This window comes from Lonchura striata, chromosome 3, assembly GCF_050655825.1.
Source record: "Lonchura striata isolate lonStrDom1 chromosome 3, ASM5065582v1, whole genome shotgun sequence".
Taxonomy (NCBI): domain Eukaryota; kingdom Metazoa; phylum Chordata; class Aves; order Passeriformes; family Estrildidae; genus Lonchura; species Lonchura striata.
In genome coordinates, this window is record NC_140705.1 from 105937631 (window position 1) to 106163239 (window position 225609).

Genomic DNA, 225609 nt, shown 5'->3' on the forward strand with positions numbered 1-225609 from the left:
CACACCTGTGTGTCACCTGAAAAAAAATCAGGTTTGTGTTATATTTTAAAAAGTATCTGTGTCTAGCTATACCACAGGCTCTTGTTATTGCCCTTTCTCATTGTTTTGTTACTCGGAGATCTAGGTTTGTGTGAGTTTATTGAGCCCTCTGTGGTTTGCAGTTTAGATTAAAAAGGAAAAAAAAAAAAGAAGTACCATCATGATTGGTAAGATCTATACTGTTTTTGAAAGAATCATTCTTTGGGCCCTGTTCCTGTAGAAACTTATTTTTGCCAAGAGTTTTCGTTTGGCCTGCAAAACCACATTTTAAATTAAAAGATGAGGATACTTGACTTCTCCATGACTATTTAAAAGTTGTAAATAATGATTGTGATATAAAGAAAAACTTGTATCCCTTATTTTAATGGTGGATGATTCATCTCTCTGTCAGTTTGATAAATTAACTCAGAGTATGAATATCTATTCTTATGTAATTGTAATGCTTTTTTTATTTCTCCCCCCTCTGCCCCATTTTCTACTCCCCAATTTCAGTAATTTTTTTAGCATGACAAGCTATTCAGCCTTCTGCCAAAGCCAATAGATCCAAGTCTCTTGCTTAATCCTCTCCTTTTCCCGTTTTTGAGGAGTGGATCTGGGACACTGTTGTTTGCTCTGTCACAGCAGATTGCTGCCAGTACTGACTATGACTCCAGAAATATCAGCCAGCTCCCAGGGACTAAGTTTTATTCAAATCCTCATGCCCTGAGACCTCAGCCAGCTTTTACCTATCTTGAAGAGTAAGCAAGGGGAAAAAAATGTCACTGTTCAAGTACAAGGCATGTAATTGGCAGTAGCAAGTAACAACTTCCTGCTGCTAAAAATATTTTGCTGTATTTCATTTTCCTAGCATTAGCAAGTCAGCAGTCTGTGCTGAAAAACAGCATTTTAAATGGCACATGAAAACTCAGCTATTTGAAACACTGAGTGAACAGCAGTTTTTCCTGGTGCCCTAGGCTTCCTAATTACTGCAAATTAAATTGAAACAGGTGTGTTCAGAGGCAGCTGAGCTAACATTGCCTTGGCCCAACTCTTAATTGCAATCCCTGACAAGTGAAGTAGTGGCATTTTAGGGATAATGCATCACATTTGCCCCATTTTCTGTTCTTCCTGAGCTCCTATCAGGAGGCTCTTTGAACCTCTAATGCAAGGTGGCAATTAATTTTGGTGACAAGTGCATTCACATGGGAAAGTGGCAGGTTTCTGGCAAGGTAGCTTGTAACAGGGTCAGAGAATAGCATAAAACAGTTGAAGGAATATCATGGAGGGAATAGAAAATACTACCTAGCCAAACCCAGCTCTTTTGATTGTTTTTGCAATGCCAATAATTGCAAATACAGGATACAGGGTTTGGCTTAGTTCCCTTTCTATAGGTAGAGAAGCAATTTACAAATGTCATGACATCCTTAGAAAACAGTAAGCCCCCAGTTTGCATCTATTTTCTTCCATCTTCTTGGCTTGGGAGTGAAATGTCAACTAATCTAGAGATGCATCCTGACATAACACTGGAAATCCATCAGGTATATATGCTGTAACAGAGTCCCAAATCTCAGAGATTTGGAGGATGTTGGAGAACTCAATAGTTTTCCTTCAGTCTGCAGGAAGTGAGGACAGTGGGACTCGCCTTGTCCCTTCAGCTGAGAATGGTGTGGCTCTGTGTCCTAGATGGTGCCAAGCTTCTCCTGGACAAACAGATTGAAGTGCAGCCCAGAAAAATTTGGGTTGCTGGTTGGTATTGAGAAGAAGCCAGAGGCAATATTTGTCCTTGAAGACAGTGGGCCTGCTGTTAGATCTCTAGTCAAATGAAAACCTTAATAGTCAAAAATTAGCCCAGCTGCTTGACAGCATGTTTCAGAAGTAATTCAGACAACTTTTTGACTGATTAGCCTCTTTTTTAACCTGGCCCTTCCATACTACACTTTAAAAAAATCAGTGTTTAATTTAATACTGGAAATAGGGTAAGGGTTTAATAGCCAAAAGGGCATCTCTGCAATGCTTATGGCACTAGAGATCCAGGACCAGCCTGTTGATTTCTGGGTAGAGTTTAAGTGCTTCTTAGAGTCCTTAAGAATCAGAACAACTTCCTTCTTGACCAAAATGTTGCCTATTTTTCGAACAGACTTCCTGTACTAGGTGCCAGGGCATACAGAACTGATTTTAGATTCAGATGAGGAGAATGATAAAGAATGCAACCTTTCTGGTTCATCCCTAATGTTTCATTCTGGATCGTACAAAAATGTTAGGGCAAAAGATGCTCTTCACTTTTAGGAGGAATCAACTTGAGGAGCTTTCATTTTTTTTTTTTTTTTTCCTTTTGTACTTGAGCTTTTTCCTGTTTCTATCCTGTTTAAGGATACAGTCCTGAACAACATTTTGAGGAAGAGATTGCAAAATTTAAGTGCCAAGCCTGGATCTGTACCACTTGAGCTACTGAAGATATAAGAACATAAACTCCAAAAAGGGTGGCTCTGTCTTGCTCTAGAAGAGGCAGGAGCAATAAGTTGGCAATTCTAGTTTATATTCTTATTTTTTCTTTCCTTTCAAAGTTTGATAAGAGTTTGGCTTTAAAGTACAAACTTTTAATACCATTTAAAAATGTAACTGGAATAACTGACTTAAATCCTTTCTAGATATTATTTTCTTGGAGCTTGGTACTGTTTTGGTGAAATACACAATTCAGTAGGCAAAGAAAACTCGTTTAATAAAGTAGTTTAATTCTTGGGCTCAGTTAGTGTGTTCCATAGTGCTTCAGAAACAAAGTACTAGTGTTTGGACTTTTTTTCTTTCTACTTTTCTGACACTACACATTTGTATTTCAGATGTTTAAAATTTGTGAGTGGATCATTGCTGTGAATGTGGATGCCTTCTGAGTAATTCAGAATGTGCTTGTATAGATATATAAAGCCAGAGAACAAATATGAATAAGGCAGAAATTGGCTGAACAATGTGGGAAGCCAGAAGTCATTGGTAACATAATTTTGACATTAAAGCAAGAAATTCTCTACTTAAGTTAATCTCTTCTCATGTTAGATCTTTCATTGCTTTTTTAGTAAATCATCTTTAAAGCCATTTAAAAAGTCTCTACGGATGAAGTGAGCCAAGTGGGTGAAAGTAACTTGTATTTATAAAGATGAGATCCAGATGGCAAAACACGGAAATGGAAACCTAGTGGACAATGTTAGAACAAAATTTGTTAAGACATAGATGGAGGAAAGTGGCTATGAGTTTACTTTGCAGTTGACAAATGTTCTAGAACAGCTGTAAAGATTGTTTGGGAGATCATAGAAAAGAAACCTGTTCCATAAGTTTTCCGGCTTGACTCGACCTTCATTTGAGATGCAGCTGGGTAAGGGTGCTCTGGAGAAAGGAAATAACAATTAACAATTCAGTTTCCTACTTCTGTTTCTTTTCCAAATCCTCTTCCACTGTGTGAACTTGATATCACTACTCAGAAGAGAAACTAGTAGTTCTATTTTCAATACCACATCAATTAAATATTTCTCTGCACACTGCACTGGGACTTAGCAACCAGCTGTGCCTTGGGTGAGTTCTGTGATTGCTGAACAGTTAGATTAAAAAATCATAATTTAGAAAACCAGTGGCGTGAATGTGGGAAGGCCTCTTACGGCCCATGGCACAGCGTTGACCCTGAGTGCCAGACCAAACCTGCTGTCACAAGCTAAGTTTTGTGAGCTTGAAGGACAGAAATTCCACTCTTCTGTTAAGCATGTGAGAGCTGCAGGCACTGCTTTGGTGAGGAGTCACCTAAAATCTTCTGTAAGTTCAGTTTGTGAATACATAGAACTCTAAAAGTACAAGGAAAAGTTGATATCTCCTTATTAAGTGCTTAAAAAAGGTTGTGTAGTGAGTTTTAAACATTACTTTTGGACCATTAATTGCTAATGACAAGGAATTTGTCATTTGTCATGATTCCAGAGAACAAAGCCAATGAGGCTTTGTAACCTGTGTCTTAATATACAGTAGAGATTATCAAAATAGACCCAGGGAGTGTACTTAGAATTTTTCCACCACTTCATAGGACCAGTATTTCGTAGTTGGTGGATATTTTACCCTGCTTCTTAAAAGTAGTTACTGTGTTAACTTAAATGCAACATGAAACAGTAATAATCTGAGTCTGCAACTCCTAATGAAAGCATAGAAGAATTAATTGCTTGCTTGTTCTCTCTTGGTTGGTTAAAGGTGTTTGTCACCACAAACAATGTACAGTGATAGGCATCAAGTGTGTCAGATCATAGTTTGAATCAAGGAAGCCATCAAGATGTTATGTCATGTATACAGTAGAAAATTTATAAAAATATTACTTCTGCTGCTTCTTAACTTTTAAAATATGCAGAAATTAATCAGACTGCAAGCATTACCTGCTGTCATAGTCAATCTTAGTAGAAAAAAATGCTTTCTGGGGCACGTTTCAGCCAAATACTGATATTCGAGCATGTGAACAACCTCTGCTTCCTTAGAGCCTATGGTTCCCACTGATGGATCTATGTAGAAAGCCTGGCTTCAAAGGTGGAGTTTGTTATGTTTGAGTTTGGAGGGTTTGGGGTGAAGTTCTTAATGTAGCCAAGGTGTTGTGAGGAGCAGCCAAAATAATTATGAATCTTAGTCACACTAATATGCCAGAATTGCAAGGCAGTGATTTAATGCTTCCAGGGTAATAAGAATGATTAAGTGCTAACCATGTTCCCCTTCCATAGCTTCCATTGCTAATCTTTAGTCCACATAAAGTATGTTTATGTATGAGAGGAGAGTCTCTATATTGTGTTAGTCTTTTTATGAATTGGAAGTGGAATAACTTGGAATAACATGTGATACATGATATATAACTTCACCTACTCTTAAAACAGTTTCCCTTCATTGTCTTTGCACTGCAGAAATAGTAGTGGCTGACTGTTGACCTTCTGGGCAGGAGCTATGGCATTTTCATCACTAGGATTTTTCCAAATACACAATTTAAGTCAGGTTTACCCATAGACCCACTTTGACTTAAGCCTTGAGCCTGCTTTTTTCAGAGAAATTAATGTTTTTCAGTGTTTCCACTGAAGAGATTACACTCTAAATTGGCTAAATAAATGCTCAATGAGACACTCAGGGTTCAGAAATGGAATTAAACTTTTTGATTTGCAAAAAAGTGTTTTTCAGTTAGGACTTACAGGTGCCTCTCCAACTGTGCCTTTTCCTTCCCCACTGGTTTGGGAAGGGGGAGAGAGCTTGTTTAGAAGTAGGTTCCCTGCCCTTTCAGGCAGCCAGCCTGTGGAGAAACATTTCATTTTGTGACACATCAAATCAGATTTGCACTTGGAACCATACACATTTTTGTACTGTGGCCACCTCCAGCATGTATAGAGATGTTGTGGAGTCCCACGTGCTAATTTAACATAATTTCCTGAGAAGTGAAATTAATGGCAAATAGTGCTGACAGTATTTAGAATAATATATTAATATGTTTTTTTGAAAACAATGTGGCTCCTGCTTCTGTTTGTATTTATAATTTAGCATGAATCATAACCAGAAGTCAGAACTTTGCTAGTTAAAAGAATGGATATTAATACTGGAAGTGCCAGGGCAGATTTTGTATATTGAAAGCTGACAAAAAAGACATTTTGCAGAGGTTTCAGTAAGTGCATCATTAAATCATCCTTGGCTCCTTCTCAGTTGTTTTCTTTTTAAATGATGCTTCTCTAAGCAAAATATAAAAATGTGAAGCACTGAAGGTGACTTTCTTGGAAGAATTAGATTTTTTCCTCACTAAGGAAATATATTTTTTCTGAAGATGTCCAACTGATTAATGCCAGACCGCATGGAATTACTGAGTGAAATCCTCAAGATGTTTTAGTGCTTTTATAGCACAACTTGGTTGTCAATGTTTTTGTGTATATGAAAATATTTGGCAGATATTGTTGACCAGATAGGCGATGGTATGTGAATTTCACATTTTATATAAAGGCCCTTGGTTTCATATCTGCAATTAGGGGTTTAGCATTCAGTTGAAACAGCGGTCAAATGCTTGCCTTCATGATTTCTGTAATGTCACAAGAAGGGAGAACCTTGTGTCATGCTCCACTCCACCAGCTCTGAATATTTGGTTTTTGTGAAGTCATTTTTGGATCCAGCAGGCTGTCAAGCCTGAAATTGCCTGTTGTCCTGCTGGCCTCAGCAGCTCTCCCCATGGCCTGTGAGGGGACTTAGCTCAGCTCACCTGGTGATGAAAGTAAGTTCCATCCTCACCGTGGAACCCCGTTACTATGTTTGGCATGAGCAGCACTGAGAAACGTACATATTGTATAAATTCCCTTCTTGAAGTACTACCAGTACTTTGGTTAAGCCACTGTAAAACTACTGGTATGCATTTGTTCATAGTTTGGAAAATACTGTTTTCATTACAGTAAACCAATATAAACATCAGCAATATTGCTATCAAACAAATTAGTTCTCATATGAAATGTATGGTAAGTAAAATTTGTTGTGTAGCTGAATACAGTGGTATTTAATGGAACTTGGTTTGGTGCCAAGCAAACATATGGATCTTTAAATGCATTTCCCTCGGGGCTGTGTTGAAATCATCCACCAATAACATGGGCCGAATTCCCTTCCAGATTTGCAGGCTGGCTGCCCTTATTATATGAGGTTTGAAATGAAGCTAATGGTGCAACAATTTCTGTTTTGTCAGTTTTGTTGTTTTTTGGGTTTTTTTTAATTTGCTTCACTAAAGTTTTTCTTCTCTCAATCCCTCCCAGCAGCCTTCCTTTTACCCTAGAAAAGAGTTTTATTTTATCTTTAAAAGCCACAAAGGTTCTTGATTCCTCTGGGGATTCTTGTCTTCATTGCTCTTCTACTTCCTTCCTTTTACCAGGGAAAACTGATATAAGGGGAGATAAATTGAAGACAGGGTAATACAGATAAATATTCTTGTCTTTGCATCTTTACAATAACTAAAATTATTACTTTAGGATTTTGGAAAAATTATTTTTTCAGAAAGTACTGGCTTTTTTTTTTTTTTAGTTGTGATAATCTGTGTTCTTTAACAGGAAGTGGTATTGACAAAGCTTCTTCAGCCATCATATTTTTAACCACAGGACTTTAATAGGCTGCCACAGCAGGTTACATGACACTTGCAGCAGAAGTTATAGCATAGATCATAATCTATGATCTTGCTACTTGCTTTGCTTATATATGCAGTAGTATTTGAAATCAGTGTCATTCCTTTCTCATAGTGAAACTCACGTATCAAAGCTTAATACAGTGTTCCTCCATAGCAGTCACTATTAAAGCAGGTTTTAAAAATTACTGTAATTACCTCAAGTCATTTAAATTTAACTCACTGCACTTTGTTTAAAACCTTCCCTTTATATTTAATCAAGTGCTGAAGTGGTGCTAAGAAGGATGAGCTTCATTTGAATTTGTCAAATTCCCTCCAGTACTACAAACACAAGTGAGAGTGTTATAATGATTTACTTGTACATCTGCATATGCTGATGTCTCTTGTAGTCAAAATTGTGTTTTAGCTAACTGAGACAACTAAATGGCACAAGTTGTGTTCCTAGACTTGTGCCCAACATAATCTCCAGAGCTTTGAACACATTCAGCTTCTGGCTGGCTGGCCAGACCTGGTCAGGTTAGCTGATGGTGGCACAGAGAACTTTTAGGCATTCAAAAGCAGCTTAACATCCAGCTCCAGGCACTGGATGGAGACCACCTTGGAGGGACCTGGTTTTAGGAGAGCAGCAGGAAAATAAAATGTTCTTTCAGTAAATAATTAGAAGGACCTGTTAATGCTATACAGAGCAGAGCAGAGTTGTCTGTGCCAGTTCCTTATGTAAATTGGTGGAGCTCATTTAGGACCAGTTGAACTGTGCCAAAATACATCAGACAAATCCTTACATGAGTTAGTGGGGTCTTGACCCTGTGTCATCTGAGGATCTGCTTCTTCTGGATAGTACAGATGATGTCAAAAAGTTCAATAGTATGCTTTTTATTATTATTTTCTTAGAAGTCTCAAAAAAATGTAGGTGAAATGGTGGCATAATGCTGACAGCTGGAAAGGGGGCACTTGTATTCAAATTCATATAGCTACTACTGGCAAGCTGAAAGATGTTCTTACTGCCTCAAAAACAGAGTTAGGGGCTAATTATAGACCCGCTGATGTAATGAGAACATTCTGACCCACTATTATAGTCCTAATCATAGTTGTAAGTCTGGTAAATTAGAAAGTCTGTTTTTCTTGCTTTCTGCATACAAATTCCATTTCATAACACTTTGCGTTATTTCAGGGAAGTTGCAGGGCTCTGAAGGTGATTAAAGTTACTCAGTCATCAGCAGCATGACTTGTAACCCACCCAAAGGCTGGTTATAATAGTATTGCTTCATTTTGTTTTTTCTTTTGAAAATTCCTTAGCTGGAGGTGAGATGTGGTCTAGGGAATCTCAAGTGTTAGCCTGAAAAATCAGAGCTTTGTGCAGCTACTACAGCCTGCTGTCTGTTTTGTTAAAATCTTGGTGGGAAGGGGAAAATGAGGAGTGGAGGCAGCCTGGGAGCACTGAGTCCTGTCTGTACTGCAACACTGCTCAGAGCAGGACCCACAGCAGTGGAGTCTGTGACTCCACTGTGTAAATCCAAGCTCAGTCATCACGTGTTGGATGGCACATGGACCTTGTGTACTGTTTTTACCGGGTAAGTGCACCAAGCCTGGCACCTCATACTTATGGCCTTGTTTTTGCAAGAGAACATTGGTCTTGGACCAGTTGAGTGAAATGTTTCAAGGCAAACCCAAACTTTCAGTGTATTCTGTACTGTCAAAGATGACTTAAGATGAATTATTCAGCTGTTCACCCCAGGTTCCCTTTGGTCTTATCTGGGAAGAGTTATCTAGTCCCTTCCCAAAGTGTTTTCTGCTTAGAGCCTAGGTTTCTGCATGGCTGTTTGGTGTGAGCAGTGTTTGGGACTCAGAGTAGAACTGAGACTGGAAGGGCAGGAGCCAAATATTCAAGAAGTTTCTTCTGCCTGCAGGGGCAGGATTGGCACATGGATGACCAGGGTGTCACATGTGAGGTCAGCATCAGAGTAATGTCAACCTGTCAACATGCTCTAAGGTTGGGTGGCTGCAAGTACGTTGTGGTCTTGCCTATTCACTCAGAGATAAGCTGGGCTTTCCTTGCACAGCCCAGTGCAGAGACAAAACCTCTAGGTCTTGAGTGTGTTTGGATCTGGTGTTGCAACCTGAGACCAGAGGCAAACTGAGAGATGAGCTGTCATAGCATTATGCATGGATGAGAAACAGGGTCCCACAGGGTCTGACCTTCTTGGAAGACAAATGACACATACTATTGTTTTGTTTTGTGGGTTGGTTTGGGGGATTTTTGTTGGTTTGTTTTTTCATTTGTTTGTTTTATAGGATCAAAAGCAATGAATAAGGTCGGGAGTCAGAACAGTGTTTGAAGTTGGCAGTCAATACTTGGGAATCAGATATATCAGAGATACCAGGCAGGATGCAATCCAAGGAGACATGCTTGGAGGGGGTGAAGGAAGAAGCAGAGAAAGTGAATAACCTTCAGAGGAAAGGCTCTGGGGGACATAACCACTTTTCAGAGAAGATATAATACTTAAGGGGCAAGAGAGGCAGTAGAAAATGTCAGAAGCTTTTGAGAGGGCCAGAAGGTTATGATCTTCTCCCCAGCCACCACTTGGAGATAAGCTTCTCTTTAGGAAATAATTTAGAAATATTTAAAATTTATGTGATGTGCATTAAATAAAGTGCATTTTCAGCTGATCCCTCAGCCAAATTTCAAACATGGTCAGAAGCTTTTAAAAGCTTTGTAATCTTTCAAATTATAAATCAGTGTTTTTACACTGTATTAAACTTCCAGCCTTTGTGATAAGCCACCAGATAAAGGACTGGAAGCCAGCAAATATTTCTTGCTAATAATTTCAGAAGAAGTTTTTCATTTTTTCCCAAAAGACTAAAAAAATTTATTCCAAAATTCAATTCAACTGGCATGGATAACTGCTATTTTGGATATATAGAGTATAATTCTTTGGGTAAAGATTGGGAAATTGCTGGTTAAAAGACACTTGAAAGTATGTTAGTTTAGGAAAGTGAAACAAAAGACACACTGTAAAAAAAAACCAAAAAAACCTGCTCAGTTTAGTTGCTCTGTCCCAAATAAAATGTGGAAAGTAAACCAGCTGCATAATTGACTAAATGCAGAGCAAAAAACTTGTTCTATTGCAATGTAATGATTTTGTGATGTATTTCATAAAGTTGTTGCTCATTTAAGGTCATGACTCTGAGAATTTTTACTTATTGTTATTTCAAGGTTTTAGTCTGAACTGTATGAAAATTGAAAATATGCTCTAAAAACTCTAGAAATCCAAGGCAAAGAAAAGAAAAAAACCCATAAATTATGTTTAGTAAAAAGAGATAATTTGGGGATTTTTTTAAGCTGTTATAAAACCTTGGGGTATGTATCTGAGTGCTATATGTGAGTAACCTTTACTTGAGTGCTACATTTCACCACCAACTTCAAAGTGATTATCCAGCCTCAAGAGGCATATTTGCTAAGTAATATTACCAGGTCAATATGAGGGTGATTCCACTGCGTGACTTCACTGCCATGTGAATTTACTGACATACATGTAACTTAAAACTTCATTCTTGTAGATAAACCTTTCTTTTGCTACACTTTTTGAAGTGAATCTGGAAAGCATCTGATCACCATCCTCCTTACCATTTTTTCTTCAATTTTTCATATTAGGGAAATGGTTGTCACTTATTCCTTGATATTCAGTTTCTAGATGAAATCTAAATTCTTCAGCCTTGCCTTATGTCATGTTTTGTAGGTATATATAATTTTTGTTGCTCAATGTTGAACTTGGTTATAATCCTCTTGATGAGATCTTGCAATGGCAAAGTTGCACAGAATAACTACTGCCCACCTCTTAGGAATGTTGTTCACATTTTTAATGCAAACCAAAAAGAGTTTTGCCCTCTTTCAGTATGCTGAGTGTGAACTGTATGTAGTTTGTCATATGGTGTAATTCCAAATACCCCAAGATCATCTATAGTTTGTGATAGTACAAAAAATAACAAAATTTATCTTTTTTAAAGTGAGATGGCTTAAAAATAACCAAATCCAATTTAGGTCTCTGCTTAAAAAAAAAAAAAAAAAAAAAAAGGGAAAGGTTGGGGGGTAAGGGAGGAGAATTATTTTTTTGGGTGGAGAGCTTTTATTTCTAGCTTCATACCGAAGCAAATTTTTATGGCTGAGTTATAAACCCCTGAAAATTGCAGTTCATAATGGAAACATTGGCAGACGCTGAACGGCACTGCTGTAAAGTAGTATGAAGCTTTAAGTTTTTCCACTTTTAGACCTGGAATAAAACTAAATTACAACACTTTCCATACAGGCATTTGATTTTCTCCCCAGTAATTTCTGGTGGATCTGTCCAGTGTTTCCTGACTTCCTGTGTTGCCATTGGACCTTTTCCTATTGACTCTGCAATTGGTCTCATTCAATCAGTAGATTTACCAATGGGGATGCTCAAAGTGTTGTTTTCTGGGGCAGAGGGTGTTGGGGAATGTAATGCTGGCTTGAGGAAAGTTACACTGAAGATTTATGGAAGACATTTACAGCAAATGGGGTTGGAATGAGCGTTACGGGACTCACAAAACATGTGAAGTGATAAGGGTTCTTACAATATTGCTGTGCAGAATAGAAACGTTCTGTCAGACTCCATCCAAACCCATTGACCAAGTGGATGAAAAAGCCCTTCAAGATGAGAATATCAGGGTTGTTTTTCTTTCCCAAGGCAGAAGAAACAGAGCAGTAATGTGATTTTTCACAGCATTGCAATATGCTAGAGTATTCCAACAGGAGCAATTTTATCTGAAAGTGGATGTGAAAGCAAAAGGCATAATGGAAGTCAGCAAGTGGACAGGGCTTTTTTCTGGAATTATTCCTGGAGCCATTTCTCATACTGGCGCAGGCTGCAGGAAGCTGAAGATCAACATGTGGGTTATTTATAGCCTTTTGCAAATGATCTGTTTAGCTACTTCAGTCCTTAGGGCAAGACTTGCAACACCACTCGTTTGGTCCCATGGTATTCCTATTACAAATTATGGAGCCAGGGCATAGGAAAATAACGTAGCCTTGCTTTTCTGGTTTGGGTCCCTCCTTGAAGATGAAATGTTTTGTTTATTATTATTGCTTTTACTGCATTCCAATGGATTTGTGGTGCTTTCTGGCATGAACAACTCAGGGATATGGTATATTCCTAGCTGGTTTGTATTGAGCTATTTTATACAGGCAGTTTTGCCTTCAGCCCTGTAACAACTCCCCAGGCTCTTGGAGCAGTTGGGACTTCTGTAGTTCTCCTTGAGCAGCAGGTAAACTTCCTTGGACTATAATGGGAGCAATTTTAAATCAAGATACAAGAGACAGGTGCCTTAAAATTAACCTTTAGGTCATAGATAAAGACCTTTTAAAAGGATCCAGATCAGGAGAGAAACATTCCTGTCCAGACATGGCTGAAAGTTGTACCTACCTTTTGCCAGAAGTTACAGTACCTGTAGGTCTTTACTGGATGGAAATGGAGAGCTCCATAATCTGCTGCAGGAAAAGTTCTTTAGCCCTCACTGAGGAGCTGAGCTATTCCAGCTGACTTTGTAGGTGAATTCCAGTAGCTGCATCTGAAAAGCTGTGTAGTGTTGAGACCCCAGTAAGGAAAGTGATGAACTGGAGCAAGTCCAGAGGAGACCTGTTAAATGGTTAGCAGGCTAGAGCATGAGAGGCTCTAGGAATTCCTAATGGAACCTGGTTTGCTTAGTTATGGGTGGTTGAGGGGATCCAGTTGCCATCTTCCATTATCCAAGGGAGTTTTGGGAGATTTTTTCAGACTCTCTTCAATGACTCCATAGCAGACAGATAAGAAGCAATGATCACAATTTATAACAAAGGAAATAATGTTTGGATGCAAGGAATGTATTCTTCATCATGAGAGTGGCAAAGCACCATGAAAAATCAATCCCTCCTTGGGACTTTTTGAACCTCAACCAGACCAGACCCCACACTGAAGCAGGTGCTGGAGCAGGTGACCTCCTTAGGTCCCTTCCAACCTATTTCTTTTCTATGAATCTGAATTCATTTTACCAAAGGGAGCACCAGTATGGAAGAAAAAGAAGTAGCAGAATTGAAGATTTGAGAAACAGGCATTTATGTATATGACCAAACGAGAAAAACAGGTTTCCAACTATTTACTTTTAGTGGTTTAGTTTTCCTTTGGAAAATAAAATTAGGAATTGTCTGAAAGAGAGAAATACAGTTAAATCAGAAGAGTTTCATATTTTTAGGTCCTGTTTTTCAGAAGTAAACCATTATGTTAGAAGAGTATATTTCCATTGCAAAGCAGAGAATCATTGTAATGTTTCTTAATATGCAGTGAAAACTAAAAAGGCTACACTCTGCAAACTTTTGTGTAAATGTGTGTGTATTAAATATATATAAACTGATGTATGAATTTTCAGTCCATGTACATAATTTTGCATTTTAAAAATTGTGAGCATGGAGATGTCAAATAGGATGTTTTGGAAAATAGAACTCTCAAAAGATTATATAACATTATGAAAAGCTAATGTGGGTAATTTTGTTGTTTGCTTCAGCTGAAGGACAGCTGTGGAGGGCAAGAAATGTGGAGAACTGGGCTTTTGCTAATACCTCCTCACTACAGCAATCAGCCTTGTCACCTTGCATTGGTTTTACTCTAAAGCTTGCCAAAGAGATCACCTGCCCTATAAAACAGACAGACTTGACCAGATGAATAAACAGCCAGGGATACAGTAATAGTTGCTCAATGGTGCCTGTCTTATACAGGAGGCCAGGAAGCATATTTGGAAACAAAAAACAGGTTTTCTCTGGGCTGGTCCAACTCACTTTCCTCTGGCCTGCTCTGTGTATTTGTTGTTAATACAAGAGCCAAAATCAACAGAAAGCAGATAACCTTGTGTTATAGGATCCTGATTGTTTTTAAATACTGATAAGGGCACTTTGTAAGATCAGCTTTTGATTTGTAGCTGTTTACATTTGGAAGAGACCGAGAGATGCTAATGTCCCTTCTGGCATTTGTAGATATTTTGTTTTCTGAAGATTTGTGGGTTTTACATAGCATAGGATCAAGCAGTAACAGAGCTGTGGCAGGCAGGATTGCTGTTGAGGTACAGAGTGAGCCTTTAGGCTCCAAGCAAGTTGCTTACTTTGCAAGTCAGTTCTGCCCTCTCCAGTGACTTCTTTTGCATAAAGGGTCATCACTTTAGATGGAAGATTCTGTAAAGAAAAAATACACAGCAGGGTTGCATCTGTAATTGGATGAAAGAAGACTTTGAGCTAGGATTTCTTTTCTGCTCAGGTAAGGCTTCTTCTGGCACCATAGATGTCTTCACGAGACAGGTAAACATCATTTCTGTTACTGAGCCAAAAGGAGCAGATAAATCTGACAAATTTTGTTCTTCTGCTGTTTTTCTCTTCTTGGTTTATGAAAGGTCACAGTGTGAACCACTTCAGTGCCTTCTACTGTTTTCTTTTACATTTTACAGTGCTTGCATGATCTCAGTGAGGGAGCACATTTATTGTGCATGCCATTCAGTTTAGATTCAACTGCAGCACATGATTACAGCAACTTAGAAGAAAAAAACTGGAAAATAAGTCCCTGATGTAAAACTGGTAACTGAGCCAAAACAGTAGTGCCAGTTATTTCAGTGCCTCACATAGTGATTTACGAATTCGCTGCAAACACATTTAATGATTTATTGGGACAACTGTGCATATTAACCAGCTCTGTCAAAACCTTGGATGCAAACTTCTTTTGATGATCATTTTTCCTTTTAATATTTTACAGAGAGGCATTAGAAGGTGACAGTAGTGAAAGCTTATGTTTGCATCATACTTTTCAGTGCCACCCATAAGTTTATCCCGTCAGTCTCCAGTGTATTATTTTATTTGGGAAAATATATGCAATGTCTCATGCAAGAATGAATACCTACAGCACTGATCTGAACCCTATAAATATTTAGTAGGCTGATTCATAACCATTTTTTTCACACACATGTATTGCACATGGATGCACCTACTGCCTACGTGGCTCCTTTAGGCTGCTGAGGACTGTGAGAAGAAGTTTGTAGCTGGCATCCCTGGTTGTCTTTCAGCCTTTGCCTACTCTTTCCTAATTTACACAGATTAAATCCATAGGATGTACAAAACAGGCCATGGCTGAATGGAGGAGGATGGGGGGTTGCAAATAAGGAAAAATAAATTTATAGGAACTGTCTGTTACCCTCTTCACTTTATGGCAGCTCACACAGAGTTAAGTTCATTTTATTTCAGGCAGACATTCACTTAACCTTATAGTAGTTTCTATCACAAGCCTCTTGTCCAAAACATGTACTTTCAAACAGTGCTTGCCCTGATGGTACATACAGAAGCTCTGTCAACCTTTCAAACTGTGTACAAGGCACCAAATACCTTTCCACAAGAGAACATTACAGCTGTTGTCTTCCTACTAAACCTGCAAAAAGGAATGACTAAATATCACCTACAAAAAGGAATTACTAAATATCACCTGCAAAAAGTTTTAAATGTAAATTGAATTAATGAAAGCCTGAGGTTATTTATTTATTTTTAGTTTAGAGCCTGAGAGAGGCAATAGGTGATTTTTTTTATTTTTGATCCAATAAAGTCCCATCCCATGACTTTATCTATGTGCTGGCAAGGTGAAGCAGAACAAAGTGCCAGCACAAAGCAGACACTGAGAGCTGGATAAGGGCTGCAGGAGGAAGTTTGAAGTGAAGACTCATTTCTTAGACGAAGCAAATGCTTGGTCTCTTTCCTCCCTCCTGGCTGGTTATCTGCAAATAAGCCAGATACCATTATAAACATTTTAGGATATATTCTTATGTTTTTGTAAATGTTCAGTGTGGTTTGGTTGGTAACAACTCTAGAAAAGTTCCTTTTATTCTCATTACTGCATGTGTCTAGGAGTCAAGGATCTCAGTCCTGTTGCATATCTGTTTTTAAAAGCCATATTTTTTATAGCTTACATACAGAGTCTCCAATGCACATTTATGTGCTACAATGAGGTCATTTTTCTGGATAATTGGGAAAGTCAAGTAATTGCTAGCAAAAGTAAACATTTCTTTTCACGTTCATGAAGCAAGTCTTAGAGCTGTTAGATACCCACACTTTTGAAATTAAACAGTGCTTTACATCAATGTGAAATCCATCTTGAGCTATGCTATGATGTCATCTGGCAATACCAGGGCACTTCAATGCCCTTCATTCATGATGGGGATCCTCATTGTGATTTCACTTTTCCCTTAGACAGTGAAAGGTGATCTATAAAACGTGGTATTCATGTGATTTGTGTGTATTTGTAGCACGCCTGTTGTCAGCTTAAGACACCAGTGGGACAAGCCAGCAGAGTTTTCTCTCTATTTTTTATTGTATTTATGCTCTCCAAAGCATGACATTGTGGCTTGAAAGTAATTTACCTGGTGGCAGCAAGATACTTTGGAATAATCCTCTTTGTTGCCTTTATTCCAGACCAAACAGACAAACTTTGTCTGTATCTAGGTCTTCCTTATTTTATGTGGTGTCAGGCCATCATTTCCCATTTCAGCTCTGGTGGCCATTGCAGCTTCTCTGCTGATATACTCAGCTTTGTCTGGGACCCTTTAGTGCCCACTTCCATAATTTCCCACAAATTTTTTCTTAGTTCATCAGTCTTGGGATAGGATGTAACCATAAGAGCAACATTTGTCCTTCCATGTCAGAAGTGTTAATTCTGAGATTACTGCTTCTAATGCAGCACCACAATCTTAATCACTTTTCTGCTTCCACCTAGTCTCTGCAGTTTTTGCTACCTTATGTCATTCACTAAACTCTTTTTCTCAAACTCCACCAGACAAGACTTGTCTTTTTGTTATCTCACAGTCTGGTGACCCAAACTCTGACTGGAATGTCAGTTAATTATTTTAGCTGTGATTATTCCCAGTAATTAGTACAATGGATTCCAGTCACTGAGAAAGGAACAAATTTGGGTAGCCTACAGACAAATGCCATTTTGATAAGGGAAGAACAAAGTTTATGATCTAAAGAAAGGAAAAGATTTCAAATTTTTTTGTAATGAAGATTGGTGCACTACATAGGAGAAAGGGAAATAATATGGTTGTAGAGGCTGAGAACAAATAAAAATGGGGGGCTTTAACAGCGTGCAAAAAATAAGAAATACAGGATGACTTACTGAAAAGGTCAGTGAGGAAGAACCATGGGCTTGAGTTCATTCCTGACAACAGGAAGCCAAAGTCAAAAGAAAGAGGAAACAAGTTCTGCAAGTGGATCCTCAGCAGTAGGCACTGATAAACTCTCTACTCTGATGCATACTTAGATACCCTGAAATGTTTCAGAAGATGCTTAATATGTCCATTGGTTCTTTCATCTCTTTGACTAGTTCTGAGTACTTCTTAGGTTCATATTCTGTAGATTTTACTTCATACTGGGTGTGATAGACAGTTGGGATTCATATGCTTGATGAAGCTTCAATTACTTTCTCCAAAGGAAGAAAATTCTGGGAACCTCACAGAATTTTCAGTCTCTGTGGATGCCTCTACTAGTAATAGAAATCAGTCACCTTCATTTTGTTTTTCTGAAATACCAGCAATACCTTCTCTAAACTAAATAAGCTTGTGTTGCCCTGGGAACCAGCTGGTTGTACACATTGCTTTCTGACTCCTTTGAAATCCATGTGTTCCTTCAAAATCATTAATTAGGTTTGCCACTGTACCTGACCAGACTTCTGTAACTACTTGGTATGATGCAAAAAAACCTTCTAGCACATTGGTTCTGCATGTTTTTGAAACAGACTTACACATAGGTGGTGCAAGTTAAGCAAAAAAATATTGCAAATATGAATTAGAAAACATCACAATAAACACATTACATTTTTGAGGGGATCTGTAGAAAAGCAGGGATTATAAATGCCTCAGTTTTCCATATTTCCCTTTCTCCCATGTAGTGCACCAATCTGTACTAAATACTTTGTGTGTTCTCTCTAGCTACATCATTTGCTTATGCTGGAATCTCACTTTTTTAATTGCTTAGGGTCAACATGAAGCAATTTTTTGTTCTTTTTGTCATTGGTCTTACAAATGCAAGCCAAAGTCATGGTTTAAGCATAGGACTTCTCTAGCAAAGAAAGCAATTAGAATGAAATCTAATTAATTGCAATAGCCATATTACCAACCAGATGTACATAGGTGAAATATTTCACCAGCAGTAAGCACCAGTGGGGCAACTCTAAGGCTTGGATGTTTTATTTCATCTCTGCAAGTGCCCAGGGCCAGGTTGGATGTGGTTTTAAGCAATCTGGTCTAGTGGAAGGCAGGAGGGTTGGAACCAGATTATATTTAAGGTCCCTTCAAAACCAAACCATTGTATGATTCATTTCTTGACCAAAACCAATTTTGATCTATTGATTACTGGGGAGCAGTATTTTAAAACAAAAACACAATCATCTACTTATAACAACCCTTCAAAACATGAAGGTCAGTGGAACAGGATCTTGTTTGGTCAGGTTAAATAGTCACACTCCCTTCTATCATGAAGCCCTGGTGCAACACAGACCTTTAGAAGAAAGCATTGGCAGCCACAGAAGCATCACCATAGACTGTGTAACAGTGATGGTCCTCAGACTGAATTTGCATCCCCTTCTTTTCCTCTTGTTCCAGGAGTGATCAGGCCCTGTGTTTTAAAATTGGTGAAGGAAGATGTAACTTTATTTTATTTTGTCATGTGTCCTTTTACCTCATTTCACCAAGAGGCAGGCTTAGGCATGATCTTAGCCATGTTTAATATTGACTTTCATTTATCTTCCATTTTTAAACTGTGATAGCCTGTTTTGTATTAGAGTTTATGATTGAAAGTCTGTGCTTTGAGTTTTCCTTGAGGACCACAAAGGAATATTTAGCAGGTATTTCAACACTTTGGTTGAAGATTTGAAAGATTTTGGTGAAGTTTTGAAACTTATGAAAAGTTTTCTGTGTTGAAATGCCTCTCTCCAAGAAAAAAATTGAGTTATAAACAGAGAAGATGTCCATGGCTTATTGCAGTAAATTCAGAGAGAGGGGGACAAAGGGCAAGATGCTATAAAAAAAATTACAAATTATCAAGAAATAGAATTCTGAGATGGAGATTAATAAAGATGAAGATTAACCAAACCAAATGAGGATGACTTAAACCTCTTTTTCATAGTCACAACTGCAATTACAAGTCTTGCCAGTGAGTATTTTTGATTCCTACATGTGTAAAATTGTGTTCATTTTCCATTTGTTCATTGACACCTAATCAAACCTGACAAATATACTGACCAAGCAGTTTTCATAAAATCTGTGTTCACGAACACCAGAGTGATGAATAGAAAACTGGGGGGGGGGGGAGCGGGGGAGGGGGGGTGGTGAGGGGAGGTTATTTGGGTTTTTTTTGTTTCTTTTTTTTTCTTGTTACAGGTTAGGGGTGTTTTTATCACAAATCTATTAGTGGTGTGTTAACAAAGAATTATAGGACTTGAGGGTTCATATTTAACTGAGGGACCTTATGTGATTTTTTTTCCAAAAGAAATGAGAGAAAACATTGTCTTCCAGATGAGGTTCTACCTAATTTCTGTTCAGACCCCTCCAAATATTTTTAAAGTCCCAGAATGAACTAAATATTGAAAGCTTGCTAGCTCTCTCATCCACAGGGTAGATTGGCTCTCTCAATTGGCCTTTGAAGAAAAGCCATGTCCTGACTCAGAGCAGGCAGTTCAGTGAGCAGAACATGAGTTTTCCCATGTTCTCTGGGTAAAGCTGCCTTGGGGGGCTTTGGAACCACATTTGCAAACTTCTCCACCTGCAGAGATCTTCATAGAGCAGCAAAGTCAGTGCCTAAAGTCAGTGTTAGCTAGTGTATTCCATGGCTTTGAAGCTGGGTTGCATTTTCCTGCCCTCTTCCTGGGTGAGCAGCTGTATCTTTTAGACATACTTTAGGCCTTAAGGAGGACAGGAATGATTTAGAAAACATCCAAGTAGTTTGCAATGAGAAATTTTCGAGTGCAAGATTTACTTTGAGAAATCCCCATTTCTGTCACTTTTTGAAATGCAATCTATTTTTACATTCTATTTCAAATTTGTAGCCACATTTCATGGCTAACTCACCAGCAAGGATAAATTAAAATTTTATCTCAGCTTTTAGAGGAAAATATTGTCTTAAAAACTTAGCTAAAGAATAGGAACTTAGCATAAGAAGAAACACACATTGCTTCTTATGCGGAGAAAAGTTTTTCAGTTGAACTTGGATTATTTTTATAAATCTTATTTTTTATTTAATACCTTTCTTGATTTTTTAATGTTTTCTTGGAATTTATTTGCTTTTATCTCATTTTTTGTCCTTAAGTTCACCTGCTAACCTAAAAAGAGAACTGATGCAGAAGGGATTTTTGATTATTGCTATGCAACTACTTTCAGATGAATCCCTGAACTTGCTCCAAGCAATACTGCTGTTGGAGCATTGCAGAATCAGCAAGCAAAACTTACCTTCCAGCTCCTGGCCCCCTAGCTAAATGACAAGTAAAACTGAAAAATGGCATTAAATTGCCTATAATGGGAGTAGTTATTTAGATAAATTCAGGTCTGGTTAGGACTATATCCCTTTGCTATACAAAGTATTTTCAAGAAAGTAGGGATTCACAATTCTAAAATTTTCTTAGGTTGTAAGGAGCTGGGTGCTGTTGATACCCTTGTTGATAAACTTTTCTGGGAAGCTTTCAACCTCATTTGCTTCACAGGATTTCAAAAACAGGAGAAGCACCACCACCACCATGAAGGTTTCTGGTGAGTTGGCATCAATATTGCACTCCAGAGCTCTGGAAAGTTTAATTAAATTACAGCATGCATGTTGTGGGAGGGGAGGGGAGGGTAAACCCTGGTTTATCCAGCACAGAAAAATGAGAATGATGACTATCTGTTTGAGCCAGTCATGGGGATTAAGGGGAAAGGAAAGAATTACTTAGAGGATATTCTTGGCCCATGAACAAATGAGCTTGAACAATTAATGAATAAACAAAGCTTTCGGAAGAAGCTTAAGTGCAGGGTCTGGAACAGTCTTTTGGTCAGGAGAAATGGGTGAAACACTGACCTACTTTCAATGGGAACATGGTTAGTTGTGAAAGGAGCTATATAATGTAGTTATTGAGTGGCCCAAGAGCCCAGGAGGTCCCTCCCCAGCCTGTGGTCTGTATTACAGAGAGCAGAATAACAACAGCAGTGCCATAACAGGGACAGTGATGCCTCTTGCATTTTTCAATGTTCTCATTGCTTTTCATATGTATCTTTATTCTTTGATTAAACAAAAAAAAATCTAACTAACAAAACCACTGCACTTTATTATTTTACAGTCAAAATTTTTCAATAAGGGTATAATGAACAATACTATTGAGAGAAGGAAGAAAAAAGATAGGAGAGCTGTCTTTCTTTTCCCTTAAGTTTTTCTGCTTCAATATTTGTTTACTGGCCAAGAGCCTGTGTTGTTGGCCAAATGCTTTCAATTTTTAGTAAGGTGAAATTAAAAAAAAAAAGTCAAAGATACTTGCATGATCTATGGTTTTTTGCAGGGTGTGAAATGAAAATTTTCTATACTGTGATTACTAAATTTGCATTCTGAATGATGATAGTTTCCATCTAGTATTGCAGATGTGTTCTGTCTAATGATCCTAATCCACTTTCTCATTGGATAAATGGCAGGATCACCAACTCAGTTATCTGCAAAATGCTAATTTACACCCTTCAAAGCAGTTTTAGCTGAAACCAAGCATGATTTGGGCATAGGCAAGGATTAATAAGCAGCGAGTTTTGTCTGTAGCTGTCAGGTCATTCAGGGGAGATCAGAAGTACAGTAGATTAGCATCCCCATTGTGCTTCTGCCTCCATCCTGGGAAAACCTCTGGTCAGGGCAATAAAGCAGCTTCAGTCCCATGGCTGTTCTGCTGAAGGCTGTGTCAGGGCACATATATCAGCTTTCCAAAGCAGCAACAACACATTAGCTCATTAGTAGCTTCACACAAAGCAGATCTGCAGTCCCTCAGTGAATAGGACATAGCTGCCTTTGTGCAGGCGGGATTTTGACAAAGCACTGCAGAGTGTTGCTTAAGCTCCAAGGAGGAGTGAGACAGTGACAGAGACAATAAAACATGTCATAGATCCAGTTACATTATTGCCATAAACCTCTTTCCCTGATTAAATCTTTCTAAAACATCCATAACATCTCAAGACAGGCACCCATAGGTTTAATTCAATCATTTGAAGTAAAAAATTTGAAAACACCACATCTCACTTCTCTTCTTCTCTTAGGTCCTAGAGGCTGAAATCACGTAAGATTTTTGTGAGGCTGAGGTTTTTAAGTGTCACTGTCCTTTTTTTCTTTGAAACAGGATTTTTTACCCAGTCAATGTAAAATAAAGATGAAAATCTTTTTCAGCCCAAAATTTCATCCTGCTGTTCACAAAAGCTAGGAAATTTTGGTGGAGGAAGAGAACAAGATATTTTGCATTTTACAAAATATTTTGATGCATTTTATATGGAGAGAAAATTGATCCATATTTTACGGATTAAATTTTATGTTTAATCAGTAACAGAGACAGATATTGAAAACTAACTAATGAAGCTTTCTTTCAGAGAAATGATCCTATATGGCTAGACACTTTTGAAAAACCTGCTCCAACATGCCTGCATCCTTAAAAAAGCACCTAAAAACACTGGAATTTAATTCTAATATGTTCTTCTAATATATTCAAAATCTAGTTCACAGACACTATATATTTCCATGAAAATGTAGTATTGATTTTCTGTAGGATAATTGCCACCTTCCACACAGAACATGTTTTGTACCAATAGGACTGTATTTGCTGCGAGCATGTATTTAATACTGCAAATAAATCTTGGAGCTGTTAGAAAGTCTGATAAAAAAGGGAAAGCAACATCACTTTCACACAAATCTGACAGCCTTGGCAGGTGTTTAACTCTATAATGCTTGTAGTAAAAGAAAAATCCATTTAGGCGATACAGATCCTAAAACACCCACCTCATGGGGTACTCTCAAGAACTCTCAGAAAGTAAAGGCTGAAACTGTTTGGGTAATGCAGAGCAATGAATTTTCTTACAATGTAAAATGTTTAAAAAATAGCATTCATTTTCCTTGGTTTGCTCTGTCTTCTCAGCAACACCTTTTAAGGACAGTGAGTGAAAGGAAGAGTTTACTGGGAACAGGTACTATGCTGACAAATTATGGATTAATGCAAAACAAAAAATTGCATTCTTCCTACAAAAACTGCAATTTCATGTTCTTTCTGGAGACATTACAGAAACACAGAGTGACATTTGAAGATTTTCAGCCCCAACTAATGTGAATGAATTCCTAACCTCATGGGACTGGTTTAAGCATTAGAATGTATTGTAAAGGCTCTGAACCTAATTTTTTATTTATTTATTGCGTGCCATGGGGTATTTTAAAAGTGGTGAGTGCAATGGAAAACAATGTGAAATGACCACAGCCAGTCATCCAAACCCCAGAAGCTTTGCCCACTGACTTCTGTCCCTGTTGCCAGCTCCTGTGAGCAGGAATGTCCCACTTTAGTCATTTCCTGAGCGTTTGTCTGGTCTGCAAGGCAAGCGGAGTGTCTCGCTTCAGCCACTCACTGCAGACCTTTCCCTTCCTTCAGAGAGTTCACCTGAACTGCTTTTAACAAGACTTTCTCACTTTGAACTCTTCATAGTGTCCTCCATAGATTGTGAGAGGGTCTATACTAAAAACTTTAATGTGAGTCATGAAGTACTAATGATAAAACATGGTTAACACCTCCTACCTCCCATGTGGTGGCTTTTGCCTGACCTTTGCTCAAAATTGTTTTGCTTCATTTTTTATACCATCATTAATCTGCTGAGATTCAAAACATTTGCATGGGGTAGATGATAATATTAATAATTTGCAGACAAGGAAAATAAGGTACAGATGCATCTTCTCCTGGGAAATACCAGTAACTCAGCTACCAGAGCTGCTGTTATCAAGGAAGGTTTTAAAAAATTTCCTGAGAGAATAAAACTGCTGAGGTATTTGACCATGAGTCACAGAAGGAATCAAGTTTTTAAACCAGGAGCTTTGTTACAGTTCCATGTACTAACCTTAGGCAGAGCTACCACCACAATTTAATTGTTCAAATCAAATTATGATTATTTTCCAAAACAAATATCATATGGCTTATTTTTAAGTGCTGCAGTAATCATTTTACTTCTTCCTTACAGAAATGTTTAAAAAGTACACAATCACTTCTTATCTGAAGAAAGATTTCATTCAATAAACCATCTTTACTATTATTTTTTTTCCTTTTCTTTTGCAATCCAGATATTGACCTTTCAATGCAAAATAGCTAAGCTGAAGCTTTGAAATATAGTTACAGTGAGTTAGGCAATAACAAACTCTTTGGTTCTGCTGTTTTGGTTTGGGTTAAGTTATATCTGTATGCTTTTAATAGCACATAACAAATTCTGTCTGTCAGAAAATAACTGTTAAATTTTAAGTACATTTTTATATTTATGTAGAAAATATTCATTTTTTTCAGATATTGTAGATCTCAGAGCTAGTGATGAGTAATTCTCAGAGGGTTTTTTTAATATATGAATGTACAAGATTTTTGAATCTTAAAAAATATTCTCATTTTTAATCTCTTACCCCTAACCTGAAGTAGTCACTATGTCTGTCATCCTTTTAACACTCCTTTTAAGCAAGGTTCCCTTAAGCCAGGAATGGGTTTCTTAAGACTATATGTAACTGAGCTAAAAAGAAACTATATATTTTTTTTTTTGTAGTTTCCCTTGCCTAAAATACCCTTAAATTAATTTTAAATGATGTAATGGCACCTTTGGTCCTGAACCTAGACAGAAACAAATGGTGTAAAATAATTTGAGATTGCAGAAATTGTTAAAACAGGATCTAATATGCCTCCCCTTATGTATCATCAGTATTCAGAATGGAACTGGAACATAATCATCACCTTATTATCATTGTCATGCCATAATTTCCTAGAGGTGTCTCAGGTGTTTTTACAGAAGTTGTTGCCAGTTGATTCAGAGTGATGTTGGACAGTATGAGACAATGTACCCATGACTCCTTATTAAGCTGTAATTACAAAGGAAAAGCCTGATTCATCTTCTGGTGCAGACAGGAACAGTTCAGGAACAGGCAGAAATGAGGAGTGAAAATAACAGACTGGTGGGAGCTTCCAAAGGACAGAAAAAAAAAACCCAAAATTTCCCTCTTTCAAAAAAAATTTGAATGTAAGAGAAAAAGGTCCTCTCTTCCTCTCCCATTCCCCATCAAGCAAATGTTACCACTTTAAGGAAAGTACAAATGAATCCCTAAAAGCTCCTGCCTGAGTGCAGAAGTTGGAATATGTGCTGGGAGCTGTAATAAGTTCATCACAGCCCAGGTCCCTTCCATAAATCAGGATCTGCAACTGGATTATATCACCCATAAAGCCATTTGCCAGAGGTTCCAGGGTGAACATCTCTCCCCTCATCCTGAGTGGTGACCTTGCCAAGAGCACTCTGGTATTAAATAAACACAGAACATGGGTTGTTCAGCTGACTGTCTGGATTTCTGCTGAAAGGCAGGTACAAATGGCAAAGCTGGACACTCTGGAGAGAGGGAGGCCAGCACAAGAAGACAGAGGTAAGAGTTCAGTGTATTTTCACAGTAGTCAGGGAAGAGAATGAAGAAAGAAAGATTTAGAAAGCAAAAAAATCCCACATGCTGTCTTCTCTGAAAACAGAGAAACACACTCCAAATGGGCTTTTGAGGGCTCACCATGATGCTGACTGTACTGCTTGTTAGCCATACCAAGCTTCTTAAATCCTCTATATGATCATCCAAAGCTTGTGGCAATAGCAATCTGTTTCAAGCATGTCCTAAAACTGCATTTTTATTTGTCTGTCTGAGAAGCTGCTTTGCTTCTGCCTGCTCCCACTGGGGTGCAGACCAGACCTGCAGAGCAGCATGAGAAATGAGAGCTTGGGTTGAAGCCCAGGTCTCAAGCCCAAAGTCCCAGGGTCTACAAAGAGACTCCAAAGATCATCAGTCATGGCTGGCCTCTTCATTTAACCCCATAAAACAGCAACTGATATAAAATCCAGTTGATTATCATATACTGGGAAATTCAAAGTGTGTCTCCTCGGTGCTACCATGACAGGTTTTTGCTTCTGTGATCAGAATGATTCAAAAAAGGCTGATTGCTGTCCAAAGTGAGGCATTAAAAAAGCAGCTGATCATGACCTGCAGTAATGTGCAGAACTTTGGTGACAAGAGAAACCCTGAAGAGTAAAAGGTCAAGGACAAGGTGTTCAAGTCATCCAGGAAAGTGCAGACTGGCATGACCCCAGTGACACATCTCCTTTTCTCAGCAGTGACTGCAAAGATAAGCCATTCTCCTCCCAGCTGGTCAGTGTGTCTTGACCAGGGGAGTCAGAAGCCAGGAAAGCCATCCTCTGCAGGAAGAGTGTCTGTCTGGTCTCAGCAGGTCCCCTGTCACCTCTCTGAGGTGATGATTCTGTCTGAACTCTAATATGGTGGGGGGCAAGTAAACAATACTTAATTTTTCTTCTTGAACAATTTTTCACAAAATGGGTCAGGCTGGAAGGGACCACAGTGGGTCACTGGTCAAACCTCCCTGCTCAAGCAGAGTCATCCCAGAGCACATTGAAAAGGATTTTGTCCAGACAGTTACTGAATATCTCCAGTGAGGACTTGCCTATTAAATTTAATGTTTATGCATTTGTGATTTGCTTCTTCTCCGTAGCTGTATTATTTTGTTAAAATAATATTCATCATGGCAATTATTCTCATAAAGAGAATAGGAGCTTATCATTATAAAGTCCTAGATAGTGATGGTAGGTGTAGTTAGAGAGCTGGGAATGAAAAGATCACTATGTGAGAAAGTACTTATTTTTAAAAGATAGTTATGGGGTTTTTGATTTGATTAGCAGGAGTTAAATAATCTGTTTATTTGACAGTGTATTTTAAAAGACCTTTGAGAGCAGATCACTGAATGAGTTGGATGGAGGCCACCTCTTGTCTCTGAGGCAGATGGATGGATGGGAGGAAATGCATTTAAGACAAGTTTTCTGTGCCTCCATTCAGGAGGGAGGAAGGAAGCCCCCAGTGGACCCAGCTTTCAACCCCTGAAGCATAGTTTTGCCTAAGCAGGACAATGCTGAACATGACTCAGGAGGGTAATTTGAGATTCAGGTCTCTGAAACAAATGTATGAATAACTTTTCTTATTCATTGACCTCTTCTTTTTCCATTGTTTCAAATTCACTTTTTTTTCTTTTATTAAAAGGAGGTGATATTTGAAATGAAAAGTAGTTTTGCTTATCAAACAGTAAAACATTTTCATTCAAAAAAGGCAGGAAAAAAACCACATCAACTTCAGAAAAAAAATCAGCAAGATCAATTTCATAAGCCAAGACAAATTAGTGGAACACTATCATATTGAACCTCTGCTTTTATTTCTGAAAAGAGCTCTCCCATAATTTAGCATCCAATACTAGAGAAAAATTAAAGACGGCCTATTTCCCAACAGCAGCAAAGTGCACTAATTTTTAACCATCTAAAAATACAAGTAAAAACCCTTTCACTCAGTTGTGTGTTGATTCCCTCTCATCTTCTATCCCTTCAGAGAAGGGACCACAACTCCACCACAATCACTGTCTTTGCTCATCCAGAGGTGAATCCTGGTTCCTGCCTAACCTCACTTGCCATCTGCTCAGTCACTGCAGATGAGTCCATCCATTTTCTGCATTTGAGTCTTCCACTATGAACATCTGACCTCATCCAACTGTTCATTTTCCTTCTTTATAAACCAAATACTTCATTCTGTTAGTGGGGGTTTTTCCTGCTGCTTCTTGCTGCAGATAGTTGTCAACTATCTGCCTTAAAATCAGAGGCAGCCCATATCCTACCAGCTACTGCCTTGGAATTCCAAAAGAAGCATAGCCCCTTGAATGAAAGCCAGGTCACTGGAAAACTGCCTGGATTATTCACATCTGGGATTTCCTGTGCCACAGAAATCCCTCAGTCTGGTAAGGAGTCCATCCAGGAAGTCCTCACATGGTGCTGCACAAGTTGGTACTCCTCACATGTGTGGCCTTCACAAGCAGATACATTTTTTTGCTTTAAGGACAACCAATTTGGAATTTTTATTAATCGGTTATATGCCACCTACCTGGGACTGTATTTTATTAAATACAGATTATTTATTATTTTATTTGTTGGAAAAGGATTACAGGTGTCTACAAATGCAGTCTACACAGTTATCTGATAGTCATTAGCTGCTGCTAAACTTTAGGTTAGAAGAAATTAGGCTGCCTGGCACCCAGTGGGGTTTGTCTCATTCACTATGTCATGGTCCTTCTTTGCATTGCTCTTAACCAGTTTTGTGTCCATCCCTCCTTCCCTACTCCTCCAAGTAGCTGCAACTGTGAGCCTGTGAGGGACCTGTTTACATATTTCTTTTAAATGCTCCTCTTCAAAGTGTATCACAGAGTCAGTGCATTGTCTCAGTGTTTTTTGAAAATGCACATTAATGACCTGAGAAACCAAAACAACCCTCAAACAGTTGAGGAGAATTCACAGGAATTCCTTCATGCAAAGCTGGGCACCCTAAAAGAAAAATGCTTTCGAGTTCAAGCCATTGTTTATTTTGGAGCGTGTTTCTCTCTCTGCTTTCAATGGTGACCTAGGAATGAGCTCACCATTGGAAGCAAATCTGTCTTCTGTTTCCACTCCTAAAGGATTACCTACTCTCTGAAGCTCATAGGGTTATTGATGGCCTTACACCAAAATTATGATTAGGAATTCTGTGAAAAAAATAAATACACATAAATTCACGTGTGCAACACTGACAGATTTAAAGGAAAAAAACTTGTTGAAATATTACAATGAAAAAAGATTAAATTTGAATTAAATATATGGCTTCCTATATTCACAAATATTCTTCTTTGAGCCTGAGCAGGAAAATATCTGATCTAGCATGACTGTGCAGGAGAGCAGCAAAACCCTGTAGTTTTGTAATGTGCATATGAGCTGCGTAGCACTTGGCAGCATCTCAGACTGAGATGCAGTTAACAAACAGCCTCGTGCTGCCTTTGTGTGGGGTTCTTTGAAAGGCTTTTCTGCAGGCAGGTCCTGTCAGCTGATCTGTGCTTCAGCTGCAAGGCTGCTGACAAACCAAGCACCAGCTGCTCTGCCCACTGCTCTGTGCTGAACATCAAACACCAGAACACACTGATGCCACTTCTGAGGATGGTTTGGAACAGCCAGCAGGGCCAGCACATGGAAAAGGCACACGTGAAGGCACATGACAGACACCCAAGGTGTCATTGCCAAAGATGCCCTCAGTTTGATTTCATCCCAACTCCTCCTCTTCTGACCTTGTGAGTGCACACTCCTTGGAATCTCATCACACACAAGGTCAGACAGGTCCAGGATCCTCTCTTCAAATGCATCAGGAGCTTTGCCATTTCAGTCTCTGCCCGATGCCAGTGGTGTAAGGAGGAGTTCAAGAGCTGGTGAGTGACAACTGTCCCACCAACATGCAAAATAGGAATCTTTTTTCAAGTTAAAAGGAGATTTATTCTTTTACTATTTTACTTTTTCTCTAGCAGCAGTTAACCTATCAAGCTGAGTGTTGCCAGGAAGGAAGATACAGGAGTGACAGATATGGTATGACATCACAAGCAGAACAAAACAAAAAAACAAAACAAAACAAAACAAAAACCAAAACAAAACAAAAACAAAAACAAACAAACAAAAAGAGTAGGTTCTAGCATCTCTATTTGGTGAAATGTCTTAGAATCTGCTTTGAAGTCACTTGTTCTGAAATTCCTGGGGAATTACCTGACAGCTGATTCCTTAAACTTGCTTTGGTGTTTCCTCATACATACCTCTTCTTCTCCCTTTCCTGCCCTTTTGTCTGTCCTTCACACATTTTAGAGGGAAGGGTTATAAAAAAGCCACCCTAAACCCCAAATCTACAGATGCAGGAGAGACATCTCTTAAGTAATTCCTTCTCTTTTTTCACTGTTGTATTCTCTCAAGAGTGATAATCATCTTTTTTGAAATGCAGGTCTAAGACGGAAGGAATTTTTATCTGGAAGAGTAATATAAATTAGCTTTGACTGCCAGTTTCCACTGATTATTACTTTCCAGGCGGAATTCCTACAAATTCTTGAGGCATGACCTCTGATGAAAAAATAAACCCCTTTAAAACTTGTTTGAGAAATTCCAGATAACTTTCACAAGAGATTTAATTTTAGAGCATTAACACAGTCTTGGTTGGAAAGATAAAACTACAATGCAGTTATTTGGTAGGAGTCATTACTGAACAGTGAAGTCATTTGAGCTTATTTTACTGTGCTTATCTTTTTGCTCTCCTTTTTCCCCTCTCAAACTAATTTTATTATGTATTACTCACTGCACTCTGGATTCACCCTCATAAAAGGATAAAGTATCTCAGCAGATATCCAGGCTTAGGCAGTCAGTTTGAGAGTAAACTCACAAGCCTTAGTTATCTACACCAAAGAGCCAGTGCACAGGGTATCATCTATGTATTGTCAGTAAGAGTTCATTAGCTTGTAAATCTTGGGTTTGTGAGGCTTAAGCAAAGGTAAAAGCTGCCACAGATAGAAAAGAGCTGTTTGAAATACCACTGCCAAGCACTTACTAATGGCAAAAGCATCTTTGAATCAGATTTCTCCTCTCCTAAGCAAATAAATTAAAGAAAATTTGCACTGTGTATTAGAGAAATTGACTCTTCTGTGCCTCTATTTGTTCTGCAGATGCATGAAAAGGTGAAAAATATATTTTAGAAGATATTGTCTTATGCTGCAATAATTTTCATACCCATTTTTTAAGTTTTAGGGCTAGGGCCCCTAGTTCTTTATTTGCAAAGTGTGCAGACACTGCAGTGAGGTGCCTTGACTTTTGGAACTAGATGATCTTTAAGGTCCCTTCCAGCCCAAACCATTCTGTGATTCTGTGACTCTGGAGTCAAAACCACTTCTGCTCAAAGAGCTGCTGCAGTGTCTGTGTGGTCCTGCAGAAGCACCTGCCCTGCACAGAGTGGGTCCCTCTCTGAGCCCCGAGAGAGCCTTGGAGTGCTGGAGCCGTGGCACTGCCCAGCCAAGGGGGCACCTGACACTTCAACCCTGCCAACTGCATCACAGCTGGCTGAGACCTTCCATAGCAGAGCAGAGGGATCAGGCACTGCTTTCCACTCACCCTGAGCAGGAACCAGCAGCCAGCTCCAGTCCCAGGGACAAGTCCAGCTGTGCACTCACCTGTACCTGAGGCGATGCTTTTTCTTTGTTATTTTCCTACTATTTTTCTACTAATTTTTATTATTTTTCTACTCAGCTTGTGTCTCCTGAAGTGCTTCTCTTACCACACAAGCACTGAGAGCTGGTGCTCCCCAAGGCCTGCTGAGAGATCATCCTGCTGCCTGCACACAGGCACCTGCCCAGGGTCTCTGTGCTGCTCTCTCATGTCTCTCTGGGAGTAGGCACTGCCTTGTGGGAATCCAGGGCTTCCATCTGATTGCCCTGGCAGGTCTGGGACCCTGGCAGGGGTCAGAAGCCCCCCTGGACAGAGTCCCCAGAGACACTGTCTGTGATCTCTGTCCATGGAAAAGAGTTTTCAATCTTACAGGATGAATTACAAGATCTGAGTGTTTGATATTAGTCATAATTAAGTGTGGCAGGGGTGTAAAAGTAAAATTTTAGGATTTTAGATAAGGGGTCCAAAGGGAACAAGATGGAGGAAATTGGGTGTGTTTTGTCCTTTTTATCTTCTCCATGCCCTCCATGTTTCACTGTGAAGTTGGCATTTTTCTGTTGGTTCAGGCTGGGGACACACTGTCCAACGTAGGTGACAGATATTGGCACGTTATTGTAAATCCAGCCCAGGGAGTTTCTGGTATTTAATGTTTGTAACATCCCACTGAGGGCAGAGCCCCACACGCTGCCCTGCAGGACAGAGCTGTGGCAGGGCAGCAGAACACGGTAGAGATAAACAGAATAAACAACCTTGGAACCAGCACAGACCAATTATGGCTTCTGCTGTGGCAATGGGGCAGAAAGACAGAGACTTTCTACAATCTTGGAATCATCAGTACCTCAGATTCTGCCAGTGCCTGATGAGAGGGAGTTTCATAGGTCATTAAAAGCTTCTTTTATGTGTGAGGACCAACTTACAATAAAGCCTAACTTTTCCTTCCTGACAGCTGCTTACAACACTCTACTTGAAGAGTGAAAAAAAGCATGATCATTTTTTGGCTAGGAAAAGAAAAAGTTTTCTGGGCAACTTGTTTTAATTTTGAAAACCTCCCTATTCTCCTTCAGAAACATCAAATTTAGTCCCCCTTCATCTCCTGTGTTTTGTTGTCATCCAGTCCCTTCTTTTCCATTAGCTCACACTGCTCATCTCACTGACAAAAGAGAAGAACAGAGCAGGGGAGGAAGGCAGCCCAGAATCTAATAGCCAAAAAAATACTTTCTCTATTTTTATGCAAATTGTTTTATTCATCAGTCTTACAGCTTTACTTCTCTGCTTCTGTCTCTGCCAGGTCAGAAGCATTTTGCACCTTGATCTTCTCCTTTTGTTGGTGCATTCCTGTCAGCAAGTGTTGCATTATTTCTTTCCAAAAGCCCATCTATATAAAGCTTCTTTCTTCTTTTCAGCACACCCCCAGCAGAAGGAATTCAGATAGTTGAACTGGTGGCAAAGTGATTCTGGCTGAACAAGAGGGAAGTGGATTTACACTCAGTGATTACATGGAGCAGTATTTGCATCCAGCAATATCTTGACATGCACAAAGGAGGCTGTCAGGTGGTTATATTCATACACTTCTTTCCCCTTCAGGGAAGGCTCAGATGCCCTAGCTAAATTAGCTGTTTTCTCCACAACTTAGCTTTATGAACCATTTATTTACCATGTGTAGAGTACAAGTGCATGATTGATAGTGTTAAACAGGATTCATGAATCTAGCTGAAATAAATTCACTTAAAGAGCAGAAATTTCAAGGGGGGAAAGCCAAAACTTTCTCAGCCTGCTTCATGAATATCTTCATATAGCACCCATTGAAATAGGTCCACACCTTGCTTGACCAAATTCGTTAACCAAAGCTGGCCTAGAACTCACTCCTCTGAGAAATGTAGGCTTTTGTTTTTATTAAAACATGTGGGCCAAATTAGTATGTAAATAAATGAATGACTTTCAAGAATCCCAGATAACACTTGCTGAGCAATGGGTCAGGCCAGATTTAATCTAAAAATCTTTCTGCTGCGTGTAAATGGTTATGTCATAGCATTTGTCTTTAATTACTAAACTGTTTCCAAAGGCTTGACTCATGACATGTTCCTCGGTTAACCACAAAAACTTGTACTACAAGATTTGCCATATAGATCCTTTTTTTTTTTTCATACAGCATTGTTAAGCCCTGGCTCCTGAAAAAGGAATGTAACAATCTTCCAGAGATAGACACTTGATCTTTACAGTAGTGAGAGCTCTTTTTTTAAATTGAATTTTCCATATAGAGGAAACAAGGCACTTTTGACTCATAATGAATACTGCAACATCTTTAATATTGACAGGGAAAAAACCTACAAAAGTGAAAGCATTTAAAATCTAATTATTTATATATGTCTGTATAAATCCAAATAGGAAGGGTCACTTTATAAACCTGTGTATGAAGATTTCTGTAACAAATGGTACCATTTTTTCTATGCCATGATGACCAGCCTTTGGCAACAGCAGATATTTTGAGAAAGGCTGTGTCTCCTTGTTCCTAGTTGTGTAAAATTTCTTGGTATCCATGAGCCATTTCCCATGTATGACCTAAGGATGAGGTCATGAGAATGAAGTGTACCAGCTATTCTGTGAATTGAAAGTCTAATCTGGGAACCTAAAGAGTGTTTGATAAAGTAAGAAAAGTGAGATTTTGTTTTTATTATAATGAAAATGTTCCTCTAGTCACCCAGATCTAAAAAGGACATTTTAAGACTGAGCTGGTGGCTTTGTACTTCCCAGAGAAAGTCAGAGGAGAAAGGTGTAAGTAGAACCAGTTTTCATAGGTAAAATGTAAATTCAAAATACTTTTACATTCATCTCTAAGTTGAATCTGAAATAGGGGAAAAGTGTGTACTAAGTATTGCAAGCTGATGCTATTTAGAGCAGAGGAGAAATGGGCTTCTTCCATCTTTCAAATGGAAATGTAGCAGTTTGGAACCTGTTAGGAAAAAGCACATTCTGCCAGTACATTGATATAGGGCTACAAGCTGCCATCAAGGGGACTCTTAAACTCCTGCACTTTAGATTTTGGAAAAGCTACTGGTAGAAATCTACCACCTCCTCAGCACACTCAAAAGCATCTCCATCTCTTTAGTTCCTTTGACTACTGGCCTTGCCCTGCTCTCTCATGGGCAGGAATTCCCACACAACACACACAGCCCATGGCAACCAACTCCCTTGCCAGAACACACACGAGGAGACTTGCACTGAAATGCTTCAGTTCAAATCACTGAGCAGAAACTCAAGAGAGGTTGAACTGACACCAAAATAAATAACACCTTGTGGGTCGAAGGAGGTAGTTTTCCCACTCTGCTCTCCACTAGTGCAGCCTCACCTTGAGTATGAGCACAATTTTGGGCACCAGCATATAAGAAAGATATTAAACTGTTAGAGAGCATCCAAAGGTAATTCTGTTCACTTCTTAATTCTCCTGTTTCCAGAGCACCTTTGCCTTCTTTCCCTTTTCCCCAACCCAGAGGACAATTCACCATCTAGACCTTGCTGGGTGATATTCTTGCCTGGCCAGACATTTCTGATTTAACTGGTTTTCTTTATTTGAATTGCCTACCCCACATCTTCTGCTCCCAGTCAGCCTATCTGCAACTGCCTCCTCAGTGTATCAGACAATTCACTTCTGCTTGCAGGCTTAAGGTGTTTCTCTAACGTGAGTCTCAATACCATCTTCTTACCAAAGTTCTGCATTTCGAGATGTTGCTTTTGTTTGCTTTTCTTGTAGTCTTATTGTCCCACCACCTTCTCCTAGATTTTGCATTTTTTAACTCTTATTAATGAGGGTGGATTTGTTCGCCAGCAATGGTAGCTCATAGTCTGCTTGAATTTATGTTCTGTGTTTTCTTTTCAACCAGCTTCTAATAATCCTAACATGTAAATGAAAAGTTTGGCTTTTGAAAGATAAAGGCACAGCCTTTTGATATTGTAGTTTGTGTTGTAAAATATGGTTTGTGTAGAATATAAGGTAGTAATATATTTTTAATGTTAAGATCCTTGAGATGAGGGTCAAATGTAAGGTTCTGGGACCACACTTTAAATTTTTGTGAGGTGTCTGTAAATCATTTTAAGCATACAGGCTAAGAAGTAAGCCCTGCAACAGCAGAGGATTCACATAATGCTTTTCTGACTTTCTGTCCCCTAACTGCCTTCCCACTTGGCAGACCCTAGCAAGAGAAGCACTGCCCTGTTTGAAAGTATGTGTTTCTTGTTGGATTTTTAAAGATTAAGGAAACTTACAATTAGGAGCATGTCTTATGCTGTGAAAACTTTTTTGCCTTCCTAGAAGCTCAAAAAGCTCACCCCCTCCAGCTAGGAAACAGTTCCCTCTTGAAGGTTAAAGCTTTTCCTGAGAGTATTCTCTAACTTCAGTTGCAATGTCTTGCTTTGCAACTGCATGCATGCTTTAATTATCTCTTTTAGAAAAGCAAACCAGAATAATTAATTGCTTCTGTAGAAGGGGAGTTAATGTGATTTGTTTGTTTAAAATTGTTACTGAATCATATGAATTATCTTTCCCTACCTTGAACAGAATAAATAATAAAAAGGAAAGCCCAGTGAGGAGATTTTAATGCTCTCTAAAATTCATTTTAAGGCTCTCTAAAATTTGTATTTCATCAACTGTTTTAGTGAAACTGCCAAGCACTCAATTTTTGTACTACTTTCTGGAGTCTTGCACCAATGTAATCTACAGAGAACAATGACACTTCACAAACAATATTTCTGTATTTATTATCAAAAAGCAGTTTCTACCTCTGGGTAGTGATGCAACTAAGTCATGCAATACTAGGAAAGAGATGCTGTCTGCACTGAAGCTATCTCTCCAGAAAAGGGGGGTTCCTAAGGCTGTCCTTCTCTAGCAGCAGAATGCTGCTGTACCTCAGAATTTGAAGGTTGTAAGGAGCAGGTTGGAAGAAAGGTTTGGCTGGTATCAAATCTTGCCTTGGTTTTAAAGAAATGCTTTGACTAAATTGTTCTTCCTTATTCTTCATTCACTCTCAGGTGGTTTCAGAGGAGAAGGGGAATATTTTGACCCTAATCTGAGATATAAATTAAATACATTTAGGTTGCTGAGCATCTGCTGTAACTTGTGAACTGATTTTTTTTTTATCCATTGTGTATGTGAGCTGAGCAAACCTGGCTTGGGTTCAAGTGAAATTTGGCATGGGTCAGTGGCCTACTGTCCTCTAGGATTTTCACAAGAATGTGATTCCACATTTTATGTGGCTATGTACTGGTGATTGGAATGCTTAAATAAATAACAAATTGAGTCACTTAGCCCTGAATCAACAAATGCAGTGTCCCAAAAGGGATTCCCCACAATTTATAACCATATCTTGCTAAAGAATTATACTCAACTGATTTAAAGATGTTCAAAGTTGAAGAGTGGTAAGATAGCAGGAAAAGTCCTGTCCCAGCAAATTCTTAGAGCAGCACACATCACTCCCATTGCCTGAAACCTTTAGAGGGGCTTTAACCCAGGGCAGCTCCACCTGGACAGTGAGACACATTATGTGCTGGTAACAAGAACCTGAACTTGTGGCTGTGGTTTTCAGAAATTCTCTTGCTTCTCTCTTACTTTTTTCTAGTAAGAGGATCTATTTTTTACTTAAAAAAAAATAAACCCCAACAAATCAAAACAAAAAGAAAACAAAAAAAAAATCAAAAAAACCTTATCCTCTGAGTAGCACATTGGTTTATCAGTAATTAATTAGTCATATGTTAAAAAACAAAAGTGCTACAAAACATTTGTTCTGTTTAAAAATAAAAAACAGTTGGGTGGTGGAACCCAGAAAGTTTAGGGGAGAAGCATATGTAATATATAATTCTGACTATATATATTCATATATAATTCTGCTAAATACTAATAATTTTAAATATTGCTCAATCTTTGTTCTTCATGTCATAACTGATCGATTTGTACATCTTGGACAAGGATTCATAGGTTTCTTCATCTGCCTACTGACTTTTTTTAAAAAAGGACAAGCTGTTTCTGGCTGAGGTATATGAACCTTATCCCACTGGACTTTGGAAAGGTCATCTGCTTTTCTTTGAATCTTAAAAAAAAATAAAAGTCTAAAAGGTACTTTCCTTTCTGTGATTTAAGTTCACGAGCATTTATCATCATGTCGAGTCAGTTCATCTTTGAGAAGAAGTGTTCCAGAAAAAAAACAAGGATGACTTATGGATTAGGACACAATGAACTTTTCCTGCTGCCAGAGTTAGCCACAAGGCAGTTCAAATGCCATCCCCTCCATGGTGACTCTGCCCAGCTGTCAGTCAGTACTTGGATATAATTGGAATCCACCAGAAAAATACATTTTGTGGAAAAATTGAGAATTTTTATAGGAACAAACAAATTCAAATATTTAAATCCAGTGGACTAGAGCTGAAATGCTTCAGTTTCTATCCTTAGTTTGAACCTCAGGTCCCATGAAACACTGTCAAACCTAACGTAAAAACTAGATGGAAACAGGGTGTTGAATGCTGATCTCTCTCATGAAAACTGAGAATTTACATTGCAAAGCAAATATATCTACTGATTTGAAAGAAAAGTTGGTTAAAGCTTCATCAGATGTAACCTAGCTGGGTTTTTAAGGTGGCAGTAGGGCACTTTTGTGGCTGGAAGGGCAATTGAAAGGCTTTGGCCTATAATATTGTAACCTAAAGCAGTAATTGCAGTGCAGTATCTGCTGAGCAGCCAAGGTAAACCTGCCTGAACTACAATGTGAGAGAAAGGAGAAAATTCACATTTTGGTCACTTACAACCTTTTTGCTCCTGTTGCAAACCTTTCAGAGCTCCCCAGGAAAATGCATGCTATGTTTGTGACAAATCTTACCTTCACCATGGTACTACCTGTGTGTTTGAGAAACATCTGTTCTATGGGTGGAATTCCTTACCATTGTCACTGCTCTTCCCTTTCTCTTTTAAAAACTCTTTACTCCTTCTTTTTTTATATACTCTCATACAGCCTGCTATGATGCCCTTCAATTTTTCTTTCTTATACTTGTGGAGCAATCCCCTGCAGTTTCAACTGAACTTGTTACCCCTTTCTGGTTGAAAGGATTTATTAAGAATTACTCTAGATTATGTCAACCTACTTTAACAAAAATGGCTTTTGATTTCATATCAGTTCAGATGCTGACTAGTGCTTGTGGTTTTCTGGCTTTTATTGGATGTGACATAAATATCCACACTGTGATCCTTGCCAGCATTTGTTTTCCCTTTTGTACAAAATGAAGAATAGAATGATTTTGCCAGTAGATTTTGTGATCAGCAAAGTATTTGCACAGCCCAGTTTATTTTTCTAAACAAAAAAGGTGGGGCTTGAATGATTCAGGGAATGCATTCCACCCTCCTAGCTCTCCTGCAGGCCCAAGCCCAGTGAGCTGAATGGAATCAGTCTTACCTGGAGGGCCCATTGCAGAGGAGGGCAGGTCACAAACCTACACAGCAAGCTTCTTGAAAATTTATTTCAACACAGGACTTGGGGGTTCTCACTAGTGCTCAGTAAAAAATCACCAGGCCTACGAGTCCCCTCCTAGTACACAGTCATGAAATATGTCCTTTGGCAGAGACAACGCTTTCTTTTCCCACAGAAAAGGGGGGAAAAGATTTTTTTATTGCACTGCTGGGCACATATCGCTCTCCAGGGAAGCGCTCTGGAGCAAGGGGGGTGTGATGCAACGTTAATAAATGAGCACCACGCTAATAAACGACAAGCAGCAAATGCTGCGATGGAGTGAAATATCACAATTAGGCCAGAGTGCAAGTGAGGGGTCATGCTGTGCCTCTGGGCCCTGCCAGAGCTGCATAAGCAGCTTTGCATCCTTAGCACAAGCCCAGCCATCACAAAGATGGGCAGCTTCTGGAGGTGGCACCACCCCTGGGGCTCGCTATACCTTCTTTAAAGACCCACTCCTGCTGCTGGCAGGTGTGAGGAGCCACCAAGGTGGGATGTTCATCACCTCTGCCCTTCCCTTGCTCCATGTGGGCTGTGTGGATGGCTGGTCCTGACCTGGCAGTTCTCTGGTTTGTGTTCTCAAGAGTTTAATTGGGCCAAGGAAGCACTGGAGGGAAAGGAAACTGTGCCTTTCTGTCTCTTTTCTCTCTAGAAAAGCTTTTGCAAGAAAACAGGTCATCCTCCTTGCTGTCTGTCAGTGCTACATTTGGCTTTGAGGGCACCTGTGGCTTGTAGAGTAGCCAAAAAGGGAAACTCCCCCAGAAAAACAAGGCAAAGTCTTCAGGTTCACCAACGAAAACATCATGTAGCTGGCCAGGTTTGGGGCAAATTACTCACTTTCCTGAGGAGGAAGGAAATATTGGTCACTAGCCCCAAAATGGCCCAGTTTTGCTGTTTTTTTTCTAGGACATGTGGCAAAACCACAGTCTTGGCCTTGCTGGTCTTACCTAGAGTCGAGGCCAAAGGCAGCTTTTTATTATGAGGACACTTGTTCAGGCTTTTGCAGTGGAAAATTTTGCAAACCAGTGCAATGAGAAGATTGAGATCTGTCGTGCAAAGCAGTTATCACAGCTATCCTCATCTGATTGTTAAATAGCTGCAGCTTCTAAGAGTTGCATTTGAAAACATTTATTCCTAATAATTGCAGTAAGTAACCTACTGCACTTCTTGCCAGAGTCCTGCATCTGGAATGAAAAAGATTTTCTGTCCTAGCCTTTGAACCCAAGATCACAGCACATGGTAACCCAGGAGAACTGCAGTGACTCACCACCACACTGAAAGGGACCCTTTTCCACCCACCCATGAACACAGAACAAATCTATCTTGACCAAATCACATACTTTTTCCCTTCATTTACAGAAAACAGAAACTGTGATATTTTTTTTTCTCTGAAGATCATAATTGTTTTTCATTATTAAGCTCTGTGAAACAGAGATAACCATGATCCTGTATTGTATGTCTCATTATAATTTAGCATCATGATTCCCCAATTCTAGCACAATACAACTGGTGATCAGATATGAAGAATTGTCATCCTGATATATAGTCCAAAAAATGCAATGTAAAAAAACCCTCTCTTCTTCTCTTAACTTTGATCTCTGAAGTCTGGGGAAAAATGCTTTTTTACAGATGATCTTAAAAAGGTCCTTTCCTCAGCCTGTGTAAAAAATGCAGTACTGTGGTATACTATTAATTGTATACAATATATTTTTTTATGCCCTCTCAAGCTTTTTTTTTTGGGCTGGGTTCTTGCTGCAGGCCAAGTCTCAGGTCTCTTCAGCTCACCTTCTGACCCCACTTTGGAGAGCAGCACATCCTGCAGCTAGCACAGCCAGCCATCCTGCCTGGTGAGCCAAAGTTCACTGGAGTATCTGGTGCCATTTCCCTGTTTCTAGAAGAATCACTGCAAGCCCAGTTTGTGTTCAACCTCTTCGTCTGTCATCTCACAAACTCCAGCCACACGTGGAACAAGGTGGGCTGTTGTCAGCTGCTGCAGAGCCAAGCGTGGAGAGTAAGCAGTTACACATGTTTTCCTTCAGGCTTTCTCGACAAATTTCGGAGGCACTTGAAAGGGTGTCCACTTGTGTGAGTCAAGAGACAGCAGGATGGGACTGGACACTGCCCACAGGCAGCCTGGGTGCAGCTGTGTCACAGAGGGGTCACTCCTGAGCACAGCAACCACCGGAGTCACATGCTGAGAGATTTGTTTATAAAGTGAATTCCGGAGGTACAAATCATCATAAGAAGAAAAAGCCCCATGAACAATATTATATAAGCCAGGAAAACATACTAATAGGGGATTTTCCAATGGAAGAAAACTTACATCATGCCTGAGGAAGTAAAAATAAACCTGGCACTTGTATTTGTTCTAAACACAAGAGCCTTGATGAACTACTAGTTACATTTCGTTGGCTAATTATTAGTCATGCTGAGCATTGTGATGTTGGTTTTAAATTTATTCCATAGCTGCATCCTAGCCTCAATATTAAAGTACCCTAGACTTTCAAAATCAGTTTCTTTCTAAGGCTCACTGTTTCCAGAGACCAGTACACTTTCCTAATTATTGCTGATGTTTTAGCCATTATTGAACCTCCTATGACCTTATTCAGTGAAGAAAACAGCACTGGGATTTGAAAATGAACAAGTTACTTGTGAAGTAAAATAAATCAAAAAGTAAGGTTTATATAGCAACCTCCTTGAATGCCAGATACATTTAAAAAGATTTCTTATCATTGGAAAAACAATTACTTTCACTGTATTGTATATCTGAAGATCACAATTGAAAGAAGTTGTGTTTTGTTGTCAATGGCCTGTTCTATTTAAACAGTGCACTTAGAGGAAAAGTTATGCACCATGTTTATGGCAGATTAAAAAAAAATAAAAGAGGAAATGTGGAAATGGATATTAAGTGTGGCTGAAAAGACATACTATGGCCTTTAGAACAAAACAAATACATAAGATACAAAACTAGGTCTGTTATCTGTAAACAAAGCCTTTCTTTTTGGAGAAAAAAAATAGAAGAAGATCGCTATCACCATTTTGTGTTACATTCAATAAAAATGAAATATTCAAGCAGACCAGGGGATTCCAGTGATTCACAGCATGTCACTTTTTATCCATGAGATGCATGATGAGGTGTTCATGACTTTCCATTGCTGAACAGTAGAATTATCCAGGGAGGAAAGTGTGTTTGGTTTTGGCAAAGCCTCACTGGCTACTTTTTTACAGAGCATTACAATTAGGTTCATCTGAGCAGACTCAAGTTAGTGGCAGAGAGGTGTTATTTGGATGAAAATCAAAGTCTTCTCGACTTATGCAGCAGAGAGAGCCAAAACCAAGTTGGGTTCACTTTGGGTGCCAGTTACAGCCTGTGTGTGCTGATATTACACCCAAGATAAGTCACAGCAGCTTTAGACCAACTGTCCATGAGTCTCAGAGGGTGAGATAAGAATGAGGGAAGTGCAGATGTTCCTTCTCCTTCACACATCTTTTGCTGGGGGTGGACAGTGGATCATATAGAAATTGGCAGGTCTTCATTGCAGCTGTCTAAGTTTGGCCATTCCCTTTCCCTCCACCCCCACCTCCTTCTCCTTCCAAGTAGCAAATGGAGCTTCTCAAGGAAACAGCTGACCTGCAAAGTCACATCAGGTACATGGGCTTTCTACTGGGGCTGCTCATTCCTCTGCCTCCTTCACCTTTGCCAAATGAAATAATTCCTGTCACATCTGAATTCCTCTTCCAGTGCTGAGTCTTGGCATCGCTAGCCTCTTAACCACTTCTTTCAGCTGTGAGAGAATCAGCCCAGCCTCTGAAATTCTCTAACTTGCTCCAGGTTGCTTTAAAGAAGGGGCTGCTCTTGCAACTGCTATTTCCAGGCAAGCAGAGGTAGCAAATCCCATTCCCTGAGTTCACCCTGGGTCCTGGGCTAGCTCAGAAATGGAAATGGGGAATTCAATCCCATTGTGCTCATCTATTACCACTTGGCAGCAAGAAGAACTGAATGCATCTGTAGGGCTCCTCACAAACATTCCATCTCAGCAACCCTGACCAGAACCCTGGAGAAGCCACCTCAGCTGTCAGGCTTCCTCAGAGGAAGACAGCATCCATAGGCTGAGCTCGAGCCAGCCACACAGCTTTAAGGAGACTGATCTTCTGTGGAAGGAGATGGACCTGGAGGCAGCTGCCAGAAAGTCATCAATGCCCCTCTGCAGTTTCCTGGGGCACCTTTGTGCTGCTGCTCCTTTCTCAGCTGCACTTTGCAAGGGACTTCACTTCCAGGTGAGCTGCTCCACTGGAAGCAAAAAGCTGGAGGTCTCTGTACAACTCAGATTAGGCTGCTGGACAGAGAGGTCTCATCCCAGCTGGACTTCCTCTCAGTGTGAATTCTGAGCATCATTTTTCTCGCCTTTCCTAGCAAAGGTGGTTCTGTTGGTACAGGTGGAGGCAGTGGGCATGCTCTGATGTAAAGGAAGAACCATGTGGGCTGTAGCACCTGTCAGTTGACATTAAGCATAAGAAGACAAGAAGTTTTCCATCTTTTTGAAACATAGCCTCATTAGGCTACCTCTCCTCTTAGAAAAAAAAGACATTAACATGGAAGGTTTTCAAATATCAAATGGAAACACTGACATGGTAAACACTATGCCACTCACCACAGTTTTTTCCAGAGCAGAATTGGCTCTTAAAATCCCCATGCTTTGGCAGATTTTCAAAGCAAGCAGAAGAGAGAGTTAAGGGCCTTCCCTGGGACTCCTCTGACACCAAGTTCTGGACAGGTCCATTCCAAGCTGAAGGGGATCCCACTATGGGTAATAATGCAAAAGCCAAATTTTAAAAGCAGACACTTACTAGGAAATGGCTCAATGGGGACCTTTGATTTTGGAAGAGAGAACTGCAAAATTTAAAAAATAACCTTGCACTTTGGTGCTTAGAACTGACAACCAGTGTATGATATCCTACCAGCAGAATATGAAAGGAAAAATTCTTCTTTGGATGGAATGTGTGGGAAGTTTATGCCTCTGACTTTGCTTCTGAATCTTGAATATTCATTCCCCCTGACCTTTTTACATCATACATGTTCCACAATCTGGAATCTGCTTCCACATCAATCCAACTTTGAACAAAAAATAATTTGATTTTTTTTTTTTTTAAGTAAGGCTATTAACTTACAGTTTGGATTTTCTTCATAAAAGAAGAATTCACAAGTTTTGTTTTTTTTTTTTCGGGCTGACCTTTGGCTCTGGGCAACGATGCAAATAACCCTCCTGCCAACTTACTGATGTAAAAGGGGAAAAAGTGGGGGGGGCGGTGAGGGGGATGGAGTGTAATACTACTGTCCTAGGAATTGGATCCAGCTGGCCTTCACAAATACAGTCGGCCACGGGGGTAGAGTGGAATTAAGAAAAAAAAACAAAATTAAACATAAAATACTTAATTTCAGAAAGTGTTGTGCACCTACAGGTTTTTTTTTTTATTTGAACTGAGTATTCTGCACATTTGGAAATCAGTCCCAGGAGTGGGATTGTTCTGTGTCAATAATATTAGAGGACAACAATTCCTGATTCACTGAGTCATCCCCTCAAATTTTTCATGTAATTTTAAAGTTCTTTTAAGTTGGACAGTAAGGGTTGATTCCTTGAAGCTTTCTTTCTTAGGCGTTTCTTCCCTATCACCTGTGTCCGAGGAGTTTAAGGTTGGATATTAGGAAAAGGTTCTTCACCCAGAGGGCTGGGCACTGGAACAGGTTCTCCAGGGGTGCAGTCACAGCACCAAGCCTGACAGAGTCCAAGAAGTATTTGGGTAATTCTCTCAGACACATGGTGCAGCTCTTGGGGTGCTCTGTGCAGGGCCAGGAGTGGCACTTAATGATCCTTGTACATGTCTTCCAATTCAGAATACTCTGTGATTCTATAAAACCCCCTTTTTCTTTTCCCTTCTTGTTCTCCCCTTATTTGTTGCCGCTGCTGGCCTGATACTTATGGGGAAAGTAAAATCTCAAAGTCCTGATGTCTTGGATTTCACAATACATAAATGAAACTACTCTGTGGCTTCAGCTCATTTTTTTGCTATGTGGTGTGATGGTTTTTGTTGTGGCAAAGACCTGCATACCCATGGTATCAGTCCAGGCTGGGGAATGAACAGGTTGAGAGCAGCCTTGGGGAGAAGAACTTGGGAGTGCTGGTGGGTGAGAAGATGGACATCAGTGAGGAACGTGTGCTTGCAGCCCACAACAGCAATTGTATGCTGGGATGCTTTAAAAGAATCATGGCCAGCAAGTCAAGGGAGGTAATTCTGGCCTCCACAGCTCCAGTGCTGTGTCCAGCTTGGGCTCCCCAGCACAGCAAGGACACAGACCTCTTGAAGAGCTCAGAGGAGGCCAAGAAAATGATCAGAGGGATGAAGCACCCTTCCTATGAGGACAGGCTGAGAGATGTAGGATTGTCAGCCTAGGAAAGAGAAGGCTTTAGGGTCTAATTGCAGCTTTCCAGTACCTGAAGGGAGCCTACAAGAAAGATGGACAGACCATTTACAAGGGCATGTAGTGACAGGACAAGAGTGAATGGCTTCAAACTGGAAGAGACTAGATGAGGTATTAGAAAAAAAATCTTTACTGTGTGGGAAGTAAGGCACTGGAACAGTTTGGCTAGAGAAGTTTTGGATGTCCCATCCCAGCTAGGATGGATGGGGCTCTGAGCCACTGGGTATGGTGGAAGGTGTCCCTGCCCTGGTTGGAATGAGATTACTTTTAAGGTCCCTTCCAACCCAAACCATCCTATGGTTCTATGATTAGCTCAGTTGAGGGCACGTAGTTCATTGCATATGTCCTACACTAGGACAGCCATTGCTAGGAATTAAATCTCTTTTTTCTGAGCTGGTCATCTAGATGTCAAAACTTTCCTTGTCTGACATCACTTACCAGAACTTCCCTCTGAAGTATCCAGCAGCATCATTTCTGCCTTGGCATCAGGTGGCAGGCACTAAGAGACTAATCTGGGCAGAGAAAATCAAACAGCAGATGAGGCACGTTTCTGCTGACCCACATCATAGCAGCAGGCAGCTCGGGAGTTTCCAGCCCTGCTTGCACCCCTACAGCTCTGTTAGAGGTGGATTTGATGGCAAGAAGGAGCCAGGGCATGTGCTGGCTGCTCTCAAAGGGACTGGGTTTGCAGAGGGGAGAAGTGCACATGGATACTGTCAGCTTTTCAGTACAGCTGCAAGGCTGCCACCCTAAGGCCAGAGGGATGCACTAAAGCATCATTTTCCTTCTAGAGGCTCACAGAATTTTCCAGCGTGCCTTGATCTTAGCAGGATCATGGGCTTGTCCAGTTTCTGCATTCATTCCCACAGCTGCCAGCCTTGCTTTTGCATTTTAGCAAGGAGAATGTGGCAGTAGCATTTGAAGGTGATCCAATGGGTGTAGAAATATGTTCCAAGGATTTACTGACTACCCAAAGTTTGAGATCACCAATATGACCTACCCCAAGTTAAAAAAAAAAAATCTTGGATAAGTATTGGAAAGGTGATGAAGAGATTGAAATAAAGTCATCAAATGTAAAGATAACGAGTCATTTTTTTTTCATTTTATTTGGCTTCTGATATTGCCTCAGCACCGCTGATTTTGCAGGTTCTATTTCACAGCTGTGTTTTCTCATCAGCTTTTTAGGATCCTTAAGAAAGAAACATGAAAATACTGAGCAATAGGAAAAAAAATGTGGAGCCACAGACTCAAAGGACATGAGTCACATTGACCCTTGTGTCTTTAAAAAAACAAGAGCCAGGATGCTCAGCTCTTCTTCCCCCTTCCAGATGCTCAGGTCTTGGCTGAAAACAAAGGATTTGTGATGTGAAAAGCCACTGAGACCTGTGGATGAGGAGTGGATTCAGAGCCTCACGTTCAGCTCATGAGATCCATCTGCCATTGTTCACTGCCTGGTGCTGCTGAGGATGGATGAAGTGCCCAGTGGGATGTGCAGCTTGGGCAAAGCAGGGACCTGCCTCTCTGGAAGGAACCAGGGTCAGGCAAGCCATGGTAGATATTGGGATGCATGGACATGTCACCTCTTAGAGCTGGGCAAGCACAGAGTCTGTTTGGTTGGAATGCAGGAGATGTGTTTTGTCAAATCTCTGTTAAAGGAGAAAAATTTTTTTCAGAAGCTCTGATTTTAGGTCTCATTTGACATTTGCAAAGGATGATCTCCCATGGACTTTGGCCCTAAAGCCTATTTACTTCATAGCATGTTATCCACTATCTTTTATCAGTTTGCTCTAAGTAGGCATAAAAGGGTCTGTGTGAGATCCCATCATAGTCCTTTTGGTGCCATTACGTTCTGCACAAGTCTGACCAAAACTGAAATCTGAATTTTTAATGTTATATAAAGCTTTTCTTAACTAAACTACTTTTCAGGGCCCTGCTTCCTAAAACGGCCCAGGAAGAATGAAGATAAAATTATTATTTCAGGAGTGAGATGAGAGGAGAAATCCTCTCTTTCAAGTTTGGTTTCCTGGTGTTTCGGAAAACTGTACCCTCACATCTTCAAGTTTTATTTAGCATGTATTATTTTCACTGAAGGGGTCTCATCAAACCATTATTTTGAATGACTGAAGTTTTTATTTTGCTTCTTAGACCAGAGATGTAATATTCTTTCTTATTTTGTTTTCTCTCATGCCAGCCCTTTAAGCAAAACGCTGAGCAGTTGGACTTTAACTGCAATTTAAAGTAACACTTATCTGTGCTGCTGTTCACACTGTACGAGGTAATTTCCAAAGGTCAGAGCAGCTGGATTCCATTACTGAAATGCAGAGAACTCAAAATAGCCTTTGTAAATATATATATTTTTGAGGAATTCAAGCAGCTGCCTTCGACACCCCTGGGCCCTTATTGTTTCAGAATGCTTTAGTATCAGCCTGGGGTCAGAAATTACTATATTGCTTCTCCTCCTTCCCCAGATAAGAAATTTCCTTTGGATAAACTTTAAGAAATAGTCAAAAGCAGAGATATTTCTGCTTTTGCATTCTTAATCAAAAGTTTTATTGCAATAAGCAGTAAATCAAGAAAACTTTCTTCCATATGTGCTCAAGAACCATTTCCACTCTTTTTTTTTTCTACACATATGACATTTGTTTTACAATGCTGCAGTTTACAAATCAAATAGTTTCTCACAGAGATAGTATGTTTTTATTCCATTTGTCCTTTTTCAAATAGTCCAAACGTCTGTGGTTTTGTCATTAAAAGTCCAATTGGCAGATATATACGGAAACTTTATGTTTTCCAGCTGGGCAACTACCAGTTGCACATGCTCATTATTATTCATATTATCATTATAGTAACCATGGAGGATAATTCATGTGGCTTACTCAGTCAATATTCAGTGATCTACAGCAGATACTGTCCTGAAGCTGTTGGAACTGAATTCTCCTTCAGCTCTGAGAACATTTTGATATGCATCTGAGCCTCCTGACTTGACCTTTCCTTTGGAATAAAACTAGGGATACTTCTGACCCTGAATTTTGGAAGTTGCTAGTGATTTTAGATGCTTTCCTTCAGGAGGAATACCCTCAGTTTGGAATATATTCTTGTTGAGAAGGAATGCCTGGTGTTTTTTTCTCCCGTAGTAGTTTAACTCACCTGTAATTTTACTGACTCTGACCACTCTGTTGACAGACGAGGGATGTTAACCCCAGTGTGAATGTTTTAAATCATGCTGGTTTTTCAGTAGGGTTTTCAATTGCTGTGAAAAATTCTAAATCCCCAAAGCTTTATTTTCCTCTCTCTCCATAGCTGTGAATGGCCACACAAAGAGTACTTGCTCTTGGACAGAAGTGTTGTGTGCCACGCTTTAAATCACAGAATGAACGAGTCTGTCAGAGAGGATGAGCAGACTCTAAGCCATAACCATCCTGGTGGGTGGTACCATTATTATCCTGGGCTAATTTATTGTAAAGCTTCAGCTGACAGGAGCAGATTTCTGTGGTCTGACATAGAAGAGTTTATGAAGGATGCCAGAACTCTTCTATTTAGTTACTTTTGTAGTATTCATATCATGACCCCATGCTATATGAAAAACATGATCGTGCAATTTGTGAGGCATAACAACCTTAAGGCTCTGAGATTTGTGGCTATCTTTTACTTTTTTATTTACCATTGTAAAAAGAAAGGTAATTGATGAATGGACAACTAGAGAGGGTTTTATTATTGGAATAGTGAAAACAACACCAAGTGCCATGAGGCAACAAGAAAGCAAACTCTTCTGTCCCATGTGTGCAAGGCCCCATTCCCATAGGCTTTTGTGGAGATAAATACTTGGCTGTAATGAGCTGCTATGTAGGAGAAAATGGTGTGGATGCAGATGTATTTTTCCCTTGGTTGCAGTCTGGGAGGCAAGCAGATACAGCCAGCTGTTCTCCTGTCCCCCAGGAACTAGGGTTATCCAAGCTGAGAATACTGCCTTTCTAGATATCTCAGGGAAAAAAAACCCTGTGCAAACAGTGGGGAGTGAGCAGAGCCCATCTTCCATTTGCTCTGAGGTCCAGCAGCAGGGTGGCTCATGGAGCTTTCCTGGGTGATATTTGCATCCCATCTGCAGCCCACCTTGACGTTTAAGGACAACATTTTGAAGAATTCATGGGGTTAACAACAAGGCTTCCATCTCTTTAAACATTTTGCTTCCAGTTCAATGTGTTACCCTCCGTTAGGTCAATCTACTGTGGATGGTGTTCTCAACTAAGAAAAATGTAAAAGGCACGATTTTGATGGAGTTCCTGGCAAATCCTTTGATTACATTCCCTGACACTCAACAGATGTCTGCAACCCACATGGCAAACATCCATAGAGGCAGTAGCTCACTCTAGCCTTGGTATGAAGAAGTGATATATAGTATTTGAAAGAAATAATCTATTATGTAGGCAACACTCCCATTTTTTCTGGATAATTTTTTAAGCCAATAATTGAAAAACTTAATTTACATTTTATTATAAATCTTATCCAAATGCTTAAAACTGCATTACTGGGGACCCTTGGACTTTGAGCAACCAGAAAATGAATAAGACATGACTTTTAAACTAGTGTTTAAAGATAAACTTGAAAATTAAGCCATTGTTCATTGCAGTTGTGCATTCCAGTCCATGAATGTAACAGGGAAAGTAGAAAGGAAAAATAATCGGAAGCATTTAAGTGTTTTCTGAAATTTGAATTCAAAACTGCATTTGCAAGCATTTTTTGTTTCTTTTTAATGAGCATTGCCTAAAGTCCAATTTCTGTGCAGTGTCCATAAAAAACTCCAGCTGCAAACATGATTATCAGATCTGTCCTGGACGTGTGTTCTTGTTGCTGTTGTGCCTCACATGCAACCATAAGATAGCTGGCTGCTGGCAACTGCTGGCTTTTTACTGGTGCTCCAGTAATGTTCAAACCATAACTGTCACACTGCCAAGTCCTAAAATTTGGCTCCCTCTCCCAGAGGAAAGCAACATCATCAGTGAGATGCAAAAAAAAATATTTAAATATGTATTTTTAACTAATTTCTACACCTACACCATGAAGGTCTTTATATACATCTATCTGTGTTTCTATTGACTCCTGATAGTGAACAACAACCTCAGATACAGAGATTTTAGCATCTATCGTCAGAAATAAACCTTATTATGCATTAATGGCTTTGAGCTCTGTGCTAATAAATACATCTTGATCATTTTATATTATATCTGCTGCAACCAGTGAGCAGTGTTGTGGTGAAAGAAATAAGATCAAGGATGGAAACTTAGTTAATAAATATCAAATCATATTTGAAGGTATTTTTGTTGTTCTCATTCTGAGGATGTTAAACATGGTGTGCCTAGCTAGAAATACACTCTTAGGAGAGAGGTAGAGCCAAGCTGCTTGACTATGAATTATAATAATTCTTTCTTCAATGTTGTACCCATACAGTATCATGGCACTTTATTATTAGCATTATTATTGCTATTATTCAGCATATATAGTAATATTTTCCTTTCAGTGTCAGAATGAGTACCCTTATCTATGCAGTACCTGTTGATTTTTCATTTGGATTCACACAAGATTTGCCCAAACATTGTGGAAAGAGTTCACAAATGTTCTGTTTACTCTGCATAACACCCAAAACTTTGTGGTGCTTAAATTTTCATGTGTTAGGTTTAGAGAAAAAAATGTCAATTGTCTAAGCATACTTTTTGGTTTACTGTAGTTGTAAAGTATTTCTACAAAATTATCAGGGTATTTACATTCATTTCATCTAATATTTCTTGTCCATACACTATCAGAAATCCCTGATATGTTGGTTCATTACAGTTTAACAGTGAGGAGAGGAAGAGTGTTATGAGATCCCCAGTTATGGTGGTTATAGTTGTACATGAAGATCTGGGAGTCAGTAATAGAAAAACAAATGTTTGTTCCCTCTCACATCTCACAGAGTGTTGTTATAGTGCACTTTTTCTGCTGCAGAGACATGCAGAGACAACCCATCCTGATGGGCAAAGGAATAAATCCAGCTTGTCACAAGAGCTGCCTGCTTTGTGGGTAACATCTTACTGCTGATTGTATTTATTAGAACCAGGTACTATGGAAATAAATTCATCACTCTGCCTGTCCCAGCCTCATTGAAGAAAAATCTCTGCTTTACACACATCTTGCTTCTTGATGATTTTTTTTTTTTTCCCTTGGAGTTTCAAAATGTTGTGAAGGGATTAGACCAGATGTGTGAGAAGTTTGGTCACTACCAGCTGTTGCTCTTGATGAGCATTTGAAAATCACGTAGGCATTCTAATTGAGTATCTTTGCTGGAAGCCCGCAAGGAATTCTTTGTTACTCACACTGTTTTGTTCAAAATTTAACAGATCCTCATGGAATAATATTTAGGCTTTTTTGTTGTGTAATATTTGTAGTATTTGTTTTCATTCCTGGTCTTAGAAAAACTCTAGCTTGACCTTTTATCCTAGAGTTACTTGTTATACAATATTCTGCATCAGTTCAAAGTACAGTGGAATAAATTAATTTCAAGGGGGCAAATAGTTCACATGTGTTATTTGGATATGTAGCACATGTTTACACCCTATTCATTATTAACAGAGGACAGTAATTATGTGCTTGACAGCACTGGCAAAGCCTCACAGAAGCATGGATGTTGTATGTGAGAGAGACCACCATGCCCTTTTTGTGTTCCTTATTAAAAAACAGTAATGAAAACTTCCCAAAAGGGATTGTTTCATCTCTCAACAGCAGAGCTCTGCACTGGTTGTATGGTACTAAATAACTGTCCTGATCCTGCAATTCCGAAGGCAATGGCCAGTTTGATTTCAGAGGAGGAAGAATGACAGATGATGTTTTTCCATTATATTTTGGTTTAGTAAGCAATGAGTGAGATGGAATCTTAGGAAGAAATGCCCAGATCTCTGTGCAGGATTCACTCCTGGCTCTGACTCTGCAGAGAGAAGTCTGCACCAGAGCTAGAGCACAAGTCTGAGGTGGCTGGTCTTACTCTACATACAGCAATGTTACTACAATTTTCAAGAGGGAAACAGCCAGGCTCACTAGGCTCTTTTGCAGATGAATTCCTTACAGGAAAGAAAATGTATGAGGTCATTTGCTAGCAAGCACTTCCATTTCTAAAACTTCCATTTCTGCACTGCACCACAGACTTCTTGCACCAGGAGCTGTGTTTCTGGTTGAATTATTTGTGTGAATGGCTGCGATGTTTTTATTCAAACACAACCTGGTAGGTGTTATGAATTCCAGCACAGCTAATTGATAAAGCAGGTCATTGAGACTGTAATAAAGCAGGTCATTGAGACTGCACCTTACAGATCTGTGATATGGCTGGCACAATTTCGGTCATTTCTCTTTCCTGTACTCTATATCTTCCTTACCTTTTTGTATGGAACAAAGTTGCAAGTAGATTCCTGTTTTCTAAACATGAAAAACTCCAGATTTTCTCCTGGCACCTACTGGCACCTAATACTTTAGTAAATGCCTAAGACTTCTCTCTCCCCTCTTTGATTTCTCTAATTTTGAAGTTCTTCCAAGGCTGGAAGCTATTCTAATGATAATATGCAAGCATGTGACTATCCTGATAAAGACTGAGAAACAAGGATGCAGATCTCAGCCTGAATGACACTGCTGGTACACTTTTAAGCTGGGGTTTGGGCAGTTCATAATCCAATTCAAAGGTCCTGGCAAAGACCCAGCACCTTCAGCCACTTTGTCTTTGCTCAGTCCAGTGTAACAGCTGTAGTCCGCAAGACTGTCCAGTGAGTATTAACAAGGGATCCTGGGGATCCCTGACTGTGTAGTTTGTATATGCTGGGAACAGGACTGACATTTCCTTAAGGTTCCAATATAAGAAACAGTGCTGTGGGACTTCCTACTGGAGATGAGCTCTCCAAGCAAAGCTCTCTTTGAGGCAGACCAGCTGGGCCAGCATCTGTTATCCCTTTCCCTATGAGCTTCTCTAGTGGGAAAGAGTGAAGCCTGATGATGAATGAGGTGGATTGGGAATCAGGTCTCCTGAGGAGTCTTCCAACAGCAGGATGCATGTGGCATGTGAGCTGTTAACAGGTGCTCTCTGAACTGGAGATACAGATGGCTGCATCTGTGTTTATGAGGTCTCTGAGCTCTGCTTGTCTCTGTCACATGTATTTAATTTCCTGTACAGCGCTCACTTTAAGCCGTAAAGGTTGTATCTGTGTTGTTTTGGAAAAACACACTTGACAGAACCTGGCAGACCACATTCCCTCACCAACAGTGCTCTTGTGTCCTGGTAGCTCCCTATTCAGGTGCTGCAGCCATGGCTTCTTCAAAATGCTTGGGACCAAGCACCTCTTCAGCTTCCCCTAGTGCCAGGAGTGCCACAAGAAAGAACTGCCCTGAATCTCAACATGCAAGCCTGCTCCCTTGAGCTGCTGCTTCTCCAAAGGCAGAGCTTGAGCATGGAAAATGAGGCAGGCAAATAGCAGAAATCTGTCTAATATCCAGTCATGAGTGAAGCTTGGATAATGTTGTCCAATCTCAGTGTTTTTTCCCACTGTGAGTTTTGGCTGTCATTAATTATTTGAATATGGTACACTGGCTTTCACCTCCAGCTCCAGAAGAGGGGTGGAGGAGAGAGAATGTGGATTTTATATAAGAGCTGTTGTTTTTGTATATGTCATCCTGTACCCACTCATATCACTTGCCACAGTCTTTGTGTTTCTGAAGCAAAACAAAAAGTGAGATGAAAGCAACTCCACAGAAGGAGGAAAATCCTGTTCAGAACCACTCACAAGCATGTGTATTTCTGAAAATACATGGAGCTTCTTGATTTCATGTGGCTACTCCTCAAAAGAGCTGAATTCATGACAGCCATTCTGTATAGTGACTCCCAGTAGCTTGTAGGGACAAACCTACATCCCCATCACTGCTCAGTCTCTACATGCAACTTCTGCCTGACCCAGAATCTGCCTTTAACATCAGCTTTTCCCAGGACTATACTTGGTCTGCTTTGCCCTGCACACTTCAACACTGAAGAGGCTTTTCCCACCTGGTTTCTTTGTTCACAGTTATGTGGCAAACAGAGATTGTACCAAAAGAGCACCGTGGTGTCTGGTCAGAGTAACAGGCAGTGACCTGAGCTGCAGAGTCCAGATTACTTCAGTCAGATGACATTTTTTCAAGCTTTAACTTACTTCAACCTCATGGCTTCTGAAGTCAGAAATCATACTCAAGAGGCTTCTGTAAGAGTCTGACTATTGTAAATGCAGGCGAACCCAATTTCTCTCTGTGCACCTCTACGAAAAATCCTGAGAGAGGAAGAAATGTGCTGCCACAGTTTGACAGCCCTAAATGACCTTGTGATACAAGTGGAAAAACCAAAATCTTTCTCTCCAGAAAACAGTGAAAACTCAGCTCAGGATCAGAGCAGCCCACCAGGCTTGCAGTCGTTATTGGAGGGTAAAATACAGAGGCAGAGTGGCTGCATCCCTAAAGGCAGGGACTGTGCCTCTATTACTCCATGTACATCCTGTGTAGATGGAGCAGTGAAGATTTTCTAGTTCTCTAACCTGAAAAAAAGTACATTTTGATTCTGAACACAGTGATATCAGAAAGTACTTATAAAATGTTTTTCAATAATAATTTGTTATTCTCAAATTTACAATTGAGAATTGGCACATTTATCAAATTAAGTAAGTTCAGTGACATGATTCACTATGCAGAGACAATCATATCTTCCACCCAAGTATCTTCTGAACCAGTTCAACCTTTATTTTCATTGTTTGTGGAAAGACTGGAAAGTAGGTTAATTGCTTTGAAATGGAAATGGAAAAGAAACCAAACTGGATTTGTTTTGTATATTTGAGCTTAACCTTTTTCTACTTTTTCCAACATTGTCAGGAAAATCTGAAATGCCAATCTTTTAAATAATCATATCGCTGATATAAAAATCATTCAAACAGTCTTCAATTTATTTGGTTGGCTTAGCTATGCTTCAATTCAGGTATTGAAAACTGAAACTCTACAGAAAGCAATACCACATAACAAACCACAGGTCTTTAAAATTATAACTGGCTTAAAACTACAATTTTTTTAAGTACCTTGCTGTATGATGTACTAACTCAGCGCTGCTGAGATCTCCTAATGTAAAATCTTTTCCAAAATCTAATATGGAGTTACTGGGCCTGCAATTAGTTATTTGTATGTTGAAAACATTATATCTAAAGGGAATTAGAAAGAATATGACCAAGACAATACTAGAGGGGATAGAATAAGGAAAATGTGTCTTTCCTCACTGCTCAACATAAAAGGAAAAGAAAAGAAAAACTGTTACTCAACAATGCTACTGGGATTATTTTTTTTTTTGTTGTTCCAGCTGGTATGCTTTGGTAACCCCACACTGGTAATATGGCAGAGAGAAAATAAGAGAACTCTTTAAAAATACCTGGTCTATGTCCCTTAGGAAGCTAGCCCCTCTCTAACAGAACAAATGCTAGTAGGGTAACAAATTAACTAATAAAAGTACATTTTTTATTCTAGATTTTTTAAAAAATAAGACTGTATGGTGTCAAATGAGTTCATATAAGTTTATGGCAGAAGCAATGTTTAGGTCACCCTCTCTGGCTTGCACATCACACACATTGATTTCTCTTTCTTTACCAAGCCAGGAGTTTGCATCTCACTGTAGGATACCCCTTCAGGGGGCAATCAGATCTGGTACAGAGACACCAAGAGAGGGAGAAAGCAGCCTGTCCCTTCTTTGTTGTATTATTTAATCAGCCTCACTATTAACAACAACAACAACAAAAAAAAAAAACCAAGAAAAAAAAAAAAAAGAAAAAAAACTGTCTGGTGTCCAATTTGAATTTACTTAGCTCTAAGTTTCCAGCATAGGTTCTTGCTAAACTTTTCTCTATTAGGTTAACAGAACTTGCAATGCTTTCTCTACTTTTTTTTTAATTGCCTTCTCTCTCTGTGAGAGTACTTACATGCTGCAATCAAATATTTTCTCATCAGTAGGCTCCTTTTTTTTTGCAAAAGTATATTTCTCTGGTTCTTTTTGTCACCAAAATTAGCCCCATTGCCTGTAAAAGTATTTTAATATTTTTTTCACTACAACAGCCAGTTACTAAAATACACTCAGTTACAGGCCATCAAAGAGCTGTCTAATTAAAGAATATTAATTACTCACTAGTTACAATATAACATGCTCTGAATAAATCTGCTGGCGGATTTATTTATTATTTATTTATAATGTTATTAATCCTAAAAGCCCATAGGAATCCTTCCAGGTTTGGTTATATAGGGTGTGTGTAATGAAGTCATCTTAAATACACTACTGGCCTGTGAGCTGACAGTGCTCAAACTCAGCTGACGTGAGCAGATCAGTAGAGTCTTTCTCTGAAAAACTCTGGTAAGGTTCTTTATGAACATTGAGGTTTAGCTACATATTTCCCCTTGTAGAATCAGCTTTTCTGATTGATTCAGTGATGACTGAGGCTCTTCTAACCATGAGTCAAGATTTACTATTTTCTTATTAGTGATTTACTGTTTCGTTATTGGTGATATACCGGTTCCGAAGCAAAAAGCTCCTATAAAAAAGAAAACTCTTAAATATGAAAAAAACCCCACAACAAACAACCAGAACCAAATATCACCCTTCCTAAACCAAAAGCCTGTAGAAAAGTAGAGGCCTAGAGTTCTCTCATCACTTGCTCTCTTACCAGACCATTGTGGTCACCACAGCTTAAGTTTCTTTCCATATAAAAATCCCAACCTCAGCTGAACTCTGTCTTCCTCTCATACAGTGATACACAAAGTAGATTTTAGGCCCAGGTATAAATAAGGCTGATTTATTTACGATACTTTAAATCTTGAACATTTTGAAGAAGCAGCCATATAAGGGATCCTCTTGGGGTCCATTAAAGTATGGAAATATTATGACTATTTTGTAAATGGGGCTATAAAGCACTATGAGTTAAAGTGATGACAAAAGATGCTCATAGAGAAGTTAATATCTTGGCACAGATTTTTTTTAATCATAGTCTAGCACCTCAAGCAAGAGGGCACCATTCTTGACTTGCTGCTTGGTGAAAGATCCAAATTAGCCTTTTTCATAAACATGTCCACATCCTTAAAAAAAGGCATGGCAATAAAAAGTAGTTATACAATATTTATCCCTTATGCTGAGGCCAGCACATCTGAACTGATTTTAATTTGTTGAAAAATTAAAAATATAGTCTTCCTTCTATTCAGAAAAATGAAGCTTTGAAACTGAGACAGAAACTTGATCTTTTGAGCATGGCTATAATGCTTAGAAAAACATACCATACATGACTCAGTACAGTTTATCTCTGTATTCAAAGGTATGCACCAGTCAAAGTCAAATGACTCTGCTTCACATTCATGGATGATAAGTTTCTGCTTCAGTAACCATGCTAAATAAGTTTAAGAAACAAGACTGCTGAGCCTGGGTTTTAGTTTACAAAAATACCTAAGAAGTCAGTGACTGTGCTTTTCAAGAAATTTAAAATAGAGTTCACTAAGAAATAGCATTAGCATTTATCAATTAGAATTACTGGAAGATAAATTTTGTGTTAAATAAGCAATAAATAGAAAGATTTCCAGAATTACAAAGGCCAAAGTTCAATATATATTCTCTTTAGAACTAGTAACATTCATGGAAATGTGCTTTCCAAGCAAAAGTATTTTGTTCAGAGTCTTTGGCAAATTTCTTTTTCTAATCATTTCTGCGCCTACCAACAGCTGTAATCCTTTAACATGTATCCTGAGAAGCAAATTCTCAAACTGGATTTAGGCACATAAGCTTCCAGCATGTCACTCAAAATGTAGATCTGCCTATTTCAATGGATGTATTTTTCTCAGTAAATACCCCAAATGTTTAATATGGTCCAAGTACCCATCGTTTCATATAAGCCACCCTTAGGTGAAAGCAGCAACCACACTGTTTTTCTGCCTTTTTCCAGTGGCTTGCTCATGTCATCCAGTCTCACCTCCACATTAGGCAGGGGATGAACCTGATCACCCATGCCAGGTGATCACAGTGCACTGGGCACTTTGGGAAGCAGAAGACAATGGCAGGTACCACCACCTTCACTCCCTCCAGTAGCCATGTGCAGTGACAGTCTGATACACCTTGCCCTCAAATTTTAGGATTCATTTTCATAAATCCTAAGGGAGGAGAGACAGCTAAGTCCCAATGAAAAACAGAGTTTCATTCTATAATTTTGTGAACATTTATGTATTGCTAAAAATTAAGACTGTATATTACACCCTCCTTCTTGACTGCAGATGGTCTTTCCTTGCCACATTTCCCATTTCAAACCATCATCTTTGGAAAATTATCTGTATTAATATTAACCCAGCAAGAAGAGGTAAATTCTCATCTTGAAAAAGGCTTTGAAGTGGTTCATCAGGAGGTTAACTGGTTTTGTCAACAGAGGGAAGTGGTGAGGGAGGAAAGGCAAGTGTTGCAGAGGGACTTTGGGGGTCTGATTGTGCACTTGGGAGAGAAGCTTTCAATTCAGGCAGTCAGTGCGTGCAGGGAAGGGTGGCCTCAGTGACACTTCACTTCTGAACATTTGCCACTAGACAGAGGTTCCCTGGCTTTTGCAGAACTTGCGCTTACCTGTCTTAGGATACATCTGCATGAGTGAGTACAGACATTTATATGCTCATCCTGCCTAAACTCCACAAAAGCTTGTGGAAGCCAAAGAGTCATTTAATGTGATCTGAAGACTGCCCCTGCATCTCCAAAGCCTGATTTTGGTGGGGGACAACAGGGCATATTTTAATTTGGTAGTAAGGCATGAGGAATGAGGTGCTCAGAGTATGCAATAGCTGATTTAAAATGTACTGATGTTATAGAAACTTTCTTTCCCTTAGAACAAAACCTCTCATTTATTGTGACCACAGAGCTGACAGAGGCTGCAAGTCCTCTTCTACCTTGTTGTAGGTTTTGTGTGCATTCATATCCTGAGCCTCAGGGGTGGAAGTGGGCCTAGAATGCTCCTAATCCTTTTGCATCTTCCTCATAATGTCCTTGGTTGAAATCCTCTTCCATGCAGGAAGCCAGCACGGGTCTGCACACAACTTAAATCCCACTTAAATTGCTACGGCTTAGAGTGCCACTAAAATAGCTCCTGGGCCTCCTCCACTCCATATGGGCATGAATTCCACACTTATGGGATTCCTCAACATTTTCTCCCTTTAATTTTCTCCTTTCTTTTGCTTGCTAGCAGGGTAAATTAGCCTCTTCTAAGGACAATAGGATGGCTTTTAGCCAGCACTGGTACCCAAGCTTATTTCCCATTTTCACATGAAAAGCAATTGTTATTAAAATTGGTATGATTGAATGCAATAAAAACCTACCATGCTCTCGAGAGGACAAATCAGTGCTGTGATTCACTTCACTTACCATGAGATGAATTACACGTGACCATGATTACTAGGAAGAGGAACTTACCAGAAATTGAAGTGCTGCCTGTTATACTTTGGGAATAATTAATGCTGGAGGGAATTTGAGCTTGGCTGGACTCACTGGAGAAGCTAAAGCATATTATTGTCAGATTTCACAGAGTTTCAATCTTGGCCCATTACTACCCTTGCACTGCATCTTATAGCACATAGGAAACATGCATTATGAAAACCTGAATTCACATGAATATTTGTGTGAATGAGTCAACTCAATATCACTTGTTCATTATTTCTCTGTTACACAGATGGTCAATGATCATCTTATGTTGTCCTTTCTTCATGAGATGATCTCTGCAATCAGTAGACCAATTAAACTAAGAAACATCAGTAAACAAAAGGATTCGTTTTTCCATGGGTAAATTAATACAGGGTTACATTAATTTCTTTTTAAGATTTGATATTTCCTTGGCAATACTTCTTTCTGTTTGCATGGTAACTCACAAAGGTAGTTTGATTTTCTAATTCAGACACACTCATTTGAGCACCTGCATGCACAGATTTTTTTTATATACATTAGAACAGTCTTGTTTGAACCATCATTAGAAAATATTCTTCTTCTATAAAAGTATTAGTAACTCAGTCATATACTGATGTCCTGTGGCTCAGTTGACCAGTCTCAGACTACAGTTAAAAAAAGAAAAACAGTTGAAAACAGTTGCCTAAGCAGGTTCAAAAGTGTCTGGCAAAGCTCTGGAGATGGTGCCAGGGAGCTTTACATGATATAGGAAACACAGGAAGGAAGAGAAACTTCGGTGTGGGGGAGAACAGAAGAAAATCCCTCAGCTCTGCTAGTCCTGCCTGAGCTTCAGCAGCTTGTCCCTGCACAGCACTCCATCACTGGGGCAGCTCCACTTCCAAAACACCAGGGAGAGCAGCACAAATGGGATAAAAGAGAGGAAACCCAGCTGTCACCATGAAATGATCAGAGCACACCAGGCCTTTCATGCACTTGACCTTCCCCAGTGTTATTTTTAATGTTGGTTGAGGGTTTTTTTCCCTCCCCTGGCCATTGAATATGTATTAACTGTTATACAACACTTACCAAGTTTGTTATGTAAAATTCTAGAGATAAAACCTCAATCCAGGGCCCCCCTCTAAAGATTTTTGAACTTCCTGAGGGCTCTGGGAACACATCCAAGGATTTTTTATTGTTCCCAGAAGATATATAGAGATTATTTGTCATTTGGAGAATGTGTGTGAGAGTGTACTGGGGGGCTCTGCTGAGCACACTATTGTGTTGCTTTCCTGGGGAGAAGGTGGGATTCAAGGGTGACCTAAAACAGATGTTGATAAAAGAGGGAAAGTAAAAAATCAAAGAAAGAAAAAAGAAAGGGAGAAAACCCTTGAGATCAGCTAAGGATTACCAGCATCATTATCTTTTTTTATGAGGGTGCTTTCAATATTACTCATCTGCAATAAGCTCCCATAGACCTAATAGGATTTCTTTTATTTTTGTGTATTAACAATACAGCAGCAAGGCGCTGACACTTGTTTTCCATATCAAGCAAAGTTTTATAAGTCATTTTTTCTGGCTATCACCTCAGCTCACATTTTAGACTGAACAGTAATTCTATTTTTATGGACACTTTCAGATACTTTATTTTTATAGAGTTCCTCCTTTAAAAAAAAATCAGATATTTAAGTGTCTCTTGGTGACCAGTCTCATCTTGGACATTGAACTTACAGATTCACAGGTGCAGATATCTGCTGAAGCACTTAATGGCTCTGAAGAGTGAAATCTTGGCCACGCTGAAATCAGTGGGAGTTTTTGTAGTAGGACCAGCATTTCACCCTGTACATTCTATATTTACTTCATCCTCAGCTGGACCCACTAGCACTCTGTGTTGACCCAAAAGGTCCACTGGCATTCATAATCACCCCTGTCTGGTATGCCCAGAAGAGCTGGTAACTAAATAACTTATTTTTTTTCCATCTGACAAACACTAATTTTTATCTTTTTTGCTGGCTTGGATTGTGAGCAACTGAAGTGGATCCAAGGGGTGTAATTCTGAAATATCAGCATATTGTCACAACATCCTAGAGAACTCAGGCTTTCTAATCACCTCCTCAGGTCATGGAATGACTATTTTGGGGACAACATGCTGAAATAATGCTGGAGTCAGTATAATAACAGACATTCCAAGTCTTTAATAGCCACATTGGTGGCACACTGGAAATTTGTATTTGCTGTGATATATTTAGAATCTGGAAGAGTATTATGAAACAGATTCCTGTTTCAAGACAGAGCAGCCTGTTAACATAGTTTTAAATCTTTAGTGTACAGTGCCACTGTTTCCTGAACTTACTGTGATTTGTTGCTACATATTTAAACAAAAGGCATTCAGTTTTACTGCAAGTGGAATCAGATCCTGGTTGCTGGACTGAAGTCAGCCATCCCAGGGTGACTCTTGAGATGTTAGATAAGCGGCTCTTTGGAAGGCAAGAAGAAACAAAGAGAAAATACTGGAGGTCAAAAAGTTATAAATGCTCATTTGAGGATATTTACATTAGCAATGTTCCTTTTGTGTATCTGCAGGAGGGCTGCTGTGTCACATCAGGACAAACATGACAAAACCTCTAGCAGTTCAAGTCACAGCAGTATCTGGGGAGTTTTTAGGGATCTGTTTCATCTGAGGAGTGCTCTGAACAACCACTGATGACTGGGCACATGCAGAGTGATACTGCTCTCAGGACATGAACTCATCCACAATTCCTGGTTCAAATTGCATGTAGCTCTATTATCAAATGTATGTAGGACTGCAGTGGGGCTCACAGCAGCAGCCTGCCCTCCAAATGTTGAGTAAAGATGGTCTATGCTCCTCTTATCATGGAAAACTCTAGTTCTAGAGACAGCAATGAAGTCTCACTTTGAATTCTCAAAGGAATGACACTGAAACTCTACTCCTGCAAATGGCAAAAGGCAATCATAGCAACTGTGGCACTCATCTGAAGTTCCACCTTTGTCTTCTACCAGCTTCTAATACAGATAATTTTGCACTTTTTACCTAAAAGTTTTTATTTTATTTCAATCCATTTATATTTTAAATATTTCTCATGTGAGAATATATGAAATGTTCCAGAGACTCTTGCTGGAATATTCATTTTTTCTGTATTTTAAAGAACTTCCTCATCAGAGAAATGTCTTTTGATCTTTCTTCATCAGTTTTTAACTCATTACCCTTTCTCTGAGGCTTTTGGTGTACAAGTTAAAGTTATACATGCTACAATACTTATCACAAGGAAACTTTTTGTGCACTATGCTGGGGTAGCAAAACCATTAGCTTCTGGAGCTGATGATTCACATGCCAATTCTTGCAGTGCTCAGGGGAGGAGATTAGTCATCTCTCCTGATCCAAATGCACTAAGCTTTTGGAGTTGTTTTTCCTCTACCTCAGCATGATCCTTCTCTATCCCCTTGCTTCTGTTAGCCATCTGGCAGTGCTCTACCCACCTCTTCTCTGTGAGTTTCCATTTCCTGAAGTCACAAGCTCCAGAAAGTGTTGCGTTCCAGTGTGCTGAGCTTCCTCCATGCTGATATTTGGGCATTCTGAAGACCAGTTGACTTCAGGTATTGGGTATAATGTCCTGAAGTTTCTCTTCCTGAAATAAAAGAAACCTTGGTGATGAGTCTGTTTGTTTTACTTTCTGTGTAATTTAAGATGATTTAAATTGTGATCAGTTTGATCCAGGGTCATTTTCTATGACCCATGCTTTGATAATGTCACAACTGCTTGCAAAAACAGAGTGGCTTTTGTGCTCATCTTTTGACTCATGCTGTATTTGCATTAAGGCCCTTGGCTCGAGCATCAGGGATGGAACCCATGAGTTTCTCCTTTGCTGTGGTCCCTTGTAATGTATCGCTGGGGCTCCTGCAATGCTCTCTGCACGGTAGGATAGGGGAGGTTCAGCTCTCACAGCGGGCATCTGTCTGCTGCCTGGCAGGCACAGCCACAGAAAGAATGCTACTTCAGTTCTTCCCTGAAAGAGATAGCTTTCAAGTGGCAGCTAGATGCTTGTCTTGGCTACCTGATATCTAGGCTTTCACCCAACAGCTGACATCAGCTAGAGCATGGAAACTGCAGATTCAAATATCAATGCGTTCTTCCGAAAAGCTTTTTAGATCTGTCACTCACTTTTTCTCACTGGTCTGACAGAGCCTATTTGTTGACTCTGCAAGTCATAAAGAAAGGCCCACTTATTTTCTCTAACCATTATATACTGAATGCTTAATGTTGTTCAGTCGTATTCATGCAATTAAAATAAAACCACACTGGAGTGGTCCTTCATCATGCCCAGCAGAGCACATTATCACAGTAGGAGTCACCAGCCAGTGCAGTAACATAAATGTCACGTAAAGTGCCATTTTTGAATAGACTAAGCAGGAAAATTTTCCAAATTTGAAGAAAATCTGCACCTAGTTTTTTTCTGTCCTCTGCATAAATCATTATATCCAAAATTTCTGGTTGGCTATCCTTTGGCAAATAACAAGTTCCTTTTTCTTATTGGGTTTCTGTGATTGCATCTATGGCTAACAATTCAAGCAACAGAAGACAAGGTTTCCGAATGCTGCTTTCCTGTATGCAAAGGTTGTTATACTGCTCCATAGCAAGATAGAGTCATCTCTGACCTACTTTTTGGCCCAGGTTATTGAGCCATCTGCCCAAATGATATTTGGAGGGGTTCTTTTCTCCCTCCTGTTTGCCCATCAGGACTCAAATATATTTTGGAATTTGGAATATGACAGCTTTGTCCAGATTTAGTGACCAGTATGCCTTTTCAGCAACCAGTTGACAAGGATATACAGTTAGGATGCTGGGACCAGTGCTGGGAAGGAACTGGAGTGTAATCTTTAAAAACAAGGCTTAGGTATTCATTAAATCCTACAAATATTATTGAAAATGTATCATTTGTAGTAATGAAAGAGCTTAAACTATGAATATGAGCAATTCCATTACTTGAAGCATTCATACTATGAACCTGAGGACGGACCTGAAGAAAGAGGAGACCAAGATATGTTTTACATATGAAATATACTTTTTAATGAGTTTTCAACATATAAGTGATCTATTTCAATTTCACAGCACTGTAAACTGCTTTAGAACTTTGGCCTGCTATAAAATGATTTGTGAACACAGGGTAACAATGGGGATCTCTGATTGGCTTGTGGTGATGTCATGCGTGTGCCAATATTTCTCATTAAAAGCACAGGTATGACCTTTTTACCTTGGAGTTTCCATACCATAATAGCTATAAGGCACTCATGGTTAATAGATTTCTGAGGGATTATTGCACTCTTTGAGTAGCTGAAGTCACTTGGCTTTTGGCTGGTGCCTCATGCTGCACCTGAGGTGTGTGATAATCCCTCAGAAATGCACTGCTTGTGGAATCTCAGGGCTTAATTATAAACATTAACTGAAGTCAGCTACACATTAACTAGCTTACCCAGATGTTTCTGTACCTGATGGATGGATGTTATGACTGATGAAAGGCAATCATGCAAAAAAGGTTCTCTTCTGGTGGCTTCGTTTGCCATGGAAAAAGGGAAGGAGAGCAAGGCAATTGCACTGCTCACAAACAAGAAATGTGAGGCTTCTTGACTGCAGAAGGATGCACAAGAAAATTAATTCTTATTTCTCTGTCTGAGGGAGAAGGATCTCTGATTGAAATCCTGAGGGTTACCACTGAGCCCTCCTCCACACTGCACTCCATCTGGAGCTCCCCTCAGTGCAGACCATGGCCATGCAGCTGCCTTCTGTGCACTCCTAGGGCTGGGATGCTTTGGAGGCAACTTCTTGACAATGATTTTCTGTGATCCAGCACAGACAATTTTTCCCCCATCAAGGAAAATACATCCCTTCAGAACTTAACTCTCTTTTTTCTATCTTGTTTTTTCTTCCCTCAGTGTTGTTAAGTACTAAAATTGCTCTAAGAGGTCTGTGATGCATTTTTTCTTCATTGGTTTCTTTAATTCAAACAGTAATGAAGAATAATGGGAATGACCTTCCTCTTATATGTTTTGGGGGTTTTTTACAATATTTTTCTTTACAATATTTACCTAGACTGTAAGATTCAGGCTCATTTTAATTTTTCCTATAAATAAAATAGAAATTAAATCCTAGAAAAAGCATTCACAACAGGGAATATCTTGGACAGGGAAAAAACTTAGAGTATCCTTTCAGCTCCAGTCCAAACACTCAGCTGAAATTTTTTGTAAACCCACTCTAAACCCCACACTAGGTAATTGATAGCTGCCTTAATGTAATGATATCTGCAGCAGTGCAATAAGATTCATGCCCAAAAAGCACAGGCAAACATTAACCTAACATCTGCATCTCTTACCAATAACTTGCAGAAATTAGGAGTAAAGATTTTGCAGATTGCCAAGAATCCCTTGACATTAAGGAAAGCCTCAATGGCCCTGCTAGGGCAGTTTTCCAGATGTTTTGCCTGGGAAGCATTATACATCTGTGAGAGGAACTGAGGTGTAGTTATTTGGTTTCAATCAGTATTTGTTTTCATGCCTAAATGAATGTTAGTTATAGGGTTGCTATCAATGCTTCCATAATATTAATAAAGTCATAGTTAAATGGGCTGCATTTGAACATTTCTAAATAGTAAGTCTTTGTGCTTCCAAGCATAAGGCAGATTAATTTTCTGAACTTGAAAACAAATATTCCCCTATAAGCATTTCAGAGTATAATTGCCTTTACACTTTTGCAAACACACATAAAACATTTGGAGGAAGATTTTTAATTCAATGAACCACTTGCTGAATTTTATTAAATTTCATTTCTATGGGTAAACCTTAAAGGTGACTGACAAATGACAGCTTTGGAGTGATTTGCTCTGTGTCAGTCATTCCAGAAAATGCAGCATGTAAGGACAAGGTAAAGGTGTATGTTTTAGTGGAGTTGTCCTGCTGATACACTTTTACTTTTCAGTAAAAGGAGATGTGCTGTGTGACATCAAGAGAGACCATGGTGTGCAGAGAAGAAGTTGCAGAGCTGATTTCACACATGGAGAAAGGGCTGCATGTGAAGGTGGTCATGCTAGTTCCCTTTGGCAATAGCTGCAGTGAGGGGCAGGAATGGATGGCACTAACAATGAATGGAACAAAAGGCATTTTCCTGTTTCTCATTCTGCAAGCAAGCACAGTATTTCTAATCTCACCAATTGGAGAGAGATTTCATGGACTGTGTAATTATTTTATTGGCAAGACAGCATTTTTTTACTGCATATTCTTAGGTCCTTTTAGGCCACATGTCTATATGGACCCCATGGGCAGGCAAATGATTCTCCCCTTTCTGGTCTTTGTCTTTGAACTTGGGCACTGACACATACTTGAAGAAATTGCTGTGCAGCGAGTTTTGCTCCCTAACGCTGTTCATCTCCCATCAAAATCTATTAGTAGGATGACCACACTTCCTTTTCTTCTGGACTTGCAATTTTTGGGGTTTTTCTTGGTCTACTGTTCCATTGTGACCTTCCTCTGGAGATCTGGCAAAAGAGGAACTGTTAAAGGAAGGATCAGGAATGTCTCTGTGATCCCAGCCTCTCCAGGTTCCAGGCAGGACAAGAGAGGAGAGGCAGGGTACATTCCTAGGGATGTGCAGGGTCTCTGCTTTGTCACTGAAGGCCTGGCTCTCCTTTTCCAAGCAGCACTGCCTCATGTGAGCTGCAAGCTTCCTACAATGTATCCTTTCAGCAGGAAATCACACTCAAGCACTCAAGTTCTTTCTAATTGTTATGGGACATAATGATCATAATTTGAAAGAAAAACTCATGTCCTGTTTTGTTATCCATTCTGCACCCCCTTTCCTCCTGCCATAACTGCCAACATTCTGCACAGAGTAAGATGCTTTATCTGTTTCAGGGTCTGGGTGAAGAGCACTTGGCTGCAGCTGAATCCTGACAGGGATTGTGTATTGCTGGTGAGAAAAGGGGGAGGCTTTAAAATACTCCACTCAGCCTTCTCCATGTTGTTCTAAACCTCCTCGTCTCCTGGCAAGCTAGGGTATCAACAATAGTGAAAATACCTTCCTTTGTCTGTATGCAGTAGGACACCTCCTTTTCCCCTTCCAGCCAGGCACACTGACTAAAGCAAACTACTCTTCCACTTTGTTGTTTTTTGTTTTTTTTAAATATGTCAAGATCATAAGGAATGATGTGTTGGGCCAGCCCATGGGTCCAGCCAGCTCACTGTACAGTCTCCAAGAGTGATGGATAATAGGATGTTCAAGAAAAAGTCACAGAGCAGGCAGGCATAGCAGGACATACATAATTCATTGTGCCTCAGGATACTCTTGCTGAAATTTGTGGCTCAGGGACTTGCTGAGCTGTTTCTAACTTCACTGTAACTTTTTCATGAGGAGGACACAATAACCATGGTATTTACAATGAAAATGAAGCATGGATTTTTACAGTGGCATAATGATGATTAATGTTTTCTATTCTTTTCTTAATTATTCCTGGCCTTCTATTTGTTTTCCATTTTGTTCTGTTTGGGTTTTTTTTTAACATCATATGTTGAGGTAGAGGTTTGCAGATCTTTTTAAGGAATTATTTGTTCCAAGGGATACTTTTTCTATGTAATTTCCTTTACGTTTCTCTAACCTGAATTTCATCTGCTGCTTTATCTGCTGGACACTTTTATTAATGCACTTTTGAAAATGTATCTTCTATATATTTCTATAAATGTTATTGACTTAATCCTTGCAATGCTTTTGTCAGTTAAATGTGTAATGAGAAATATGTGAAGAACTAGACTGTTTTACCAAAAGTCTCCTTGAAGTCATATTTTACATGGACAAAGTAGCAGTAAGACTTTTGGCAGGCATCATTGGAATATTTTTAGAATTCAAGTGGTTATCTTACTTTTATAATTGGGAATCGGAGACAGAGCATTGGGCAGAATTTGAGCAATTGAATACTATCCTAGGAATTCATTCCATTACTTTGATGTTTGGAAAAGGTCTTTTATGAGCCAGTTAGCAAAGTGTGATATTCTTACAACAAGACACTGAAGAAATAACTATAAGGCTGTGAGCGAACCCCTCAACATACTACCACTTTATAGTCCCCAGCACCTTCTCATTAGTTGGAAAGAGCAATTAAGTAAATAAGTAAATAAATAAATCATCCAACACATCCATGAAATCATAGCAACAAAATTTTTTCAAACTAAGTCCCCTGTTTTATAATTCTGGTTTTGGCCTTCATTCATTTCCCAGCCAGCTGCGGCATTTCATCTTCTGAAGAGCACAACTGTCATCTGAGAGCTGAGTGCCATTGTGCTAATGACTCCATAAACAACCTCACCAAGTCGTGTATGATAAATTTCCCCCTGATTAGTTAAACAGAAATTGTATCATGCCAGCGGAAGGAGTTTTTGTTGACACAGCATCTCTGGAGACACTGGTATATTTTCTTTTACTCTGTGAATGCTCAGCAAGTGGAGTAGTGAGGATGACATAAAATCAGTCAGTATTATTTAGTCCTGATGATCTTTCTTACCTTTAGTTTTTGTCCTTTATATATATATATATTCTTTTTAAAAGAAAACTTCTATTACTCAGCCAGATTCTGTCTTGTAAAAATGAAATTGAGTTGAGTCTTTGAAGGGCAGAATGTGAAAATATTGTTAGATCCAATCACAATATGCTTTTTTTAGTCCATGATCCATTAGAGCTATGTCTGTGTTTCAAACAGAAAAGAAAGAGAAATTGTACTCATTTTATATGTTGAGGTTATTTTATTTTTAGTCCTTGAATTTTACAGTAAATGCACTGGTGGGTCACTTCTGTGCATTATTTTTATGCCTTTGTAGTAGTACTATTTCCATGAGCATGTTGGTTTTATAGTAGAGTTTCCACTTAGGGCTGTTAGTAAATCTTTCCACAGAAGCCAGGCCTTTATAAATGACTATTGTTAAAGAAATGTTACTGGCTATGATGGGCATGACAATAAATGTAGGAGAGACCTGGCTTGTGGTTATTACTCCTGTATCGACTTTCCCGTCATGACCGGAGGACGGGGCTAATTGTGTCTTCCCTTCCCGCAGCCTCCATGCTTCCCTTTGGCCAGAGGTTTTCAGGGAGACACAAATGACACACGGAGGGGTGTAATCAGCAGGGCCTGCTCAGACAGAAAATATGGACCCTTGGACAGACTGTCAGAATAGGATGACGTGTTCCAGATAAACAGCAATTTACGGTAACGGGAATGCGAATCCAGCGCGCGGCGTCTTGGGCTCTGAAATTGGAATGGTTTTTCCATTACATGTTTGGAACATTTCTGGTGTTAGCTAACTGCTGCAAGGAAAGCCCATGTATGTGAGCATCTGATCAACTGGATTTTACAGTCCTGTGTCATAGAGGGCTCTAATTACCGCGCTTTGAATATTAGGGAACTCAACACGATTTTAATCAATCCCACGGGCTCTGCTATTTCCATTACTTAGTCTCAATCCCTGTTTAAAAACTGGTACTGAGAATTTGCTTCACATACTCAGTGAATCCCTGAGTGCACTGCTCCTGAAAGCAGAAACTCTCACTAAATCTGGATAGTTTATATTCATTCTAAATGAAAACAGCAGAACAGTGGGATGACTGTGAGAAATTATGACATAAAGCTGATTCAAGACCTATTCAGACTCTCTCACTTCAGCTGAGGGCTAAAGGGCTTTTATTTATGTTAAAGTCTGTTACTTATGAAGGAGCAGACAGAGTCTGCACAGAACCCTCCACAAGGAGGAGTCAAGACTGAACATCTTCCAGTCCAACTCCCTTTCTGATCAATAGCCCTCTATGATCATATTAAGCTATACAGTTAAAATATGTGCAAGCAGAGCTTAAATAATTGTAACCACTGTCTAGTAAGCAAAAGGAAAGCTTTGGTAACTGACACGTAATGAAGCAATTGGAGATTAAACATTGGTAGAAGCAGAACTGTTAGAACAGTGGCTATGACTTGAGAGGAAGGAAAAAAAGGCAGGGATACAAGTAGATTTGGTATCAGTGTGAAACACCCCAACATTTTCTGAACCATATAAAATTAAATATGTTGAGATTTGTTCCCCTGTGATGATGATCCCCAGCTGCATCCAGGGACTTAGTCGTTCTGGGAAATTGCAATACTACAACAAAGTGGGTCAGCAGATTAGGGGTGGGTTCAGAAAAGCAAGTAACCTTGTGGTATGGTCTTCCTTAATACAAAGTATGATTTGAGTTTTGGAATAACTGTCCTTGGGTAATATGCTCATTATGTGGTATAACATTTTGAGGTGGCTTTTTTCTTACTCCAACAGGAACAGGAAAGTTTTATTTCATATTTTTATTTTGTGCCAATTCTTGAAGTAGTTATTCCTCAGCAACTGGGAGTAGTTCATTAATTTTGTACCGCCTCATGTAGAAAGTTCTAAGAGCATCAGTCCGTTTCTAGAACAACTCCCAAAACTCAAGATATATTAGGAGAAAAATATCCAGGCATATTCACTGCCTGCATGCTTGAACCCACATCTTAGCTGCTTAGAAGAAGGCTGTAAGGTGCTTAACTCTGAGTGAAGAGATCTTAAGGAATTATCACTAAAGGAGAAAGGAAAGGGGCATTGCATTCAAATCCACTACCTCTCTGCTAAGGGCAACAGTTCTTACTAATATATTTCCCTATATTAAAACTTATCCATTATTACCCAGGCAATTCCCACCAAACATGTTCACAGTGATAATTAGAAAAAAAAAAGCAATCAGAGGGACATTGGGTCAATCTTTCTTAGGTTTGGCAAGTGAAAAAATGCATGGTAATGGGATTGTATGGGAAGATTTGGGCTGTATACTAGCTGCTGCCTTTCAAATTCTCCCATTCCAGTGGGGGATTAGTTGACCTCTAGAATGTCAGGTTTGGTGGAGAAAATCTCGTAGGACCAGATTCAAGAAAGAAGAAACCAGAAAGAGCAGAAACCTCCCTGTGAGTGATACCATTCTTACGCAGTGGTGGTCGGTTTGGGTGGGACTCTGAGGAAGCTCCTCTGGTTGAAGATGTCCCTGCTCATTGCAGGGAGGGTGGACTAGAAGATTTTTAGCAGTCCCTTCCAATACATTTTATGATTCTGTGACCCTATGACTCTGGTTCTATGGTTGTTAGTTTGTCCCCCAAGCACAATTTATACCTATTCACCATTTCAGGCTGCAGTGGACATGTCAGTCCAAAGCAGTGACCTAAATTATCCTCATGGAATTTAAAGCCAAACTTCCATTTGACTTCTCTGAAGTATGAAGCTCAAATGAAAGTGTGGGTGTCTTATCTGGAGAAAAGTTAGAAATCGTTGATCTGTTTGCAACAGATAAAGTTTTTTGGAGTAAATTACATGGAGGGAAGTGGACATGATTCCCATTGTCAGAAGCCCTACATGTTTTGTTCTTATTCAGATGCTTTTATGTATGAAACAGAATTGATGGACACTTTTATTACTGCTGGTGTATTTTCTCTGGAATATTTTATATATGACTTGCAGAAGAGGCAAAGTACATTTAAATGCTCTCTTCCATCTTAGATCTTGCTGTCTCATTTCCTACTTTCTGAGTAAAAGCCTTAGTTGATTGACAGAAATTAAATGTGCAGAAGTTCTTATCTGAAATGAGTGTTTTGCTGTTGATAGCCATAAAATAGATAGATTATTTCTGGGAAGTATGTTATCTTGGATATCTGGGCCTATTTCCTTCTAAAGGGTAAGTCCAGTACTGATATCTGTCATTCTTGGCTCTGAAGTGCCGGCCTTTATTTATTTTATGAAGATGAATATTCTTCAGTGCACTCCATTTAGCCACATAATATTTGTGAATCCATAGCCACCAGTGGATCTATTTGCCAAAATTAAGGATAATGAAGAGTAGCAAGAGTAATTTGTAGAATTTCTGATTCAGAAATTTTCTCATTAAAAACGTCTTTGTTCATCCCTGGTTTTAATTTAAGTTCTAACTCACAGCTCATTAAAAGAAACAGAAAGGATTTCACAGAGCTTTGTGCTTGGTATTTATTGATCTTTAAGTGGGAAACAGGTCCTAAGGAAGCAAGAAGTGAAGCCAGGGAAAACATCTCTATTTATTTGTATTCGTCAGCTGATCATTTTCACTTTCTCATTGCAATGCAGCTGATATCTTTCCTATGAATATCAAGAAGTTTGCTTCTGAAAAAGCAAACACTGGAATATATTCTATAAACATCATGTAAGTTCTTGTATAAAGTTACATTTTATAGGAAATTTTACTGGCCTTATAACCATTAGCCAAAAATCTCAGGTGCTTAAGTCTGTGGAAAAATAAGCTACTGTCTGTTGAAGTTTCAATAAAACAGTCAAAAAAAGTTGATGTTAAAGAAAAACTTACAAGCAAAACTAATATTATTTTAAAGACTCAAAGGATTTTTTTTCTTTTTTTGGTTTATATTAGACACATTAGAATTCTTCAAGAGTTTATTTCTTTCAAGATCCTATATATTTTATATATTAATTCTCACTTTGAAGTTCAACAAAAACCTCAATTCAGAAATTTATCCTTTTCATATTTTTTTAAAGATTTTTTTCATTGTTTTTTTCTTTTTTTGCCTAATATTTTCTCTAGATATGTACGACATAAATGGTGACAACCCCTAGCTACCCCCAGAAAAGCCTATTGAGATGATAGATAGATAGATAGATAGATAGATAGATAGATAGATAGATAGATGATAGATAGATAGATAGATAGATAGATAGATAGATAGATAGATAGATAGATACTTTCAGGGATTAAACAGGGAAAATATAACAGGTCACTGGTCTGGTGTTTCTAGAACATGTAAGTGCTGAATGTTGATATCTGATCACTGAGAACATCTAAAACATCTCTAAATCTGCTTGTTTATTTAATTACAGTTCAACTTACTTAAACTTAAGAATAGTAACAAAAATGGATATTGATACCAGTAATTTGGGTATCATTCATGGGCTGTGGAGTCAGTTTTTAGGACGATATAAATAACCACTGTTTGCAAAAGGCAGTCTACAAAAACAACTGTAAAATGTCTAGCACTTAAGCCTTCTGTATTATCATTCAGATCTCTTACACTGAAATTAGTAGAGAAAAATAAGAATTTTGGCAAACTCTTCCCTCTTGTAACAGGAAAGCCTTGTTTTCTGCCAGTGCCCTTGGCCGAAAACAGAAATCAAACAATAACACAGGTTCTCTTCCCAAGCACATTCCTGCTGTGGAGGCTCTGAGGGAGAGGGAGGGATAAAAAACAATAAAAAAATCCATTTTTATGTCATTACTTTTCCATGATTTCACATCAGGCTGTCAGCATTCAGGGCTCAACAGCCCTTGTTGCCATTTTAAAGAGATCTCCACCCTTGCCATGTGTTGAGGGTGAATATTGGCCTTTACATGTTGTGACATGAGCTGTCTCGAGCCTTTACACCACTGCAGATCCTGTGTTCCCCAAAAACATTACTCCTAAGGCTGAGCATCTGTCCTCTTGCTTGGTGCCACAGATCGTTTGCACCAGGCTGGGATGCTGTCAGTTTTTGGTTTATTTAGGTAAAAACATCTGCCTTTGACTGCTTTCCTTAGCAAATCTTAATGAACCAATTTTTTATTAAATCATATTTATAACCTGCACCTAAAATGTGATGTTCACAATTGTATTGCTAAAAGACCATAAAAGCTAACATATGCATTTATCTTTTGTTATTTCAAATAAATGGAAGTTTTTAAAAGCTGATAGAACAAAACTTATTTATACCAGCAAACTTGGATTTTTGTCCTGGTTCCCATATCGCTACAACTCCCCTATCTTTATGTAACTTAGAATCAAATATTTTCATTGGGAATTATAAAATCTAAAATAATTTAAATTACACATGTAAAATAAAGGAAACATAATTTAATGAGTTCCATCTTTGGGACTCATAAATGTGTTTCTTCATGTAAGGCCCGATCAAAAGACCACTCAAATTAATAGAAAGAGTCCCAGAGATTTCTATAGATTTCAGATCAGTCCCTTGTTAAGATTTAATTCCACACAGTTTAACTCAAATAAATCACATGTGGAACTGGTTGAGAGTGGGTTTTATTCCCTATGAAAAATTTGAGGGAAGAAAACATATGAACAAAATGTATTTCCATTTGCAGTGAAAGCACCTACTAGCCCCAAACTTACTGTTTTGTCTGTGTCTTTGGTAACAAGAAAAATAGTTCTGGATATCTAGAATATAATGTTATATCATAAAACCATCTTAGAAAGTCCTAAAATGTTCATGATAAATTTGTTAACATACTGCGATGAAAATATTCAAATATACCATTTATTTTTAAAATTATTATTTTAATTTTAGTGCTCCTAGATGTTAATTTAAATTCAATACTTTTTTCAGGTTTTTCCTTCTTGTTTGCATGATTTCCATGCTGATATGTTCTGCGTTAATTCTCCCAGTTTTCCAGGTTAGTAGGCATGGTCCCTTATATTTCCACATGGCCCACAGTGATGAGAATTTCTTCCAGATCTCAGCTGTGTGCTTCATTTTTTATTGCAAAATCAGAATAAACCCACAAATCTCTATCTTTGAAACTTCTTGTCTCTCTGCTGATGTCAAAATTTTACAATTTTATTTTTAAGACCAAACACTCCATGTAAGTACAGGGAATTTCTGTAGGTAAGCAAGGCAGACAAGTTATGAGGTTCTTTGGTGCTTCCTGTTTTTAGAATTTAATGGTGAAAAGTCCTATCAGCCACAGGACAAGTTCAAGCAGTTCACCATTATAAAGCATTAATGTAAATGTTTTAAAAATGAGGCATAGGATGCTTCATTTACAGACACATGGGTGTTTCTTTTTATTCACAACTCTCTCAACTCAGTCAGGCCTGGATATTAAACTGAGTTCTTTCTTTGTTACTTTTCAAAACACTTATAAGTGTTTTCAGCCTAATAAAATCATGGACCTAAGAACTCCTTCAGTTATGCCATCACTGGCAGATATTCAGTGGCTGTGATGCAGATCTGACTCATAAATACAATGGTATAATAGACAAGGTACAAGGAACTGGACTGTAAAAAGGGGTAAATATTATATTATGTTATATTGCAGCACTATAACATAATTTAGCTCCTTGCTTCAGCTCTGAAAATAAGGAACATGTAGAAAATATTTCTCTGTTGGTTCTTAGTCTCAGGTCCTGATAAGATTACTGATTATAATGGAAGAAAAGGAACCATTTTCTGGTAAGCAATTATCAAGTGTTGAGAGTCATTAATAAGGAGAAATATCTGAGCTCCTGATCTTTTACTGATATCTCAGACCAGAAAAATGAAAGACATAAAATTAAAACCCAGCTTTAAGTGTAGCCACTACTAGTGCTTGCCAGTGTTTTCTTAGAGGAAATGCCTGTGCAGTAGCTAAGTGTGATACTCAGTGTTTTGGTAGTTTCCATCTTACTGATATCCCCACTACTGCACTCAAACAAACAGGACTTCTGGTGTTTGCAGGAAGAGACTCCATGATCCCAGTGACATGATTTCAAATACTCAGAGACACTGATGACTAAGTTTATGCTTAGGTTCTAGTCTACTTTTATATTACCACAAAAGTGGTTTCCCTGAAGTTGCCAGGGAGGGAAAGCTGGGAGAGCACCATGGGAGCAGCCCAGAGGCTGCCCAATTGAGAGGCTCGCCCAGCTGAGCCATTTGCAGGCTGACCAATTTGTACCAAAACGAGGGCGTTCAAAGTTTTTGCTTGCGTTTGCAAAGGGTTGTGTATGTTTCCACTGACTCATGAAGGAGTCTGACTTTGGAAAGCTATTTTAAATTAGGAACAAGTATTCCAAAATACCGAGAATATTCAAAATCAAACTCGTCTACCTTCTGTTATAGCCATATTTTCCACCTCTAGAGAAGACCTGCTTCAGTTTCAAAGAAAGAGAAATAATGACATCCAATGGCATTTTACTTCCTCAAACAGTGCACATGTTTGTTACATTCTTCAGGCACCTTTTCTTACCTGCCCAGGCACCAAAGCAGAAATTGCTCAGGGAACAGACCACCACTCAGCATGGTTCAAACTGCACACATGTTCCATTTACAAATGGTTGAATTTGCACGTAAGCCTCTCCATTTGCATAATCTGCTCACTAGGCTTGCTAACAGACAGCTAGAGATCCCAGTTTCTGATTAAGAAGGTCAGCATAGTTAATTGGGAGTTTGGTAGAAATATTGATTGGAATATTTAATCAGAATATCAATAAGAAAAGGCATTTATTTTCCAAACAGTGTAAGTGAATATTACATATACTTATAAGGCATAGCTGTGTATTTCTTTTTAAAAATGGGAAAGAAATCCTTCAAGTCCTGCATTCTGTCTATAAATGCATATCTATATGGTGTAAATGGGTATGTATTGTCAAACCCTTACTCTTATTTAAAAACATTTTTGGTTCTTGGCAGAATAGAACTAATCATAAAAAGGTTGTGATGTATATATGTTAATGAGGTTAATCTTTTAGTTCAGCCTTCAAAACCTATCTCTCTTTAACTTAGACTCTGGTTACTTTCTGTAACTCCTTATTTCAAAATCAAAGCTTTCCTTATTCATTCTTTGTCTGGCATTTTTCTGACCCAGAAATGTCAGTATTTCCATTCTGCTGTTCATACTCTTGAGAGTATTGCTGCTGTAGCAACACATGGGAACCTGAGCGAGGGACTGACTTCCATCGTGCCAGGTACCGTCCGCACACAGAACAAAAGCTGCTTCCCCCTCCAGGTCTTTAAGCTTGTTAAGTGCTTTGGGCTAAAAAGCTTTGAGTAGATATAAAATATTACAGCTCATTTACAAAATTTGTTTAAAAAGATAATCAGGTTCTAAAGGGAGCTGATTCAACAATTGTGTGTAGTAATATCTCAGATTTTACTGTGGTCCCCGGTGACTTCATAACGATATGTGCAACATTTAATCCTCACTTATACTAAAGCCAGTTTGCATTGCTTTTACAATGAAAGGCTTAAAGTAAATGCAAAAATGGGCCCAGGGGATGCATTCTTTTCTTGCTGCTATGGCCAACGATAGGGTTGAAAAGAGATGGATGCTTGGAGCAATTAGTTCTCCTCAGGCATGGGAAAGAGCCTAAAGAGACCAAAGAATCCATCTCCTGCTCATGATCCCTGCAAGTGTTGCCACCCTCTCTCTTCTCACCATCTTTTTCTGCCTGCTGTGATGTTCTCTAACTGTCCTTCTGTGCTTGCTTTAAAGTTTCCACATGGAAAGACATATTCATCTGTCTAAGCTGAACTATATAGAATTATCCAATTTATGAACATCTGGAGACTCCAGGAGATTTTCTGGAATTCTTTTCTAGCAAAGCTTTAATAGCTTTGCATGAAGTCATAGCCATCCAAGGGCCCTCAGAATGGATTGTGCTTAGCTCAGTTGTTAATATCTAGAAGATAATAATTTAATACAATTATTAACCCAGTGATTCATCTACTCTGCTCTCTTATTTCCTGCAGGATCTTGTGGTTACATAGAGAAAATGCCATGGTGCTTCTCCAGTATATCCTGCTAACTTCCATCAAATTGGGGTTTATAAATTTTTTGAGCCTGAGATTGTATGCTGGTGTTTTTCACTGTCTTCAATGGCTCTTTATCTCAATAATTTGTTTAATGTTTTTGAACTTATGTAAAATTCTGGTAGCTACATCATTCTATTGCAGAGTTTCATCACTTCATAGCCTCATGCAGCGTGAACAAATAATTGTAGCTTTTTACTTATTTCAGAACCTGCCATCTGACCAGTTCCTTGGTTTCCTTTAGTTCCTGTGCTGTGAGAGGTGAGGAACCACTGGCTCCTCCTCACTCCCACTTTGGAGATCTTCCCCATGGCCCCACTCCCATCAAACCCCTGCTGCTGCAGCCCAGCTCTCCAGCTGACAGTGAGGTCACTGAAACCAAACCATCTCACAGAGACATGACAGCTTCTGTCAGGACTGAGTCACTTTGGCAGAAGCAAGATACATGACCAAGACAACTTTTGGTAATAAAATTAAAATTTTTCATTTGTTTTAGGTTTAAAGAAAATTTTGTGTACCAAAGCTATCAATTACATTAAGTAGGTAACTGTGTCTAAAAGACCAAACCAAACCAAAACCAAACCAAACCAAACCAAACCAAACCAAACCAAACCAAACAAAAAACTCTACATAACCAATTCATTTATCAATGTTTTAAAGAGCATTTACAGCATCAGCAAGGATTTACAAGACTGCTGTTTCAAATCAAATGAAACAGCTCTGGTTAATGCCATGGCTCTCACAAGCAGGATCACAAGGCACAAAAGGAACTTAGCCACTTAGCCACCCAAAATATTATCTGCTTGGGACTCCCCACCCCTAAGTGTAGAATAGCTTGAGCATTAGGTATTTTTAATTTGTTATAACCTGTGAGCAACTGGCTACACTGGCAACTGCAAAGAGCCTGGGACTGTATCACAGCCTAATAAAATCCCCAATAAAAGTTTTAAACTAGTTCACACATCTGCAGTCTGATGGGGGGCATTACTTAATGTGTGCTGTTTCTGTTGTGCTCCCCACTATCCCCTTGGTTGTCACAGGGGCAAATTTGTTACTATGGTGTCCCCCAGGCAATTTATGGCCTTCTCTGAGCCATCACCACCATCTTCATATAAACCTCATGAGAGTTTATTAGAGGGATATAGGTAATTCTCTGAAGAGCCTATAATTCTCACTTCTCAAGGTTCTTTGAAAGTATTATAACCTACCTCCAGTCCATGGATAACATTCAAAGCAAGATAAAAATACATGTCTGGTATTTTTATATTTTGGATCAAAGTAATCAGAGCAGTCCTTTGGGTCCATCCAATGTTTTAAAATGTTTGTCCGTCCAAGTGCTATGGTTTCACCACACAATCTACAGAAATAAAGTCCATAATTAATTTCCAATATTTGAAAATGGGGACATTTAAACCTGTTGACATCCAAGAGGGTGGGGAGTTCTTAGTAGTTCTAAATATCAATATATAATGAAGTAGATTGAGCTAACAGTGTTGGCAAACCTTTTTTCTTATATGTAAAAGTGTTCTGTGTCCAGTGGGATTTATAGTGGGACTGCACAGCATTTTATGGAAAGATAAGGTGTGTCTTTAGATTTTGCCCAACAGAGGCAGATTTTCAATGGTCAAAGGCTATAGGAGGGAATTCAGAGGTGCAATTTTTTGTTTTAAATGTAGTGATGCAGCTCTTTTACTTAGCCCTTTGGCTCACACCTCAGCATCTTGCATGTGCTTCCCAGGCACCATGCTTCCAGCATGGCAAAAAGACCCTGAAAAGCTGTACTATAAAACCACCTCGATGCCCTTCATTTAAAGAGCTTCCTATAGTTAAAGACACATTTTAAAGATGTACAAGCTGCCTTCCTTTCCATTTTCTTTCCACTCAAAGGAAGTCATTACAGTAAAATGCTGAGGGGCCGGGGGGAAGCAACGTCTGGCAGGGGCTGGTCGAAATTTCCTTTGAACTCTGATGAAGAACATTTCCACTCTGTTTATTACTAAATCCACTGGCCACAGATGATCCAAGGCTCATAAACTCAGGTATGATGGAACTCTCTAGGGAACTATCAGAGAGAGAGAGGGAGAGGGAGAGAGAGAAAGAGGATCTGCATGTGCTGCACGTGTGTACGTGTATGTTTGTGTGTGTTACTTCTCTTTCATCCTGGCTGTGAGAAAAATAGTGATCAAATGGCCATAATTGTTCTGTGCTCTCAGTAAAGTAATGGTACATGGCAGATATTCTCTCAATGAGGAGAAGAATGCTCATTAAAATATCAACATCACCTCTCTCTTCCCCTAGTTTTTCTGATCTCTCTGGAAGTACCTCCTTTATACTTTAGAGCCTTTGTATGGATTACAGCAGACTTTTCAGCAAATGTATTTCAGACAAAAACTCTGTCTGGCATCACAAAGTAAACCCAACCTGCCAAATTCAGGAGAAGAGAGAAGCCCTAATGCTTTTCTTTTTTCTTTAATTTCCCTCTTCAGCTACTTTAATTCATTACCTCACATATGAATTCTGTTTATCTTCTCTTGAATTCCTGGGCCATATAAGTTTCAATCCTATATGAAAATTATTATCTTCAGTCCATCTTTATGTCAATGGGAGCTGAAAGATCCAGTTGAGCAGGACTGAAAGAGAAATGGCTGATGGGAATCCAAAACTCTGATCCTGAAAACCCCTTCTCAGTTGCCACTTCTCTGTAGAGATCTTTTAGCTTCATTAGCACAACACTTCTTATGAAATTCCTCTGACATCAGTCCAAAGAGGGAAATGTCAAGCTACCAGTTATGCCACTTCCTGTGGTAGGAGAGAAATCACAGTTCCCAAGGGGGTTTTGATGATCTTTTATCCCCTGGCTGCTAAATGCAGAGCAAACTATGAAGCAGAAATTGGCACCTGGGTCTCTTTTTCTCACTGAGTACCACAGAGAGGCAGATACAGGAGTATCTCTCCAGTCTCACAGGAGCTGGGACCCAGTGGCCCCAAGGTGCTGGTAGATGCCAACTGCAGTCACTTCAGACAAAAGTGGGAGCTGAGTCCAGCTCTCCTGTATTCCTGGGAATACTGTAGCTCCTGGATGTTATTTTAAAAACAAAGAAATACTCTACCTTGGAAAGGGCAAACAGCATTTCTTTCAGACAAGGACACAGTTAATCCCCCTTTGACACAAAAGCTTCAGAGAAAAGCTGAATTCAGTCAAGGTCCTCTCCACAGTCTCTTATTTGTACAAATAGGAAGGATATTTCCTGGTCAACATGCAGGTTGTTTTAGAGTGCTTCTCTGGAGCAGAATGGAATGGTCCCTGAAGGGCAAGGTACAACCAAAACCTCCTGGAAGTTATTCACTGACAAGGATTTGAAGCTAGTGCTCCAGGAAATGTTATTTAGATCTACTTGATAAAAACACTTAAGAAAAAAATAATAATTTAAAGGGACTTAAATACACATCTTTGCTTAAAATCTAGCTAGGGACTGCTGAACTAAAAAGCAAACTCTCTGGTCATCAGAAGTCCATACCTGGTGTGACTGAAAAATAAAAATGCCTGTCAATTATTTCATTTGTAAGCCTCAACCACTGCAGAGTTAGCATTAGCAAAAGTTTCACAAGTTTTTTGTCAGCTTTGATGTCAGTTTATAAAATAAATTTTATGAAGAAATAAAAGATAAACTCTTATCTGCCTTGTCAAGTCTTTATAATTCCCTGCTTGTGCTTACATGGTCTCTTGAAAATAGAAGACCCATTCAGAAAAGTTATTTACTCAAGAAGCTCTTTCCAAAGGTGAAGAAATGATAAATGAACACAAACCAAATAAATTTAACACTTGCAGTTGCTCTCGTCAACAGAACAGGTTACAAAGAAGCAGGGAGAGTTTATTCACACTAGTGCTTTTGCTTAGATGTGTATTTCCCTATTGTGTGCATGTTAAATCCTTTTCTTTGTTGTTTGTGGAATAAAAGAGCATATAACATGGCTGAACACAGGATTTTATTATTACTGTAATTATGTCATCTATTACCATCATCTTAGCATCCAGTTAGGATTGGGACGTGCTTGGCATGGTTCAAACATAAACTAATGAACAAGTCTCTCATTTAAACAACATATGCTGTCCACATATTGGTAAGATACAGAAGACAGGACTGGAACTCAGCTGAGATGACAGAGAGGGAAAGAGTGACGGCTGAAGGAATAGCCAAATATAATAAATACCTATTAAAATCAATAACAGCTTTTCCATCGGCTTAAGTAACTTTTGGACCAAATCCTAAGTGTACCATTTGGAGGATTTATAGGTTTCTTTTAATAGACACGAACAAAAGTCTTTTTTATTAAATTATGCCTTTGCTGCCGTGGCTTATGGAAACGGCATGCATATCTCCTAGCAGTGTGACGGACCTCAGCTCTGACAACACTTGTGCATTTGTTCAGCTCCACGTGGTGAATAGGCTTAGTGTATGAAATTAAGCATGTGTACGGGGCTGAGGCTTTTCTTAATTGTACAATAATTTTATCTGGAGATGTACCAAATTCAGACCCTCTCTGCTCTGGCATTTGTTTTTGTTTTCAATCCTGAGCCTCTCTTTCTGGTCCCTTGAATTTGCATTTGTGTGTGGAGAGCACCGTGGGCAGCTGCAGCTGGGCAGATCAGCGAGATGTGTCTCACAGAGGCAGCACAGAGCAGGGACCTCTTGCTCTGGGGCCTCACAAATGTATGGATGATGAAGGACCACCAAAAAAAGAAAGCTGAGTCTGCTGAGTGCTTTGGAAGAATGGCTATGCTCTGGAGAGTTTTCTCAACCTTGAATCTCAAGTAAGCAGACACATCCCTTGAAAAGTTTAAACTTGAGATAAAAATCATATTTCAAAACCAGTTCATTTGGGTTCTCCTGTTGGACAGGTTTAGATCACTGTGCACTCATCGCGTGGATTTTCCAACTTCCCTTCTCAGTCACCAAACAGACTCAGTGGGCTGAATGGACAACCTGTGTGCAGGGTCATGTACACAACATGCAGGTGATAAAGTACCTCAAAACAGTGTTTCATGGTACAGTGAAGTTCATCTGTCACTGCTCTCTCACAGGGGATGATGTTCCTCCAGCCCCATCATGGTCCATTGCATCATTTGCTGTAAAGTGCAATCTATTTATTCTATAAAAAATATTCTCTGAGAACTTTGCCCTTCAAAAACAAGAGATTTAGCTGAAAAGGTTCCTGAAACTGCTGAAGGAAAGACCCAGGTTTTTTTTTTTCTTGAAAAGCTGAAATCACCATATCCTACAGCTATTTTATTTCAGTTTGTCACCATAGCTCCAATATGTCTACAAGCTCCATGAAGTAATGCTTCTTCCATATTAATCTAAAAGATAAACCCAGAAGATATTGCAGACTCACTGACAATCAGAATATTCAGAAATTTTAATTTTCCCATGCATTTCTGTCCTTTGAATTCACCTGGCTCCCTCCTTTAAGTTATTCACATCTTCAAGTTTAAGGCCTGCCTGTGAAAAGCAAGGATTGTTCTAGATGAATTTAAATTAATAGAAGGAAGTAGGACAACAGAATAGAGAGGTGTAATGTATCTTGTGGGGAGAAAAACAAGCAAATAAAATAAAAAAGAAAAACAAGGGATCTGGTGTGGAGTGTCCTTGCTAACCTTTGCCAAAAAATTGAAGTCACTACAACTTAGAAGAAGACTAGAAAATAATCCACTAGTGAAATTCTTTCAGGGTTCACAAGCATGTAATTATGTCCTTATTTTTTCAAATTCCAGTATTGTACAGTTCTAAAGTCCAGCCAGGAATAAATGTAGGTGTGCCAAAATACTGTGAGGAAGATTCATTTCAAATGTTTCTGGACTTAACAGAAGCTGGAGGTGGAAAGAAACTCAAAAGAAATCCATATTGCTTGAGATTTATTGACAAATTTGTAGATCCCAGATGTTTTAATGATTTATGTAAGCTGCAAATATTTGAGGGCTTATCCAAAATCAAGTCCAAGTTTTAAAAATTTTTCTCTCACTTGTCTGAATGGACCACTGAACATGAAGTGATTAATTAAGTCTGTTTGCCTTTAAAACATAGAACAGCTGATGAGGGCAATGGGAGAGCCAAGCAGGGATGGGATGCTTGCTCAGATCTGCTCTTCAATTGCAGACCCACACAACCCATGCAGTACACAACCACAAATCTGGGTGTAGATGGGATACTTGCATCCCCAGCTTCCACTGATTTTATTCTCAAGATGGGAAGCTGTGTTGAAGATAAGCTCCAGGGTGGCAGCTGGGTCTGTAACCTTGCTGCTCTCTCATCCTTTGCACAGAGTCAGCAGCCGTGGCAGTGATCCTGCAGCCACAGGAGCTGCTCTCTGGGTGATGCTCTCAAAGTGGTAGCACAGCAGGGGAAAAAAATCAAATATGCTTTAAAAGTTACTATCAAAGTTACTCTACCTCTTTAAAATGTGGAAATCCTTATTCTTCTGGCATTAAGATGGAACAATTTAAGGAACAAAATGCATTCAATATTTTGCATGGAGTGACTTCCATCAGACCTTGAGGGAAGTTTATAAATCAACAGAAACCACTTAACTGCAGCATTTTCATGGGTCCAGAGGAATTCTAAGCAAATAGCAGGTTTGTAAGAATAAAAAGTCACTTCTGTTATACACACAACCTAATGTTCAAAGGAGTGTAAAAGATGCTTAAGTGTTAATATTTTATGCAGCCTTCGCTCTCAGTAGTAATTGCAAGCCATTAAAAAGAATGTTAAGCCAGAGCTGTTAGCACTGGCACAGCCCCAAGTAAACACTGAACCCTCACGGAAGGGGGTTAATTGGTACAAGAAGAGGTAATTTACTAAGGAACACTGAAACTCTGTATACACCCAAAGATCAGACCGAACTGAAAATGTCTTGTGTGAGTATTGAGGCTGATAATCAGATTTTTTTTCCCACACTGCACTTTAGAGTCTCAACCTCTGCAGAAAACTGAAAAAACAACATGTTTTTTTCTATGTGGCTCCAATAAACCTTTACCTGGTACCCATCAGTCTGCCCCTCCCCACCCCAATCTCCCCTGGAAAGTCTGTAGCTTCCCGGGAAGAAATGCCAACATGACACCCAAACCAAGGGTGTGGGACTCGTTACTCTTTTTCACTAAGTTGGGCACACTGCTAGAGCCTTACTAGTCTTTCATAGGTCCATTTAACTTTTTCAGGGTTGATAAGCTTGTCTTTTTATGAATCTTCTAAAAAGTCTTCTTTCTAAAAGTTTTCTGACCTTTTAAGGCACAGTAAGGCAAATGGAAGTGGGTAGCAGTCAGTTCTTCTCAACCCACTGTCTCATTAACTTATTTTTTTAAGTGGCAGCTCAAAAAAAACATAGTTTAGTTGGTTAAAGATCAGGAGTGGAGTTCTCCCTTCAGATCTCTACATGGCACTGTAATTCTGGGATGCACCCTCTTTCCAACAAGCCTGGGAAGCACTGAACACGTTACCAGTGCTCCCTTAAGAAAAGGAAAATCTGCAGACCCAGAGGCAGTTCCAGTCTCCCAGCTGACAGAAAGGGTATCAACTTCTCCTGTTTCCCTCTCCCTGGCACAACCTCTTCCTTGGTCTGCAGTGCAGATGTCTCCTGCATATCTGCTGTTCCAGTTTTATGGGAAAGGTGCACAGAGCACATGGCAGACGTGCGCTTTGGAAAGGCCAAAGTTTATTATTTAGTATTTAGAAATTTTGTACGTAAAGTCAAATTCAAAGCCCATTGAAGTCACTGGGAATTCTCCTGCTGTGCTCAGCGGGGTTTGGATCAGGACCATGAACTAGAATATCTTGAAATCAGTGTTTAAAAGCCTAGACAAAATGAAAACAGATTTGTGAAACCCTACTCCCTCCCATTCTATGTTTTGCCTCCCATGGAAAGGTAGCACAAATGCAGGAAATGAGGAATCTGATGGTGCGAGGTTTTATAGCTCTGATCCCCAAAATTTCCCCTTGATCTCTAAATGAAGCAAGTATGGTTACATCTGTTCAAGTAATTTTATTAATCTAAAATAAAAGGGAAGACATTTCTCTGATACACTAAAGCAATTTGTAATTTTATCTTTTTTGACATAGCTCATTTTGCATTATAAATGCCATTATTTGGGATGGGGCCCTTATTTCTCATATTGTTAATTATTTGCCTCTAAAATTGCATTTAAGCCTATACCTCACATTTTCATAGATTTGACTTGAAGAAGAATTAATTTCACTCAGTATAGATCTCTTCCCTGTAGCTTTTTAATGTTTTCATATACTTTTGATGACATATAAAACTACTATAAAATTGGTGTCAATAACAGAAAAAGAAAATAATACTTTAGTGATTGTGGGGAGTTCAAATTTTCTGATTTTGAATTCTCATATAATAGTTCCAGGCCAAGTCTTAGTCTCAAGAAAAAAGCTTTGGGAGTTTCTACATACTACTTTTTTCTCTTCTAATTGCTGGTTCACAGGACTTAGCAAGGATTTTGTGTGTACAACTGAACTGTTTTGAAAAACAGTTCTCATCATTTAAAATTTCTTTTGCTAATTCAACTATTCTCTTGATTTATTTTATAAGATTTCTTGTTTATTTATAATTTTTAGTGTTTAGCTATACACCCTTGAGGCTTTCAAAGCACTGTTCAAGTATTTGCCACTATTTATTTTCCATTAAAATGTCATCCACGACCATATCAACTAATTCCAGTCTTTATTTTTTCACTTCTTATATGAGCAGAGCTGCTAAATTATGAATTGGAAGCAAAAGCAAGTAGTATATTAAAAAAAAAAAAAGGCTATTAGATAGTATCTAGAGGATCCCTACACACACAGACTTCTAAGTCAGAAAGTTCCTAAGAATAGTTGTAATAACATATGTTAAAAGAATTATCCTCCCAGATAAAAACCTATCATACATTAATTCAAGATCATTAATGGAAATTCTAGAACTTGCAATGGTTCTCTGATATTTTTTTTTTTTTTACAAAATGCCAAAAGAAGAGAAATCTTGATTTCAGTGTTTAGTACAAGGCAGGACTAACAAAGATTGTTCTGTCCTGTCTAGTCCTTGCTAGGTAGGTTTTCTCCTAGGATATCTCTCATAGCATTTTATTGTGTGCAATTCTCACTCATGCTGTGTAGTTTGCTAGGTGACTAAAGAAGTGCATTGTGGAAGATGTAACTCATCCAAGGAGGAGCTCAGCCACAAAATCTTTGCCTTTTTTTCTTTTTTTAAGGTTATGCAACTCAACAGGCAGGTATGGATTAAAAAATAAGTTACACAGAAGGTTTTATTTCAGCACAACAAAATGTCAACATTCACATTAAGCACAAGGAAGTCTGAAAGGAGCCTTTCCATAAATATTATGTCATTTCTTCAAAACAATTATTTATTGGGATTAAGTCCAATTTTATACAAAACCATTTTGGACCTCTAAAATTCCCTGGTGTCAGGAAGTTCTCGTTCAAGTTGCCTGTGTCTAAAAACATCTGGGACACACATACACCAAGGTGGGACTGAGCAGGTGTATGAAACTCTAATGTAAATGCTAAAAGATTAACATTTGGTATCTGTACAGGACTGCAAGATAGCAGATACATTGCAGAGTAGTAAAACAACAAATATATAATGTACTGTACACACAAGATCTAAGGGACAGGAAAGAAGCAACTTCACACAAGGATTTGACCATGAGCTTCTGTTCAAGGAGTTGTTCAGAGCTGCATTTGGATTCAAAATACAATGAACCTCCCGTGACAGGTCATTTTTGCCTTGTACACCTGTTGCTAATAAACCTACTTAGAGCTGGAGACATCTTTAGTAATTAAAACTGAACCTCATATGCACCACCTGAAGACCGTAGATACTTTTTAGTAAGGCAAATATATTGAGGATAAACCTTAGTTTACTACTATCATTCCTAATGATATGAAGAGTTTTTGCTTAACAGCTGACAAAAATACATTTTCATCAGAACTATTCTTCAATACATTACTTAGATTTGTTTCTATTTCAGCCATTTGTAGGCTGAAGTAGAAGCAATATTTTAGCTAGGAACAGTATATCATGGTATACAATGTTATCAAGAGAAGTATATGCCTTTCAAAGCAGATATAATGCTCCATTGCATTCACCATATGAGTTCACTTTTGAAAATAAATCTTCAGATAACCCACAAACAGGGAGGCAAAGCCAGGGAGAAGCCAGAGGCAGCAGAGTTAGTGGATATAAAGCGGGCTCTGGGGAAAGTCCTTCTAATGTTACTTACATGTGCATATATCATGCACTTCTGCTGAAACATGAAGATTTATCTCTTTTATATGCACATATGGCACAAACCATACGAATGAAAATATGGTATTATTTCATACAGAAGAAATAAATAAAAAGATGATTCCTAAATTTCAAATTCAGATGTTTAAAAGGTAAGAGACCCTCCTAATGATCTAACGTGCTCTGGTTTTACTCTCTTCTGATCCTCTCCCTCCTGGAACTCTTTGTATACATCTGGGTCTTTAGTTACACGATAACATGCTATCCTACACAAAATCTTTGTTTCAGTCCATGTACATTAGAAAGAGAAATGATGGCAAAATGCTGTTGAACTACCCTCCAAATCATCTGTTTTAGATAAATCTAAGATTTTTCAAAGAAAACTAATCAAACTCAAAATCTGATCCAAACTGATCCAAAAAAAAAAAAGGATCTGCATTGACTTAAAAATTTTGCTTAAATATGTTTATCCAGCTATGCAGCATGAATGCATGAGGAGAGACAGAAGACATAAAGATTTATTGGCACTCATTTGGGATGATGTACATAATTCTCTTATGTTTTCACCACTTATAATACAGTCATCCCAAAATGATGCCACTAAAACTTGTGTTTCAGATCATATCATCATGTGCTTAGACTGTATGATTCACTCAGTAATTTACAGAAAATACAGCTTAAGAACTCCATTATACAAGATATGCTCAGATTTTACACATTTCAGACCTTTTCCTTATATATGGTCTATGCTTAAGAGACCAGGTGCTTTAGCTACTGGCTGCAGCTGACTGGGATTCAGCAAAAGACATTAAAACTTCAGATAGGAATCTCAGATCACTTTCCTAAACATAAAAATGCCATGATTTTAAGGCCTTTTCTTCCCTGACTCTTCTGAACTAAGAGCAGGTCAGGTGGGAAGCCTGGGAAAGATTGCTTTCCAAATCCTGCATTTTTAGTCTGACAAACAGCAAGATGAATATCTGAAGTACATCATTTATCTAAAATGAAATACTGTCCGTTTTGGCCATAATATTGTGACGAGAACTTCAGATTTCAAGAATATGGGAAGTGATGATATATATATATATAGGATGCTTCAGATTCCTTAATGACATATGTTAAAATAGTGTAATAGTGCAGGGTGTTTAGTATAATTTCAGTAAATACTAATTAGACGTCATTTTTTAATGGAGAAAACTGAATGTGATTTTGTTCCATAACTAACTGTCATAGATGAAGTGGAAGACTTCCACTGTTACGGTTCTGGACAGGAATTCAAGACCTGTTTTTTTTCTTGTTACCTTGCTGAAGGAAGTGTCTCAGAAGTAAATCTTGTTCCAGCTTGGATCAGTGAGAATTCTTTAGCTGGAACAGAATTTCTCCTTTAATCACTTTGTGTCATGTCTAAAGTGAGCACTTGAGGAAAATGCCCTTGTAATGTTTCTTTTTTTAAGTAACAAATGCTTTGGTGTGTTCATGCTTGCTATTTGGAAGTGAAAGAAAAGAATTTTCAACTACTAATAGGACATGGCTGCCCCACTTCCTTGGGATCCCACTTATTGACTTAGTTGCATGGACAGAATATCTCAAAGGAAATTTCTAGAATTGTAGACTACATTAAGTATATGAAGAATTAAAAGTACAACATTTGCAAGGTATCCCAATTTTCACCTGGCAGAAAAGTTTGACACACATTTGCAGGTTAGCAGTAATGTATTTTGCTTTTACTGTTTTTTTTGTTGTTGTTGCCAGAATATACTTAAATGTAGATTCATTTCTACCTCCTGATCTCTATATCCATCATTTTCCTTGACAGTCATGACAACAGTAAGGAGACATGCTCTAATAGAAAGGAAAGACAAGAGTCTTCCTAAAATGCTTTAATCTGGATGATGCTGTAAGGAGTAGAAGGCCGTGCTCTGGGATTACTTGGATTAGAATATAGCTGATGTTCTAAGGGAAAACAAAAGTGCCCTGGGATTGCATAAAACCACTTTTTCCTTCACATGCTAACATCTGACCTTCTTGTTTGGACAGCCTCTGACACCCACCATAGTGTCTTCTGGGAAGAGCTCAAGTCTATTTGGTTTTTAAATAGCAATTAAATTACAGACTCCACAACAGACATTCAAACCCATTTGCTTGAGTATCTTTAGGGTGTGTTTCAGCCCACTTGCAAGAGTTGTCTGGAAAGATTTTGCAAGAGAAGAGGTCTTGAAGGTGCAGTATTATCTCAGTCAGACCCAATGCAGCCTGCTTCTGAAAACATCTGAACACTGCCAGGTTCGTGTGCCTCTGGTGAGAAGACACATGTCTATCCCTGCCCTCTGGGACACTGAATCTGTAGATGGGAAACACACTCTGCTCACTGTAGAAACATTTTTTTCAAGGCTATTTTCCCAGCTTCTATAAGGAATAATTGAACAGTCAGGGTCAGGATGGGGTTGATAAAATTGAAAATTTCCTGTTTCAAGAATTGAGGTGCTATGTTCTTTATTTTTGGTGTCATTTTCTAAGCTAAACCAGGAAAAATAAAATATTTGATTCCTCCTTCTTCACCAGATGTGCAAAACCCAGAATTTCTGGATATAAAGGTATCATATGAGCTCCAGATCAGTGAAGTATGCCTGTGTATGAACTCAGTATTCCCAACAGTTTTCAGGAAGAGTTATTTTTCTTTCAGGGGATACCATTTGTTTCCCATTATAACCACCTTCTGTTAACATTTTTCTAAGATGAGACCTTGTATCTAATTGTATTCATCCACAGCTCAGCCCATGACTGACTTTCCTGGCACCACACGTCTGTGTTTGTCCTAAGTCCAGATACTCCAGGAACTTTGTGGCTATCTACGGTCATTTCCTTCCCACCTATCCAAAAAAAAAAATACTTATCTGGGAAGAGATAATTGAATTTCCTCCTACCGGTAAACCAGTAATAACTTTATATGGTACCACTGAATGATCTTGGGCACTTGTAGAGACAAATGTCTTCAATTTAAGTGGGTCACCTCTCAGTTGCTTGTGCAACCCTTCTTAAAATGAATTGTTTCATGTCCCTAAATTTACCTTTTCTGAGGGAAGATTGAAGATGGGAAAGGATTGTCCAGTTTAGTCCTTTCAGCTTTATCCATTTCTGCTTCATATTTTCCTGTATTGGGTGTTGGTGTAGTTTGCAAGTGTCTTTTTAAAGCAACTGCTTGAAATAATTCCCATCTCTCCTGCAGCTTCTGAATCCTTTGCTTGTTGCTCTTTTCTTACTCACTTACCATTCTGAGAATATGAAACTCAAATATTTAATAAACACTTTCGTTCCAATCACATTTCTAAGCCCTCGGTCTGTTCTTCCCTACTGGTCAGTATTGTGTGTAAAACAGCTACTGCTATAGTAGCTCCCTTCTGTTTTTGAGAGAAAACATTTTCAGGACATTTGTCAGAAAGATTTCAGCTCCCACCTTATCCAGTAGCTTTAGTAGTGTTCTGCTTTTTCTCTTCTTCTTCTTAAATATGTTCACACTTACTGGCACACAGAAAATTAATTCCTCAGGTTTTCCCAAAACCACAGCTTGGTTTGTCCAATCCAGTCCTCACAGCCACAGGAAAAAACAAAAAAAATACAACTCTTCCAGCAGTCCACAGAACATACAATGGGATTCAGAGTATACCACAGGTAATGTGTGTATAGATGTACATGTGAAAATAAATAAATAAATATATATATATATATATATATATATACTAGAACAAATACCTCTAGTAAAGGCTCAGCTGTGTTTCATAGAACATGAGCAAGAGACTAAAAAGGCACCAGGAATTACCTTGGCAATGGCAGCTTCTGGATAACCATAGCAAATATACACATCCTTGAACTAAAATACAGACACAGAATTTTTTATTCTCTGTCCTTCCAGAATGAACTAATCCCTTCTGTAGATAATGTTTTACTGTGATTTGTCTCTAAGCTTTGATTATGTGATAAAACTCTTTATCCATTTTGTTTCCTCACTCCCCTGCTCATCTCTGGTTTTTTATAAGTTGCTGTCCAGATATGTTCTTTCCCTTGTAAGAACACACAACCCTTATCTAATCCATGACATTCTGAAATATTGAAAAAGGACTGATTTGAAGAAAAATATTCACTGTTCCAGCAGGGTCAATACTAGTTCTTGACAAATTCTGTGTCTATAAATAGGATGAGCATCTGAAATTAATGGCAGTCTCCTTGCTGTGTTATCTTTCTGCATGGAGGCTGAATTAAGGAATTCATGTTTGAAAAGCTTGAAAGCTCCCATTCTGAACAAGATGCCAAAACTTTATCTGATCAAAGTAGTTTATAGGCCACTTTCCTGGGAACAGAAAGGGATGGAGGCAAATTGGAAGTTTAACTCCAGACAGTATCATCAGCAGGACTTGCAGACAGTGATGAGAGGAGAGAGCCAAAATTAATCAAACAATCCTCACTCGTTTTGAAAGAAATAGTTTTCCTCCTGGTGGACTTCAAGAACTGCTCCACTTTACCCTGCAATGTATGTACTTCTTTGCTGCCTGCCACAAGCTGGGAAACACTGTCATATCTTCTATTTTAAAGTTTTCCATTGTATCAAATGATACAATGGAAAACTTTAAAATTAGTTTTAAAGTTTTCCATTGAAAGTTTTCATGAGAGCAGGGAAATTGCTCGCCTGAGAGGCAAATCTGAAGGCTTGACTTGCTGCCTGAAAAAAATCAGGCCCATTTTCCCTCTCATGTTAAGGGTTTGAAACTCTGAAGTGCTGGGGCTGAGCAGAACCACGCCTGAGGTGCTGACCTTGGATACCTGCACTCGTGTACCTCCTTCTGCAGTGAAAAGCACTTCCAGAAGTTTGGAGTTCCTCTCCTATCTCAGACTGAAGGATCCTGGGTCCATAAATTGTAAATAGCCTGACATTCATTTTAACTTATCTGTGCACCTTAATAGCTTGAAAAGGAAATATTTTTCTTCCCAAGGAGTTTCCAGGATAATTCATCACTGTTTGCTTGGTGTTCAGATTTTGCTGTAATATGCACTACATAAATATGTAGACAGCTTAGCTTCATTACAAAGGTATCACTACCCATATGTTATTAAAAATAGATTGAAGGAGAGGTCATATTCTTTGAAATACACTGTAGCTTCATCTGTCAGTTACTGAAGAAAGGCAAATTTACCTTCTATTGATCATTTCCTACTGACTTAGTGAAAATACTGACAAAAGGGATGAGAAATATTAGAAGGATTTACCAAATTTGACCCTGGTTTGCAAAATCAATGGAAACTCGCCATGCTCTAAAAGGTAAGCAAAAAAATGTATAAAAAGAAAAGAAAAACTAAAGATGCTAAAAATAAACTGGTAAAAGAGAAAAGTTCCTGTAATTTTAGGTTTAAAATATGAGCCTGAGTAATCAAGGAAAGTATTTTTACTGCCCTGTCAATATTTTTCCTGGAAGCTCTGGTAAATAGACTTTCTTTAGATGTGTAGTGTGCGTGCCTAATGGTCTTAGGTGTCTCTTACCACAGAAAACTTTATCCTTAAGAAATACAGTAAACAGGAACTCTGTGGTTACGTAGTTCCTGAAAGAAAAAAAAAAAAAAGAAACATGCTCACTGCCATGACACACAGACAATTTATACTGATTTAAGAAGAAGCTGTTCTCTTCTATTTTGAATCTTTCATGTCAGCCTTTGTTTCCATTGCATTAAAAACTTCTGTTTTTAAAACCTATCAGTGAACTGGATCATGTTTTCTCAGTCATTTGAATTAACATCCCCACAACCCCAGGAGCCCTGCAGAAGTGCTGGAAAGCAGAAGGCAGGTTTTTGTGTTTTTTTTTTTCCCTGCCTTTCTAAAGCTCTATTTATTTACTTTGCTGGAGAAAAAGATCAGCCATCTTCTATTCTGAATCAGCAGCTTGTAGAAGCTGGGACCCATCCAAGATTGAACCAAGCTATAAAAATTGTCTCAAGACCACTTAGACACATAATTCTCCCAGGTTCTGTGTCACCTCAGTCACTTTTTTTTTTTTTTTTACTGTGTTCTTTTCTTCAAAAGCTTCCACTTAAAGTAAAGAGTTAACAATAATATCTTCTTAGCTCTGCATATCTCCTGGTCAGCTGCAGCTCAGCCCTACAACCTGGTTCCCTGAGCAATATTGACTCTACATTCACAATAAAGTTCATTTTTCCAGTCTCCCAGAAGGATGCAGAGTTCAGCTGGCTAATAAAGGTGCTGGCATTGCAAAGGGTGTGTTAGCAGGGGAATGAACCTCAGCACTCAGTGTTGCTGCTCTGACACAGAGCAGGTGCTCTGTCCTTGCTCCTCACTGCTGTGAGCTTGGGCTGTTCTTCACCAAAGAACTGATCAGGAGTAAATCTTTCACTCCTGTTAAAAGTAACTGCAATGTTAGGTAGAACCTTAAAAAATGTGACTGCAGCATTGCACAGAGATGCAGATGCATTACAGTAATACTGCCTGGAAACCAAATAAGATCAAGACAATAATCAAAAGAGCAAAATTCCATTTTGATTCTGATGTCCATTTTCTCTAATGAAAAATTCCCATTGTGTTAAACTCACTGCTTTAAAATTGAATAATCTCTTCATTTTTTTTTTTGTTTGATGATCACTCATTTTGCTATCCCTGCTGTTGGTGTAAGGTTAATCCTAGGGAGTAGGAAGCATGTGAATGCAGGGTAAGCACATCCTCAAGCCTTCCAGGCTGCATTCTGATGAAGAAGAAATTTGGACAATTTCTGTAATGCAGTAGAGGTGACTGCTGTGTTGATGGGATGGATAGGATAGGTAGGTGGGATCTATGAGATATTAAGGTTCCAGTGTAAACCATCAACCTGTCTTGCTGTTCACATCACCCCAGCTCCAGGGCTGCTTCTCCAGGAGAGGTGACCACCATGTGCCCAGACAGACTTTAGCTCAGGCTCAGGCTGCCTCTGCTCACCAGTGACATCAACACTGGCTTAGGCATTTTCTAAAAGGTGACTTTTATCTACCTGAGAAGTTGAAGAAAACCAATAAATGCTTAGTGTGAAAAGCTCTGCAAAGGCTGGACTTGTGCTGCTGCAGCCTTGTGCCATCACACTACTGGCAATGTAAAGCAAGAAATGGCTGAGAAGATACAGATAGATCAAACCAGTCCTTTGTCGTCACAATGAAAGTGGGGTTTGCTGCAGGTTTCCTGTGTTTTAATCTGTTTTATGCCAATGGTCTTTGTACTCTTATCTTGCCCAAGAGCCCTCTAGTTTTATAGCTAGTTTTCCACTTTGGCTCAAGTACTTGATTGTTGTCACTGCAATTTCTCTCTGTATCACTTATTCAGGTGATTTAAGTATTGTGCACAGTCGCTGAAGATGTTGAAGAACATCTATTACACTACTGGAGTCATATCTATGGCTTTGCATCTTCTTCTTAGTTGATCTCATTTTTCCCAAGCACAGCTCTCATTTTTCTCAACATATTTCCTTGGACACTGAAAAAACCCAATATTTCTAGTCTGTGTCATCAGTGAAAAATATCTTCAGTTGAAAATCACATATAATGTCACGGGAATTGTTTCACTAAAAAAAAAATTGCCAGGTTGCCAAAAATTGGAGTTGAAAGAAGGAGAGGAGTCAGGTTTAATGAATTTTCACTTAGGAAAAAGTAGAGGAGAAAAATCTTTTCAGTAAAACTTTTCACAATGCCCTATCATTTTCAAAATAATTTCTTTAACTGTAGTTTGAAGCAATCTAATTCAAATACCAGAACAAACACTGGGAAAAGGAAGAGAAAAAAAATTAAAAACATTAAAAAGAAACAAACCATATAAGAATTGATGAACATTTTCCAGAATTCAAAATTTTGAATATCTAGCCAGATATTGTATAAGTGGCAGATGCACAGTCTGAAACTTCTCTTCTGAATCAAAACCAAAAATACCTTCTTCCACTTCCAATCCAGTATCATAGTTAGATTATTGAGCCAGACCCCATGGCTGCTTTCAGTGATCTAAGATAAATGAGAAAAAAAACTTTTCTTGTCTCATTCATTAGATGACACAATGTAAAAATGGCAGAGCTTTTGTGGAATTTATTCCTCAGAGAGTGTTTTACAATGTGTATTGTATTTTCTGTGCTTCCTAGGGGTCCTGTAGACAATGAATTCAGATCCCTTTAAAGAAAAAAGAAGGATCCACAGATCTAGCACATTCAGGGTGTAGTGTATCAATAATTAATAGGCATCCTGTTTTCAGCACAATTCTCTAAATAATTCAAATCTGCTCAAATGTAATTAAGTCTCCTTCTGGACTGACTAGAGACCAGTCATTTTTATTATAAATGAAGATATTTTAGAGCAGTTATGAATGAAAATTTGATGTCTTAGCAGTTATTTCTGGCACAGTTAAAGGTACCACAGAATGGTTAAGGCTGGGAGGCACCACTGGGGTTCATCTAGTCCAACATCCATGCTCAAGTGGAGTCCCCTGAAACACATTACTGGGGACAGTGTCCAGGCAACTGATCTGTTACCTCCCCATGGTTCCATGGGAGCAGCTGATAGACACTGAGCTTCTCACAGAACTGAACTATAGTGCTTTAGGTATAGAATAACACCTCTGAGATCAGGAGTCACTCTTGTTTAGGTGGGGTTAAGATCAGTGACAAGATCAGCATCAGCACAGTTTTGAGGACCCTTCTTTAGGAATGGTAGGAGATCAGTTCAGATGTCTCCAGAAACTGCAACTTGTCCTGAAAATTTCCAGGGAATCTTTTAAATACCAAGTAAGATCTCAGGAGGAATATTAGAGCATCTCTTTTCAGCTTTCCTTTAAAAACTCCATGGGTGATGATGTTTATGGAAGTGAAGCTGAGGTGAAGGGATGAGAGGATGGAAACGCTCCTCTGAAATTCAAAATGAATGCCCACATGGTGTTCTTCTTCCCCCATAAGCCACCCAGGACAGGAGCCCTACAGCCTGAGGTGACCCTGCTCTGCCTTTCTGTGGTTTGCAATATGGATGGGTCCAGGTGAGCTTTCCCTGGGTTCATGGCCATCAATCCCATGGGTTCCTAAACGCTCATGGCTGCTGCACCTCCCTGAATCCCACTCCAACCTCTCCATGGATGTCTCCCTGAGAACCGGCACAGCCCCCTCAGTGATAGCTTTTTGTGCCTTTCCAGCACGTAGCAGCAGCTCTGTGATCCACCCACCAGCACGAGATCAGCTCCTCTGAGCGGGGGTTGTGCAATAAACAAAACGTTCACTGTATCCGAAAAGCTCTTCTCTGCTCAGCTTTCAGCTCTGTACTGTTTATTTTTATTCAACAACAAAAACAGATGTTTTGTGGTGTTTTTGCTTCTCCAGATGTACCACTGAAAGCGCTGTCAGCTGTTCAAAGTCGCTGCTGATTTTTGGAGAGCGGAAAGTGCTGTGGGAAGTTAGCTATCTGGCAGTCAAAACTGAATTTTCTAGGTGCACAGTCTGCTTTTTTTCCAGTGGACACACCATGATTAAGGATTCACTTAGGAGTTCTTCGAAGGGTCCCAGTGTGGCTCAGGCCCTCAGTGCAAACTGCACACATCTCAGCAAATTGGACCTTGGCACGAGCAGAACGTGTATTCGCATACAGATCACAGCTGCCAAGACACACAAATTCTCTGTGTGATCGCTTGGATTTCTGGTCTCGCTCTCATTGGGGAGGAAATGTCATGATCACATGGAGACTTAGCATGAGAGGCCACTGTAAAAAACAAATAAAATGGAACCATATTTTCTGACTGGAAACAGAAACACAGTTTACTCCCAGATTTTTACTGCAATAGTACTATTTCAAAGTATAAGTAATGTTACATTTTTCATACAAAGAAAAAAGCAAAGGTGTTTTGTTTGGTTTTTTGTTTTTCTGGTTTAGTTTTGTCCAATAAAAGCAAAGGCCAAAAGGGTCTGACTAAATTCTGCATTTAGATTTGGAGAGCAGTTTCCTCGAGTGAGAGTATGTTACTATGATTCCACAGTTAGCTCCATCTTAAATCCCACAAATGTGTTGGACTGTATATGTTCAGCAAGGTGGAGAATATTAATCATAATTTGTAGCTGGTGTGAATCCATCACATCTTAAAAATATATATTCGGCTTTTAAACTTTCAGCATAGGAGAGAGTTCTATAAGCCAGAAGATGATAGTCTTGATAACTTGAAAAAACAGAGTGTAGTTACTTCCATACTCTTGCCTGAGGATTTGAAATCAATAGTGTGGTTTTTTAATTCAATTTACTTGTATGTGTATTTAGACTCTTCCACTGAAACTCAGCAGTCTCACATGTCTTGTAAAGAACTGCTCTAGAGAGGAACCCGATGAAGGCTTAATCCTGAAATTCACATCAATTATTCAATTCATATCTACACTGAAATACAGACTGAAAACTTCCCTAATTCTAAAGCAAATAAGAACATTTCTGCTCTGGGGGGTGGATTTCTATTACATTTTCTGTATCATCATGGTCTGTAAAACCCATGTAAGTCAATATAGCCTCACAATTTCAGATGAATGTTTTCTTGGCTTCTATATTAGCTGTATCAATCATACCACTAATTTCATTACTTAAATGAATTCATTATTTTTGGCCATACTGCTTTGAGGAAAGAGAGCTACAACTTGCAGGCTCAGCCCCTGACAGGCTCCCTAGAAATCTTCCTATGTCAGGAGTTAGGAATACACAGCAGGAGTAGCCCCATACCTGACTTCAAAGAAGTTCACAGGGCAGATTGACTGGACTTCCATTAATTCTACTGAAATGTGAAAACAGTTTTGTCTTCTTCTGAATAATAATAAAACAATTCAGATGAAATGTCAAAGAAATACAAAATGGAAAAATACAACATCATGAGTTTAGAGACTGACCTAGGACTTCTTTTTAACTCTTTCTCTTTTAATGCTAAAAGGGAGCCATGGATATGACTTGATGCAGTGGGGAACTTGATTGAAAAGGAACAAATGTAAAATTAAATAAGCAAACACTTTCTTCATGAGTGTTTTCTCCCAGAAAACACTTCACTACAAATCGTCATGGAGGCCAGAAGTGCCCAGGATTGTGAAAGGCTATTTGCCTGGGTGGTGAAATCAGTCAGAGCCACATGTAGAAGTTAAGAAACTGATGGAAGAGAAACTCGCTTCCAGAAACAAGCCAGTTTCAGAGTGATGGAAGACACTTTTCTCCTCAGTAGATCAGCCTAGATGTGCCTTGCATGCTTACCTGCAGGCTCCTAATTGGCACTTGGCTGCTGTCAAACAGAACAATCTTATCAAACTGTAAACTTGTGGTTTGGTCCAAGCTTTACAGTTGTGATAGGAGAATTAAGTGTTCATAAAGAAACACTCAGGACACAGTTCAACTCTTCTTGATCTGTATCTCTTGTCACAGTGAACAAAAATAATTCTTGTGGAAGAATGTGTGTGCCACCAGAGTGAAGTCAGCTATGCTCATAATTTCTTAAAACCCTTTATCTAGACTACTTTCAAAAAGCTTCAGAAACAAGGAGTCTATCACACATCTGCTCTGCCCTCACACTGAAGAGCCTTTCCATAACATGTAAGTGAGCATTTCTGCTGCTACACACAAGCACAAAGGTACATAATGTACAAATGTACATAAGTACATTATTACTCACTTTCAGTATGTAAAAGTTTCAGTTCTTATCCTCTTTACAGGAGGCTATTCTGTATTTGAATATTGCTCCGGTGTTGTTCCTGCCTTCAACCTACCCTTACAAAATAACTATTCTGTTCAGTCTCTTCTCCTGGACTATGTAAAACAGCGCTTCTCATTATGTTCCTCATGAATCATTCCTTGTATGGCTTATTTTTACAGTGCTTGTCTCCTCATGAAGCCTCTGCAATCACTCTGAGATTTTTCAACTTTTTTTCAAAACCAAAACCTGCTTGCTTCATCTCACTAAATTTCAACATGACAATCGACTAACATGTAGATAAGATTTGGTGCAAACCTGACTCAAATCAAAGAATTTCTTTACCATCTCTTGCTTGTGAATAAAGGAAACACCATGGAAATAATTTTGTTTCGTAGCAGAAACAGCATATTTTTTTTTTAAGGAAAACCACTCCACCAGCTGTTTCCTTTACCCTCTTATTCCCCATCTCCATTCCAAACATGTTCTCAAGTTGATCATGTTGTTACTACAAAGATTTCAGTATGTTTATTTTTGTCATTTTAAGTGGTATGCTATCTACAGGTTTTAATTTACTGGAAAAGCTGAGTTCTTTTAAAACTCTTTTTTCAATTAATGATCATCTTATCAACATTGGCCCATTATAATGACATTTACGACATTTCATTACAATAAAACTTTCAAAGAGTGGAGAAAGCAAGGGTTGATGGATGCTAAGCTAAGTAAAGTTTATAACATTCCTGTATTTTATCAGAATACAGCAAACACAAACCAGTATTTTCTGTTGTTCCTTTCCTGGTGAAAGAGCCAGTGGAAAAATGAATTTCAAAATGTGATTCTCTCAACATGCAGTGAAAATATTTAAATAATGAGAAATTAAAAAAACTTAAAATCTCATTTTCCCAATGTAATTTCTTCTCTTAAGATAATTTTTACAGTGGTAGTAGTATTTAAATTATGCCTATTTTGCACCTAGGGAGAGGTGCCATCTGGATAAGATAATCATAGAATCAAAAAATCATAGGATCTTAGAGATCATCTTGTTCCAACTCCCTGCCATGAGCAGGGACACCTTTTTCTAGATCAGGTTGTTCAGAGCTCCAGCCAGCCTGGCCTTGAACACTTCCAGGCATGGGGCATCCACAACTTTTCTGAGCAACCAGTTCCAGTGCCTCTCCACCTTCACCGTCAAGAATTTCTTCCCAATATCTAATCTAAATCTCTCCTCTTTTAGTTTAAAATTGTTCCTCTCGTTCTATCGCTATCTGCCTGGGTAAAAGTTGCTCTCCTTCTTTTATATAAGCCCCCTTTATGTACTGAAAGACTGCAAAGATCAGGAATGGAGCAAGGCTTTTCTTTACAAGGCAGGTGTTAGCAAATATAATAGCAGTCATGATAACAATAAGAATAATAACTCCAAGAATAAGATATCAGACGAAGATCTTGTTTGGGATCCAATATGATATTCTGTGCAGGCAGCACACTAAGAACATCAAGTGGGCACATGCTACAGCGTGGTGTGTTGTGCTGGTCTGTGCACAGGCCAGATGTACAGGGGTGAGTGACAGCAAGAGCAGGAGGAAACTCATCAGACCTTTGGCCATTCTCATCTGCTGAACTGGCTTGGAGTCCTTTTTGCTGCTTCTTCTGATCAACAGCTCCAAACAAAAGAAAAAAAAATCCAAACAGTAAATGTACAACTATAATAATTAATGAATTAATCACTATTTGGAAAGATCTGTTTTCCCTAAAGCCCTAAAAAGCAGATAGAAACATCTACTATGAAGCCATTCTTTGATATCTTAGCTGAGTTTTTCCCCACTCCAAATTTGCCTTACTCTCTGAGAAATGGTCATTTAGTCAAGTGACAGGCCAGTTGTGAGAGACTCAGACTTGAAGTGTACTTCAGCTAAATACCTAAAGATTTAGATAATTACTCAAAGCTTGTCCAAATAATTTGAATCTATTCACTCAGCATCCCTGGCTGGACATTTCACAAGAATATAAAGGTTGTCTTGTAAGATGTCCAGTACTTCCTGTTTCTGGCTAATATTTTGGCCTTTGTCTGTTCCAGTCTTGGTATTTTGGCTTTTATCTGTTCCTGTCTAGGTATTTTGGCTTCCCTTGGTTTCTTGTTCTAGCTGGAAACCAAAAGCGCAGATGCATATTAAAATGAGAAATAGTGAATAACATAGCTAAACTGAATATTTCATATTCTAAATGTTTGACTAATGTTCAGATTTTAAAATGACGAATAATTTAGTTACCTCTTGGGTTTGGGTCTTTTTTTTCAAAACTCATATGTTTATCCCTGCCATAAAGTCTCCCAGTATGTTATTTATTACTAATTTGTGGCAGCTATCCTACCTGACTTAGCACTGTACATTTTTCAATGATTAAACCTCCCAAAAGATGACATAGAAATCAGCTAAATTTTTCTAAGAAAGCAATTGATCCATGTATTCAAGGGGGAAAAAAGGAACGGGAAAAAATGGGTCAAGAAAGTTCCTACATGAATTTTTTAGGATAATTAGTGGGCTAGAGTTTCCTTGCAAGAAGTGGGTATTTTCCAGCTGGCCATGGGCAGCAGTTATTTCAGATCCAGCATGTCTGATGAGTTTCTAATGAAATCAAAACAATGTCTGCCCTGGCTCTTTGAAAATAGAGAATTCTGTGCTTAAACCCTGGAAAGCTCTAAGGCATGAACTCTTTTGTGTCAGCTTGGAGATTAGCAAAGGTTTGCAAGAAAAGAACTTTTTAATGGGTTTAATATAATTGCCTTCAGAAGGACTTGTTGTCTCATCACACTTGGACATATATTCTCCAAAACCACCCAGTTCAGCTCAAAATGAAGCTTTGCTCATAGGCTCTCACATCAAAGATCCAAGAGTTGGTGAACTCTCCTGATTCTGGAAAAGTTCTTGGGAGCATCAAAGCACAGGCCATCTCAGATCTTGGGAGCTCCCTTCAATGAGGGGTGACCAAATAAATAAGCAAAGAGATGAGGGGCTTAGAAATGAATCGTATTCCAGTGAAAAGGCTGCAGGAGCCTGTGGAGTCACTTTTTTCTAATATTTATAATAGCATTTCCATACGTTTAAAGACCAGCTGCAAAGCTTTGGGAATGGACAAGTAAACCAATAAAATGAGCCTAAGTACTAATGCAAGGCCACCCAGGTTCATTCCCTCAGTACTTACCAAAGTAAACGTGGGATGCAGGAGACGTGCCTTCCCAGAACTGTGTCCTGTCTCAACCAAGGATTTCAGGCACCCTTCAATGCCAGCTGTATGGCTTGGAAGCTCTGGGCAGAGCATTGAGTGAGATGGAAGGAGCAGCTGTGCTTCTGAGGGCAGAAGGAGCTGCTGCCTCACAGGAGCAGGAGAGCAAGGCCAGATGCAGGCAAAGTCCAGCCTGTGGTGGCACCTTGTCTCCATGATGACAGCAGATCCCAACTCCTTCCAAATCCTTGGAGGCCATGGAAACCCCTCCTTTCATGGTGGTGCCTGGCAGGGCAGCAGCTCCCAGCCCCCAGAGTTCCCTGAGCACTGTTCTGAGTGAACATTGCTCCTCTGCTGAGTCACTCTTCAAGGGCCAACAACATCAGATGCTCAGGAAATTTGCTAAAGTCTGGAGGTAAGAGTAGCCCCAGCACAAGGCATGGTTGTTTTCCTAGAGAAAAATGTCCAGAAATTAAAAAACTCACAGTTTTTCTAACTTTTGGTTTTTTTTAGCAAGGATAAAAACCAGTGTGACAGTCAAGATGCAAGAGCTTTGCTCTGGCTATACAATAAGTAGCTACTTACCTATGAGTTGTCTAATATTCTGAAAAATAATATTAATATAGTGAAAGGCAGTCAACTACTACAAAATGGGAATTTGGCTTCCAGTGAATGGATCTGTCCTGGCTGCCAGCAAGTCAGGACACCAATGCAAAGCCTGGCAATGTAAAACTCGGTGCAGGGGGAATGTATACTGATATTTAGTTATTCTGACCCCTTTATTGGAGGACTGAGGTTTTGGCAATGGAAAATAATTTTCTGGAAGGAACGAAATCTCTCTTGGGAATTAATCTGCCCTGTACAATTATGTATGTATTCACATGCTACTGGTGTCAGTGAAGGAGAGAAATGAACTGTTCAGTGAAAGTGGTCTGGATTCTTCTTTGTAATGATTCATCATCTCCTAAGGTGACAGGTATTTGATGCCTTTTTCCATCCTTCTCCTTTAAAGGTTTTCATGTATATGAAGGAAAAAATAAGGAAGAAATAAGATAATAATTCAAGTGAAAATCTGAGTAAGCAAATGCATTTGGCTCTGACATGCATGGAAAGTTTATTCTGGAGCCAGAGGTGGTTACTGTGACCATAATTTTACACAGACAGTTACAAGCAGTTATCTTGGTGGGTTCATACCATTTTAATGTGAAGTACTTCAGTGTTTTACTTTTTAGCATTTTTCAATAAATAAAGCAGAATGAACTCCAATTGTACATGCTGCCAACTACTTTCCCAAGCACTGCTCTTTACAGAGGATAATTTATAATGATCAAAGATAAACTAAAGTATTAGGCTTGAAGAAATATGACTTCAGGTTTAAAAGTTCATTTTATGAGGTAGATAATATTTAATATTTTTTTCAGGCCTCGTAAATTTGATTGCTTTTTCCTTAGTTCTTTAATTGTTAGAAAGGCAGAAAGTTCAGAAACACAGGGGGTTTTTATTTCCAGGATTTCTGGTCATTGCTCCACTTAGTTGCAAGAGCACAGACCAGTCTTTATAGACACTGAGGATGCATGGCTGACCATTGCATTTGTATTGGGAAATACCTATTTAACACTCCTCTGCCAAGAGAGAATCTGAGCACGTGGTAACTTGTCCTCCCTTTTTAGGAAGAGCAGGGTGTCTGATTCACTTGATAATGGTTGCTAAAAACTAGAACAATGTGAAAGATTGGAACAATTACTGTTTTTACAAAGGCAAGGCCTGCCTTAAACTGGTGCCAAAGGAAGATCTTGAGTGCCAGCAGGAGGGCAAGGAGCAAAAGCCAGAGTTTGTGTTCTTACATGCAACTCCCCAGCAACTTCCCACATGGATATTTGGGATGAGATGTGCTCATGCACACACCCTCACACTTGGGTCTCCGTTCACTGCTTTGGAGTGATCATGTCAGTATATAGAAAGGTAAAATATTCCTCTCTGCCTACAAATGGTGAAGATTTCACTTATGCAGCCTATTGTGCGTGACAGATTCCTTTCAGACACATAGGTCCAAAATACGGAATTTTGAATCACTCCGTCTTTGTTTTAATTAATTAGTCATAAAATACAGTGGTATCAAAAGACATTTTCCTAACCTCTTCTTGAGTGAACTCATGTGTTTTTAATGTCCTCTTAAATGATGCATTAGTACAAGGAGGGCATGAAGAGTTCAACATTTTCTTTCTGATTAAGAATACACAGCAAAAAAAATAAAAGCTCAGATATTTCAGATTTTTGGTCCTGTTTGCATCATATTTAATACTAAAATGCAATATAAAACATACAGGCCTTATATTTTAACATAATTGAATTTCAGGGCTCAAGATGCACAGTAGGGGGACAGTGGCTGTTAAATGGAGCACATCCATGGCCTTCTGGGGACTACGGAATAAAACCTGCAAAAATCAAGTGCTTAATCTTACACATTCCTGTGCACATCACAATCGTTCTGTGGATATATAAGAAGCTATTTCCTCATAGTTAGGAACTCAAAACTGTGATGGAACTCACGGATAAAAGGAGGGAAACAAACTACCACTTCATGCCTTATGCACGAATAAAAAAGAAGTGAAATCCTGAAAAACATCAATGTAAGATAAATTCATCCCCGTTGCAATCCCTTTAGACTGTGAGTTTGAAAGCTGTGTTCACAGAAGGTATATTATAATTTTTAGCAGTCCAGATTTGCTGATTTTCGTACATCTCTGTGTTGTGCATGAGGTGACAGAATGAGTCAATCGCCTCTCCCTGCAGGAGTCTGGAGGCAGGGTGAGGCATGAAGGTGGGATTACTTCTGTCCAAGTCCTTGCCTTCTAAACACTCCAGGGGGATGCATTTTTTCTGCTGTTGTTTCAGTATAACACTTTTAATCTTTCACTTTTATTGCATAGTGTCTTTGGAATCTGCCTGCTAATTAGCAGCTCCAACTTTAGTCCTACAGCACCTTAACAGCGAGCTCATTAGTGGCCAAGTAGCTGTGAAACAGTGTCCACACCATGCAAGCTCAGAAAACATCACAGCATCCTCTGAGGCTGACTGCTTCTAAAAATTTTTCCTAAAATTGGAACCAAGACTCACACCTATGGGACATGAGGGATCTGCTATTGTACTGTGAGAGGTAACATGATCCAAAAAACTTGCTCTCTCCCCACACTGAGAGGGCAATAATTTAAAACTTCTTGTATTTCTAACTGGCTACAAAATGAGGGAAAAAAAAAAAAGTTGACATTTTTCAGATTAACATAATATAATTCTACATTGTCCCAACCTGATTCCACAAAACATTCACAACTTTGCGTTGATGATGGCATTAAGTCAATGGAGCTTCCCATTGTCATTATTCCCACCTTCTCTTTAGGCAGCTGTGGAGAATGTTGAATTGTTGAAATAGGGCTCAAAGTAAATGTAATATCTTCACTTTCCTAGGAATTTAATATGGTCTCTGTGTGTGTGTGTGTGTGCGTGTGTGTGTGTGTGTGTGCCCCCTCATATATTTGCGTGCACACAAGAGCCAGGGAGGACAGGAGGGTGGAGGTGAAAGAAAGGGAGTGAGGTTATGAGGTTAGTTAGATCAACAATTAGTGACAAGCACTCTTGTGGCACCTGTGACAACCAAGATTGATCAGGTATTTCAGAGCACAGAAATGCAAGGCATTTGGCAACCTCTGATCTCCTAATTCAATTGATTCTTTTCCAAGAGTTTTTCAAAATGATGACCTTTCCAAAACTAATTAGATGGTAGGAATCATAAAGAGGACACTGGAGAATTTTAATAAAATGAATTGAAATGTTTCTTCATCTTCACAACCTGGGATTTATGGGGGAATTGCACTGGCTTTGTAGCAATGTAAAATAAATAGACATTAGATGATGACAGGGAAAATAGAATTGCTGCCAAAGCTAAAAAGAGCTTGGCAAAAGAAGAAAGAACTACTACATAGTCAGTCATTCTTTACTGTACAAACCTTTTCATAAGGCACAGAAAAGAGATATACAGAAATAATGGACCCTTACTAAAAGATGAAAAGGACTTTCTATAGCTTACATTTTTCACCAACGAGGGCTAAGATGCATCTCGGTTGCTACAAAATCTTATTGTTCTCTTTCACCATTCAGAAAACTGATTACAGCTTTCAAGGAGCATTTGCTGCCTGAACTTTTAACATCAGAAATAAATAACTGAAACAAGAGGTCAGGAAGAGAACAGAGTTGTTATGAGCATAAATACATTAAAGATGTATCAGTCAAACTCCATTCTCATATATTTTCTTTTTAACTGTGCTTTGCTGAACTAGGCAGAGTGATTTATCATGCTGTGAACTTCTTGTAAAATTGTGTTTCCATTCATACTCAAAAAACTTTCAATATTTCAATATTGAAATAAATTGGAGTTGGAAGAAGCCCCCTTCTTCATGGTCTAAGAAATTTTAAACACTATTTTATCTTTTCTTAATCTAGATATAATATAAGAACTACCCTGTATAATTATCAGCAAAGAAGTAGAATCACTAGAAATTACTTCATCCAACCTTGTACTTATCTTCTGGCTTAAATCATAAGGCAAGATGTCCAAATGTTAGTAAGCATCACAAGAAAGACAGCCCATATACAGCTTGCCCTTCTCGCTTTAACAGGGGCCTGAGAGGTATGTTGAAAGCAGGTGGTGCATTTATCACTTTGAATCTGTTCCACACACCAGACAAAATTTGAAACGTGGTAGAAGGCTTAAAGATAACTCAAAACCTAGAGTTTTAGTGAAAACTGTCAATTTACTAGAGGAGGTACCAAGTCTGTACTGTGTCTCACTGATGGAGAGATGATCAGGCATCTGTCAGGTGCTGGATTTTCTTCCCAGACAAAGCCAGGGGAGGGTCACTGCCTGCAGACTTCAGGACAAACTTCAGTGTCCTTGTCTCATAGCCAGAGATGTATCACAGACATTCAGAGCAGTCCTTGAGTTACTGGAATTTGACACTATTTAAAGAAAATAAATACTGTAAAAAAAAATATTTCCATTTAATTTGTATTTCCCCACTGTCTCTTGTGGAAATAATTTGAGCCAGTAACATTTCAGTCATTGCCAACACTCATTGCATTTTAGCAACACATGTAAAAGACATAAAGGAAGGCTTAAGGCAGAGATGTCTTCTTTTCTGAGGTGGGAAATGGCAAGTACAACAAAAGAATATGGCCCTACAAGGTGTGGGAACACAGATCATTATATTAACTGTGTGGGTAAAATCTAGGTATACTGAAGTCATGGATTTTGCCATGAACTACAGTAAATATGGGATTTTATCTGATGTAAAGACCACAAAGCTGAAAACAAATCACAATGAACGAGAAGGGCATAGTTTTGAATATTAACCAAATTATTCTAAAGTTCTTGGAAACAACCCATTTAACCATTTTAGGATTCCCATTATCATTATCCTTTATTAAAAATTACCTTCTTCATTCCATTATTTATGTTGTAAAAGAAAAAAAGATGCTCCTGAAAACAATAAAAGCTTTTCTCACAGAAAGCCTAAGGAATATATATGACCTGGTTTTGGAAACAAGGACAAATGCCCAGAGCAGAGCCCAGCAGCTGTTAATATAGAGGAGCTGTTAAGGGGGATCTCCTGGTATTACATTGCAAGTTGTCATTTTCTGTAGTAGTGGAGGCATCCATTGATGTAATGGTCTCAGGAGACTGGGGGGCTTAAGTAGTTTTTTGAGACGTGAGGGTATTGACCTGACCTACTCACAGCAGTTGAATTGTTGGGAATGTTGATTCATGATTTTACAAAGACCTCACTATTCTTATTCTCCAGAGTGATTATACACCTGACAAATGGTAAAAGCAACATTACTGGACCTCAGAGAGTTATTTTACTTTTAATGCATGCCATTATTAAGCCTGATAGCCTCTCTTATTGCTGTTTTGATAGCTGCCTGCTGTTTAAATGAAAGCACCACGTTTCCTGACAGCTCATGCACAGGTGGCCTTAGTCTCATTCTAAACAAGTTGAGGAGAAATCAGTCTTGGTCAGGATGGGGGTAGAAGAGAGGTGTCAGTCCATGTCATCCCAAGGTTGAACAGAGAATTTCACCTGGTCACAGGAAGAATGAAGAAAAAGGGCCCAGGAGAGGCCAGGCACTTCCATGTTAATGGTGTACTTGATATGGGACCATCTCTGCTGAGCCTTATGGTGTCAAGACAACTCAGCCCTATTGTAACCCTTCTGTGATATCCTATAGGTGCAGGGATTTAATGTGAAAAGCACTGATACTGTTATTTATGATGTCTTTATGCAAGCCATGGACAGAAAAAGGGATTAAGCAATTGCCATAGCTGAGTTACTCTTCCCAACTATGTCAGAAAAGCCCATTTCATGTGTCCATGTCACTGCAAAAAATGGTGACTACAAGTGACCAGTGCTAGGGGACAGGCCCTGTTCACATGTCTGCTTCATTGCAAACATAATGAAGGTTTGGCAATGAAAAGGAAGAATTGTCCCTTGATTTGTAAATAGGTACATACATGGTTTTGAATATTTGTTTTTAAATTCCAGGTCCCTCTGGGCTCCACTAAAGAACCACAAAGCAAGCTTTGACCTTTTGAGGACTCTTTTGGGTTAGGCAGTGTTTCTAAGAGGGTTATGAGGCTTTGGCTGGAAGAGTCAGTAGGAATTGCTTCCTGCTGAAGACACTCTGCCCTCGAGAGTCTCCACTTCAATTCTGAAGAACAACCTCTCCATTGACAGGTATTTATCTCCTACCAAATTCTAATCAGTTGGAAAAATGCAGCCCAGAGCTGAGCTCCAGGGATAAAAAACACCCTCCTCTAGCAGTTCCCTCTTCTGGGAAATATTTACTCTTTGTCATTGGGATCACACTTCAGTGATACCAAGAATTCCCTGCTGAGTCTTTAGGAAGCTTGAGCCCCCACCTCTTTTACTTTGAGTTGCTGTGCTGCTCCAGCTGATTGTTTTAGTATCATGGCCTTTAAGCTAAGGATATTCCAGTGGGCAGATTGCCCCCTATGAACCTCAGAAAAAGATCTTGTGTGGGTTAGAGAGTGTTTGAATCCTCTCTTGCAGACTTATGCCCTGACAACCTGGATCTGAGATTCTGATCCCATGAGGAGAGCAGTGGTGCCATCCCCCATAAATGCAACTGGGCTCGAGTGCTTGCCTTGTTATTCCCTGCTTCCTCCAAACTGTGGGAATGAACAGGTCCATCAGGAACAGAGAAAGGTTCTTTTTCAGGTGTTTATTTGGCTTCTTCCCCAGCACTGTCCCACCACAAGCACAGCTCTGACCTTTCCTTATTTTACAAAGCAAAGTCTTACTAAGCCTTTTGCAGCAGCCTCCACACTGCAGTGAAGCTTAAGGGTGTGGCTTTGGCCACAACTCCAATTATGGCTTAGGGTTGTATTAGTTGATTATTTGCTACAACTTTCTGCTTTTCTGGCTTGGATGAGAGCAAAAGTGGCAAAAGCCACTGGAAAGATGTTCATCCTCAGGGAATTTTTGGCCCAGAGAGAAACAGTGAGTACTAGAAAGCCTGTGAGTAAACCAGGAGAGGTTTCCTACCAGCCTTTGTAACAAGTCTGTGAATATTTTTTTACCTTATTTGGAATGGTTATAAACCTTGAGAAACTTTCCTGAATTCATACACTTAACTTTGGTTTAAGGTTTTGTAAAAAGGAGAAATGTTTTTCCTGTAATATGTATTTGGTAGTTGGTAGGACCAGCTGTGTAACCTGTTTAGCCATTCCCAACTTCTCTCATAACAATGCAGTGGTACATTGATAGGTTGCCTCTGTGTATAAAACTACTTAAAAAAATAAAAAAGCAAACAGTCTCAAAAACCCTTTAACACCCTGTTAGCAAAAGGTGAGAGTTCACTCTTGAAAAGAAAAAGTAAAGTTGCATTTATAAAAAACATTTCCACAATGACTTAATTCCATTCTTGGTGAAGAGAGATATAAAATTGCTAATGCCTTCAAAGTGTGCAAAATTAGAGTATCACTTTGATAATCCTACCCCAAACATATTCCTCCTGGATAACAGCTGTTCACTCATAAGGTCCATATTAAAAACTTTGGAAAAAATAGATGGATGGAAGAGGCTTTTTACCTTAGCATTTGCACCCCTCAGCTGAAGCCAAGATGCCTCTGCAGGAGATGGAAGGAAGAATTATATTTCCTGCTCTGAGAGCTTGCATTTAAGCAGTCAAGACCAACAACTAGGAAGAAAATGGTTCACTCATGGCCATTTGGCAGGCCAGTGCTGATGCTGAATCAAAATCCAAAGCCCCTCATGTGTCTGCTCCAGAGAATTATCAGTGGCCAATGCAGAGAAGTCACCTCACTGCTCCTAACTACTGTGAGAAGAAACCTTTTCCTTTTTGCCTCAGGTTTTTCAATAAAAGTAAATGTACAGAAACTAAACAAGGACAACTATAGTTCCTTACATGATTCCATTTATAATGGAAGTTAGCCTTGCTGTAAAAGCCTTTTCCTTCATTTTTATTCCAAAAAGATAATAAAATAGGGTTTGTCACCATCCTTGAAGGCTGAATACTTTAGAAGCTGAAGAAAAACCTTTTTGCCATATCTGTCCAAAACATGAGAATCACCCTTTTTAGGGGCTTTCTATTTAGCTCAAAGTGTTCCTTTTGCCAAGACACCTTGTTGTCTTGTCAGGTACACAAGGACTCCCTGTAACTCTTGTTCAACCTGTTTATGTTGCCTCCATGGAGACCAGAGGATATTCAGGCTGTATGAAGATCTCTTCTCATGTTTCCCTTTCACTATTTGGCCTTCTGCAGAAACTGAAAGTCTTACTGCCTTTTATTTATTTTGAAACCAGGTTTAGGGACTGATTCTGATCTGTTTGACAGCGAGGCAAATCAGAAAAGCCACAAGGAAGAGAGGCAGTACTTTCATGGAGAAGGATCATAAACGAGCTCAAAATCTGATTCACCATGGACATGATATAGTGAGAAGCCATGGATTGTGTTGTGAAGTCCAAAAAAAGGCCCAGAGTGAAAATGGATTTTTTTAAGAGTTCCAGCTTTGCAGAGGAAGCTGAGTGAGGAGCACACAGAACCAGCTACACGTGCATGCATGTTGCAATAGCCTGGCCTGGGCCAGAGCTCTGCCAGGCACAAAGGGACTGACTGCTCTCCTGGGGGTGTCTGGGCAGTGCTCAGGGACTCCCAGCTCACACATAACCTCCTTGGCTATCCCCATGCCAGCAAACCCAGCAGTGCCAGCACACAGACACGGGCACTGCCCCCCAGCCCACTCTGCTGATTCACTGCTGGCATGCTGCACTGCTCAGGAAACCACGTGGTAAATACAGTCCCCTCTATATCCATATTTTTAGGGTGCTCTGGGCTAGCTAGCATTCCTGGGCACTGTTCAAGGGAGAGCATAAGGCAGGGAATGTTCCCAGGAGTCAGGATAGATGAGTCCACAATACTGAGGAGAGGTAATGAGAGTTTAGCCATATGGATGCAAGCCAGTCCCTTTGCTCTCGTTCTCACTGCCTCTGCTATGTGGTGGATGTTTTTATTATCCATGAGAAAATTTCACAGGTATAACACCTTAGATAATGTGAGGTAGTGATCCATACCAATTCTGTCATTAGGTCATTACCAGTTCTTAATAAACATTGCCTTTTATATTTTAAATAGGGTCACTTTTGTTTGATAGAAAAAGCTCTCCTTGGCTGAATGTAAACCTCATTACTAATAGCTAAGCTTCCTTTTTTTTTTCCTCCTTGAAAGTATGCAGCTGTTTCGATTGTTGTTAGGCCTGCATTTGGGGATTAGCACTTTTATTTCTGATTAAAATATCTACACAGTAATGTCATTGAAGCAATTTTTCCAAAGTAAATGCATTGGCTGTGGTTTTCATTATCAGGATAATCTTCCTCTCTCCCTCACACCCAAGCAGTGAAATCCTTCCCTCTCTAGCAATATAAAACCGTATCAATGTGCACAGCAGATTTTAAACAATTTACTGCATTAAACCACATTTCAAACAACAATGAAACAGGAAATAACAAAGCATGCCCTTTGAATTAATACTCAGGATAAAATACTCAGAGTTTCTTCGCAGTCCATAAACTGCTCCAGCTGTGTGTTCACAGTTTATGGCATTTTAAAAACCATGCTCCTCAGCAAAATTAAAACCTTGTCCACCACTGGGAACTTATTGCAGCTCCATGGGCTCTCCTGTACGGTGGAGGTGGCAGAGGTGCCCCCACTGCTGCAGAATGCCACAAGCCAAGGAACTCCCCTGCTGAAGGAAAGCACTCCCAGCACAGGAGGAATATGGAATGTTTATTTCCCTTCTTCTGTAAATACAAATAAATCAGAAGAGAAGATGAGGATACTGATGCTGCAGAGATGAGCCTTGCGGTAGGATGAGGCGCCTCCTGGGCTGGGAATGGTGGAGGAGTACTGCCACCTCTTGGCTTGATCCTACAATGTCCATGTCCAGGGAAAGACCGTGCAGTCACCCAGGCAAAAAGCAGCACCTAGTGTTGTCTCCTAGCCTAGTAGGAGGAAAAAAAATCAAAAATTTCTGTTCCATAGTTAAATAAAACTTGCACATGTGAACTTTTATCAGTGCTCACCGGTTTGGTTTCCCATCTACTGTGTCTGAGGCACTGTCCTAACAAAGGTGCCAGAAAAACACTTTAACAGTCATTATCTCACAGCAAGACCAAGCAGCAAACTCGGTTGATGTAAAGCAATCCCTCCAGCCTTTCAGTGCTGGCTTATCCCAAGGCAATGACATTCGTGGGGAGATTTATGGTATTTTGTTATATGATGATGGAGCCCTTCCAAAGGAATAAATTACATATCAGCATTGCACTGATGCTAGGCAGGTAATGATAGTCTCAGAGGGGACCCAGCAACATCTTGCAAACAGCTGTGGTCATTTGTGGGAGTGCCAATTAACTTGTGGTGGTCCGGGAGATGAGGAGGGCTCTATCTTTGCTTCTAGAAGCTAAGATGGTTTTGAGAGGGGATGTTTCCAGACACTGGCATAGGAACTCTTCATGTTTTTCATGGTAGTGCTTTGTGTTGTTCTGCAAGCCATCAGCTGTCCAGCCCTGATTGGTTTTATTAAGTGCAGGGAAGACAGCAGGGCAAGAGCGCAGTGGTGGAGGCTCATTCTTTTTTGCCATCGACTCAGAGAACATCTTTGAGTCTGGTTTTGCACATATGCTTCAGCCTCCTCTGGTACTGAAAACCTGCCACTTCCCCAAAGACCCTTGAGATGTACAGTCAAAAGAGTTGTAGTTAATTTCTAAGGGCCATACGTCAAGGCAGCTCCATTTTTTGAGTCCTCAACAGGCCCAGGCCCTTCTGCCTAAAATCTACTCTTTGCTTGGTGCCTGGCAGGTGAACACCATCACTGATTACTTAATCCAGAGGGTCTATGTTTGGCAGTCACTTAAAACACCTTTCTGAAGTGAGCTGACAAATGGAATTAAAGTAGTTTTGGGTTTCTTTTATAAATAGGAGGACCTATATTGATGGCTAAATAATATAGAGCAGAGGTTTCCTTTTATTACTATATTTTACTATACATTATTACTATATTTTATTATTATATTTGTATTTACTAATATATTACTATAGAGCACTTTCTTTTTATTACTTTACTTTTTGTTTTTCTGATAATTGGCAAAACCTTCAGGAAGGGTTTTGGTTTTGCAGGAGGACTCCAAGAGTTGCTTGGCTTTTTCCTTCTCTTTAGGTAACAATATTATAAAAACTTGATCCCTGTGACTGTAAACAGGAAAAAAAAAAATTAGTATGTTGGGAAATGCAATAACAGTTTGTCAAAAAAAGCAAGCAAACAGTATCCTGAAGTACCATAGATATCTGCTTTCCAAAACTGCCATTAAAATGAAACTTTTCAAGATGACAAGTACTTGCCAGAGTGGAAATTAAAGTGCTGAATGTCCACAGCTTTACACTCTATAATGGAGTAGGAAAGTCTTTGCAATCTCTTGTTTCTCAGAAATCATCCTTCTCACTTCTGAAACATCTTATGGCAGCACAATCTAATAATAGATTTCCCAGATTGGTTTGCCTGTTTGTATAAATAAAATTTGACTTTACAAAATGTTTCTACATTCCAGTCCAGCTTACAGAATAATTATAGCATTAAAAAATAAATTTTTGCAAGAACAGCTCTTGTATGTTGTAGAATCACTTGGCTTTGTGGTGCTTTGGAATATTCTCAGCTTGCATGGATGCTGAACAATTTTAACCAATTTTCCTTATATAAATATTTTGCAATAAAGAATGAGGCCAAACTTTCATGTTTATGTGTCAGACATAGATCCATGCTGTATCCTGCCAAGCTTTTGTAGCATTAAAATATATGTACATATCTATATACAGGTATATATTTAATAGTAATAATTACCTGATGTAATAATCTCCCACTTCCTATTCTCCCCCCTCTGGGCAGTTGTTTATAACATGTACTGCAGTGAGGGAGGGCACACGGTTCAGACCAGGAACAGGGGGTAAACAAGGTAGCTATAAAAAAAAATCACTTTGTAAATGTTTCTCAGGTTTAATTGAGCTCTTAACAGGCACAGCAAAATGTGATAGTGATGTGATTGATGAAATTTGACCATATCTTTCTGAACTAAAGTGTATTTTGTTTCAGGGCAGATTAATTTTGACTCCTGTTTAACTCCTCCTTTGAAAATATCAAGAGAACTGGGAAAAGAGTTCTGAAAAACCACAGTGCTTGTACTTTATCTTTCATTTCTGGGAACAGAACTTTGCTCTTCTCTGCTCAGATGTATGGTTACTTTTTTCAGTAACTGAGGTTTCATCAGTACTCAGGGTTATCAAAGTAACATGATGGCCTCACCTACCAACTTCAGAAGGATTCTGTGATTATTTCATTTCTATAACATAGTGTATTAGATAAAAGAAAACTTCATTCTCTCAAACATAACATTTTGAAAGTTTTTAGTTGCTTGATCAAGGGGTCACACCTCTAAAGCAGTTACTCAGTCACAGCTGCCAGTATATACTTATATACTCAACCACCTGAGTAACTTTTGCTTCTTTCACTAGGCAAAGGGAGTTACTCTCTACAAATATGCTTACATACACACTCCTCTCTCTGCCTGACTCTGGTTATTAAAACCAGAATAATTTTAATTTATAGGTGTGTTTTTCTGCCACTTTGGACTTTTGCATCCCCCTGAGCCTGAGAAGGAAATTCACAGTCAGGAATCTCTGTGGCCACGAAGTCCACCTGGCCCTGGTGCACTGCCAGGGAGGAAACCTGGCATGGAGAAGGGTGTGCATGGATCTCACAGCAGCACCTTTCTCATTCATTGGGACCTGAAAATCTGTAGTCTGTACACGAAGAAGGAGAAAAATACCCTGAAAATACCCTCTGCATTTTTCTTTGCAGAGTTGCTGTCTGCACTGTTAAGGTTCAGGCATCACTTGTTGTGTGCCTCCTTCCTAAGTGCCTATTCACATTAAGTAGCCAGTTGAAGTCAGTGCTGTACAAATAGCATTTATAAATTGCATGGTAAAAACCTACAAAGCCCTGGAGATCAGTATTCTTATTATTGCTTCTGAGTTATAGGTGAGGGAATTAGCACAGCAAGGCTAATAGAGGCTCTGCCATTCAGAGCCAAGTCATCTGTTGTTTTACTCCACCTCTAATTCTCCATTGTCCAGTGACTTTAGGTAATTGCCTTCCTAGACTCCCTGGTGAAATAATTTGCATCCCCTGACCCCACCATCATGTGCTGGTGCTTTGCTGGCACAGCAGGTTGGCCACCTTCTTCTCCCTCCTTTAAGTCCAGCAACCCAAATTTCCCCTCTTCTCCACTGACTTAGTCTCTTCCTCTGCCCTTATCCCTAAATCACTGAAGGCAGAGAACTTATTCCACAGAGCTCTAAAAAGGTACGTCATGCCCTAGGCTACACTGTCCAAGCTTAGATCACACTAAAATAATAAATGCCAAGGAAGTCTTGCGGGAAAATGCTGATTGCAAAAAAAAACTGGGGGCTGAGAGTGGATAGAGAAGCAATATTGGTTTTGCTGTAACCGTAATCCACCTATGGGGAGCAGAAACTTCCTGCTGGGCTTGATCCCACCATTTCCTGAGCTGCTGCAAGGACACCTGAGACTCGGATAAGTTCCTCTTCTTGGCCAGAGCCATAAATCTGTGAAACCAAACACACAGGGCTGGATCTCCTGAATCATCAGCTCCAGTGCCTTGCTGACACAGGCAACCACACCATACATTAACCTCTAAATAAAAATACTGGAAAGACGCTGTTCAGAAGAACTCTTTCTAGAAGGCTCATGTATAGCAAAAGAGAAATTAGGCAGCTGGTGAAAGTGCTCAGAAGGAGCTCCTGGCTCTGACACACTAGACCTCAGACATTATGTGGGCCATAGTCAATGAAATAAAATAATACTATCTCATTTCAATTAAAAAATAAAAATAAAAAATAAAAATGTTGACACATCACCACTGCTGGTCCTTTGATGTCTTTTTTTAAAATTTCAGTAAGGGTAGTTTTTGTCTTCCAGAATTCTAGGGAAAAAATAACCAAAATCATGAAGTCCTGCAAAATGGAAGTTATGAAACATTCCCTTGGCATCTCACAGAATTTCTCCTCTGGTAAAATCCTACTTTTCTTTTTTTTTTTTTTTTTCTGAAGGATTCATAGGAGAGGAGAAAGGAATTACAGTGTCCTACAGCCATAAGTATCATACTGGTACAGCTTTACAGGAGGGTGTCACATTTCTATTGTGTTTATTTATTTTCCTGATGATAAGAAAAGTTTTATGTGACTCAATTTAGATCACTGAGATATACAGTAGTTAACATTTGATGCTATTAAAAGCAGTGTTTCAATCACCTAGAAAAGTCCATTTCATTTCTGGAGATAGCTCTGCTGGTGACATGTATTTTCTACAGTCTTTCTGTTATTTATGCCTCACCTTGTGTTTTCAGCTTCTTAATTAAAGTGGAAATTGAACACACTTTTTTTAAAAGAGAAGAAAGTGGAAATGATTGATGAAAAGTTGCTGCAAGAATTGCCACTCTCTGAAAACACTTGATTTGGCTGTCACAGAGCACTTTCCAAAGGCTAAATTAGAAGGACAAAACAAAAGAGCATTGTATGTTGAGACTGCACATGGTAGTCTGAACCCTGGGGTCTAGGCAGATTAATTTCAGTATGAATTTATAATGCTTTTAGGATATACTGTTGCTGTATTGATAGCAGTGTAATTAAAGAATCACTGTAGATTGATTTAAAAATATAGTAAAAATGAAACCTTGCAGGAAAGACTAAAACTTCAGAGAAAAGAAGTCTTTCTTTCAAGGGACAGTTTGAGGGCTCTTTTCCCATTTTTTGCATATCCCAGTTGTCTTGTTTCTTTCAGGAGCTTTGATACTTGGCCAATAATTGAGCGCAGAGTAATGAAAACAAGAAGAACTCTAAAATCCTGAGTCGTATCTTTTTGCAAATGCCTTAGAAATGTCTGGGAGCAGCATTTCTTCTTTTAGGCTCAAGTATTTTAGATGTTTGTACAGAGCTGAATATAATTTGACTGAGTAATATTGTCTGATGGTTTAGTCCTTAGGGTCAGGGTGATCTATCAGTGTGCTCTGCACGATGTTCCTGTCACTGTATCCCATATGAACATTACTGGAGCAAAGGAGGAGGATCAGAAATGCTGGACATTGGCTTTCTCTTTTAAGTCTGATGCAGCAGAAATTCAATCTGGGGGGTTTTATGTTTATATATATTTACAGGCATTTGAATCGCTGTAAGCTGACTCCTGCACCTAATGTAATAATGTTCTGAGATGAAGGGCAGCCAATATTCAATCTTGTCTCAGCAACAAATTTAAAGTCTTCTTCAAATGCAAGATTCATGGGTATTATATATATTTTATTATTATCTTTTTTTTTTTGTAGAACTGGAGTCTGAGTCCATGACAAAATACCAGTTTTGCTCTTAGTCATGGGGTGCACCTTGTAGTAACAGTGATCTTATCTAGTGGTGACAATGTACAAAGAAAACATGAACTCTCATTCTTTCCCTGGGATGAGTAGGCAGGAAATTTGAAGAAGGCCACTATGGTTCAGATTTGACCATAAAGGACACAGGAAATATTTATTTAGAGTTGGGATTAGCACCTGCTTCTTCGGTGGTGTGGTAAAAACTCTGAAAGGTGCCATTCAGGAAACGAGTGGGTGGAGGTCTGGGAGGTGACTGGAAGGTCTGAGAGGTGGCAAGAAGCCCTTTAGCCCTTTGCTAAGGCCCTGTTTGTATTTGTGGGGACACAAGCAAGTACAGGGTAAGTGCTCAAAGTCACTGTGGCTATAGAGTCCTTCACAGGATTTAAGCAAAATATTATTGACATGAAGGGCAAGTTCCAGTCCTTGTGAAGGTCTCCTGCAGAACTATTCCCAGGTGATCCACATTCACCCTCAGAGAAGAGGCTGCCTAGGTAATTTATGACTCTCCTAGATCTAGGACTGATTATGTACTGATTTTCTCCTGGTGGTGAGGACACGATGGACTGTTCCATCAATCCATACTTTTTAGCTCTCAGAAGAGTGCCTCTGGCTACACTGACAAGGAGGAGTTACCCCTGCAAAGCCTTCCATTGGAGAAATTCTTATCTACTTCTTTGCAGTATCCAGTAAAGAAAAGAAAAATTAAAAAGTCTGGTGCTCAGTACCTATAGAGTGAGTAAAGTTTTACAAGATCTACTCACACTCATTTCCTTCACTAGGATCCATCTTTCCTAATTTTAGGGGGCTATATTGTAGGTGTCTAAACTGGAGCTAGTCAGATAATCACACCTTAAGAGTTCTCCGAGACCTATTTAGTTTACTGGTGGAAGTCTGGGGCATGTTTCACCTGATCCCAGACTCTATTCTTTACATTGAAGAGACCTCTAAGATGAATCCCAGCCTCTGGCCATATATTCAAATTGTGAAAATGGATAGCCCCAGAAGACCTAGCAGATCATCTGAAGACAAGAGAAAGGAACCAAGACCTGTGTTCAGCTTACAAATGTAAGCTTCCCTGCTCATATTCAAGATACTTTACTACCAGATTTACTCCAGATTTGGCCTGGGTTTGTAGACGTAGCTTCACCAAGCCCATATGTCCTTTTCATACTGACAATTGTACATGGACAATTCATGTTCACTACTTTGGCTTTGCAGGACTGATTCCTCCAAAACATCTGAAAAGGGATATTCCATTCAGGAAAAAGGCAATTTACTCTTCCCATCACCAAACGAAAAGAAAAGACCAAATTATATTTCTCAAAAGCTGCATTCAGCCTGTGCCCTGGGTCAGCCATCTGTGTGCTGGCCACCCTTTGAAGAAGGACACAAGGTACTCACTTTAACCATTTTTGGTTTGTTTTAAGGGAGCTTGGGTTCTGTAAACAAGGCAGAGCAATGTTTTCTTCTGGTAACCCACACATTTCGCAAGAGCTTCCACAGCTCTACCAGGAGACAAACAAGTAGCCAGGAGGGAAAGCAAACCCTCTTCAAATGGAGAGAGCCCTTTCCTAACCACAAGCAGGGGGGCAGTGCTTCTTCCCTAAGCATGTGGCAGAGACATGCTGGAGGGTGAGACTGGAGGGCTTGTTGAGGGAGAAATCCAGGTGGAATTTTTTACCAAACAACTCTGCTGAATATCTCTACAATAAAGCATTTGTTTCGGGGATATTCACTATCTCTGTGAATTATTATTCCAAGAGCATAAACAAAACCATGCTGTATGGAATTAGACCCAAGGTGGCCCAGTAAGGGGTTTTAGCAGTGTTTCTTCATAAGCTATTCTTTTTTTCCACATACTCCTTTTAATTGCTGCTTCCTCTCAGTGTCCATCTGGAAATTCAGAGACCAGAACTGTGTCTTCCCCACTGCAGAAGCTGGACAAAGCTGCCAGAACATGCTAGAGAATCCTGCAGTAACCAAAGAAGAAGGTTGAGTGGCAAACAGCCATGCAGGTGGATAATAAATCAGATTTGAACATTTTGGTGTGGTTCTGTTGAGGCTGTCTTCTTTAAGCAGCAGGCAAGATACTCCTGAAACCAAACCTCTGTGGCTTGGGCTGTGGACTTCTAGCTCTTACCATGCCAGTGGAAGAGGTTGTTGATTCTGCCTGCTGGAGGTTGCTGCCCCCACAGCTGACAAACTGCATGTATGAGTGCACCTTACCCTGTAAAAGTCAAAATGTGCTGGATGGGCAAAGACTGATCATTTAAATCTGAGCTTCTGTCCCATCACTACAGTACCCAAGTTGAAGGTTATTGCTCCATAGTCAGAATAACATTAGCTTAAAAATGGCTTGCTGGATGGCAGGGAAACAATGGTAGAGACAAACACCAAGAGATGTGGTATTTATCAGCTACAGTAGTCAATTTTTGCCTTCAAATACTGAATTAAGAAAACTAATTCTGTGGTACAGAATTAGCTGCCATGAAGACAAGAAAAGCCTATGTATCCACCAAGACTTATTCAAGTCCTAAAATATAGGACTCAATTTAGAACTTAAAATTCAGGTCTTAAGAGCTGGATGCACTCTTCTTACAATAAAATAAAAAAAGATGGTATGTAGCGGTTTCTTTTTCTCAGTGTTTATTTTCTTTTATTATACCACATAGATCCATTCTTAAATAGAGTTGGTCAAAGAGATGCAAGAAATTCTTCTCTTCCAAAATCTCTAGCAAACCACCACACCCAGCTCCACTACAACCCAGCTCCCAGACAAAATGCCTGTTATGTCTTGGGGGATGATATTTTTCCTGCTACTTGCAACAGGCTCCCACAAGGAGTAGTGCACCTCAGCTATGACACAGGATTTCATCAGATAGTGTTCTCAGTCAAAAAAGCACTTCCTTACAAAACTATGTATATCAGGACCATCTGGAGACCACCCCCCCCCCACCAATTAAGGTACAATAAAATATAATTTAAATTTATATTGTGACATTGTGCTTATTAAAGCTCAGTTCTTTCAACAGATGTATAAACCAATAATTTTACTTGTGCTAAATATTCCCCAAAGAAAAGTAAATTGACCTCTTCAGGGATTTTTCAAGGATTAGAAAAATGTCCTTTCAGTATCTGTTTTCCATTATTGTAATTACAGAGGGTGATGATAATCCTTTCAGCATTATTGTTTCGACATGTGCATGATTTATAGTCGGACATGTAAGTTCATTTGATGCCGTTGTTGAGAGCAGGGCATTGTATCAGAGATAAAAGGAATAGAACAGACATGTAATCTGATAACTAACTTCACTTGTGAGTGGAATAAAAATGTGGTCTTATTTAACGTGATTATAAATAACTGCTTAAATTTCAAGTCATCAATGGAGTGTAAATGCTCCAAGAGGAATACTGTAAATAAACAATCTGAAAAGAGTGTGTTTAGACCAACTGATAATATTCCAGTTAAAGGACAAAGAGTTTCTGCTGTGCATCCTGGCATTGGGTCCTGCTGAAACTCCTTGGACAGGCAAAAGGAGATCAACAGGAAGTTCACATAAACAAATAGAAGGAAAGATTCTTTTGAAAGCATCTCTACTGAATTAAAAGAACTTTTTTTTTTTCTTTGCAGGGTGGAAGGGGGACTCTGATAAGTGTTCCTACCCAGACTCTTGTACATGCCAGCAGGATGAGCTGCTTCAAGGATGGACCAGCTTGTGCACAGAAGACATTTTCTGCTCCTGAGACAGGGGAAGAGTCACCCACACCCCAAATTGTTCCAAACTACCATGGGTGGGATTTTCTTGCCATGATGGCAGTGAATTCCTAATAGCAGCCTACCTAGAGCCCTGTGGAGAAGGAAGAAAGCGAGTCAGATATTCCAGTTCTTTGGGGAGCTGTGATTCTGCATAGGAGTTCTGTGTGGCCACATGCACGTGTCTACAGCCAAGCTAGTCACCTTCAGCTCTTGCTGGGGACTCTGGTGACATGCTGGCACTTTGAGATGAGCATGAGATGAGCTGTGTCCTGGAAAGCCCTACTTATCCCCAGGGCTATGGGATTTCTACAGGGGTACTGTGCCGGAAATTTCTAAAGGTAACCAAGCTGAGACCCACTTGCAGTGTTTGACAGAAACCAGCTTTGACTTTATAATGTTGGAGATGCTCAGTTTTTCCTGCTCGTGTAATTTTTTTTTTTTTTTTTTTTTTTGAGTAATGTAGACAGTGTCATGGAGATCCATTTTTAGTCTGGAAATTTTGGAATACAAAGAAAATCAGGAACATCAGTCCATACTTATTTTAAAATGCATTTATTAAAATGTGTTGAATCCTGGTACAGATATCCTTGCTCACTAAAATTACGCTTTCTTACAAATAAGTAGGTTTTTCTGGTTTCAGTCAATTTATCTTAGAAATTAAATTTTTAAACTGAAATTAAGCATCTCAGATTCCACCAAACATTAAAAATATGTGGACTGAATATAGTTTAGGAAACACAGAATGACAAAGCTGAGGATAGAAACCCAGAGTCCTGCATCTCAGCATTATGCTGAGCTATTTTCTCAGAGATTTAATTTATTTTAATTTCTGTGTGTAACTGGAGTATATACTTAAGTGACAATCACCATTATTGCTCCATGGATGAGTCTGAGCCTTTCTGATAAATCTAGTCAAGTCACTAATTGGTGCCGTGCGGGCTGACACCACGTGGAAAGTATAAGGTATTATCCACTTTTATTTGGAATTTGACTGAAAAATTACTGATGAAATTATTTCCACTACAAATATTAATTTATTTAAACCAGCTTTTTTACAGAAAAAAAATTATACATTAAAAGAATGGAAAAGGATATATTAAAAAAATTTAAAATTTCTCCCTGAAGGACAATCCTATGAAAAATAATCTTATGTCATTCACAATATTTCATTTTGATAAAATCATAATAACTTGATTGACTTAGCTTTTTTGTGCTTGTGACCTGAAATACCTCAATAATTTAAAACTGATTTAATTTGATTTTAAAATTATCCCAAAGCAAAAAAAGAAAGATAACATTCTGAAAACATTAGCTGATAATTACTAAACCATCAGAACATTTCTTCTTTTTTTTTAAAGCTTTGGAAAAAAACATATTTCAGCAAAAGACAACCCAGTTGTTCAAAGTGGTTCCAGTGATTAGTCTTCCAGTCTGGCAGCAACTCTTAGTCCAGGTACCATTGCAAACTTCTCTCCTGCATTTGAAATTCCATGTGAAAAACCATTGAGAATAGGAACTAGAGAGGAAAGGAGTTGAACCTGCATTATTTCATCATCTTTTCCACCATAATGAAACACTGATACAATCTATTAAAAAATGCACTTATCCATGTGTCAGGATCTCAAAAAGATATTTACATCATCAGCTGCAATATTTATTTGATTAGCCCAAGAGGGTGATTTAATAGTTACGGCTAATATATAAATAGATATATTTCCTTTTTTTTTTAATAGTGAATTGTGTTCTTGAAATTAGCCTGAAAGCAGCTGTGTATTTGACCCACAGCAGCAACAACAAACAGTACACAGCAGCTCTGACATGCTATCAGAGTAATGGATCATTTTAAAGGGCCTGGAAATGATTAAACAGGGGTGCTGCTGCATGCAGTCTTTAATTGATTGATTTGAGTTTGCGGTCAGAAAATGACTGTCAGCTACAGCTTATCTATAATTATCAGTAATCAAAACCAGATTTTTCTCTCTTCCTAATGCTGGAATGCTCTTTCAGTGCTTGTGACATATGTGCAGCTCAGGCATGCATCTGCAGTTGCCTCATAGTGTTAGACTGAGCAGCATCGTGCTCTGATACACACCCAACAGAAAAAGAAATCCCTTTGTGCCTCTGAAATAATCACTGTGAGCAAGGAGGAGAGAAACTGACAGAGAAAGGTCTGAAGTTTAGAATATTCTCTTCTTCTTGTTCTGATGACAAGAGGACAGAAGAGAAAAATTATGTTCTTTCTTTCCCCCCCACACCCTTGTTTCTGTAGTGGATGAAGAGCAATCAGATTTTTCCTGGAGTAAATTTTATTCCCTACTTTTTAAGAGAAGCAAGAAAAATCCTCCTTTTGTCTTGGGCATGCCTTCTGGAGTCATTAGAAAGACATTTGCTTTTGAGGGAAATCCCTGAGGATTGCTCTGAAACCTGCTTTGATTGCAAAACTTGAACAAGAAGATGCAAACTCTGCTAAAGCTACCAAGAGCTGTCATCAGTGTCCTGTTGCTCCAGAAAATGAAGTGGCTCCCCTGACATTTGTTTTCTCTATCTTGAGAGTACTGATGCACATCAGGCTGAAGGGATAAGCTGATTTCTCTTGATTCCTATTGGATGCTTTATGGCTGTAAAGAAGTGGGAAAGATTGGAACAAACTGATTTGGGAAAAAAAAAAAAAAAACACTTGCTGAAGTCATATTCAATTTAGAGAATTCTAATTACTTGATCACCTAATTCCAGAGAAGAATCCAGGGTGTAAATACTAAGTGATGGCAGATTCTACCTGCATCCAGGGTAGAAGAATAGGTCAGAAGCTGGTTAGAGTGCAAGCACCAACCCTTTGCATCCTGCCTTGTTGGGAATGGTTTTAGACCACTTGCAACTCAGCTTATTTGTCACTGTGAGCCCTACTATAAGGCCACATTCCTGGGAGTCCAGCTCAAGGACTAACTGACCGTGCTCCTATTTGATTTCCTCTCACTGCTGACCACAATGGGATTAATTTCAACAACATGTGAGAAGCACATGAGCGTTGACATGTGTAGCAGTCAAGTTGGAAAACACAAATCCAATTTTTCTGGTATGTTTCTTGGTGGCAAAAAGCAGGGAAACTCCAAGAAGGGGAGGGTTTCTGCTTTTCCAGAAGAAAGGAAGAATAAAAAATAAAAGTCAGGGAAGATGGTAGTGCTGAAAATGGGAAAGAACAGATTATGTTCTTTCTATGTGTCTGGTACATCCTCCCTGCTGGTGGTGATCAGTCAAGTAATTCAGTGAAAGATGAAAGCTGAAGATACAGAAGGATTCTACAGAAATCATATTTTCGAAAGCACCCTACCCCTTAAAAGTCTATCTCCATGTAAACACCAGTTAGGTTTTTTTAGATGTCTGGAAAGGGTAGACCTCATTAAATTAAGATGAATTAAAAATAATCAGCTTCATCAGATCAGTCATGAGTGTGTGGATACAATCTATATGTATAAAACAATATTCGTATTCTATACTTATTGTTAAGGAAGACATGAATAGTATCTTATTTTAATTTCTGCATACTTTCATCAGTCACTTTGGTGAAGATAACTAAAAATTTTCTGTATTTTCCCATAGGCCTCTCTGCAGTCTTTTGAGCAAGCATCCCATAGATGTGCTTTATAAAGAGAGAACATCATCTCCTGTTAGCTCGTGCTGGCAGAATCATGTGTGCCTGCACGCTGCTCCTCTCCAGAGCACAGAGATTCTGCCTGCACTTCCTATTTTTGGATTCATGTGCTGAAACTGCAGAGCCTTTTCTTGTCTTTCAGCACAGGAGCTCTCTCACAGAAACTTTCCCAAGTAATTGTGGGGAAAGATGATCTGGACCACGCTGGACAAGGGACTGAATAAGCAGAGCCAAAGTGCTGGGGCCAAACAGCTCTCACCAGTCAGAGAGTTTCGCAGCCCAGAGCAGCATCCTGCATCTCTAGGTCAGCTCTGGGATTTCTACCAGATTTCCTGCTCCTAGCCAAAATCCAGCAGCAGCTTCACATGCTTCCTGGCTTCTCAGAGTGGGCAAGAATAAAAGGTGAAGTGCTCCAGCAGGCAGTGTGTGTCCCTCATTTGTCTTGCTACTTGTAAAACGAATAGTCAATATCACTATGGGTTTTGGTTTTCTTTTTTTAAGAAAATCCTTATAGCAGAAAATACTGGAGGGGGTGCGAAATATAATTGGGAAAGGCATATTTGTGCTTTGATACCTGCAGAGGGAAGATTCCTGCTGTTCCATAATCTCCCCTGATTTTCAGGGAGGTGTTGCATTGCACTGGATGAAAATGCTACCTACAGGAAAATGTTAATATGCTGAAGAGTAGTTGCCAATGGAAAAGATATTTTGGCCCCCTTTGAATTTCTATCTGAAAAATACTTCAGGGAACCATAGCTGACAGGATGATAAATTTCTACTGCAGTTTTGAGACTAAAAGTGCAAGTTGGCACACAGTGATCCCCTCTCTTAATCAGCTCAATATGGACTTGGAAGGAGCTCATCTTGGTCTTCCATGTCTTGCACAGAGAGAATGTGTAGAACCAAGCTGAAATTTCACCTCTGGTGCTCTCAGGTGACCGTGTGCGCCACTGAAAAACTGACTATGGTGCTGGCACATTCAGCATCTGAAATGCAAACAATATGCTGGTGGAATGAGTTGCACATTGCTAAGAATGAAGTGAGACCTGGGGATCAGGTCTGTTACACCCAGAAGTAAAACTGGAAGAAAATGAACCCCTGGAGTGGCAAAGGAGTAGAATTCGTGACAGCTAGAACTTCTGCAGCTTTTTAGGATGCAGCACCTGCCTTTGGGTGGAGTGGGAGGTGAAACTCCACCTAAAGGAGTGGGAAAGGAGTGGAGTGGGAAGGGTGAGCTTGTGTTGTATCAGACCCAGCTGGTACACACATTATGTCCCTAGAAGTAGAATTTTCCATGGAAGCTGCATGTACCTGTGCTGATGGCTTTTGCTAAGAGTCAGTACCTGAACTAATGAGCCCCAAAGGCAATAGAAATCCTCCTGCTGATGCCAACACTGCTGGAGCATCTCCTGGGCTTTTACATGGAATAAGCAAAGATGCATCTCCTCCAATTGCTGAAGAGAAGGCAGAAAAGAAATAAAGGTTCATGGCTTCATAATTTACAACAAAAAACTGTTACTTGTGGTGATCTAATCTGACATCCTGTACATTGTAAACTGCAGGATTTCCTTAAAATCCCTGGTTTGCATTTCAGCCTCACTCCTCAAAGAACACTTCACTTTAGCTAAATTCACTACAGAGGTCTGCTGGTATGTTTGGCATATCTCATCTTCAAATTGATTGCTTTTCTGGAGCCTAAAGTCTCCTCAGGAACACTTCATAGCTTCATTTTTCATAATGTTATTGACTAACTTTACCCAGAATTCCCAAGACCTCAGAGACTTTTATATTACATTTTGGTTTATTTTTGTGTCTTATTGCAGGCTGTTTTCTTATATTTCTCTGTATGAAGATGCAAGCTCCCACACAAAGAAACCCACAGACCACAGTAACCTCTTGGATGGGGGGAAAAATTCTCCAGCTGTTATGTCCATTTTTGGAAAGTGCGCATGAACTACTCCTAATCTGAGTTCATCCAAAACTATTTTTGAAGTCTAGCTGTCAGCATTTTTGTCTCAGCAATATTTGTGCTCTTCTCTGAAAGTCACTAAACTTGGACATTGTGGCATTAAACTTTCAAAAAGAGAAGTCAAAAACATTTGTGTTGGGTTGAATGTACTTTTTAAATGGCAATAAAGCTAGGGAGAGCTTATCTAAGAAAATAAGTAATGGACTCATTATACCCTTGATTTTCTTATCTCTCATTGTAAAATAAGTTAGATGACAGGTTTGATTTTTAGCCTTTTTGTATATGAGTTTGCACATTTAACTCTTCTGTTAGTCACATAAAATGAGAGCACACTGGCTTTGAGAGCTGATAGTTGCTACTTTTATTTCTGAATAGATCTGATCTGACTTAGTCACAACAACCAGAAGAAGGATCTATATGTATGCCACCAAATTAGAGCTCAAAAAAAAAATGTCACTGCCATTTGCTAATCCTCTCCAGTTCTGCATCCTGACAGGTTCTTGGGGGAGTTCTTTTACTCCCTGTGGGTTCCATTGGGCCAGGACCTCTGTTATTGATAGACAAAGATAACTTTTCTCGATGGTGAAAGTCCAGAAATGTTGGTCATAACTTGTATTTTCATGTCTTCTCCTTTCCTGAAAGAGCCCTATACATCCTCAGTAAGCAGTTCACACCAGTACTTTTACTATTTCTTTTTCAGGGTCAGAGATATTAATAATAGAGGTTTTAAATTTTTCACTCAAAAAGTAGAGGAAGATATAAGGTGTTTAAAGAATTACTGAAAGTTGTTACAAATATAGTAACTCTCTCATAGTATTTTTTTTTTAATCCTCTACATATTTTAATCAATCAGTGCTAACTGTTAACAATTATTAGGTCTGTTAGCAATCTTTTTTCATGTAAGCCTGTATTATGTTTATAATTCTTTGTTATTTTCTCACTAAAACTCTTAATAGTAATAATCATGTTCTTCAACAGAAAGTTATTAAATATCAGCTTTCAGATCTGCTGCAATACAAAAAATGTTCATAAATACTGTGGAAAACTAATTTTTCTTGAGTAATAATATTAACTCATAAAATTATATTATCTATATGTTCTCTCATGTTAAGTGAGCTAAAATCATACTATTTGCACTTGATGATAATATGGGTATATAAATTGTCATGATCAGTAAAACCTCAGAAAACTTCAGAGGTTTGTAAAAGGGGCCTCTTCATCCCAATTGAGCTTGTTCTAACATTGGTTTCCTGGTATGATCTGATCCTACAAAGACCCAAAAGAAAGAAAATTTCCAAGATATAATATCACTTCTTAAAATAAATCTCTGCTTCTAAATATCAAAGATTATTTTCCCATTAAATGAGACTCATGTGCTGCAAACATTGTTTCACAAAGACTCTGGAAAAGGTGGAAGTAGAGGTTGCATGTACATTCCTCTGCATATTCTGTAACCACATCAGTCATTTGCTGAACAGTGACCCTGGGACAAAAGAATATAATATCACCTCTCTATAGGGGCAACATCAGAGGCAAACAAAAAAAAAAAAAATTTAAAGCTTATAGGCAACACCTTACTAATCATAGCGAATAACTTGAAATTCTATTAAAATCTTGGAAGCAGACTCTGGTAGCAATTATGATAAAAATTAGGAAACATGATATTCTGCTAGCATTCTGGTATTAGAAGGTTTGCCCAGATAGAAAAAGAAGCTATTTAGGATCACCTGGAAGAGGTTATACAAGTTGTCATTCTGCCTAGAGATAGTTTTAACACAGTCTTTTAGAAAGTCAGACCAACACAGAAAATGAGCAAAACTTGACAAACTGTCTGATAAACCTGAGTACAGAAGGCCACTTACTACTTTGTAAAAAACTTTCACCTGAAGTGCTATAAAAAGATCAGTTCCAGAAATGAAAATAAGTGGAATATGAGAGTGATATTTGGGACAATAGTCTTTGTATATACATACAGGGCTACATTAAAATCACTACTTATCTTCCTTCTATTTAATTTAAATGTATCCATAACAGGGTCAGGAAAACACCAGCTGGTTTTCCACACAAATAAAGGATAGGCTAAAGCAATTAGGCATTTGGAAAAAAGCTGAAGACTTTGGTTAGGCTTCTAGAGCCAGATGGAATTTTTTTTCTTTTTTTCTTTCTTTAAAATTCAGTGCTTTATAAAACCTACAAAGAAAGATGAATTTTTTAGCAGCAAGAAGCAGTATTTCCCATGGTCTTATAGGAAAGATAGTGCACTGGCTAGTTCAGAAAGTGAACATTAATTGCTTTCAAAAAGCTTATTCTTTAAAGTATGTTATTCCTTCCACAGGATCTAGTGGAATTTATTATCCTCCAATACACTGAGGCTTTCTTTTCAGAAATGAGGAAGAGAGAAACTGGTTAACTTGCTTATTCTAGCTAGACCTTCCAAGGACATTTTATAGCTGCAAATGTTTGGCTATGACATTGTAACCCATAATTATAAATATTGATCTTTGGTGACATACTAGATAGTCCAAAACATGAAAGTTCAATAGTAATAGCAACTACACCCAGTAGTTATATTCTGCAGCTCATCTACAAAGCAGAGTGTTCCTTGCAGTGGGGACATTCACATTACACATTTCCCACATTACAAATAGGGAAATGGGAGCAGGAGAAGCTGAAAAATTTCCAAAGAAAGATAATTGGACAACTTTGACTGCTCGCCCTTATTTTTTCCACCATTTATACAGTATCCACCAAAATAGACTTGCCTGTAGAGCTTGGATATTTTCATTTCAATGAACTGCACAGGTAGCTAAAAGAAAGAGAGAAGATAGAGGATTTTATAAGATTTTTTTTAATTTTTTGACAGTTTAGACTGAAACCTGAAAAATTAGGAAGTGTTCTCAAGGCATTTCCTCTTTTCAAATTTCAACAAACATATTTTTTAACTCTATTCTTCAGGGATTTTACTTCTGAGCGATGACATTTCACAGCCTAGTACAGCTGTCATTAATTAAATCTTTAGTTCTCCTACAGTACTCTAAATGACAAGATCTGTGGAACATAATCCAGCCTAAGAGACAGCAACATAAAATGCCTACATTATCACAAAACATTCTTTTCATTTCCATTTATCAGCAGTTAAACCCAGCAAGATGCTTACCCAAGTCCAATTCAATTGCTTACAGAAGACATTTGGGTCTCTAATGATTAGCATCTGATTCCTTTTACAACCATGAAAATGCACTTAAAACATTAAAATGGAAATTTCATTTTACCTGGGATTTGAGGTAAGATAGGCACATAAGCCAGTTAAGTTCTGCAAGGATAGATATATAAGCTGCGGAAATAAAAAGCCACCACTAAAAGGCCCCAAATTTTTCTTTAAAGAAAGAGGAAATCTGCACCAAACGTTTTTTTCAAACCCATCGCCTCTTTATCTGATAGAGAATTCCAGCTCACTTCATCTGAGGACCCAATTAATCAGGAATGTCATGTGTTCTACTGCTGAAATATTTGATCCTGATTCAAGAAAATAATGCAACTCCAAAGACTGGTAAGCAAGCTCAGCTCTTGGAAGCTAATAATATACTTATTTTACTCTCTTATTTTACCGGTGATTTCTGCTCAGCCTAAGGGTGAGCACAAGAGAATTAAATTACTTCTGTATAATACCACTAGCTGGTTATTTGGGGTTTTTTTAACAGATCCTTAAAAACAACCCCACTACATAAATATGTCTCCTTTACTTGGAGTAATGGAACCCAGGCCAGGGTAAGCCCAGTGCTACCCAACACCTGGTTTTCTGGGCTATTCATAGAGATGATCTTTGAAGCAGCATTAATATGACCCATTTTAGAGTGACTGAGAATTTGGCTCAACTTCCTCGCCCCTCCCAGAGCTACAGTTGTTAAAGTTTCGAGTAATGGAATCCAGTAGCATGAAATAGTACATTTATTTTGCTTAGACACACACGCACACTCACACACACATGGTCATCATAATTTCCTATGACATGTAAGAGAAGAAAACTCTCATACATAATATTCTAAAGGTTGAATATTTGGCTACCAACTTTTTCCAAAATAACTATTAAAGTTGTAATCTAAAGTGTTCCAGGCCACAGGGCTGGGTGGTTAAATTACACACTGAGGGGGAGATGGGCTGTGAACCCTCAATGTGAGCTTTATTTACTCCAAAAATTCTTTCATTAGGAAAACCCAAGACAGGCAACTCAAATTTATAATAAGAAAGTGCACTTTTTTTTTCTATTGAACTGATCATTTTGGAAACTCAAAGGGTTCCAAGCATACTATTAATTTTTTACAATGTCAGCATGCTTTTTATAAACTGTTTGGGTTTGTTTTTTTTCCTCAATTTTAACAGTCATTCATTTTGGAAATATTTTATACCCCAGAGGAAAGGTTTTGCTTTCCCTGAAGTGGGGAACAGTATCATATTTAAGCCATATGATCTATTTTTAAAAACGCTGTAAATATGGAATAAGCTCTTTCCAAATTGTTCACATTATAAACAGCACCTAGCAAGGGCTGTGTTTGGTTTTGTTCATAATGGGGATTTCTTTCCTGGGTTTCCTGTGTGAGTGTCAGGGTGAAGGCTCAGCGCTGCTTCAGCCCTGTGGGCTGGGAGGACCCTGGCACAGAAGGCCATGTGGATGGACATGCCTCCATTTCCTTGGGATTGTCTCCTATGCACGTGAGCCAGAGCCCACTGAAGCCTTTCAGGAACTTTTCCAGCCAGGGCAGTAAGCTCTGATCAATCCATCTCAATAGACACAGTCAGGGAAGATGCTCCAGCAGGCAGTGAGCTGGGAGAAATTGGGTCTGTCCCTTGGCACTGACTGTGGTCCCGTTTTTGCAGTATCACATTTGCCAGCCATCCTGAGTCACAGATAAGGTTTAAAACATGTCTATCATTCTCTTATTTCCTTTCTTCCCTGAACAACCTGAAGAAAAGCATGGAGGATATTGTTCTGAATCTGTAAATTTGAAAGGTGACACCTTTTTAACCTGCTCTATTACAGCTGAAATTAAAACACAAGGACTGTTGTCTTTCAAAACTCACTGAATCTTTCAAGAAGTTCATTTCCAATCTCATCCAAATAATTCTCTACTTTCACCTTTGAATGTTTCAAAGACAACATTTAATGCCGTGTTTACAAATAAATTACAGCTATCCCCTGTTTTTCAGGTTTTCTTTGTTGCTTTTTAAGGTGGGCTGATGGTAACCAGGGTTCTTAGAGGAAGATACACCCATTCTTTTCTTACTGCCTCCCCCACCTCCAGAACAGATTAATCCACGTTCCCAGAGTGAGTAATTGCACACAAAGAGCACGAGCTGCAGGGAAGGAGCTGCTCAGCCACTGTGGGGTTAGTTGGAGAGCAATGCAGCTGTGCCAGGCTGCCTCCAAGAGTTCCTAGGTTTTAAACCTCCTGCCTGAATGTCCCCTTTACCCTTGCCACAGTTTACCAGGGAGATAAGTCCTCATCTTTGACATAGAACTTCTTTACAGGACTTTTCATTTTATTTTATTTAGAGGTGGCATGTAAAAGGCACAGCCCGGCAAAGGGATAGAGCTGAAGAATTCAGTAGCTCTCCAGAGAAATCAGTTACAGGCCTGAGACTATTCACTACTAACCCAAAGGAATTAATCTCCTCCTTTCACATAAACAAGCCCTATGCAGAGCCTAGGTAATAACATAATTACAACCACACTTCACATACACATTACCATCTGCCCTTCTCTGACAGCAGCTCTTCCCCATAGTTATGTGAAAAGGAAAAAAATGATTAGCCAAGAACAAAAACATATCAGCAAAGAATAATGCGTGTTTCCTTATTAGAGAGCCTCTGTCCTCTCCGCCCTCTTTATTCCAGTACATACAGAACTATAAAACACATAAATGTTCACAGGATATTAAGTATTAAAGCGCTGATGTCAGCAAGCCAACAAAAATGCAAAGGACAATATACAGAAGTGTTACTGGGAGTAAAGTATTCATTTTATGGCAGATTTTAAAGTTAACCCAAAAAACGGCAAGCACGTAAATTGTTAGATTAACTAAATCACATTAGTTCCATACATTCTGCTCCATCAGAAACAATTTCTTAGCACCGTCAGACAGAAATACAGCAGAGTTCTGACATATTTACAATAAGCACCAACAGCCTTCATGTTTTGCTATTCTTCTTCATCACCTTGCTAACAACTTATATATTTTATAATGTTCACCAGGCCCAAACAGGCATGCAGACATTACTCTGGTTATAGATATATATAAAATATGCAAACAGTTATTCAGTTAGTAACATTCAAACCCTGTAGTGTTCTTTAGGTTATTTTACCAGCTGGGCTTCTCCCTTTTTCTTAGGGAAATAGAAAATCCCTGTTTGCCCTTGACATCAGGAACTTGTTTACTACCAATCTAAACTTTGCATGATGTCATTGACAGTGCATTGTCATTACAGGTGTGACACCAGGCATCCTCACTAAGGAGTTTGTGTATGTGTGCATGGTCGTGTGTGTGAATAAATTAGTGAGACACAGACAGAAAATGTGTGGGCAGTCTTCTCAGAGCAAACAAACTGGGAATCCTGGCATTTTTAATCCCTGAAGTGTGTGCAGTGCACAAGGAGTGACCTGTGGGCGAGTTGATGTAGAAACAGCACATTCCTCACTCTTTCCTAGAAAAATCCTGCCAAAAACCTTACTAAATGGTGCAGAACACTTTTTTTTTTTCCAATTGGCCCCCAAGGAGTCACAAGTAAGAAAGAGAGAGACAAAGGAAGGTAGAAAGCAAACATCTATGCACTGCATGTTCAAAAGTGCATTTATGAAAAATAAAAAAGGAAGGAGGGTGGGGGAAGAGAGGTTTACAGTTTAGTTGTTTTATCCCTTGAGTGCCATTTAATGTTCCAGGCTGTGTGGATCTGGGACTATGCCAGGTGTTTCATGTCCTTTCCCTGGTGTTGCTGAACATTCCTGCTAATGGCCAGATCCTCTCAGACCTAAACTTGCTGACTCTTCCAGGTAAGAAACAACATTCAAGAAGGTGTTAGTGATGTGGGCTGAGCAGAAGTGCTGCAACACAGGACCTGTGCAGAGCAGGCTCTCCCCTCTGCTCACTGCTGAAGAACTAAAATTTTTATTTGAGGATTGGAAGGTGAGATCCTGCTGTGCAGCACACACATCCTCAGCAGCCTTTTTCTTTCTTACAGGGGGTCATATGGACAGTGAGAACACTACCAATGTTTCTATGGAGGGATTCAGACCTTCAGCTCAGTATAATCTTCAAAGGTCTGAGGAAAAAAAACACTCTATAAAGCAACAAACTGGGCATTGACCTGCTGACTGACCACCTGACTGCAGCCAGAGTACCTCTTAAACATCATTTGTCTTTGAGATCCTTGGGTTTCTGTTGTTGCCTTACCATAATCTCTCTTGGGTTCTGTTTAATGTGGGGAAAGCACATCACAGTCAGTCTGCAGGGTAACGGTGAATGCAGTTCTTTCCCATGGAAGAGTTGAACAGGACAATTCCTGGACCCACAGCAAACATGCTCCTGCTCTATGCATTTCAAAACGTGTGATGGTCTTGTTGCTTCCCCTAAACAGCTGGACACAGTTCACTTTATAACCCTCTCTCTCTCTACAAAGTGCTTAATGGTTCCTGATAATCCAACTTTTTTCTTTGTTTCTTTAACTTTGAATCTAGTGGCCTAAGTTTTAAATTTACCCTTAATGGTACTACTATAACAAACAGGGCATGAGACTGACATCTTCTGGAGATCAAGACATGTAAAATTCCCACTATTCATTTATCATTATGTTTGGTCTATTTTCCCAAGAAATAAGGAAAATACTTGATCTGCATTTCTGTCTCTAACCAAGATTTGTCCGCAGAGAAAAGAACTGGAATTTTTGTTTTTAATTGCAATTGCATACCATGCTTTCAAATTGTTTCCCTTACTTGGCAAGACATTTCAGTGTTTAGGTTGTTTTCTTGCTTCTACTTTTCTCAGCACTGGACAAATATGGTCATCTTAGCTCCTGCGAAATTAAAGATGGTTTTTGTTCCTGTGTTTGCCTTGAATGCCTAGGACTTTGCAGAAGCTGCTCTTTTCCTATATAATGATACTGTATTTCAAGAGTAATCCCTTGGAAAAGACACTGAGTAAATGACAAATAAACCCAGCAAGAAAAGACCATGGTGCTTATGCTGCCCAAACTTTCCTTCACCTTCTCCAGCCCCCTCAACAGCAAATCCCCTGCTAAACCCCAGAGCTCAACATGAAGCATATGTGAAAGTAATAACTTGCTCTGGTGAATCAATGCCTTTAAATCAGATAAAACAGTCAAACAAATAATGTAAATCTAAATTAAACCAATTGGACAATGCCTAGAAAAGCTCAGTGTTCCTGGAAGTGCTGAAATAACATTTCCTACCAGCCAGCAAAAGATTAAAAAACCAAAACCCCACCAAAGCCAATTGGGGCAATGTGGCAACCTTATTCACAGAACATAGCTGGGATTTTTTAAATACTCTCCAAACTAATATTTGTTTTTAATGTACTGCTGTCTTTCAATTTGGCAGATATTTCGCTGGAGGAATTGCCATACCAACACTCAGGAGCCAAAAAGAGAACATTTAAATAGCTAATTAGAGCAGTGTCACACAGGCCCACAGCATCATAGGTTGATCTGTATCACTGCTGAGGCTTCTGCCCCAGCTCCACCCACCCTTATTCACAGTGACCCCTATAATTATAATTATCCTATAGTGTTTGGTGGTGCCATATATATTAGCCCTTCAAGTGGCATATCTGCTGCCTCTCAGTTTCCTCTAAAGACCTTGAGCTAAGTTATGTAGTGTCCTTGGCAGCATTTACTTGTGTCCAGTCACTTTCTGGTGATATGTAAAGTAAGAAATTTTAAAAAACATATACATTCCCAGTACCATGTGTGTGGTAACCCCACACAGATGCTGGCAAGTGCAAGAAAACCAAACATACTCTTTAAAACATGGCAATACTCCATGATGCCATGTGGAAGTTGTATGGGTTATCATGCAAAGGTTACAGCAGGACAGTTTGCAGTCAGGGGAAAAATAAAAGGAAGATTTTAAAAGATATTCTTAAAGTACTTTCATTCATATCCATCATTATTTAAAAATACAGTCTTGAACAACACATCTTAGAATAAATCAGAAACTCATAGAATGGTCTGGGTTGGAAGGAACTTTCAAGATAATCTATTTTCAGCCCCCTGGCATGGGCAGGGACACTTTCCACTAGACCAGGTTCCTCAAACCTGTGCTTGAACACTTCCAGGGATGGAGCATCCACAGCTTCTCTGGGCAACCTGTGCCAGTGCCTCACTGCCCTCACAGTGAAGAATTTGTTCCTAACATCTGCTGTCAGAACCATTGCCATCATCTCCCAAGACATGTCGAAAATCAAGGGTGGTCTTGCTGCTAAATCACAGGACTGGGACACAAGCCCACTTCCAGAAAATGCCAAAACTTCCCTCTGATCCTCATAAAGTGCTTTAACCTTCCAGCTCTCTTAACCTTCCAGTTTTCACACAGATAAAATACCTAACACATTTTAGCCCTGACTATCCTCAATCTCTTCCAGAAGTGATTTTTGAATCTCCCTGAGCCATGCTGGGAGTGTTCTTTGAGGGCTAGCACTGAAATGTTCTAGCTGGAAGTGCAAATAATTAGTAAAACTGAAGGGTTTTTTCAGCTGAACATTGATATTTTTGTGAGGCTTTCTGTAGCTGTGAGTTGCCAGATGGTCCCATTTTGCAAAACTTCAGTGGGAATTTCATGTACATTAAATCCAAATCATCAGGTCAAATGCAATTCTCATTTGCTAAACGCTGAGCACCACTAGAATAAATCCATACAAAGTGCAACAAGGTGAATATGTTGAAGTTCAAGAAATATACCCAAAAAAGGGGGCTTTGTGCTGGAAAGTTTGTAATAGCTAAACTTTACATTTGAAATGCTGGTCTCCTGTGAACTCAGCAGATATTTTCCGTATGTCCATGTGTTGGAAGTTTCATAAAATGCTGAGCACGTATATTTAAAATAGCTCTGACAATGTATTAAAAAGCTCTAAAATATTATGACATGGCTAACTTCCATGTTTTTTAAAATCCATGACATGACACAATGTATTTTATGTGTGGAAATATACATCATAAATATTGGCCAATGTCATAATATTTTTAATGTTTTATATATTGTCAAATCTGCTTTAAACACAGTATGTGTGCTACACATTTACTGAAACATAACACAGAAAAATGCAGGAAATCAACTATATTCTTTTTCCATGTGGGTTTACTACATATTTTATGATTTTGTTGCTTCTTATTGTACCAAGCTTTTTTTTTTTTCTTTTTTTCCTTCTTTCTCTTGCCTTCATTTTTTCTTTCTTGTTTCTTTGCTTAATTGCTTTTTCTTTCTCACTTTTGTGTTCTTTCTTTCTTTCTTTCTTTCTTTCTTTTATTCTGCTTCTCTTGAACTAGGCAAATATTGCTTGATAAATAAGAAGACACTTCAGAACTTTCTATTGTTCACTTTTCTCTTTTCTCTGAACTAAGGGGCTCCAAGTCATGTACAGGTATGATTATATTAATCCTGTCTTTAAAAACCAGGGAAATCACTGCCTTTCCTAAAGCTCCTGCAGTGTCAGAGCTCCATCCATCCTACAGCCCAGCTGTAGGGCCAGCAGAACTTTTTATGGTGCCTTGGGACAAGGCAAGTACCAGCAGAGCAGCTGAAGTCCTGCAAGCCCAAAAAAATCCTTTTCCTTGTGTGTAAATGCTGCAATGCTGTGATTTAGAAGCAAGACCACCCTTGATTTTCAGCATGTCTTGGGAGATGGTGGCAGTGGTTCTGGCAGCAGATATTAGGGCAAAATTTCAGCACATGTAAGGTGTCGTGTCCCTGTGCTGGTGGTTGTCACCTCCTGGCTGGTGGTGACACCTCCCAGGAGGCCTGGCCAGCTCTGGTGTGACTGGCCAGGTGCTGTCACTGCCACTTTCAGATGACCACCACTGACATTGGTGGATGTTACAAATTGTTCAAACACAGCATTTCCCTGCAAACCAGATCTTCATTCATTTCACTGACCCAGACACAACTGAACACTTGTCCACCTCTCAGCAGCACAATCTCCCACGTCCAAAGACAAAATAATAATGCAGAGTGGAAGGGTTCCATCAAGGAATACTATGAGACAATTTTTTTTAAGAAAAATGCCCCAGCAGAACTACTTCATTACAGTTCTAGACTGAAATCCTGACACCAGAGGTAGACAGGAAAATCCTCAGAGTTCAAAAGGCAAAAGTTTTTACCTCTATACTTCTTCCTTATCAGACATGACCATGAGTTTCTACAGCAAACACCTTAATACAAAAAATGCCTAGCTAGGAAAAGAAGGAGCAACAAGCAGGTCATAGAGGTGACTTTTTGAAAATGCTTTAGTAGAAAAAGAATATATATGTAATTAATGACATTCTTAGGGAGAAAGGGAGTGGTCCAGTAGTTGACCAAAAAAAAAAACCCAACCGCAAAAAGAATGAGAAAATAACTCAAAATATTTTAAAATGTTGTTTCATGGTTTTTATTTTATTTTTTCAGGTTTTTCCCTTTCCTATTTTATTCTTCCTGCATTTTCCCTTTAGAAATGGAAGGGAAGCTTAATTAAAACAAGTTGTTCTGCAAGCAGCAGAACTAATGAAACCTTGTTTCCTGTGGGTTTTTGTCCTGTATCCCCTGCTGTGATAACCTTAGCTGTATTCTCATATCCTCTATGGCTGCCCTTGCAGGTCCCTAAAACAACCACTCAAATTCCCACACTCCCTATAGTTCCCCACCATGCTCCTAAAATTCACACTCTACACATGTGCTGTCATGTCCCCAGTTCCTTCCTAAACCACTGCTTTTGTCAGAAGTTGTAATAACTTCATTATCCTTGTGACTGGCCCCAAGCCAGATGGCTCACGTGTCTTTAAAAGTGGTATTTAATCTTCACTCCAGTATCTTCCATTAATCTTAGTGTCACCCTATAATGTTAGACATGCAAAAGAAACATGAGAAACTACTAATGTGAATGAAAATTTAGGAAATGCATTCCAGAGTAGCACTCCATAAGGGTTCACATCTATGCTCGGACCTGTTAAATATTTAACTCTGAAAAAATGTTGCAACTGCATTGGCACAGACAGCCCAGCTAGCAATCCAGGCTATGGGCCTGCTATGTAAATTACTACTGGATTCCCTGACAGGAGGAAGAAACCTGGAAAGCAAAGCCTGGGAATTCAGTAGGTGGGCATCAGGCAATAAATCAATAAATAAATATTTCAAACAGAAAAGTGCTTGTGTCTGCAGAAGCAATAACCCAGAGCTGAAGAGCCCTGTGCTCTGTGCCTGCAGCATGCAGTGAGATTCCTGGGAGCACCTAGATATGGACCAGATGATGAGTTTGTGTGTCCTGGCCAGGGACATTTAGGACATGCTGCTGGGATGCCTGGCTCAAATGGGATGCACTGCCTCCTCCCCTGCTTCTGAAGAACATGCAGCCGTGCAGCATCAACCCAACCCCATTAGCATGGCTTTTCCCCAGAATGGAAAGGATTTTATGCATTCTACCTTCACAGACTGGATAGTTGTTGAGCCTGAGTGCAGATAAAGACAGCCCTTTTCAGGTGTTTCTGCTCCAGTCATCCAAAAATCAGAGAGACTGGCAGGCACTGGTCGCTTGTGAAATGCTCTGGATGGGAAGGAAGGTGCCTGAGCAGGATCAGCCTTAACATCTGAAGTGTGTCCTCACCCCTTACCTTTTCCCATTAATTTACTTTACTCCACTTTCTAAGATACATTTTCATGAGCCAAAAGTTACTTCAGTCAAGCTAGGGGGAAAAAGTGCATAAAAAATATGAGAGAGAGCACATTTTTTTAAATGTATTTCTCCTCTTCTATCAGGAGCACATTCTTGATATTGTGGGCCAGTAATTCTGAAATGGGACGGGAGAAAGCAAAGGTAAGAACAGTTTTATTCTGGGAGGTGGTCAAGGCAAAAAGGAAGAATAAATAAAGAAACTATAGATTTAAGAAATACTAACTAAATAGAACTGCTGTATCTACAGAGGAGATGCTATAATTAGCAGGAGAGGCAGTTTTGCTGAAAAGAGACAGCTGAGACAGTATGGGAACCAAAATCAGATCCACCAACCAACAGCATAAGTGAATTTTGGAAATATTTGTGGAATCTCCTACAATGCTTATCACTTCAAATTAAGCCATCTAAGGCAAGTGTCCAGAAATACTGTGGAAGAAGGAAGAAAAACTAATAGATTTTTTTTTTTTTTTGAGAAACAATATTCTTATCAGCCTTGCTAGAAAGTTATTTCTTTTCTTTAGGGAAAGACAAAAATATTGTGTTTCTAAGAGGCGATCTTTCGTTCATTTTTTATTGCACAGGTTAGCTGAAGACACTTGGATCTGAGACATAATTCATTTTTTCATAAGTAGCATTCTAGCTAAAAATGGCCCCTCTACACCCACAGGGAATGTTTCATTGTTCTCTATAATGAAATCCATGGACAGATAGCAGTGAACAGTGTATAGCACAACAGTCCTTTTAAAGGGTGAGTTTTTCCAGTACAGCAGTTTGGTATAAATTAGAGAAAGACAATATGAAGGCAGGCAACAGCAACTTCTGCAGCTAGGGGTGGAAGGAGGAAAACAGCCTTCCATCTGAGCCTCAGAAGGGCACCTTGCTCCCAACGGGATAAGGACATGATTCCTGACTGCCCAGAGAGCAAAGGGGAGGGAAAAAACAGAACCTGTGTGATTGCACTTGAAAAGAGAGCAATTGCAAGCAACCTGGGTGCACAGAGGTCTGGTTCCTCTGCACTCTCCCCAGGTACTTTGGTAGAGCAGGAACAATTACAGCTGCAGTGAGAGCAAGAGCGCAGGGAAAGGGGCAAGAGAGGGACTGCCAAAAACAACCCTCCCTAAGCTGCAGGAGAAGTGATTGAGAAAACAGAGTCAGGGCTTTAACATACAGCCTTGTGTCTGAGTCCCAAACAGAGCAGCGAGTGTGGACTTCAAACTGCAGAGCTTTTTGTGAAGGGGGAAAGACCCCAGCACCTCTTAGTTCTGGTATAACTATACTTCCACTTGCCACATCTTATATCCTGCTGTAATTGCATCCCACTGAACCATGCCCATGCTGCATATGTACTTCCCAGCCTGCCCATACACTTCTTAAGTGGTGAGCTCATCTAAATCACCCCTCTCATTTACCTCCTACAGAAACTATTCATGGCCAGTCTATTTCTATCCTGACCAGATCTCTGATGCTCCACAGGACTTTGTGGAGCCAAACCTACCAAGATAATTGTCAGATTTAGAACTGGTTATGAAAAGCTTTTCCCAAGAATATTTATTTGGTTAAAAGAATCCCAGAGATTCTCAAATTCCTGTGAATAGCAGGTGATTGTTTTTGCCAACACGCAGCCTAGATCCTTATGACAGTTTTTTATACAGATGTAGGCACCAGGCACGTCAGCTTTTCCGAGGCCATGCTTGTATCAGTCCATATAACACTGACAAAATCTGATAAGCAGACCCAAAGGTGAACTCAAGATGTCTTAAAAGTCATGTACAGGTTCATTCATGTCCAGAAGTATTCAGCACACACAGTAGGGGAACAAATTGTCAAAGTTGCCCATTGCCAAATTTCCAATAACTCCATTTCCATTGCAGAAGCCAAACATTCTAAACATTTCCTAGGTCTCTAAATAATAGGCTGTACTTTTAGGCATATCAACCCAAGTAGGTAATTTGACTGTGTGGCCACTCCTTTAAATATCCAGAAGTGCAAGGTCCTTTGGGTATGAGAAGGTGAAAGAGGCTCAGCTCTTTCCAAAACATGTTCAGAAGTGATCACTAACATAATTCAAAGTCTCAGATTCAAAGCAGTATGTATGCCTGTATTCAGGATTTTCTCTTAAGTTCATTTTGATGGAGGACATCAGTGCTTCACCTGGGTGTGTGAGTGGTGTAGGTAGAATTAATTGATATTTTCAAAATTTTAAAGGCAGAATGAATTTTAATGAAGGAGGGCTAGAATAGAAAGTCTTGCTCACATATGGACTTCTTGTCCTCACGTGACACCTGTCATGGTATGAGCTGGAACAGCTCCAGCTTTCTGATCCTTCTGCTCCTTTCCTCACAGGGCAAAAGCAAAAACAGACCATCAGATACGTCACAGATACAGTGTTGTGGGTGGGGAAGATAGTAATAGATAGTATCTGATAGTATTTAATAGAGTCTTTTTAAATGGAGTGATAGGTGGGTTTTGAAGGCTGCCTGTTCTAAAAGAGTGAAGTGTTTGGAGTGGCCCAATGGGACACAGCTATGGACTATGGAACAAAAGTACAGGAAGGAAAATTCAAGATAACTGTCAGGAAAAACTTCCTAATGGTGTGATACACAGCCTAATACTGTGGAATAATCTTCTAAGAGAAGAGGTAAAAGCCCAGATGAATGAGTAATTTTAAAATTAGACTGTAGGAAACAATTCAGCACTGGCACGGGGAATGGACAAGATGACCTCATCAGCCTTTTCCATCTCAGATTTCTATGGTTCTGAGAACAGAAAACAATAAAAACCACTGCACAGGTTCAATCCCAGAGAGAGTTGCAATGCGATAAATGGGATTGGCTATCAAAAAATGTAGATTGCAAAAGAGACTGTAAAGGAAAAGGAGATGTGAGGAGAGATGAAGTCACCAGTATGTTTAGGATGTAGACTTGGAGGCAACGATAGGCAAAGTCCTGGGCAAGGAACATAAAATCAGAACAAAACAACTTCAAAGAGATAAAAGGCAGCAGAACATGTGGTTGGGAGTCTAGACAATTTTACATGGAATTCATTTGCACTTAGCAGGTGCCAGGTGTGCACAACTCTCCTTCATTAAGAGCCATCGAGTGTTAGGGAAAAGCCATTTTTAATATTTAAAGATTATGTGGGAATTTCAGAGTGATGTTCAGGTACTTTGAAATAGAGCAGTATGGATGTTGTGCTTTTGCTTCGCAGCCATGCACATCTGCTGGTCTCACCAGCATTTGCAACAACAAAAAGTCCCCACTCATTTGGCTAAAGGGCTCGGGCTGTGCAGATTTTCCTTCTAAGCCAATGTCATCACCAGCTCTTTTTTCAGCCAGTTCTGACAATTAAACACACACAGATTTCCTTTTGCTCATGCCAAGCATGAGTCTTTGGTTTGTTAGTATTTATTATAGAATAAAGTACTGCAAGAAAGCCTGACATTCAGAATTCACCTTGATGGAGCACAGGTAACTTACTGTATATTTATTGTCTACTGGGGAGCTGAAAATAGACATCAGCTTCACAACCAGTACAAATGTTCAAACTGTCTTTGTGAAACTGAAAACATTATGTATTTTGGCCATTTTGGGAAGGGTTGGAAGCCAAACTGTCCCAGTTTTTTGCAAGTGGATTTATGGTTTATAATTTTTCAAACCCATTTTGAAGCAGCTTCCAAACTGTACATGTGATGTGTGCTGTCTCACATGTCCTGAGGTATTATTGACTGGATTACTTTTTACTTTGTGGTATAGCAAATGGCGTGTCACAGACTCCTCTGTTCAAAGTTCATGAAAATTCAAAAATGCTGCAAAATTCTAAATGAAGATTTTCATAAATATATAGCAAGCTTTGAAGTATTTGCAGAAAATAAATATTGTTGACCTTCACTAACAATCACCAAGAAGCTAATCAAATGAGAATAATTTATACATTGACCAATTTATTCAAGCAGTTTCAAGACCTAAAAACCAAAAATGTATAAGGGCCTAAACATGTTATGCAATCCAGTTAAGAATTTAGAAGTGCATCTGGAAAGGATGAATTTCTATAGTAGTAGAAAGTGACCCATCATAGCTGCTAAAGCACCTTTTTAAACTGTAAGAAGTAAAAGTCACTCTACCCCATAGAGGGGAGTCCCACATTGTTTCAGGCAACATGCTAATAGTATATGGGAGAGTTCATAAGAAATAGGAAGTCAGTCCCCAGGAAGAGCACTTTTTCTGTCCTAAACTTCAGTATAATATCTGAGCAGAAACTAGCAAATTCACCTGCTATTGAATAGGTGTTGAGATGTGACTTATTCCTCCCTAAGCTCTTGATCCTCGTATATTATCATGTTGCTATTTGTTATTGTTAGTTTTTCTGATTGCCATTATGAATATATTTTACTTGATACCATAAATGCAGATAAAAGCTGCACAGCCTTTTATAATAAAGTCAAATAAAGATTTTTCAGGCACTTTTCATCATAACCACTGAACATTATTTTAGAATGTTTCCCTCAATGAAGTTAAGTAATTTTGAAGGCACGTCAAGGAGGGAAGTTTGCTGCCATAAAAAATTAATCTTCTTTAAAATGCATTCTAAAAGACTATGTCATAAAGCAGATATCAGTAGGTACAAAGTTGAAAGGGGGAGTTATAAGGGGATCTGAGAAATATATGTTATTGTAGGACACTGTATGACTGAGGAAAAAGAGAAAGGCACAATATAAAAAAGCATTACAAAGAGTATTATTTACAAGAAATGGACACATGTTAAATAATAACTAGAGTTCAAGGAGTTGTTGCTTGGTTTTATATATAATTTCAAAAAAATATGTAGATTTGTCTTATACAGTATTTTTATTAATGAATCAAAATTATCTTAAGGAGCTGTCTTGAAATATTTTTGGATGAATATAGGAAATAATTTCACCATATAGGTACACTAGCAAAATGAAGCTCAATTCATTCCCAAAGGTTCTTTGAGCTCTGATTTAGTAGTGTGTTGTCTCTCTCTTATAACAATTTCCTGTAGTATGATGAGCCACTGGAGCAAAAATGTTAATGTTTGCTGCAATAACTGAGTTGCACTTGAGCTGAGATTTTCTAGGATGACACAAGGTAAGGTCGTGATGTCACTGCTTTATTCAGCCCTTCAGCTGCCTGTTACAGTTCAGCACAGCTGTTGCCAGAGACAATAATTTTAGTGGTCTGAACCTGATGTCTGGAGACACCCTGGAACCATAAGGTTTGAATATTGGCAGAGTAGAGCAAGTTCTTCACCCTTCTGTGGTAGCTCTGTTTTACTAGTAGGCAGTTTATTGAACAGGGGGCTTTAAACTCTGTCCTTAGAGCCCAGAACTCATGTGAAAATTAAAACTTCCTGGTTACTTTCCATGAGCCCACAAGACTGCTGCAGTGTCATGGGCCAAAGTTTCCCATTCATCCCTTTCTGGGTTTTATGCTGTTCATTTTCTGTCATCTGCTGCGGGGATGGATTTGTGTCAGCAATGCTGCACTGTGAGAAGTAAAGCACTGTGGGAGCCTTTGCAATGAAAACTGCTACACTGAAGTTAATCATAATTATCATTAACACATATGTGAGCCACTTCCAGTGTGTTCTGTCCAGACCACAGTTACAGCTGCTAAAGACTAACCAATTGACTTACAATTTATAATCCTGTTCTCAGCTCACTCTGCAGTGCTTGGGGACTGGTTAGTACCTCATGCATTTAATGCTCAAGGCCTGTGGTGATATTGCCTATTATCATGATTTAACACTGACTAATACCCTGCTATTCCTGGCAATACCAGCTATTAGCTGAAAGTGAAAAAGGATTAAAAATATATCTGGGGCACTCACTGATAGTTTTTTGTGTTACTATGCAATGAATTCTAATGGTAAATACTCTTACATATTTTATACAATTTTAAAAATCAAAATCAAAAACAAACAAACAAAAAAAACCAAAAACACCAAAAACAGCAAAAAGCCTTTCTGGCTAAAAACATATCTTGGCCCAATTAAGATATCTTCCATGTGGCTGTACATTAATAATCTGTATAGATGAGCCAAAATAAATACATGTAGAATATGTCTGTGCACATACCTGTGTGTATGTATGCCAACACAATGCCCATCATTCATTTATAGCAAGTGTCACCATGAGTACACTCCAAGTGCTTCACTGGCTGTATGTTCATGGGTCAGTACAGCCCCTGCTGAAATACACTCTCAGGTGGAAAGTACCACACATTCTGCACCAGCAACTCTACACAGCTGTGTTTGCAGAAGGGGAAGCAAAGTCTTCCAAATTAAACTGTAGTAAAATTTAGATAGGCAAAATTCAACTACCAGAGTTGGACTTGGCTGGCATTCTGAGATCTTAATCCTCGCTCTTGCAAAAGGTCCCATGTGACCCCTACAACCACAAATGGGGTGTATCTGGTTTTACATCTCATTTAGGAGACTGTAGCATCTGCATCCCAGCAGAGGCGTTCACCTTGCACAGCGCTGCTTTGCCACAAGAACTTTAATAACAACTTTCCTGCTCTGACTGTTTCTTCTAACTCCAAGGCTGTGCTGTTGCCTTGCTTATCTGCAGTCTTACCCACCAGTCCCATCACTTGTCACCCCTGATATCTTCAGAAAGTCCAACCAGGCACAAGGCTACACATGGACTATTATAGGAGGATTTTATATGGAGTGGGACAGGAGAGAATATTTGACATCAGATTTTACATGATGGCAATAATCCTCTTCACACAGAGCTGAGTCAGAAAAACAAGCCTTGCAGAACTGTGGAGAAAAAATGAAGGTGAATTAACTTGTACTCTAGTCTATATCTGGGAGTACTGAACATCTATGAAAGGAAGACAAGATCCATATTTTCTCAGAATGGCAAATTCTTGAGCAGTCCAAATTAGTTTAGCTTTGAAAGGATATACATGAAACTTTGCATAACAATTACCTGCAAAGCAACTGCTTCTGAATTTGATACATGCAAGATATGATGTTTCCAAATTAAAAGAAGAAAATGTGGAAGACTTCCCAGATGACACAAAGTATATGAACAAATTTAGGAATGCTAAGAAGAGCCTGAGCCTGTTCAGAAGAGGTGAACCTGCAGCCTCAATCATTAGGATCCCCAAAAGACCTCCAATGAACCCATGCCAGAACAGCTGGACTGTGGTAAGCAAAGTTCCCCTGGAAATCAGGCAATCCAGACTGACACTTCCATTGACTCTAAGATATAGATATAAACTTGAGTCCTAATCACTCCAGAAAAAAGGACACAAGTCAGACTTGCACATACCCAAAATGCAGATATTGGACCTGCATAGTCACAAAACATTCAAAGCTCTGGTGCTGCTGAGTGTGTCACACACACCTCCTCACCAACACAGGGAATTTCTCAGCTTCCTGATGGTCTTAGGAAAAAACCAAAATGCAGTATCTGTGTTTAGTCTCTATTATATTCCTAGAAAGATCTTGGCCAATTTCAGTTCTTACTACTTAATAAAAACCCAGCAAGAATAAAACTTTTTGGTTAATACAAGAAACCAGGCTCCTGGTATTGGAGGTCTGCACTCATTTCTCAACACTTCCACTAATAAATATTCAGTGTGTTTGGGCAACCCAATCCTACATTCATTCAAGGAGTAAAATTTCTGTGTTCACCCTGTAGTACTTTCCCTACTTTTTATACAAGTCCACCATCTGGATTGTGATGTCCAGAAACAGAATATGTATCCTCTGAGCCTGTAAAATTCAGGGCACAACACGGCCTGTTCCACACTACTGTGACCAAAACAAAGGACTAAGATGATTTATTTTCAATCAAGCCAATGTATTCACTAGCAATGCCTTCAGAAACATCTATGCTCTGCCAGAAATTCCTCTTACCTGCCAGAATCTGTTCTACTGAATTTGGAAAGGATCTCTTTAGAACAGAATTGACTGTGCAAATGTCATTTTTCTATTCATCTATTTGCTACAACACCAGAACTCTTGCTCTTTTGAACTGGATATGTGACAACAAACAAAAAAGAAAAAAACTAAACAAACAAAATTCTAAATATTATAGAATAACAAATATGCTTTCCTTGCCTTTTTTGCCATCACACAACAAGAGAGACTACCAGGGCACATTCCTCACTGCATGATTACAAGTCATCACATTTCAACTGACTTTGTTCAGGAAGGTTGTCCTAGGTACTGCTCAAGAGCAGGACACACAACAACTCATTCACAAGCCAAGACAATCACAACACTCTGTCACAACCACTTGTAGTTGCCTCTTCCTTACAAGAAAAATATTTATGTATTGAATGGCAAAATCCCTCCATTTTTTAGAAGTTTCTTAATTCTTGCTTTATTGTATTAACTGTTTTCCTATATTCACTCATCAGTCTGGCCATTGTATCACTCTCTTATTGCTGTGCAAAGCTGGCTGATAGTTTTTTGAAGCTGCCATTCTTCACAATGTTTAGGAGGAGGGAGGAGGAAAGGACAAGGAGCCAAGAGCTGAAGCGAAGGATGTAGTAGAATGAAAGATGATCAGGGAAGGGAAAGGGAGAGTCTGTTTTGTTAATGCTGTTCTGGCCACTTCTCATGTCTTCCTCCAGAATTTTTTAAGTTCTTCAGCTGCATGTATTTAGCTTTCTGGCTGCTTTTGTTTTTTGGCTACCCAGCCTCTCTCCTTGCATCTACTCACTTTCCTTTTTTTTTTTTTTCAAGAAACTTGCTTAAGCTTTTCCGGCCACGTCTCTCTCACATTGTGTGGCCGCTTGTCTCAGCTTCCTTGCCAGGCTCCCAACCAGGGCTGCTTGGCTTAGACCTCCCCCTGCTGCTAGATGCTGTTAGGGAGCTGCAGAAATCTGCTGTGTGGGATGGGCACAAAGCACCAAACACCTCCACACAGGCCAACAGGGTGCTTCAGCTCTGCTAACAAGGCAAGGTGATGAGGACTAATCTGCCTGGCTCCCTTCTCGCCTCACAGATCACATGCCAAAATGTGCCTGGAGAAAATTGTTCCCTCCTAGCTCTGCCTCTCCTGGGGTATTAATAAACAGTAATGGATAAAGCAGCCAAGGGCAGGCAAGACAGCTCCTAAAACACTCTCCATGCCAGCACAGAGGTTTCCAACAGGCAACACAAAGTTTAAGGTAGCAATCTCCAGATCCTCTGCTGGTGAATTCTTGGGATTCAAGACAGTTCACGTACACTCACACGCATCTGACTCTCCACTAGGCAGCCTAGCTATAAATGTTTTGTTGCAGTAGACAGTAAGGAGTATTCCTGTGATACAAAATATCTGTATGAAGCTTCTGTAGACACTTAGTACACTCTTCTCTTTGCATAGTCTTGAAGTAGAAAAATGCAAGAATGGTAAAATCAGGTTTATGAAGCTGCTTCCTGTAGCACTGCCTCATAATTCAACAGCCATTCACCAGCCTAATTAAAAAGAAGCTTAATCTTAAACATACACCTTGGCACAAGAATGGCACTGTTTATATCACTTGTAACATTTATTCTGAGGTCCAAATACAGTTCCTACTCTAATGAGAGTGGCACAAAAATCATTTACCCACTAGTGAAGAGGAACAAGCAAGTAGCAATGTCAATGCTGTGAAGTTACAAATACACTTTGAACTGTATAATGGCAAATCCATCCCAGAAATCAAGAAAGGAAGAAACACCCCACTCCAGTATGTAAAAAGGCTGAGAAATTGGTCAGGTCATTGAATTTTTCATTATCTGTATATATTCAGAGTTGCATATACTGTTTATGAACTGCACTGAGGAACTAAAATATTGAAAGATTGGCTTGACCTCTTTGCTCCCACTGTGTTCTGCAGTTCATTTAGCCAGAGACTGCTCCCAGACCCTCAGCAGCCCTTGCAGCAGTGTGGTCTACAGAAGTCTTCTGTATTCATTGATGCAAAGTCCTGGTGACCAGGGAAAGCAGGGCACTCTTGAGGAGCTTCAAATTCTCCTTAAATTGTTGATTGATGCCTTTTTTTTTTTTTTTTTTTTTTAAATACCAAGTTATGATAGTTACTAAATATAAAAGCAAACAAAAACCCAAACCTGTCCCCTCCCCTGGCAAGCTCTCAACTCCTGTATTCTTCTGGAACCTCCATTGCTTTTGTATGTAGTCCCAGGTGTTGTCAGACTTTAGATCTTTTGACATGGACAAAGGGAGACCATACTTGGCTATAGCTTCTGATCCCTTTCAGAAATCAGCATCCCCAAGTGTTCTAACTTATTCATGTGTTGCTTTAAAGCTGAGTTGTACCAACAAAAAGTAGGGGGGGAAATAGCCAACAAAAAATACCAAACAAGCATAAATATGCTACATGAACAAGTAAAATTGAATTTTTTTGTCTCAATTTGTGTGAGTATAATTTAGGTTTTTACATATCTGAGTGAATTAAATTAGAAACAGTTTACTAAGGAGATATTTTGGTTCATTTTAATTAATTTCAGCTGAGATTGTCCAGTCATCTTGGTATGGCAAGGAGTGAATGGTGGTGATACAAGGAGCTGAACTTGGTAGGAGAGAGGACTGTGGTCTTGCACAGAGGACAGAGCATCTGTCCTGACTGAGGTAGTGAAATATCTGGAAAAGTTGAAAAATCTAAGGTTTTTATTTCAACCTAAAAGGATTCACTGAAGAAAAAAACACATTGAAATTTGCAAAGTTTGACCATGGCCTGTGATAAAAAGATTTGGGAAAGAAATTTTGGTAGCTAAAAAAAAAGATAAGTCATAAACCCCACTTATAGTTCATTGGTATCAACATGAGCAGTCATTTTTTATTCCTAATGGACATATGGAGCAGGAACAGACACTGCTGCTAAGTTTAATTCCACTGTATGTTCTTTAACTACATTGAGGAAAATAAATGTCTAATGCACATATGTACCAAATCAAACAACTCCACAGAAATCTTAGTAAAATATATGGATTTTAGCATTCTTTACCTATGCTGCGTTTAGAGAGACTTCCAAGTGGCTATGTACAATAAAATACAACAAATACTATCTAAGCTTCTACCCTTTCTTCATTAGAAGTCTCCCACTGAATACCTGTCTTTGATGCAGCTGATACAATGATGGGACTTTAAAGGATCTCTTCCAACCCAAACTATGCTATGATCCTAAGATTATTCTGCCAGTGAAATATCATTAAGGAATCTTTCTAACACAATGAAATGCATCTATCCCCTTGTCACTGCAAGACCAATATAGCTTCCACTGAAATCCATGGGAAGATTTCCTTTGATTTCCACAGAGATTGGCTTGTTTCATAATAGCTTTACATTTCTCTGACAGTGATAAAAATTAGAAAAAAAAATACAATGGTACAAATAAAAAAAGAGGAAGGTATATAGATTTTAATATTTACCTTATAATGCCATATTCCACTAATTGTTGTTATGTACAGCTAATGGTCAATTATTAATAAAATATTAATTAGCACCTCAACACTCATTAAACTGTAAACAGTTAAACATGGAATTTTTTTTAAATAATATAATAGCATCACAGAAAAACTGCCTCTCTGTTTTGAAGCTGAAGCTCTTAATGAGAGAATTTTATATGAAATAAACTTTGCCAAGTTTAGAATACTAAATGCCACTAGTCTTTCAGATGTTCCTCACTGCTCTTCTTAAAGGATTTTCTAATTATCCTATTAACAAGTATTATTTCTTTGTACTTTGCAGCTTGTATTTCCTTTAAAATTAAGACAGCATGTTGAATTGAAGCCATTCTTTTACTTTCCACAACAACAAATTACTGTCATTATGAGTAAAGGATTGTGATTCACCATCATGAGAAAATGTAAGATGCAGAATACGATAGGCACAGTGGTGCTTTGCAGCTGAACATTCTTTTTGCTTCAACAGAAGTAGTCTTATTTCACAGCAGTTCTCTGTGGGTACTGATACAGAACACCAAAAGCTGAGGAGAAAAGGTGAGATTTTGAGACTGATATTCACAGTGTAAGAGGAAAATCAGATCCATGTATCCTTGGCCTCTTCCTCTAAATAATTATTTAAAAATCAAAACCATTTAAGGTTTGTTCTCTCTACCAATTTAAAAGGGGCAGACCCTTAAAGCAGCAGCCTCTTAAAGCAGCAGCCATGTGAACAGATTGCACTTCAGACAAAACAAAGTCAGGGTTTCCTTCCATAAGCACTTCCTGTCATATTGCAGGATTAGCTTTGAAAGGTGTTGAAATGGTCCTGATAATGGCTATCACTGAATGCTCTTTGATGGCCAAACCCTAAGTTCAGTGGTCTTGTTTCCTGTACAGTGAATAACCACATATATTAAAAAAGCAAAGGTACCAACTGTGGTATTTATGTGCTGCTTTGCTGACAGTCTCACTAGGGATGCAAATGATGATTAAACAGACATACACACTGCACCCTTCAACTCCTCCAGTGTTTTTCCTTTCAGGTTTGGACTACCACACCTCTGTAGGGCAGTGCAGGGGAACTGGGGCACTTCTGTGGACAAGCAGAGAATTTTGGTCTCCAGGACTGTGATTCAGACACGTTTTACAGCCACTGAATTCAACATGAATATTTTATTAAATTTAATTTATTTTTTTAAAACTTGAATGGGCCCATTCTAGAACAGACCACTAAGAAAAAGGCAATTGCAGAGTCTGTGCAGCTGACAGGGCCAAGGATCCCAGTGCACATTAAATCGTGACTGAAGAAGCCATTAGGAGAGGGACTTCAGGTTCATGTCTGAGCTTAGGCCACTTGACTGCACAATTTCTCTTGCAGCTGAATCTCTTTCACTGATTCTCTACTGCTTCTTGGTTTATCAGTCTGAGGAAACTGTCATCACAGTAACTAGTTCTGCAATGGACCTGCAGAAGGAGTTGTGTCTGTTTAGAGATTTAAATATATCTGTGGATCTGGACCTAAATTCTGATATATTACAATATAACAAGAAATTCTTGTCATTCAGGTAGAGAACCCTTCATTTTTAAAACCTGCAAATATTAGCATATTTATAGCCTTTCCAGAGGCAAATTATTTCAGGAATAAGGAGAAGGAAAGCATTATTTTGAGCAGCAAGAAACTGAAATCTCTCCGGAGCCTCTGAGTCTCTTTATGTGTGTGACATTGTGGAACATGCTGTGAATTATAATTGACAGCACAGACTGTAAAATTATGGTCCCTTTCTAACTGCTGTCTCTGCACTTGAGCCCTGCGGTATCATTTCCCAGGAACATGCATTTCTCATCCTTTAATCTGGAACCACTTTCATGCCCTACACTGGCTCCATTACACACCCGTAGAGACTATCTCTTCCATGAGGATGCTGTCCAGATGTCTGGGGCTTACTGCCTGGGCTCCTTGTGGGACAGAAGACATCTGACACTCAAAGCTAGAAATTTATTGTCAATGAAGGAGTACGGCACCAATAAAAGTTATTTCAACTTACTTGAGTATTTCTGAGGTGCTGCTAATAATATAAAGTGGTGATAACCAGCCTCGTAATCCGCTCTCAAAACTACACGTTACTAACTGACCACAAAAGAGTTTTTCCCATTGTACTATTGTGGAAACTTCATGCCTGCAGGCAAATAACTTTGGTTAAGGGGGGAAGGTCTTGAAAACTTTCATGGGTTTGTGACAAGAACAGCTTGTCTGAGTCTAATTTTACCCAATAGTTGCATAAATGAATTTTTAAAACATGATACATATTCTTAATGTCTAATCCAGGACTATGCGGTTTCATGCAGGGCTAATCCCATGGAGTAATATATGACTTAAAGCCTTGGATCAGAACACTATTGAATATCAGTTATACCAAAATTGTGGTGCCTGACGATAGCTAAAATAAATAGAAGAGAATGGCACGCAAGCGAAAAAAAATAGAAAAGACAGATAAACAGTATGAAAATGTTTTTGTCTGAAACATTGGAATTCCCTAAAGTATCACTTAAGCACTTGGAACAAGGACTGTGTTAGTCAAAGAGGCAGATGTCAATTAAAAACTTCATGTAGGACAAACCCAAGAGATAGAGAAGCTACACTTGAACATTTAAATCAGAAGATTAAGAGAATCATAGCGGAAACACAAAAATTCTGGGGGACACAAAAATTTGTTTCAGCAGGCAGCTGCCTCTCAGAAATGTCATCCTGCACTTCATTAAATTGGTGAAAATTTCAAAAGAAAGAGCCTTCCAGGGCAGTAAGTATCCTAAAAACACCTGCTCCCAGGAGGCTAAAGGCTGTGCCCCTCTGGATTCTCTCAACTTTCTTTGTTTTGCCTGACAGAAGAACTTGACAATCTGATGCTCTCACGCACTAAGACTTCATTCACTTGGGCAAGGGCAAGGGCTGAAGTGGCTGAGATAGTGGGAGATGTTCTCTTTCTGGGTTACTTCAGACTTGCCTCTGCTCCTTCTCCAGCAGAGCAGTGGAATACCCTTCCCTGTCATCCCTGGGGAATACTGCCCATCTCAGAATTTCCAGGCTTATAGGTCCTTGCCTTGTTGCTCTAGTTCACATAAATATTTTGTTGATGACATCTGTAATGGATTAAGAGTTTCTTACACGACTCCATCCTACCTGCATCACTTTGCTTGTACCATGAGCTACCAAATTGACCCGAAATAAGTTTATCTACATTGCACAGGTACTCACTTCAAGAGTGACAAAAAATTGCCTCCTGAGTACACTCCACAGAGCCAAGGGATCACTCCCATTCTGTCTCTTGGTGGCAGGAAGGATGCACTGGCATCATCTTGGAGGACAGACCTTTGAGCCTACATGACCTGAGCACCATCAACCCTTGCATGGTCCCTGCCCCAGGGCTCACAGCCACAGAATTTGTGTCAGCAGACCCCTTCTGTCTGCCCTGTCCCTCCTGTGCCCTGGGGGCAGCAGCCAGACAGCCAGTGGGACACAGCTAGGAGAGAGGGAGACTCCTGCTGGGAGCACCTGCTGTGCCAAGGAGCTGAGGAAATGCTGCTGCAGTGGAGAAGAGTCAGCAGCCACCAGATGTGAGGGATGATCTCCAGATGTTAGGGGAATGTCAGCCTCCCACAACTGGGAAAGCTGTTTACCACAATAATGGTGGAGTTGCTCTGTAATCCCTTCTTTTCTCTCCTGTTTACTCCTGCCAAAGCAATCAGCAAGTTCAAAGCTGCCACTGAACTCAGACAAGAAGGGGAAGATTACAGAGTGCAGCAATATTCTGTGTGTAAACCAGAGCACTTCCCATTATGTAATGCAATGGCTTCCACAGTGTGCTACCCACAGCTCATGGGAGCCTGCTCAGCCAGGCTGCTTTGGCCCTTTATCACAGCCTAACCTCATATTTTGCCTCTGGAAGCCTTCAGTTGTATCCCTGAGCACCAGTGCCAGCTAAGGAGGCAGTCACTATGCTCCCTTGGGTTTCTGCTACAATGATGGTCCAAGTCTCCTAAATGACACTTGTAAGACAGCTAAGAAGCATGTTCGTAGTTTTAGCTGATGAATTAGGCAGCCAAATCTATCACTGCCTTTCCCTTGGATCTTGTGAAATATTATCTGAAGAGATAATCCGCTGTGATAAATAAACCAAAACAAATGAGCTCCTCAACAGATGGTTTCACTATTAAAGTCTGAAATCAGAGCTGAGAAAAACTTTATCTGCTATGACACAACATCTCACCAAATGCTGACAGATTTTTCCTGTTGTTCATATTTATATGATGAAAGCAATCAACATGATATTTCTCTTAAAAGGCAACCAAGAATCTCAGCCCAGCCTCAGACAAAGCTTTTATTTCCAGATGTTCTTCTCTTTGTAACATGAAACATAAGAACTCTTGTTACAAGGTCAAGTTAAAGATGCATCTAGTCTAATGTCCCAACTTCAAAAGAGTACAGTTTAGGGTGTTTTAGAAAGTGTATATAACATGGCAAGTACACCAGGGTTCTTTGCTTAGTTTATTCTCCTGGATTCTCGTGTGTTTTCTACTTTAAAATGATTGTCCTTTCTGTATAGCATTAGCACTGCGTACGGGGCAAGATTCAGTATAATTAAAAGAATGGATGAGTGGATGAGTAGATTAAGTGAAGATCACTTACCACAAACATTGAAACACATGCAAACCTAAATTCCATGTATATGAGCATTTTACCAAATAATATGAATTTTTAAAACTGGAACCAGAAGACCAGATTGTTCTCCAACAAAAACCAGATTACTTGAAATGTTTAAAGCTTTCACTTTCACTGTAAATATTACTCCTTCACTACTGCTAATGTTGTGTATATCTCTACAAAAATGTTTACCCTTTGTGTTTTTAGTTCTGTGTCTCTTTTCCTATTTCATTTTCCTTAGAAGAGCCCTCTTCTTGCTACTTCTCTAAAAATAAAAGGCAAATTCCCTGTTAGCCACAAAGAGAAAACAGCCACTCTGAAAACATGCATGATCAGAATATACAGACACATTGTTCCAAACACTATGCTCTGCTCAGTCTATATTTGTATGGAGGCATTAGTACATTTAAAATAATCATATTAAGTAACTTCAGATTCATGGCAGCACAATCAAGACCAGGCAGGTTTGCCTGGCTGACTCCATCACAGATATAGGTCTTGAGAACAGGCCTCTGTCCAAAGGGGTCTTTATTTCCAGTATGAGATCCCACACAGTAGCCCCCATATACAAGAGAGCACTGAAAGGCTCTGGAAAAAAGCTGGCTAAGTCTCTTAAAAACATGTTGTGAGGCTGGCTAGGTCTCTTAAAAAACACATTGTGAAGCTGGACATTTTAGGTTAAAAACACAGAATAATTTTTTGAATGATAAATTGGTCTCTGCTTATGAATTTTATGCTGCTGGAAACAAAAGAAACCACTATGTGCACCTTATGGTAAGGTTTAAATAAATATTAGTTAAAAAAGCAAAAGTGCGGTCTCCTTTATTGCCAATTACAGGTTTACAAAGTTAAACAAGGAAAAGTAATACTATAGCCAAAACAGACTTCCAGAGAGCCCTCCAGGGTCTCACTTGCTGTTCACTGGACTAACATTAGTTATATTTTTATACCACAAGAATGGGCAGGGAGTATTATTAGGGTTTTGGTAGCTTTATGATCAGCTTCATATTCAAGATATTTTCTTCCAGAAATCTCCACATTTATGTGCAATCCTTAAGGAATATACCAATGAATTGGAAGAAGCAGTAGTAGTATTTGTGAGGAAAAGAAAAAAGCCAGGCTCGGGGTCAGTCTAGAAGTAGATATAGCTGTTAAAATTTGGTTCAACACATTCAAAGCAAGTTGCTGGCTTTCTGTTCCCTGTGTTCCAGGAAGAGAGCATTCTTTGGCAGGCATTCATTCAGAGGTTTCAATTTATGGGAAAGAGGCTTGCCTCAAAGAGGTTATTTTTCTTATTTGACCAAGGTTTGGTGTTTTCCATCATTAGCACTCTTTACCTCAAAAAAAAAAAAAAAAAAAGGTGAATTTTCAACAGGTATGTTTTTAATCCAGATATCCAGGAGTTCCTAGGATTTTGTACTAAGGCACTCCTAGGCCAAAGTTAAACCTACAAAGCTGGTCTTAAATATGTCAAGAAATAAAAATACCAACCCTTAACCAGATCTTTGTGCATTGATTCTACTGCTGTAGCAGCACAGCCATGTGTACCCAGGTATGCCAGGGAAGTAAGCTGGCTACATTTTGCACACCAAAGCAAGGCAGCTCTGAATTGCCCACAGCTGCATCATGCTTGCTGCAGAATTCACAGTTCAACTTTCATTTCCTGAGTAATCCAGCACTGCTAACCACAGAAGAAAAGAAGGCTCTAGTCTTACATTGTCTAAAGATCTGGCCCAATACATACATGTATGTATTGGGCCAGAAACTGTGAGATTTCCATAAAATATAGGGGTTCTTGGCCTATCTGGTTTTCTATCTCAGATTTCAGAAATTTTTTCAAGAGGGATTTTCACTAAAAGAGGTATTGTGCATTTTCCAGAGTTAGTGTGCATGTAGCAATGGAACCTAATTTGCCATAAGGATTTGCATGAGGTAATGCCATCTGCATCACATCTCTTTCTCTATGGAGAAAACACTAAAATGTAATTTGAGGTCAAGATTGTAGGGATTAAGATTACTGCTTCTTTTAAAGTACACTATAAAGATGGAAACTTTAAGTGGGCTTATAAAATGAAAGGATCCTTATGTCAGGCCATATTTTCAGCACATTGCCTGTTATTGCCTAGAAGAGTATTTAAAACTGTAGTAAATGCCCCCTGTATTGCACCTTGATGTTTGTACCACATGCACTTTTCCTATTTGATTGTGTTGATCTAGGAATCCCTATGCCCAATCTTAGAAACATTTCAGAAAGCAAAATCATATTTGAATCACAAGGCATGATGAATCTCCCTTGACTTAAGATTTCTACATGGTGCATATTTTAGTTTTCTCCTGTGGCCCTCAAAGTTTTGCGTTCATTTTGTCTCATCCTTTGAACTAAATTTGATACAGCACATAGGAGACCTTTAGGCTGCATTTCTCTTTCTGAAAAAGGACACAAGACAGGCCTCAAAGAATTCAGCTGGAGACCTGGGAGCATAAAGGTTAAACCATCTCAACCACAAAAAATGCTTAGCAATACCTAAATCCAGACCTCCCCTCTGTGCCTGATCTCTGTATTTGTGGCAGTACCATTGCTCTCCTGCAGCTTTATTTGCCTCAGGGCAATGGTAGCATCTCTTTTATTCTCTGGCTTTGACACTGCTTCATGGTCTTGAGATTCCAGAAAGGTCCCAGCTGATTGCAAGCTGGGATTGCTCCAGTTTTCAAGAAGGACAAAAGGAGGACCTCGGAAATGGCAGGCTGACTATTCTCACTTCATTTCCTGGTGAAGTTATGGAGAAGATTATTCTGGGAGGTATTGAAAAACACCTCAAGGACAGCACAGCCACTGGTCACAGCCAGCATGGTTTCATGAGAGGAAAGTCCTGCTGATAAAACCTGATTTCCTTTTATGAAAATGTAACCCACCTAGCTGATCAAGGGAAGCCAGTTGAAATCTTTTTGGATTTCAGTAACACTTTCAGTACTCTCTCTCACAGGATCCTTCTGGACAAAAGATGCATCCCACAGCTGGATAAACACATCATGCCACAGGTGAACACCTGGCTCATGTGTCAAGTGCCAAGGATTATAGTGAATGGGGTGACCTGTCACTAGTGGGGTTGCACAGGGCTCCATCCTCATCCCAGCTCTCTATAAATGACTTGGATACAGGACTGGAAGGGGTACTAAGCAAGCTCCCAGGTGATACAAAACTAGGAGGAGCTGCTACTCCCTCGAAGATAAGGAGACCTTATCTTCGAGGAGAGAGACCTCAACAAATTAGAAGGCTGGGCAATCAGCAGTCATATGAAGTTCAATAAGGAAAGATGCCAAATTCTGCATCTGGATATCAGGAGTCTGGACTGCACAGGGCTCAGTACTTCATCTAAACATTCTGTTGTAATGGGACTGCTTCTATATTAGTGGGGACGCAGATATGCAGATAAGCATACATGAAGAGACATTTTTAATTCCTGTGCTTGCATGTTCATCCTTTTTTATTTTATTTGGGCTTTAAAAACATTTTTCAGACTGATAGAACAAAAAGAGAACATGCAGCATTTCATAAGAGTGCATTCTGTTGAACTGTTCTAACACCATCAGAGAAGCTCCCCAGGTGGTGAACTAAGTGGCAAGTTTCTAGACTTTCACATCACTAGTCCAAAAACTCCCCATTTGGCAATGGAGCAGAGACATCTGCTGAAATTGAGAAATTCTTATTAGCTGAGTTCAGATAGAGAAGCCTGCAGCTAATCAATGACACCACTACCACCATCATCACCCAGAGCTGCAAGTGCAGCCCAGATGAATTCAGAGGCAGGATTTCAGAAGACCTCATGAAAACAGAGCTAAGCACTGAGGACAAAAAAGATTAGAGACTTTAGGGGATCACAGGCCAAAGATTAAGTAGAGGTCAATCTAACCATAAATAAAGAAATGGATAAATTGTCCCTGCAGTGAGGCTGAGTAATGAAAAACTGAAAATCTCCATATTGCCCAAATTAAAAGTACACAAAGCACATTACCCCTTTTTACCCTCAGCTACACCAGTGAACTGGACCAAACCAAAATTCCTGCTTCTGGGAATGTTATCTCTGGACCATGTAGTCACACTTGTTGAAAGGAACAACTCACAGCTGTAGCAGAAATCTCCAACAGCTTGAACAGGTGAAAAATTGTAACACATCTAGTCCTTTTTTCCATGTAAAGCACAGGTACAGCACAGTGGTGCTGTTCTTATATAGACACAAATGTATCAGCACCAAGCAGGTGAGACACACCAGAGACTCCAAATCTGCTGTCATTATCATTTTTGCCAGAAACATTAAGTAAATATATTATTTAAATAGTTGAGATGGAATCAAATATACAATAGTTCAGAACTGTTTTTCAATGATATTTAAGAACCTAATTATTTTTTAAAATCTTATCTGTGGAAGTCTACAGACAGATCTTTCCAGGAAATTAAGTTATTCCCTTGTTACAGGAAAGGAACACAACAGAGAATCCTGCTGTTACCTGACAGTAAAAGGGTGAAAATTGATTTTGAAAACACTCAGCAGAATATACAGGAAAATAAAAATTGTATTTAAACTACCTTGAACTTCCACAATTGATTGTGTGAGTAATAAGGGCAAGAGCACCCCATAACACCATAAAACATTGGGTTTTTTTTATTTCAGGTTACCATGACAAACTAAACTGACAGTGAGATCAGAATCAGGCCCAAATTTTTTTATACAATCTCTGATCCACTTGTGGTTTTGTCGTTACTTACTTAGATTGCCTTGTAAAATTCATCACTGCCAGTAAGTATGGCTCATAACTTCTAAGGATACAGATATTTATTGTGTCTAGTCCCCATACACTACACATTCTGACAAGAATTAAAGTGCTTTCTTTGTGCCCTTGAAACAAGATTGAAAATGTGCTTTTCAATACATTTATTTTAGGGCAGGGAGGAGGTAGACACCAAACCCTTAGGATCCACTCAGCTGGCAGAGTCCACAGCTGAAACACTATTACTTTCTTTCCTGGTACCTTAGAGCTCCCATAGGCAATTCCTTGTTTTCCAATGAGTGTCTGAGGATTCTCAAAACCCCTTGAGGCTTCATACCAGTCTCTGGAAATTCAGACTTCTCAGGGCGCTGTGGGACATGGTGCTGGGATTAGACTTTTAGCAAGTGCTGGGATTAGACTTTTGTCAGGCGATGGTATTAGACTTTTATCAGCAAGAGTCCTGTGCTGCCTCAGTGTGGCTTCCAGATCTCCATAAATTTCTGGCCAGGGCTGGCCCATGCCAAGGAGAATTCTATCACCAGCCAACACAGAACTCCATGGGTCACTCCCATGTCCACACTGCTCTTTGCTCCTTGCCCAGGCCCTGCCTCGCATTCGGAGCACCTCGTTTAAAAATAAATAAAGACTGCCTAAATGGGTTTTGCTAGCTTGTAATGACACATGCATGATTACGTGCCTGGCAAATTTTCACTGGATACACACAGAGGGAGTGAAATGTGTAAGTGCTTTTTCCTACTGTGCGTATGATGAGGTATTACAACACGAGGATGCTCAGTTGAAAGCAAGGCTCTGGTTCAAAGGAAAAGCAGGTGGTTTCGATTGTTTCCATAGACCAGAGTGCCTGCTTAATAAGAACAAGCAAGTACATGCAGAATTCAGAGGATCAACAAACTGTTCTCATTAGAGGCTTTCCACCGCAATGTGCCTACAGACACATGCACACAAAATTAAATAAATGTCACAACATAAAAATGTGGGCTATCAGCTCTTGTGTTTCAGTTCACCCAGGGATAATTGACCAAGCAGTGCACTCTTTAGTGATGTAATATAAGAAAACTACCTCCTAATTGGCAATGGTGAGTAAGTAATATGATAAGAAACTATAATTTATAGTGTAGATGCAATTCAGAGTGTATGTGTTCTGTTTACCAGGCCACCACAGGGGTTGATTACTTTTGTCTGCCATTTTTCCATAGATTTTAATATAACTGCTTAAGTAGAAAAAGATTCTTATTTTTCCACAGCTGCCACCTGTCTGGAGTACAATAGACACTTTTTAACTGGCACCTATTCTTGCTGGAAATAAATGCACTGACTGCGAGGTGGTCCTAATTATAGGAAACTGGAAAAAATACATTGTTTGGAAGTTTTATTCCATTTTACATCTTTGCCAAAGACCTGGAGTGAGTGATGGAGTGGACCTTCATCATGCCTGCAGATGACATAAAACTGGGGGGAATAGCTGACAGGCTTCTGGGCAAGGCTGCCATTTTAAAGGACAGAAATGGGCTAGAGAAATGGGCCAACAGGAACTTTATTAAATTCAAAAGGGACATATGCAGAATCCAACTCCACAGAAGGAGAAGCCTCTTGAAATGCTACAGGCTGGGGACTATCTGGGAAGCAGATGTGCTGGAAGGAGGCTATCCAATGCCATTCTTCCAAAGTTTCTCTTAATCCATAGTTCACAGACCTCTAGTATTCCACTTGCCTTTCCATTTTTTCTGGTTAGTCTGTCCTGAAGTGTGGCATAGGGCTACCAGTACTGAGTAGTGAGAAAAGATTATTTCACTTGTCTGGTAGTCTATACATCTGTTCATACTTTCCAGTATGACACTTGATTTGTCTAATGCAGTGTTTCTCTCTGACCATGGCTAATGACCAACACACCCAGACAAAGATGGAGGAAACACACAGGAGTCAAGTCTGGAATTATCTTTTTGCTATATTTGGACCAGGACTAATATTTTATAGCCAGGATGAGATTAGATAACATAGGATAGGCCCAGATCCACCTTGTCTCCTTCCCTTTTCTTTCTCAACTCATTCCTCTCCCCACTCTTACTTCTAGCTGTGGAATCCCACTTAAAGCCTTTTCTGTCTTACTTTAGCTTCCCAATAAGCCAGTTCAGCTCAGAAATCTAGTAGATGCTACTTGCTTTATTTATACTGTTCAATTTCTTCTATTTTAATGAGTACCTTAGGTTCCAATGGAGACTGAATCAAAGGCTGAGACTGACTGCTCATCAAAGATGAGCAGGAACATGAAGGGGAGAGAAATGTAAAAGAAATAGGACAGTTATGCCTTAATCTCTATGGCACACAGCTCATGCCCCCTTTCAACATTTTTGGACTGGAGAGCTTCCAGTGAATGTTAATTAAACCTCACAAAGCTCCTGTAGAGCAAGACTTGTCATCTTTAATGGGTGAATAAAGAATAGTCCAGAAGGAAATGGCCTTCCTCAATGACATTAGGCAAGGCAGGAGGAAATTCAGAAGCAGAAATAAGCTCCTTATTTTCTCCTTTATTCCCAAGCCACAGTGCTGTTTTGTAAGTTTACAACAGCTAAGACTTTGCATGTTTAGAATATTACTACTACAAATAATGTCCCTGCATAAAGATATGCCAATAATGCATATTTTGTCAAAGCTAGGCAGGAGGTATCATGGAGCATATTTCAAAATAGGTGAGTATTTTAAACCTAGAAGATGCAAGGGTTTATGGCCTTAACAAAATTCCCAAGGGATAGGCCATATATAGAAGCTTTCAACACAGAGCAAGCTGAGCAAAATGGGACGAGAAACTAAAGTGCTTCAGGGAGTGATCTGTTCAATGTTAACACACTGAGTTAACAGCTACCTAGAGTGAGTCATCAGTCCCCCTGGATGATTTCAGCCTTTTATCTAAACTTGTTTGATGTAAAGCACTTGTTTGACAAAAATCCATGGCTCCAACCTCCTTTCTGATCACCTCAAGTCACAGAACTGTGCTGTCAGACTGGTCTAGTGAAATTTTGTCATATTTACACAGCTTCAGGACAAGATGAAGGAATTGTGTCCATATTGGCCTGTTCAGTAAAATATCCTCATAAGCAGTGTGCTGGGAAGACAGAAAGAACTAAAATTTAACTTTTTGCATGAATGCTACCCCTATTACATCACAGAAAAAAAAAATTTAAATAAGAAAGCAAACATTAAAGAATGGGAAGACAGTTTCCCTGTTGTTGCATTAAAAGTAGTAGCTTCCATTAGCATTTTGTGAGCAACATAATCTTCCCAGAGAGGTGAATTGTCTATTCTGAGGAGTTCAGGGGCAGATACAAGCATGGTGCAAAGCTGCACCATCCTCTTGCATCTGGGGAAGTGGTGAACTCAAGGAGACAAGCACCTCAAGCTGCTAGGAAGAATGGAAATCCCAAAAGTCAGGTAGAGCCATATCTAAGTGTCGGGAGGATTTAGTCACCTAGATGCTGTCAAGTCTTGTATTTCAAAACTAGATTGAGCAGGGACTGAAATCTGTGTGGTCCTTTCTGCACACTTTTCCTCCAAAGAACAAATAGTGCATTGTCCTTGGTCCCAAATTTTGCAGCCTGGGTCTCTGACCAGAGGTTACCCCAACTCCTCAACACTGCCTTATTGCAACACAAAGCCAATGTGCTACCTGGCTACACACTCAGCCTTGAAGCATTAAAGTCCTCTCAAGTCAGTCAATTCTCCAGATTAAGTCTTGGTCTTAATTTGAACATCCTTTTTTCCTTTGTGATTTCATTTTGTGAGTGAAACTTTCATCTTCTGGCAAGTAATCATCATTTTGATATAAGGAATATTTACCCTTCAGCAATATTTATTCTTGATAAAAAGGATATGAGGAACTTTGCAAATACATTTACTGTAGAGATTACTGCATACGCAAAGTTGGACATTCACCTAAAGGCTGATCCTGCAAGAACTCCACATACAAAAATCCCATTTCATTCAGACTGTGTTCTACATGTTCACTGTCAAGGCACCCAGAGCTCCCTCTTGGCAAGGTAGGAACATTTTTAATTGTCATGGTAGGCGATTCTAACAGGTATAGGAGTCGATAATGTAAAATTGCATGTAGGTAAAACAGCAGTCACAGATCCACTGAGAATCATCCAACTGTACAGGGATTATAGAAGTTTTTAAGAAACATCAGCACAGCACACCTGGTTTTGTACAAAGGGTTAATTTTGACAAAAAACAACAGAGGGACAGCACAGATTTGGGAGCATACTGTACTGCATTTCTTTAGAGAGGCTGCTAAGATGCCTCCATTGGAAACTTTTTGGGCCCGATCCTATGAAGCAGATAGAAAATCCTGTAGCTTTAGTGAGCAGCAAAGGTTGTCAGAAACTTGAAGAACTCATGTGTTAGCCTCCATGCCTGGTATCTGAAAATACACACAATTTCTCAGGTGAGGTCATCCCAGTGCAGAGCAGAGTAGGACAATCCCTTCCCTTGCCTGCCTGGTGATGCTGTGCCTGAGACACCCCAGGCACCGCTGATTTGTGTTCAATTTGCCATCAACCAGGACCACCAGGTCCCCTTCCACAGCACTGCTCTGCTGCCTCTTTTTCCTTAGTCTCTACACACAATCAGGTTTACCCCAACCCAGGTGCAGAATCCAGCACTTGCCCCTGTTAAATGTCACACAGTTGGTGATTGCCCATCTCTCTCATTAACTCACCAACCTCTCTTTGCAGAACCTCTTTGCCTTCAAGGGAGTCAACACCTCCTCCCAAGGGAATGGTGTTGGCAAAATCCCTCATTATCCTTTCCAGTCCTGCATCAAAGTTGTAAATTAAGATGTTGAAGAGAACTGAGCCAAGAATGGAGCCCTGTGGAACCCTGCTAGTGACAGGTCACCAGTCTGGTGTCACCCCAGTCACTGTAACTCTTTCTGCCTGAGCCATGAGCCAGTTGCTCACCTGTGGCATGATGTGTTTATCCAGCTCTGGCATGGACGTTTTGTCCAGAAGGATCCTGTGTGAGAGAGTATCAAAAGCTTTACTGAAATCCGAAAGGATTGGCTTCTCTAGATCAAGTGAGTGAGTTACCCTGTCACACACAGCAGGAGCTCAGTTTCCACAAGCAGGACTTCCCCCTCATGAAGCCATGCTGGCTGTACAGAATAACCTTTTCGATGATTTTGCTGGGCACCGAAGTGAGACTGGCAGGCCTGTGCTTGCTGGGGTTCTCCATTTTGCCCTTCTCAAAAAACTGGGACAGTGTTCATCAGCTTCCAATCAGCTGGGACCTCTCCCCTTCAAACCCTACAAATCTGTAAGAATACATCTGGAAATTATGAGTTTGATTTGTTTCTTCCTTGGGTGAAAAAAATAAAGGAGGACCCATGTAAACCTCTTTTTTTTGTACTGAGACACTGTAGAGGTGGCTGAAGCATAGATTCTGATCATAGACCTCAGCTCAGCCTGGGTGGGTGTGAGAAAAGGTCTGGGGGGCTTTTCCCAGCTGTTTCTTGGTTTGGTGAGGTCTCATTCCCACACCAGGGATTTTGAGGAGAGGGATTTCACACTGCACTGCTGCCACCCTGTATGAAATCCCCCATCCAGACCCACTGGCTGTAGCTGAGGTTCAGCTGCCAGAGCCTTGGCCTAAGCCCCACTTGCTGTGCAGGCAAACTCCTCACTCCTGAGGTACTTAATCTCACACTTATAAGAAGTAAATCTACACTGTGAAAAAAAAAAAAACAACGGTTTTTTTCCAGTCTTAGAATTCTGCTTTTAGTAACCAAGCTAAATATGACATAAATATCCTAGACAAATGCATGTCTCTGGAAATACTGAAACCCTGGCCCCATGACACGGCTGCTGGGATTCCTGCCATTCGCTAAAAAGTTAAGCTGGGAAACACTTTGTCCAATTACTAAAAACAATGAAGATATAAAGGAATTATAACCTAAAAACAGAGGTGTTGAAAGAAAGAACACAGATCCACGTAATAAAAAATATTGATTTAATTAAGGCAGCAGAGTAAAACATTCACAAACTTGGATGCCCCTGGTGTGTGTGCATAGGGGGGCAGGTGGGTGTGCATGTGTAAGCACACATGCTTCCCTTGCAAGTGGTTTCTGACCAAATCCTAGCAGAAGTGTCACAGGCAGGAGGGATATAAGGATCAGCTCCTCTTCTCTAAAGATGATGCAGAGAGCAGTATTGGCATGGATACTTACAAGCAGTCATGGTGTGGACCCCATCCCTGCAACCTGGTGCTGGCTTTGCCTGGGAAGATGGACACTGAGATGGGCTTTTGTTCTCTGAACTTCTGAACCCTGCAGGAGACCCGAACCACCGAACCGCACTCTGGTTGTTTGTGAAGAGAGTAATTTATTGAGCTCCATCCTGGAAGAAACCACAAGACATTCTGAAGGGCTAAATTCAATACCTAAAAATATTACTCCAGAGCAGGATGAAATGAGAAAGATTTCAAGACTGAGACAGACATGTGTTTCCAAGGGCAGCATTTTGTGCAGTCCTCAAAAAGTAGTATTTTAGTGCTTTTGGTGACTGGAACAAAGACACATTCAGCCCCCATTGCATAACGTCAAAATGACCACGGAACAATTTTTGGTTGTCCTGTGAGGTGATAAGCAAGAGCAATAACATGTTTGGGAGTTCTCATTTCTCTAACAGGAACCTGCAGGACACTTGTGAATGATTTGTGCTGGAAAGGTGAATAAACAGGACTTCAACTGAACCTGCAGTGTTCTGCAGAGAGCAAGCAAGAGCAATAGGAAAGATAAAGAGGGGAACTCCTTGTGTTTATCTTAGAAATTATGTGTCTGCAGACAAAAGCCAGTGATTCTTTTCCTTTGCCCCTTGGTTTCTGAGCCTCTCAGGGATACATGCCCCATATTCTGAAGTTTTTCTTTCACATGCATGGAATTTAGAAACTATCTTTAAAACAAGCTGCATTAAATTCATGATTATCATGTACTCTAATACTAGAGTGGGGGATCTAAACAAATCACTAAGCATCTTGGGGTTCAGAACGAGGTGAGTTTGCAAAGAGTCGCTGTGAAAAGCATCCACCTAGTATCAGAGTAGAGGGAAACTATAATGAGAACCACCTTATTTAAGTATTGCCAGAAAAGCTAAACTATTCTCAACAGCAGATATTTTAGGGACCTTTCCACTATACTCTAGATTTTTTGGCTGGTCACTTTCTAGATGATTCAATTCCTGTTCCTTTGGAAGTATGCTGAAAACCACAGAAATAGCCGTTAATCTTTGGGAATGCTGAACTCTTAAGCACGTCAAAGCTCCCAAATGCATTTCAAGAAGTCTGAGCATTTCCCCATAGGAGTTCAGAGACTTTTGTTTCTAGGAAAGAGTAGTTATAGACACCACTCAAGACAGACTAGAAAAGCAGACATAACACTACAGTGCAGTTCCACAGTGAGCTGAATTACTCGAGGAGAGGGGTTTTGTCACTCCTGAACACATAGCTGATGTCCAGCTAATTGATAATTCGTAGCACTGAGGAAGAGCATCCATGCACAGAAAGCAGCAAGTTTATGTTCAAGGCCCTGAAGAGAGCTGTGACTCTTCACACTCTTTCAGCAACCACCTCACTACAATGTAGGGAAGCTATAGGGAGGAGATGGAAAAACAGGATCAAAAGCCTGGGTTTTCCACAAGCAAAAGGTTCACATGCCAAATTTTTACATGCCAGAAATACGTGTGCAAGTCAGATGTTACAAAATAAATGCCAATCATTTTGTCCAGTCTGACAGCAGCACTCTCTCAGTAAGACTGAGGGAATTAAGAATTTACTGCACTTTTTTCTACTGTAGAAGAAACAGAACCCCCAAAAATTTGGCTTGTTGGAGGGGGTTGTGAGGTTCTTTGTATTGTCCAGATCTGATCACTGATTTTTTTTTTTTTTTTTTTTTTTTCCAAGGGACTATATTTTCAGATAAGCCAATACTCAGGAACTGCAAGGGGACAGACTCTCAGAAACAGGTTTTCTTGATAATCAGTTAAATGAAATTTCCAGATAGTTGCACATTTAAATGTCTGGCTAATTTACGTGGGTGGCACTTTGCTAAGCTTTGGCTTTTTTTTTTTCCTGACAGGAACATTTTAGTCCCTCACACTTTGGAAAAACTGCTGCATTTCTCAGTCAAGGGAAAGTTGATTACATTGCTTAATGTTTTAGGAAAATACCTGATACTGTTTCTGTAATTTTCTGTTTACTTGAGCACAGTATCACAAACAGGAAAAGACATTAAAGTCCTTCAGATTTAGTGAGACAAAGGGGAAGTATAAAACAAGAGGTAAGAGGAGTTACATGGGTAGATATTCTGCATAGGTCATAATCCTCTCTGCCTATGCTGCATCTGCAGTGATGGTGTTCAATGCCATGAAGTTTGCAAGTGTTAGGAAAATACAAACATGATGCTAATATCCTCTAATGTACTCACTGCTGGTAGAGTTGCTTGTTTTCACATAACCATTTTGGGTCAAAAGGAGCTGCAGAAAGTTTTTTAGTCCAAGCATTTCTTCAGCATAACCTTTTCATGCCGTGTCATTATAGCTTTTACTTTACACATCTCCATGTACCGATCTCTCTTGCTGTGACCGACAATTTCATTCTTTCAGAAGCCTCACAATTATGGCCTATCACTCTTTTCATCCATATATTAACTACATTGAGAATCACATCCCATTTCAATGATTTTTTGCCTTTTCCTCCATTCTTTCTACACTCTCATCTCTTCTGTACACCATCATTGTTCTGTTGCTTTTCTCCAGTTCCCTTAGATGTCACTTTGTATAACTTGCTTAGCCATGGGGGAATATATTCCTGTAATTCTTAATCACACTACACTTCCAAAGACTCTTCTTTGTCCAGGACAGACTGTACTATGCATGTGATTTTATGCTAGCAGCTGAAAATCTGGCTGGCAGGCACACATGCCCTTCTTTTAACAAAACAAAATTCCTCAAGTTCAACACAAACACATGCCCAGAGCAAGCATTGTTAAAAGGTAAGAAGAATTTTGAAGAGGCGAGGGAAATGAAGGCAGCCAGGGAAAACACAGCTTCTTAATTTTGCTGCAAATTATTCTCCATCACTCCCTTCTCCCAAACCACCTTGATCAAACAATCCCTATGCAGCCTGCCCTGTGCTGGGTCAATTGTAGTAAACTTCCAGCTGTGCCTGGCATGCAGGTGTTTGGGTTATGTTTTGCCAGCTACAGGTGGACTGATTGATGTTGCAGTTGTTTTTTCTGGGGAAAGCAGCCATACAGGAAGGAAGGTGAAGGAAAATGGCTGGGCTGGGCATGTTCTGCACTGCAAACCTCATGGTCCACTGGCATTGCAAACCTTCCTTAACAGATCTAGGGATGTATTCAGAGCCCCTTTCACATTTCCCTCTGCAGCCATGAGTACTGGACACTGATACTTTCCACAGTCTGCGTGTTACCTCTGAAGTGCAGATCTCTTTTGGGTGGGACAAGGTAGGCAGATTAACTTTTGCTTGCTGCCACAAATCCTTTTGAAATACAACCTCACCTCTGCAGCCCTTCTTAAGCACTTACCAGTTCAGGAAGAGCAGGTCAGGTCACCAGGACAGGGACTCTGCACAGCACATGGCTCAGGAAATAGCTATTGTCCCAAATAATATCTGAGACTGCCTGGATTTTTTTTTTCCTGTCATTTTGGGTTTAAATAATAGCAGATAATGCCTTCTGAGTTCCCTTCTGCCTTATTTTATCTCACTAATGCATTAAAAAGTGGCTGTATCTGAGGGTGTCCAGCTGTTAGCGTAGGTGATAGGGCTAAATCTTATTATTGACTTTAGCACTCTCAACCTGAAATGTTTGTGTGGTTGAAGAAAGTTAATGAAACCTTTCTGCAGCAGCTGTTACTCTGAGTTGAGAAAACATCTCTGCACTGCTCCATTAGCATCTCCTCAGAGCATTACTGCAATAAAAAGCCCACAGGGAATCCCATTCTCTTTCTTCAGAAACAAAGGTGTCACAGACAATGTATTCGCAACTAACAATTAGCAAAAGGGCTTAATTCAGGTTTCTCTGAGATGTGATGCATTGACATGAAGTAGGGCAATATATATATGACATTTAGCATGGCAAATGTACAAATGTCTCACCAAAGGTAGCTCTGTTTCCAAAAACCACTGTGACAACTTTCAGCTGTTGCTTTTAGGATGATAGAATCGGGTAATAAAATTGTATACACTGACATCATCATTATTAGTGTCTGATTCAATGTGTTTGTATTTCCTGGAACAGAACATATGCTGTAGAAGCTTGCTGTTCTTTGCAGTTATGGAGTGGCACTCTCCAAACAAATACCATTATTCTCCACTTTGTGTTGGGGCAACTTCCACACATCTTAATCTTCTCTTTTCCTTTCTTTTCCATTGTCATTCACTGTCCTTTCTCCTTTATTCCCATGCAGGGAGAGAGGATATTGACAGCCCACCTTCACACCTTGTTTCCTTGCAGTTCTCCAGCAGAAAGGGCAACCTAATGTAGACCACTGTGTTTAGCTATTTAATGAACAAAAGCCAAAGTAGTGAAGCCATGGTATGGGCACAGTACTCAAGATCAAATCTGCTGTTTGCACACTGCATTGCCAGCACTTTTATGTCAATTAATGCTTCTCTGCAGTCAGGTGTTTTTCATTAGCAAGAAAAAAGAGATTCCAGGTGAAGATTTTATAAATGTGTTGACAAATGCCAACATTCTTTTATTCAAGTTATGATTAAAATGATTGTAACCTCCGAGGGAAAATGCTAGGAATTCTCTTGATGTGGTTAGGAGGGAGAAAATTTGGCTGAGGGTGCCAGAATGAACTCTTTGATTCTCCAGAAAAACTGGACAACAAGCCAAAAGGTAGTTTCTCCATACACACACTGTGGATATGTGGCTTAGAACAGTGTACTCATACACAGGTTAATAAATGAACCACGGATGCGCCTTTCTGATCCAGGTTACATTTTAAACCAAATACTTAAGTTCAGCTGGTCTCTCCTGCCTGAAGCCCAAATCCTAACCTTCTGATGGAGATACTGATCCCTATTACCTGCAGGTCCTTCTCCTCATCATTACCAGCTTACCAAACAACACAGCTGACAGTGGCTCTATGCTTCACCTCTCCCTTGGGAAACACACATACACGTGGGCCTGTCTTTAGGGCTGCATTACACAAGGCTACAAAGAATGGGCCCTCTCATTTGATGAAATTGTCATACAATTTCTGACAGCCCTGAGGCCTCAGGTGTATTTACAGGTCTATTCAAAATCTGTGTCCTGTGTTACACTGTCTGCAACCTTTGCATACATTATTGAGAGTAAGTGTGTGGTTTAGCTCAGTTAATAAGCAGGGCTGTTCCCTGAACTGGCTCCCAGGAGAAGTAGTGACTGTGTGAAATTATTTTCTGTCCTAACACAGACAGAGTAACACCAAATCACAGAATATGCTGAGTGGGAAAGGACCCTCAGGGATCACTGAGTCCAACTCAGTGTGGCCCTGTACAACACCATCCACAAGAATCACACCATGTGCCTGAGAGTACTGCCAAGCACTTCTTGACCTCTGTCAGACCACTTCCCTGGGGAGCTGTTCCAGTGTCCAACCCACCTCTGGGTGAAGAACCTTTTTCTAATATCAGCCTAAATATACCCTGATAGAGGGGCCATTCCCTCAAGTCCTGTCACTGGTCATATAATGATAACATGAATCCTAACTTCATTCCTTCATATCTGCTGTCTAAGAAAGCGTACTACCTCATCTGGCAGATTTTTGACTATTCCAACAAGCTAAAGAAACAGCAGACAAAAATTTTTATGTGGCTTTCCACCAAAACTGAGAAGGATTTCTTCCCTAATCCAAAAAAGACCTCCCTTCTTTTGTCTTCTTGATTTCTATGCTTCTACAGAATATTTTTACTGTGACCCCTAGAGTTTAGAGAGTCAGTATTTGTCTGAGGAACCCTCCTTACACTGGGATTTTCTCATCAGTAGTGCTTATGTTTTGAGTGCAGGATCTTTAGGCCAAGGAGTTTCACAAAGAGCAAGAGCTTCTGAGGTTCAGAGGTGTAGGGTTCTGCACCATGGCAATCAAGTAGCAAACCCCAGGTCCCACATCTGCTGTGCCATTGGCCAGTGCTGGCATCTGTCACACTGCATGTCCCTAAAAGCCCTTGTATGAGCTGCCAGTGCTGCAGCAAAGCACATTTCCACTAGCAACTGGGAGATGGAATCTATTCTACAAGTACTACAACACAGCAATACTCTCAGCCCAGCATCCTGCTTATGTGCACATTCCCAAACTTTCTATTAATAACTAAGCTATGAAACAGTAGATTATTTTCCATATATTAGCACCTTACCTGATTAAAGAGCATATTCTAGAGTGAAATTAATGTTTTAAAAAAACTGCCCAAACTAAAAAAAAAAACAAAAAAAACACCAAATTAACAGCCAATTGTTTTGAAACAATAGTGAGAAATTAGTAAATTATTTGTCAGTAGAAGTGAAAAAGAATAAAATCACTATGGAAAGAATTTTTACTTTCAAAACTAGACAGATGCTCTGTTGTGGTTTTAAAGGAGAAGGGAGGAAATGTTGGCTTGGCCCATTTTGATCTCTAAAGGCTTGTAAATCAGTGATAATAAGCTTTCCTAGTCTAGCCTGGGAGAGGCTGTCCTGGAGTGATTCACATTTCAAAGGGCTCAGGATAAACAGAACACGACTCTCCAGTTTGTTCCCGTGGAGTAAGCAGGACAGTACAAATTGGGGAAGACTGCTATTTAGGGTGGACCAAATCTTCCACCGACCTCAAAGCCAGAACAATTAGTACAGTGGAGCTCAGCTGCTTTCATATTCCAGCCAAAATCACTCCCTTGTTAAACTCTGGTAACTAAATAAAGGATAAATAAACTAAAGAAAGGCAAAGGATGACTGTTCCCTGGGTTTTGTTACTGAGTTGTGTCACAGGATCTGCTTCCTGCAGGACCCTCCAGGATTTTGTCCTTTTGACCAAGTCTGTTTATTTGGTTGGACTCTGGAGAAGGATATTGGTTCTGAGAAACAAAAGAGGTTTATGACAAATATAATTAATCTAAAAAAGGTAAACACCCCAAACTCTTTGTGCCCAGTGAAAGGCCATAAAAAAAATATCTCAAATCAGTCCCACAGTACTAGCAGGACAGAAGGCAGTGAAACACTGGGACTCACAATGATGGCAGTGGAGAAGGGACCATGGAACAGCAATATCAACTTCTTTGGCTGCTCCAAGCAGCACTGCACCTCATAGAGTAGACCAGATAAACCTAATTTTTGTTTATGTAGGGGAGTTTTCCAGCACAACCTAATGACATTTATACCTGTAAATTAGTACATACTATCCATGCTTTTATCACAAAAAATAATTTCTAATACAGCAGGAGGCCCAAGTCTGTCTCCAGCTGAGAAAAAAATAAAATAGCTGACCAAAATTTCATTTGTATCAGCATAACTAACAATTAACAAAACAACCCCAGAGATTTTCTATTGGTTTAGCTGAGAACTGAAAGCAAAACCTCAAAGACTTTGCAAAACTAAGTAGACACTGCAGGATTTGAAAAGCAGCCACCTGGCATAAAGCAGATTTGGGCAAAACAAAGTAAATGGTACAGGTTCTCCACCATGAAATTACAGGGATTTTAGCATCCCTGGAGCAGAAACATTATTCCAGGAGCAATAAGGGAGCCTATACACCACAACCTGCAGAGACTGCAGAGTTAGTGCTGAATTACAGACTTCACCACCCCCTCATGGCCCAGAACTTTGTCATATAGATCTCAACACCACACTGCATGTCACAGGCTCAACATGCCCTACACTGCACACCTACTCATACCAGAGCTTTGCCTGAAATACCTGACCACCTTTTTCCAATCTTTGCAGTAAGATCTGGAAAACTGACAGAATCAAAAAACCAGTTCACAGAAAAAATCTGTCATGGTAGTGTCACAGTAGTAACTGGGTGACGGCATTGGGGAAGTGATGGGTCATTAGCAACCAAAGGCAGTGATTTTGCACTGTTTGCTCTTCCTGCAGCAAAAGGAGTACCCTGGAAAGAATTAAACTCTCTCACTCCCCCATATTTATGTAAAGGTGTGCCTGGAGACTTGCAGTCAGCATTGAAGCTCTGTTGCTCTAGACGTTCCACAAACACAGTGAGAGATAATCCCCCATCTGAAAATAATTTGAAATCTAACCAAAAATACAAAACAGAGAGAGGAGAAACAGAGCCCCAGAGATGGAAGGGCTTGGCAGTGGTTAGACAAGTCAGTGGAAGAGCTGGAGACAGAGCCTTGCCTCCTGCCTTTCAAGTGAGTGCCCTCACCTCTAACTCACGCTCAAGCTTGGAGCCAGGCAATTGATGTGCCACAAACCTATTGCTTAAAACCCTGTATGTGCTGCTGCTCCCTGAAAGGATCAGCAAAATCACACTCCTTTCATGAAGGTATAAAAGAAAGATCAAAAGACAAAAATAGATTGTGTGGAAAGCTGTTGGTTCACGTTTTGGAACAAAATTCATATTCAAAGTAGGAAAAATTTTAAGGTACCAAATGAAACTGTATTTTAAACATTTTGTTATCCATGAGATTATATCCACATAAAAAAGGCCTGCCTCTTGGCTTTAAACAAAATATCTAGAATAACAGAAAGCAAAACTGGTCCACCTTCCTCATCTCTATTTTGATTTTTTTGCTCTCTAGAAGAACAAGGATTTTATTACCAAATTACAAGGCAATAAATTCTGATACAACTACTTCATGGACATATACTGAAAACATCTTGTGGAATTTGTTTGCAAGGGAGGTCATGAAATCAAAGAAAGGTTGGTCTTTTAGGAAGGGCTGAATAACTTCATGAGTCATTACCAGTAATTCTTGATGCTACACAAGGAAATGCATAAAAATCGTACATTTAGAGCACAAGATGATTCTTTACATAGTTCATTTTTAGCAGAACGGAAGATTGTGAGTAAAGAACTAGATAGAAGAGTTAATTTTTGACATTTAGGCTTTTCTTCTAGTTTGGTTTTCCATTGCATGTTCTTGGTGTCCTTGCTGTCCATGGATCTGCCCTTTTTGGAAGAAGTTTCATCCTAATGCTGGCATCCCAACATAGAGGATATAATTAGATGTCAATTAAAATATGCACTCTATATTTGCATTAAAAAAATCCAAGATTTCTGTGCTCTACAATTGCCTCAAATCTATAATTTCAAGGGACATCAACATTTAATATTTTGTGACTCAGAAGACTTGGCAGCACTATATTTTACACAGGATTATTGCTGACTATAACAGCAGCACATCACTTAAAATTGTGCCAAAATTAAATGTAAGGTGTGAGGTTTTCCATTCTTACAATATTTACTCAAAATATCAGCAGAAATTAAAGAGACACTTCCGTCATTTATCACACTCTCAATGAGAAAGTCGTATGCTGCCACCAAATCCATTGAAAAACATTAAAATACTATTATTTTAGTAGTTTTAAATACAATTTGCTTCAAGTAAACTCTGAAGATTATGAAGAATACTGTATTTCTAGACAACTCACCTAGGTTCTCTGCAGTGATGATAAGGGGATGTCGTTCTTCCTACTCGCAATCCAAGGAAAATTATCCCTCAAAACTTAAATCGTCCTGAACCTCATGTTCTTTGTCTGTCTAAAGTGGTTTAAAGTAAATTATGCAGATACCCACGGGTGTGTCTGCTGTTGCTTATTTTACTCACACAAGCAATATGACTAATTCAATTTTAAAGCAAATCAATCCTGTTAGGTCATTCAGTCTGCATCCTGTAAAAAACAAGGCAGGGAATTTTGCTTGGTTCTGTGAGTTCCATGAATGTTACTTGAAAAAATTTTGCATTTAAACTTCTCAGTCTGACCGCCTCAGGAGCAGTCACTCCAACAACCATTGCATCAACACAGATTTTTATCTAGACATTCACACTTCTTCCCAAACCATTTAAAAATTTTGGAAGTGACAGCATTTCTGCATTGTCTGCAGAACTCTAGTAGAAACAGACCCCTTCAGTGATGCTGTCCCAAAAACTATAAAGATATGGAGAAATAATTTCTCAATTTCACATCATCACTACCATTTTAAAAGATGGAACTTTATTTCTAAGACATTAATTCTTAGAGGGCTCAGCATGTGGTGCAGCAAAGTTGTGAAGCTTTACTTTGTTTTACTCAAATGAGTTCACATTGTGTAAGATAAATACCACTCATTTCTTTGAGTCACTTCCCTGTGGACATCAGGGAAGAAGTAGACTTCAGTACCTTGAGGTGGCTGTCCTGGTGTCTGGGTCACAACAGGGATAATCAAAATTATGGCATCTTTCCTATCACAACCTCTTTCCCTCAGGAAGCCTCAAGTTTTCAGAAACTCCGCCGGAGTGAACTCCAGCTGGGATGTGCTGTAGCATGGATCATGCCACAAAGCTTACTCCAGTTTCAGGGATGTGAACCCAGTGAGTAATCTCAGAGAAGCTACAGCAGCCTAAACAAGAACAAAGGGCTGGTGTGTATAAATAATAACTGCATCCTCTCAGACTGAAGACACTGAGAGATGTTAAAGAAAACATAGACTTTATGAGGTTTTCACCTTAAATAGAAAGGCTAAGACATCACAGGCTGGAAAAATAGAGTCATCCTGCCACAGGACAAAGGCAAAACAGTGTATTTTAGCTGACCAGAACTCAGAGATCTCTCCTGTTCATGCAGCAATTTGGACATGAATCCACAGCCAAACCCTTGCTCATGGTTGGTATTTCGGTTAGCTTTTACTGGGTGATGCTAAACTCTGACTATTAATTTTTCTTCCCCTCAGACTTAGGTCTGCCTCAGCTCTCTCCACAGCTCCTCCTCAGCTCTCTGCACAGTCCCAGCTCTCTCCCTCTCCAGGCAGAGCAGACAACACCACTGTGGTTACCTGGGGCAGTAGATAAAAATATGTGTTTAAGCTGTATGTCTAGGGTAAGAAATCACACTATCTGAGCATTTCCATTTCAAAGGCTCGGGTGTTTGGGTCTTTTCCTGTCGTTCAGTTTTCTCATCTTTTTAAGATTCAATTTCCTCCACCTGGCTTTTGCTTAAGACAACAGTTTATGCTAAGTTTGACCACAAACAGTTAAGCCATTTCTGAGAATGTTGACAGAAAAGCAGGAGTATAAATTTGCTCCTTTTTTTTTTTTTTGCAACATTTTTAGTTTTGAACAGCTCAGCATCTCAGCAGGAAGTGGAAAAGAGTTAAAATTTGACCCTAGGTCAAAAATGTTTTTTGATGATCCAGTGAATTCTCTTTTCTATCACCAAGCATGTAAAATACAGAGCTTGAGCAGCTTGCAATTGATCACCCAGAGAGAAGGTCATTCTGGTTTTCATTGTTTTAGTAAGTCCTAAAGCCATGAAATTGTTCTTAAATAGCTCTACTCTGAATTTTCATGTGGCAAAATTTGTTGTCTAGATAAGACCACTCAGAATAAAAACTTTCAAATGGTGTGAAGTTTCAAGTTGTGGTGTGCTTTAAAGTTATGTTAAATTCTCGAATGGATTATTTAATTTAAGGTTGAAGTTACTTTAGGCCAAGATGTAATCAAATTAGAGAGAAGTGTGATTACTTTTTTTCTAAAATAAGGTAACTATATCAATTTTGTCAACAGAACCTCCTCCAGATCTTTTGTTTGAGCTGGTCCAATCTTTACCTTAGCTCATGTCCTTTTGGTGTTCTGTAGGAAACCAGAACTACACTTATTCAGGGCACCAACTGTTCAGTGGGAAGAAGGGTGTTTTCATTTGCTGCCTTACATTGTGAGAAGCACCTATGACTTGACAGCTTTATTGCTCCCCAGGTGCTCCCCTGGAGGAGCTGAGACAGCTTTGCCATCTTAGGATCTGCTGGCAAAATGCAGATAGAAATTGCAACTTGCACCCAGCGGGAAGGAACATGTAAACACGAGATAAAGGAATGTGTACAAAAGCGCTGGCAGAAGCGTGGGGGTTGAGAAAGTTAGCAGTTTTCCTGGCTGGAGGAGCCAGGCCAGCAGATAATTCTTTGGAGTGATTTCTTCCTCTTAGAAAGTACTCAAGTGACCTTAAGCTGCTGAGCTGGCAGCGAGCACAGCTCAAGTTCAGCGGATGCACATGTCTGCGCTGTGTGATTCCACCACAGGGACCCGAGACCTTGGGAAGCAGCTTTAATTGAATAAAGCCATCCAGGGCATGGACAGCCCTTGTGTTGAGTTGTTGGAACAGCATGAACTGAAAGAAGCGCTACGGCCTGAAAGCCATAAAACTGGGCTGACCGCATCCTCCAATCATTTTTTGGCGCCGAATTACACAAAGTTGTCTTTTCTTGTTGTGTTGCACAGATAAATGACACAGATTATGCCTTCATTTTTCAAAAGATCATACAAAAAAATTATCTTCAGAATGTCCCTAGATGTACTGCTGGAAAGAGCAGCATGAAATCCCTTACAGAAAGGGTTTTCCTTTTTCATCCCTTTTTAACAGAAAGTCATATGACTCTTTCTTCAGTTTGAAATTAATATTTGTTGATCAAGTGTATATATACACACATATATGTAATTTATATATTCATGTATATTTTCATTAACCATATATTTCTAAGAGTTCTAAAAACTATGAAATAAACTATTACAAGGAAATCTTCCTCACATTCTCATCTTGAATTTCTCTCTCCTCAGTGTAGCAGCCTCAGATTCCTATACTATTTGGGTTGAGTTTGAAAATTGAAATTAATTTGAAATATCATTGACAATAGCTCATATTGAGCATACTGACTGCAGAATAGTCAGTAAAAATAACCTTCCTTTGCCTGAAGGCTGTCAGTTTCCTCTCTTTTTATTTTAGACGGCCCTAAAACTTTCATTTTCATAAAACACATTTTTTATACTGCTCAAAAGCTATGGTAAAGAATTTCCAAGTCCAGCTCAATTTGATATGGTTAACAAAAAATAGAAGAAACCAATTAAATTTTGCATCTTCCAGTGTCTACACCAACACTACATGAAAGGGTTAGGAACATGTCCCGTGGACTTGTGCAAGACAACAACTTTTGTGCCTTCTTCTGACTGCTCATAGAATGTTATTTAATGAGGGAAATTTCATAACATATTGTAGAATTCTAATTAGCTGATAATGTGCAAAATATAAAGTTTTTTTCAGACAGCTAGCATTAAAAATAACTCAAAATCCTGAATGTTTTCACTACAGTTTTGTCTCACTTTACCTCATAAGTTTCTCCTCCAGTGAAATGAAGGCTAATAAAAAGAAATAGGATAAACTAGACCTGTAGTGCAAACCAGCTTATAGTTCCTTTGTCACTAAATAAAATCATGTGAGGAAAATGAAAATGTTACCTGAGTTTATTCTGTGTCATATATCATTCATGTTTAACTTCAGTGTCAAAATACATGCTGAAAATTTGCCTCTACAACTAATCCTTTTGGCTCAAAACAGGCTCTATGATTCTATTCCAGCAACACTTAAGCAAAAAACCCTGCACTGTTTGGATGAATAAAAGCAGCAACAGATGGAGCTATCTCATGTGAGCTTCTTGTAAGGCCTGAGCTTCTTAAAACACAGAACAGCTTGATGAAATGCTGCATTATAAAGAGCAAGTGAAAATTTGTAACAAGAGGTGAAATGCTGATTGTAATACCCTGAATGTGTTGCAACCCTTACCCAGTGAGATACAGGAGATTCCATGATCCTCAAATACAGTAGCTGTTGGAATCTGAGGTATTGATGATTCCGAGATTGTAGAAAGTCTCTGTCAGCCCCATTGCCAAAGCAGAAGCCATAATTGGTCTGTGCTGGTTTCCAGGTTGTTTATTCTGTTTATCTCTAACATGTTCTGCTGCCCTGCCACAGCTCTGTCCTGCAGGGCAGCGTGTGGGGCTCTGCCCTCAGTGGGATGTTACAAACATTAAATACCAGAAACTCCCTGGGCTGGATTTACAATAACGTGCCAATATCCGTCACCTACGTTGGACAGTGTGTCCCCAGCCTGAACCAACAGAAAAATGCCAACACCACAGTGAAACATGGAGGGCATGAAGAAGATAAAAAGGACAAAACACACCCAATTTCCTCCATCTTGTTCCCTTTTTACCCCTTATCTAGAATCCTAAAATTTTATTTTTGTACCCGTGCCACGCTTAATTATTACTTATATCAAACACTCAGAGCTTGTAATTCATCCTGTAAGATTGAAACTCTTTTCCATGGACAGAGATCACAGACAGTGTCTCTGGGGGCTCTGTCCAGGGGGGTTCCTGACCCCTGCCAGGGTCCCAGACCTTCCAGGGCAGCCAGAGGGAAGCCCTGAATTCCCACAAGTAGCAGATGGAGTCAAGAAGAGGCTGGATGCTCCTGAGTGTTGATAAAAGGATGCTGCTCCTGCCCCACAGTGCTCACAGAGGCCTCTTTCATCTACATCAGACACCGTCCTGGAGTCTTACAAGGCTGAGAGCCTCCCTGAGCATCACCCCAGAAATAATAGTCAAGCTGCTTCACCTGGACCTTCAGGAAATATTTCAGTGTTTTAGGAGGGTGGGAGGTTAATTAATTCAAACATTCTTTCTCTATATAAATTGGAGTTTTTTTCTGTGAAAATGCTCTTTGTCTCTTTCCCAACTGTCTTCAATGGACAAGTTAGGGAAGTTGTCACTGGATAATTTCCTGCTTCATCATAAGGCTTTAAAGCTTAATTTATATTTATTACTATGCTGTATATAAAAAATCATGGTAATGAAACATGTTAACCTGTAACATTTGAGCAAAGTCAGCAAATATTGTTTCAAGAACTTCAAGTATAAGCACTTTATAAAAACACTTCCATAAGTAAAAAATTACCCATACTTTAAAGGCTGCTCAGTCAGGCTTTTAATACCAAGATTGTCATTGAGATGCCTTAGAAGCTGTGGGTTATAGAAGCATATTTTCATTTCTTTCTCGTATTTTTCTTTCCTTTCCTCTAAAAAGCTTTTTCTGCTCAATGAAATATAAATAGTTGATCGTTATCAGAAAGAGACAGAAAGATATTCTAGAGAGCACCTGATGTCTTTCCAAACCACAATTACTTTAATGAAATTTCTTCCTTGGCTCCAGATTTTCATCTTATTTGTCACACAAATATAACCAAAAAATAAGAAAAAATATGCAAAAGCATAAAAGTTTTTTTTGGGTTTGTCACTGTATAGTGTTATATGAGCTATTTGATGCAAGAATAACTGTAAGTGAGAGTGAGTGAAAACAGAAGATCAGCCCTCCTTTTGAGAAATAAACTGGCCACTGCTTGTAAGTGTGGAAATTATATAATCTCATTCCCCCATATTCCATTCTATTGCACGGCTTCTTTCACAAGCAATTCTTGTTGCCAAATGCTTTCAGAAGATTTACAATACTATTATACAAGTTTTCAAAGCAAATATGGTAGGTCCATTCCTAATTGCACACTTTTTCCTAAGGAATCATGTAGGTTGGCTGATGATTAGCACTGCTAGAAAACAGTTTGTTTAAATGTTGATGGTGCAGTGGGAAATCTAAGGGAAGAAGTTCACTTAGGTCACAACTCCAAATAGGAAAAAAACTCAAACAATGAAGACTAGACCTTTAAAGTACAAATCCATAAAATCAGCAATTCGTCAGTTTGATCTGGTTGAACGTAATCTAGGATTTCTCTCCTTTCCTGGCCTAACACTAGTTATCTGAAACATTTTTTCAGATACTGGGATTTTAAACAGGCCAAGTAAGATTTCAGAAACCCATCCTCAATTTGGGATCCCTTCCAGGAGTAAACCACAAGGGCTGACCCTTACAGAATACATTTATATGCAGTGGTGATTTGGGGGAGTTCCTCATTAGCTTTTATACACTCTTCCTCAGGAAAATGCAAGCTTTTTTCAGACATATTAATTATACAGATGAGTGGCTGAGGGAAAGATATCCTTAAGTGGAAACTGTAATGGTTTGTTACTTGGCCTTAGGAAGCTTTACCCATTCTCTGTTTCATTTACAGAGAAATGTTGGCTACTTTGGCATAACATCTGAAAGTTCTGTGGTGATGTGTAAGACACTTTCTGTCAGCCTCTGGCCCTTGGAGTCATCCTCTCATCATTAAGTGAAGACACACATCAGCTGTCTTCTCTGGGACCTCTGAGGATCTTCCCTTGTGCCCATTACCATGACCTACGAGCATCTTTGGGGGTTGCAAATGTTTCAAACTCTGTGAAATGGCATCAATGTTTCCCTTTTTGATAGAAATGGAAATTCAATGCAAAGAGACTGTACCTTTGATTTTAAATGCTAAGGGCTTAAATACTTACAGGTATTTCAAGTGGTTTTGTTATTATTACTTAGTCTCTCATATACTGCAATAACTTGAAGAATATTTTTTAAAATTTATAAATCTGGTGGCCATTATGAGAGTTCAGGGTGTGGACACCATGAGCTTCAGGCTGGAGTGCAAAGGGAATTACACAAGGGAGAAATCTATGCAATCAGAATAGACTCTCTCAACTCCTTCCAAATGCATTGATGATAGATCGTGTTCTCTTTTTTATTCATGTATGTGGTGATCTCAGCTTTATTCAACCCTGCCTTTTGAGTGCCAGCATTTTAACCTAATAGATTTTAAATAACCCAAAGGAGTAGGTAGCTCACTAGTCTGATAAATTGTCTCATTTTTGATAAACATCTTCCCAGACCAGTCTTTGAAAGGGATTCAGTGCACCATTATAAGGTCTTAGAGAGCCAAGATAGTGAGTGATTTACTCTATCACTTCTCTATGCTTCAGATTTTCAGCTTTCCTTGCAAATACATCTGGTGAGAGTCTCATTTGCAACCTTTGCCTGCTGGTGAGTGCCAAAGACCTGTAGCAAGGGAGCTGTACTCTCTGAAAAGGCTTGTGTGAAAAACAAATGCCACTGCTGTTGCCACTGCAGAAGACTCTCTATAAAAGATGTGTAACAAGTGAGCACAAAGGGTTTGTTTGACAGCAACAACAGGCCTGTTTACCAGCTCGTGATGCATTCATGCCATATATGTTTGCAGATGTTCTACACACTAAAATATTTACGAATATCTTGATTTAAGGAGCATCTGTTGCAGACAGTAGAACAGGGCCCCCTTGACATAGTTGCTGCTGCTACATCAGCTCTGGAAACTTAAACAAGCTGTGCCTGCTGCATTCTCCCCAGTCATCTCTCTTGGTATATGTTCCTACTTTCTAATTTTAAATTTAAAGCTGTCTGCTGGAGAATGACTCAGAGAAAGGATGGGTGACTTAGTATGGAGGAAATTAGAAGTCCAGTCATAGTTAACCCAGACTTCTGACCCTGAGCCTGAGTCACACTAATTGTATTTGCTGTAACCCCCCACACAGAAAAACATGCACATAATCAAACAATGACTTTTTAAAAAGTGTCTGGACTTCGATGAAGGTCTGACTCTGGCTTGGTCTGGAACTGAAAAAGGAGACAAAAGAAGAAAAGGCTCTTCATGCAGTTTTTTCCAGTCCTGTTTAAAGAAAAAAACTGCACAAAAATCTTGGCCTTGCCATAACAGCAACATTGTGTTTGGCTTCATTGGGCTACTCAGGAGTCCAAAGCTTATTATGTGTGTTTGGGATTCTCAGCTGATATGACAGGCACCAGGCTTCTCACTTCAAAAAGCTCTGTCACAGTTCATCTCAGTCACTGGCATTCTCAAAAAGAGGGCAAAAGCTACAAGGGTTTCAGGGACGAGATGGTTTTCTGCCTTATGGGGTTTTTTTCTAAATTAAAAAAGGCTATGAGGAAAACCCTTACCCCTTATAAATTTTCAAAGTGCTTTTAAATTCAGATTAAAAGTTGCTTTTCCCCATTTTAGGAAGGGGAAACTGGAGGAAGCTATGGGAAGGAGACGCTTGCAAAACATCACAAACAACAATGCTACAAATAAGAGCTTCCACCTCTTGTAGGCTACCCAGCAATGTCCTGTCCACTATGAAACACTGGTCTCCCACCTTTCAGGGAATATCCAAAGCAAATTATACCTTTAAGATTAATCTTGCTGATTTAGCAATAAAAGACATCAACATTCTTCATGTTACTGTTCCTTTACTTAGAAGTTCCTATCAAATGCTAATTTGGACCCTGTTGCTGTTGTCTCTGACAGACAGCACCTCTGATCCTCTGATCATCTGAAGGGTAAAACTTGGATGTTGCTTTTCTTAATTTACTTCTCACTGCTGAAATCCAAACATAAAGATAATTTTCTGTTGGTGATACAAACCAGGAAATATACAGGAGATAAAAACTCCATAGTTATAGTTGCTGCAACAACTCCAATATTCAGAATTTTCTTGGGTTTAATCTTTTTTCCCATAATTTTAACTTTCCAACATCTCAGGAAAACTGTATTTGTAGAAATTTCTCTAAATACCATTATAATTAAAAAGAGAAAGAAAGTTGTCTGCAATATCCCAGAAAAGTTGTGAAAATTAGACTGGAAATAGTGTCTTCCATAGTGTGCACTAAAAAGTCAGCTAGTGGAAGGTTGCACTAGACTAACTGAGAGTTACTTAACTCTTTTCTCAGAAATGTTCCTTCTCTTCTCTCCCCTCCCTGAACATGCATACCCAGTCATCATCTCCTCTTCACATAATCTTTTTCAAAAGATTAGAGAGGAAGTTGGGGTCCTTTAGAGGCTCTCAGGACCCATCCTTGATGAGAGGCAGACTCCCTATCGAGACCTTTTTCAGCAGCGCTGCACTTTGTAACTCTGAGTAAGTGACACTAAAGACAGGTCTGAGGAAGGAAGGTCAGACCCCAGGATGGGAGAGGCAAGGGGAGATGCCCCTGCTTCTTGAAGAGATAACACATCCATTTCTTCCCAGATTTCCTTTTTTTAACATCTGCTTGCAGCAGCACAATTGTACCCAGGGCCTCCTTTGCAGTTACAATAGTGAGGAAAGATGTAGTTTATGACTGTTAAGAACTAAATGTCATTAATCAGTTACCATACAGCTGGGCCTCCTGGAATGAGTGACTTTTCTCAGCCCACATCCAACAGTTCCTGGGTCAGCCTAAGGCAACACTCCCCTTGTATGCTCCCAACATAATTTCTTTTGTTTTTACTCCAGTTACAGCAGTTGTAGAGAGCACTTCACAGTCTGGACCACAATGCAGCACTACCTTCAATTCTCCTCCCTGACAAGGAAGATTGCAAGTCCCTTAACACTGTAATGAATAAGAATTTTTAAAAAGAAAAATTATTTTTTGAATCACAAAATGAGGCCAAACAGGTTTGCTTTTAGGAAGGAGCAAACCCTCAGAAAAATCCCAAGAAGAGACATCTTTGCCACTCCCAACATCTGAAATAATCCAGAATCAAAAGTCATTTTTCTATTTTCATAGCAAACCTAGAAAAAAAAAATTAACAGTCTATTGTCTGCTACACTTTTGTCAGGGTTAAATGTAAGAAAATCAGGAAGACAGAAAAATCATGAGGTTACCGTCTCCATATACTTTAAATCTAACTATCTGTCTAACTTTCATTCATTGTGACAGTGGGTGTCCTTCTCTTTGAACACTGTTTCCATCAGTTTCCATCTTTTATGCTGCTGTAAATCAGGATAGAACTGTTATGATAAATTTGAGACCTGGCCTAAGTGAGTCTGTTCCATAGATACAGTCATTTATTCAATTACACAAGATCTACTTCTTTGGATGATTTTCTGGGAATAGGAGAGCATGGATTTGGAGGAAGCTCTATTTCTAAAAAGCTCAAATCCCTAGGGATCAGATACTCACAAGACTGCAATCACTATATATTTAACAAAAGGAACATCTTCTGCCCACAGTGAAATGTGTTGATTGCTATCTCACCAAATGAGGTATTTGAGCAGTGGTTTAAAGTGAACCACTTCTACATCACTCAGAAAACATTAGTCTAGTTTTCTACATCTATGAAAAAGGGACTTGTAGTGCATTAGACTATTTTCTGGAAGTGAAAGTCTAGTGAATACTTTTGTGGCTGTTTGGTCAGAAAAGGTTTTGCCTGTGAGAGCTAAAGCAGTCATCCCGAAAATGCTGAATTCTTTCCTCTCATTTATTAGCATTCCAGTCAGCAAAACTGCAGACTAGTCATACCCTAGTAGTCAGACTACCTGAACACAGAGCAAATAGTTCATGACAAACTTCCAAATCTGAAATGAAGTGACTCACAATAACTGAACAAACTGAATAGCTGGCTATTCATAAATGACTTACAAAGAGAACAAAGGTTAACATTTGGAAAGTAATTTAGAACTCATAGTTGGCCATGATCTCTTCTTTTGCCTTTTAAAATAACAAGGGTGATCAAAAAAGCAAAACAAGCCTTGAAAGACAAGCAACCTAATCTCAGAGAGATGAATCTTTAGATCATGCATGAAACACCATTGCTGGCTCGGCACTGCAATTACTTTGTGCAGTTCTGTGAGAGGTGGGAGCTGTGAGCCAAAAGAAAGAAACAAGGCCAGAACCAGCACCAACTTGCCACTAGCAGTAAAAAATGTAGAGCCTGCTTTAACTAGGCATTTCCAAATCCATAGGGGTCTCTCCCTACCAATTGCTCTGGCTTTCTTACTCTTCTTCTACCTGGCTTTATAGAGGTCTTTATGGCATATTCAGCTGGGCATCTGAGCAGTTTTTATTAGTGCAGCAAACAAAGTGGCTAATGCCTCTCACTTGTAATTTTTCACTTCATCTATTCTTTCTTCCAGAGAGCCAGTATGTGTGAATTGAATATTTGAGGCACCCTTGAGCATGATTCATGATTCCAGCTGAGTAATACATAATTATCTTTCTCCTCATGTCTTGCATGCCTTTTCTGATGTTTTGCCACCAATGTGGCCTTTCCTATTTCATCTGAACCTGGCTTAGGATTCTGAAGATTTATTGGTGAATAATGGTGTAAAAGTTCTTGTCTTTTTACAGGGAGTAATTTTTCGGATTGGAACTATATAATAAAGGCAAAATATTTGTGATACATACAATACTGTACCTAAACTGCATGTGTGTGTGAATCCCTTCCCAAGGATAGTCTGTAACTACCTGGTGCTGTGAGGGGAGACACTATTAAAGATCTAGACCAATATGGGAGTGGGATTTCACCACAAGTTTTATAAGGGTCACCTGTCTTATTGCTACTGCTACGTCCATGACCAGTGAACTAAATGATTCTGTCAGTTAGTAGTACTGCCAGAGATAGCAAAAATAAACACATCCAAGACACTGTCATCTTTTCATTTCCTTTCACATGTATCTTAATAGCCTATGTCTTTGGAGATAGTTTTATATCAAAATATTGAATTATTTTAATTATACATTTCTTTATTCTGCCACAGAATATAGCATTAAAAAGAACTTAATGGACGTGACATATCTATAGACAGATATATAAAGAGATATATAAATTTGTTCTTCTCTGCTTTCATACAGGTGGAATCATGGAAATTCAGGTCCCATCCCATTCAGTTTGATTCATTTCTGGGAATGCCATTGCATTTATCTATCCAACATTTCACAGGTTTTTGTGTAGAAGAGATGGAATTTATCCACACATTCACTTGACCAAGATGAGGTTGTACACCACCTAATTTAGGTGATTAGTAATAGCTATAGACCCTTCCATGAATCCTTAGCAGATCTAGCGAGTTGAGCTGCATCAATGCACCAGATCCAGCACATTCCTGGCCTGGGTTGATGAAGTATGAGGGTGATCATGAATGCATCTAAAATCCTACAATGTCAACCATCTTCATTACCAATGTCAGATCAAACCCCATTGAAACTCAGCAGCCAAAGTGAAGTGATTCTGTTTTATGATCCAAGACAGTTTGGATGTCTTGGATCTAAACTCTAAGATGTCTCTTAGATGTGGCCAGCTAGCAAAGCTGTTTCTGAAGTGATGAGAAGGAATCCTAACAGATTAAGAAATCTCAGTATTTTAACATGAGCAACAGCTGGATTTGTGAAAGACACTTCACATAAAATAAAACAATAAATCTTTCTTAACTCTGGTCTTCAGACCACTGAGAACTAAGCCATGATGAGCAGCATAGGTACTGTTTAGGTAAAAGAGGAAACTTCATGTATTGCCACCTATAGAGGATACAAGAAAAATAGGAGTCCTTTCACACCAATTATCTGAGATAGCAAGGAACAGGCTAACTAAGTGCCCCAAGAGGTTTTAGCTTAGGATCCTCAAGTGGAGTAGAGGAATTAAAAGCTTCCCTTAATTGTCTGTATGTCTCTAATGAACATTACAGTCTTTTAGATTTTTGCCAACATATACTGCTGGGGTATTATTTTAAAATTTGATTCTTAAAGCAAACAGCCTACTGTTTCAAAGCAATTTTGTTCTCTATCCAAAGAATTAGCTCAAGCACTAACAAAGTGGGCCATGGAGGACTGTGACAGAGACAGCGTGTGGGCAGCACTTTGCTAATTTGACCTCTCTTCACAGAAATGAGAGGAAACTGTGATCTGAAGCTGACATTTCCTTAGAACATCGCCCAGTTTTCCTAATGCTGGGACCAAAATTCACTGATAACAGGGCTTTGAAGTAGCTGGAGCAGAGCCAGGAAACATTGGAAGTATTCTTCAGAGAATATCTGTTTCAGATTACCCCAATGTATAGTAAGCCACACATGCTAACTTTAGCATTTCTTCTGCCTTTAAAGCTTTTTGTCTTCTGGATGATTGATCTTGAACCTTTTTCCTTTGGCTCAGTACACTAACATTTCTTGTCCAAACACTGCATTCCTACTTGGCATCCAATTTCTTCCCCACCATGTGTCACTAGGTTCACTTATCTTTCTCATCCTCTGACCCACATTAACTTTTACAAATATATGATTTTGCTGGAGTTCAAGCAGAACCTGTGGCAAACATTGCACTGAATGTGGCTAAGCAATTGCTTGCCATGGTTTCTTTATTTTGTTCATTTCCACCTGCAATACTGTCTTCCAGTGCTACACTTCTCCTCTCCATCAGAGGCAGCAGAAGGTTAACCCACAGGCAGGAGTTTGGATTTCCTAGTCCCATTTGAATTCAGCTGGAGTTGTACATCCAGTTTTCACAACATGTCATGAATATCAGTAGGGGCACCTCTGTAGGGCAAACCACTCATTGCTAACAGTCTGACATCCACAGTTTCTTCATGCTAAGTCTAGCCTGACCCCAGGTATTGCATGTTCATTTGCAGCTACATGGTTTTATATGTACATCTTCCAGTCTGGTATTATACAAAAATAAACCAGATCACGAGCATCACAAGCTTATGCTGCTGAAAATCAAAGTTCACTAAGAGGTGATGGCTGGTAACTTTGTTCTGATCCAGACTTTAAGACCAGTACAGAAACACCAATAATTCTTCAGAATTTTTGGCTGAAAAGGGTGCCAGAGTAATCATTCTGAGCAGTGAAATGCAGAGCTGTCACAGCAAGGGGTGGGTCTGACAGCATCCCTCACTCATCTGGCCACTGGAGAATGTCTGGGGCTTGAGCTGAGCACCTGTGGAACACAGCATGGTGCATTTCCTTCTCTGCAGCCACACCCTGGGCTGTTAGCAAGCCTGACTCTCACTGCCCAGCCTGGCCATGGTTTCCAGGGCAGAACTGTTGATAGCCAAACAGACCTCATTTGGTAAGTCTGTCAAACAATCAATGCCAGCATGGTTTAACATCTAACCCATGGTATGAAAGAGTCTATAACCTGCCATGAAGTTCTGAGACAATCTTTTGCCTTTTCTCCAGCTGGAACATAACATCAATTAATGTGACATGGAACAAGAAAAGGGGGTAGCAGGCTATTCTGCCATCAGGCCCTTGTCTTGGAAAGACAGTCAGAATTCATACAAATTTTTAGTTTCAACACATCCTATAAAAATAATGAAAGGAGTAATCCATACAAAAAGCTCCCCTCTTTGTCAAATACAACAAAAAAGTCTGCTTTCCAATAGGAAGAAAATATTTCCTTTTATCACTATGCAAATAGCTCAGTGTGTTTTGAAATCTAAACAAACTTAAAATTATGAGTTGGGCTCCCAGACTTTTACATTTTGGACTGTTGGGTTTGGTTGTGTTATCTACTGACTTTGATAATTCACTCTGTCAGTAGCATAAAAAGATTGACCAGACTTGTAGGAAGACCAGCTCATTTGGTGGTGAGGGATGGACTATACACATGGCAGGTAGTTACTGGCTGATCTTCTTCACAAGCCACGAAGAAAACAGGGAAAAATAAAATCACTCATCCGTGTGTGCATCCTTCTAACACCAAGGCTTGTGTGCACTGCTGTCAGGAGCTGCAGTAGGCTGGCCACTGCCTGATGCTCTCTGGAAATCTGTTAGCTGTCTGCATATCTAAGAGAATCCTTATAAAGGGAAAATCTACATGCAGTTTGGGGGAAAAGAATAACAAAAAGAAGCAAAACCAAATCAAAACCACCAAGCAAAAATGTCCAGAGACCTCCAATTAAGTCTGAGTCCTGCCATTAAGCAAAAGACAGCCTAACATAATTCCCTGAACTAGGACTAACACCCCATATTTCCTACCCTTCAGCCACCTCATTCTTATATAAAATACTGCTCCTACTGTTTTGGGAACTTTCTTTGTAAAAAGTTACTTCTGCACATGAATACAGATATTCACCCAAGTGCACAATGCCAGTGAACATAGGGAAAGCACAACTTTCCCGCTATTACCCTTTTTTGTCTCATTCTCTTCTTCTTTAGACTGTGATTTCACAAGATGCTGCTGAAATTTCTGAGTTTCCTTTACTGTCACCAGAATAGCCAATAAAGTAATAATTTTGGAAAAGACAAAAATTAAGTTAATCCATTTTCCATACTGAAGCAACATTTTGAGAACAAATTTACCTACATTTATTTTCAGTGAAAGAATGTCTGCCTTAATGCATTTTATTTTGAATGGAATAAATATCTAATTACAAAAATGTGATGGGTAAGAAGTGACCTCACCAAAAAAACTGCAAGTCTTTCATTTCCAGTTGACCTGACACAATGTTTTTTCCTTCCATTTTTCAGTTCAAATGTAATTGTTCAGACAGCCATTTGGCAGAAGGCTTTAATATTTTTAAAGAAAAATTCACTTGTCTATTAAGAGCAGTTGTGAAGGCAAGCACTCCTGTTGGGGGAGACACCTAGTGAGAGAAGAGGTACCTTACAATCATGAATTGTGCTCTCTAGGGTAACCTGAGTAGTTCGGGAAAAGGTACAGACTGTCCTTCTTCCTGATGTTAATTGCTATCAACTACATTTTCCCAATTGTATCAATTGCATCACATGAAAATTTGTAATTAATGACAATCAGCGACTGCTATTAGATTGCAGTCAAAATGACAATTTGGCACTGAGACACAATTTGAGGAGTTCCTGTTCAAATTGCCCAAATGAAGGTTCTAGAGAAGAAATGGAAGGCTTCAGAAAACTGGCATGTGACCACTTGATCCTGGTGGTCTCACTTTACTGCATGTGTGGAACTGAATAATTTTCAGTGCACAACCGTCAGGGAAATTTTACTCTAATTTACAACCCAGAATTAAACTAGCTTCTAAATTGCAAAAACACATTACTAATGATGACAAGTTTCCTGCACTGCACTTAACCCACTCTTTTCAGAAGCTACCATCCAGCCTAGGAAAATGTCATAAACTCCCCAAGTATTATGATGTCAAGGCAAAGAGCAGTGGCTTCATCAAGGTCACACAAAGGTTGCACCTGGAAGGTGAAAATGGAGTTGAGCTTTGACAGCAGACCATCATCTCTCACTGATGTCAACCTCTGTAATAAATGATATCTCCTTGGTGGGGAACTGCCCAATCTGACATCATTAGTAGATCTGGAATTGCTAAAAGGTTTAGGGCTTCAGCATGTTTTGCTTTTAATTGAGCATGAAGCTGACTTGGCAATAATACCAAAAAGAGCCTTACACCCAAATAAAATCTGTTTAGATTGGCTGGTCTTCATGAAGTGATTCAGAACAACAAAGCTGCACCTTCTTCATGTCGACACAGTTGTCAGGACTAAATATTGTGGGCTGCTCGTCTTCATATGAGATTGATTGCACAATATTTGTGAAAGTGCAAAGCATTTGAAAAGCATCTTGTGTGGGAAGAAAACAAATGGATCAGCCCTCCTCCCCTTTGAATCTATTTGGATCATTATAAAAACAGATAAACTGCTGAGTAGGAGACATAAGTAAGGTCATCCTTGCAGGGAAGTGTGCTTATGTCAGATTCACCCTGGGTAAAACTAATATATCCTCATATGGCTTTAGAAAGATTTCTTCTTGGTTCCTGAAATGAAGAGCTGACAGCCCAAGAGGAGCAGTCATTAAAAATAAAAGCACATTTTTACGTTTAGGAAAATAACACATCAATCCCTGAATTTAAAATCATCTTTAACATAACCATGTTTCCAGTGATCCTTTTTCTTGCTACAGCATGCCACTCTTAATAACACATGCTTTTGAAGATCAGAATTCTACAAATACTTAAAGATGTTTCCTCCATTCCCACCTGACTTCTGGTTCTCCAGCTCATGAAGGCATTCCCCATGCTCCATAAGCCACATGCTTCAATTCCCTGAATGTATATTATCCATAATTTATTTAATCCCTCATCATTGGGAACTGTAACTGTATCATAAAATAAATGGGTTGTGTCTGTTTCTTGTTCTCCTCAAGATCTTGATGCATTTTACACAGATGACAAAGACATTCCTATTGTAGCATCAGCAGATTTATTCAGGAAGAGCCCAGCCCTGCCACATGGTAGTTTTAATGCTCATTTCAGCAAGAGCAAGGTCCCAGTCGGCAACTGTTTGTCTAGTGGAGTTTTTTGATAGAGGTTTCAAGTCCATCTGTGAGGTCCTTCAAAGAGGGTACCTTGCCTTTGCCCCATAAGAATTCTTGACATCTCCAAACAAACACTAGCAACAGTGTGGCCCTGCAATCAGCTAGACCAGTTATCTGAGAGGAGAGATTGGGAGCTCTGCCCCCCCAAAAAAAAAAAAAAAACGGGATATTTAGTATTTTTTTTAGCCGGATCATCTTGCTGCATGATTGCTGTTGCCAAAGCAGGGGAAGGGTGTGTGTGAGCACACTGACAAGAGTGGAATAGTCACTTCTCTTACAGCTTGAAGTCAACTCAACCTCACTGGGTCATCAGCATCTTTCAAATGTACTGGGCTGCATCCTTTGCTGATAAGTCAACAAAGTTAGGTCACCACTAGAGAGGTCTGGACTTACACCAGCTAACAGTTTATCCTGTTACAGTAAGTCTCCCCCTGAAGCTGAATGTATTAGATAGTTCTCCAATAAAAATGAAATCTATTCTCACCACCAGTCACTCTTGTTTTCACAGAGGGCAAAGCAAGAAGATGTATTCTGAATCACATGCCTGGCAAGGCAAAACACATCATGCTTATCTGTTCGTCAGCCCACAGCTGTGATTCAGCTGCAATTATTTCCCCTGAAATAGCAAGTTCATCTATCATTATTATCCTTATTATTACTGCACTATTTTTTTTAAATGGCAAATAGCATCTATCTTTGTGGAATGTGGGAAGGCTGTTTTACATTTGATATTAAAAAGTTCTTTTGCAAAGTAAACATTGGCTGATCCTTAGAGTTGGTATACTGTTTAGGAATGCAGCCTTGCACAAAGCCCAGAGGCTTTTCAGGGTGTTAAAAGAAACCTCAGGCATTGAAGTCATCCCCAGGAATCAGATGAAACTGATGTGTACACGTGTCAAAATGGCATCTTCAACTGTGTGAATATGTCAACATGATTTGAGCTCGTAGGAAGGCAGGGGCTGTTTGCAACAATAAAAAGCACTGTTTAAAAGGCTGTTTTCTAAGATGGATTAACTGCATTAAAAAAAAAATTAAAAAGGTAACACACAAAAAACAAGACAAAAGGAAAGCTGAATCAAACCTTAAGAATGAATGCCTACTGCTGCTCTTTCAAACAAGGTTAATAATTGTAGGCACACACAAAAAATCTGGAATGTCATATGCTCTGTTCATTTGTAATTAAGACTTCAGTGTTATCCTCCTTTTCACTCAGTTTCCATATCCTTTGTTTAGAGTTGGAAAGCCTCACCAGCTGTCCCTAGCTGGTCTTAGAGCAGCTCTTGTAGAGGAGAATTGATCTCCTTACAGGACACGACCTTTACACTATAAAATATCTAGATCTAATCTATGTTTTTCTTTACACATATTAACTACTCCTTCCAGCGTTATGGGAGATTGTTCTCCTTTCCTTTAACATAATATAGGAAAGTGGCAAAACCTGTCTCTGTCCTGGCAGGTCCCTGTACTGCCATGTTCATCTGGTGCTTGGTGACTATATGTGCCTTTGCAGTGCTGGACTTGGTCTGCTGTTCAAGAGCTGGAGAGGGAATACAGAAGCTGGAGAGGAAGAGGAGCTAACAACACTGCCATGGTCTCAAGTCTCTTGGCATAACTTGGCAACTCACCTAGAAAACCCAGAAGATATGAAGACAAGCTCTTTATTCTGATTTATTCTGTTCCATCTCTAGAGTGGTAATACCATCAGCAGAGCAGGCAGAAAACGGGAAAGAAAGAGATAGGAGATAACTTTTCACTAAAACCATTAGGAACAATAAATAATTTTATTCTGAGTTACTGTCCCAGCCCCTTAAGGGCCATAGGGTCATAGGTGTCCATCCACCTCCAAGGTAGAATTTAAGCCAAACTTTATCTTGACATGATGCACTTTGGTGTCACCTCTCAGAGGTGATGTTGGCAGTTCCAGAGCATTTTCATTAATGCTTGTCCTGATGAAATATTCCAGGTCAGAGGGGCCACTTCCAGGCAATAACCCAGCATTTTCTTGAACACACAAACAAAAACACAATTCTGCCTCATATTTCTAATAATAACGAGCAGTAATGATGACTCAAAGCTGAAATTCATGGTCTAATTGGAGACTGAGCCTCTCTGACTGATAAGAGCAACATGAATAAGATATATTTGAGAATGCTTTCTGGCTGGCAAGGGAAGGATAGCAAACTTTTATAAGTCTCTCATTTGCATGGTGGTATAAAGTGATGATGAAAGGCTAGAATTCGTCTGTGTAAGTTAAAGATATAATGCAAGATAGTGCCACACCCAACCTTCAATGAAAATGAAGAAGTCTTTCTGCAAAGATGCACTAATGAAGGGGCTCAGCAGTCAATTAAAAAGAAAAATTTAAAAGCAGACATTTGTTGTTAGGATATTAGATGGGAAAATTAGACAGATGTGAATAATCCAGCCTTGAGTACTGAGCTGGCAGAGCAAGTAAAATTTTAGTTAGGTAAGATGGTTAACACAAAGAAGGCAAAACTTGAAAAAAAATCCCACTATTTCATATTGAGCAAGAACTACATATTATTGAGACTCAGCAGGGTTGCAGTGATTTGGAAAGTGAGACATAATTTGGAACAGGATTGAACAGAGAACAACTACCTGTCCCAGGTAATTAGGCTAATTCCACAGAATCTTTTGTTTGGGCTTGCCCACTAAAGCTCTCATTGCAGATTCCTTAAAATATGAAATGTGATTCCCAACGTGCTGTGAAGGTGTCAAACAGAGCCTGCTGTGAGCAGAACTGTATGACAACTCACATGAAAACTTCCTGCTTCAGCAATATAACCAACAGAACATGCAGCCATCATGAGTTTCACATTTCATGCTTCTCACTGAAATTAGGTAACACTGGGAGAAGAAAACTAATGGAAAAATTCACCTACTTTAATGTACACTCTTAATAAAAGTCTTCTTGCTATGAATGAGAGGAATCTGAAAAAACCTATTAAATGTGTAAGTAAAATTTATAGATTACATAGGTATAGTTGTAATCACAAAACTATCCAAATTCAATAGTCTCAGTTCAGAAGGGCAGGGGGAATTGTCCCCAGCACTAAAGAAGGCAAAATCTGTAGTATTTGTGGAAGGCAAAAAAATAGCAATAAATTCAGGTTCACTAAAATATCCTGTTCTGAAAGACAAAATATGTAATTGTATTTTGATTTTTAAATCTATTTTAATTTACCTATATACATATATTTGCTTTCAGAAGAAGATATTATTTTTTAAACACAAGAAGCCAAATGCATAAATCAAATTTTACTCAAAAAAGAGAAAAAAATACAAAAATGTGTGTCCAGATAAGGAAATGTATTTCAATGTTATTGAAACAGAGAAATGTGTGATTATAATTATATTTTATTTTAATGAAATTTCACTGAAACAAATTTTAAAATTCTATTGGAAATTTTTTAATACCTTCTGCCTGATCAGATATCTACAATTCCATCTCTGCAAAGTAACCTTAACTTTTCTTCAGAGCATTTTTAGATATCAAGGGAGCAGGGAGTAGTTCTCAGAGCAGCCTCCTGTCTGCCAGAGTATCTTCAGCACTGGTTGGCACAGAGGCAGATTGTAGCCCTTTTTCATCTAGAAGCTATTCAGTGCAGCACATTTGTTATTCTTTGCTGCCAAGGAGACAATCTGCTTTTCATTTCCTCTGAAGAAGAGCATAATACTGTGAGGAAAACATCAGATATAATTAGGCAAAATGGTTGAGTGCCTGACTGAGCAGAGAAATAGAACTGTCCTGGACATGAAAAATAGCCACACACCTCAGAAAGAAACAAAAAAAAGGAGAAAACTGCTGGCTGCCTAACTGGACCATGCAGAAGCTACCACATTGGGTTATTTCCTAGGAATTGTGCAAACTGTCTTCTCAAAACATCTGAAATATGAAAAAATAGAATTATAAAATACAATAGAAGCCCACCCCTACACAGCTTCTGCTATTTCCCTACATTATGAACTAATATGTATCTACAGATAGAAAACCTGGCTTCTGAACATTTCTAGACCTGTACACAATCTGGACACAATTCTCCAGTGCTTTATGCCAATTATGTGTGTGTGTCTGTCTGAAAAATGTCCTTTTAACTTACAGAATTAGGAGTTTGCAAGAAGCCTTTTGCTGCTAACAGCAAATATCAGTTGATTCATTACTGTTCACAACACTTGAATGTTTTGGAACAGGAAAGCCTGAATTCTCATATTCCCCTGAGTCACAACAGTGAGCAGCACCACCCCATGCCTTACAGCCCATGAGGTTATGGAGGGCTGGAGGACTCTCCTGGAAATGCAGAAAACAGCAGGGAAGTCAGCTATCAGGTAACTGAAGTTCTTGCTTCATCAAAGCTGGGCAAAGGCCTTAAAAGTGCAGTCAGAGGCACTGCCAGTCACCTCTTACTCCCATCAAATAGTAAATACAGAATGGCTATGGCTAGTGACAGACCACAGCTTTCTACTAACTCTGCAAGCCCTGTCTGGATTCATCTCAGCTTGCCTACAGCTTTTTTTTTTTTTAGGTTTATCCCCTTGTAAAGGTAATGTTTTAATGACCATTTGGAGATTGCTTTGTCTAATTTATACCCTTATCTTTGGCTAATTATGTTGTACAGCCATATTTTTTATAGAGTCAGATGTAACAAGCACCTCATCTGTACTAATGAATGAAGTAGACTTAAATCATCTAGGATAACAAAATAATTTATGTATAAAGGCAAGGTATGACAGCAGGTTACAGTGGAGAGGAGTACAGGCATTGCACGACCTGAGAGAGGGCATGAGACAGCATTGTAGGCTCTGCAGAAGCAACTAGCTCACTAATCAAAGAATCAAAGAATGTGTCAAACTGCTATTCAGGTGAATAATGTGAACAAAATTAAAATTCTATTAAATGTAGATACTCCAAACAGCAAATCTGGGTGTAATGTCGAAATACAGATTAATGAAAAAGCTGAAGTGCAAGTCATGCTAGAAAAAAAATAAATTAAAAATGTTCCCAAATGTACACTAGAAAAAGAGGGAAAGACCTTCAACACCACCTTCATAGCTCTACCTGTGTAGGTCTCAGGAGATTGATGACACAGTAACTCCTCTTCTACACTGAAGCCAGTGAGCCAAAGGGCGGGGGAAGATCTTGCATCACAGCAGAGAAAGGCTATGTGCAACAGAGTGTGTATACAGCAATTTTATCTGCATCATTATTGAAGTATTTTCCAGAATTACACTCCATTTTCCTTTTCTCTTCATTATTCATTAATTAAACTGACAGCAATTCAGTTACACAAATAACATTTGACATTACAGACAAGGTGTGTTTTCTTTCTGCAGAACAAGCATAATTTTGAGTACAACACTACCTTTCACCATAGATGATCTTCATGCAGGCCTTGGACCCCCATGGATGCAACAAAGAGCAGCATATCCATCTGTGTTAATGTATGATCAGCCTATCAATTCAGCACTGCCAGTGAGAGCACGATTGCCAGAATCTCTTACCAGCACAAGGACATAAATGCATTTTGTTTTCTGAGCTGAACTAAGGTGACTCTGCTTGTGCTCTCCAAGTCTGAGAGCTCCAAACATGAAATCAAACCATTGTGGTTAGCCCAGCAGTGAACAAAAGCCCTGCTGAGAGCCAGCTTCAAACTACCCAGGTTCAGCACTGCCCTGATACAGCCACAGCATTTGCAGTTCACATCTGGCTGATTCTGTCTGCCTGCAAATCAACACAGATACACACTTGAAGATACAGCCCAGAAATCCAAAACACTTCTGATATTTTTTGTATTCCCCATTTCCTATCTATTCTTTCTCTCTCTCACTCTCACTCGCTCCCTCTCTCTCCCCCCGCCCCTCCCCCCCACCTTTTTATCTCTTCCTTTTTTGATTTTCCAACAGATTTTTGGGTCTGGCTCCTCTCCAGTGCACACGGATGGTTTACTAGAAAGAACCCTGCCTAATATTTCTCTAGTGGCTTAGGCAGTGACAGTGTCCATAAGAAGCACTACACAGAAGTTTCTTTGACAAGATGGCCACAGTGGATCATCCAAAGCAGCAGTGGAGATGAGCAAGAAAAACATCTCACCCTCCTACAACTCAGTGCGACATGGTCCTCAAGTGGATACTCCATCAAATGCTCCCGTGCAGTGTAATGCCTATCAGCCACAAGAGGCAGTCAGATCTTCAAAAACAAATCAAATGTGTTACCTGGATGAGCAAGGACTAGTGAACACTTTCAGCTGTAGCCAGAGAGGATGATGTAGCTCAGCAGTGCAAACTGAATCAGTCTAATAATTGTCAGAGCTGAGAGTTTCAGGAGGAGATTTACAATGGTTCTGCATTCTGGCTTTAGCCTTAAAAGTTAGGGTGGGGACTGTAAAGAATTGGCAGCTGATAACAGAAATGGAATTAAATCAAAATATCTATCCTTTGTTTATTCATCATCTTGAAATATTTATAATGGTCCAAGTAGCCCTCCACCCACCTCACACTTGAGCTTTTAAACGTCCAGATTCAAGACTGGCAACATCTTGAGTCCATCTCTGGATTAACCCAAACCCCCCTACTTTGACCATTAACAGATACTTCAACAAAATGAGACCAGAACCTCAGCTGGCATCAGCTTTCTATTTGCTGTCTAAATCCAAATTAATATTAGGCATCACAAGATTAAAATAATCCCTAATTAACCTGAGAAATGGAATCCTGAGTGAAGTCATGCAAGGGCTGACTTCAGCTAACAGCCCTTTGTTCTAAATATATATATACAAATATATGTATAGATAAATACATACATAAAACAAATATAGGGCAAACTGCCCTTAATAGAGCAATGTCTATTACAATACCTATCTAGCTGGATTTTAAGATTCCCTCTTAAGTTTAGCATTTGCTTCCACTGTAATTATTTTCTTTAAAAAGAACTGTATACATAGAGTCCATATTAAAATCACAAATGTCTATAATGCTCCTAGAGCTCACATCTGCTTTTTTTTTTTTTTTTTTTTAATTTTCCTCTTTAAGGAGATGGTTGCCAGTAAGGAAGATTACATATTGCCTTAAATTTTCCCAGAATATGTCTCCTTGGATCCAGCACTACAGTTCAGCCTTTTGTACACATAGAGAGGGCAGTTGGAACATTTCAGATACAGATGTGAACCTTCCCAGAGTTAATTATTCACATTATTGTTTGCGTCTTCAATTTGAGTTACCCAGCTTGTATTAGACTCCTGCATACTATGCACTGGTTTTGGTGCACCAATACCTTCTGGGAATTTCTGGCTGCAGCTACTGATTGATATCTAAATTCCCCGACACTTTTTGATTTGTGCAACTGGTAGTGAAATTGTGAACACACAGGTGGAAAAAAAAAAAAACTTCTACCAGAAAGCAGTTATTTAAACAATTAGCAGCACAGAGGAGACTAAGGATAGCTCTTCTAAGACCTTTTATCTGCATTCCTTATTCTCCACTGTCTGCCTTTGGTGATCTGAAATTCCCAGCCCTGCAGACTGCTGTCTTGGTGTACTATTTTTGCCAAAACTACAAGGCAGTTTATCAAAAGGTTTTTGAATGATGACACTTTCTCCCAGACCTGAAGGAGCAGCTCATTTATTCCCTCCATATCCTCCTTGCACTTGCTACAGAAGAGCTGTGAGGTGTTTTTGGTGATCTGTTTCAGACTTCTTTAACATTGAATACTCTGGTTTCATGGTCTGACAACTGATTGATAAGTCCTCTTTTGTGGGCTGAGAATGACTGACCTTTTCCTCTGGGATTCCCATTATAGGGTAGCCCTGTGTCCTCTTTCTTGGCCAAGTGCCATGGGAAAGACAGCTTGCAAAGACAGCTCAAAGAATGATGTATGAATTACAAGAAAAAAAAAAAAAAAAAAAAAGAGGAAGAAGAGGCTTTGAAAATCAGCATGACTGTGTACACATAGTTTAATATACATGAATCTTTTTATCCTGTAAGGGTTCTTTCTCACATCTTTCTGTTGACCTTGAATGTTAAGATGAGCCTCATTTTAAATAGGTTTCCCTGGACATGTCTGATCTCTAGGCACTTTTTTAAAAGAATTATCTACTGAGATAAATTTCCAAACAAAATCCGTCACACTCAAGACATGGATTTCCAACTTCACAAGCCATTAGTTAAGCTGGAAGAAGAAATTGCAGCAACCATAGGCTTCCCTGAAAGTTATACCTTGCCTCAGAGGCCAGCGAGACCATTACTGGGGAATGGCTAATGGGAGGATGAGAGTAAGGAAGAGCCAGATGCTTAAGATGTGGGAAAGTAACTCATGCTCCCCAAGAAACTTCTTGGATTCCTTCTGATTTAATGAGGTGTTTTTCCTCCACCACTTACTGCAAAGGTAGTGTCTCATTAAGCAGTTGGTAGCTTATAGAGCTGCATTATCTGCTTCATGTCCATACCACGCTTCACCCATAACTGGGTATAAGTCAAACTCTAAAACTCTAAGATTCCAGAAAGATCAGAGGGGTAAAAATTACTGAAATACCTTGCAGTGGGAGAATAATGGAAATGGAAATAATGCTGCAAAATATTCAGTCCAACTTCTGTACAAAAGAGGTGAATAAAGTTATTGTCATGGTTTGTCCACTTTCAATTAATCAATATCTAAATTGACCTCTTCCTTCCAGAAAAATTCTTTTTCCATATCAAACCACAACAGTTATTCAGGCCTAAAATTTTCAGGCTGGATGAGGGCTCCCAAAGCATTTTTTTAAGTCTAGTCATTAAACATTTTCCATGAAAAGCAATTTCTGAGAATCCCTCAAAGTTGAGGACTCCCAAAGCATTGTACAAATTAAGAATTTAAACATGCAGATACATTTCAATCTCTATTTGCACATTTCTGTCAATGGATTTCCATTGGGTTTATCCTGGACTTGTTATATTTGTATTAGGGAGAAGTATTTAATTAGTTCTATTGCTTAGGACCTGTCACAACAAGGGACACTGAGGGAGATCTAGGAAAGCATTGGGATATCCCCTGCCTTGGAGGATTGCTCAGGAATCTGTCAGTGTATATTTTGTCAAATATTCAAATGAGATGGGCACAGATGGAGGGAGATTTTTTCTCTCTTACACATTAACCAAATAGTTCCCCAGACACAGCAAGATGCCCATCTTACTACTCCTGATAGAACACATATAAGTGCAGTGCTCATATTATTTACAAACTCAAGGAATTCAGGAAAGACTGCAGAATGACAGCCTGAAGCCAGAACCATTAATTTATCTTGTTCTTATAATGTCCAAACCTAACACTGTTCAGAGGTCAAGTCATGTACTGGGAGATACTATTGCTATCTGCTGGCCATGATCAACAGAAACCTGGTTTTTGCCATAAATACTAAGAAGATAATAAGAGGAGGAATCATAAAAGTGAAACACACCCTGTGGTGTTATTGCTACAATCCATACTGGGTTCAATTGCAGGGTGGTCAGATTTTTATTAGAGATGAGTCAATTCTGAGGCCTGTCAAAATAACTCGTTCATCTAAAAGGTCTGCTGAGCTTGCTACTGCGTTTGAGCAAACCTAAAGGATTTGCCAAGGAGGAATTTCGTAGGATAAAATAATAATAAATCCTATTATGTGGGCCTGAAAACAAAGACAATGCAGCCATATAAGATTATTTGAATTTTATGCATATGTGGATCATCTGATGCTGAACATTATCATCTGTAAAAATACTTAACTCTTCTTTTACCTCTCATGATTTTAGGTAGAAATAAGTCTACTTAAATTTAGATTTAAATTTTTACAAAGTTTAAGGGCTAGATATACTTTCTAGAAAGATCATGACAAGGCACAGATCTGAACTACCTGGAAGTCCTTACTCAGCTGTAGATGAAAAAATAAATATCAAATCCACCTATTCCAGCTGTCAGAGCACCAAGCTCAGAATCACAGGCATGTGTTTGAACTCCAGCCAATACTTGTTACCAAAGTGAAATAACAACCTAATCTCTTTTCTTTCTTCCATAATTCTTTTTGAAATTAGAGGTAAAAACACTTAGACAAGTTGAGTTTTGCATTTCCAGAAAGAGAGAATGAGTAATTTCACTGAACAAACAATAACCACTGTAAGCAAAAGAAAAATGACAACAGCGGAGGGAAAAGAGTGGAGAAAAGGGTGCTTTAAGTCTTGAATTCTTTTAGTTGGCTTTCTCCATGCAGAGACATTGACATCTCATATTTGTTATAGTGTTTGGCAACATCAATTTAAACCAAGACACAGTTTCATCTGATTGGCCTAGGAAGTGAGCATAATGCTGTTTCCAACAGGACTGAAAATGGTATCAGACATTCAATTGGGGTAGTAGACAACCTCAAGAATTTGATTATAGTGTACACAGAGGAAGAAAAGCTCTTTACTCGTTGGTAAAAGACCCAAGTATACCTGATGAGCAGGAGCACCTTTCTCCAGCATCAAAGGCAATGGCACAGCATGAAATTCAAACATCTGAAAAGTCTAATGGCTGAAAATTAAAAAATGCTGTCAGTCTGCTAAAAATGATTTTTAATTCAAAATAAATCAGACTAACAATTTGCAGATGTTTGGAAAGAAAATGTTTAAGTTACTCATTTTCAAAGCCTGAGCCCTCCCTACCTTCAATATTCCACTTGCATTTTAATGGTTGTGGTGGCTTTCTGCCACTGCCTGTTCCCTCCTGATGCACAGCACAAGCCTCATGAGTCTGCAGGCCTTATACTCACTCACCCTGGAGTCTGAAATCACATAATTTCTATTGTCTTCAGGGTTAAGAAGTGGAAATAGGGAGAGAAACCCAAGAGTTGATTATCCCTTAATAGAAAGAATATATGAAGCCTATATATATATATATATATATATATATATAAATAATTTATATATAATATACAATTTAGTGAAATTGTGGAACTCTTAGGCAGTAAAATAGATCCATAAAGAAGTAGAGCACACAGATATTTTAGGATTTATGCTTGTACTTCCAAAAAGTACATGTATGAAGCCCACCTGTATTGATGTATTGATAAGCCAAAAAAGGAACCTCAAATTGTCTTTGAAGCTCACATGTCTAGTCTAATGCTTCCAGCTCTGAGGGAAGCTGTGTGGATGGTAGATAGCAGGAAGATAGGTCATCCCTCATTGCTGCACCACTGGCTTTGCCTCTGCTCCCTCCATGCAGACAAACCTTAGGTGAGGAAGGATATGGCTATCATCTCTTTCATCTGCTGGTATTTCCATTAATGTTGTCCAGTTTACACTGTTCTTATACTCATTGTCTTTCTTTACATTCTTTCCTCCATGATGGGATTTGATGGGAATTTTTTCAGTATTAAATTTTTGCCACAACTATTTTGTCTCTCCAATTAAAAAAAAAAAAGTGCATTGATATCATTATGTTAGGGTTGGTCTAGTGAAAATTTTTGTTCTGCTAATTCTGTGATCTGAGAGAAGACAAAGAAGGGAAAGGGAGACTGATACAACCAGTTCATCATGAAAGACATGGATGCAGATGAGAGAAGCAAGCCTCAGCTGACTAAGACTCTATGCACTGGCTTCTCCCCAGTGAACATAACACCATGGGTCTTTCTTCAAAAATTAGCTTTGGAGCCTAAATCACTCTTGAAACATATTCAAAATTACCTTGGAAACATTTACAACATCAACAGTAAAACTGCAGAGAAAACTTTTCTAAATCAATCTCTTATGCATTTGTGCCACCTAGTGAACAAAACCAGCTGAAGTGCTTTTGGGAGAGGGAAGACAGACCTTGGTGTCCTCAGAAATGCTTTTTGGCTCTGAAGTCTGCTTTGGTGGCTCACTGGGTTAACTGCCTTTGTCCATCAATGTTGAGCTGCTAGTTTCAAAGCCCAGAAGGTAGACAAATGAATGTGACCTGACAAACCAGAGCCACAAAAAGCTCTTCTTTGTCACAGGGGGAAAAAAAATAAAATAACTGGATCTCACTCCCATCCTCTCACAGTCCCATAAGCAACATTAACAGTAAGTGTGTGCAATGGAGTAATAAGCAACTCAGAGTCATTCTGGGTTCAGATATATAGACTGTAACACCAAAACTTAAACAACTGGTGTCTGCTATTCTGCAAGGGGAACCTTAATATTATTCAAATTAATATCCACTTGGCCTGTAAAAACCATACTGGTACTATCCTGGGACACAGCTTCCTATATAGCTCATTGCTATTTTGGGACCATAATGTATTATGAAGACATAGCATTATTCATAGTAATAGCAGCCTTGAGGCCCCAGCCAAAAACAGGGGAACTTGAGCATAGCTATGATTTACAGCCTAATCCAATAAGAGGGGGGAAAAGGAGAAATCCTCATTTTACAGAGGAGAGTGCTGCAGTTGCACAGTCAGGCAGGACATGTTTATGCCATATGTTTTAGGCCAAATCCAGGGTCTAGTGATGATACTGAGCTAGTGTCCAGGTGTATACAGGGTACTGCATGCATGTCTATGAGGTTCCCTTGTCTCTGGTGTCATGCTCCTGCACGGCTTCCAGGACTGCTGAGACAAGAGGTTAAGGAGGCTTGCAAGGATTCAAAGTCTAAATAGGTCTCCTAAAGTATTAGTTGATTTTGGTTTAGTTGGTGTAATTTAAAGCTTTAATTGTGGACGTTGTTTCCAGATCCCAGGCCAAAATCTCTAACCAAGTGTTGTTTCGATATTTTGTTTTGAGCTAAGATGCATATTAAACAACAGCAATCAGATCCTGTGAAAGATGTTTGTTTATCAGTATTTCAAATGTAGCAACTATCCAAGCACTGACTTTCCCTGCAGAGAAATAAACTCAGTTGCAGGACAAACAGCAGCCCCACACACTATGAAATAGTGCCATCTAGTGAATACTGGATGATAGATGAAACAACTTTTGTCCTAGAGGGAAAACATCCTGTAAGCCACTACTCACTACACATTCAACACAAAATTTCAGATTTCTACTGTCTAAAAGTTAGGTCTGTAGTATGCAAATTAATTATATCTATTCAACTTTTGAGTCATTTCATTAAATGCTTATGCAGAGAAAACATTTTCTTTCCAAAAAATTCATAGTCACCCTCAAAATTAGGCATATATTTAATCACAGCCTGTGCACAGAATTTTTTTTAAGGAAGATTAAAGCAATCAAGGAAGAATCACTAGTGAGTCTCAAATAATGAGACTGGTTATGATTGATCATTAAAACCTTCTGATAAGGCATTTCTAAGAATTAAATACACAAATTTACAAACCACTGTTTTTATTCTGAGAGTGAGAGCTACATTGCAATTAATTCAGAAAGACTAAAGATGCTGCTTATAGAACAGAAGAGCATAAAAACAAAACCTGACAGAGCAGCACCAGATGATCCTCAGCACAATTGCAAAAAAGCTCATACTGAAGAAGCCAGTGGAGCATTTCCCCAAATTTTCCACATTTCCACCATGAGAGGACAAGCTTAGAGCTATGCAGGGCAAAGGAGATGGTGTGTTCTAAGAGTTTCATGTGTCGGAGTCTGCTGCACTGCAAAATTAAATCTCTTTTTAGATTGGACAATGTCCAAGCTCCTGCCCATGATCCAAGATAATGTGTGACAGTTACCAAAAGGGATGTGTGTCCATGCCCCCATAGCCCTGCCACAGAATGCTGTTTCTTCCTTAGTGCCCACAGGAAGCTTTCTGCATCTCCCTATTCCTGGATGCCTTGCCAGGCCCTTCAGGACATCAGTTACCACTGTAATTCAAAAGGTGATGAATGCCTCATAAGGAAGTTCATACAACCTGTCCAAAAAGGAGAAAATGCAGAGTTTGTCATTGCAACTCTTTCTTAAAGGCTGTATTATTTCTGGTCCCAGATATACATCAATATCTTTAGCCACACTTGTCCAAGATGTGATTTGAGCAATTTTCATCTGGTGTATTTGTCTTGCCAGAGGTATTACTATGCTAGAAATGTACAGGCTGCAACACTGATAATTTGATAGACAGATGTCTTCCTCTGAACCTGTAGTGATCCAGCTTATCCACAGCCACGGGAAGCACCCTGGTACCACTGGATGTCTGCCACTGCACAAGGTGCTTAGTCTTGACTGATTGCCCTGATGTAAGGGTTCTGGGGCTATTTCAGCAAGACAAAAAAAGTCAGCTCAGGTGTCTTGGATTAAGTCCAGGTACATAATTATATTTTTCCTGTCTACATTTCCCTTTTGCTTTTTGTTGGATAAACTATTCCTCATGCTGCAGTCTACATTGTGTTTTGCTGCTCTGTATGTTAAAAAGCTGCCATATTCCACCCCGAAGTTGGCTGTATTCAAAGGATGGATTAACTGTTCTTTATGTATGAAGTTTGGAACTGGATTGCAAGGTCCATTGTGTGTTTTAGGATCAGTGTTATTTTAAATAGTGGTTTACCACTGGTATCTTCCCCTTATACTCAGTTCTCAAAAGAAGCATATGATAAATAAACCACTGAAGAGAGTGGGTTAAAATCCACAATGAGCCTAAGTCAGTGTTTGGTTTGAGTCTGATTGCTGCGACATTTTTCTGGAGGGGGCTGGGAGGGAAATGGCCTCTTCAGAATTAAGGAAAAAATAATCCACTTACATCATAGAGAGTTGGAATCACATCAAAGGCTGTAAAAGCTCAGAAATTGGCAGCTTGAGATCCACTAAGAACTGAAATGAATTTATACCTTTTTTTTAATAAAGCTGGAACAATGATTCAAACAACTTAATCCCTTAGCAATTTCACAACCTTTTGTTATTTTTCAGAAGTCCCTCTCTTGTCTTGGTGTGTCAAATCACCCATTTAAAACTTTTGCATATTTAGGACCAAACTGTGCTCTCCTAAGTTTGATGCTGTTGATTTCAATGTGCTTGAGAGAGCTGCAGAGCTTGGCCTTGACACAGAGGGGATGCCAAAGTGTGGCAGCACAGCCTGAGGGCAGCACACAACTCTCTTCACTGCATAGTTATGCTCTGCTGGAATCTTTCAGAGAAAGTCAATAAACCCTCATTTTTAAAATGGGAGTAACACCAACCTACCTCCCAGGAGAGTTGAAAAGCTTAGGCACATCCATGTGACAAAGCCTGTCTGTTATCGATGGGCCACAACAGGATCACTGGCCTTTCTGAATCAATGCAGACACACACACACACACACACACACACACACACACACACACACACATATATTACTCTTTAGACCAAAATTGTCAGTAGAGCATCATTTAGATGCAGGATGACTGATGAGCATAGTATAGTCTCTTTTGGTGCCAGAGTAAATGTTCTGGCTGGACCTGTGGTGTGAAAAATGTCCATGCCAAGTCCCAGTTGGGGAAAGGGCACTAGGGCACAGGCATAGGAATCCTTCAGCCCAAGACAGGGGTGAATCCATGGCATCCCCTCTCCCAGGTTTCACTTCAGCACAGAGTATTAATAAACCAGATGTGATCCCAGTCTATTCTCCTTTTGGAGATAGCCAAGAAGGTAAAACTCATGAGAGGAAGAAAGAGCCTCATCCTGTAGTTAAGCAGTTAAGGTGCTCAGCTGCAAAGACGATGACCTAGGCTGTTTCCTCCTTTTAGGAGCCTTTTGAGGTGTGGCTTTTTCCACTGGAGATAAAAAAAAAAAAGGAATTAACCCAGGCAGTCCTAAACAACCCCTTTCAGATAGAAAGTTTGACCACCGCTTTAGGTCCTGGTTTCAAGCTCTTATTTGCAGGTCTGACACAGCCAGGACATGTCCTGCTAGCACCTGTGTGCTTTCTGGGAGTGAACACCACCCTCTCCCTGAAACCATGGGATGAAGCTTTACACACACAGGCACACACATGCCTGTGTTGGTTTTCTTCAATGTTAATCCTATTTGATCCATGCTTATTCTTGGTGTAAATTTACTTTTGAACATTTCCTCTGTTGACAGCCACCTTTACTAACCAGCAGTATCCTGTTAACCCCCTGCCCAGGACTCCTGCACGGTAAAATGACACCTTTGAACAGGGGGACTGCATCACTTTGAGAACCAGGGAACAGGAGAGAGAGCATCCCAAGCAGCTCTTCTAGAGGTAGGTGAGAGAGATTGCTCTCAGCTTCCACTGAGAATCATGACAGCACATGGAAGAAGATCAGCATCTGTGGAAGGCCATGCCCCTAGACACTTCACCTGCTACTCATAAGCATTTTAAAAGGTGGTGAAATAGATTAAAAACTTGGCAAGATCTCACAAGAGCCCTTGCTAATGCACTTCTTCCTGGTTTTAATATGGAGGTCTAACCAATAGAACCTGCTTAGAATCTGGTTCCCCCAAATCTCTCAATTGAGAAGCATTAATCCTTGGCAGTTTGGTCATTCTTGTCCAGGAAGTACCTAGAGGAAAAGCTTAAATGGGTAACATTTTGGTTTCCTTCTCCAAATGTTTCAAAGCAATAAAACACATTAGTCAATGAGGGCTTACTTAGCCTCCTCCAGTTTTTGATTCAAGGTCCTAGTCTGGCTGATACAGCCACATTGGATACAGACAGTAACTGTCCCATAGCAGTGTCAAGTGAGGGTGCTTTACAAGCACGATAATTACAGCAGTTAATTATTTGTACAGCGTCATAGGTGTGCCTAGCAATACATCATTTAGACAAGTCCCTATCCCAAAAACCTTACGGCTTAACCTGGACGGACAGAATTAAAGAATGACCCATGGAAACAAGAGCAGAAGCGAATGGAATTTGAGCGCATCGCCAGTTTTGTCCGTGGGACATGCCGAGCCCTGTGAGTTATTGCCGAACTTTTTTTCCAGCTGCCTCTCTCCGTTCCTGAGGCTCTGCCGCCCTCCCACGTCCTGCTGGCCCTGGGCATGTCCTCTCCTGGCCGGGTGCATGGGGCATCCTGCAGTCCCCGGGATCGGCACTCTCCCGGCTGAGGCAGACCTCTCCTTTTTTTGTCTCAGAACACGAAATATTTTCCCTCCAGAAAACATTTTATTGCCTTTTTCTTCAGAGCATAAGGTGCTCACAGAATCACAGAATCATAGATTATCCTGAGCTGAAAGGGACCCACAGGGATCACTGAAGCCCACCTTCCAGCATTGTCCAAATGCTCCATGAACTCTGTCAGTTGTTGCTGTGACCACTTCCAGTGCCCAGCCACTCTCTGGATGAATAAACTTTTCCTAATGGCTAATCTCAACCTCCCCTGACAAAGCTCCAGTCCGTTTTCTCAGGTCCTCTCACTGGTCCTCAGCTCATGAAGAAATTTGGTCCAGAAATTTGATAGCATGTGGTCAGTAACACATATTGTCACAGGGACAAACCAGCAGCCACAGCAGAGCCATGAACTTCTGGAGCTCTTAGATACATTACAATCCAGCCTGGAGCCTAAGGCAGAAAAGAAACTCTTACAGCCTAGGGCACTCACTCCTGAAAGGCTCTTCTGAACCCACACGACCATCTTTGTGTGAGCTGAACCAGGATGTCCTCCTGCATCTGTATCCTTTGATCATACACTTAGAAACACCAGCAACACCTTTTCCAAGAATAAACTCTGAAAAGCAGAAAAACTGCATGAGTGAAGATCAAAGCAGCCCTCAGCAACTGAGGAAAAAGACTTTGAAGGACTTGGGAAGGCTTCTTAAGAAAATATGAAACAGCAGGAAGAAAAGCCACTGATTTAGTATTTTGCCAGGGAAATCTTCCTAGTTTCCCATAAGCACCCCTGACAAAATTTTTATGGCACCACAGGTAATTCTTGCTTGAATTTCCACAAAATAAACAAGCAAATTTGCATAGTTTTACAGAGGACCAGCAGGCCCTTTGTCCATGCATGTGCCCAGTAAATGACAGTTCAAAAATCTAGGCTATCCCAGTCATACAGTTCAAAGGAAGATATTAGGGATGTCCCAGCCAGCTGAACAGCAAATATTTATTGCATAAGAAAATTGTAGTGATGTAAATATTGTTGGGTTGCCAAGGAAATTGTAAAAAACTTCACACCCTCCATAAATGTGTACACATCTTTAGACAAAGACGTCTCTATGGCTTTGGGACAGAATGTGAGAGACATGTTGGGTCTTAAAATATACTTGAAAATGTACAGTGTGATATTGGAAAATCCAGACAATCCATTAACCTTTTATATGTGCATGTATACATGTAGTCATATGTGGACAAAAGCAGCAAACTGAATAAAATACTCAACACCTACAGTTTAAATGGACTTTATATGGGCACCTATGCTTTAAGGGCTTTTTCCCCATTTTTACTGAAGTATGTTTTAAATAAACTTTTAATGAAATTAAAAGAAAAATCATGTCATAAATACAGGTTATGGAAAAATAAAAGCATAAAGGAGAAGCAAATTATTCCAAACTCAACAGAAAACATGAAGATATATTTCACTTGCTCAGAAAAAAAAAAAAAAAACATCATCGGAAACTTCTCACTTCCAAAACAACTCCGTCCATTTCTGTTTCACTTTTTTTCTTGTACTCCCTCACTTCAAAACTATGAAGTAACACTTTTTAGATATACACACACACTTTTACTGTACTCTTGAGTTCTCCAAACCCCAACAGAAGAATCACCTATAAGCAATTTTTTTTCCAATTTCTAGAGAAGCTTCCCACAGTTATCATCCTCCCATTAACAATTGATTACTGCTTAATAAAAAACAGCAGAGATAAATAGATATGCCATGTAACCTAACTTTTCCCAGCCCTTATATGCTTACAGACAGGTGGAATTCCCTGGAAAATAGACTGAAGAGAATCCAATTCCAAAATAAAATAAAATTTCAATAATTTATATTTTTCTAAAACGTAGACATTTTCAGGATCTCTTTTTATATGTCCATGTAAAGAAAAAAAATATTTTGCCTATGAGAAGCAAAGCAATTAATTATTTTTTCTCCCCTCTCACCCCATTTTCTCATAGAGCTCCAAAGAAGAGCTCCTCTAGATGGGTGCCAAACATAATGCACTTCCAGAAGTCAAGGCCAGTATGGTCTTAAAAGAAATTCTGTTTGCTCCAGATATACCAGGTAAGGGTTCACAGACAAGCTGCTGAAATTCTGGAAGACTCAGTAATGTTCTCAAAGTTTTTTGGCAAACCCATGCTGGGGAAAATTGTGATGTACCTTAAGAGTAGTGAAGATTCTGAGGTATCACCCCAGCAATACAATTAGCTACTCTGTTTAGGTCAGTATCATGCCTGTCATGACTCACTAAACCGAGCATTTCTCAAAAAAAATAGCCATGTGAAATCTTAAATATTTTACCATGCCTACATTTCATTACTCCATCACTAGAAGAAATACACCAAAAAAAGTTTCACAATCACTACAGAAATATTTAGAAGTGTAAATTCCAAACAATGTTCCTCATTCAAAACTACTTGCAACTTCTAGGATTTCTCAGCTTCCAGCTGAGAAATTAAGCTAACTTGTCAACATCAAACTAAACAAGTAGCAGATTGCTCATTAAAAACTATTAGGACATTATTTTTTTTCTTTTTAATTTCCATGCTGAATCTGAAGCAGTGGCATTCACAGCTGCCCTTCAAACACCCACATCAGAAATGTGGGTGGTCACCCACTGTAGCTGTGACTGGTTTGGCTCCTGACCCAAGCACACACATGCTTCCTGAAGGAGTCCTGGTCCAGAGTGATATTGTTTTGTAAAGAATCTCATGGAAAAATGGGTGCAGAGAGCAGGGAGGAGCAAAAGCAGGGAGGCAGTGAAATTTAAATCAGGCTGTGATGCTATTCTAGGTGTTTTCCTGTGAGACATTAGCAAGCAGTGATAGAAGGCAGCCACTTCCTGCCCCAGGGCCGGCACATCCTCATCTCATAAGAAAAGGGACCTAAACAAAGTTTCAGAGAGCCTTCTTACAAGGGCAGGTTCAGACAGGAAAAGGTGCAATGGCTTTACAGCAACAGAGGTTAGCTTTAGATGGGATATTGGGAAGGAGTTCTTGACTGTGAGGATACTGAGGAACTGGCACAGGTTGCCCCAAGCAGCTGTGATAGCCCCATCCCTCAAAGTGTTCAAGGATATCTTCTGAGCTAAGTCTTGTGCAGGCCAACCCGCTGTGCCAAAGGCAAGCGGGTTGGAGTTAGACGATCACCAAAGTCCCTTCCGCCCCAAACCATTTCATGAGTCACCAAACAGGGGCTCACCAACCCCTCCCCCAGTAGGTTCCATGACACGGATCCCCAGAGAGCCCAGAACATGGAACCCACCTCTCTGTGACATCAGCCCCGGGGCCGAGGGCTCCACGGGCAGCGCGGCTGCTGCGGGCACTGCGGCTGTGGCTGTGCTGCTGCACGGAGCTCTCAGTGCTTGCAGCTGACACGTGCCTCTGGCAGCCATGAGTTGGCTCAGCCTCCTCATCCTCCTCACCGTGCCCGGGCTGGCACAGGGGACATGGGACAACTGCGGGTGAGTGGCCCCAGGCCCTGGGAGGAGCCAGGACAACACCTGGGACCTTCCCTGGAGGGGACCCGCCTGTCCCCCATGGCCGGGGACAGCTTCCCACCCACCATGGGGAGCCTCAGCTCCTTGCCAGCAGCCAGGTGCTGCAGGGACAGACGCACACCCCATGGGCTTCCCTGGCCTGCAGGGCGTGCAAGCCCTTGTGGGGAGGGCAGAGGGCTGAGCTTCAGCCTGAGACACAGCAGGCCATGAAGCAGGACGAAAATTATTTTCTGCTTGCAGAGGGAGCTGTGGGCTCCGAGCTCCACAATCTGTCTATAGCCCCATGACTTATCCTTACGGCGACGTGGCTTATGACTACGGCATGACACGCATCGTGGGTGGCACAGGTGCCGCGGAAGCAGCCTGGCCATGGATGGTCAGCATCCAGCACCCCTGGGTACCAGGCCTGGGACATCTATGTGGGGGATCCCTCATCAGTTCAGAATGGGTCCTCACAGCAGCCCACTGCTTTGACGAATTCAAGTAAGGAGGAGCAGGGAACTGGGATATCCCCACAACACCAGCAGGTGCCCTGTCAGCAGCACCACCTGCTGTTCCCATCCCCTTTCCTCTCAGGCAGCCAGGCTGCCACACTGCTCAGGAGAAGCCTGGGCTCATGCCAAGGCTTCCGAGCAGCCTCCAGCCTGACATTCCCCCAGCCTAAGTGCTCTGGCAGGCATTCACACCTGCCAGAGCACTGCCCCATCTCTGGCTTGCCATGCCGAGATGTGGCAAGTGCAGTGCTGCTGTGGCACTGTGGCTCTGCTCCCTCTCAGCCCTCTCTCCATCTCCTTTGCAGTAATGTCAGTTTGTTCTACGTGGTGATTGGGGCCACGCAGTTCACTCAGCCAGGCCCCGGGGCTGCAGTGCGCAGCGTCAAGCAGGTGCTGACACACCCGTACTACAGCCAAATCGACTTCAGCTACGACATTGCCCTGATGCAATTGGACCATCCTGTCCAGTGCAGCTCCTACATCCAGCTGGCCTGTGTGGCTGACCCCACCCTAACAGTCTCAACGCTCACCAACTGCTGGGTGGCTGGCTGGGGTGCCACTGCTGCAAGATGTGAGTACCAAGAGCAACTCCTGGGCCAACTCAGCACATTGGGTAGAGGGTTTGGGCTTCCCCTCATAGCAGAGGCCAAAGCCAGGCTGCAGGATCTACACCTCTGCAGAGATGGGACTGGCCTGCTCCCCAGAACCTGGCAGCAGGGTCACAGTGACCCAGTGCCTCTGAAGAGGCAAAGCCAAACTCTAGGGAAAGGTATCCCCTCCAGACAGATGAGCAAACTGGCATGGAGCTGCTGGCCGCTCATTCCTTTCTCTGCTCACAGCTCAAGTTTCACCTGATCGACTTCAGGAGGCCAAGGTCCAGCTCATTGATCTACAGCTCTGCAACAGCAGTGACTGGTATGCAGGAGAAATCCACACCCACAACTTGTGTGCTGGATACCCACAGGGCCTCATTGACACCTGCCAGGTAAGAAGGAGCATGCCACAAGCCACTCAGCCCCCAGCAGCACCACCCCAACACAGCCCAGGGCCTGCTCTGCCCGGCCACTCAGTCGCCCTCCCAGCCCCAGCTCATCCCTGGCTGCTCTGGGGGCTTCCCACACACTCCCCATCCACCCCTGCCTGCCCAGGGCTCCCCTTGTGCCAAAAGCCCAGACAGCCCAGTTAAAGTGTTCCTGGCAGCCCAGAGTTCCCCTTGTGCCAAGCATCCATCCTCTGCACATCCAGGAGCCCTGTGCAGAGACAACAGAGAGAACCCTACCCTACAAGAACCCAAGTCATACACAGCCAAGCTTCTGGACATTCCAGCCCCTGAGCAGACCATTCCTCTGCCCAGAATCCCCTCTGGCAGGGGATGGGAGAAAGAGACAGCCCCAGTGCTGGCAGGTGCCACCAATACCCTCTTAATGCTCTGTGCTCTGCTGCAGGGTGACAGCGGTGGTCCTCTCATGTGCCAGGACAACAATGCAGACTTTTGGTGGGTTGTCGGATTGACCAGCTTTGGGAAAGGCTGTGCCAGAGCAATGAGGCCTGGAGTCTACACCTCCACTCAGTACTTCTTCGACTGGATCGATTACAACATGCGTGTAAATGCAATTAAAAGTGCTCCTTGAGCAGCAGGAAAGGCAGGATCCAGGACAGGCTGCAGCGCACCACAACAATTTCCTGACGATCCAAAGGCAGCCTCAGGGTCAAAACCCTGCTCTGTCCTGACCACACTCCACTTTTCTGTTCACACAGACACTGGAGTTGATTTAGTTGTTGAAATAAAGTTAATTTGGTTCACAGGGAACTGTCTTTTCAGTGCCATTCTAACTCCTGAGCAAGACAAGAAGTGCCATGCTCAGCACCTGCAGATTGAGCCTGGGGGCACCAAGGGACAGAGTGGCTCCAAAGAGCTCCAGAGTGCCTGGTCAGAGAGAAGAGTGCTCTGAGCCACTGTGGGCTGGAGGAACCTGGTACATCAAGCCTAGGAAAGGGATAGGAAAAAAGCAGACACCTTGGAGGCAATGCTCAAATGCACATGGGCTGCTGATTTAGGGGCTGATGTGAGCCTGAGCTAAGGGAACACATCTGGGAAACTCCCAGGCATGACAAGGGAAACTCCTGGCTCCTGACTGGAGTGCCAGTGCTCTAAGGCAGAGCCAGATTTCATGGGCAGCAAAGAGGGATTGATGTGCCAGGTGGTCACACTTCACAGATACTCAAAGGAGGAGCTGGGGTCATTCTGGGGAGGGGAACCTGGCAGGAACAGTAGGAAAGCACACCAGGAATGCCATGGAAGGCCAAGGTGTGTGGGCCAACACCACCTGCAACACCAAGGCTGTTCACAGGCAGGACCCACCTGTGAGCCAGGGGGAAATGATCCCTGGGCTTGGCTTAGGGAGGAGATGTGGGAAGAGAAAGGGGGGAGTTGAGGGGCTGTACAAGCCTGGGAAACAAAGATATGGAGCAATCAAAGAGTCAGCTGCAGAGACAGAAACTGCAGTTTGATGTGCTTGTTTTCCTGATTGCTGCACAGAATCACCACAGGATGGGAAAGAACCTTCTTATCTCAACTCACTAACAAATCCTCTACAAACAGTACAAATTCTTCCCTTAATTTGATATCCTTTCAATAAAATGTCAGTATTTAGTAAGGTAGGCGACAGAATGAAAAATGGTGGAGGAATTCCATGGGGAAGTTTTGTTGAAGGCAATTGCTGACTTATCCAGGTGAAGGCAAGTGAACATTGACTTTCTCCATCTAATGGAAGGTTCAGAATACCTTGTGCTGTGTCAGTCTGTCTGCTTCTGGAAATTAGTCTTGGCTTCCAGGCCAATGGAATCCCTGCCCAGGGACCCTAGCACCCTGGCACAAGGGACATTAGGCTCTCCCTCTGTCTGTCTCCAAAAGCCTTTGAGCACAGACTCAAGTGTCCTAGCAGAGACTCAGGGCCCCCCACCTTGTGCCTTATGAGGGCCTCCACAACTCCTCTGTGGCCACCTTACACTGATCATGCTCTGCATGCCTCCTCAACCCTCTTCCAGTGATTTCACCAAATCTGTACCAAATGCCACAACAATGGAGAGGCTCAAATGCACCTGAATAATTTACAAAGAGTCTGCAGATGGAGTTGTAACATTCCCCATTTGGCTCCTTCCTACTGTAAAGATCCCAGGTGAACTCACCAGTACCTGCAATGAAGGACAAATGCACCAGCAGTACTGCCCTTGGGTCCCATCTGCCAAAGTGCTGAGGAAACTCCCGTCTGTGACCATTCCAGAGGCACAGGTGACTCCAATGAGCCAATGGTTGCCCCATTTGATTCCCTACCCACACCACTCTCACCACTCAGAGCAGGTTTCCAACCCATTCAACCTCAGGATTTGTGGAGAACACTGTGCTCCAGGACGGCTTAGATGAATGGAGACGAAGGATCTCTGAAGGCTGCTCTTAGGATATCAGGTTTATTAGGGATGGTGAAAGGTCTTGCTTGGAGCTGCCCGACGCAGCACGTGGCAAGACCTGAGGGGATGGGGGAGGGGAGAGATAAGGGGTAGAGAGGATGCTTTAGGAGAGGGTGGAAGTTCTAAGAGGGGGGAAGATCTGAGGGGGGAAGATCCAAGAGAAGGAAAGTTCCATGAGAGGGGAAGTTCCAAGAGAGGGGAAGTTCCAAGAGGGCGTCTGGCCCCTCAGAGACCCCTTATCAGAGGGCTTCAAGGTGGGCTGGAACAAGACTTGGGCCAATGGTGTTACAGACACTTGATGTTTCAGGGTAGGGTTACAGGTGTGGGATGAACCATACATTTTGGGGGTTGAGATGCAACAGTCCATTTGACTTTTGGACGTATCTGTAGGTAAGGGTATTGTCCAGCCAGTAGGGGGGATTGTTTTCATCCTGGCTGTACTATTGTGAATTATTATATTTATCCATCCTTTCCAACAAGGATTCCCCAGCAGACTCACAGATGTTGCATTCCATAAAGAGCCACCAGCTCCTGCTGCAGTGCTCAGTGTCCATTGAAATCCTGGCCAGTGCCACAGCTCCCTGTGCCCTCTGTAATGCAAAGCATGGGCAGTTCACAGCCGCTGGTCCTGGGCTCCTGCCAGCCAGAGCTCAATCTGCAGCTGGCACTGCAGCTGCACACCCAGCTCCCTGCCCCCAGTGGATTCCTCAGCCACTGCCTGCCCCGGGGGCTGCACAGCCTCATCCTGCAAGAAGAGGGGCCTAAAGAAAGCAGCAGAGAGCCTTGTTACAGGGGCAGGTCCTGAGAGGACAAGGGTCAATGGCCTTACAGTGACTGAGGGTAGCTTTAGATGAGATCATATGAAGGAATTCTTGACTGTGAAGCTCCTGAGATACTGGCACCCCAGCGCAGCTGTGGATGCCTGTTTTTTGTGTAAGTAGGGTAGCACAGAAGACACAGATACCAACTTCAGGAATAAATGTAACTTACTCTAATTCAAAATGGTGCCTGAGGAAGTTTTTCTGGAACAGAGACTAGACAGTTTTAAATGAATAAAGTAAGTATTTATAGAAAGGCCTTTAAGGGCCTTTAAGGACCTTTAAGGACCTTGGGTAGTACAAGAGCCTGGCCAGGGCTACACCCAGGTGGTATCTAAGATGGGTCTTGGTCAGCAGTTTTTACACTTTTATAAATTTTGGTCCATTTACATATTGGAGTTAACTATCCAATTACAGCTTCAGGTCATGAACTCTCAACATCTTTCCTTGCCCCTTTCACTTAACAGTTAATTATGCTTTTTGGGTAATGGTTGTCCTTGATTCTCAAGTTGAGAAGCGATTGTTTCGTCTAATTACCCTGTGAAGAGAACTTAATAACACTTAGTATGAATGTTGAAGTTACATACCAAGGCAGAAGAGAATCAGAAAAATATAAAAGCTAAAACATAGGGATCATAAGCAGCAAAGAATTGCAAATTGATAAGTAAGCAGGACATCAAATCATTAGCAAAAAATTACAAAAGTATAAGATAGGCAATGCATCTAATCATTATTATAAAACACTTCCTACAGTGATGAAGAAAGACACATCACAAATTACCCTAATCCTTGACCATCATCCAGGTCGGCCCATCACCTGGGGGAAGTGATTGTCACTGTGTTCAGGGACAGCTTCTGAGCCAAACTCTGAAAAACACTTTCAGTGTAAGCTAACCCTCCATGCCCAAGGCAAGGGGGTCACAGCGAGAAAATTTCCAAAGTCCCTTCCGCCCCAAACTATCATATGGCTCATCAAGTAGATGTTGCCCCTCCCCCAGTGGGTTCCATGACACAGATCCCCAGAGAGCCCAGAACATGGAACCCACCTCTCTGTGACATCAGCCCCGGGGCCGAGGGCTCCACGGGCAGCGCGGCTGCTGCGGGCACTGCGGCTGTGGCTGTGCTGCTGCACGGAGCTCTCAGTGCTTGCAGCTGACACGTGCCTCTGGCAGCCATGAGTTGGCTCGGCCTCCTCGTCCTGCTCACCGTGGCTGGGCTGGCGCAGAGCATCCAGTACCCCTGCGGGTGAGTGGCCCCAGGCCCTGGGAGGAGCCAGGGCAACACCTGGGACCTTCCCTGGAGGGGACCCGCCTGTCCCCCATGGCCGGGCCACAGCTTCCCACCCACCATGGGGAGCCTCAGCTCCTTGCCAGCAGCCAGGTGCTGCAGGGACAGACGCACACCTCATGGGCTTCCCTGGCCTGCAGGGCGTGCAAGCCCTTGTGGGGAGGGCAGAGGGCTGAGCTTCAGCCTGAGCCACAGCAGGCCACAAAGCAGCACGGAAATTATTTTCTGCTTGCAGAGGGAGCTGTGGGCTCCGAGTTCCGCCACCTGTCAACAGCCCCATGACTTATTCCTATGGCAACATGGCTTATGACTACGGCATGACACGCATCGTGGGTGGCACAGGTGCTGCAGAAGCAGAATGGCCCTGGATCGTCAGCATCCAGCACCCCTGGGTACCAGGCCTCGGACACTGGTGTGGAGGGTCCCTCATCACTGCAGATTGGGTCCTCACAGCAGCCCACTGCTTCGACAAGTTTGAGTAAGGATGAGCAGGGAATTGGGACATCCCCACAACACCAGCAGGTGCCCTGTCAGCAGCACCACCTGCTGTTCCCATCCTCTTTCCTCTCAGGCAGCCAGGCTGCCACACTGCTCAGGAGAAGCCTGGGCTCATGCCAAGGCTTCCGAGCAGCCTCCAGCTTGACATTCCCCCAGCCTAAGGCGTGCAAGGGCACTCACACCTGCCAGAGCACTGCCCCATCTCTGCCTTGCCATGCAGAGACAACTGCAGGGCTGCTGTGACTCCCTCTCAGCCCTCTCTCCATCTCCTTTGCAGTAACATCAGCCTGCTGTACGTGGTGATTGGGGCCACGCAGTTGACTCGGCCAGGCCCTGGGGCACAAGTGCGCAGCGTCAAGCAGGTGGTGATACACAGTGACTACAGGCGTAGCGACTACAGCTACGACATTGCCCTGATGCAATTGGACCGTCCTGTCCTGTGCAGCTCCTACATCCAGCTGGCCTGTTTGGCTGACCCCAACCTAATAGTCTCAGCCCTGCACAACTGCTGGATTGCTGGCTGGGGTGTCACTACGGCAAGAAGTGAGTACCAAGAGCAACTTCTGGGCCAACTCAGCACACTGGGGAGAGGGTTTGGGCTTCCCCACAACAGAGGCACAAGCCAGGCTGCAGGATCTACACCTCTGCAAAGATGGGTCTGGCCCTAGGAAAGGGGATTCCCCAGACAGGGAAGGAGAACTGGCGTGGTTCTGCTGGGGGCTTATTCCTTTCTCTGCTCACAGATCTAGATTCAGCTGATCGCCTGCAGCAGGCCAAGGTCCATCTTATCAATGTCCAGCTCTGCAACAGCAGTGACTGGTATGCAGGGGAAGTCCATCCCTACAACTTGTGTGCTGGATACCCAGAGGGCAACATCGACTCCTGCAAGGTAGGAGCGTGCCATGAGCCACTCAGCCCCCAGCAGCTCTGGCAGCCCGGGCAGCACCACCCCAACACAGCCCAGGGCCTGCTCTGCCCGGCCACTCAGTCACCCTCCCAGCCCCAGCTCACCCCCGGCTGCTCTGGGGGCTTCCCACACACTCCCCATCCACCCCTGCCTGCCCAGGGCTCCCCTTGTCCCAAAAGCCCAGACAGCCCAGTGTTCCTGGCAGCCCAGAGGTCCCCTTGTGCCAAGCATCCATCCTCTGCACATCCAGGAGCCCTGTGCAGAGACAACAGAGAGAACCCTACCCTACAAGAACCCAAGTCATTCACAGCCAAGCTTCTGGAGGCTCCAGCCCCTGAGCAGACCATTCCTCTGCCCAGAATACAGCTCTGGCAGGGGATGGGAGAGAGAAAGAGACAGCCCCAGTGCTGGCAGGTGCCACCAATACCCTCTTAATGCTCTGTGCTCTGCTGCAGGGTGACAGCGGTGGTCCTCTCATGTGCCAGGACAACAATGCAGACTACTGGTGGGTCATCGGACTAACCAGCTTTGGAACAGGCTGTGCCAGAGCAAGGCAGCCTGGAGTCTACATCTCCATTCAGCACTTCTATGACTGGATCGATTACAACATGCGTATAAACTCAATTAAAAGTGCTCCTTGAGCAGCAGGAAAGGCAGGATCCAGGGCAGGCTGCAGTGCACGACAACCATTTCCTGACGATCCAAAGGCAGCCTCAGGGTCAAAACCCTGCTCTGTCCTGACCACACTCCTCTTTTTCTGTGCACACAGACACTGGAGTTGATTTAGTTGTTGAAATAAAGTTACTTTGGTTCACAGGGAACTGTCTTTTCAGTGCAATTCTAACTCCTGAGCAAGACAAGAAGTGCCATGCTCAGCACCTGCAGATTGAGCCTGGGGGCACCAAGGGACAGAGTGGCTCCAAAGAGCTCCAGAGCGCCTGGTCAGAGAGAAGAGTGCTCTGAGACACTGTGGGCTGGAGGAACCTGGTACATCAAGCCTAGGAAAGGGATAGGGAAAAAGCAGACACCTTGGAGGCAATGCTCAAATGCACATGGGCTGCTGATTTAGGGGCTGATGTGAGCCTGAGCTAAAGGAACACATCTGGGAAACTCCCAGGCATGACAAGGGAAACTCCTGGCTCCTGACTGGAGTGCCAGTGCCCTAAGGCAGAGCCAGATTTCATGGGCAGCAAAGAGGGATTGATGTGCCAGGTGGTCACATTTCACAGATACTCAAAGGAGGAGCTGGGGTCATTCTGGGGAGGGGAACCTGGCAGGAACAGTAGGAAAGCACACCAGGAATGCCATGGAAGGCCAAGGTGTGTGGGCCAACACCACCTGCAACACCAAGGCTGTTCACAGGCAGGGCCCACCTGTGAGCCAGGGGGAAATGATCCCTGGGCTTGGCTTAGGGAGGAGATGAGGGAAGAGAAAGGGAGGAGTCGGGGAAGATGAGAGGCTGTACAAGCCTGGCAAATGAAAAGAAGGAGCAATCAAAGAGTCAGCTGTAGAGTCACAAACTGCAGTTTGATGTGCTTGTTTTCCTGATTGCTGCACA

At 40.0% G+C, this 225609-nt stretch overlaps 2 protein-coding genes and 1 long non-coding RNA gene across 6 annotated transcripts; 2 read left to right on the forward strand and 1 right to left on the reverse strand.

The window, feature by feature from the left end:
- Window positions 1-54041: 54041 nt before the first annotated feature.
- LOC146768052 (uncharacterized) lies at window positions 54042-203978 on the reverse strand. Of its 4 annotated transcripts, XR_014954029.1 has the most exons (4): window positions 201453-203978; window positions 169267-169435; window positions 168002-168056; window positions 166040-167856 (listed from the first exon to the last, which is right to left on the reverse strand). It is a non-coding gene; the product is annotated as an uncharacterized LOC146768052 (long non-coding RNA). The 4 variants fall into 4 exon arrangements; XR_014954032.1 differs by lacking the exons at window positions 166040-167856; window positions 168002-168056 and adding an exon at window positions 54042-63568 and having other exon boundaries at window positions 202303-203978; XR_014954030.1 differs by having other exon boundaries at window positions 166040-169435; window positions 202303-203978.
- A 12494-nt stretch (window positions 203979-216472) lies between these two features.
- Window positions 216473-218830, forward strand: LOC144246095 (acrosin-like). The gene is made up of 5 exons (XM_077782536.2): window positions 216473-216543; window positions 216820-217062; window positions 217379-217644; window positions 217913-218058; window positions 218519-218830. The coding sequence occupies exons 1-5, from the start codon at window positions 216473-216475 to the stop codon at window positions 218702-218704; spliced, it is 912 nt and encodes a 303-aa protein (XP_077638662.2). The 3' UTR covers window positions 218705-218830.
- A 3569-nt stretch (window positions 218831-222399) lies between these two features.
- LOC144246094 (acrosin-like) lies at window positions 222400-224819 on the forward strand. The gene is made up of 5 exons (XM_077782535.2): window positions 222400-222604; window positions 222882-223124; window positions 223422-223687; window positions 223888-224033; window positions 224507-224819. The coding sequence occupies exons 1-5, from the start codon at window positions 222534-222536 to the stop codon at window positions 224690-224692; spliced, it is 912 nt and encodes a 303-aa protein (XP_077638661.2). The 5' UTR covers window positions 222400-222533; the 3' UTR covers window positions 224693-224819.
- The last annotated feature ends 790 nt before the right edge of the window (window positions 224820-225609 follow it).

Bases quoted from the DNA above. Each gene is read 5' to 3' on its own strand.
- LOC144246095 (XM_077782536.2), top strand. From the start codon at position 216,473: ATGAGTTGGCTCAGCCTCCTCATCCTCCTCACCGTGCCCGGGCTGGCA. The intron at 217,063-217,378 runs GTAAGGAGGAGC...TCTCCTTTGCAG, and splicing joins CACTGCTTTGACGAATTCAA to TAATGTCAGTTTGTTCTACG. The intron at 217,645-217,912 runs GTGAGTACCAAG...CTCTGCTCACAG, and splicing joins GGGTGCCACTGCTGCAAGAT to CTCAAGTTTCACCTGATCGA.
- LOC144246094 (XM_077782535.2), top strand. From the start codon at position 222,534: ATGAGTTGGCTCGGCCTCCTCGTCCTGCTCACCGTGGCTGGGCTGGCG. The intron at 223,688-223,887 runs GTGAGTACCAAG...CTCTGCTCACAG, and splicing joins GGGTGTCACTACGGCAAGAA to ATCTAGATTCAGCTGATCGC. The intron at 224,034-224,506 runs GTAGGAGCGTGC...GCTCTGCTGCAG, and splicing joins GCAACATCGACTCCTGCAAG to GGTGACAGCGGTGGTCCTCT.